Source organism: Balearica regulorum, chromosome Z, assembly GCF_011004875.1.
Source record: "Balearica regulorum gibbericeps isolate bBalReg1 chromosome Z, bBalReg1.pri, whole genome shotgun sequence".
NCBI classification, from domain to species: domain Eukaryota; kingdom Metazoa; phylum Chordata; class Aves; order Gruiformes; family Gruidae; genus Balearica; species Balearica regulorum.
The window spans coordinates 47,725,202-48,013,559 of NC_046220.1; the positions used below are offsets into that span (position 1 = coordinate 47,725,202).

At 39.0% G+C, this 288,358-nt stretch overlaps 2 protein-coding genes and 1 long non-coding RNA gene across 4 annotated transcripts; 1 reads left to right on the plus strand and 2 right to left on the minus strand.

Moving 5' to 3' along the window:
- Positions 1–13,465: 13,465 nt before the first annotated feature.
- On the minus strand, positions 13,466–25,757 carry LOC142599555 (uncharacterized). 2 transcript variants are annotated; one of them, XR_012833121.1, is made up of 3 exons: positions 25,566–25,757; positions 20,659–20,769; positions 13,466–15,775 (listed from the first exon to the last, which is right to left on the minus strand). It is a non-coding gene; the product is annotated as an uncharacterized LOC142599555 (long non-coding RNA). The 2 variants fall into 2 exon arrangements; XR_012833122.1 differs by lacking the exon at positions 13,466–15,775 and adding an exon at positions 16,726–18,355.
- Positions 25,758–26,007: 250 nt separating this feature from the next.
- On the plus strand, positions 26,008–163,086 carry RORB (RAR related orphan receptor B). Its single transcript, XM_075739700.1, has 10 exons — positions 26,008–26,396; positions 126,697–126,782; positions 131,135–131,276; positions 134,324–134,725; positions 151,285–151,406; positions 152,588–152,720; positions 154,682–154,789; positions 155,927–156,037; positions 162,050–162,162; positions 162,632–163,086. The coding sequence occupies exons 1-10, from the start codon at positions 26,390–26,392 to the stop codon at positions 162,785–162,787; spliced, it is 1,380 nt and encodes a 459-aa protein (XP_075595815.1). The 5' UTR covers positions 26,008–26,389; the 3' UTR covers positions 162,788–163,086.
- A 35,117-nt stretch (positions 163,087–198,203) lies between these two features.
- Positions 198,204–287,076, minus strand: TRPM6 (transient receptor potential cation channel subfamily M member 6). The gene is made up of 39 exons (XM_075739251.1): positions 286,894–287,076; positions 269,338–269,417; positions 268,461–268,499; positions 261,718–261,898; positions 261,144–261,357; positions 260,166–260,290; positions 259,237–259,408; positions 257,767–257,941; positions 256,304–256,427; positions 253,879–253,951; positions 253,658–253,758; positions 249,273–249,407; positions 248,674–248,727; positions 246,124–246,264; positions 244,253–244,387; positions 242,917–243,197; positions 241,673–241,901; positions 240,946–241,101; positions 238,013–238,147; positions 236,845–236,973; positions 234,516–234,767; positions 233,386–233,560; positions 231,683–231,797; positions 229,778–229,977; positions 227,259–227,391; positions 224,389–225,533; positions 223,555–223,667; positions 222,498–222,624; positions 221,502–221,599; positions 219,049–219,107; positions 217,559–217,584; positions 215,722–215,772; positions 213,426–213,491; positions 210,932–211,218; positions 210,594–210,676; positions 209,848–210,053; positions 207,868–207,919; positions 202,456–202,562; positions 198,204–201,523 (listed from the first exon to the last, which is right to left on the minus strand). Exons 1-39 carry the CDS (start codon positions 287,074–287,076, stop codon positions 201,402–201,404), a joined length of 6,279 nt encoding a protein of 2,092 aa, XP_075595366.1. The 3' UTR covers positions 198,204–201,401.
- Between the last annotated feature and the right edge of the window lie 1,282 nt (positions 287,077–288,358).

The window sequence follows — 288,358 nt, forward strand, 5'->3', positions numbered from 1 at the left end:
TAAATATTCCACTTTCCACAAAATTTTTATTCAGAAAAACAAAAAAAAGGAAAAGAAGGCCAAAATAAGAAAAAAAAATAATCTTTTTCATCTGCTCTATGATAAAATTTAAAGTGTGATTATCTGTCCATATGCTCCTGTGATGTGCATGCCAAAGAGCATATAGAGATTTTCTTTAAAAAGTGTCTTCTGTGCATAATCTATAAATCTCTACTTGTATATTTGGTGTATTTCAACAGAAGAAGCTTTGCAAAGAAGATCCCTTAAAAGGGACTGTGTAAAAGCAATGAAAAAAGTTTTTCAGAGATGAAGGAAAAATGAGAAAAACCATAGACCAGGGCACAAAAGATTAAATTTTGCCACTGCTGAAGTAACTGCCAATCTTGGAGCCCACCTCACAAGACATTCTTTAAAAAAAGTTGTCACTGGCTAGCAGGATAATCATCTTTTTAACCAGAAAATATTTACAAAATAAACTTCCTCAATTTTTTAGTTCATAGTAACTTATATAATGATAGTGATAAAATTAATAATAAGGTATTGTGAACAATAAAATGCAGAATACTTAGTACGAAGTATGTAACATCTCATTTGTGTACTACTCTTCCTGGATTGCTATATCTTAGCAATCCGGTAAGATAAGAAACATATTTATCTGCAGTTACCTTGACCAATACTAACTGCCATAAATGTTATATGAGTACTCATCAACGATTAAATGAACATTACAGTGTCTTGGCATCCATTTTTATTAAGGCTGGCGTTCTAGATGATATTTAAATGATTTGTCTGTTTCCTAATCCAAGTAGCAGAACTTGATCTGTGCTCATTAGTATTAGCTTTTGGGATGCTGAAAATTTAGCAGAATATAAAATTATCTTGTAGTTACATTTATTGAAGCTGTAGCATTTCAAGGGGAAAAAGAAAATGAGAAGTCTAGTTTGCACTGGAATGCCGACATGGGTTGCAAGGGAGAAATCACGAACCCTGCGTTGTGGTGACAGGGAGGAGAGACAAACCCAACTATCTCCTCAGCGGTGTGGACACCTGGAGTTCATGGGCCAAGCTCGTGCTGACCAGTTTTCTGTGAAACCCAGGAGGGAACAAACACACGACGGTGCAGTTGGGTGCGGAGGAAAGCTTGGTGCAGGGTTGCAGATCTTGGAGAGAGCGGTTGGAAAATTGCTGTAGCTGCATCAGAGAATGATGGTCTTGTCTGCAAAGGCTTGCAATGCCGGGAATGTTCTGGCAAGCCACGGGGCATTCAGTTGTACCCCATGCGGTGCTATTTTCTATAGTTAATCTTTGTGCATCCTTCTCTTTTCCAATGTAAAAGCACACAAAAAATTCAGATGCCATGCTGACTAACATCTTTTCAGTCTTTTGAGAAAAAGATGTGCTTTTAAAGCCTAATTTTTTTTTCTTTCCCTTCTTCTTTTAACTCTTAATCTTAACTGGGACCCTTGATATATGATCCAGTATGTTTACTACAGGCAGGGCTTAGCATGTCTTCTTGTATTTTGCACCAGGTTTTTCTTGGATTAAAATCGGGGGGGGGGGGGGGGGGGGGGGGGGGGAAGGAAAAAAATCCACCTAGATTTCTAGTATCCCAGTATTGAAACATGCTTATCCTATTTGGTTGGGTTTTGTTTCCTTTGTGGTGAAAGGCAAGAAAAAATGTATGTGTTGTTGCATGCAGCTACCTCTCACCATTATTATTATTATTGTTGTTGTTTTCTTAAAATCTCTCTTTTTTTATAGTCATCTACCATTACTTGCTATAAGCATTTTGCACAGCTATATTTTGCTTAGGGAATGGTGGCAGCATCATGTCAATTTGCTACAGTAATTGCTGAAAATAGCCCATCCGCCAATGTGCTCCAATAACCCCTGTTAAAGTATCTTTCCTGATCCTTTCCTGTGTTCATTCCCCTGGGAATTCCTATAGCTATGGCTATCCTGAAGGCAAGAATCTGCTGCCTGTAGCAAAGAAGTGGCTGTTATTTTCTGAGCTGCTGTTGTTCCCATAAGACACCAGCTCACCAACGCTATGGTTTGTTAGTCACTTATAACATCTAGCTCTCCCAAGCCAGGCTCAGACAAATACAAAACAGGCATTCCCTGCAAGCTGAGTTCAGCTTTTGAAGAGTAAACAAACATTTCATTAAAATGGTCTCACTAAAGACGGGCAGAGAGATCTGAACTGAGCTGTCACCTTCTATTAGTCACACCCATAAATTCTGCCATGTTACAGTGCTCACTTGCAGTATCCCAGAGAGCTTGGAAGAGGCAGTTCTTCAGGTTTCCCTCTCTTTGTTTTGGAGTTTTGTCTGGGGGGAGGTTTTCGTGTCCCTTGCAACGTCCAGTACGTGTTTGCATCAGTACTGCCACACTCACTTTGTGTACACTGACCCTGACAGCAATCATTTCTACTAGGCCAGTGCAAATAACTATTTTTGTTAGGAAGACCACTTTTTCCGGATCAGCTCTTCTCCTTTGAGGTCTGAGACACAGCATTTCTGATGCTGATGGTTTCCCAGCTTTTTGGATTCTTATTTCCCCCGCCCGTAGCAGTGACAGTGAGTTCGGTCCTCGCATTCACTCTGACAGCCTGACAACTGGTATCAGCAGGCCACAGCTAGGAGTGGTTTATTACTTTTAGTAGGATTTATTTAATTCAGCCTCACAGCCTAAGGGGGTGGGGGAAGAGATTTAACTCAAAATTAAATTCTTGTAGGAGTCCTTTTAATATAAGAAAAATGGACAGTAGGAATATGGAGAGAGGGCAGGAAAGCAATGGCTGGAAAAGCATGTAATGTGAACATGATTATTAAATGCAGTGAGTCATGGAAGTGGGATTGGTACAACATGTATGAAGCAAAAAAGTAGAGGAAGACGAACAGCAACAGACAACAGGCTTTGTAACAGCTATGATAAGGTATGAATAAAACCTCTGTGTCTGAGATTTTAATGGGGCACTGGTTGGATGTTTTCTTTCAAAGTCAAGTTTTCTTTCCTTGACAAAGGAAATTTAAATCAAAGTCTAGATGAGCAATTCTTAAAAGTTGTCTTTCCAACAAAAAATCCAATAGAAACAGCTTTTTATTAAATAAATATTACTTCGCTTTCCACAACTCAAATGCTGTATTATTTTCCAAATGAATAAGGGGAAAAAACTAGTGATGTTTTAAAAAACAGCCATAAAATAAGGAAGGATTAAATTGAGTTTTTCATGGCTTACTTCTATGAGCCCTTGTTAAAGAAGATTGTGTAAACGATGAAACTATGAGACCTGCCTACTGCACTCCAGTATTCCAAATTCAGATACAGTTCGCAGGCCAATCCTCTTGTCTGATCAGGAATTTTCCTCCGTAACCAGGGCCATCAGAAAGCAATCATTTCTTCCACACAAACCCTTGAGTCCCAAACAAGGAAGTTCTTTGAGACTGCTTTTCACTGCTCATGGTGAAATTAATTTATTCATGAAAACCAAACACGAAAAACAAATGGGATGGAAATAGGTGAACATAATTAGAAAATGTACTAATCTCTACCTTTTACATAATTAGCATTGGAGGACTTTTGTGCCTCTTCCCCCTCAAGAATTTTTTTTAATTGTTGGAGGTTTCATCTCACTACACCACGGACTACCAGCTCTTTCTCTGATACTTCGTGTTTCTCAGGCACATGGACCATCCAGTCTGCTGAGAAAGTAAACAGTGCTTAGTAAAAACCCAGAGCAGCTTCTTAGACCACAAGGAAGTAGAATGTACTTCCCCTGCATGGCTGGGGAATGCTTAAATCCACAGGGAAGCTTATTTTGTATTAATAAGCAACTTGCTGAACAAAACTTAAACAGTCACCTAAGTGGGATATGCAGCATCTCCTTGAAAGTTAACGTGATGGCAAGCAAAACCTGAAATAATAATGGCAGTAAGACAAAATTTCTCCAGTATCTGTCCTCCAAGTATGCTGCAAAAAGGAAAACAGGATTTCCAAAATAGACTCCTTTAGATATTCCACGATTTCCAGGTTAATATCTGCAGTGAACTTATCCTGAAATCAGAACCCAGTAAGTGGGTGCCATGTAATCACATATGAATGATGGCATTTTGTGACCCATGTAGTTCATTCAGCACTACTAGTCCTCCCTTTCCCACTCCTTTTCTCACTTTTGGCCTTTGGTAAAACTGTAATTGGCTACAAGGGAATCCTTTTGCCTCTCCCCTTAAAAATAAAATGGAGTGTTAATGATCAATAAATACTTAAACATTAGCATATTGCTCAGAAGAGAAAAGAGGGGTCACTTGGGAAATGAATGACTGGAGAAGTGGAAGCCAGTACACAGCAGCTCATCATCTGTGTATCATTGCACAGAGTGTATGTGCTTTAACAATGGTTAGATTTAGAGACTGCAAGAAATCTGAATATATCAGGATTCTGTCAAAATTGCACTTGGTCTTCACAGAAGCATCGTCAAGAAATCCAGAGGTACAACCTAAAAAACATCCTGAAGCAAGTAGTCTGCATAAAAAAGAGACATCACTGCCCCTAATCTGGTAGTCTGCTGTTGAGATCTTGCAAACTGTACTTTATGCCACATCTGAGCAGCTCCCTTTAAAGCTATTGCCCCCACATACAAAGCCAAAACAAGCTATCTTTGAGCTTTCTATGTTATATATTCACGGACAATTTAAAGACCTCAGGTAATCCTTCTAAATGAAAAGATAAAGTCGAGGGGACATATTCTTCCTCATAATTGAAACAGGTGCTTGTAGAGGGTAAAATTCAGGCTTGAAAGTATAAGTTCTACCCTGTTTGCCTCTCTGGCTTTACAAAAAGCATAGCGTGTGCCTTACGTAATTTTAATGTAACTGTGGTAGAGCTTAGAAAGTTAATTATTGGACAGTGTAAATCATTTCAGCTCAAATTACTTCATCTGCTAGAGTAACAAAATCAGATACTTTCAAAAACATCTTTTGCCACTGCACATGCATTTAATTTAACTGCAAACATTTTAGAATAAAAGGCCTTCTCTGACCTTAGCTGGACTTGGAACAGTGTGTCTTCCCAACCACAATAATTTTTAAATCCACTGCCAGTATCAATCTAGCTTGACAGATAGTACTCTGCAGTGATGATGAATAAAGTTGATAGATGAATGGGCAAAGGAGAGTATGTGGCCTAACTGAGAAAAAGGTCTACAGGGCAAATTTGCACCTTTTTTGTATAAAAGGAAAAAAAAAAAAAAAAGACTTTTTGAAACCTCAAATCAGTTAAATTTTAGTTGGAACTCATACCTTCTTGCAAGCCAAATCAACTCACCACAGGAAACAAGTCTGTAAGATACAGCTCTTAGCTCCAGGTCTCAAAGAAATGCTTGCAACTTTTCATATGTTATGCAAAATTAATGGGAGACAGGGACATGCTCCACAAAAAGAAAAGAACCTTCAGGCTTACTAAAATTGTGCACTCTGTTTTGCAACAGGTGTGTTTGGAGGGGAGGAGAAAAAGCAAAGCACTACTTGAAAAAAATTTCTACTTTAATTTCACAAAAGATTGACAGCTTTTTACCAAATTTTGCAAAATAATTTCTGAAAGTATATGCTTATATTGGATTCCTTAATTGAGGCATTATGAATACAACTCCCTAATGCCATATGTACACAATGTAATTACTGGAGCATTAACTTAGATGTTCTATTCAAGGCTGTAGAACAGTTTCAATGGACTCATGTTTCATAAACTGGACTAACAACTCTGAAAAATCCACCATTTGGGCAAAAATGTTTTGTGCTGAGTCATGGGTAAAGACCATAATTGTTACTTTTTAAGTTGGAGCAAAGTCCCATTAGTTGCACTTGGATACTCTGAGGTTGAAAATGGTCCAAGGTACAAGAAATATAAAAAAAAAAAAAAAGGATTTCTGAAATCCACAATAATGGGAGTATTAGATGACCTAATTCCATCAGCTTTTCATCATTTAAGGAGACTAAAGACACTAAATGGTATCACCTAAAACCATAGCTAGTACTCTTTCTCAGCCCCAGTGTGGTCTGCTCTTTACAGCTGAGGTACATACGTTCACATGACTGACACACAAGTGCTTTTCTACTCCAGCTGTGTCTTATGTAACACCAATAAAAAATAAAAGTTGACACAGAAATAGGAAAACTGAGTTGTTTTTAAATAATTATGAATCTTCCCTGAATAGATTTTCAATGTAATCCAGAAATTAAATTACTGCATAGGAATTCAAGAAAGCTGAGATAAAGTTTGTCTCTGGCTCACAGGCCTCCTTGGGTGATCCTGGATGCATCACTTGGATCAGCATTCAGAAGCACATAAACGCTCCTGCATTGGCTATGAGGAAGTAAGGTGCCTAATTCAAGCTTCGGGTTTTCATTCTTGGAATACAGGTCTTATTTTTTGCTTATCATCCCTCAGCTAGTTTTTGGAGGTTTCTAAGACGTTTAAGGACATCATCCATACTATTCCATTCTCTTTTGTTCTATTTTCTTAAATGCTTCTTTTACATTTAGCTCTCAAAACTGAAGTCAAAGGCTATTTTGATTAGTGGAAATACTGAGCCTAGTGGTTTTCATTAATTTCTCAGTGTTAGCTGATATAAACCTAATTCTTACTCTCAGCTGTTTCCTGTCCTTCTTCGCAGCGGTGCTCTCTGGAGAGGTATGCCGACGATCACATAGTGCCACGGAGCTGCAGTGGGAGCACGGCGTGCCCATGCTTACGGGAACCCAGAGTCTCTCAGGGCTGTGCACCGCATCTGTTGTAAAAGGTGAAAAGGTGATTATTGTATTGATTTTCAGAGCTTGAAATGCATGAATCAGGGTTCCCAGAATTATTTATATGTGCAAGTAACAGTTATAATTTTAAAATTAATTTCATTTAAAGATTTGTACCTCAATCAGGGATTAAACATTTAAATAAGAAAGTCTGCAGGCTGCTCCATGACAAAGAAGACCTCCACGCAGTTTGTAATATGATGACTCTGTGCTCCTAATATGAGTATGGATTAGCATAAGTCTTGTAAATTAGAAAAGGAAGGTAATGGAATACCTTCTCTGGAGGTAGCAGATGCAAACTGCAGCAAACAGTGATAGAGGCTCAAGCCACATCACAAGAGGGGCAGGTTTGGGAGATTTTAGTTACTAAACTCCACCAAATATTTACTTAGCCAGGTACCAGCTTTGATTTCTGAAAGGTTCATAACTTCACCAACTAAAATGAATTTGCATGACAATGACAGAAGTTAACCCTTGCCAATTCCAAATACTTGTTCTGTAGTGCAGAGGCAGTAAAGTTACCAAAGATATGATCTGTACAATTTTACACTGAAAAACAAGTATTTTGCCCCCGGTAGTATGTGAGCTAATTTAGGTGAGTATATAGGGGAATATAAAGTAATGCTTACATAAAAAGCTTCATGGCTTTAGCAACATGCTTTAACAAACCTTTATGGTGCTGGCTACAACTTGCACTGTAATCTTCCCATTTATGTGAAAAACAAATGCTCTTATTTGGTTACAGCTGTAATTTCTCTTTAACATGACTCCTGAAGGATTACAGGAATTTGTTTATTTACAGTGGTTTTGAAACAAGGGGTGGAATTAAAAAAAAAAAAAAAACCCCAGGTTGAAAACTCCATAGAATTCTGACTTTTCCTAACTGAGGTTCCTTTCTACCTGAAAGAAGGAAAAGGTTGCCCTCTTTATTAAATTTATTCTAGGACAAATGAAGAATACAAGTAACAAACAAAATACAATTAATCATTTGGCTAATGAGAGACAAGATAATAAATTTGGGACCCTATTCACTCTTTTTGTCAGAAATATGTTTGTGTAAAATTATGAATAAATGAGGAAGGAACTCATTACTTAGAAGTGAACTCTGCAAATAGAGACAATTAAGTAATTAATAGCACTGCCTGGTTTAACCAGCTGTAGTTTTATTGGTCTTGGGTGACATACATTTCTACACCACACTCATGGGCAAATTATACAGGGAAAACATATGTGTACATATTTGGAATAAGTATTTTTAAAAGAAAGAGAAAGCGAGAGAGAGAGGAAGACAATTCCTTAAGAAAAAATGTCAGTATGTGGTATCACAAATAGCCAAAAATGTCACTTCTTCACTAAACTGTTTAACCTTATTTTTGTTTTTTCTCCTTCAGCTGATTATTCTCCTTCCTAGATCTTCCTGTTTTCCCCTGTTTAAAAGAATAAACTTAAGAAAGGACAAGGGAAAAGGAGGAGGAAGAAAGCAAAGACAAAAATGTGCAATGTTTGAAATGCTGGTTTCATTTGTCTCTGTGCCTGGTGTCATTCCAGGAAACACCGGCCATGTAAATGACTGAGAAGGAGGAGGAAAGGTAAGAGGACATCTCACCATTCTCCCCAGGGTGGCATTCCCCCAGCCTTCTCCCACAGAGAGGTGGTCCACCTCAAGCAACGTCCCCGGCCGTACTCAGGCCATGGTTCCACAGCCAGCTCTCCCCAGCATCAGCTCTGTTCCCGAGAAGGGCTGCCCCTTTTGCCCCTGCCATTTTTCCAACGCCATCGTTTGTCTGCAAGGCTGGCGGCTGGCCAGGGAGGTTATCTGACCCATCTCACTGTGCAGCTGCAGCAACGCATCACACAAGGGAGGGAAAGGGGCAGAATCGACCTTTTTTACCATCAACCCAGATTTTTCTCTGGATTAAAGTGTCTCTTTGCCCACAGTCTCAGTGCAAGCCAAGACTGCAGAATCAGTCCTTTGATGTTTTACAACTAGAAATTTATTTCCCAACAGAAAGTTATCTTTTCTTCTAACGAACTGGTGAATTACTTAAATATTGTCATGTCTTTTCTACAGCTGTGAATACTGAAGCAGTTTAGGAGAAATGCCTCAAGATAACCTGAAAGGCAGTGGCAAAGAAAAAGTAATAATTCAAAGGTTCCTAATTTACTAGATGACGTCACTTCCAAGCATTCTTTGGTCTGTCTCAGCTTTAGGAATGATACTGTAGATTTTTTAAAATATGATCTAAATAAAACCGATATGCTACCATACAGCTTTAAAGATGCACTTTTAAGACTATTTAAGATTATACTTTTCTCATTAAAAATCATAGAGAATTCTGTTCAAGCAAATTTCTGTCAAACAAAAGTATAAATGTGAAATTTTTATCATTGCAGCTTTCATTTTTGTGTGGGTGTATACAATAAGAAGCACTCTTTTTTTCCATTTAAAATAGATTGCTATACAAAACACATGATAATAACACTAATTAAGACGAAGCTTAATTATGTCAGTGCTTACCCGCTTTTGGTCATTTTTTCACATCATTTTTTCTCCTCCTCATTGACATTGCAAACTAAAGCAAACATTATTTACCTAAATCTGCGACCAAGTGTAGGCAATAATCTAACCATTTTGAGAGATAATGATAGTCTTATTCACCAAACAAATTCTCCCTAAAGATTGCAAAGACAAACACCAAGGCTGAAATCAATTCTCATAACCTATGCCATCAAAGGCACCTTATTTTTTCAGAAAACAAAGGATTGTATTTGGTTATTGACATCTATAACTTTATTAACAAGACTGAAATTTTAAAGTTCTCTTTCATGTAGCATTTCAAGACATTTTTCCAATCTTTTTATATACAGATTAGCATATGGGGAGCTATAAGGAGCTTTCTGTGCTAATTTATTACTCTTCTGAAGTCACATAGAAATAATCTGAATCATCTCTAATGTGTAATTGGCAACATCACTCTGCATAACCTCATCTCTCTGTCTTTTTCCATAATGCCAGTGTCATAGGCACTATCTGCAAAAAATATGAAGTAAGATTTGTGTATATTCTCATAGAGTAGACCTTATTTTCTGCTGCTTCTTTGCTTTAACAGGTAAAATTTGTGGAAGAAATCCGTTTGGAGTCATTGTTTCCCAACAATTCTCACCCCTCCCCCCAGAAAAAAAATTGAAAAATCATTAAAACAAAATTTAAAAATCTAGTTAATTTTGAAATAAAGTATTTAATTTCTAGTTGGGGTGGGTGGGTGGTGGAAATCAAGCTGATATAAAGGAATTAACTTGGAGCGTACCCTTCGGTAGTTATGCCAACCTAAGCAAGAACCTTCAGTTGCTGTTCCATAGCCTTGCTTGTGTGCCCGCACAGTGAACTAGATCAGGCAACCAATCTGGCTGGAAAATAAACATTTAAGTCAGTACTGCACATCATGCTGTCTGCCTGAGAACAGAGGTGATTCAGAGCTTTCCAACTTTCAGAAGGGTGTCCTAGCCTACAAGGTTATACAGTCATGTTCATTTCCTCTGGTAGAAAATGACTGTGATTGCACAGCGTAAAATGGAACCAGAACAACTAAGAGAGTCCCAAAATATCTGTGTGTACCCGTTAGACGTTAAACCTGCATGGGCCAAGTTATCTGAGCTATCCAGAGAAGCAAGAGAGGGAGCAACTATAGATGTGAAAATATTTTATTAGAAAATAATACAAAATTTCATATTATTCATTCCCCTTGTTTGGGCTAACAGCAGTATATGCCTTTATACATACCTGACATAGAACCGTGGTTACAGTGGATTAAGGCTCTATGAATATTACAGTGGTCTGTGAATAACCATGTAGGCTTTTACAACCTCCCTCTAAAAATGAGAGAAATCTGTTTCTGCAACCTCGTGATGTAGGTGTGATAAAGCTTTTGACCTTTTGTGCTATTTAGTATAAGGATTCCTACCTCTTCCTTTGCATTTTCCAGCATAATGAAGACATTTTTTTCAGAAAATCACATAAATATATGTTAAATGCTAATAGTCTGTACGACGTCTTTCATAAGCAACCTACCCCAAAACAATTTTTCCCAGATCTTTTAATTCACACATTTCAGATGTTAAAAATATCCTGTCAACCTTCAATGCAAAGCTGTCAAGCCAGATATAGAAGAACCACCGATTAAAAAAATGTTCTGAGTTTGTTTCAAAAGCGACATTGAGGTCCATTGTGAGTAAATTTTGGCTTTTTTTTTTTTTTTTAAGAATGATGAGACAGGTGATAAAAAAAGAACAAGATTTTATTTCAAATAAAAATGAATGAATGAATGAATGAATGAATGTTACATATACTATAAGTCACAAAAACTGTTGTATTACACTCACAGTCTCATTTCACTGACACGTCCACATGAATCTCAGGCCACTGGAGTCACTTTGACTTTTAGTGGTCTAATAGCAATTTTTTTGTTCCATAATGAGACTCATTTCTCATTTCCTTTTTGAGGGGTTAACTCCTGTACTGTGGGAGAAGCATTTATTTGGCAAGTACGAACAACACAATGGAGTTGGGTCCACAGCTTGCAGCTTCTGGCTCTAAGTCCCACTGCAGTCTGAATAACGTGCAAAGAACATGGCTACCTCTCCTTGCATCACAAGTTCAGAAGGAACATGGTGCTGTGACAGGAGGGAGGTTAGTAGAGAAACTTATTGTATAAAAAGCTTAGAGCTCTCTTCCTTGAGACTGGTGGCTGAAAAGTAGATGCTCCAGCTAACCATGTTTGCTCCAAGGCCACAAAGTAGGTGGAATCGGAGGCTGGAATGAAAATAACTATACCTCCTATACAAGGAGAAACATGAAGCAAACTTCTAAGCCAGGATGCTTGCAATTTATCCATCAGTGGTTGTTGCATTTTTTAATATAAATTTTATGGTGTCAACTAGTTCTGTAAAACAGCAAAATATTTTATCTCACTGAGGCAACAATGAAAGTTTTTTTTTTCTTTCTTTTTTTTTCTTTGAAGCACAATACCTTACATTTTAAAATAGAGGTTACATATGAAAATACCACACGTGGTGTGGACCTTTAATATTTTCATTAAAATGTTGGTTTGAAAAATATCTTTAGCAATGTACTGCTAAAACCAGGGAAATGAAAGCTGGAGATGATCTTCACTGAAGAGTATTTTCCACTGGGGACTCCACCGGCATTCAGTTGTCTCATTTAATTATCACTTTCCTGATTCAACCATTATTCATGAGCTTCCTTGTGTTCTTAAAAAGCTCTGAGCTGTGCTTGCCAATGTTATGGCATATTATGAAGCACAGTTATGCAGCAAGAGGGAGGGGGTGATAATGCATTGGTCTATACTACTGGCATGTTTTCTGTTTGAACTCCTCGGCTGCCAGCAGAATGCAGAGCTCTTTATTCAAAATCTACTGCTGTTTTTCAAGCATTGTGCTAGTATTATGATCCTTTGCATTGCTTCAGTAAAATACAGCAATATAGAAACAGTATGAATCATCTGCATGAAGTTTACACTAGTTTCCATTTGACTGCATTTCTCTTTTGTAACAGTGGTGAAAGAAATGCATGGAGAGAAAAGTTCCTAACACATGCAGGCAGAATACACCCGGGTAGGTTTGAGATGAATTTTAATTGGCGTCAGTTTTATCCATATGTGAAGCTGGAGTATACTCATTTCCTTTCTTCGTGTCCTCTCTGCCTAATTTAATGTTTAGATTTTTAGCTGAATTATACACTGCTAATTTACTGGGTTTGGATCTTTACTAAAATTACATATGTCCAAGGTAGTCAGGATAAAGATAAGGATAGAAAGGCCAAGTTAAAAATAGCTGTTCTCCTAAATATGCCTCAAATCAAGTCATAGCTAATTGGGGGGGGTGGGGGTGGGGGGTGTAGAGCAACCGAAATGGTATAATTTTTGTTCTAAACCACTGAATTTAGTTTATAATAGCAATAATCCTGAGGAAATCAGTCATTAATGAAGTTAACAGCCAGTTTGCTAGAGTGTTATCTGCCCTTGGCTTCACCCTAGGCCATTAAGTCAAAAACCATAACTTTTTGATAAAGATGATTTTTTTTATTATTATTACTTAAATACTGAATTGGCACTTTATAAACACATACATAAGCTTCAGAATACAGTTAAGGTGGAATATTTATTTACTGGGAGTACAAAAGCACTGCCAACACGTTTTACTTTCAGATGTGGAAAGCAAAAACAGGAAAAAAGCTCAGCATGCTTCTTAGCCGTCTTGCATCAAATATATATGAGAGTAAAAGCTGATTCTCCCAAATTTATGCTAGGGTGAAAGGAAATACGGACCAACAGTTTCTACACAGGCTGGCTGAAACACTTATTATTCCAAATTCCTTTCTGAGGCATGAAGATTCTTTTGGTTTAAATGAAACTATGAGGCAGTTTGAAATGAGATGCAGTTACAATAAATTCAGCAGACTTGCCTTTACCTCAGTGGCAAACAAGTTTGAATTTGGCAGCGAATTACACACTAACTGAGTATTTACAAAATTCTGAAGTCTTCACTTAGTCAAACCTTTCATTAATTTCAGTAGGAACAGTAATATTACATGAGTGGGAGGATAAGCATTATTTTCATATCCAAATACATTAACACTAGTATGAGCTATGAATGAATAAAACAGGCCAGCCTCTATTCAGAATTACATCAGTGTAACTAAGAACAGAACTTGGCTCCGTGTGCTTGGCTGGGGCTGTAGTTGCTAAGACTAGACTAGTCTATGAATTGAAAAAACTGCTGCAACCGGCATGTGCCAACCGAGCAAGTGCTGGAGCTCTTGGACCTCCTTTGCTCCACAGACTCATGGGCAAAACTACTCGCACAGAACCTATATCCCTCCACGTGAGGACCATCAGGACTGTTTTCCGTGCTGTGCGGTCTATATCCTGTGCTGTAGAGCAGGATATTCGGCAAGTCACACTAAGTAAGCAAGACACCACTGAAAGGGGTAAGTTTTAAAGACAAAGCCCCGATAAGTTGACACAGTGTGGGTTTAGTTTGGAGACAGTAGCTTAGATTTTTTTAATGTGATGAGTAAAAGCTGTTAGGACAGCTTTACAAAAGGACACAGTAAATTATTCGCCGATGGCAAATTTCAAACTAATGTTTTGCCTAAAAATTATGCCTTAACCCAAACAATTCCCTGTGGAAACCCTATGGATTTCACTATAAGTAAGTGTAATAATCCTTTCTTGCTTTATATTTCATAAATATGTTTTTCTGCAGATTTTTTCATCACATCTACCAAATGGTGCTTCTATTCTTTTGTTCCTTATTTTTGAAATGAAAAATTTTGATCTCTTGCACTTTATTTTTGCTGTCAACTAGTCAAATGAGGATAATCCAATAAAATATTTTTCATTAGTGTTGTCATTTTGATTAATAGCTTTTGTTAATGTTTAAGGCACTATCATGTGGCTTTAGGATCTATTTTATATTTGAAAGTTGATCTTTAGGATCAGCTATTCTATTTCTTTATTATTTATTTTAAAACTAAAAATAGCAAATCCAAAATTACTCAGTATGATAAAAGTTTTTATTTTCAGTACTCATTCTCTTTTTTTTTTTTTAAGGTAGGATATGCAGTTCAAAATAACCAGTATGTGGCATTGTTTAAATTCAGATTTGACATGTAAAAGAAGCCTTATTAAGTACACCAACCCCTCACTTTTTCTGTTTGCTATATTTTCTTTGATCACACTTACAAGGTAATATAATATATGGGTGGTGCAGAAGAATTATTAGAAGAATTACCTGAGCAACAATTTCACAAGCTGCAAGTGCAAAGGTAAATACAGGTCTTATTTCTAGTTTTTACACAACAATCTTTCTGCTAGGCATTGCATTTTCTTTCGCTTATCAGCTTAGGTCTTGTACACCTTTTCTTCCTAAGCCACTACATTTTAATAATTATTTCTCACTTTCACTAACAAATGTTTATTTGCCTGGGATGTTAATTTAAGGTGTGATCAGAAGAAAATCTGGGATGACAATTGCATAAACCCTCAGACCTAACAAAGGTAACAAAAATGATACTTTTCTCTCATATTGATAATTCATGGTTTTTCTCTGCCAAGTACCAGTACAGGTTTACTACACGCTTCACTTAACTGACTGTTTTGCTAGTGCCTATATAGCTTGACCATATCACACTGAAAGTTTTCCTTTCATTCCATCTTATCAAATAACCACTGCATTTTGCAGATTTCTCAGTGGCATCACAATCTGGCTCTGCAAACACTGCACACTAACTAAAAATATTTCTACAGCATGCATACAGAAAACCACACCTCCTTAAATAAACAGTATCACATTATGTGAGGTATTCTATGTATTTAGAAAACCATATTTTTCAGCTGATATAGAATGAAGTATTTGGTGGAAATATGCAACCAAAACAATATATTTTGACTATACAGAATTGAGGGAGTTGTGGTGGGGGAGAAGTGGTGTTGATATAGCTATAGACACAGAAAAATTGAAAATTCAGAATTAAGAAAATGCAGTTTTCACTGGAAACAAAAGATTTTTATGGTCTTCATTGCTATAGAAATGAATTTCAAGTACCAGACCAGTCCCTAAGAAGTCTTCATCTCCTACATGTATACCCTTATCATAGTAGGAACTCCTGTTGTGCCAGAAGAACACACATGTTGTTCCAGAGCTTTAGGCAGTCTCCTAGGTATCTGGGACCCAACTATAAAGGTAAGCAGAGTCTCTGAACCAGATTAAAAATTCTATAGGAAACCAGCGGAAGGTCTCCTATGTTGGTGGTGGCCATGCAGCTAAGAAAATGTCACAGCTTTCTGAGCTAGCTGGAGTTCCCTAATCATCAGCAGCTTCACATCCAGCTCTGTTTCAGGGCCGTAGTCACAGGAAGTCATTCTTCTGGCAAAATTGGATGGAGTTTCCTAGACAAAAGGACATGATTGAAAGCTTTTTAAACTGATACTTCTTGGTCCGAATTTAGTATAAGCAAGAACCCAGGAGTGCCCATATGCTGCACACAAACCTACGTTCACTTGAAGAACGCTGTGGCAGGACTGCCCGTAAGGAATCATGTTCTTCTGCTATCTCCAGTTAGGACACAGCTTTGGCTAGTTTTGACCGGCTAATTCCTTCCTAGCCAGGCTGGCAACCGTAATTGTGGTGTAGGACAGGTAGAGCTGAGCATTGTGTACCTGCTGCCAGCACTTACATCCTCTGCTGGTTTAGAGAAATTCTGTATAGAGCTGGAGAAAAACAAAATTGATCCTTGTGCAGTGTAAATTTGTAAGCTAGGCATCAACTGACAGAAGCGCAGTTTTGCAGGCAAGACAAAGGTATGATCAATAGTTGTAAAATGCTGCAGAAAGACCTAGCAGAATGAGAAGAGATTTAGTGGAGCAAGAGTGCAATGTCCATGGACAAAATATTTATCAATGTTGACTTCTGATTTTGCTCTGAAACCAAGTAGTTTAAGATTGAAACTGAAATCTGGCCTTTGGCTTCCTCCTGCACAAGTATATTTGGGAATTAAATGTTTGATTCAGCACAGAAGCTGTTCCAAATGTGTCACATGCAATGTGACTGGCCAGGGGGATGTGCACAAAGGAGTGGTTGGTTTGTTTGTTTGTTTGGTGTTGGTTCAATTACAGCATATTTGACAAAGGAAAACATGGTGGCTTCTTTAAATGACATGTCTGTTTCGATGGCATAGTTCATAAGACAAAGGAAGCAGGGAAAAATCTTTTTAATTTTGGTCTTTTTATTTTTGGAATTAAAAGAAAAAAGGAAAGGAAACATATTATGGCTTCTACAGCTTGCAAGGAGCAACGTGACACAATTATCATTTGAATAATGTTTTCATTATCCCCTTGACTCCTTAAAATGACTTAATTTTTTTCTGTAATTTTGAAGTGGTTTGGCAGTGCTTGACATTATTTTCTTTTATTTCTTGATAATTGACTCTTTTTTTATTATTATCTTCCCAATCAAAAAGAAACACTGAGTATGGCAGTCAAAAAAGGTCTACGATGTATAATAATTACCTAATCTATATTAACAATGTCCTACCAAAGTTTTCTAACATATTTTTTTTCTCTCCTAAAGACAAAGCTTTTAAAAATTATTTTGACATGTACAAAGTTATACAAGCATAGCCTTTGCACCTTCTAGCAAGCTTTTAGAAGTATGGAAATTATTGTACTGTATCGTATAATGGTCTAAGGCAATATTTATTCTCCAACAATGGCAAGCACTGTACTCTTTACACGAAAATAAATCAAAATCTCAACAGTTTATAGACTTCTTCAAGAGCTGAAAAACAAGTTTTAAGATCTTTTCCAAAACTTAACACTTATCAGCCTTTAAAAACATCACTCCTCCTATGGTTCCAAGCTCAGAGTAGTCTCACTGCTCAGGGTAGAAGGTACCTGTGTAACATTTGCAAGTTCTTCTAAATGCAAAAGCTTTACAAGAACCTGTAGCCTTCCACCCTCTAAGTACTCCCTTTCTCGGGTCTCATCACAGTAGTTGCAGTGTGCTGGGTAGAGTTATGAAAAAACATGTTACACAAAACGTGATGTAATACAGTATCAAGTAGGGCTTCAAGGGATTACATAGGGCTTGTAAAGTTCCTTCTTAATTTTATTTATTTATTCTTTTGTATGCCTGTGTCTATCAGTACTGATCTCCCTGCTTTCTCTCTACCCTGTTGTTCTTGTAAATAAGTAATTTTAATACAAAAGCTTAAGTATTATGCATAATACAGAGTAATATGATTCTCTGTCCCGCTTAAGGTAATTCTCTAATTTTGTGTGCCTAAAATGATAGTGTTTACAAATCAGCAAAGTTTTGGAAAGATAGCCGGAGTATGAAAATTACATTAATTCTATTTTGTTGTGGTAAGAAGACAGTTATCTTTGTACTTTTTTTCCACGTAGATCTCTAATCTTGGGTTATAATCATTAATATGTTAATACAGAGGGTTTAGCCTATCTTTTATTTCTTAGTTTTACTGTATTGAAAATTAAATCCTGTCTGTCCCCCTGCTGTTCCTTCATGAACATTTTCCAAACGTTTCTGTTTCTACATTTTGTCTGTCAATTGAAATTACTATTGTGTTTTCATACTCCTTAATCACTGGACTTAATACCTGTTTGGACAGTCGTCCCTTGCCCACCTGCCAAGAAAGTTAATGTGTTTTGACACATAAGCTATCTCCCTGCGATGCAGTGGCAACCCACCATGGGCCTGGGGACCGGGATCTTGTTCTTTGTGACTGGCATTAAAAGCACAGAGAGAGAGACAGACACTTGTGGGTTTTTGCCGTGTCCTTTTAGCAGCAGCAGCAGCAGTCTTGAAGTTGGTCGTTTCATCCGAGAATATTGCAATAATTGTAGGTGTCTGGAGACTTGCTTTTCATTTGCATATGTGTCCCATTATAAATAGCGAAGTAGCCTTCCTTTAGAAATTCGTCGTTTCTTCCCTGTTATGTGAATGTTTTCCCTCTGGAGAGAGAGAGGCTGTGTCTCAAGACCAGCTACATTTCACTCGGGAAAGTTCTGAGTAAGGTTGGAGTGGTATCATGAATAGGCAAAAATCGTTAGAATAATTTGCGCATATTATAGGGCAGTGTAGCTCTAGCCCAGCTAACTGCTTTTTGTCAGGTGCCTCCGCTCTGTTGGATACATTTTGCATGAGAGGTATTATGCAAAATACTGTGTTGCAGCCATCTCACAATAATAGCATGGAGTGCAGGACAGGCTGCTAAACTTGCCTATGCAGCAGAATAAACTTCTTACGCAGAGTTAGCTCCCTGCTATCACAGCTTGACTGTTGCCAGTACCCAAAATAATTCATTTAAAGCTAGCTCTGGCATCTTTATGCTACACTGTGTCCTAGTGGGCTTTTACATTTTCCTATTCTTAGGATTTAAGCCGAAGATACGAGCAGAGAACATTTGCAGTTTGTCAGGTGCAACTGGCCACCCTGGAAACCAGAGATTTAAAGGAATATTAGCTCCTTGGCCTTACTTCTTTGTGTTCAAGCTGCGCATTTATCCACCCATGCGCCAGCTGTGCTGGAGGTACTGACATATCTAATACTTGAAATATGTAAATATTGCCTGCTTTTGTGCTGGAGTGACACACAGCAACATTAGCATGGGGTGGCATATGTGCCCAGAACCCTATTTTACACCAGCATTTGTTAGTTTCAAATATACCTTATGAGAACTTTTCTTTGCCCACATATAAGTTGTTCTGCGGTTTTATATCACTGTATCTAGAAGGTGTCTCCTGGATTCAGTCATGGTCATGTCTTATCACAACGAGTGCAACAAAAATAATTTTGGAATTATAGCATGCAGTGTTTATTAGTTAGTTTATGTCTCTCATACAAATATTTATATATACTATGTAACTTACCCAAAATGTATAAAACAAAAAGAACATTCAAAACTATGCCACTTTCTGTATTAGGTCAGCCAACACGGGAAGATTTTCTTAAAATCAAAATTGTAGCTAAATAAGCATCCTGACACAGATTCTAATTCAGAAAAGCAGCACATAACCACATGTTTAATCTTAAGCATTTGCATTAGTACTTTCTCAGATCAAGACTTTCTAAATCTGCCTGCCTCATATAAGGGGTTGAGCTGAGGACATTTTTCCCCTCTTGGGATTGGCCTATGAACTGGAAAGAAAAATTAACTGCATGAATTAAAGTGGCGCTAATAGCTTTATATGAGAAAGGTTTTTTAATGAAAGGGGAACATGGATAGTCACTTCTACTTTTGGAGACTGTTTTTGTTATCTGACGTAACTATCTTGTTTGCTTTGCGTTGGCCTGTAAATGGATCATGCCAAAAATAGGTGTAAGCAATCTGTAGGCTTTTTTATTCCCTTTAAATATCTACTTTAACATTAAAAAAAAAATCTGCTCTTTAGTATGTGTATTTTCAAAAGCCTGATTCTGTTCTCATCCGCTTCAAAAATTAGGCCATCAATGGGCACTTTGAATATCCCTGGCCTTACTGTTTGGACAGTATTTAAGCATATTTTTTCCAACAACCTGAGAATAAGTGTATTTTGGGATATCAGTTTTAACAGTAACTATGCTGAAAGCAATATTAGTTTTCACCATAAAAATAGGACGATATACACTTCTCAAGTGTTTGCAGTATAAGCAGTGTGAATAGGTTGCACCTATTCACTAGGGCTTTTTAACTGATTTTTTTTAAATAATACTTTACACACATCATAGGAAAAAAAAAAACAAAACAACTTTTTATATAGCTCTGGAATATTGTCATGTAGTAGGTGCATATTCTGTGAAGGAAAAGACTCTTTCTGTATCAGGTCATTCTATAAATACCTTCAGTCCAGAAAGAAAAAAAGAAAGAAGGAAAGAACAAATGTAAAAACATTAGAAAAAACTAAAAAGCCACTTTAGAATAGAAGTCCTTAAGCATCCTTAACTCTAGCTGTTGCTATGAGCTACAGCTAAAGCTGCAGAGCGTAGAGGTAAACTCAAGGTGCACGGGAGATTAGTCTAAAACAGAACCCCAGAAATGAATACCTCAAAAGTCACAAGAAGGGCAAAATATTGAAACCTAAACATTTCTCAGTTCAGCAAAAATTTGAAAGAAATATGTCTTTTTTCAGTTCAAAACCACAGAATACAGCCATTTTAAAATGCTAAGCCCAAACTAACTTTTTATCTCAAGCCTGTTGTTGTTTTGCAGGTACTAATGTATTGTAACATAATAATAAATTACTGAATGCTCAAGAGAAGGTTATAGATAACTCACTGTCAGTGTGTTTCATCCTTCTTGTAAAGTCCGGGATGTTAGACCCACTAAATTTTTCTGTTTCATATTCTTGTCATTCTTTGTATCTGAGATTCCACTTTCAGTCATAACCTGTGTTGAAATTAATAGAAAATGTTAATGTTTCCCTTAATTGTATTTTTTTCAGAAGAGAATTACTAATAAGTATGTGCTTGTTGATTCTTCTCATAGTGAAGGATTGACTTTTAAAAAATATATAAATAGCTAGTTCATGAAAATGGACCGAAATAAAACCTATGATTTTCTAAACAGACATTAGCTCAGAAATAATAGTTATCCATTTTGCATACAAATAAAAAAGCAATTAATATTTTAAAATCAACTTTTGACCTTCTTTGATTTTAAAATGTAAAGCTGTAGTGCACAAATATGAATAAGAAAACTGGTATTCCACCAGAAAATTAATTCATTTGCTGATAAATAAAATATCTCTATTCTGAGTTTTGCTTTTTTCCAGTGAAGCAACATTAAAAATTTAAAAAATTAGACTGCTTCCATGAGGCAAAAAGAATGTTTAGCTGGAAGGTCAGCATCCATTTAAAGTGGAAAATCTTTGGTTGTAATAGATCCTCTCTTTTTAAACTACTGCATTAGAGCGATACACATTTGAAGAACCATCTTGCTCCCAACCTGTAGTGCCTGGTGCCTCAGAGGCTGCTAGTAGGAGGATTTGAAGCTCTGATCTGTAGGTAGGTCTTCTGCCTCCTGCTTCTTTCCTAGAGCATTTAATTTTGCCCGCTTATTCCTTTGAACTCTCATATTTCTGCCTCCTTTGCTGAAGCCCATTCTTGCTCTGGGGTTGCCTCGAAACAGCTTAGGAACGCCTGGCCCTGCCAAGGAAAGAGAATGAGGACGCAAATGTTGGAAGGTCATTGCCTCTCCACAGCTTTTTTTCTGCAGGAAGACAGTCTTTCGCTGCTGCCTCCCCACTTCATCAGCATTCAAATACGCTGCAGTTTTTCCAGAGCAAGCACCAGGTTGTGTGGACATCGGTACTACCATCCAACTTAGCTCTTTCCCTGAGTTTTATGACCCAAACTATCATTTTAAGGTTTGCGGCATTGTAGGGTTAATGCAGCTCCAACCAGCAATTATACCCTACAGCCAACCTTTTCAGTTGCTGACATTTTAGGTGAACATTGGAGGGTGGGATAGGAATTCTCACCTGCTATCCGTTCTTGTTCAAAGATACATTTAAGTGAGACATTTTATACAATGATCCAGTGACTGACACTGTACCTAAAGCAGGGCTGAGTCACTACGCAACTTCTGCCATCAGGGCAGGGAAGAAGATACGGAATGAAATCAGGCTTCAGTAACACTTAAAAACCCAATGCATTCGTAAGAAAAAACTTTTTAAATACATCAACTATGCAAATTTTATAATAAATTTGCAATATTATAGAAAACATCAGGTTTTAAATGTCATGAAGTATTTACAGGAGTTGAGATTCCTTCTTTGTGGCTAGGGATTGCTTTTCATCTCACAAGACAAAGGAAATAATCAAGTATGGTTTTTCATTTTGCTTTTTTCAAGTTTCTGGTTACCCTGTCATGCATAATGCATTACATTCTTAGCTTCTAAAACTAAATTGGCATAATTAAAGATTTTCAATTACAGAATATTGTTTCTGATTGTGTCAGGATTTTCTAGGGCTGCTTTTAAAACAATTTTACTAGTCCGGAAAAAAATACACAGTTCTTGAATTAAATACTATTCTGTGGAAACAGTTTGAAATTTCATGATGGTTACAAGGCTTTATAAGGAGATAAACACAGTATAGTGTACGTGTATGTTTTCAGATTGCAGGCATAAGAAATGCGAAAAAATGTAGAAAGAGAGTCTGACGTGAAGAATCTATGAAAGAAATTCAGATTCCTGAGTCTGTCAATAATTCCGTGCAGAAGTCATAAAATGAAAAATTAGAAAGTCTTTCTCATGACTTACATAAAGTTAGGGATGCTTGGCAATGAGACCATATCTGCTGGAGACAGATGAGACGAAGAAAACTGTGACCAATCTTGCTCCTATTGAATCTAAGAAATAAATTTTGGCTATGGGATGCATCTGGCTTCCTTTCATGCCAACAGAAATTAGCCATTGATATCCAGGGGAATGAAATGGGGCCTGTAGACAGAGTTTGTTTTGACTATTTTCTATTCAGTAATTTTTAATGAAGCAAATAAATTAGGCATAACTTGCTACAGTTCTAATGAATATATTGCAAATGATTAAAATGATAAAACTATGTGGCCTTAAATATTGACTTAGAAGATTTGTCACCCAAAGAGCCTTGGGAAAGGTGCTAATGCAAGTGAGTATTCTGAAAGGCAATTTATCATTGTTTAGTTTGCACTGAAAATATATTAGCAATGATTTTTTTTTCTAGAAAATATTTGTTTATATTTTGATGTAAAACAACTTATTTATTGTATTTTAACTCTTTTTGCCTGGCTTTTTCTAAACTTTTTCTGGAAGCACTCATCTGAAATGAGAAATCCAATTAAAGGCTCTTTGAAACCTAGGATAACTACCACCATCTTACAACAATGGTGGACTGAATTGTGCCACTCAGTTTTTTTAACTACTAAAGGCATGTGTTCAGTTTTTAAATATTCTATAAATTCCTGTATGACCTCAGATCATGTGGTTTGCCTTTGTGTTGTTTACCTGCTTCGATGTATAATAGTTTCAAGCAGCATTTTGGAATAAAGTATTTATAATTTGCCTGGGGCTGACTGAAGTCCACATGTTTATTATATGTATCATTTTACTGCCACCATTACTACTGCTTAGCAGACAATATCTCATCCTAAGTATTAGAATAAATTGCAAATTTAACAACTTGCTCCAGGTAGTGAAGTTAGCTCAGACATCATTATACATAGACTATAGTGGACCAAGACAGACGAATAAAGTAAAAGTCTACAAGGACTTCTGAAAATAGATAAATAAAAAATTCCACTCCATATGGTAGAGAGAAGAGTAAAGGGGGGGCCAAATAATGTGGGGTTTGTAGACTACCCAAAAAAAAAAAAAAAAGTTTGTAAACAAAATCTTCTCCATTCTTAAAAGCACCGTATAAAGTCCAAATAAAGGTGCACCAGTACTTAGTGCAATAGTGTAAGGTATTCTGAATGCACTGCTTAGCGAGTAGACAGCTTGTTATTTACCTGTCAAAGTTTTCACTGGTGTTAAGATGCAGCTTTACAACAATTAAAGCTAAAAATCATATTCGTATGGACAAGAACAGTAAGACTCAGAATATGAAAGAAGAGGCACTGCCTCCTCTGCAACTTCACCTAGGTTTTGTTTCTGCTGCTAGGTGGACATTGAGGACAAAAAGAAGTGTCTTTGTTGCAATACACCAAGTACAAACTAGATGGAATCTCTACCCTTCCTTCCAGTTGCTTTTCTAAAGCCACAGGCACTAGCCTGGAGCTAATTAATCCTTCACCCAAATGCCAAATTAGATATTAGGTAACTTATACCCATTAGAAAGATGAGATTAAATCCTCATGCTTTCTAACTTGCTTTGCTTGCAACGTGATGTGTGAGTTGGTTTATGGCAGAACCTTTTGAGCACGATGAACAGGTTGAGGACATCTGCAAAAGAGAGTCCTAGAGACAAACCTGCCTGCTGCCAACCACATTTGCTGAATTCTCAATTATAAAAAAAAAAAAAAATGCCACTGTAAATTCCTGGTCTTCTTAAGTGAAAAGATGGATAGCATGTAACTGATACTGGAAGATATGCTGATATACGTGGAGTAAAAAGTAAGCAATTGGTAAGAATTTCTGAATGGGACCCTAATCTGAAAATGCCCTAAATGACTAATAACAACTTTGCATGCAGTATATAAATTGCATAAATGCAATGGTCGAGAACATAAAAACCAACTAATATCTTAGGAATTCAGCATGATTTTTTTTATTTTTAACTGACTCTGTCTTCACCACAGTGAATGCAGTTAAAATTCGCTATGATTAGGTAAATCTAAATATTTTCAATATTGGCAGAGCTGATTCCTCATGTCTTTCTCAGTTTGAGTTCAAACAGGTGTTTTGAAAGAGACAACCACAAGAACTGCTTCTTGTAAGCCTGCTACCTTGTTCTACAGGAGTAAAGCTTTGACAGTGTGCACCAAGAGTGGAAACTTCACTTTGTCTCTTTCCTATATTAATTCTTAACTTTTTCAGAGCAGAAGAGATCATACCTGTGATCTCTTGCATAACAGACCTAACAGAACTTTATCTGATGCTCCATGTAGGAAAGAATAAATCTACTTTGTCGGGTCCATGTTTAACTTACAAGTATCTTGCTTTGAAATGTATCCCATTATGATTTATGAGATCGATATGAATAATTTTGTATGGATCAGGGTTTTCCTTTTTCGTTTTAGGCTTGGGGTTAGGAACTTGGTACCAGGGACTTGTTTCTAAGACGACCCACTGAGATGCCTTGTGGTTGTGTTCCACGATTTACCATACAGAAAAAAAAAAAAAAAAATCGAGAAGATGCTGAAGATTTTTTTTTTTTCCACGGGCAAAACATCAGTTAATTCAGAAGGGGAGTTACAAGTTAGGAAAAATTCTGTTGCCCGCGGTACAAGCCCTTTTCTGCAGAATCGTCTGCTAGTCTTATACAGGGAAAACAAACTGCTTTCGACGTCCAGATTCGCTCTTCAATCAGAAAATGACTCACCACCAAACTTTCCCATTCTTGTCGGAAAATGCAGTTCCCCTGTGACAATCACAGCGGGGTGAGCGCTTTAATCTTCCTCGCCAGACACCCGCCTTCCCCTCCCCCCCTCCAAAAAAAAAAAAAAAAATTAAGGCACACGAGGGGATTTTCTGCGCCCGTTACCTTTCTCCACAAGCTCCGGAGCTCCGCAGACGGGACTCATTTCTGTGTCACCACACCCAGCCGCGACCGCCGGGCAGGACCCGCCAGCAGCCGGCCGCTCCTCAGAAGAGCAAAAGTTGCCGGGAACAGCCGGCGCGGGGCGGCGCAGAGCCCCGCGCCCCCTGCGCGGCCGGGCCCGGGCCGCGGCCGGGCCCGGGGTCGGGGCCGGGCCCGGGGTGGCGGCGGCGGCTCGGTGCCGCCCGCGGCTGCGGCCGCGGTGCCGGGCGGGCGGGCGGTGATTGGCGGCGACGCTGACAGCGGGCGGGGCCGTGCCGGCGGCGCCGCCCGCCCCCCGCTATAAGCTTCTTTGCCGCTTTCTGCCTGGGTCTCACTCCCGTTTCGCGCGTCCCTGTGGCTGCGCAGTGGAAATCCGCACCGGGGAGCTGCTGAGGGGCGCCGGTGTCATGTGAAAGCGCATATGCTCTGCCATCCACGCAGTCCCCCCCTCTCTTCTTCCTCCGCGTGTTTTTCCTGCTTTTTCTAACGTAACTCCTTTCCTTCTCCTTCCCTTGCTTCGCCACTAGCCACTCGCCGCCGCTCCGCGGCCCAGGCGACCCCCGCAGGGGCTCCGCGGCGGGCGGGAGCGGGGCGGCCGCCAGGGAAGAGCGCGCCCGGCGGCGGGCAGCCCGCGGAGCCGCGCCCCGCGGAGCCGCCTCGGAGGTATGGTTTTCCCGGCGGAGCAGAACTGCGGCGGCTGCCGCCTCCGCGGGTGCTGAGACGGGATTTTTGTGGTGCGGTTCCCGGGCTCCCAGCTTCATGACTGCGCGGAGCGGGGAGCCAACACCATGCGAGGTAAGCGGGGCGGCTGTCTTCTGGGAAAATTGCTGGGGAAGGGGCCGGGGAGGAGGTTTCGTGCCGGGGGGGAGAGACGGTCCGGGGGACAAAGTTGATGGGTCGTGCCCGCCCGCTGGCGTGGCTGCTCGCGGCGTGTTCCCCGCACCCGCGGGGGCCCGGGGACCAGCCCGAAGTGCTCCCCGCGGCAGGAGGGTGAGGAGACACCCGCGACGTACCTGTGCGAGAAAGCCCGGCGGTCGCCCTGAGCCGCAGCGGGCAGGGTGGGAGGGAAGGGGCAAGTGTTTGGCGGCGTCTGTGTCGTGGAGTCCCCACCCGCAACTGTCCACGGGGCGCGCTCTCCTCGGCAGGTGGCCCGTACCGCAGGACCCGCTTGCCTCTTGGTCCCGGGTCGCTGACAGCACGGGGATGGACTCCCCCTTCCTTCCCCAAAAGTTGTTCTCAGGACTTTTTCGCTGGCTTCGCCCTGTTCCCCAGCCGGCATGTCGCCTGGAGGGACCCTTTCTCCGCATGTTGCTAATGGGGCGGCAAGGGTACCGCTGCCCGGGACCCCCATCCCCGTGTCCGCAGTTCTTCCGCTGCCCCCCCCCCCCCCCACCCGAGCCGGTGTCCCCTACGCAGCCCTATCTTGGAGGGCAGCCAGAGCCTCCCCCGGGGCTTGCAGCTCCACACAGTGAGGGCCCCGCAGGAGAGCACAGAGCATCCCCACCGACGGAACAGCCCCAGGCACGGAGAGCTGCCGGGGTGACTGTCCTGAGGGTGCCGCTGCGGGGGGAGAGGGGGGCTGCGTGCTGTGGCTGGCACGCCGGACACGTAAGTTGGTGCGGGAGACGTGAGAACGCGTTGTTTCCGCGTGTCCCGGGGCCATACTCCGCTGGGCTCCTTCCCCGGGCCAGGCGAGCACCGACGTCGGGACGAGAACAACCCCCGCCAGTCCCGGGGACACGCGGGAGTTGCGCACCTCCTCCGCCCCCCCCTCCCCCCATCTTCCACACTCCCCTTTATCGCCCCGCTCTTCAGCCCGGTGGCTTACCTCACCCCACGACGTGGTAAACGGGCAAAAAGTATTCTTTCCCGGGGTATGGGACGGAGGAGAAGGGCTTACGAGGAGCGGAGCACGCTCGGGGTTGACAGCGACATCGCGTGCGGATTTCTTGAGTCTCCGGTTTACATTAATGAATGGAGACGCACACACCAGAAACAACTTTTTAGCTAGGATTTCCTCTTACGGGATGTCAGCTGCTGTAGCTGCGTGCGTTAACAAATCACGCGTGTATGTAATTTTCTTTAAAGGAATTGTAACTTTGACATTTGCGCAGAGAAACGAAAAAACCCTCTTTCCCCTTGCTTTCTTAGAAGATAGTGTTCGCTTTGGGGCATCTGGCAATAACTTGCTAAACAGTATTTCTCTTTCATAAGAGCAACAGGAAACGGAGAGAAAACTCTGAGTCCTGTAAAGCTGCCCCCGTTGCAGCTTTGCTGGGGTTTCTTTTTTGCCTTTTTTTTTTCTTTTTTTCTATTCCTTCCCCCACTCCCCCCACAGAGCGCCTCCAGTGGGAGCAGAGCCTCTCAGTGGCTCGGGGGTTATTTTCGAAACATGCCCGTCAGTGCCCCCCCCCGGGCAGAAGCCCCGTCTCCCATTTGCTGGGCAGTTTGTCGACCCAAACCGCAGCCACCCACGGTTCTCCTGCCCTACCTCGGGGAGGCCCGTGAAGCCGCGGAGCGCAGGACCCCCCCCCCCCCGCCCGCCCTTGGCAAGCGCGAAGTGAAATGTCCCTCTCCTCTGACCCTCTCCTTTAAGCAAGGTCCGAGCGGCCCTGGGTAGGGAGAGAGAGGCGGATCTTTCCGCACACCTGGCGGCATCGCTGGCGGGGTGTACCCCTGCTCCGCAGCCACCTCTGCTGCCCCTTAAGCTCTGCTGTCAGCTACTGCTCATGAAGAGGTGCTGCTCTGTCCCTAGAATGCAAGTTAGATTTGCATTATATTTAGGCTCGCTCAATAAGGAATTTACGGGTGGGGGAAAGGGGCTGGGATGGAGAAAAAACAACAAGCAACTTTCATCCTTGTGCAAAACTCATGTGCAAGAGGTTACCGAACTGATGCTTTACATCAGGTGTACGTCAAGATGAGAGCAACACTTGACACCCCCTCAAATGATCAGGAACATTGTATGCTAATGGAACATCCATCCATTGCATGTGTGGCTTTCCTAATAAAGGATATGAATGTATATCACAATTAACGGATTGTGAGCTTCCATGAATTAATGTTTTTAGACAGCTGTAAGCCTTCTTGTGAAGGTATAGTTTTCAACTCTGTTACATTCACTGTTGGATTTGAAGGAAGAAGCTCTCTCTCTTGTACATGTGAGCTCTTCCCCCAGACTTTCCCAGCTGAGCTGTATCCTTCCAAGGTGCAGTTGATGCATTCAGCCCAACATGCCTGGAATGTGCAGGGGTTGCTGTTGTTCCTTACCTGCTCCACACTGGAGATGGAGGCCAAAGAGCTTCTGAAAATATCCAGCCTGTGTTACTACTGCGTGCTGCATCCCAAAGCACTGGGTGATCACAGGGACTGTTGTTGGTCATCCCATGGAAGCATAGCTAGCTTTGGGCACACCTCAGCTGTTGTGCCACTACATTATATTCATTGGTCATGTCCTATCCAAAATAATAATTCCCTGTACTTCAAATCTGGGCTTAAATCCCTTTGAGGATACATAGCCATTCTGACTTACAGTGGAACAATATTCTGGTACAGGAGGATGAGCACTTGTGCTTTTGGTGCTTGCGTTGTCGTGGTAGGTCCAAGTATTTCCCTCTGAACTGGGAGCGGAAGTTTTGGAAGTTGATGACTTTTATACCTATATTTTATAGGGGCAATAAAAAGATTGACACTTAGAATGACCTTTCATCAGAGTTTTCCTTCCTTCCTTCCACCTGCCCCACTCCTGCCAACATCCTGTGAGGGGGTTAAGAACGTAGAAGGTGTACTTCACCATCTTTTCTAGAAAAAGAAGACTGAAAATGCACTAAAATTATTGAGCTGCTTAACTAAAAAGAAAATAAACCAAGTTTTTTTATCTTGTAATTTAATTTTTGTTAATCTGATTGTAAAGTCTAAAGCTGTTACAAATTAGTGAATTCTGTGTATAATGCAGCGTATATACAAACATGAAAAAATTACTAAGTGCCAAAACCCTAATGTCCAATCACCAGATTTTACTCTGGGCATATGCTACCTGTACACATACGAAAAACAAGGTTGTCATCACAATTATTTGAGTTGTGAAAGGGATATTAAAGAAGTCATACAGTGTACCCCACTCATTGAAAAAGTAATATTTAAGTTTTCAGTTGAGAATCTTACTAAAAAGCTTTATCTTTTATGTTTTAAAGAAAAGGAACTCCACAAAACCCTGAAGCCAAGGTATTTGAGCAAGTTTTTCTGTGTAGTTTTCTCTTGTTGGTGTCAGAAGGGAGCAATGATACATATTACATAATGCTACATAGTTATTCTGTTTTCTTAGCATCCCTGAAATATTTGTAAGCAATTAGGGAAGTGTGAATCAAACAAATCCTATCTGCAGTGTTGCTGAGAGAGCTTATTAAGTAACATATACAAATAGTCTGGATAACTGAGAAAGTTCTCTTAATTTAAGAGATAAGTGCAGGGAATCATTGTATGCTCATTAAAGCAAAGGAAACTTATTTCACAAGTTATTCCAGGAAAAATAAATACGACTAAATTTGGAATACGTAACATCAATATCCTAAAATATGTCAATGAATATATCGAGTATTTAAAACAAAGGCGGTGAGAGAAGCAATACTGATTTTGACAGACTTAGGACCCAACCCCACCACAGCAAAACCTATTTGTCATCACAGTGTGGTGCAACCAACTACTACGTACCTGAATAATACTATTTGACTTCATTGACGCTCCTTAATATGTGACGGAACACAAGCTTCTGGTGTTAGGTCTGCAGATCAAATTTTAACAACTGTCAGTAAATGCTTAGAAAATCATGAGTCAGTAATAAACTATTACTGTGTTACATAATAAAAAATATGAATGTGTGTAGTTAATATAGAGTGACTCTAGAATGAGCAAAAATCAAACCTGAAGCATTCTTGTTTGTATGTCTGCAATACTTTTACTTTGAATTGCACCATATCTGCATTTCAAAGGGTATCTTGCATTTATCTTTAATTTTTCCATTATGCCACAGTGTTGGGGGCGGGAGGGGAGTACATAATGAAAGTTCATCAATAGAAAACTATCTGGTTTAATATCATTAGAACTTTTACAATAGAAAAGCGTTTTTTTCTGGTTTGTTTTTTTTTTTAATGAGAAAATTTTTTTTCATGGATTAAAGTCTGGTGACCTGTAATATGGCGGTTAATTTAAAAACTATGAAAATGATAATGTGCATTAGCTCTTTTGTGTTATAGAAAATGTCTGACATCCACTGTTGGCCTTTTACAAATACAATGACAAACAATAACTTGGTACGAGTTACCTATTTGACAGTACAATCATGATTGCAATTAGGGATCACTTAATTTGTGTTTTGTGATTAAAAACTGTATCACCATTTTTGAGGAGAATATACAAGCAGAAAAAAAATACATGTTTTGAGTAAACTGGAAGTCAGAATTCCTGTTTAAAATGTACTTGTGCTAACTAGTGGAAAGACTTTAGGATGCTATCATGGGTACTGCTATACATGATATTGACATGTGCGTATTAAGAAATACATGGATGACGGATACCTTCAACAGTACTGTGTGTTATTAAACAGTTCCAGGAACTAGGATCTGCCATAGTGTGGACACTGGTTACCTGATACAGGAAAACAAAATCAAAGGAGTGAAAGATTCCCAAGCTATCCAGGAAATAATTTTCCTTCCTCTCAAGCAATGCAACTAATTCACAGAAATCAAGCTCTGTGCTATGAAATTGAAGAATGTATGCTTTGTTGCTGAAGACAAAAGATGTGCACAGGAGTAAATATTGATTGAACTAATCATCAGATGAATAGAAATGAGCTTTACCAGTGCACCAGTATAATGGGTTATGTTAACTAGCCCTTTCGTAGCCCATATGCTGCCCTTTCAGCCCGCAACCCTATCTATTGAGCTCTTAATGAGGGAAACCACAGGTGTTATAACGGCATTTATGATAAATCAGGCTAAAAATAATAGTTGTATAAATAACCAGTTGTGGTTACATAGAACAAAAGGGAAATTATTAAAAAGGGGGGAAAAAAAGAGAAACTTTGAGCATTACTACACAATCATGAGGTAACAGTAGTGTGTTAGTGGTTACGCATTGTTTTACACTTCTAAGGCACTGTCCTAGATCACTTGCTGTTAAGCTTAGTAATAAACCTGTTAAATCAACTTCAACCAAAGCGTAAATTTTAAGAAACCTGATACATTTGAATTTAAAATCAGTTTCTTTAAAGAGCAATTTTAACAGCTTTGAGCATTTAGCACAGTTGGGGCTTTCCATAATGACTTTCATAGGCAAACTATAGATGTCAAAATGTTGTTCTTTGTGCTTCGTGTTTATAAAGTTCAATGTTGTTCCTTTCGATTCTGTATGCAGTCTGGGCAAAGTCTGCAGTGCAGCTTTGAGAATAAGACATCACACAGTGTCACTGGGGGTGGCAGACAGAAGGTGCCTTTTGGATTGTGCCATTTTCCTGTTTGTTTCTAATATTGCTTTCATGAGCATATTAAAAACTCTGATTTATGCACAAGATGATTGAGAATAGAATACAGTTATGATGGCATAGTCCTTGTTTGACTGAACAATGCTTACTCATTTTAGTGGTCCTATTGATGAGACATTTGGCCCTCTGTATTTTTGCTGTCTTGGAACTATTTTTTATAAAGCAGAAATGCTAACACTTAACTTTGCCAGAGACATTCTGCTGGAAATTTATGCAAACAGAATGACAGCTGTTTCTGCCTCTGCTACAAGTATATAGGCTAATTTAGTTTGACATAAATGTTGTTATTATGCTGTTAATGATGAATTATTTTGATGAATTGTCAATTACAATGCATCTACACAATTTTTAAGGAAGATCCACGGTTTTATCGCTGCACAAAAAGGCAATAAATTTAAAAAATCATATGTTTATCCAGATCTGGATCATGGACATTTAAAACCACATACTCATTAAAGAGTAAATGTCAAGTAATTATGCTTGCTTGCTTGACAGACAAACTCATTTTGAAAGAGTTTTCCTGTTATCATGGGCCTTGTTTATGCAAATAGTTCAGTTAGATTTGATGGGACTATTCACATAAATAAGGCAAACTGAATTTGAGGCTGTTTGTTCTGTGTCCCTTTGAAACCCAATGACTTGGGATTGTAAGAAACATGAATGATTATAAAGGCTTACAGGGAATCAACGTCGTAAGATGCATGCCATGTTAAAAAAATCTTCTTGCTCTGAAATTTCAATAAAATCACCTTCCACTCCTAACTGCCTGCTGCCCTTTGGTGCTCAAATATAGCTGTTGGCTTGGGTGGAAATTCATATTTGTTGGAAAGAGTTATTGGTAAATATGCTCCTTGTTTTCTCAGCTAATGCCGACCTGTAAAAAGTATTCAAAAAAAAATTCCACTTATCTATAAATTGCTTTGTTTAATTGTTAAGCTTACGGTAATTGCTGTGTTGCTGCTGGTAAATAGTGGCCAAATGAATCTTTAAGTGAAGATTAAGAAAATATATACATTTGTGATATCTTTAGGCAAGAATATGCTACACAGGGTAACAAACATTTCAGCATGGCTAAAATAGCAGTATAATTTTAAAAGTAATTTTGATGATTATTATAAAGTGTGCTTTATTATTATAAAGAATGCTTTAAAGCATTCTGTCTGCTTATAGATGTTCTTGAGGTGGTCTCACAGTTAACTGATCCTTTTAGTTACCCATGGTCACTTAGAAGGTTTCCTGAACACAACAAACACCTTTCACACCAAAATTACTCTTTTTTAAGATTCTTATTTCTACTTCATTAATCCACGGTAGCCACAAGTGACTTTATCCTTCAGAGTAACATTTCCGAACAAGACACGCATTCTCATTGCATTTAATTTCTTCACCCTCTGAAGCAATCCTTTAGACTAAAAATGTCTTTGCTCTTACAAGTAATATGTATTATGAGGTTTTTTTGACAGAAGGTGTTCATGGTGGGGGGAAAGCTAGATCAAAAGAAGACAAAGAAGAAGTTGTTAAATTGTGGTTCACTCTACTGTCAAAATAATGAGCTGTCAAGAGGGTAGCATATTATGCTTTGGAGCAGGTTGTTGTTGGTCTCAGATGAAATTATGGTTCTCCTGAAATAAACTTCAAGTGTAAAAAGTGAAGACAACGCTGTTTATAAATAAGCAACTCTCTTAAATTACCGTTCCCACTACAACATGAGGTAAAGTGCAATTTGATAATTTGGGGAGGTTAGATTATTCAGTGTGCATTACACATTGAATGTTTATACTTGTTTGAAAGATACTGGAAACTATAGACCCAATCCCGCAGTTGATAGTATGTTTCTGTTTGTTAGTTAGCAGAGTAAAAACTGTGGAACAAACCATTTTCCAGAAGTTTTATTGCAAGTAAGAATCTTTTTTGAGGAGGACGGCTTAGTGAATTTACACTATGTGAACTGTATAAAACTGAATTTAACAAAATTAAGGACAATAGTTTCATTAAAAATGTTGTTTAGAGACATTCATGTGTGTTGACTTCTCTTTCCATCTTGAAAAATGTGCCTGATTTTACTAGGTGATGATAAACTGCTGCCAATTAACTTTTTTATTTAAGAGCCTGCCACAGGAGTAGTTTTTGGAAAACCTAACACTACACTGCTAGCATATTTTCCCGTGATTGCTTGTACACTTCAACAGTGCAGCACCAATTTTGCCTCTCAAAGCAAGATGGGAAAATGAAAGTTAATGCTATATTTCAGGTCCTGACTAAGTAGTGAAACAGGTGCTCTATTGTTTCTTTTCATATTTGTCTGGAAGAAGAATGAAGCGGCAAACTGGCTATGAAAAGCATTGCTTACTTCAATGCACATTGTTTGGTGGATTTTGTACAATATTTGTACAATGAACGGTATTTAGTATTTAATTGGAATGAACTGAAAGAAAGGAGAGACCACGCACAGGAACTGAGGCCAGATATTCAATGCAGTGTGAGCACAAATGCGAACAAACAGAGCACAGTCTAGTGGCATAGAGAAGTAATGGCACTAGAGAAGAAATGTATTAATAAGGCACAATGCCATTCAGTGATTTCATCTTTGTGAAGAAAAGAAACTTTTCTTTTGGAGAAAGTTCCACTGATGACCAAGCAGAGATTAATTTAGTTTGTTTATGAATCTATATTAACATTGTCATTGTTTTCTTTCAGTGCATTTGTGAAAATTATACAAGTACTGATTACTAGTATCTGTCAGGAAGCCAGACTTCTTTTAATAACACAAGCCATTCTCTCTATACCAATACATATGGAAATGCGATACAAGAAATAGCAGCTTAACTGTTTTTTTAATGTATGGAAACCTATAACATATACTATAGATAGTATGTAAGCAGTACTGCACCAGTAATCTTCATTAAATGTGCCAACTAGAATAGTAGGAGATTTGCATTTAAAATTAATGTTGCTTTATATTAGAAAAAGTAAAAAATAACAACACTTTTACTAAATTTTCTCATTCAAAAATTTACATACTCTAAATAGTCTAAATTTGTATCTAAAATCATTAGTATGAAATAGTATGAACTACAGCCACGCATAGATAAACCAGTTTTCTTTTATTTGAATGGGCTGCACTTTACTGATGAATCACAATTGTTAATACATGTAAGTTTCCTCTTAGCCATAGCCAATTTTGGAAAATTCAGATTATATTAATCTCTCAAATGATTAAGTAAGAATAAGGAGGAAGATTAAAACAACGTCAATAGAGGCGAAGTATTGTTGATTAACACCCATTACTCAAACAAACACCCATATTGTTGATTAACACCCATAACGCAAACAAAATTGTTCTGTAGCTTAAAGAACGTCAACATCATGTTCCACTTCAATTTGCAAAGCACTTCTACATGCTTATGAAAATAAATTCCTTATTCTGAACTGGTCAAGAATAAAGGCATTACTAGTGTTGTGGCAGCTGTTGCAATATTAAGGATGAAACTTCAAAAGTATCTAGTAACTACCATAATGTAGCCATAATTTAATTGATAATTAACAAATGAGAGAGAGAGAGAGAGAAAGAGAGAGAAAGAAAAATAAAAAGAAAGAAGGAAAAGATTGCAGAAAACTTTGCACGCAATGTCTACTCTGACATTTTGAGAAGCAACAATTATCATGCAAAGATTCAAAGATTTCTGGAAAAACTGTTCCTATGTGTCAGTATTTCAAGCAAAGGTATGTTATGCTATATTATATCAACTGAGTGAAAGCTGTCCGCAGAGCTGTGTTTGACCGAAGCTGTATATTTAATTTTGAAACAGAATTCCCTATAGATTTCGCTGAAATGTTTTACTGTAAAACTAATGGTACAATATGGCTCATTGGTTGTTTACTATCTACTGATTTTCAGAAGATGGGAGAGCTAAATAATACAGTCACTTTGATTTCAGCAGAGGGGTAGGGAGACAACTTGCACTGTCTTAGTTCAAGTGCCTGGGCAGAAGTTGCTTTCTTCATTTATCATTGATTTGTTTTTGCCAAAATTCCAATATTTATTTTTGTAAAATACCATTTACCAAGATGTGTTCTAAATCAGCAATTGCTACAAACTCCAGTGGGAGCGCCATAAAGAATGGGATGCTAAATAAGACTTTTTGCAACAAACCATTTTCAGGCTTCAACAGAATGTAGGAGAAAAAGACTGTGACAGCTGCATCATAAAACTGAAGGAGACAAATATATGTTTTCAACAGGGAATTTAAGCAGGTGCAAGAGAAAACGGGGAGGGAAGAAGGATGGTGAATTTGGATAAACAACAAACGAAAAAAGGGTGCTGTTTTTAAAAAAGAAAGAATGATGTGAAAGAAGTGTGTGGAAATGTAAAGGAAAAGAACAGAATATAAAAAAGAAGAGTGAGGAGATGGGAGGGTTTTTTGACATGAACAGTCCTGTACTACAAAGTGCTGGACTTTTCAATTTCCACTTATTGCAGGCGAAGTTAACTACAGTGGGCATGCTGTTAGAAATGAGAAAGAAAGAGAGAAGTGGAAGTAATAGAAAGAAGGCATGAAATAAGGAAAAGAATGAATGTACAATATGAATGTGTTCATTCTGCTACTTTCTATTACTTGGTGTTGCGTGTAGATTTGTTGCAATGGGACTTCAAACTATTTGGTATGCAGCTAAACACTAACATTTGACATCCGCTCCCATTCATTTCGCTATGTATATTCAGAGCTGCGCTACTCAGGAGTTGGAATATCACATATACAGTTATGTAAGCGGTCGGTACAAGCCTGGCGTTCACTGCACTTCAGCAAAGTTAGTAATTTGCAAAATTAAAATGTCATTTGCAAAATACATCCAAACTTGATCTTTTTAAACTGGATTAAATCAAAACTTTCCCCCCCACACCTTTCTGTTATTTTTCTCTCTCATTCTTTCTCTATGGTTTTTTCAGTGACTTTTGTTAAAAAGCAGTGGGAACACTTGGAAACGTCCTTGACATTTAACTTCATTCACTTGTTAGAAAACATGTAATTGGTTCATTAGACCATGCATCATATATATGCCCGTGTATTACAGAAAGACATTTTGTTCTTTTCACCCTTTTGTTCCTTTTGCTTTATCTTTGTTTGGGATGTGCTGTAGGGAAGAAATAAAGAGTTTCTTACATCTTGGCCTGGCTAGATCTCCATCATGTACCTCTATCACTTTTGTATGCGTGGAGCCTTGGAGATAGAAGAGGTGCTTGAGTGAGAAATCTCTTGTTTCCTGTACTGCTTGGCTGCCAGCACCTGCTCTTTCTTTTGCCTGGCAAAAGAATTTGCCTATATCTTTGAAAGTTTGTTTGTTTTGTTTTGTTTTGAAAGTATCTATTATGTAGAGTTCACCTAATTCATATAATAGGTTTTTGGAGACAATAGAAATGTGTAGCAGTGAAGAGATAATGTTCTATATGATTGCAGCAAAGCATTTTTTGGTAAGACAGAAATGATGCCTTTAGATCTTTTCTCCATGCTCAGAAGATAAAGAGAAACAAAGAATGCTCTTATGATCTCCATTTCTCCAAGACTAGGGTGATTTTTAAGTATATACCCTTGACTAACTTTTCCTTCTGTAGCAATCCCACAGAGCCTATAAAAGAACCAAACAATCACAGAAGTCTCCATAATCAAAAAGAAAAAGGAAATCTGAATTTTCGGAAAACTACTCTGGTAGCGTAGGAGGTTCATTTACATGAATTCTTTGCTTTCCCACCTTCCCCCTGTAGTTTTCTGTAAGTCCTAAGCATAAAACAGGCAGAGTGCCAAGCTGTCATCCGTTAACATCTATTTCATCCTTTCTCAGGATCATTTGAGCTAGAGGAGGGTATATGTCTCAGAGGAAAGTCTTTATGCTATTACTGAAATGTTTAGGAATATATCAGTTTTTGACCCAGTGTTAACCTACATTATCTTTTGGGCAGAAGTGAGCAGCAGGATAAAATAATTTCAGGCAGACAAATGCTATTAAATACATATTGTGATTTTTCATAATCTCCAAAATAGCATTTTTGATATATGCTTCACTGTGAAACAAGTCAAAGGATGAACTTCAGTTTACTTTAATTATATTAAAGAATAATATAAATTGTTTAGGAATTATTTTTCATTTAAGGAATAAGGCTATTTCTGTGAAACTACTGATCACTGTCTAGAGGCTGACTATTATGGTATTTTAAGCAGTACTAAGCCATTAATATTTTGCTTACTGCTCAAGAAGGTAACTGAAAAGGTTTCATATTTTAGATGTATGTATAGATATGTTTCATATTTCATGAGAGAATAGGTGATATTTTGATACATTTATGCGTAGAGTGGTTGAACAATTCCTTAAAAATTAAATATTATTTTCCCACGATGTGAGTTAAAAAACCCCATCCATTTCCAATAGGAGATGTATTCACATCCACGCATACAAACTTACCTTATATATCTGTCTATTTTTGTAGTTTCTAATGAAGAGGGAAAAGAGAAAATAGTACATTATTTTCCAAACCTGTTTGGATATCAGATTTTGCTCTTAGAGCTAACCAGATATTCTGATATATGTTTATTGGGTTTGGGTTTTATTGCAGTTGCATATTACCTTTTAGATTTTCTTGTGCTGCATTAGTTTAAATCCCCACCTCCATTCATTGTCAGTTATGTGTTGCTTCTTGGTATGTTTCATATTCTTGTAGATTTTGTGGTTCTTCATTTTGTGAGCTGCTTATGTTGCACATATACTTCTATTGGTAGACTCAAAAGCAGAAGGCCATTGAATAGGTGTTAAAGATGAACCTGTAACACTGTTGATTAAATTCATTAGAAAGGCAGGATGAAGAAGAGTTTGTAACTGTCCGTACCAGACTAATCTGGTTCTGCACACTGATGAATGTTTTCTGTAGTGACGTTTATCAACCATTCATGTACAAGAAAGCCAAAAGTGTGTATTTAAGTTATGTCTTTTATTTACTTTCTCCTCCTGCATAGCTGTTTCTACCTACGTAAGAGATGATAGTTCCCCTTCTACTGCAGATACAGTCAGCGTCTTTATACAGTAAGGAAAAGAAGCAGAAAGCTTTTGTGCAATGGAATTTTGTCAAATCAGTTAAATTAGACCTTTCCTAGGGGTTTTGCCATCAAGTGCCTTCACATGTGATGTTTTCTTTACTTGAAAAAAGTGTCAGATGGATGGTTCCTCTGTACCCTGCAGAGATTTAGGACCAGTTCCTAAAGGTTTTTTTGGCATGTGAATAGTTGCATGGGTGAGGTGACTGATGCGCAAAAGTCCTTGTCAGGCTCATCTTGTTAGGTGCAGGCCTAAAGGAGGTCCTGGGAGCCGAGCTGCCCGCGGCGCTGGGCCTGCCTCTCTCCCATGCCATTTCCCTATTGTGCCTCAACACTGACCTTGAAAGACCCTTTTCCTGTGGCCGTTATAACCTTGGCCTTGTCGCTGTCAGTGCCAACAGGGGTGCCAATTAGTGCTATGTGGTGGGTTTTGTTTTTCTTTTTTCATGAACAAAGTCCATTGAGGCCTGGATTGAGACCACCAGCTTGCTTCACGCAAGCCACCAAGTACCACGGCATTTTTATTTTGCTCAGTCACTACCGGCCCGGTGTTGAACCTCTATTTGTAATATGTATACGGTCTCTGTGTCTATTAATTAGAAATCGTTTCACTTGGTAGGAGAAGGTGTTTGCTTCTGAAGTAAGATATGTTAGTAAAGCGTAGTATTACGTAACAAATATGTAAAATACCTCAAGTTGCTTCTTGTGGTTAGATGCTGAATTTGAGTCTGCTGTTACAAAGTTCACAGATTTTATCAAAATTCTGACGAATTGACCAGGCATACAAAAAATCAAAGAGAATCCTGTGTGTTACAATAAGCTTTGCAATCTAATATACAAACACGAGAGTCTCTATTCTGTTACAGGCTTCTCGTAAGTGATCTTAGGACATTTCTAGTTACTAGGGCCTTTCTGTCAAAAATATTTAAGCATATTCAGACATATTCCAGACTTCTAAGGTTTCAGAGATAGAAAATTGAGCTGAAAAACAGAGTTGTTCTTAAGCATTGCAGGGAGCCCAGGATTAAATCAGTTGTTCTGAAACATTATTCTGTATTTTTCTGTCTGTCAGCAGAAAAGTTATTTTACAGGAATCTTGATTTCTTTTTTTTAAATATATGTGAACAAGGTTTTCTCAATGTCTACTGGAAGTGGTAATCACCAGTCGCCATTTAAATCTATAATACCAAATTTAAAGTAACATACATACATATGTTGTGGGTGTATACTAGACTTGTCAGGGAAATACAACATTCTTGATTTTATGTTTTTGCAGTATCTTTAATATTTTAAACTTTTCATAACTGAGCAGGAAATATATTGTACAGTTCAGGTTTTGGTTGGGTTTTGTTTTTTGTTTTTTTTTATTTGCCCTCCCAGTGAAAGCTGCGATCCCTCATAATGAGGCATATTGTAAGCGTGTCTGCAACTTTAAATCCTGTGGTGATGAAACTAAAGTTGAGGAAATATTAAAACTTTGTTATTAGCAACAGTAGATGAGAAAGCACAGGGAGAGCAGAACTGTCTTGTTAATAAGTCATTACAAGGCTGCAGATTGGACTGTGGATATAATTTCTTACAATAGCTGTCCTGATGCTGAAAAGAGTAAGTATTCTTACTTGTTTTGAATGTATATTTCCATGAAGAGGCTGCAGAAGGAATCATGTAAATGTTGGAACAGCTTAGCAAGTTATGCCAAAAAAGGTTTTTATTCCAGTTCAGTAAATTTAGCTGGCTGCATTTCTGAGAAAGAGAGAAGGCTGTAAGTAGGAGGGGGAAATGTATGAGTGAGAGTGAATGATTTTGTGGAGCGGGTAAAGAAATCTGTGTTCAAGATGAGAGAATTGGGGGAGGGAGACACTTTAGCCTCTCCTTTAAGTACATCTCCCTCCTGAGTACATTTACTTCCATCACAATGGGCTAGAAGAGATCTTTGTTTAGTGGTGCAGTGCCCCTGAGACCTAATTTAGCTTTTATAGCAAATTCAAAAAGAGACAGAGTGAGCAAGAGAGACCAGAACAAAGATATGAGTTTGCACCGTGAATATAGATACTTGTGGGTTGCTTCTGTAAATCCTTTAAAAGAAATTCTCCTAGAAATGCTGACTTGGACTTTCTGCTACAGGAGGGCTGAACTTAAGAGATACACATTGTTTCATTATTCAGCTGTGATAATGAGGAGATTGTTGTTGGGCGGCAGTGGCTCTGCTACTTACAAGGAGAAAGCCATTAAAGTCAAGCAGAAATGCATCAAAAATTAATTTTGCTTTTTAAAATGCTTTTTTTTTTTTTTTTAATTTAATCATACTGTTAGAAGCATACATTGTATCTAGTTCTGTGAACATTAGAAATACCTTCTCAGGAGTCTCAGAACTTAATGCATGACATTTCTTATTCCTTTGTTTAACTTCTCTTTGAGAGTTTGGAATGGTTGCACTTTTCTTCTAGCACATTATTTTGCAAAGGTCATCTTTAGCCCCTCGGATGTAGGGCCACCATGATTTTCTTTGATATTTTTTTCCTGTATTTTACAAGTCTATATTTTCATCATGAATAGCATTATGTTGTGTGTTCATGTAACCCTGTGACTCTTACTCAGTAGGACCCATTTCCACAGAGTCTTGACATCAGAGCTCTGCTTTGCCACACTACAGATGTGCCTTGTGAGTATCACTGTTTTAAAAGTACTACATGAAGCAAATTCAGATGCGGGGGAAAATTCGCTTTGGAGTAATGTACTGTTCTGTTATCAACACACCGATGTTCCTTTGATGTCTAGAGTTATGGACAGCTGCAGAAATGTATTTTTGGTTAAAATGAGATGAGATTAAATTAATCACCCATTAGTTGATTTAACTTGAGGTTTTATTGGTACTTTTATGGCTGATCCAGTTGTCCTGCAGGTTCATATTTTACTTGAACATTCCCTTCAAAGAGTATTTCATAAATAAAACATAGGCGTGTCAACAACATACGGAAAGCTGATTTGAGTCTGCTCAAAAATATGCATTTTAAAGTGCATGCTTTTAAGAAAGTCATATTTATACTTTATTTATCTCTAATTTCTACTGCCTTCCCATTCCTTCTCTGAAGAGCAATTGCTAGTAAATATCCTACTTCCACAAACTTGTGCCCACAGAGGCAGTCGCTAGTTTATGTCACATCGCCTGGCTGAAACTTGTTGCTGCTGTTGCTAGGCAGGCAGCCCGATTTGCACCAGCCAATAGCACCGTATAATTCCCCTCAGCAGCAGATTTTAATTAAAGGTCTGGACATACAGCTGGTTTCTTCAGCTGGTCAGCTCCAGTAGTGCAAGGAAAGGCTTCCAGGGCTGTGCTGCACAACAGCTCAATTCCTTAAGGTTCCCTGCAATAAATTCAGACTGGGTGTCTTAGAAAAATACTTAAACAAATAATTGAGCTGTTTCTGTTTCCTCTTGTATAAATCAATTTGGACGGGAAGCTAGTGTTTGCAGTCATGTTTGTTTCCTTCATTTTCCAAATAGATTTTATCCCCTTTGTGGTGTGTTGAGGAGAAAAACAACTGAACGTGAACCAACAGAAAATCCCCTTTTAATCTACAAAGTGATTAAGAATCCCTCAAAAAGATCCTGTGCCAAAGTTCTCTTCTGCCAAAGAAGGAAGCATATGAGAAATTCTAAGAAATGTTTTGGGATCTGCATAGAAATAATACATCTTAAGCAAAAAAATCTGAGATTAAGCAACAAGATTTGGGACCAACACATTACCTCGTCATTTTTAAAGAGGCTACTTTGGTATGTTGAGGAGTTAGCTGGGAACTCAAAAAAATCTAGGAAAATGAAATATTTTGAAAGACTATGTCTTGGTGCTTTGAGTCATGGCTGGAAAAATGGAAGTGGCAAAAGCAAACTTTGGCGTGGTGTCATTTGTTAAAATTTAAGTTAATTCTGCTAACTTAGTTTAAGCAGATATTGAAGAAGCATTTTTGTAGACATGTGGCTATCTTGCCTCATCAAAATGTAAGTACTTCATTTTTGCCCATCTTGTTTGTGGGAAGGAAGAGTATAATTTAACCATTTAATTAATGTTTTATTTTTCTTGTTATATCCCTCAACACTTTCTTAACATACATCTTTCTACCAAAAATAATGCAGAACTTGCTTCTCAGAATTACACTGATCTCAGCTTTGCTGTTGCTGCACTAGTATTTTCATCCAAATTCTGATAAGAAATAGGACTAACCTATTATTTAGTCCTTCTGTGGGGAAACATTACCGAAGAAAGAAGTAGTAAGAGCATAGAGAGAACAGTACATTTTATAAGGTTTTCCACAGTGAAATTTATTATAATTTGTATTCTGATATCTGTTGCAGACGTGCAAATCTGTAGTTTCCTTTCATTTGCCAAACTGTTACTGTAGACATTTTTTTCAAAGTATTTTGTTTGATTTTAAAGGTGTCCAGGGGCTTTCTTTCTCACCAAGTTCTGTCCAAATGCAAAGCATGCTCCTGTGCTCTGGAAAGAAAGAGATGCCATGTTTCCATTTTTAGGTAATCATTTGATTCTTGGGCCGTGTCCAGGTTGTTCTCCTAAATAGTCCTGAGGTTTGTTCCACTCTTCCAGTGTTTCCAGTTGCTGGAGATGGTCTCTAGGGCACCATCAGGCTGGATACGTAATTCACAAGTTCTCACAGCATCTCTAGCAAGATCCTAGTAACTCTTCATACTCAAAACTGGTGCTCTGTACAAAAGCCCATGATCTTCATATTGTCTTCGCTGTCTCATCTAATGCCATTATCCATCCGCTAGGGGGTTCCTCCATCATCCCCTTGGCCACCTCGTGTGGACCTCAGGCATAGAGGGATGAGGGGAAGAACTCCAAATGTCTGTGAGTATATGCGTACAGGAGAGGATGAAAATTTGGAACAGAGGCTCTTCCACAGGACATTGAAGCAAGAGAGAGGAATTCCAGGATAATATATGCTGTTAACACTCAACAAGGGCCAACAAAGCTTATTATTGACAGGGACCAAGGACTTTGTCTTTCCTCATTCAGGCAGTAGATAAAGAGCAAGAACTCCTCTCCTCAAAAAAACCCAAAACAAAACGAAACAAAACAAGCTAAACAAAAACCTGCTTCTCCTTAAACATTTCTGTTTTGGTTTGGGTTTGGTTTGGTTTTTACCCAAAGCTACTCAAAGCATTGGATAAGGAGTCTTTTCTAGGCGCATCGTGTAATGCTGTGAAATTCAGCACTTGTTAAGAAATGAGGCTGAAGCCACCAAGACCATGAAGTGAAGTTTTCATGAAAAATGGACAGTAGCAAAATAAACATCTTCCACTGTGACCTTCTAAAAGGAGACTCTTAAATTAACTGTACCTCTGTGTCCACAGCAGTTGATCTTAAAAAAAATCTGTCTGTCATTGAAGACAGATACATCTCACTCCAGTTTAAAAATGAGTGTTTCCTTTCCAGACACTAAGCCTGCATGAAAAAAAAACCACAGGACAGCCCTTCCCAAAAGCATTACACACAAACTCCTTTTATAACTTAAGGGCTATTGCAGTGTTCCCAGCCTGCATGTTTAGTGTTTAGCTCATCTCCAGACTAGGTATGCTAGGGAAATGTTTTTGGTGGTTATGTTGGTGGGATCTGAGGAAGATCCTCGTCTGGAATAAAACCATGCCAAATACTGTAAAAAACATTTAAATCTTCTTTCCTCAATTTGGCAGAGAGAACATGAATCCTGGATTTTTCTAAGGCCCAAGATACAGGCAGGAGGGAAGAATGGGCACCTCTTTTCTTCTAGCATGGCAGCCCAAATGATGATGAGCTTAACATGTACTAGGATAGGACAGGCTGTGATTATCATCAATCACATCAAGTCTTGTAGACTGTCTGCTTGCTTATTCAGAAAAGATGGAGGGAAGGAAGAGAGAAAGTAGGGTGCAGAAGCAGGTCAAGAGTGTAGTTAGATTAGGTGCTGTAGTTACAAATCACTCATGGGATTTTTTTCTGTCATCTATTTAGCACGTTGTTTGAATTCCCTCATGTGCTACCTCTTAGAGTACCTGAGGAACAAGGTTTCAAAATGCCATGCAAAGTCACTGTCTTTTCTTATTTTCTGTGTGAAACATTTTCTGTATTATCTCTATCCCTAAACAGTCAAGAACATTTTTGAGGGTATTCAGCATTCTTCCATCTCACAAAACTTAAGAGAATGATACAATATCTGATGGGCATGTTTGGAGCAATTGTTCTTTGAAGGCCATCAGGTGGATACTGCTGGCTTGATTTTTGGCCTGCAATAATCATCTCAGAGGGAGGAAATCCTCGTGCAAAGTCAGTGTTATGCTTGACCTTGCCCAGATTTCAGCCATCTCCTGGGGAGACATTTTAGGCCATGGCTCAAGTCTACCTGAATGTTCGTCCTGGAAGTGGTGTTTAATTTTGCAAGGAGACAGATGAGACAGAGTCCAGGAAAGACTGTGGCAGAAACAGAGGTGTTTCTTGGGATCGCTCTGTGGATGTCACTAAGGAGTGCTATCATCTGTAGCAAGCAGTCCGAAGGCTGCTCCTTGTCAGGCTTAGGGAGGCTTTCAGGTATGGCCCAAGGCAAAGACAGTATGGACGATAAAGAGTTTTTGCCCAAAGAAAGCTTACCATCTGTGTAGTCATAGGACAGTGTAGATGCAGTTTCAAAAGATGATTTGTTACTTAGATTCTTTAAGTTTGCAAACTGAGAAGGGTAGTCGTGGGACACTTGTAGACTATACTATGGTTGACAGACGTGTTCTGACCCACTAAATCCGAGTAGAGAATGATGAAAGCACTGTATGTCAGAACCATACTAACAGATGGTAGGCATTAGTATAGTGCTGACCTTCACGTGACTGCACGGTACAGGTTCCACTCCTTTCCTTCCTGTGAGCAGAACATCAGTCAAGCGTTTCTCAAGTTAAAGTAGCAGAATTAGGGTTCATACAGAAGGGAACTGCACTGACAAACATTACATTCACCTGCTAAATAAAACATGAAGAGCAAACAAGGAGATAGGAAGGTAGTTCTGTAAGTCTGCTGTCTGTAAGAAGTATTCCCTGAATGTTTTTCATGATTTCAAATTCAAGACAGGGTCGCTCTGGTAACAGTGAGTATCATTAGTAGCCTTATCACTTACCATCAAATGATGATTTTGTGATATCTCCTCTAACCAGAAAAGGTCAAGAGGAACAGATGTGTTAAAAGTTTCTGAAGTGCACACTTGGAAGGCATGGCCTTCTGATAGGCAGGAGGTGCTGGTGCCCCATTTGCACTCTCTCTTGTGATTCTTCTGAAGGCAATGCTGTTTCTGCTGAAGTTAAAGAAGTCATTAACCTGAATGTCTGAGGGCTCCTTCCCAGCCCTAACTTTGTAGGAGAAAGCTGAAAAGGATAAATTAGGGCCAAAATGTTTTCTTACAGCAAAGCATTCCATACTGCAGCCAGCCCCAGTATGGACCACATCATTTTGATCTAACAGACAGCTTTGCCATGGTTGCTTCCAAACTCATATAGCCAATAAATAATAATAACTTTTTCTGGTGTTTTCAACCTCTTATGAGAAAAAATAGATTCTACATTGCAAAGGTTTTATTTTTCTTTATTAATATGTCGGTTATTTGTTTCATTGCGTGTTTAGCTTTTTTGTCATTTTGATTTTCTTAATTGTTACAATTGTTAGTATTTCATATATTTTTACATTTGTTCTGGTTTTCTTCTACTTTTAGGTGTATTTTTCTTCCACTAGTGTCTTCCTTTCATCTGACTTTTCCACATTCTTCTCTGTTTTCATTTATTTTTTGCGCTTGATTCTCCAAATGTCAGCTTTTCTCACTGAGCATGGATTTTTCCTCCTCTATAGTAGTAGCCCTTAAAAATCATAACTTTTCACTAGTCATAGCTTTTAATGGTCAAATTATGTTGTCTAAGCCTCTCAATCTCCAAAGTTCATGGATGCAATTCAGGCTTTTTAATAAGATTGTTAGTCTCTTCTTAATGTTTTTATCATTGAAGGTGTGCCTGCAAAATTATTCAGTACCTATCCTGGACAATGTTACATAGCTCTTTGGTGGGTTTACGTAGCTCATTTTGCATCCGTGAAGGTTAAACATATTATAGAAATTACTGAATTCACTGTAATGTCTTACTGATTTTGAAGATAAATTTGTACTGGGAAAAGTAAACTAGTGTTTTTCTGTTGCCACAAGAACTTAGATTATTATCCACCAAATCATTATAAATGCAATTTAGTTCCTGTGATAGGTGCTCAGCTACAAAACTGTGACTCTAAAAGCCGCCTCTTAGCTGCAGAATACTTAATCTCTATAAGATCATTTGCTTTTAACATTTAGGTTCTTCAGAAATTAGAAGTTCCTATTTTCTCCTGCCTTTGTTTGCATCTCTCACCTGTACTCTCTTACAGTGCAGAGAGCATTCCTCTGCCTATGCTCTTTTGAGGATCAAATCCATAAATATGCAAGGATATACCTGAGAGAGCAGGCTGTATACTGAACACAAGGGGAGCTGGAGATGATGGAGGCTCTTTATCCTTTAGGGCAGAGTTAGGTGTACTTCCACAAGACTTTAGTAACTGTGAGCATGTCCCAGCTCAGAAGAGTACTGTAATGACGTTGCTGTTGGCAATTTGTAGCAAGAAAGGAGTGGAAATGTTGGTTTTCCATCTTGCTTGTTGATGCTTCTCTTAATACTTTTAAAGATTCATTGGGTTTGAAACAGGGCAAGCAATGATGATTAGCGCCATAGAGCAAGACTGAACATCCAAATTTTATACTCTGACCCCAGATCTATTTTCCAGATTTCAAACTGGATAAAAAAAGCTATTGAATCAGGAACTGGAGGAAGAGATTCCTCCGCAAGTGACTTGGTGACAGTGCTAACCATGTTCATTCTTATTCTCTCTTGATCTTCTCCTTACTTCCTCCTTTTTCTGAAGAACAGATAGTCCAAGATTGAACAGTGTCATGAGGAGAAACTAAGAACTCCTCATAAAGTCTCTGAAACCTGTGTAAATTCCTAAAGGTGAGTATTATGGTGTCTTCATGCCTCTACATATATAGCCCTTAGTTGCCGTACTATGCATCAGTAAAAGAAACTGGGTTTTCAACTTGTATTAGTCATCACTATTCTGCTGAAAATGCTGAAGTTGTGATAATTTTCTCCAGCTGATAATTTGCATGAATTGGTGAGTTGTATCAATGTCTTTAAAGATTATAATTAGAAGTGCATTAGGAGATCACTGTCAGAGTGAGAAGTCATCTTTCACTTTTAATGGAACGATGATAGTGTCTTCTAAATTAACGACTTCAAATGCCAAACAGTAAACAAGGATGTTGAAGGATTATTGAAGTCCTAAAGAATGTAGCTGTATAAGGATGGTTTCATTTGGAATGTTTTGTTGCTGTTATTGTTTTCTAACATGCTCCATAACAAGGTAAAATATCTTAGTTCCCAGTTATGTACTGAGTATGTGTCCACATTGATCACAAGTTCACAAAGTCAGGCTTAGTACAGATGTGATGATAAGTGGCATGGATCAGCAATGGACTTTGTGGTGTTGGACGGTGCTGTCCTCAGAGGGTCATTCTGCCACCAGCAGCAGGCCTGGCTGTGGGCAGCAGTTCAGCAGAAAAGCAGCAGGGCCAGGATCTCAGTCACTTGTTGTCCTACCACAGCATCAGGGTACTGTTGAACATAATTGCCCAATCAAGTTAATGCACGTGAATTTATGGACCACCCTCCATAGCACATTGTTCTTCAAATGATCCCCTTGATTTCTTTGGGGATAGAGTAGAGTAAGAATTACTGAATGTAAGGATGATTTTCATCTCTGTTATATCTGTCCCTCAGCTCCATCCCATGTGCACAATAAAGATATTTTTCAGAAATTCAAGGGGTTTTGTTTTGACTTCTCGTAAGCTATTAGATAGCAAATTGAATAATTTATTCTTTTATACAAGATAAACTTGATCCTCCTGGCTGACAGAGTAAAATCACTCAATCTTTTTCCACTGCTATTTGTAAGACAAAGACAGAGGGTCTCCAAAGATACACTGATCATTTGAGCTGTGTGTAGCTGACTTCAGCACAGATAACCAAAGGTGGGTTGTTGGGTTTTTTTGTTTTGTTCAAAACAAAACAAAACCAAACCCCAAACCCACCAACCTATTTCTGTAAGAAATAAGGCCTGGCTCCTGGCAATTAACTTATTTTCTTATTTTCCTTATATTTTTTTCTTTTAATACTCAGAAGAATGTCTGCATGCGGGAGAGAAATATGCAGTACAGAATTGATACTTGCATATTGCTTACATTTTCTCTTACTTAGCTCTGAATATGTCTCTAAAGACTTTTGCTTGTGCCACATTGCCATGTTGTCTCTGTGAGCATCACTATTTCAGGTCCTTTCCCTTCAGCATTCTTCTTGTCTTTTCTGCTGTTACCTGGGTGTTTCCAGTTTCCAGCTGTTTCTGATGCTGTAGTTCCTTGAGGTTTAAACTTGAGCTGAAGCATTTTTCCTCTGCCAGTGAAACCTCTTCCTTATTAAGCATTTGCAGCATGCACAGCGCGGCCTGTGTTTAGACATCACTTCTCTACTATTAGTTAGGTGCTGGTTGAGGAAGGGGCCGTGTTTCATTGCTTAAAGATTGTTTCTCAGATTGTGTGTAGCTATCATAACATTGAGATCATATATGCAGACCTGGCCCTGTACTTTGTGTTGCCCCCACCCTTTCACTACGGCATCCTTCCTCTGGTGCCAGGCTTCCCTTGGCAGTGCGCCCAAAGCCGATAACTCTATCCTCTAATGTCTCTTTCCTCAACACACTTCACTTCTCATTTCAGAGAATAAGTCTGTTCTCAACCCCATACTAAGAGTAACCCTTTAACAGCACGTGTCCTGCTAGGCGTCTACTCTATTTCCTTTGATCTTTTCTCTAGGTTAGCAGCCCTTAACTCTGTTTCTTCTTCTCTTATCCCAAAGGTACTTTTGTCATAGATCTGTTGGAAACTGTATCCTAATTGTCTCTCTCCAGCCATGATGATATAACATCTAACAGACTAACATCTCTTTCTGTATGTGAGCAACACTTACTAATTGAATCACAAGAAATTTCATAAACTGCATGCCTAGATAGCTATGCTCTCTGTTACTTTTCAGCAGATATTCTGTAATGTTGATTTCCTCTTGGGGAAATCTAGCTAAATGATCAAAACACAGTCAAACAAAAAAAGTCAAAACACAGACTTTCTGGCTGAATCACAGATGTATGAAATGCCCCAAATTCTGGTGTCATTACATGAAATAATGACGTCATGATGTCTCTAGTAATGTGACATATTTGGATAATGATAGGTTTCTGCTCAGTTGCCTTTGTAATAACTTCAGATATGGAAAACATACATTTTCTATAGGGTGTTGATAGTTTATTCATTCTTCTACTGCCTCTTCACCCTTCCTTGAATTTCTGAACTTTTCTGTTGCTATTTTGTTTCAGTTAATACTTTGCCACTAATTTAATTTCCTTTATTCACTTATATGCCTAAACTGCACTAGGTAAGTTGTCACAAAGCTATCTTTTTTGCTAGTTTTCCACAAAAGTCAATTTCCCAATATCTTTCAATGTACATGAGCTCTGTGATATTTTTTATAATGTGTTATTTAAAATTGCTGGATCATATCATAGTTACTTTGCCAATAAATTCCTGTCACATGTCATCGAGTGACTAGTAACTCTGAACTAGTCAGGTAACTGGGATCAAGCGATAAAATGTGAGTATTTTCCTGCATTTTGGCTCACACATTTATTTGAATGTACCACCTCTTTTCCAAAATTTTCTTACAAAATTGGAGGTGATGGGCAGTATGTTCAGAAGAGGCACTGGAGTCAGTTTTCTAATGCTCTTTTCCCTGCTACGTTTCAGCTTTATTCTTTTGTAAAGCAGGGGTAACAATTGCTACACTCCTGGGACATTTGGATGTTAACTTAATACTTGCTAAGATCTGCATGTTGTTATATCAATGGCAGCGTATTTTTTTAAGTTTCTTTTACCAGATAGCAGATTTTCCCTTGGGGCATTCAGACATCAATGGCTGAAATTGGATGCAGCCAACACTTTTTCCCCACTCCGTATTAGACACTGATACAAACTAAGAATAATTGCAAATAGAAGAGGAAAAGTTGTGGGAAAGCGAGGAAGGATAAAAAGCTCCTAATGAAATAAGCAGGGTGGCAATGAGTATTTGCCAAATTAGAAAGCTGTTGTAATATTTCTGAAACAAATAAAACCACACTCATCTGATATCTGATTGCCTTTACTTGCTGTTAGTGTGTTGCCCTAAATAAACTGTCTGGACTTTTCCCAGAACCATGTCTAAAACATTTGGCTCATAAGACATAAATAGGCTACGTGTTGGAATCTTTCCCTGCATTTTTGGCACATTCGTTCTTTTTTGCCTTTCATACAGTACTAAGACCTTTTTTGCAGGCCATTAGTATTTTAAAAGAGAAATATGTAGGAAAGGTATCAAAATGTTTGCATTTTCACCACAGTATTTTTTAAAAATTTATTACTATTATTTTTATTTTAACCAAAATGTGTATAAATGTAATTATTAGAGTTTTAATACAAAAAATTTTGAGTTTAATTGCATAGACATTCAGTCTCTCATACCTTTCCTTACGTATTCTTAGTGTCTTTGGCACATTCTCAAAATTTCATCAAAATCTGCATTGTGATGAGTGTTAACATCGTCAAGTGAGTTATGCAGGTACCTTTTGTGTTTCTTACTATACCTCTTAGTATTTGACATAAATATATTTTATGGAGGAATAACTTCAGGCTGCAAATTTTTTTATATATATATATATATATATATATATATATAATTTCCCCCCCCTATATTCTCTGCCTGTATATAAGGGGTCCTATTGCAGTGATTTGGTTCTGCCAAAATAAAGCTTTAGACTTACACAATAGTGTAAATGAGGTCATGTTTGTTGTTTGCTCTGTCCAGGATGTAGAAATACAGGAAGATTATGCTGTTGTCTCTCTATCTTACCTAAAATTGTTTTTCTGTATCTAAAATCATTTGAGTTAATTTTTCAGCTGAGACAGTGTTCTTCATAGCACGAGGAAGCTGGAGTTTTCCCTTTTCTATTGCAGCTGCAATACCAGAGATAACTCATAAATCTACTTGTCTCAAGTTAGAAGGTTGAAACCATAAGTTTCAAATATTCATGAATGCATTTAGTATCTAGACTATATAATATAGTTAAGGTAGGAGTTTAGGTTCTGTCAAGGTTCACTTGTGTTGTCTTTAAATAGTTAAGACTGATAATGCAATTTTAAATACACAATAATTATGAATGGTAAAAAAACAATGGATTTCTTTGTTGTAAGTTAAGGGACAACCTAAGAGTATACTTTAAATTAAAGAAAATAATCTAGGAAAAAATGTTGTAATTTTTGTCATGGGATTTTTTTTTTTTTAATTTTGTGTATAACCTTTAAATGAGGAGAATGATCAGCTCAGCATGTCATAATTACAGAAACATCATCACATAGTTTGCATAGTTGGAAAAAAACCTGAAGAAAATAAGCAAGCAAAGTAAATTTCTGCATTACTGTGTATTGTTCAAGACTCAGTGAAATAAAAGGCAGACATTATAAAAACTGGATGACATATTGATTTTTTTCATTATAGGATAAAGGTTTGCTTACAATTGAAAAACTGGCAGAAAGTAGTAAGGGCTCTGAAATCCTTTTGTGGAGAGCAACAGAAGAGGTAACAGCTGTCTGCCTTAGTTCTCTGGTTTGTGTGGTGTGTACAGTTAGTAATGCAAGACTTTTTGATTTCTGATGTTAAGAACGTGGGGGAAATGTTTGGTTATTTTGGTTTGTTTGGTATATGTGTGTAATTAAATCTACAGAACACAAACAAAATAACCTTTTTAAAGCAATTTCTTCTCCTGTATTCTCAAGTATGCAAAATGAGACTGCAGTTTCCTTCAATTATTCATATTTAGTTCTTGAATTTCCTCCATAAATGATCTTAAGTGTCCATACTTGTTTTCCGTAAGCAATTTGTTGGAAATATTTGATATTTAAAATTCCAGGTGTGATCATTCTCTTTGAAAAATATAACATATGGTACAGTTTCTGTTTCTTAACCAATTAAGGGTATTCTAACAAGTGGCTTTCTAGTGTAAGTACTCATAAATTTTAAATTCATTAACATTCTTTCATATTTATTTAAAACCAGTTGTTTATGGAAGTTAGTAAACTTTTTTTGCTGAAATATTTGTGCAAGGTGAGTGTGAAAGGTGCACAAATAATCTGAAATTAACTACATCTTTTTTTCTTGGAAATATTTTCTGAAAATATTTTTAGATGTTTGTCCACATCACATCTATATAAAACTCTCTCACAGAGCTGCACACAGATAAACAATACAGAAAAAAAAAAAAAAAAAAAGGAATTGCAAGTAATAGCCACAATGAATGTCCCAGTCTTGCCACAGTTGCAAACATAGGTTGCCCCTCTGTGGAGCTCGCTGATGAAGATTGATGTCCTCGCAGTGCAGTCGAAGGATATGTGAGTTGTTTCTATAACCTGCCACTGTGGTACATGAGGTTGCTCAGTGCCTCTGAGAGGGTCAGTCAGCACCTTTTAGTGTTAGACCCTATAATTTAATTTTGGACTAATAATCTTCTGTTTAATTGAACAGTTGTTTGCTTGATTTTTTAATTATTATTGAAGGGACAGTATCAGACTATTTCTAGCACCAACAGTGATTGCTGAGTTGCTGGTTTTATAGCAGAACACAATAAATTATTTAAAACTGTTCTTTTCTGATCTTGCTGCACAGACTCCATGCCATGCTCATTGTAAGCACGGTCAAAATAGCTTTTCTGGTAAACTTGGAGGAAATTGTAGGAAAGGAAGCTGGTCATGGTTCAAATCTTGTTTGTTTCCCTGATAGAGATTCCTTAGTGCTTAAAAATACATATTTCAATCATTTACAATTTAGGGTGAATTTTGCAGGAGCATCTATGTTGCTATATAGTCTCATTCTAAGTGATTGGGAGACTGGGCTCCTAATTTCCAGAGAGGCATAGCCACACAGTTCTCAAAGGACTTAAGCACCCACTGTGCACATTTATGCATACTTGTATTTAGAAAGCTTTCCGGTCCATACAGATGCCTGATTTGTCGGAGAAAATTGACAGTTGCCAAGATTCCACATGAATTTTGTGAATTTGACTATGCAGCTTTCAGCTTCTCAGGTTACAAAGCCACTGCTGAGGACAGTAGTCAAGCTCACAAGCTTCGTAAAACATCATATGAAAATACATCGTGAACTTCTCGGGTTTATGATTGCCAACATTCTGTTTTCATTACCAGTATTAATTTTAAACTGGGACATCTCCATGCAGAGATATATTCTCAGACATAAATTGCTTTGGTAGTGCTAGAAATTGAAGTTTGCATTTATTGGCACTGAAAAGATATTTTGAACTAAATTGAATATATGGATTTGAAGTAGACATACATTCCCATTACAGTAAGGCCTTCATTTCAGATTAAAAAAGCAAGTACTGCTGCAGTGTTAGCCCCAGAAACACTAAAAGCCTCCTTTGAAAAATGTGGCTCTGTGTTGTTATTGCCAGTTTGTAACTCATTTCTGACACTTGCGTATTCCCCAGAGCATTTTTCTGTAACTTTATTATCTGAATGAGATTATCATTAAAAATTGAACAAATATTGTTTGACTTGCCTTTGAATAAAAGAACAGCTCTTCTGAGGCACTTATTAAACTTTACTCCAGGCATTATAATTCATATAACAGGAAATCTGGCAGTTATGGGGAAGAAACAAAACAAAACAAAACAAAACAAAAAAACCCACCACAAATACTTTTGATTGATTTATAGGGTGCAGGGGCAAATGAAGAAGCAAGAGGGCCTGCTGCCAGTAGGTTTGACCCAGACTGTAAAACCTGGAGTTTAGACCTCCCACCTAAAACAAGGGTGGACACATCCATTTCTGGCCTTATTGCACAAGATCCCCAACTTCTTTATCATGAATAAGATGCTGGCATTAAATTTTGTACCCTCCTTTCAGGGTCCAAGCCCATGGCATGAGAGTCTTGTGGGTCTCCAAAGACATGGTGGAAAGGGAACGAGAGCACAATAAGCGATGAAAGCCACATTGTGCAAGACTGGACTATTGGAGGCCATAGGGGAAGCTTACTGGCCATGTGCAGCAGCTGGAATAAATCCATGAATAAGCAAAATGTCTTTTCTACATGGAGCGTTTATCCCATCTTCTGAGCATGGGGGAAAGATTAGGTGTGTATCATCTAGCCGTGTTGAATTTTTTTCTCCTCCAACTGAAAACTCTTTTTGAGTTTTGTTGAGCCACTGAGGCAGTGGATGTTAGATGAATTTTAATAAGAAGCTAAAGGGGAAAAGAAAACCCCAACAGCAAAACCCTAAACCCCTCCAGAGAACTTGCTGACAGCTCTACATGTGTTTAGATATTGCTTCCTATTTAGATGCTCCCCACTGAAGATGACCTTGAATCTTGACCTTTCATTAAGGAGACGGGATGTAAGCTGATACATTCGGTGTATGCCTATCATTTCTCAACCATTCCTATTTTCAGAAAAGTACTGTTCTTCAGGTTACTGAGGTTAGTCTTATCCTACAGAATCCAATTCTGTAATTCTGTAGCTGAACTTGTCTTGGTGAATAGAGAAGGACAGTTTGGTTTTCTCTGGCCCTGGTTGAGCATTGTATTTTATCCTTCCAAAGTATTGTCAATGACTTCAGAAATGTAGTATAGAATACAAACTCTACTGTATGCACAGACCATGTGCAATGCATATTAAAAATTCACAATAAAGATTATATTCTGCCCCTAATGTGCAGGGATTTACATATGTAACGCTAGGATGAAAAGTTATTATACCCACATTAAAAAGCTACTTTAAAATGCAGAACATAGCCATTTTCCAAAGTGAATATTACAATATTAAATATTTGTAATACTGAATATATTATTGTAATACTGTATGTGTGCTAATATTTTAACAGTGGCCATGCTCAAAGACTTTCCAATTTGTAGCTAGATAAATTAACTGAGTTATTTCAATATTATTTGGCATAACCATAGCTTTCCTATTCTTACTACAGGGAAAATACGGAAAAATTAAAATGGTGCTGTATAATTACCTCTGACATTATTAATCAGTGAGACTATACTGATTTTGTCATTCTAATGCATGTTTCATGACTGAAATTGCACTAAAAATGTAGCTCTTGATGCTTAATTCTACTGTCCAAATTCTCATAATTTGTTGTTCCCATACAAGTAGATCTTGAGTGTAAAGGGTCCAGGGTGATACTGCAGTAAGGAGAGGAGAAGTCTAAAAGAAGTATTTTGACAGCTTGACAGTATTTTGACAGCAAGACCTCCAGAAAGAGTAAAACTCAAAATAGCAAGTGAAGAATTAATGGAAAATTGTATGATAAGAATAGTTGGAAAGATGGAAGTTGCTGAAAGAAGGAGCAAAGAAAACAGATCAACAACAAAATAAGTGCTAGAGGGGGAGGAGAAAGAAGATTAAGAAATCCTTCCGAAAACATGCTGCTCAAAATTATTCATTACAGTGAGGCTATATGAGACATTTAAATGGCTCTGTAGCCTTCTCTTGAATACAGACTAAATTCTTGCCTTTGCTAGACTGATAGTATTTCATGGACATAAGAAAATGGTTTTGTGAGAAATTAGTATTTATTAATTTCATGCTAATTCATGGAACTAAGGAAGACTTTGGACATCCAGCAAAAGTCTGGTTTGCTGTGGTAACTCAGGAGTTTTCTGTGAGGTCTGTGCTTGCATTTACAGACCTGTACCCGAAGTTCACGTAGCTTTTCAGGCTGCATTTAAAGTGGATTCCTTGTGACAATGTCAATAAAGTGCTTTTGTATCAGGATACTGCTTCCGGCACTAACAAAAGAGCCTGGCTACAGAGGAGCCGTGAATGACTTGGTAAAAAGGCAAGATGGCTGATTCACACCAATGATCATCAATAGCACCTAGATTAACTGGCACTGAGAAGCAAGAAAGGGAGGGAATTAGATTTGCCTAATATTCGAAGATGGAAAAAGTTTTTCTGATATCAAAAGGAAAATAATAAACCTCCCTATTGATTGTGTTGAAGGTAAACCAAATAAAGGCAGTTTCTTGATTAATAGATTGTGTGCACACTCTTATTCCTAAATAAGAGTATCTTATTTCTTTCTAGACTGCTGATACTGAGATATTTCTAAGCTGTTGGATGGACTCTAAGTTTCAAATGCACAGCTAACAGAATAAGGCATGTGTAGTTACTTAGATCTGTCACTTATACATAGAAGAGGATGAGCCATCAAACTTTGGTGTCTGAGTGTATAAATCCATATCCTAGCCCTTTCCTCCGTCTTGCTCACGCACAAACGCAGATGCACGTATGTAACACACAGCCTGCAGTACAGAAACCAACATTTGCTTCTAAATCAGACTTCCACATGGCAGAGCAATAAAATGCATTGCAGGAGGTTATAGTAGTAATTATTCTCAACCCTGTTTTAAAACAAGTATTTGTGCTGTCTCATTCTTTTTCTTCTGCTGGGATCGAGGCAGTGCATTAGCCAGAGACTCAGACACTCCTTGTGAAAAATCTATGGGAAGGGGCTTTGACATCTCTTGCAACCTCATATAAACTAACGGAACTTTCCAGTTCTTAATTGGTAGAGCAATGTATGAGAAAAAAGTTTTAGCTGAGATGCTACTTACATTATTGTTGTAAATAATTGGATTGTTCAGCTAGCACATCAGCTATTATGAATGCGCTATGGTTATTACTAGCTATCACTGAAATATGATTTATAAGATGTCAGGCGGGTAGTAGATCACAGGCCAGAAAACACTGATGAAAATATTTAATTTTTTTATAATGGCCAGTGGGGTTGGCATGGCATTAGTAAGAAGAGCAAATTTTTCCAAATGGGTCCTTTTGTTCAATGGCATCATTATTTCCTTTTTCCCTCATTGTCCTTCTTCAGAGAGTTTTTAACCTTTCTGTTTCAGAAAATAAGGTAGGAGGGACCGCAGGAATACAACGTGACTCTTGTTTTATAGGAAGCTTGGTAGTAAACAAGACTCTTAAATATAAAGTAATATACTTTTTTTTTTTAAAAAAAAAAGAATGCAAAAATATGTTGAATAAGTTTTTCATGAATAAATAAATCCAAATTAAAAGGATATTACAGTGTTGCAGCAAAGTGCTTATTTTGTATGGCATTAGGAACTTTGTAGTGGTGAAGTCAGTGGAACTAAAGCCTTCTCATAATAGTCCATGAAGGCTTTAAGATTCAACCATTTAAAGAGCAAAACCTTAACATGAATTAGATCAGACATGATGCTGAACCCTCTGCAGGGTGCTGGTACACACAATGGCTATATTGTGAGAAGTCTGACTCATAAAGAGTGTCTTACATAAAGCATATTATATAAAGTAGCTCTTCACCCGCTGGCATACATTCAGGACTCCAGAAAGTTCTGCAAATCTCCCAAAGTTTGGATGTGTCACCATGTTCGAGTCTGCCTGTGCATGTAAGGAGCCACTACTGTTTGATTTTATAAATACATACCTACCGATCAAACATCCAAGTGCGGTTATAGAGGCAATCAGTGAGGAAAGGGGAGCATGCCTCTTGGAAAACTTGGCAAATACCGCCTTTTGACAAAAATGGCACTGCAGTTTTACTATCTGCACAGCCCAAGTAAGAATTTAGCCTGTGCTTGAAAGATTTTGTGTAGTGAACTGCCTGAAACAGAACAGGCATCTTCATATACTAGTATGAAACAGTTCATCATTCTGTATATTATGATTAATAGTTATTATGATATTATTTTATTTTTTAAATTTCCAATATGCTGAAATGTACAGTAGGAATTATATTTTAGCCTACAAGCACGTCTCATTCAGCTCAGCTTTGCTTTACAGCTCACAGCCCATTAATCACAAGGTGACACTCCTAAGTGGTAAACCTGATGATACATATTAATATTTATGGTTTTGCTATACTGTATTCTTGCTTTTGCTATACTGGGAAAGAGCAGTGCTGTCTATCAGTATGAGCTAACACCTCTTTAAAGCTGTGAACTGACAAGCAGCACAGTGGCATTTTTACTAATTATTTTACCAAGCCGATGACAACTAATCAAACTGAACTGCCAGGCAGCATGCCTATACAGTGGCTGGCACTATTGGCTTTCGGTACCTGCTCTGTGGTTTTAGGAATTTTCTTTCTCACCAACGTCTGCTGAATATAACATAATTCCTGAGTGTAGATTGGGTTACTAATCTTAAAGGAAAAACAAATTAAGTGTAAGGACAGCCCAAAATCTTCCAGCCTCTGGATATACTTTTATTTAATGGAAACAAACATATTCAGTGGCAGATACTGGGTCATTTGGAAATCAGGCAAAGCATCCATATCTATTTATATATACTTTTATATATTTATATATTTTTTTATATATATATATATATTCCTTTCAATATTATAGTACTTTTCAATATAATATTTTATTATAGTAGTACTTTGCTTACAGTTGGGTGCCAGTCCTGCCAGCATTTTAAAGATAAATCTTTTCAAATGTGTATGAAGTTATGACTTATTCTGAAATATGGGGGATTTCTGTTTGGGGTTTTTTTGTTTGTTGGGGTTTTTTTAACAGATTTTACACTTCAGGGAATGGTCTGATTATCTGTGGCTACTGTAAAAATGAACTGTTAAAAACAGGCTTTTCACATTAAAAGCTATGACACCATTTGACCTTTAAAAGCAACAATTTTTTTCAACATTCTTAGGCTCTCCCACTGCCCTTACATACACAGTCCTTGAGGCTCAATCTGGAGCCATAAATACGGATAGAGCCACTTGCATGGCATATTTCTATTGAAAATATTCTACCTTGAGAATATTGGCTCAGCTAATGTTTGGGTTCATGAGTTCAGAGATTTCTGGCAACTCAAACTTCTGTTTAAGTGCATGAAGAAATGCTGTGATCTTTTTTAGCTGAGCTGACATGTTGTCTCTCTAGCTGAAAATAAACTGATGTAGTGTGCTGAAGCCAGATTCCAAGCTGCGCGTTCTGTCAGGGCTACTTTTCCTTAAGCAGCTCTCCCAATCCTTTGTCAAGTCTTTAAAAAATATACTTACTACAGTAGATAATAATGCATTTACTGGTGTTATTTTGTGCAAATATTAAATAATGAATTGTGAATATTCTCTATTACCAACATCTAATCACTGATAAATGATAGGTTCAGAGAAAATCTGCCATCAGATACTATAAAAGCATACTTGAGTGCATTTACAGCTTGTGTGTGTATGTATTATGTATATATATACACACATATATGTATATTATACTACATATAATATACATTCATGTATGTATGTATACACTCACAGAGAGGCACACATGTATTTATATAGCCACATCTTCTCTGGTCATGTTTTGGCCATGTTCCACTACCTTTTTACTCTCTGTTTGAACCATTCTTTATTGATTCATTCTAGAATACTAAAACCAAAATAGTCAAAGTTTTTGATTAATCAAAAATACTAAAATTTGATCATGGTGTTCTTTCCTAAGTTATATGATCATACATGTACAATGTTTGTGGAAATCTCCATCATGTTGCCTTAGGGTGCATGTATGTATTTATACATGCCAAACCTATCATTCCATGTTGACCCAATAGGCTCTGGTTAACTGTGACACTGCATGTCAGTTGTAAAATGCAGGAAAAATAAGTTTCTGTGACAGCTGTTTTAACATGTCAAGTACACTGTTTAGTTCTGTATGAAAGAAAAGTAACAAAAATACTGCAACAGCACCAACAGGGTAGCTCTGTCTTCCTTGATGCAGTCATTTCCTGCCACCTTGATTCCTCATCATACTGCAGTACACAGAAAGATTATGCCTGCACTGTGTACGGGGTTTGCCCTTGATGAATCCAGTCATTTCAGCTTTCACAAAGAACAAGCCTGTCTAAAACCAGAGTGGATTTGTAAAGTGTTTACTAAGCTTTAAAATCCGGCATAACAGGCATGATTAAATAGACACCAATGACAATCAGTTCTGTAAGAAACAGCACAGCACGTAACAATAACTGGTCCACAAGTTTACTGTTTGTTGCTGCTGCTTTCAGGGAAATTGAAAATGTGCAATATTTTTTCTTTCAGAATTTGTTGGAGTATTTGAAGAGCTCTATTTAATGACGGGATTGTGTGCCAATTTATTGTAAAACAATGCTCTTTTTACTTCCAGTGGAACCCAAAATAAAATGGCTCTTGTGAACAATACAATGTTCATAACGCTGTTGTGCTTCAGATGTGAAGGCACTGCTGAACAAGCAGGTGGTTATTTCACTCTGTGGCAGCAGATAGTTGCATTGCTTTTCAGCTGCACCATAATGATGACCAGTCTGTTTCGTGGTCTCCCATTTAAGGGCCAAACCACCTAGCAAACTAATGGCCAACTTTGTATACAGTGATTGCAGCAAGGTCTCTCTTCGGAAGATGAGCAGGGATGTTTGAGCAAGGGAAAGCATCCTGGCTGTGCTGAATGAGCTCCTGCAGCCCTAACGTAGTTCTCCGTGTGGATGATGTGTTAAGTGCCTTGCCCAAGGTCATGCTGCAAGTCTGGAAGTATCACTGATGAACACTGGTTCTTTTTTCCATCATTGCAAACTGCTGCATACCAACAGTTACCTTAATCTATACAAATGAAAACTAATACAGCTACTATTACATTACGTCAGTGGGAAAAAAACTACTGCTATTCCTTTGACAAGTGGTAAAGAACGCAAAATTCTGAGTGGAGTCTTCTCTCCGTCAGCAGTAAAGCAGCTCTAAGCAGTATAATTAAATACACTTGATACAGTTGATATTATCTCCCTAATGACCCCTTTAGTTTAAAAAAATAACTAAGAATATAAATCACCACTGCAAATAGGAGACCACATTGCACAAAAAGGCATAGACAGAATTGTCTAAAGCCCTTGAAGAGGGGCAGGCAGTGACCTACATTTAGGGCAGCATTCTCAGGTGTGTCTGTAGTTTCTAGGGAAAGCATAGAGATGGGCTGGAAAAGGCTTCTGTAAATCCTGTGTGCCTGACACTTCACTTTGTCGATTTTTCAATTTTATGCCACTGCAACTCTATGGAAATCTCTCTAGCTGTTATATAATCGTAATTTTGATGTGCTTTTTTGTTAAAGTAGTTAAGTTTACTTCTCAACTTTTAAGTCTAATCTGCCTGTGGTCAAGACTTCTGACAAAGCACAGCACGTTGGGGAGATTGCAATACAGGGAGAGTCCAAGGGCGAAGAGGGAGGAGACAGAGGCAGAAACAGAGCATTAACTATGCAGGTACCCAGCATGTTCCTGTTCATACTCTTCCCTTGTTCTGCTCCTGTGTATTTTCATTTTTGACTTCAAGTGGATGCTACATGTGGCGTTCTGTAAGCTGTCACCTGTGTCTCCAGTGGAGATGTGACAGTGTCTCAGATGAGGCGAGTAGGTTTGCAGAGACAAGAAGGGCTCTTCGCCTTGCAGATCTTATAAGTGCCAGATATTTGAGCAGAGACTGTGATTTGCTTGCATCCTACCTCTACCTGAGCTCCAAAATGGGATAAACATAAACCATCTCAGTCCACTGAGTAATGTTGGTACATGGCAATGCTGGCACTACAAAAGTCAGCGTGTCATTCAAAAATGTTATTGCTAGTAGAACTCCACACTGACATGGCTTCTAGACAGGGGCATTTTTGCCTGAGAATTAGCCCATGCAGGGCCTGCCTGTTTGTGGCAAGTGCTCCGCAGTTTTAAAGCAAACCTAAAAAAAAAAACCCACCATTTTTTTGTACTCTACTTGAAACACTGAATGAGGGCTCTCTTTCTCCCTGCAAGCAGAGGTTCTCCTTTATAGTGCTGTGCTACTATTTTAAGTTTTTTAGTAGTGACACATTTAGCTATACAAAATATCTTCATTACTGACATCCCCAGGAGAGGTAGGTACCTGTTATCGCATTGTGCTGTGCTGTACTGTGTTGTGAGTGCACTGCAGTGACTGGGGAAAGATTATGAAGTAACTCCAGGACCACTGTGGCTGCCCTGGAATACGGAGCACAGCACCACAGAGGTTATAAGAGTGTTTTTTTTCTCCATGGTTATTGCATCCCAAAGTGGTTGTGTCAGGACATCACTACTTCTTTTTCCTGTTTTTTCAACCACAAAGCTAGGCTCAGAATTTTATTTGGCAGCTGCTGAGCCACCCTGATATAGCAGCAGACGAATCCAGGCAAAGAACAGATCTATCACTATATCTGACTGATCTCTCTGCTTATGCACAGTGACAAATTCTCACCTCTCCATATAGATCAGCAGGCTCTGTAACCAGTCAGTCACGCATAAGTTGTGACAGCGCATCACAAGATTGGCAATTTGGAACCCTAGAGTACAAGGTAAAACATGCCGGTTTTTTACATGAAAACAGCAGCCCTTTCCATTCCAATACTTTTTACCACCCTCACTCCCCATCATCCTTTCACAAGAAAACATAATGTTCTTCTCTGTATCTTCCAATACACAGAAAAGCATACAAAGCAAGGAAGTAATGAAAACAAATCTTTCAAGATGAATTTTCTGTAACATTTGTTTCTTTTTCTTTAACATATATTTTTTCTCTCAGCTCAGGACTGGGTAAGAAAGAAATTCCCATTTGCTATGTTACTTTTAAAATGTAAAGTTGAAAACCTCAGTCTTGAGATAAAAATTTAGGCATGCCAATTGATAGAGAAAGGTCGTGAGAAAAACACTATAGATATGATAAATATCATCAGCTGTCTTTGACTTCAGTGAAAAATGGAAATACGTGGCTTGGTTGTAGAAGCTAGTGATAGGGATAAACAATATTTTAAAAGTAGCTTTATATGTTGCATTGCTTTTCTATAGAATTTGAATTACTAAAATACTTGGGCATGTCAGAAAACCCATCCCAGTTAAAAACACTGGTTCTCAGTTAAAGACACTTAGCCAAACATCTTAGGAAACAGGATATTTCAAGGAGCTGCTGAAGAATATGTGCATTTTTTATGTTTGCATGTCAAGTGAAGCCGTTAGTAATCACGGAAATAGGGAAATGGAGTTGAAATCTATAAAACTTCTGTTACACAAGTAAAATAATTAAGTGGCTTTTCAAGCATTTTTATTAAGAAAAGCTATGGGGCACAAATGAAATGTGCTTGTTCTCCCTAACTTAGGAATATTGATAACACTGAAAAATAGTGTCAGTTTTATGCTTTCCTCTGAAAATGTTAATTAAAACAAATTTAGTTTCCAGGTTAGAAAGCTGAGAGGCGATTTATAGAAAGACAAAATAATAAATAGGGTTATAAAACTTAAAAGTCTAACTTTCATGTTAGACTTGATGTTCTGTGTTCTGTTGCATGATGCGAGTCTAATGGAGATCTGCCCATTGCATTGCAGCATGGGACTATCTATCAAATAGATGCTATTAATCACATTACATTTAATATGATGGTTCTCAGACTTTTTTTGATCACTGTACCTAATATGTATTCAAATTTTTTATGGATCACTCTTCAGCCCTAGCATTAAACTTTTAATTTAAAACTCTCTTCAAGATTATATAAATGAAAATAAAATAATAGCTTTTCTGGAGCAGCTGCGGGCTGCCGAGCATGGACTCACAGACCACCCACTAATCTATAGACCACAGTCTGGTAACTGCTGTTTGATGGGCTTATCTGATGATACTTTTTTTACAGTTTGCATATAATTAGCTGGGCTCAGCTTGTTTCCTAGAGTTTTATCCACTTTCTGAAAACCACAGTTTCATTGTTGGTAGAGATCACAAACTCTGAGTTGGACATAAAACAGACCTATATTCTCAAGAGATAGTCACTGCTTTCCGAAGTGCCAGCATGCAAGATTTTAGAAAATACCAGTTCTACTGCAGCAGTCTATGCAGTGAGAATGACTAATAAAAGAACATGTCCCAAAGTATGGCCTTGGTCACTGAGACTGGCACGAAAGCCTGGCAGTCCTTTGGTATTAGAAAATTCAGGTGTTGGAATGATAGAAGCTTTGAAACCATCCAGTATATTAATTATGCAGGGTGTATTGTTCTGTATCCCTGGTTTCCTAGGCCTTAAGTGTTGTTGGTTATAATGATGCTATGGACTACCAGTGTAGCAAGGAGAACATATACTTACAATGGCTTATTTCCTTTCATGAGAAGTAAAGCCTCAAAGCCTTCATTTTTTAATGAACATAAAAGACAGAAATACCCAGTTCATCAATGTACTTTGGTATACATATAACTTTGGAGTCTCAGTAGAAGTTAAATAATATTTTTAATTGATATAAGAATAGGAAATCAGTTCTGAAATAATTATTACTGATTTTTCTATTGTGAGAAATAATGTGCTTTTGCAATACTGTAAATTCTGGAGTGAAATGGCCATGTTCAAATGTTCCACATGCCAGTAGTTCTAAAAGGGTATTTGCCAAACAAGGCAGCTCATAACAGATAATTCTGAAGGCAGTCAAGTTTAGATAGTAGTTTCCAGAACACAAGCCCTTTGGGATTTGTCTTCCCTTCATAACACTTTTAAGGCATCACTGTCAAAATCTTGTTTTTACTTTAGCTGGCAAGATGTTTGTCAATTATTTTAGGACCTAGAGAACCTCAGGGACATCCAGTTCAGTCAATGGTGAGAGTAGTAGCTAACAGTAAATAAACAAATTCCAACCTCCAAGGCTGTTATAGGATATGTGAATATTTACAGAATGGTCCAACCTGTTCTCCCCAGATCATGAGGATGACTTGCTTTGATCAGGTGAAGGAAAAAATTAGTCCAAGTTGAAGAGAAAAGTATAAGACTCTAAATGCTTCTACGTAAGGCAGAGGTGAGACCTAGGGATGTTCATTGCATGCCAGTGCTTACAGAAAAGGTATGGGGCAGCACATGGGAGAATGGAAGGACTATAACAACCACATAGCTCCTTCCATTTAAAGGTACCATGATATCTCTGATGTAATTCGCAGTGAAGCCATGTTCCAGAAACACTAATTAAATAAGCATCATTTCTTGAGAATCCACTGGGGGGGGGGGGGGCGGATCACATTTTATTTCCAGCACCACAATGCTAATGATATTTACTATGGAATATTGAAATATCAACCTGACTTCAGTTCTCAGTGTGATTTCAGTTCTGCAGAGATATACTGAGGAGGGAGTGACCTAGTGCTTCTGATGCTCTGTATCTCAGCAGTAGGACAAGTCCCTTTCCCAGACACTTCTTACTCTTCTTGACCAGATATATATGAACTGTCTTTGGGTGTTCCATAAAATTACTAGTATCTAAAAAAAGAAAATAAACTATCTATTAAAATATAGCCTGTTACAAGCCAACAAAATACTCTCCGCATCATCTGTAAAAGTAGATGGATTTCTCTTTTTGTTTTGTTAAAGTGGAAGGAATCATCATCTGCCCAACAGAACAAAGTACTAAATTTTCAAGAAAACCAGAAAAGTAACATGTTAAGTTCTACATTTGGTGCCAAATCATGGTGTAAACTGAAAAAGTCTAGAGCAGTTACTTTCAAGGCATGGTAGCATCACATAACCCTTAAATTACAGAAGAAAGAACGACTTTCATTTTAATCTTAACTACCTGTTACTCAGTAAGCATCCCTGTCCAAGATCAGCTGTACTTTCCCTTCCTAGAAGCATGCTACAATGCAAGACTTGGAAAAACAGTTGTGAATTGACATTGTGTAGCTTAGTAAGGAAAATACCCACATGCCTTACTCTTTTCACATTTTGTAGGGCAAAATAAACACAATGCAACAAAAGCAACATTAAAAATTGCAAAGCTGAGTCAAAAGTACAACCTGTTCTATCATATCACAACACTAAGGAAAACACATTATACTTTCTCAGTCCCCAAACCTTTCCTTCCAAAAGATGGAGGTAATCTGTGAGATAATTTTTCCTCAAATTAAATTCCACTTTCAAAAAGCAAACAAGTATTCAAAGTATTCTTATCTTCAGATGTTCAGGTGGCTGAAACTTCTTTCTAACCAGTGGGAGGGGAAAATTTAGCTGCTTTAACCTTAATTGCTGATGGATGTTCTAAGTTATTTTAGGTTTGTACATTTCACGCTATGTGGGTTTTGATTCACTGGGATTTTTGCTTCTTCTTTTGACTACATTTGCAACTTCTGCATGTATTCTTTACTTTAGGAAAGGGGAAAATACTATCCCAGTGCTCTCAGTTGCACTGAAGGCAGCACAAAGAGTGAGAAACACAGAATTGCTCCATCCTTTTGTATATCTCCAGGGCAGATGGATAATTTAGCATGTGCTGTGCTTGTGACTCATGGCCACCCAGCCGGTGTACAGGGAAGAGCACCAGTTCTGCCTGGCATCCCTGGGCAGCTGTGCCAAAGGAAGTAAGATAGGATAGCAAATGCTAGAGTCCGCAATAGAGTTCTGGTCAGTGTCTAATGGCCTAAAACATGAACAAGTGCTTTGCAAATATCCAAAAAACCTGTTTCCCAGGGAGATGCCTGTGCAAGATCTGTCTTGAACAGTGTGAAATTTTGGGGAAAGAGACAGTTTTGCTGTTACCCATGATCTTTAAGTCATTGTGCAAATCTGTGAGAACATTCTACGAAGAAGATAGTCACTACCCTTTATCATCACAGATACACAATCAAACAGTCATTGGATATGTGCTGGGGAGAAAGTAAATTGATTGGTTTATAAAAGACTTCTTTCTCCATGCAGCGTGCAACTATTGTCCTTGCTCCCTTGCTAAAGTATCCATTTCTTTGTAAGCTTTTTCAGAGAACAGAAAACTTCACTTAGGAGAATAGCTTCAGTTCCCTTTCATTTGGCTAAGTCAATGAATAATTGGTAATATAAATCCCTAAGTAAAAAAATCAAGTCACTAGTGTGCTTAGAAGTGTCATATGGTTTGTATTTTCTCAAAAAAATGATTACTTTTTTAAATAAATCACACTCACACAAAAGAAAAAAAATAAAAATTAAAAAAAAAAAAAAGAGAGGCCAAGAGGCTACACTCTGCTCTTAATTTCTTAGTAATTCCACCGAAATGGATTTGGAAAGGGCAAGTAAAAGTCTGATTAATGTATGTGCTCCTAAAAACATAAAATAGGAAATTGAGCACATATCCCAAATATCTTTTCCTACATTAAGGAAATTAATTTATACTAGCATAAGGTAAGAGGGAATAAGGTCTTCTGTCTTTATTCTCCTGCAATCATACAGTTGCTAAATTAAGTTTTGATAGCCTTTAATGAGAGAGGATGTCTCTTTAGCTCCTTTCTGTCTTGCAGATAAATAACAATAATTTTGGGAAAAAGTAGGGGGACTGAGACCTTTGGGAATCATATAGAGCTGAAATGCTTCCCAAGATTAAATAATAAAATTCAGATAGTCATGCCCAACCAATGAACTGATCTGCAGATACCTTTAAGTACATTATATAATGCCAGGAGCTAGGGTATGCTGATGGAGACAAACTGCCTGGCATTAATAGATAAAATGAGAGGTCTGCTTAAATCTGTATTGAGATAGTAATGCCTGATAGAGGACAATTTTGTGTCCACAAATATCATCTATAGCTTGTATATGTGCATTACAAAAGGTAGTTTCATGTTCCAATATAAACTAGTTGATGCTGGAGTCAGGAAGGCATTGTTCACTTTGCTGTTCAAGTAGGAAGTTGGACTAGATGATTCCCAAGCTCCCTTCCAACCTGAATTGTTCTGTGATTCAGTGATTATCTAGCTCTGTAGCTAAGCATGGGCAGAGATGTGTGAAATTCTGGAGCCTGTCGCATTTCTCTAAAGAATGAGGACTATCCTATAGGGAAGGAGGATATCAAGCTTGTTGGACTCTTTTCTCTGATCCTATATGACATATCCTGCTTTCCTAAGTGTAATGCAGCTTAATTGGTGCCTGCATAGCTTCTTTTTTTTTTTTTTTTTTTTTTTTTTTTTGACAATTCCATGTACTTCAACCAATGAAATATGGCTTCAAAAGATGAAGCCCTTTGTTGTCATCAACTATAATGCAGTCTTAGGGAAGGAGGCTTGGATGTGATCAGAGAAAATGCTGTACTATAAAAAGATGTAGGTACTTTGTCATTTGCAGGTGAATGGCTATCTCTTTAAAGATTTTTCCCTCTACACCAATCAATATGCCTGTGATGAGGAGAGTCTATGCCATAGCATTCAGATGTGCATCAGGAGGTCACATGTTGTAGCAGCCAAACTAGGGAGAGAATAGGGGTCTTGCATAATATTCTAGTCAAAATCTGTGTTTAGGTTGTGAACCAAAGCTTAGGTCTTTTTGAAACTGGGATTTAGAGTGTAGTTCATCTTCAATATAAATATTTTTAAACAAAAATTAACGTTTTATTTGGTGGCTGGAATCAACTACTATCCTAAACAGTCTAAGCTAAATTTTATGTTAGTTTATGCAAAGTGTGATTATGCATGGATTAAGCATGGATTAAGCCCACACTACTCAAAAGTTGCCATTAACTTTTCAAATGTCTCCATTTTAGAAAGTAAATTGAGATCTCCAAGTGCCATTTTTACCATATGGTACTTTGACAGTACAGTAATATATCATTTTCACTCTAGAAGTCATTAATATGAGCTAGATTCATGCAAAACCTGTACAAATCTGCAACATTTCATTTGAAAATTACGTATTTTCTTAAGAATAATCGATATATTCTCTCCATGGTCATCACAGTTTATACCTGTACCATGAGACAGACTATATGGGTCAAACTATATGCTGGACTTTTTTGTTGATTTTCTCTTGTCCTATATGCATACAAACACCCTATTTTTTTTTTCTTTTGTTGTTGGTCTTCTTTCTCTTAAACATTCAGGATTGTAGTCACAGCTTCACCTAGGTGGCATAATTTTGAATCCTCCCTCCCCAGCACTCCATAGTAAATGTGAGGACACATCATGCTGCTACCTGAGATTTAATTTCTTTGAAAATCGTGTTTGAATATCTTTAAGAAATAAATGGAGGGCCATTATTCCTTTCACAGAATCCTTATCTGATTGAAACTTGAAGATAAATTCCCTTTTTGTCAAAGAATGAATTAACACAGATAGTTCCAGAAGAAATAGACAGTGTTTGAAATACTAACCTGGCTGCTCTGATGATCCAAAAGTACTTAGGACACACGGATTGAGTGGCATTTTCTTCCTTCTTCCCCAGACAGTTTGGGTTAAATGGTGTTACACAAAATCTTGTTTGTAGCCTCTCATTGCTACTAATGTTAAAGTGAGTAAGTGCCATATAATTGCCCTGGGGAGCACATAAATGGGAAAAAGCTGAAGCTGGGAATATTATGTATTATGTAGGACAACAACAAAACCAGGTTGAACCTTACTTTCTTTTCCAGTTCCTCTTTTCCCTATCCCTTTGACTGCTTGATTTCCTGATGTGCTGAAGGTATAACATGGTCTGCCTCTTATGCAAGTCTGAAATCAGAGCTGGCATGTGGTTTCTTTCAGCCTGTCAAAGATGCAGTATGCTATATTCTATTCAACAATGCTGCTCAATACAGCATATGACTGTAAATCTTCTTTTTACGTACACTGCAGTAGAGACCTTTGTCCCTTGTGATTTACCAGGTTTTATTTAGCTGTAAAAAGACTGGTGTTCAAGAGCTGCTTCAGGAGGGACTTAACTAGTCCTGAGAAAGTGCAAAAAGAAGGTAAATTCCATTATTTAAAAAAAAACAAAAAAACCCCAAAAAAACCAAAAACACAAAAAACCCCACAAAGAAATAGAAATAGATCAAAATTTTTATTTACTTCATGATTGCTGCAAAAATTCTGAACACATAATGCTTACAAAATTATAGATCAAGAGCTAATAACCTGAACCATAACTCTGTAATCCTCTGTGGTCAGGCAGGCAGTATTTTGTTTAGTAAGTATTCTTTTTAACTCCTGAAAATTTTTACTGTTTAACTTTATACTACCAAATAACCAAGCTAGGGCTTGGACTCATTTTTTTAAAATAACTGCAAACAAGAGCTAATAATGCTGTGTTTAGCTGCTTTTGAATGTAGATTTGACATGGCAGCTTGTGTATGTCAGAAAGAAAGAAGGAATTAGTATCTGTAAGCCTACCAGAAGTTTCCACAGAAGACATACATCAAGCCAACACTGCTGAACACACAATTTAGACACTTCTTAAAAATATATATTTAAGCCTTAAAGTCCTGTCAGTTATTGTATTTGTATTGCCAAGATTTAACTAGACTCCACTAAAATCATGTATTGTATTGCTACTAAGTGTCAGCTATCTTCTGCTTATATGTCACTTCAACCTAGATTTCTGAATAAAACATTCTTGAAGATTTAAACCATGGCATTAACCCATTCTACACTGAATTTCTGAGCCATTAAGAAGCTTCATATAGATTAGTTTGAAAACATTGCATCAAGGTTTTTATCATTCTTAATACCAACATTTCCCTGGAAGCACAGGGTAGGTTCCCAGATCTTTGCAGAGTTGTAGGGCTTAACTGGCCAACGAAACTTTTGTCCCTCCTTACAGCAGGTACCACAGCAAATTGTTAATACACACAGTTAAGAAACTGCTGATGTTGCTATTGATCCATAACATCCAACATGCACAGGCCAATCTATTGTTCTGCAGACAGCTAGGATAAACAGGCAGCCCAGAAAATGCTCACATTTTAACTCAGATATTCTGAATATGGATGTAAAAAAGAATATGCATGGGGGGAGGGGCAGGGGGAAAGGGTTTTTTTTCTTTTGCACAGTTTTTAAAAAAAAAAAAAATTTAGGGTGGTTCAAAAGCATACAGTATCCAAGGAGCCATAGGGTCTAAGACAAATCCATTAGTACCCTAAACTAAAAGATGCTCCAATAAGCAGAAAATGCAAATGGATGTGATGAAATAACAATGAATGAAGAAGAAACTAAAAAGGTTTCTCTTGATTGTTTATTAATTATTCTACAAAGATGTGAAAATGCAAAGGGGTGTATTCTGGGTATACTTATATATTTATATATGAGGCAAAGGTTTGGGTTATTTTTGTATTACAAATGAATATAAAGGAAAAAATGGTGGGAAAATGTTAGCGGGTGAGGGGTTGTGAAAATAGAAAAACAAATTGTGAGATGGTTGAAATCAATGTTGTTTGGTCAATGACTAAGATAAAATATGAACTATTTTATAAATAGTTGAGAAGAGTTTGCACAGGCTTAGAAGAAATTATACACTATAATGCAGCATTTGGGAGATGTTCAAATGCTTACCACATTTTAGGGTTCATTTCCTGGTATAATCATCAAAAGTGAAATTTCAGGTACTCTACAGCACTTGAAGTTGTAAAAACATTCAGCTCTCCTCTGCCTACTCATCTTGTTATTTACGTGGGCCTCATACAAAAGATAGGAATTACACTCATTCTGGGATGATTGTAGTAAATTTTGCACAGAAAAATTACAAAAATGTGGTCTATGTTGTGTGCTAGATATTCATGTTACTAATGTTGACTCATGTTTTTTAACTTTAGACTTAAAAATGCATCTCCAAATAAGAGTTTAAGTGGCATGGAAATTATAATTTACAAGCTTGATGGTGAGTTGTCTTCATTTAGTGAACTTAATGTTCCTCTGTTCCTGGCCAGACAATGTCTCCATAAAGCAGTAGGAATGATGCAACTCTGACAGAAAACGCCACAAACTAGCCAGATCTTTGCATCACAATATTGAATACAATGTTGCCCAAGAAGCCCAGAACAGAAAAAGAAAAGGAAAAAAAAAAAAAAAAAAAAAAAAAAGTAGCATTATTTTAATAGGTATGTCATTTTAAATAAAACCTTCTAGACAATGTCACCATAATGAATATCTTGACCTAAACTTGCATGTTCAGTTTCAGTTTTTCCTACTGAAATTGAAATTCCTTGCCAGTTTATACTTTGCAGAATATACCACTGGATCAAGACTGGAAACAGAACCACGTATATACGTATGTGCCTGTGTGTCCACATACATTGATGTAGAGTAATCCAAGGTATTTGTTTTATTGAACTATTTTCCTGGTGGTACAGTGATCATGACACAGCTGAGTTGTACATAGGATTAGCATCTTTGCAAAATTACCTTCTGTGTAAAATATGCAGGAAAATATAAATTGCTTTGGAAATGAGAACAAACAGTAAAAAAATGCAAAAAGCTAGTAGTAATAAAAAACCTAGGAAAACTGCTAAATATTTGATCTTCTTTCCCCCTTTTTTTTTTCTTTAAAGTGGGTACTTGATGTCCTTGAATTTACCTTCTGCCACCACCTTGTTTCCAGTCCTCTAAAATCTTTAATGGAATCCTTGATAATTTTAAGTTATTAAACATTTCTGTAGGTTTATAATTTCTACTACTTTTGTGGTGATTGTGTAATCAAATAGTTGTCGTATAATTGGGATCAAAATATATAATCCCAGAAATGTTTAAAGCCATGTAAAATTCACTGAATTTAATTGAAGTTTTCAGAAGGTTAGGAATGTGCTGTGATAGCAAGGATTTGAGCTACACATATATTTTTATACTTAGATGAACTGTCTTTCAGATTTTTTGATCAAGGATAAAAAGAAATTTATGGCAACACCAAAAAAAGGCAGGAAAAATGCAATGTAATTTCAGAGCTACATCTGCAGATCAGTGAAAGGCTTCAATTCTTCTGCGGATTTCCTAGGAATACAGAGGGTAAAAACATTATATTTTTTCCAAATTGGGTCTGAAACCAACCCTTAGCTGACATTTAGAGTCACTAGTTTTAACTAAATCAAGACATTTGAAAACCTTAAACTTGAAAGTTGTTGTTAAAATCATGCCAGGTGGAGCATGTGCGTGATTTTGTATAATGCTCAAATGACTTTTTCTTACAGGACTGCAGAAATTTGTATTACTTCCTGGTGTGTGAATAAAAGATGTTCAGAGGAAATGTTTATTTCAGTAACAGGCTCTGAACTCTTAGCAGATCCATCCACAGATTGGTTTTTTTTATAGTTCAGGAACAATTTTTATAATTTATAGAATGTGCAAATGAAAAAGGTATCATGTACAACATCCCTTCAGACTGTAGTGGGATGCTTGTTGCTTTTATAAATGTGTTTTATCGTGGTTAAGGTTGCCAGATTAGTATCAGCCACAGTTCTCCCTCCTACTTAAATCTGATGTGTTCAATTAGCTGGTTTGTTGGTTTGGGTTTTTTTACTTTCCTCCACTTGGATCAGGTCATCTGACATTCTGACTACCTCTTAAAATATCCTGAAAGCTGGGGAACTGCAGGTCAATGACATTTCTTGCAGAATAGGACCGTATTTTGTATCTGAAAAGTGAGGATTGAAAGTGCCAGAAAGCAAAACTTTTTGGCTGATCTGTTATAGAGGATACCTGATCAGGTGTCTGCTAATAAAAGGCTTTTAGAAGTTTTTGAACAAGTGATGTTTATTTTGACTAATCTAGGTTTCTGTAGCTACACTGTACGTGGTAAATTGGAAAATAACATAATGTTTCAGTAGCAAAACATGCTAACCCTTTTTCATATATGTCAATAGCCTCCTTTGTCCTCCCATCTCTACATCCAGAAACACGTATCAAAATTCAGCCTGCAGTTATGATATTGAATATGTATGACATGGTAGAATACAAAATTAAATGTAGTTCAGCACTGGACAGCACTTTTGGAAAGATGAGTGAATCAGGTTAAAACCGCTTCATTTTTGTTTGGCTGCAGCATTTATTTACATTAATTTTCTAGAAATGAAAGTCAATGTGGTGATGATGATGATAATATTTCCTATTTTACCTAGTGATACAGGAAAGTGACAGCATGAATGTGGCTATAAACAGAACTATCACTTCTCCCCAGAAGAACCAATTAGAACATAACAGATTTCTTTCATAATAAGTAACGTGTAGCTTTCAATCTTCTGTTCATGATAAAAAAAAAAAATCAAGTAAATTAGAAGTGTTCTGCCATTTAAAATACTGAGACTTTTAAAATACAAAATAGAAATAACTCTGACTCTCATCAAGAAAAATAAATATATTGCAACCATTTCTAAGCATCTGATGTTCTAGAACTCATGCTGTGAATCTAAACAATGAAATTCATTAGTCTCAACATTATATATTCATAACTGAAAATTTCAGAAAAAAAACAAATGCTACATGATTATGTCCTGTTTATACTTGCAAGCTGTCACCATCATATACTGAACCCTGCAAAGATGCTTTACAGTGAATGTTTGAAGGATGGGGTTAGACGGTCGTCAGAGCCATTTAGAAAAATTGTCCTTGTATAGCTGATATGCTGTGCAAGTGGTACTGTATTAATAAATAATCTAGCATATGAATATCAAGCTAGTAAATGTTTGTACAGGATGTATATATATGCGGATACGTGTGTTGGTTGAATGGCATAACTATGCAGTTATAAACTTGCTGCTCATGTCTTGGACATACAAAGGGTTGTTTGTGTGTTTTTTGACCTGAATATAAAGTGGAGTTCACAAGTAACTAGTTTAACAACTTACACAACATTTTGGTAATACCTTCCATACAGTTAAAAAAGCATGTTGAGAAATTACGTTTTTAATCTTGTCATTCTCAACCGTGAAATCATAAAAGTAAACTTGGTCAGGCTCTCAAGTGCAGTAAGTTAGTAGCTCCACTAAAGTCAGTGTAATATTAATTACAACAGCTATAAATCTGTGGTCTGGAGTTTTATTTGGCATGGATTTCATAGGTCAGGTACACACAGTTGGATGGTGATGCGCCTCACTGTCACAGGCAAGTATTGAAAGGTACTATGGGTGTAGGGAATGTTTACAGCAGGTACAGTGTATACTTGAGAAGGAAAGACCACCACCTTACTCCTCTCACCCTTTGGTGATTCACATCTCTTGCAATTGGAGCAAAGAATGCACATGTATAACAGTATACGTACAAACACACATATGTATGTTACCTAAATGTAATCACATAGATTTGCATTATCTTACATATAAAAAGTCTTTGCTTCTTAAATTGCCATAATCTTTTAATATTACAATGCAAGCACAAGTATTAAACAAAGGACCTTTAGGAAAATTGTTCCTGTTGTTTCCTGCCAATAATGTGCTTGTCACTTGAAAAGTATTAATTAGTCTCAAAAAATTGTCACTGGGGTAGGGAGCCTGATTCTGCAAAAACTGATCTTTGTGGAACTAAGCTTGATTTACAGAGACCCTGGGAAATTTTCTGCCCTCTCATGTGCTGTCAAGGGTTTGGCCAATATTCAGATAAGTTTAGCCTGTTGTCAATGATTTATTCTGTTATGGTCAGATATACAAATTACTGTAAGGGTTGGTAATGTTTTATAAGCATTTACATTACAAGCAAGTCAAGTGACTTCCACTAGATGGAACCTCTAGATGGAACTAGATTGGTTCCTCCATGCTTCTGTATCAATATAACGTATTTATGCTACTGTAGGAAACCATGTAATGTGAACCTCATTGGACATTTATCAAGCTGCTCATTAATAATAGATAGTCTTTCCTTCTATGGCTTTAGCCTCCCACAAGAGTAACTGGGGAAAATAACTTGTCTAGTTTTAACTTGGAACCAGACAGATTCATAAACGGAATATAAAATGTGGTAGAAGCAGCACAGCAATAATCACATTAAACTGTAGTCCTACAGCAGCCAAAGTTTTGTCTTGCCACGGTTAGTAATGTCAGTGCTGTGATGGAGACATATCTGAGTTCCCTTTACATTGCGTAGATTAAATGGCTAGTACATGTTTCCTGTGACAATAGCTTCTTGGTGATCTCTGGGTGCTACAGTCTAAAGAAAAAGTGTCCCACAACTTCAGATCAGAAAGGCTCCAAAACCAACCAACCAACCAAACAAAAAATTATTTTCCACCATGAAAAGTCAATGAGAATCAACAAATACAATGCATTTATATATGGAAAGACAACTTTAGATCAAGCTCAGCCTCGTTGTAACTCAGTAACGAGCTGGTCCACTGAATTAGCCTGCAAATAAATAAATTATTTCCAACTTAGTTTCTTACACATTATTTTATAAGCTTCATCTTTAGGATTGTGTAAATACCTGTCACATCATATGGCTGATAGCAATAGCTACAGCTTCATCTAGCTGGTGTAATAAGTCAATCAGTACCTTTAAATGAGTGCATTCTATTCTATTTGATATGACAATATAATTGTTCCCAATCTGTGAAAAATAATTCTGACTGAGCATTACTATTGTAAATTCATAATCAGAGCCTGATTTTTCTCTGTCTTAAATTGAAAAATAAGAGTGTTAGCCACATAGTTTTGCCTGCTTGGAACGTCAGCAGAGAGATATGGAGTGAATTGTTGTTGTATTGTCATATTACAATAAAAGAGGTTTTCCAGAACATGTGAATGACCCATCCTTTTCTTAAGGACTGTACTGCATATTAGTTTATTACAGAAGTAACAGAAATGCTATCGCCTGAAGAAATCAGAGACATTTTCTGAAATAACTGTGATGTATTATTAATTAAGTAGCTGGATATGCCTGGGCTTGTCTCCAAACTCTGAGAGTGCCCAAGGAAAGAAGGCTAGTATCACTGCTGGAATTAAGCTGGGACCCACCACAACTGATTTCTGGTCACCAAAAGAACTCCTTAGTATTTATAGCAGGAAGTTAGAGCAAGTGGAAAACTGAAAACTGTGTTCTCAATAGTATAAGCATCTAGTAACTTGTGGGGCTCAGGCAGAACCCCCAGACAGTGATCAGAAACTGTGCTAACAACACTGAATTGGGAGCCAAAGCTTGTTTGTCTCAGTGGGTAAATTTAGTTGTAGCACTATTAAGTGTTGTTATTATTAAATGCTATTAAACCCAAGTAAAAAAGATAACTTTAAAGTCTGAGAGGAAAAAAGATCCTTTGCCTTAGGTTCGTCTAAATTAATTTACTACAGCTGTAGGTCCTCAATTTTGTCATAGTGTAAAATCACAACTGAGACATGACACTGTGAAATAAGGTAGTATTTCAATGAGACAGAATGTACCAAAATGGCTTTTCCTGCACCAGTGCTGATAGTGGTGAAATAACTTTGAGAACTCTATCATTTTGAAAAGTAATTGATTTCAGTTTGACTGAAATTGCTAAATTTTTGAGTCGATAAAAAATGTCCTGTGATTTTTTTTTTTTTTTTTTTTTTTAAATCTGAAAATGTTCTGTATTCAAAATCAAAACTGTCTGTGGGAACAGGTATGCCACATTTACCAGGATAGAGTATTATTTGGATCAAAACCAAAAGTACTGAAGAGAGAAAGAACGAACTAGCAAAACCTTCTCCTGCTGCAAACACAGTATTTGCTAGAGGCTAAACCAGCCAGATGGACTGTGGTACAATGTAGTTCAAATCTCTACTGCAAAAAGTATTTCAGTATTTGTTCAAGGTAGGATAACCCTAAGTGGCACAGAATAGCCAGTGGATGGGTAACGAGGAGATCATCTTCATTATGAGAGGGCACAGATTGTATCTGTAATTGGAAGAAACAGGACAGGGAATTAAATTTCAGTCCATTCATACAAATTATTTCCCTAAGTCCTGAGCTATGCTAAGGCTTATATACCTCTCTGACATATTTTTCATAGAATATTTCTAAAATGTCCTTGCATTTCCCCTTACAGAATGAGAAAACCTGTGAAATACCCAAAATTTTCACAGGATAGCAAAATACCCAAAACAACTTCAGCAATCCTTTGCAATCAGTGGACTGGAGTAGGTAAAGCCAGGTAGGTGGCCAGGCATAGTTCAGATCAGTCTCTTCTGTGACTTAAGTTGTCAGTTCAATTGACAGTTTCAAGATTTTGTACATGTTTTTGCTTTTCTGTTCCTCTCTTTAGAACAGATACATTTATAGGATGCTTTGCCAAATCTAGAGAGATGAAGCCATATGTTTTTATTTACGTTTTTGGGAATTTTTCAATCTGAGCAGGCATTCCTCTAATTCAATCTGTCATTCCAGGCTCTTCTCACTGTATCCTTCCTTCAAACCTCACAAGCTATATACCAAAGCTTTCAGCTGTGTGAAGGGTTTGTCGTACAGGACCAAAATGGTAGCTACTTGTGAACTATGTTGTGAAAAGTTCACAGTATAAACAGTTTCAGGAACATTTTTAATAAAGTTTCCTATGACTATGCCAAATTTGTTGATGTGCAAAATTTGAAGAATTACTACAACAATTAAAAATATGCAGCCATGTAAAACTTCATGTTGCAGTTCTCTTGATATTACTGCAGTATTACGTAAGTAATTCTAGGCCTAAGTGTTTTCCATGGTGCTGTCTGATCCTTGGCTTTGGATACAAAAATACATCTTGAATTACTTGTATGATATATTGACTATACAGTACAGTTCATTAACACTTCCTTGAATCTTAATACCATTACCAATATATCACAGGCCTGAAACTACTTACTTTTTGTTAAGAACTGTTGTTTCATTTATTGAAATTGCATATGGCTTTATAGTAAATATCTTAGAAATATCCCTTGCAGTTTTAAGGGGCATGATATCATTGTGAGTAATTGTGGTTCTGACTTTGTCTTGAGTTTTTGTCAGACATCTTGAAACTCTGGAGTCTTAGAGAGACTATAACCAAAATGGCAGTGTAAATGCCTTATCTTCTTTACTTATAAGTTTTCTGCTGTTCTGGTGCAGTGACCATGTAATGCAAAATCTTTTCGGACGAGGAGAGTTATATTAAATAGTTCCATTACAGTCTTTTCATCATTTTCATTCTTCTGAAAGTAGTGAAAACTTAGCTTCCTATCTGTTTCATTTCTGGCCTTTTAGAGAATATCAGTGTATATGTGGTTAGAAGAAAAGGAAGTTTATTTTTCCTCACATATTTTTGGAAGCCTTTTCTAATGGAAAAATCCAGGCTGTGTACGATTTTCATCTGTAAATGTAATACAAAGTACTTTCTACTTAAAAAATATAGTCCCATACAAACAGCTGTAGTCCTCTAATGTAAAGATAATCCTATCATTAGGTTTAAATATCTTAGAAACATTAGAAATCATCAGACCAAAATAAGGACAAACAGCAGCCTTGTTTCCAAAAGTTACTTTATCAGTTTCAACCTCTTTTGCCAACAGAATCAGGCAGTTGGCAATTAGGTCCTCTGGCCAGATGATGGTGAGAGTGGTGCAGAACTTCAACCAGAAAAACTATATTGTGGAGGTTTGGTTTCTTCTTTGTAATTAGTCATATCTTATGTAAGCAGTTGGATTTCAGCAGCTTAAAAATGGACATCTTTTTATACTTCATTTAGTTGTTGCTAACTGGAATGACACAAAGTTGCAGAGTTTAAAAATACATACTAGACAACTGAGACGTCGTCTGGTCTGTTTCTTTTACATAAGGACTGGATTTTTTCACAGAATAGTCTAGACGGTGGCAGAATGAAGTGAGGCAACAGCCCACACACAATTTGGGGAGCAAATGCTTAAACAGGTTTCTGAGTTCTTCTCCCACCCAGAGATTTTGCTAAGGAAAAGACTAAAAATTTCAGAAGCATCTTGAGTTCCTCTGAGCACAGGGTGGGATAGAAACAAAAATCAGCAAGTGATCAGTCCCATTATTCTGACCTTTGATAGTAAGGGCACACTTTGATGGACTCATGGTGGATCATAGGTAAAAGAGAACAAGGAGACGGCCGGTTGTCAGTCTCTGCAGGTCAGTCCTGGAGAAGGGGCAGCAATTTGTCATGAAAAACCCAATAGGGAAGGATGTAGCCACATAGCCACAGCGTAAGGATCAGTAGCCTTCATGAAAGGAGCACGGAAATGGCTGGCCTGGGTGAAAAGAGGCTGTACACAGCACAGTATTGCTGCTTATCAAAAGTGAATCATTTCCAGCCTGGCAGAGAAGAAAGAAATTCAGAATCTGCTGGACCAGACAGCGAACTGTCCAATGGACAAGTCATTGTTCAGCCCATCTGAAAGGGACGGACTTCAAGATCATCAGAGCACGTGTCTTAGGCTGAAAAAGAAGTGAGTTCCTAGGATGTTGGTTTTTTCTGGAGTAAATAGGATACACAATGGTATTTTAGCATCAATAAATGGGAAAAAAAAAAGTGGGCTAACCCCATTGATTTGATTTGCTAGACAGAAAATCACACAGATCTCTGGTGTGTTTTGCATTATTTTTCTGCAAGGTGGGGTATGTATATATGCTATGTTGGGCCAGCAGTAAGTATTTTTAGACATGCCTATGCAGTGCAGGTTTTAAATGGACTGCCCTCTAACTATCAAAATGTTCCTCAAGAGTTTACAGTACTGTTCTTATGACCAATGCTTTTGAAAATGTGAGGGTGTAATTTACCAGAGGAAATTATATATAATTCAAAATTGTATAGCGTGTGACACAAATGAACAGTATGATTTTAGAAAGGAAATTTGCAAAAAAATTTGTGCCTGCAGTGTATATGATCAGCCAGTTGCCCCTTCATAGCTCACTTAGGGTATGTCTACACTGCATAGGACAGTGCAGGGTTAGAGCTCGCCGAAAGCTCAGCCTAAGGCCAGGTACACACGCGCACGTCGCAGAGAGCGGCTGTGGGGAACCATCTCACGCCCAGTCTGTCTCCACATCTTCACGGAAAGCTCTCTATAACCCCTGAAAATGTATCCTTGTGGTCCAAACCTTTCCCTGAGATCATTCAGGATGTATTAAATTAATTTTAAGTGTTTGATAAGTATCATTCCAAACACAAGAAGATAATAAACAGGCAGTTGTGAGTGAAAAAGCTGGGTTAATCTAGAATATGAAGTTTTCTTTATTTCATCTCAAGCTTTTAGGATTCAACATTAGAGAAAGTAAATCATATATTGCTGATAGGGATATACAGTAATGGACTGAACAGAATAATTTTTCTAGTGGAGCTCCTCAGGCATCAATTTTTATGCTGATCTTATTTAATATTTCCATTAATGACCATGGCATGATTATTAGGGATGTACTGCTATCACAAAATTGGGAGACTTTATTAATCTGGAGAAGGTTTTGGATTTAGTATAGGGAAAACTGTACAGATGGCCATAAGGACAGGAATAGAAATGGGGTGAAATTCTGTAATACAAATTTCACAGTGTATACTTGTGGATTAATGACTGAAATCCTGTAATGTGGGAGCTTAGCTGTGGAAAATGGTAAGAAGAAGGATCAATAGAAAGTGGTCACTGGATAGCTATTGATCATCAGATCTCAGTATTTCCATTGTTTGGTTTGGTTGGGTTTTTTAGTTTAGTATGTTTGGGGTTTTTTTAGTTTTCAGGTGAGATTCCGGAGGACATTTAAAATACATTCTCTGTGTTGACTGGTGTCAATAAGGACCCCACTGCAGGGCTACAGCTCCCCAGTTATCCCAGTTATATATTTCAGTATTTATGGCAGTTTGCTGTGATCTGTGAGACAGAGATTCAAGCATACCACTGCTGAGGTACAGAAAAAAAAAAAACCAAACCAACACTTTAGTTAGGGGTATGTTCGTGCCTGTGTGTAAAATACTAAAATAAAAAGATATGATGGAGTATCATGAACCCCAGAGCTTCAAGAACTTCTCCCTCAGGAGAGAGAAGCTGCTTTATTTTGTGTAAGTAATTAAATACTCGCTGGTCTTAAAAAGGAAGAGTGTGTCTCCTTAGCCTGGTAATGTGCCAAAGAGGAAAATCAGCTTGGACAGTCAATCCAGTGAATGACTCTTTACAATTGTGAATAGCACTTTCAGCCTTTGAATATTTTCCTTCTGGTGTCATTAGTGCTCAAAATCTAACCAATAGTTGTTCTTAGGGGGTTTGTTTTCTTTTGTTGTGTTTTATTACTAGTAGTAGCATTATTGTTTACCAAAAGCCCCCAGGTCAGAGTATTTGAAACAATTTCTTGCTGTTTTGATTTGGTCAAAGAGCCAAAAAAAGAAATAAATCTAGCCTTATTCCACCAACAAGCTCAATACATAAAAATCCATAATTATCAGTGACATACTTTGAATCCACCTTTTCCTTCCATATTTTTATTCTGTTTATTTGAAAGGAGATTTATATTGAAAAAACCCAGTAATTTTCGTAGCAGACTCATTCTTTCAAATCTCTATTGGTCTATGGGGTTTTCTGTTTTGAAGAGGATAACTGAGATCAGAAACCCAAAAAACAGCCAACAGCAGCATTTATGCATGTCGTTTGAACTAATGAATTTCTCCATTAATCTTATATTTTAGATGGCAGCTTTGGCACTTTTCTTTATTTCATGTAGGAACTGAAATGCAGAGCCCCTCTGAGTCTGATCTGACAACCTTCACCACAAAGGCAGAGCTCCTGTTGTTAGACAACTGGACTTAATGATCACAGCAAGCAGGATTGAAATTTTATTGGTGTGCTTCTGTGTGACTGTGACAGTGTTGACACTAAATCAAATTCAATTAGCGAGGGCTTGCTAATGAGTTATAGTGCTTTGCAAAGTAGAAAGGACAAAGCATTTTGCAATCTCCAGCCTGCAGACTGGTTACTCTCAGTGTTAACGAAGCAATAGCTTAAGGAACCACTGCAGGATTTTCTCCCTAGATTAATGTTAAAGAATGCTTTGCTAATGAATCCCTGAACAAATGTGTTGTGTGTTACTGGAGAGGGGGGTGGCAGGAGAGAAAATACAAGCAGCTTTTTTGTCCTCAAGTGCTCTTGAAGTGATTTATAAAACCACTGTGGAGCATAGAGAGCAGTGGAAACTGCATCAGCAGGTGACAACATGTGAACAGAGTATCGCATCGGGAAACGTGCCCTGTAAGCTACCAGACCTAGCACCGCTGCCCCTCGTGCAGTGCCGGTGGGTATTGCACACCTCAGGAGCGTGCAGCAGGCAGCTGCCTGTGTGCTCAGTCCTGCGGCAGGCTGCCTTGCTGGCCGCACCCAGCAGAGCATTTCGGCAACCCCGAAGGCTGAGAGCATGTGCCTTTAGGTGAAAAAGCACGCGCAGGTGCTTGGCCAAGGCTGCAGCAGCACTCAGCATCTGCTAGGGCTGGGCTCTGTCAAGTGAGCAGTTCAGTAAACACAGCAGCTTTCCTTACACAGCCCCACCAGGGCGAGGTGGAAGTCGTACGCTGTGTGCCACCGGGGCTGCTGGACCCCTGGGTGCCTTCATCGCTGTGCCACTTACTGTTCACCTCGTCAACCAGTCTGTGCAAGGGAAGTATCTTTTGAGTAAAAAGCATGTACAAATTTTTTCATAATGGATGAATGCGGTGGTCCTCATTTAAATTATGGAATAAAAATAACAATAATAATTTCCCCCTTAAGGTCTGCTGACAAGCCCAATGCTGAATTCTTGAGCAAGTTATATATGTGTCATTCAAACTGAATTGTCTTATTTGTAGTCCTCTATATCAACATTAACTTACGGTGATATTTTAATTTAATGTTTTCCTAGTGGATGTGACATCTCTGTTTGGTTTGCACACACACACTTTACATCAATGCATATGTGTAAACTCAGTGTTACGTACTGATATCATATGACTCCAATTTCACCTGATGATAGCTTTGTGAAATTTAAATAATTTTGACTGATGATTTTTCACCAAAACTGATGGTCTCCCTCTCAAAAAATGTTTCTGGAAAATTTTAACTGAAATGCTGTCCAACCTGAAGCCATGATCAATATGCTAAACTGTGTCTTACTGTATAACCAAGCTCTTCTAATTTGCTCTGGTTTGTCTCTGAGCATACATTCATATTCCTGTCATGTTAGCAAGTGTACTTAAGATATTGTTAATGGCAGCTTATAGGGGATTCCAAAGTAAATCTGCAACCAAATCTGGTAATTTGTTGTTTCAGTCTTCTCCACATATTGTTTCATTACCATGGAGATTCACCTCAGGGGAAATAAGTTTTGCACATGCTTTGCAGACACACTCCAGCACTTCTGAGCTACATTCCTGGTAACTTTTGTGTACACTGGACCTGTAGCAGGCTTGGAGTAAGCAGGATTTTCCCCTGGAATTGGCTGGGGCTGGACCTGGAGCTGAGATCTAGAAGTCATGATCCCATGGCCCTTCCTGAAAAGATTCACTTCAAATTGTGGCCCTCAAAGGTGGGATCATCTCAAAGATGATGCTGTCAGAATCAAAGCAAGACAGGGGAACCTTTTTCTTCTGACCTTTCAAGGTTTGGGGCGCGCTTTAAGTCTGGGGATTTCAGAAACTCCCTTTTTCTGCATCAGAATGAATCGTTTGAGGTCTCTCACATTTGTACAGTTGTGTGCAGATATTCATCTGTACGTGTACAGATGAGGGGTGAAGGCTGAGCTGCGTGGTAGCTGGTTGCCTGGGATTTTTGGTCACCAGTGTTGCTGTTCTGCCATCCTGAGGCCCATGAGAGACCTGAAACAGCCACCTCTTTCGTTGCAGCTGAATGTCTGTCTTATCTGACAACTAGCTTTTCTATAGCTTCTGGCAGTCAGGAAACAGCAAATATCTTACAATAAGGAAACCTTTCCTGGGAAATATTTCACCAAAACTGTTCATAAACAGCTGACAAATCAACATCTCAGAAGATAAGCCATCTAATTAAGAAAGCTTCTGAACAAGTTTATTTCTTTTATTTTAGTCTCCCTGTTCCTCAGCTGGTGCTTTTTAAAGTTGGTGCATGCATATCTGGTTAAGATGTTATAAAAATAAATATATTAATATTTTTAAAGCATTTGGATACCAAAGAACATTAAAAAAAGGCCTATGAGAAACTAAGAATTCTGGTTTTAGACAAGTGTTGTGTAGTGTGTACAGCAAATAAGACCCCAGGCCAAACATTGAACAACTAGCAGAAAACAGGCTATTGACTGGTTATTTTTTCAATGAACACTATCCATCCTATGTATTAAGTGAGGCAGAGTTCTATGGAGAACACGTTATTGAATCTTGTAATTAACAGCTGTATCATAATGCATACACACCAGAGGGAAAAAATTATTTCTGGTATTTCCTAACTTTAGAGAGCTCGAACTCACTGCTTTAACAAGGTTCTTTTAACTTAGATTGTGTGTGTGCTATATACTTTGGGTAGCATCAATGACAATGCTGTCAGACCATGAGGTGGTTCGATATGGTCCAAATATTCAATCAGAAACACTTGGAAAATACAGTATTTTTCTTCGTCAGTGAGTCAGATTATATTCTGTATTTTCCATTGCTGAAAACCAATGTAAGAGGAGACTGGATCTCCAAAGCTTTAATTTCTACTCTGCAGTTTTAAATTGGTGATTGCCTTTGGGCAAATCACTTAATCAGCCTCTGATCTTGGTTATGCTGGTGAGCCTGAAGTAATTCAATCAAAACCAAAAGAGTTGAACTGAATTTATATGACCACAACAGATCAAAATCTGTTTCTAAAAGTGCAATGTAAGAGCTAGAGGGTGTATAATTATTATTTATTGCTTTATTTCAAACATCTAATTTTTACTGTCCTCACACAGAGTTTGTGTAATTCTTTTTAAGTTTTAACCTTTATTTATTCAGTATGTTTCCTATTCCTTCTACACGATGGCAAAACAAATAGTTTTGGCGGAGAAGGGGGTATTTTTTTCCTGTTGCAACAATATTTCAAAGATATGATGCTATTTTAAATATCTTCTGCTGAGAGAATCGTTCGGGGTAAATATGTGGAAATGATGTACTGAAAACAATTAAGTCATAACATTCTACCATCCTTGAGCGTGTTGCATTGGAACCTAAGTGCTACATTTTGTTTTCATATAGTGATTACTTTGCGGTTCCCTTTTAGACTTTGTGAAAAGTTGTGCGTGGCCTGGGAGTTATGCTTTGCACAAGGGTCACAATACAAGTAAAGGGTTACAGTTGTCCTGAAGGAAGAAAGCACATCTGGTCGATAATTAACATTTACAATGACATAGTGATGTGACAGAGCCAGGAACTGAATGAACCCCTGTTTTGGCTCTCACTTTCCAGATCTAGACACATCACTGCCTCATGAAATAAAAAGTCCAGAGAATAGTTTCAATTAAATCATGAATTATGAACCTGTTTTAGACCTCTGCTTACAACAATGCGAGGTAAATACAAAGTGAATGATCCTGCAGAACGTTTTAATTGCAGTAAAAAGACTTTGGGTGAGTCTAAAGCTGTAACGATGAGAGAGCAGGCAAAAAAAGGTGGAGCCACTGATGTTATGGCAAGCAGACCCATGGTTAGGAGATGGAAGCTCCTTGTTGGGTAAGCATATTGGAGCCATTTATAGAGGTAAGAGAATTACAGGGGATTTTTCTCAGGGTAAAATCCTCTTGCATTGAAGGATTAAGTTGCTGTAGTTAACCTGATCTTAGGTAGGCAGCAGTGTGAGTACCGTTAATAAAGGAATTTTTCTTTCCTTATCCAAAACTAAAATGGAACTGTGCTATAGATAGATGACTAGATACAAGCCAAGTAATCCTTCTTCCTTCTCTGCTTTGCTTCTGTCTAGCTAAAATTTTGGTAATAAGCTACTTTGAAACAAATTCAAGGTAATAGGTTTGTTCATAATGAGGTAAAAGTAAAAAACTACATGAGAAAGCATAATTTCTTGTTTAACTGAAAATGCTTTTGAAATGTTTCTTTATTGTGACCAGTCTCTGAAGAAGATCACTGATTCAGACTTGGTCCATATTCCAAAACAGAATTTTAAATTGCTGACTTCACTGTTAAATATTTTAGGATCTTAATCTGTTCCTGTTAGCTATGTGACTTACTCTTCCGTGGAAGAAAGGCTGTGTTTCTACATAAAGCCTTTGGTATGAGAACGCTGTGAATGGGGGAGCTGTGGTGGCATTTTAAATTTATTGGTCAATAGATTTATTAGTACTGCTGATGACAGCTACTCAAGTTTTGCTTTTCATGGTTGCATCCATGCAAGACTGCAGCAAAGCAAAGAAATGCTTCCCACTCCCTACTGAGACTGCAAGCCTCAAGGCCAGGAGAGCATGGGGTCTGGAAGGAAGCTAGGGCAGGAGACCCTCTCCAGAAAGCCGAAGCTGAAGAAATGACTTGTAGAAAAAAATAGGTACACAAAGTAGGATTTGACCACAGTTGTTAGAGGACAGGTGCAACAGCAAATCTGGTCTCCTTAATGCATGATGATTGTGCTAGGCCTGTGGAGTGGGCCAAATTAGATCTTGACTCTCACTTACCAAGCTCTGCCATGTGCTTTAGAGCCTGTAAGTATTATTTTGTATTCAAAATCAATGTTGGAATAACAGAGAGATTTTATGTGCTGCCTATTCTACAGTTTTGTATATCCACTTCTTTAGTTGACATTGGGAGGAACACAACGGCTTCAGTGTCTCCTCTGGATCTTGAAAGTGTGATACAGCAGGTTCCTGAAAAATTTGCAAAAAAATTGCCAAAAGAGTTTACAAATCTTGCTAGAGCTAAGGGTGAAACCAGAGAGTCTTCTTCTCCGTGTACATTGCCCTGTTAGGAAAGAGATGTTTAGGCAAAAATGCCTTTCTAATTCAAATTTATTAGCCTTTTCAAATTCAGACTGTTCTTCCTTGGCTAGAAAAATAACAAGTTAAACAGCATCTTGAGGTACATGAAAACTGCGTGTAAGAGTTGAGGAAGCCGAATGTGATTAAATCTGGAATGGCAGCTTGACCCCGTTTGTCTACTAGTGTAGGCATGACTGAGCCCACCCTCTGGTAAGCAAATGTTCAGTGACATTGTTTCTCTGGGAGTTATTAAAATTTATCACCAATAAAATATTAATTGTACAAATACTATGAACCCTCAATGTTCACTCTATCTTAAACAGTAGGTCTCTGTATATTTATTCTCCAGAATGGCAGGAAGCCCTGGATGTTTTGAACAGTTCTTATTTACCTGTGTTGGTCAATGAGTTGTTTTTAACAGTTTTGTATTCGGTTTTTTATTCAGTTCAGAATAAAGTAGGTTCATTATTTGAGGACTTTATTTTGTTTGTATTACCTGATAGCAACTTATAGAATTTCTGCAACAAATAAGTGATGCTCTGTTTTGTATGCAAAACTGTCCTTCAGAAACTGAAATAGGTACCTGAGGGGCCAAAGGTCAGGATGGTGACAGGCAGATGAACATCTGTTTGCATCCCACTACCCTTTTATTTGATCTAATAGAAATAAGCTTCCTTTTCATGACATTTCAATGAAAACTTCTCAGAACTTGGCCAATATACATCTAATGAATCTACAGGAGTCTACCTAATATGTAAGCAAGAATCAGGCCTGATGCCTAATTTCATTGTACATATTCATTCTACATGCATGGTGGCATAAATAAAAATTATACTATGAAATAACCACTGGATTGTCACCAGATTTGAATATGTGGTCACAATGATTTACAGATAAATTGGTGTGTATTTACACTTTCATGTGCACAAACACACTTTGTAAGGGAGGGCACATGAATACAAATGGAAATCAAACACACTGGGTTTGACACACTGATATGTGTATGAGTAGTTGTCATGGCTTGTACCTTGCTATATATGTCAATTTTTACAATTTTAAAGTACATCTTACCAGTTACAAGAAATAAAAATGCATATGTGTGGTTGTACAGCTGGTACTCCACTATTTAGTTGCATGACTTCTGCTTTTAACATTTAATTAGCTGTTTTTCTGTAATAGGTATAAGATAACAGTTTTTTCTCAGATATGTGATTTGTCCTCATTTGAGAAGCAAGCACAAAAAATGGGCTATATTTGAAATGTAGAGTCCATGAACTTCTTGTGTTTTTAAATATTCAATAGAATATAACAGTGGAGGGGGAAAAAAAGTCTTTTTTTATCTTTTTGTTCAGTGCACTTGGTTCAGTGCTCATTGTGATACATTTCTGACAATTAAAACAAAATCATGCCCATCACGCTGGAGTCTTCTACTATGCACTGTAATGAGATCTCTACTTATTGTAGGCCCAGGGACAAAATGGAAAAAAGCGATCATCTAGCGAGGGCTGCGGACATGTAGAAGAGACTATTCTGGTTGCCACTGCGGTTGGTGAATTTCAAAACTCCACAGCTTATTTTTGTCACTGTTCAAATGCAAAGCATTTTGTTAACATCCAGTGATGTAATGGCTATGGATTTTAACTAAAAAAAAAAAAAAAAATTCTTAATTGGTTTCATTTGGTTGCTTACCTACTTCTAGCCAAATTTCACCCACCTGAGTAAAAAGTGTGTCATGTTATGCAAGTGATGCTTATATTTTTGATATCAAAAACTTCATTGCAGGTCAAGACTGCAATTGCTATCAGGAAAAATGAGAACTAGATATTGTATGGCTGATTCTGGGAACCGAAGGACAGATACTTGATCTCTTTATGTCATCTACATAAGTATTGAGAATTTCATGCCAGGGACAGGACGGGGACACATGACATGACTGTAACAGAGGATGTCACCACGGCTTTAACAACTCTGTTTTAAAGGCACTACTCCAGGTGATAATATATGATACAAAAAGGACCCAATGGGACCCCATGAGCATTTGAGTTTACAAAGCTATCAGCAACAAATGAACACTCTCCTTTTACTTTTAAACCAAGTGCATTTAGAATGGTAATTATTGAGAGAAAAAGTGCATGTGGAGCTTCACAATGCTATTTTTAGGAAGCTTTTGCAGAGAAAAACTGAACTTCAGCAAAGTTTTGTATATTAACACTGGCAAGTGTGGCCAATGCTACTAAGATTTGTTGTGTACAGAATATTAAGGATGGCAGGAGCTACCCAGTAACAAAGGAAAGCATGCTAAATAGTAGAGTATCTGTAGATTACTTCTTATTACAGTACTTGGCACACATTTATGGGTGGAGGGGAGACTAAGGCAGCTCACCATTAATGTTGCACAGAACAACATATTCTCCACCTTCCATGCATCTTCCTTGAAATAGTAGGACCATAAGCAATAAATATGGCCGTATTTTTCTCTCCAAGTGATTCATGTATTCGCTGTTGTGCAGTCTAAGCCACGCAGTTTAAATTTTTTAAGGAGGTATTTTAATTATTCCACCAAACTTCAGATCTCTTATGTGGGCCCTGCTTAAAACAATAACCTAAGATATGGGCGACTTGTAGAAATTTATATTTACCAATCAGAACTGGTGCTCCCTTGCTATCCACCCTGAAGACAGTAATCATTTACTGCATTGGGGAAACAAAATCTTTGTAGCTGCTAAGTAGAATTTCACTGACACAGAGATTAAAAACAGCTTCAGATTCACACTGTAGTTATAAAGAAAATATTTACATCCTGTGAAGAAGCAGTGATTATTTTCACTGGAAGAAAATATAAAGGAGAAAATGTTACTTAAAATATATGGGAATGACATTTATCCATGAATGAATAACATAGCTGAGAGACGAGTTCATAACAGAAAAACACTGTAGGCAGATCTGCCATGCAGAGCAGAGAAAAAAAATTACTTGTAAGTCAGGAGAAAAATTAAAAAAAAAAATCATACTGAAAAATGTAGGAAAGGAAAGCACAATTTTTACATGAAGAAATGACAGTACCTTGTCAAGCAAAGGAAGCATTTCAATCTACATCTGGAAAAAATATTTCTGCTTTGGAGATTCCTCAGTATCTCCAAAAGTAAGTAAGATGAAAGTATGCATTTTGGCACTTAAAAATAATTTTTTACTTTTTGCAGAGGAAAAAAAAAAAAGAAAAAGATATCTTATGTTGAAACTGGTTTTGGTGATATTCTGGTTCAGCCAGCAAGCTAAAAAATCAGTTATTTATCCTTTTCTGCAAAAGGAGAGGCTGGAGAAGTATTTTGCTCCCCACCCCCAGGAACATGTGCAGGAGACAATTTGGTTATTTTTAACCTCAGGAATCTGTCTTGGTATTATTAAGTCAAAAGACTGAGGACGTTTTGTAAAGTATATATTTTTTTTATATATGCTATGTGGCCATTTGTATGATTAGATGTTTAGACACACCTTTTTTGTCTTTTTTTTTTCATATACCCTGTTTGAAATTAATTGTTTGTAAATTGCTACTCTTCCTTTTGCAGCATGTTAATACTGGCTGTCAGACAAAGAACAGAATGTGTTAAATAAATTTCATTTGACCCTGTGGGTATTTCATTGTCTAACAGTGAGGTGTGAAATGTTTCTTAGAGCTCTGCTTCTCTGCCCATTGCTTGTATATTTGGGGTTTGGGAATGCTGGGGATAGCCTTGAGAAAATTCAGATAAGTGCTCAGGGCAGGCGTTGTAGGAGGCATCACCCTGCTCTCAGGCCCTACTTTTCTGTGCCTTCTCTCAGCTTGAAATTCAGAAAGTGAAAACAAAGCACCAAAAATTATTCAGATCAGTCCTCTAAAATTCCTAGATTACCAGAGTTACTTATACAAAGTGTATGCCTCTGAGGGTGGACTTGAAGGTACTCTTTTAAAAAGTCCTTGATGGGACTAGACTTAGTGTTTATTCTTGTGTAGTGCTTATAGTTGCTAAAACATTGTGGGAAATGGCATCTACCTGCTGTCTGAATGGACCTCGTAAAGATCACCTTGAATAGGACTACAGTGACTGGACAGTGTACACATTATCAAAGTCTGAACATTAATGAACACGGTACTTTGTACTTTAACAGAGACCATTTGATCAACACAATCTTGTAAGGTTATCTAAATTTGTCCAAGTACTAGGCTAGTCAAAATGTATTTCACTGTCATTATGATTTCATTCACATTTGCTGTATTTCTCTCCTTGGAGTTACAGCAACTCAAAGAATATTTTAAAGTGCGTAAGGCTGTTCAGCCAAGCTCACCTGTGACCTGTGTTTGACTTCCATCACCACTTTGGTTTTGCACTGGGGTAAATAAATAACACGGGAAATGAACATGCTCCCAAGCCATGCTGTTGTCAGTGGACAAGATTTTTCTGTGCTTTATACTTTTAAAGATATCTATGCTCTTATATAAGATATCTATGCATTTTTAACATTATTAAACAATAAAATAAACTAAAAGCACAGATTTGACTCTGAAGTTTAAATCTAAGCTTTGCTTGTAAGCTGAAATCTCCGGGAAAGATTGTATGTACCTGTAATTTTGACTACTTTTCTCATTTATAAATCTATACTGAACTCAACACTAAACCTTGTCTTAGCTATGTTTTTAGGCCATCACAGCTAACTGTTGCCATTATATTGAAATGGAGTCATAGAATCATAGAATATCTCAAGTTGGAAGGGACCCATAAGGATCCTTGCAGGACTATCTAAAACTAAACCATATGACTAAAAGCGTCATCCAGATGCTCCTTGAACTCTGACAGGCTTGGTGCCATGACCACTTCCTGGAGAGCCTGTTCCAGTGCCCGACCACCCTCTCACTGAGGAACCTTTTCCTAATGTTCAATCTGAACTTCCTTTGATGCAGCTTCATTCCATTTCCTCATGTCCTATCACTGGTCACCAGAGAGATCAGCAACTCCCCCTCTGCTGCCCCTCTTGAAGAAGTTGTAGATGGTGATGAGGTCACCCCTCAGCCTTCTCTTCTCCAAGCTGAACAAGCCAAGTCACCTCAGCTGCTCCTTGTAAGTCTTGCCCTTGAAGCCTATCACCATCTTGGTCGCTCCACTTTGGACACACTCTAACAGTTTGATGTCCTTCTTATACTGAGGCGCCCAGAACTGTGCACAGTATTCAAGGTGAGGCCACACCAGCGCAGTGTAGAGTGGGTCAGTCACCTCCCTCGAATGGCTGGCGATGCTGGGCTTGATGCACCCCAGGACACAGTTGGCCCTTTTGGCTGCCAGGGCGCACTGTTGACTCATATTCAACTTGCCACCAACCCAAACCCCCAGATCTCTTTCTGTGGGGCTGCTCTCCAGCCTCTCATGCCCCGGTTTGTATGTGTAACCAGGATTATCCCATCCAAGGTGCAGAGTCTAGCACTTAGTCTTGTGAGATTTGATATGGTTGGTGGTTGCCCAGCTCACTAGTCTGGCCCAAATCTGTCTGTAAGGACTCTCTACCCTTGAGGAAGTCCACAGCTCCTCCTAGTTCAGGATCGTCAGCAAACTTACTTAATGTACATTTGATTCCTGTATCCAGATCATTTATAAAACCATTATGCAGCACTGGTCCTAAACTCGAGCCCTGGGGAACCCTACTGCTGACTGGCCACCAGCCTGATGTCACCCCACTTACTATAACTCCGTGAGCCTGACCCATCACCCAACGTATTATGGACTTGTCTGGCTGTGTGCTGGACATTTTGTCCAGAAGAATACCGTGAGAGATGGTATCAAAAGCTTTTCTAAAACTAAAAAACAAAATAAAACAAAAACCACCACATCTTCTGGCTTCCCTTGGTCAACTAGATGTGTGACCATGTCGTAAGAGGAAAGTTAGTTAAGGAGGACTTTCCCCTCATGAACCCATGCTGGCTATGACCAATGACTGTTGTCTCTCAGGTGTTTATCAACAACTCCCAGAATGACCTTCTCCATAATTTTACCAGGCACTGATAATACATATTCTAATATAATACATATAATCAATACATATTCTAATATAATGTTTCAATATCTATATTGAAATACATATTTTTGTCTGCTTAGTACTGAAATATGTCTGCTCTAGCTCTTTGAGAAAGTGGTTGTGACACACTTTTATTGTTAAGATAAGATTTAATGTAAATAGGTGCATTTGTTCCTACATAGCATTTTAATAGCAACTTGCAATTTCTGTAAAGGTCTCATTTTTCACAGAAGTCATTGGGACTAAACAGTATAAATATATTTGTAGATTATATCCAACTAGAATAAATTATTTGAGCCTTTTCTCAAATCTTTTCTTGAGCCTTTCTGTTTCACTGAAAGAAAGCCTCTGGTAGTTATAGCTCATTTCCTTAGGACTGAAGTCTCACAGACCACAGATACTGTCTTTTAAAAATGATAAGGTATTTTTAATTCATTTTTGTGCAAATTGCAGGTCATAATTTTTTTTTAAGATTGTTCTGTATCATATTTATCCCCCACTGTGGATTTTGTAGCATTTCTTCCTTCCTCATCTACTGGATTATTCTTCAAAACCTGCATAACTCTTCAGCTCCTTTTCACAAGGGTATTTCTGCATGGAACACATTTTATTCAAAATAAGATGTGATACAAAAATAACACAAAACTAAATGATGATTTGAAAATTTAGATACCATTTCAAAGCAATTTACAATAGATTGCTTATGCTGGAGAAGTATCCACTTCCAATGAACTATTTAAGAAGTTATTTGAAAAAGACTGTACAAAATCTTTGTATAGAAAAACATTTCATATATTTCCTCTGCTGTTCAGCTGGTATGCACTTTCTGGTTCATTCGAAGTTTCTAAATAGAGTGCCTAAATACCACCAGGAAGTCTTTTCTTGCCATTCTTCTAGCTATAGGGAAAATGAAAAATTAATACATCTTACTTGAGCCTTTTCCTAACACCATATCAACGAACTATGCCCATGTTTGGGTCATCATTAACACAAACCTGTCAATCCATCTCTGACCTGTAAGCTGATTTTGTGCAGTGATAATTACCATTTTTCCCCTATTCGCTCTTTCAGATCAATCTCTCTACTTCGCTTTGGGCCAGATTTTGCTAATGAATATTTTGGAACCAGTGCAGTTACTGTTACTACTTTGTATAAATATACTGTGGGATTTTTGGTTTTGGTTTGGTTTTGGTTTGGTTTTATCATGAAAAATACCATTGTTGCTTCTGCTATTTTTGGAACAAAAAGCAAAGCTAAGTAAAGAAGACTACTTTTTAATACAGGAGGGGGAAAGACAAAATGGCTGTACCCACTCACTAATGGTCAAGTTCTGTTGTGGTATCTTACTCAAGTTGAATGACCTGTTACTTCATACGTATTCCCTTCAAATCAAATTTGGGCCTTAGTCACTAGTTCTTTGGGAAAAGAATTTATTTTAAACTCTATCTTTAAAGGTGGAGATGGTAATAAGCCACGCAGTGCCAAATAAGCAGCTGACATTGCAGAAAGCATTGGTGTTTTATGAACTGCAAACAAACTGATTTTATGCCAGCTTTTTATTGGTAGCAATATATACATAATTCTAAAACTTTCTCTTGCCAGCTTAGTGTAACATCAACCCCAGTTACACAATCCTGTCTCAGATAAATGAAGAGTATCTCTGTGGATTTGTTCCTCAGGGTCAATTTTCCATATTGGTCCAATTGCAGATAATTCCTTGTAAACATTGGGCACACATTCCTCGTAACAAAGCTGTTCATTTACACTTCATCTAAGTGTCCTGGTGTTGAGCACACCACTCCAGCTCAATTCAATTTCTGTTTGCAATTACCATTACTATTTCCCTTTGCTCTGTTGTTCTGGCTAAGAAAAACTCAAATGGCTGAAACACAGTGCTCTTCCTTCTACATTTTTCTTGGTCACTGCTCACCACCAAGCTTATGTCAGAATCTGTGCTTTAAAAAAAAAAAAAAAAAGTGAATTAGCTGAGACATAGTTATTTCTTGCATGAGATGCTTATGTTTATCATCCAGCACCATGCTGGGTGATAAATTTGCCTCATCCCATAACAGTATGGATGGCAAGTGATTGTCCAAATGCACTAAATGTCTATTTCAAAAGGTTCGAAAAAACACATACTTACTACTTTTCTCTGGTACATACGGATGTCAGATTATGGGTATGAACATAGTTGTCCTTTGTCTGTTCTCAGCTCATGTGAACAGTTCTTAAGCTGTCAACATGTGTCATTGCAGTTTGCCCTATCATACCAGGCTGATAAATCTTAAATCAGCGAAGAGAATAGATAACTTTAAGTAGAAATAAATTATGTTAGTATGATATCACAAGCTTCAAACAACGCGACCGATAGGTGTTCCCAGGTCATACACAATATATGCTTTATCTCCATCACTTGCATTCTTTTCATGAGTTCTGTACTCCCAAATTACTGTATGTTAAGCTTGATGTTTATCTAATTGTGAATTTACATACAGACACATGAAGTGTACCCCTTGATGCAGTGTTAACGTACATCAAAAGCTGAAATTTCTTGAGTGCCAAGCTAGCAAGGCATAATGTGTCTAATTTATGTTACCTGCATTGCATGTTAGTTGAATTACCTCTTTAGAGTTGCCCATACTATATCTGTCAGGGATGATAAACTGCATATAGATGTGAATGTATGGCATTCATTCATTTATGGGTCCAAAGTACTTTGGACACTCACAAACTAGCATTATGTCGGGGAGCAGAGTTTTATATTTGGATCTCCACAGTGGATGAAAAATGTATGCAATCACATGTGTGCTGACAGCTTCTCATTAGCAATTCATTTGAAGAAATAGCCACTTTGGATATGTAATATTTGAAGCACACAAGCACAGGAATGCGTTTTTTGAGAAATTATTAGGCAAACAGAAGAGGTGTTGTTAACGATTTGAATTTATATACACATTAGTTGTGTATATACATTAGTTGTGTGCTAATGTTGTCATAAGCTTAAAATAGACCCGCTGTTATGTCCCCATATGTAATAGCACTCTAAAATAGCTTTTGGATCTGAAACTCTAGAAACAGGAGAAGAGAAAATAGTAGTGGAAAACTAACCTGTCACGAGGACTGTCTGGCTTGGCTTTGCCAATCATTTATATCTGATCAGCTAATATCTGCTTTCACTTGTATTGCCCAGTGATACTGTGCAAACACTTAACAGGGTTGTATTGCTTAAATGAAGCTTGGGCCTGTTACCTAATGTGTGATTCAGGAACTTAAACAGATCTTGAATCATCTTCAAGGGAAAGGGACAACACAATAAAAACGCAAAAAAAGCCACCGGCTGACTGGCATCAGCCACTGGTGGTCAAACTAACCATCAATACTTTTCAGCACTGTTAATCATAGGATTAAGGGAGGCATATAATTTAAGAAAACAAAGACATTAACCCAGGTTTTTCTACTTCAGAACAGTGCATTTTAAAAAGATCAACTTGCTCCTGAAACAGAAAATAAACTTTTAAAATTGTGGTTAAATAAATTATTTCCTGGCTGTATTGAGACTAACATAGAAGGTAGATTTACTCAGCAGGCTAATTCTGGAGAAAACTTTCCTTAGGTTCATTGTAGATAAAAAGACAAACACAGGTTCAAGAAAGTTTATCTAGATATGTATGTAGCTAGGTGAATTTTTAAAGTCTTGAGAGATGCTTGGTTTTGTTCTGAGTTTTCATTTCTCATTCTTCAAATAAATTCTTCACTCTTAGGTTTTTTGTTTATTTAAAATATCAGTATATTGGAACCTCTTTAATGGAACTTTCTCACTGAAATTTGTGCATTCAAATTTTATAGTAACTTTAATAAAAAAGGAAAAGTTATTTGGATTTATTTTAATCCTTTATACTGTTGCTGCACTTGTAAGATCAAGACCATCAGAGAGAGGAACTGTGTTCTGCTTTTTTTTTTGTGTGTGTGTGTGTGTGCATCAGGAGATTGATTGGTAAATTTTAGATAGTTTTAGCCACACAGGTAAGGAATTTGCACTTTGTATGTCACTGAAATCTAACCATGAGACAGTGGAGTCAGAAATAAAGGTTATTTTTCTAGATAACACTTAATGCCTTATTTATAGAATAAGAAAGAATCAGCTTGATTCTCAGGCCCCACGCTGAGCTTTCAGGGCCTGCAATTAAAAGAAATGGAAATAAAATCTTCTGTAAAAAAATGCATTGAAAAAGCAAAGATTTTAATGCAGGTTTTTTCTGCAGTTTTTCAGAGCCTTTTCAATGGACATCTAAAGTACCAAGTTTAAATATTCCCAGCATACCAGGGCAACCCCCTCTCCTACATTCAACTGGGTGGGACGTGGCTTAGAACATTACACTGTTTCTGATGTTTTGCCTGTCACTTTATATTTCACAAATCTCCCGTCTTTCTGAAATCATCCTCTGTGGAAAAATAAACAGAAATAGCCACAAAAGACTTAGGCAGCTAGCTTTCTGGGCAGGACCCATACACCTAAGTTGCCATAGATTTGCAGCCACAAATAAGATTCCATCTCATCTCACAGAAGGATTTCTCAGGGTTGTTGCTACTAGCTGTGATAAACTTCCCAATTTAGCCATGGACGCCTGGCTGGCAAGAGAGGGATACAGCTCACATAGACCTATAGCAGCTGATAAGCTTAACTGTAAATCAGGAAGCTGAAAGACGCCTCAGTTAATGGAGTGTACACCTCAGTTAATGGAGTGTGTGTTAAAAAAGCCAACTGAACCCAGGGCTTCATCTGGAGATTAATGAAAATGTAATCCAGAGGGATTAAATGGAAAAATATGCTTAAATAAGATATTTTCTTAGGAGCAATCTGGGGTGTGATCTTTATTCTTGTGCACCAATATCATCCCTCAAATAAAAATTAGTCCTCCCTCTACCAAATACAATCTTTCTACTCTGCAGGTACCTTATACCTCTTACCTGTTTTCTGAATACTCATGTCAAAAAGAGCTCAAAGCCTCCTCAGCTTTCTCTAAGTCCCTGCCTAATGACAACAGGGACAACTTGGATCCTTAGTTATTTATTTGCTTAAATCTCTGAACGAGCTGGTTCTTTGTTAACCTCAAAGTGGCTAAACTTAACAATGTCCTTTTCAAGAAAAAAAAAAAAAGTTCTTTTGCTAAACATTGAAAACTAAGAAGAAGCACTAGCTGAATTCAAGTTGCAATTTTCTCTCTTCTAAGCTAGGGAGTGGAGATAGGAGTGGCTTAGGCACATGATTCCTCTTCTGTCCACACTGAATGGCTTATAAAGGCATTCTGCATAAAAGGTCAGTAAGATCCATAATACTATAGTCTTTACTTGTGCCTTCTGAAGTGAATTCTCCTTATAAAATGCACATTGCTCAAATTAAATTATTGTGCTCCTGCACCCAGTGTTTTTGGGAAACATCTGCTACACAGTAAAATGTGGACGCTGTCCCTGCCCATGGCAGGGCGGTTGGAAGTAGATGATCTTTGAGGTCCCTTCCAATCCAAACCATTCTATGACTTTGTGATTCTAAAATTCCCATGTCCTGGAACAGAAGAAAGTTTTTCCAACTCCAGAAATTAGACAGTTTCGCTCTAAGTGAGATGGAAATCCCATTTTAGTCTTTGCTGGAGCATGTTAAGTAACTAACAGAAGAGATGTGCCTTCAAATCCCTTAGGCTACAAGAAATATTTATCCTGCAAGTGTGCCACAATCATTAACCAATCTATTGAGTAAAAGGGTGTGTCAGCATTTCCATTTCCTTGCTGATTATGCATGCAGATCCATAAACATTTGATCTTTTTAAGATCATTTGATCTTAAGAAATTAAGGAGAAATAATTGTTTCTGGCTCCAGAACAGGTTCCTTACAGTCAACAAACAACTAGTAAACAAAAACCCTGGAGCAGGGGAGATCATCACATTTTGTTCATTTCTCTAAAAGACTAATACTAATACTACTAATATAGTTTTGATTATAGAATCATAGAATCACAGACCTGTTTAGGTTGGAAAAGACCTTTAAGATCATCGAGCCCAACCGTTAACCTAGCACTGCCAAGTCCACCACTAAACCATGTCCCTAAGCACCACATCTACACGTCTTTTACATACCCCCAGGGATGGTGACTCAACCACTTGCCTGGGCAGCCTGTTCCAATGATTGACAACCCTTTCGGTGAAGAAATTTGTCCTAATATCCAATCTAAACCTCCTCTGGCACAACTTGAGGCCATTTCTTCTTGTTCTATCACTTGTACTTGGGAGAAGATACGAACACCCACCTGGCTACAACCTTCTTTTGAGTAGTTGTAAAGGACGAGAAGGTCTCCCCTCAGCCTCCTTTTCTCCAGGCTAAACAACCCCAGTTCCCTCAGTTGCTCCTCATAAGACTTCCTCTCTAGACCCTTCACCAACCCTTAGTTGCTCTTCTTTGGACACGCTCCAGCACCTCAATGTCTTACTGTTTGTTTAGACCTCAATTCTCTTGCATATATAATAAAGAGAGATATAGTAGCAGAAAGCATTTTACAGGTTTCTTTACAGTCATGGTTTTCAAACAGGTAGGTGATAAAGGTCTCAAGCTCTAGGTGCCATTTTCAAAAGTAATTCAGGAAATTGAAGCTTTAAATGTCATCAACTTCCAAAAAGTTAAGCTTATCTACTCAAATTCTTAAAAATAATTTTTAAAGTATTTTTTGGTACTAGAAACCAAAACTAGTTTTTACCACCAAACCCAAACCTACTTGGTACTACCAAGACTTCATTAACTGGTGCCCACTGAAATGATAGTTAGATCTCCTGCAGGCTTTCAAAAGTTCTATGTCACTTTTGAAAGTGAAGCTCCTAAAATTACTAAAAGGTTTTTAAACACTTTATCATGCACTGCAAATTTGTTGTTTCATCTGCACACTTAAGCAATGAAAAATTAAGCAGCCTCAGGAATAAGAGTTAATAAAATAAACAGTAACAATTTAGTGTATTTTATATTGGTTAGTTTCTAAGGCAAATGTCAAGGCGTCAAGAATACAGAGTCTTTGTTTGCCTACAGTCCAAATGTCTTTATCAGAATAAACATATGCATGTCTTATATTACATCAACACACGCCAAATTCTCTGGAGACCTATGGAGTTGAAATACCTTGAGTCATTACATAGCAGTTTCAGCTACTGATCAGTCAGGATATTTTTCTTCAATATGTCACTAAACACTACCTCAATATCATGTAAATGTAGTTCTGTTCTAGAAAAAGTCATTCAGTTGATTGATTCACATTGTTTTGAAGTTTCTATAAAGAAAAGGTTTAACTAATGTATTAGCTTTAAAAAAAGAAACCCTTTTAGGTACTTAAAGTCAACCAAAGCATAATTAGCAAATGTAGCATGATTGTTACTTCAAAATCTGTACTTAACTCTTCATTTAAGTCTGTGTAACAGAAACTCCCTTCCAGGTGATTGGTGAAAATTGTCTTTCACAGCTTTTGACATTTGTGTCTTTATTGCTCACTTTAAACATATTATATCTGGAGTCCAAAGGAATTCTGTTACAGAGGGTTGTAGCATGAACCTCTCTAGTACATTTTGACTACTAAAGCACAGCAGATGGATGCTAATGGCCTTGCAGTTCTGTCCTCTACCAATAGCCTGTTGTTACATTTCTCCTGACTGGTCCTGGCCTGTATGTCATAAAATTTGATTTGAAAATGTTTACCCAGGACTGTTTCTGTAACCATTCCACATGGCAAGAGCTGAATTGTGACACTGCAGTTACTTGCTGTGAACAACAAAAGAATTGAAACTTTTTAAAAGTTTGAAAAAAATTGCACGAAAAATCCCAGAGTGCAATGTAGCATGCTTGTAATGAGTGACCAGTGTATAGGGCAGGTGAGCAAGTATGAGTCATTGGCACAGTGGTGAACAGGCAATCAGTTGATCCCTGCAGTAAAAACCTACAATCCACTTTCAAAATTGCAAATGATGTATTGAGTCAGAGGTGGCAGTAACAAAGCAAACTGAGAGAGTCTCCCAATTTTTTTGTGCTGACTGAAGGGAAGAGAAATTTGAAAGAAAGAATTCATGCAATCAACTTCTACAGGAGAGGAATCAGGGGAAAAATATTTTTATATATGTCTATATAAAATCCATGAGAACTTTCAGGAAAGGAGGTGGCAAGTAGGATTTGAGCATAAGATAAGTAGTTGAAGTGTTGGGAGGCTAGCAGAAAGGCATCTTAAGATGGCTTTTGGAAAAGGAGATGGAGCAGCAAGCAACAGTGCTGAATTTATTTGTTCTGAATTCAGTAAGAAAGAGGAGAAAGAAAAGGCAAAAGAAAACACAAACATTGTCCTCTAGCTGCCCGTAGGCACCCTGAGAGAATAAAAGATTCAAATTCACCATGGACATAAACTGGAGAAACATACAATCCATCCCTTTTTGGAGGAAGCCAAGTGGTCAAAGGTTATCATTTTTTGAGGCACCCAGTACCATACCATAACTTAATTGCATGCACCCTGCTAGGAGTAACAGTGGAGGCCTATAATATAAGAAAATCATGATCATAATAGCTGTTCTCAATTTCTTCTTCATCAGCTCAGTATCTGTGATCCTATTGAGAATACATTTAGGTGTATTACTTAGGCAAAGAATTCTGAGATCATGTCTTCACACATAATCAAAATGTGGTCAAGTAAATATACCACCATGGACTAGGATCATCTTCTCTTCCCTATATTGAATGGAGATAAGTGATTGCTGTTGAGTAGTCCTTGCACCTGCGACAAACTAAGGTAAAAGTTTGCAAATGCAAAATACTCAAGGTTAAGTTAACAGGTAATATTTCCTGGAAATCTTACAGTGCCACATGACTATCTTGCTTAGAAAAATTAGCTGACATCTAGTATTAAGTTCTGGCTTCCTGTCAGTTCTTGCTTTTTTAGATGCCTTCTCTGATGTTGAGCCTGTTAGATGAAAACCTGTTGAAGCAACGTACGTTTCATAAGGATAAGTGATGGTACTGTACTCCACTCTCGTGAGACCCTATCTGGAGCATCCAGCTCTGAGGCCTCCAGTACAAGAAAGACATGGAACTATTGGAGCGAGTCCAGAGGAGGGCCATGAAGGTGGTCAGAGGGCTGGGACACCTCTTCTATGAAGACAGACTGAGAGAGTTGGGGTTGTTCAGCCTGGAGAAGAGAAGGCTCCAGGCAGACTTCTTAGCAGTCTTCCAGTACCTAAAGGGGCCTACAGGAAAGCTGGAGAGGGACTGTTTACAAGGGCATGTAGTGACAGGACAAAGGGTAATGAGTTTAAACTAAAAGAGAGCAGGTTTAGATTAGGTATTAGAAATTAATTCTTCCCTGTGAGAATGGTGAGGCACTGGAACAGGTTGCCCAGAGAAGCTGTGGATGCCCCCTCCTTGGAAGTGTTCAAGGCCAGGCTGGATGGGGCTTTGGGCAACATGGTCTAGTGGAGGGTGTCCCTGCCCATGGCAGGGGGGTTGGAACTAGATGGTCTTTAGGGTCCCTTCTAACCCAAACCATCCTATGATTCTAGGGTACAAAGACAGCAGATATAGGAAACTGAGAAGTGGAGAATCAGTGAAGAACTGAGCCATGAGCCATCTAAAACTCCCCTTTCCTGTTTGCTTTCAGTGATTTACTTACATTTCATCAAATTATTAAATATTACGTCAGTGAAGATATGCAGTTGCATAGTATATATTCTTGAGATGTCAATCAGTCTTTTAACTCTATGTCTACTTTTTGTGGAGGGGTTTCTCTGAGATAATAGAAACTCCTTCTGCAGAGCACGTCATTTTGGAAGTTGCCCAATGAAGATTTGTACTCTCATAGCTAGTGACTGACATTTGGATTTGACAAGGGAGAGAAAATTTTAAATAGTCACAAACTAACAGTGTTAGCAGCAGCCGCGTTTGAGAAACCCTTGAGCAAAGAGCCTGCTGTTACACGTAATAGTCCTAACTTCTTATTGGGAAAAGAGCACATGAGTCACTTGAAATAAGGAGATTCATATTTTCTCCCAGACATGTCTTTTCTTTGCATGCTGTTTAAAGACTGAACTGTATAAAACAGGATTGACATTATGTAATTACTTGCCTCTTACACTGTGCTAACTCAATTTGCTTTTCATTCCCAGGTATTTAAAAGACCATTATTTTCCCATCAGACTTTACTGTCTGCCAATTAAAGCTTTAGATCAATGATGTGGAGAGAGAACTTTGTTATAAAAGGTTTCAGGTAGACATATTGAAAACATCTGCTTTGAATTGCTTTTCTTTCCCTTTTTTAATATCTATGATTTGCTACCAGATATAACAATTTTCCTGACATTTTTAATAATGTTTTTCCAGCATTTTTCTACAGAGCAAAACATTTTTGTCTGAATGCCAGATTTGCTTAGCAATAATTGTTAAAAAAGAGGAAAAGCTCCAAATACGGCAAGATTTTATGTTTCTTTTGCCTTCTTGGCTCTAACAGCTAAAGCTGCACTGAATAAGAGGTTAACATGGGCTGCAGTTATGGCATGTATCCCTGGCATATTGTTTTCCCCTTACCTATGTAGGTAATTCTCGGTGGGACCAATATTACAGTTTTGCTGAGATGTCCTGAGTCACATGATCAGAAGTCATTAGTGCCCAAGGGAACATGAGGTAGGGCTGGTTAATAATCAAACACAGAACCACCTGAATTGAAAATACTAATGCTATCTGTAGTTATTCATCTTAAGTCATCTTAAGTAATATGAGATATGTTAGTAAGATTTGTCTCTTGTACCACAATTTGAATTTGGGTCATTTTCTTTCTGTCTGTGTAGTTATGGAAATGGCTGCACTTTTGAGGTGCAGAAAATCATAGTAATCGCATTATACATGAGAACTGTGCAAAGGGGCAGATGATACACACTTTTACCCCTCAGAAAGAGCATTTGTAGAGAGAAGAAAAATGGATGAAAACGTCATTATAAGCAGACCTGAGTATACTGTACCATTAAAACATTTTTTATAACAATGCCATTTCTGACAGCTGTAATATGACTGTAGTTCCGTGTTTAAGAATACAACAGGCAGTATCTTAGTACTTAACCTTGATAAATATGGTTGTTCTGCTGTGCCCTTCATTTAACTTTTTAAAGCAAATTAAGTTTTCAGTCTCAGCACCTAGAGTGGGAAATCTTTTACTTTCAGTTAGACAAGTAGATATGTCTTGTCTAGATAAGTATCAGAATTAAAAATTCCAAGAACATATTTCTGATTGTACTTTTCTTACTGGATTCTTAGATTTCATCACCTACCCTATCTCATTAGGAGATATCAAATTTGCATCTAATCATTTCAATGTCTTCATCAAAGATTATATCTTTTATTGTTTTCAAGAACAACCAAAATATACCAGCAAAGAAGCCATTTCTATTTCACAGCCTAGAAAAAGAGAATCCCCTTTTATGCTTTTATGTTTTATGAAGCTGAGTAACAATGGATCAGTATTTTGTGCCTGGTTTACTTTATTTTTAGGGTGGGTTTTTTTTTTTTTTAATCTAAGAGATAGATGGTAAAGGTTTGTGTTTCATTTCTCTAAATTCATTGGCAGGTCCTGGAAGGGGAAGCCAGAAAAGCACACCCAACCTAATGACAGAGCTGTGCAAGAGTGATAAAAAAATTTACAGTAACACCACTGTTCTACTGGTGGTCTCTTCTCTCCTTACAGTTTGTTCTCATTTCTTTTAAAATAGCCATATGAAAGGCTTCTGACAAGGATATATTCTTTCAGTAGCATGGCAGGAAGCTGTACTTGTGATTCATTTGATATTGTTCTTTCCTTTTATCCCGTAGATGGTGATAGGCTTTATCAGTTGCTGAAAGGGGTGAGGGGGTCTTACTGAGGGCTCTCACCACGTCTTGTGAAAGTGTTCTGTCACATTGTTCCTAGGACACCAAGCACATTTGCCTAATTAACTAAATGCCCCAAAGTTCTGTGTGGCTAGAACATTTTACATTTCTTGGTCTGTACTGCTATTTGAGGCTTACAAGCTATTTTACTTTGCCTCAGATGTGACTGCAGCCCAGATACTGTTAGGCATTCTCCTTTACTCTATAGCTTTAACAAAACAAAACAAAACAAAAAACTATCATCTGTACAGCTAGGATGACAAAGCTGTATTCTGTTAGCCTTAATGAAGTTACAGCTATGTTCATTAAAGCTGTGTCAGAAAAAAAGTTGGGTACTTTGGCAAAAACATCACTGTAAGCGGATCTTACATTTGGTGTATCTAAGGAACAGATAAGAATAGCTCATTCACTACTTCCCCTATATTCTGATGCCACTAATACAATTTTATTGATTAGTTTCTGTTGAGAAGGAAATTAGATAAATTTTCAAAATTAAAACTTCCCTTAATAGGTTACTCAAGACACCTAAGATGATACTTTCTTTTTCTTTCCAACTTTTGTGTGTGACCAGTCCATAAATGGCCAGATGCAATAGCAAATCACTGGACTGCCTATACCCTGTAGAAGCATTTAGGCACTTCATACAGGTTTACTAATCCCACTTTGAATAAAACTGCTCTCAAAAGACAGTGTCTGAACACCAAAGTCTTAGGAGTCTCTGTTCTTTAGGGTTTTTTAATTGGAACTAGCCCTAACATACCCCAGTGTGGATGAATATCTTTTTCATGTCACCAGTCAGAATGAAGCTGTCACAGTGATTGCAGTTTCTCTCCACTCCATTTCATGCCTTCCTGGAGGACTTTCAAGGACAATGCTGCAAGCTTTGTTGTATGCTTGGAGACCTTATTGAATGCAATAGCTAAAATAGCAGAACGGTAGGTTGGTGGTTCACGCTCACCCTCAGTTACACATCTTCTGCCTGTAACAGACATTATCTTTAGTTAGTAATTAATTTTTCTTATTACTTTTAAATTTGTTGGCCTCTGCATCTATTGTTCAGATGTTGCACTTGGAAATAGAAGCCTGTGGTAGTGTTAAGATGAGTGACTTAAAAGTACTCATTCTTTCTGTCAAAAGCACAATCTGTGTCTTCAGGAGTGCAAAGGAGAAGTGCTGACAGAGGTATTAAAGGAAAGTTCTGAGCTTGTTGTTTTAGAAAGGTTTGATGTTCTGTTGTGTATTATTAATGAGCATGAGATTCAAGATTAGAAATCCAGCAGTGATGCTTTCTTTGTGGCTGACCTTATAACGTGGCAGGCAGTGTTCTCATTTGTGAAAGCTTATTTGAGTTTAATGTAAGACACAAAATCCCTACTATCCCCCCAACTGGATGAAGCACAAATTCACGAGAGGTTCAAGATCCTCACTGAAACAGTTCTGCTATGTTTGTCATTTCACCCCACTGTCTCAAATATTTGAGCTTGGCACACTGAAGGACATGACACAAGCACAGTTTGGAAGCAGCATTACTGCCAGACAAATAGTATTTTCTGATACATATAATGCAGAGGTTCCAGAGGTATTTTATTGTTTCCTTACATTAAAATGGAAATGCAGAGGTGTCCAGACTGTAACTATGTAGAGTTACACTGGCCTCACTAACTTACTGAGGGTCATTGTGGTCATCGGTGGGTAAATTGTCCCATCTTATTAGATTTCCACCTAGGCATTATAGTTATAGAGTGTAATCCAGAGTGTTTAAAGTGGGCTACGTTACAGGAAGCAGAGTGCAGGCACAGTAGTTTATGGGAGTAAAACCAAGAGGTTTCAGTTCATGCTTTGCTTAAAGTATTGAAGACTAAGGCTTGCATTAGATACTAGAAAACTCTTGAAAATGTTTCCTTTTATTATGATTTATTTCATTACCAAACTTACCTAAGTCCTTCTGCTTTGGTTTTTATTTACAAGATGTAGGGGCTACTCTTCTTAACAGATCAGTAACTACAGAAAAAATACTTGGTTTGCTGGTTCTTCTGGTTTATAAAGAACAATAGAAAATAATTTACTCATTCTTAAAGAAAAAAAAAAAAAATACCACCTCTGCTTTTCTTGTGATACACAAGCCTGTGTAAACCACAGCTTCCTTTAACAGGCCAGTCCAAGTTCTCAAGACACAATGGTTCTGTTGCTCCAGAAGTCTGAAATTCATTGTGGAGGCACAAAGACTGCCTCCACAATGAGAATGAGACTGAATAAGCTTAGGAGACCCACAAAGAGACAATCTTTGATTCTTGTCAGGTCTGTTGAACCTCAATAGCAAAGCCACAAAATAAAGTAAAATCCTATTTTCCCCCTCCCCATCTGTTGTACAACAGTTCAGCTGATAACTTCCTTGTGAAGCTTTCGTGCATGTATGGTCAGTGAGACTCCACCAGAGTAAGTTTTTTTCTTACTCTGAGAAGAGTCCAGAAGAGCCTGGACTCTTCGTCTATGATACCCATCAGCCCCCAGGATCCTGAGGAAGGTTGAGATCTGTTTGATATGTCAGTCTAGGGGAAGAAGAGATATGGGCAAGCAGCTGACAGGCTTATTAGAGTCACAGTACATGGCAAAGGAGGGGCAATAACATATACACTTAAATAAGGAATTATGCTTTGGTTCATGGGAGGAAACACTGTGAGGCTTTTTATGCAACCATCATAATAAAATAATTTCTGTAAATGGCCAAAATTTGGGGCATGTAACTATTTATCCTATGCAGACAATTAAAACTACTTTTAAATAGCCAAACTATGTAATTCATATTCAGACTATCAAGCAAAAAGTGAGTCATATAGATCAATGGGTTCAACCTGAAAGCAGCCATCAAAGTATTCCTACTTCTCAGAAGGTGGCTCCAACTAAGAGCACATTTGCTGGCTATTTTAATCGTAGTAAAAATATAAATAAATTGAGTAATCAAAGAAGATTGGAGCACAGTGTGTTGGATGAGACTGTCCAGTGCTTCAAATCTTTGGAAATGTATCTGAAATGCAGAGTGAGTCGGTTTCTTGTACCGAAGTGCTGCAATTTATTATATATTGGGTGTAGGGTGGAAAAAAGTGCTCTGTTTATGTCCAACCCAATACAAATTTTGGTGGTGGTTCTGATGATCTCCAAGCACAACAAAAGTATGCTTAATTGCTCTACCGTTACAGGTGACTGTGCTTCCAAAAGACATCTGTTATGTACATCTTCATAGTAGTGATAGTTACAGTCACACTAGAAAAAGTATGTGGTGCTACAGAAATAATCAGTAGTTCCACAGGCAGTTTCTCTTTAAGTGTGCCAAGGAGATGCAGCAGCCATTTTAGGGAAGAGATTTTTTTTTATTGAGAGGGGTCTGTCACTCATTAGAAGGTGAAACAAGAAGTGGTGGGATGAAAAAGTCACTCAGAACAAGTCACCCGGATGCTGCAAGTTTCCACAGGGAAGTATAATAATAGACCAGCTAAAAATCTGAGGTCAGCACTTTCGGTTTGGTTCAAAGATACTATTTCCTACATGTCCATGATTTTCTTCAAATTTTCTATGGATAACCATCTAGTCCTTAGTTCTTAAAACTCATTCAGTGTTTTTCAAAGCTGTTAGAGGTCATACCAACAGAGGAAGTTTGTCACCTTGATGTTAGAAGGTTCTCCAAAGATCCTTCTCTTCTGCACATAAAGTTATAGCCTCTCTTATCATTTCTGAAGTCTTTGAACTGAAAATGCACTGCACAGTGGACTAATAGACCTTTAGAGCATGCCCTCTCTCATTCATGGCTCCCCTTCTGGTGGGGTTACTTTTCACCAAAAAAAAAAAAAAAAAGAAAAAAGAAAAAAAGAACTGACAGAAAGCCCTGCTACCAATTTCTTGTGCTGATCCTTTTACTGTGATTCCTCCATATATAGCAGCCCTGATTAAAGCACCTGGATTCTCGATACATTTGTATTGATTTTTTTTAAACCAGGAGGTAGTATCACCATTTTTGTATCTTTAGCCTGTAAGTGGAATAGAACCTGATTCACATTGTTGAAATGTCCCCAGGGCTGCAGAGACTTAGATTTACAGATCACAAGATTTCAGGATGCAGCAAGACTTCTTTCTGTTCTGTATCCACAAGGGAGGAAGGCCGACATCCAAAAGGACATTTGCAAGGTGGATCAGAGCTTGTGTGGCTGAAGAATATACAAAGCAAAAAAGAGCAAGGTTCATCTCGTCAAATTCCCCAAGAACAATACCTACTTCCTAAAATGAAAGAACAGAAGCACCTTCTTAGAAATTGTGCAGGGCCACAACCTAGAAGCTGCTGCTCAATTTCCTGTAGTTCTGGCAGTTACGACCAGGGGGGATGTATCATATGCAGCCTTCAGGAACAGAGTGATACACTTACCTGTAGTCTCTTTAATAACACTCTTTTCCTTTATTTTTTAACTGTCGTGTAATGTAGGAATAAATGAGAAGAGGGCCTGACCCACAGTTAATATAATTTGGCACAGCTTCACTGACTTCAGCAGCCCTGCACTAGTTCACACCAAATGAGGTTCTGAACCAGTGCAGTCTTGCGCACGTGTGCACACGCATACACACATTTTATATTTTTTTCATTCCTCTAACTCCCAAGACAGCTGGATACTTTTTGATAAAAACAGCAAGAACAGCAAAAGAAAAAAGTTCCTCTCTGTGGATGCATCTGGTGCCTGCTCTTAACAAGAGCAAGATGGTTGGATGGAAGTGAATCCCACTGTGCCTCCCTCTTAATCTGCACAATTTGTTGGTCTCTAAAGCAATGGCCAGATTGCCCTTGGTTTAGCCAAATCATTTTTACCAGAGCTATCACCTAGAAGAGATTTTACCTACAACAGCTGAAGGACTTCCGGAGCTATCAAAGTGCATGGGGTGGTTCCAACAGACCATGCCCTCGAGTATTTGTAGTTTCTACAAAAAAATGTAATATCCAATTGATTACCTTTTTGAATTTGAATACCTTTGTCTTCCAGGAGGGTGGTTCCATTTTTTTATTTTATTTTATTTTATTTTATTTTATTTTTATTGTAGTGCAATAGTAAGTTTTTGTGCAACATGTTTTATAATTTATTTTCCTTCTAAATTACTGGGATAAATTGTTTACATTCCTCATTTCCATAGTTAATCCTGTGACTGTATGTGTTATGCTATAAACTGCTGAGCAAATTAAACTAATGAGACAATTAACTGTCACAACATTAAGGAATAAAGCTACATTCCATAACATTCATTGGTGTCAAATTCCTCCCTTTCTTGATCTTAAAAATATTTATCATATTAAAAAAATCTCTTTCCTGATCAACAGGCAGAAACAAACGCAGGCAACATTTTTTCATTAATGTGCAAATACGACCTTTTCATGCTCATTGTAAGGGGGTTGGACTAGATGATCTTTAAAAGTTCCTTCCAACCCAAACTATTCTATGATCCCTTTGTGTTGAAACAGTTAAAAAGAAAGCTAAGTGCATGATGGCCCCTTTTATTCATATTGTCCGTTGGTTCAGGCTATTCAGCTAGCTCGTAAGACAGCTCCCTGGTCAAAAGGCAGCTAGCAATGCATGGATGTCAGAGCTTGCTTTACTCTATGCTATAGATGAGTGAAGTTTTCATTTTGTATTTGTTCAGCTCTTGTAATTGTTCCTCTATCATTTTTTTTCAGCTGAGAGTCAGTGGGGTACATTTCTAGAAATACAAACCTAGAATTGAAAACTATGTCATATCATTGCCTTCTTGTAAGAGTTTAAATATCGCCATTTTCTTCTGGAACTGAGTTCTCATTACAAAACGCAAACATTGCCTGAGACTTCTGCATCCGTATTCTGCTTTCCCTGATGCCTGTAGAGGCAGAACATGCCCAACAGGACGTACAGGGTGATTTATTAGGCTACTAGTCCAGTGACAATTCTCAGTTTGAAAGCCAGTGCATCTGGAATCATTGCTCAGTACCAGTTTGATACTAATTCCTGCATCAGAAGGGTCTGTAATATTTGGCAACAATCTATTGATTTCTTTCTGACTCATGCAGAACTAATTTTCAGTTACACAAATTAGAGAGGGAGAAAAGGGAAATAGAACCCTTAAATGTTGTTCATTTCTTTTGGCCATTTCTTTGATCCATGTTTTTTATCTGAGAGGGAAGTGGTATGTCTAATAGGAAACTGTAATATATTATGAAACAGTGAGACTTAAAAATCTTGTTAGGCAATCACTACTTCAGCAGAATGAAATGCTGTTGCAACAGGAGGAAAATTATACACCAATTATTTATCCAGTCAAGAAAAATTATTCCCCATAACATCAAAGGCTTCCATTTATGAAATAATAGAGAGACGAGAATTCCTATTCTTTTAGCAAGCCAGGGAATTTTTATTCATCTGAAATACAGCAGGCCAAGAGCTTGGGACCTTATTTAAAATTATAATCCCACAGCATCATATGTAGCCTACGTGACCGTTTCTAGGAACAGTCATGAAAAAAATAGCTGTGTAATGTTTAGGCAGATTTAAATGAGTTGTTATAAGTAATTAACTCATCCTGTTTCTTATTATCCTTCAAATATTTTTTTTCCTCATTATTGGAAAAATATTTTTTCAGGCTGCCTGTTCCCAGCTGATGTATTTGTTTGTTTTCTGTACTTTTCCTAATCTTCAATAATTGTCCTTATTTTCATAAACTTTGGAACTCTCCCTTAATATTTACCCTTGCATTAGTTTCTTCTTTTGAAAATTCCACTACTTTTTTTTGAAAATTCCACTACTTTATCTAACCAGAAGGAGCATTCAAAGCAAAGTGGCTGAGATGGTGACACTTTTGTACATTTTTTTTTTTTTTAACAGCATGTAGGATTAACAGTCTTATGTATGTATCAGGCTTATTGAATCTTGAAAATGAAGCCCTCTCTGTTTTATCTTTGGCACAAATTCCAAGGGAATGAATATGCAGAGTTAGCAGGACAGAACTGTTAAAATCTGAATCATATCTTTTTCCAACAAGTACTCTTTGCAAAAGGTTAGGACATGGGAAAATGGTTTAACAAGGAAAGGTTACCTGGAAATGAAGTAACCTTGCAGAGCTCTTCCAGCAAAAAAAGCCTGGGAATGTGTAACAAGGAGGTGAGGGGAATTCTTTCAAAGCACTGAAAACCCATAAAGATTCCCAAGGGAAAAGCAAGTTAGTGGGAGGCACTATATTTAATGCATTAGCGGTCTTGTAGAAGTGCTCTCTTATGCTTTGTTTTGCTTTGTTTTGGCTGTTTGGTTGTTGGTTGGTTGGTGGTTTTCTGAGAGAAAGCCTGTGTAAAGCTTGCAATGCTTTGGGCTTCTCTGTACCCTGTTTGGTGCATGACAGCCACTGCACACCCTTGCAAGTGTAACCTGTGAACCAGGATGCAATTCTAGCAAATGTGGAAGCCTAAAAAAAACCCCCTAATAGTTCCAGGCTCAGAGCAACTCAGAGATTCATACTGAGAGCTTACCCCTAAATTCCCTAATTCCCCCGGCCATACAAACTAAGGGCAACTGGGATTTAGTTGATATTCCTTCAATGTAATGGGTGCCCAACAGGGACACTTCAGTCAGGTCAGCCACATGGAGTCTAAAACCACTGTAAGCAGGTTAACTTTAGAGATCTGGATGCAGGTAAGTAGAATATAGGTGTTATTTCATGAGATGGGGGTTTTCTCTGTAATAATTGGGCATCTTATATCTGCCATTCTAATCCTCCATTTCTTATATATATCTGAAACAAAAACATCTGATAGTAAGGGAAAGCTGAGATTTATTTTCAGAACTTCCAGAAAAGAAGTATTATTTTGAAATGATTGGGATGGAATAAGAAATGCATTCTATATGAAAATAGTATAAAAAGAAAATGTTTCATTACTTAGTACCTCCAGCAGTCTTCCTCCCTTTCTTAATGAAATGGAACAGTCTATGCCTTTATCACTTCTTCCATTTAATCTTGTTAATGCAGTCTGTTAAGACTCCACTTTTGCAACAGCACAGTTGTAACTGTGAGTAAGTAGGGTAGTAGGAAGAATACCGTTCTGCTCCTAGGAGTCATTTATTTACGACAAAATGTGTGATATTCAACCCAGAATAAAAACTGATGCAACTGGTGAGTTGGAACATTTTTCTTCTTCACTTCCTTAACAATATGAGTTATTCCAATGAAGAATAAATAGGGAAATATTAACCATGCTGTACCAAATCTATTCTTGAGACAACTGCACTTAGAGTTTTACTAAAGATTAATTCTTCTCACTGTGTTAAAAGATGGTAGATTGAATTGGTAAGTAGACAGTTGGGAAGTATAACATTTTTCAGACAGCAACAGATGCAAATCCAAGAATATCTCCAGCTGATTTGATTGCTTTTCAAAAGATGGGGCAAAAGATTTTAAATAAAAAATGTGCAAAAGTGAAAATCCATAGTTATGATCAAAAACATAAAGAAATTCAAAAAGTTCTAAGACGGGAACATAAGAAGTATTTCAGAGTCTTTTCAGACTGAAATCACTTTTATTATTTGTTTGTTGCTGCCTGTGTCTCATCATTTTGTATTGTAGGAGTTATATTGTGCCTAATGTACTGGGGAAGGTATTGTAAGGAAAGTGATCCAGGAAAGTGGATAGGAAATTGTTCCATTGACTGTGATGGCAGTTACGTAAAGTCCCAGATAATGCAAGTTAGATCCTCTTTTTTTGCTGCACTGCTATAATTCTACTTGAGTGTTTTGAATTACCCCAAATTTACTTAGTGCAACTCAGAAACAAAATCTGTACCAGCAGAAACGTATTTCCCCATCCCTTCTTTCCCTTGGGCAGCAGCTTGATGATTTTCTGTCTTAAAAGAAAAAAAAAAAAAAAAAAAAAGAGGCAAAACCAAAGGAAAGCAACTCCCATTTTTAAGAAGGCTTTTGCTACTGAATCGTGCTTATTAATAAAAATAAAGACATACACTATGCTTATGTATTCTTCCCTCTCAACTTTTCCTTGAGCATTACAGTTAGCTATTTTGGAAAGAAGCTTTAAGCTGTAAAACATTTAACATTAAAAGTTGCATTAATTAGTGATTTATCAGAACTGCCAATAGACAGTATATTTAGTTTACTAAAATCCTTTAGGTTTTTAAGTTGCATCATATGGTTCACCAAAGTATTGTTCATCAATGTATATGATTGTAATAGTCAAATCAGCTAAAATTTTCCTGAAGATATCTTGCATAAGGCAGTCAGAAAACAGTATCATTAAGCATTTTTAATTGTAATAGACAAATAGATTTACAGGCATTACATTCCACAAAATAGGAGTGTTGAGGATCAGGAGGAAAAAAAGCAGGGATGTTGACAAGAATTTTACTTATCAATGTGCAAAATAACCATTTGTACTCCTGTGTTATGCCATTCCCACACTTTTGTTCATGGTCCTCACTCTGTAGTGCTTGATATTCTGTGTGCAGGACTTCAGGAAAGTCCTTTGGCTTTTATGTAATTAAATGTACATGTTCAGATGACTCAGTGTATATACTTCTTCACTGGTTAGTGCTGGGCTACCTTCTGTGCTTAATTTTCAGTATTAGATAAAAGAAATGTAGTTCCTAGACTAAATTTCCTGAAATGTAACTATTGTGACGTTTGCTTGCTATAGTAAATGATACAACTATAAAAATTCTTACTGTGGATGTAATATTTGGGGGAAATTGAAGATATGATCAATTGATGTAATTAAATGTTTAAACTATCTTGCAGGCATGCATATTCAAATAAATATCAGTTTATGTTAGTCAGGGGCAATCAGTTATGTTAGTCTAACAAATAAGGTGTTGGGCTAAGTGATAAAGCAAAAGGAACATTAACTTTATATGTGATTTCTGCAGTAGAATACTTACCATATGAAACATATCCTTGTTACACACCATTGTTAGATATGAAAGGGTTTTTTCTGTATCTTCTCTATAACATAAAATTTGTAGGAGAGAGAGAAAAGTTGGAAAATAATGTTTTTCAAAGTTTGCAAAAGCCGTTAGTAACCACTGAATACGCTTAAACATTGTCTTTAAGTTGTTTTAAGTCACATTTTCGTAACTTGTAAAGTAAAATGCCATCTTTGGATACAGTGTCCTGAGAGGTAATGTTTAAGGTAGCTATAACAATGGCTACAAAAGAATATCAAATTTGTTTTTTAAAGGTGCACACAGGATAAAAATTATTAGACTTTTTATGTATGCTACCATATGTAGTGATTTCTGGACTTTGAAGTGCTTTTTTGTTCCTACTAAGGCTGACATTTTAAACATGGCTTTTTCCTATTAAATCTTAAAAATGGCACTGGTTATTGCTGTTGTGTGTATATTAGGTTTGGACTTTTTAAAATCTCAATCTACCTTCTTTCCTTTTCCAATATTTTGTTTATAAAAAGTAGAACATACTGAGACCTCAATAAAAATCAGTATGGATTTCCACAGAAATGGAAGAATACAAAACATAAATATCCAGTTATTTGAATGGTTAGCTCACTTACTTATATGAAGGTAAAGTACTTTTCCATTCTAAATATAATTTAGTGATTTTTCTATCATATCTTTAATTGTATTTATTTCTATCAATGTATAACTTACTAATTTTCAGAAGTAAACATTTAGATGGTTTGATTCTTCTGTTATTGCATATATTTCCAAAAGAAGAAAGCATTTTAAACTCTGAGTATTTCATAATTTCCAGACAACTTTTGCATGAACTATAAACACTGAGGAAAAAAATATTAAAGTGGGACAATAGAAGAAGGTTCCGAGCCAGTTGTTACTTTCTACAGCTGTAAAGCTGCATTCTTTCTAGCTTCAGCAACACTATTTTGCGTGTATCCACAGATTGAACAAACCCCCTAAATCCTTAATCATTAACAGTGCACTGTAATATTGCACTACTAACACCCATCCCACATGATGTTGCTCTTTCTTATAGCTATCCGTCCCAGGTGTTGGTGCAGCCTTTCTTCCTTTTATCAGAGCAAGTGCTTGAGAAGCAGTTTGGAAAATAAACAGTTATAGAAGAGGAGTTAAATAGGATTATACTTGAAGCCTCTGGTTATATAGAGGCTGTTTTCAGGCTCTGTTTGGTGGGAACTGAGTCATGAATACTCAAATTGCTGGGTGTCAGCTGGTTCTGTGTGGAGACCTGAACTGTGCAACGGTCCTCATTTCCCTTGATGATTTTGCATGGCATCAAATTTTGTGGTTGAGTCTTACTGGAAGTATAGGAAACTGGGAATATTCAAACAAAACAACATAAGTGGAGGGAAGGAAGGTGGGGAGGCAAAGATTGTGAATGTGCTGCAGCTGCAATCCAGTAGCAAAGAGCTGGAGAAGAGGGTGCTGCCACAGGCAGAGCTAAGAATAAGCACTCCACTTTCCTTCCCCGGCAAGCTGAAGTTTTAAGTTCATTTCCACCCCACCCCAGCAAGCAGTAACATTGGCCGGGTGTGAGGAAAGATAAGGTCACATATGATCCCACAGCCTTGAAAACAGAAGGTCTTCAGAGCCTGTTCCTGCAACTTCTCTCTTTGTACTACCAGGCTTTGTAACTGCACAGCAGTTGTCTGGGCATATCTAACATAAAGAACCCTCACTAATGTGCTGAATACTATATGACAATTTCAGCCAGCTCTCAACAGGCAATATGGACTATAAATATTTATTGTGCTATCATCTGGACTGTTCATTCAGAAAGTTCATTAGTTCATTTATCCAGAAGAGGGAAAAAAAAAAAAAAAAAGAGTAGCCATGATTGTTATTAGGAAAAAGTAATTCAGAAACACTGGACACGCTCTGAGTAGCTTTCCGAGTAAAGACAAGTAAGGAGAGAAAATAATTTGTCCTGCTAAATGCCTGCTATATTGTAAACCATTTAAGTGAAACATCCACAAATTATGACAAATAGTTTGGCAGAGTAAGTACTAAGTGTACTTCTCATAAGAACGAACTTTGTGTGTGCAACACATTTTCTGTATAAATTGCCGGTTTTTGAACAAGTGCACATTTACCGTGTAGAAAATTACATAGGAAACATGGTCATCACTGCTCAAATAGCCATCCTGACCAGCTTATATAAACGCTAGCTAAAGCTGCTAGAGATTATTTGCAGAACATTGGATCTGATGAGCTCAAATATAAGATAGCTTGGGTAGTATAATATTTGGGATTACCATAATAATCTCTTTAGGGAAAGTGTGCAGTATCAGCAGAACCATTGCTTGAGTCTTTCAGGGAAGTAGAAACTGTACAGTAATAATTCTGCATTTATTATACACTTAAATCTTTCCTTGTGAATAAGGCAAGTTTCTGAGCTTTTTACGGGGCCTGGGATAAGGCTTTGAGAATTTAATTAAATATCTGTGATTTGAACTCACCTATGGAGCCCAAATCATCATTTTGGCAACCTGTTTTAGTTGTGTGGTAACTTGTTTTACTATGGCACCATCCTTTGAAGTCGCACACATAATTTCCATCCGTATGAGTTACTAGGGGAAAGAGTGCATAGATTAATACAGAGAAGTCTGTGTTAAGAAGCAATGAAAATGCTTCTGTAAAGATTTACAGAGTGCTAGGTGCGCTGTCAAAGTTTACTGATCCTTTGAACCTTCTATGACATCTTTGCACACAGTCTTTCAGGGGTCAAGCTTTGAGCCATAGCTTCTGGCAAGGGATTTGATTTTCATCTTTTTGGATCTGGACACCAGGCTGTACTTGTCTGTGTTAGCCATCACCGCCCTGCAGAGGATACCGGCAGTTCTGCTTCTCTTCTGCTGCCTTCCCTGCCTGTGAACCATCCCAAAAGTCCAGGGCAGCCTTCAACACTAGTACTTTTTATGCACTTCAACCACTCTATCTTGTACAAAATAAAGAAAGAAACAAGCTGCTAGGTAGCAATTTCTGTGTCTTTGGCATCTTCCTAACCTTTTGGTTTGAGTGTTGGGCTGCCTTTCTTGGCTAAAAAGCTGCACAGCTTTTATTTGGAGTCCAGGAAATAACATCACCACCACTGTCTTGTTATAACCCCATGGAAATACAGATTTTTCTGTTAATATATATATTTTTTTTAACTCATTAACATCATCACTTCTTCTGCAGAGAAAAAAAAAATACTGATAATCCAAAATAAGTATATATCCATTATCTCACGACATCATGTCACTTCTTTTAAGACTCCTATGGCCCTCTTGCTCACAACTACCTTTGCTCCACAGAAAATCATCCAACCTCGCAAATCTTGCAGGTTTTCTAATTGATTAGCATAATGAAATTCATGTCTGAGCCATTATCCTTAACCTGTTTTAAGCTTGAAGTCCTTTGCTCCTATCTAAAGTGTGATAAAAAGCTAGGGGTCCAAAAATCATTTCTTTGTAAAAGAATGTATCCTTTGGTCTAATAAAAGATATTACATTATCTGAAAATCTCATCTTGTCTATATACTTGGAACATCACAAGAATAGCAACTTTTTAGTATTCATAAATTGTTAAATAACACTGCTAGATCCACTGCTAGATGCTAGTTACACTCAGGAAAGGAAAGAAAGGTCATTTGAACAAAAATATTTTTTCTTATTTCTGTTCTTAATGTGATAGGAAAAGGTTGCTCTACTGCGCTTATTTTTTTTCCTATAGTTTCACCGTCTCTGCTGAATGTAAAGGCAAGTAATCTGTGCAGATCATTCTTTCCAGACTTGTACTAAAATTAGTATGTAACAATAAGATACAAAAAGACCAGATAATATAAGCAGTTTGGAGATTACCTTTAGCTCTGGAGGAGCCATAATAATTTGAACTCATATTATTTAATCTATTTCAAAGCATTTGACAATGGTCTGTAAACATTATTATGGCAATGAAACAGACACTAAAAGTCTTCCAAAGTATATATCTACAGTGCGGATACAAACCTATTTCCTTCATATGCAAAACCTGCAAAAAGGCTAATATGGCATGTTATTTTGAAACTTCATCAGTCTGCAGACATTGCCATGCATACTTCTATTGTTTGATTTTACCTTTTCTTTTAAAAAATAAATTTTAAGTGCACACAATAAGGATGTACAGGGTAACCACATAAAGGCTTTTTTTTTTTCACTGAAAAAACTTGAGGTTTTAAAAGGTTCTTTTCCAGTAGTCTTTAGAATAGCCAGCAATGAAGGGCAGCGTTGTCTGTAAGAAGAGTTCATATATAATTGAGTGCTTTTTCTTTTTTCTTTCCCCCCCCACTGGAAAATCATAAATGAGGAAGGGGAAAAAGAAAATATGTACCAAAAAACCTTCAAGTGACATTGTTTATAAGCTAAAAAAACTTTATCTAAGAGTGTGAGACCATGAAAGAAATCAGACCTGACAATTGCATGGATCTCTGGAAAAACAATCTTTTTAGCTGTAATCTATCACTCTTCTATTTTGAGCAATGGTCTATCAGATTTCTCAATATCCAGCTTCCACTGGATATTGAGATACCACTTACCTTGAAATTCATGACATGTTTTTACAGATCGTGTACAGATCAAATCTACTGTGTGTGCCCAGTGAGACATACAGATATTCAAGAACTTCTGCTTCTGGGGAATTGCTGTGTCTCTGCACATGAGCTGTAGGACTGGCACATTTGGGAACCATCAGCCTTGCTGCACATGCAGAAAGGGCCCTGGGCAGAGTGGACCTGACAGTCTTTGTAGCTCTAACAAAGTCCAGGGTCTAGACTCATAGTCAGAGTTCTATCACCGTGTGAAAATGATAAGATTTTATGAAAATGTTATTTTCCTAGGCTAATTTCATCATATCTGCTTACTCTAATGGCTCATTCGGGGCATGGCTGACAGCAAATGCATCTACAGACACATTAATTAACATTAGCTGGCATTAATTAGCTTGCTGGGATATTGCTAACTATGTAGCTCTCACTGCATGAGGTATGATAGAGGTTGAAAACATACCTAGTTTCCTCAGCTGCATATTTTCAGATTATTAAATACAAATGCAAAACACCTGAAGTCTTGCTGTGAAACCAGAGAATATCTGATCCAGTGGCAAAGAGGATACCAAAATCTATCTGGCAGCTTAACTTATAGTGGAAATTTCTGTTGATGGTAACGTGCAAGGAAGAAAGCCTGTCTTACTCACAGAGGTCAGGATAAAAAAAGCAGAATTGGCAACTAGATAAAAATGCTGAATATACTTAATTTGAAATCACTTAGGGATACAAACATGAAAGTGAACTGGGCCAATCTACTAGCATTTTTCAAAGAACTCCAGTTTAAGGATGATGGGAATTCTTGGAAGGTAAAGGAGCTGCTTTTTTTGCTTCGGTTCTCTGATTAGCCTTGATGTTTCCAAGTGCAATCCCTCCTGGATCAAGAAATTAGAGAGACGACTTCCTCTTCAAAGTTCATGCCCAGCATGCTTTACTATCCTCTTTTGATCAAGATCTAAATATTGAAAGCTCGAGTCTTTTTTCCCCTTGGAACCAAAGCTACAGGTCTGGGAGATTATAGTCCTGTCTCTCCCGAATGAAGTTCCTCAGATATTAAACTGAGATTATATAAAATGGGAGCTTTGCTTTTTTCTTGTTAGACAGCATATGCATGTGAGTGGCAGTCCTCACAAATACACAATGGACACATTAGCTGCCTTCTTGACTCTTATCTTTGTTTCAAGAGGAATTCAGCAAATTAACTGTGTATCTCCTTCCAGATTTTTTCCTAATTTCACCAGTATAACAATTTTTGAAACCTGATTATTGCCCTACTTTTGGGATAATGAATTTTGTGCCTGTGAGTAAATTTTTTGCTGGTAAAAAAAAAAAAAAAAGCAGCTCAGTGTACTTTTTTATTTCTCTTGGGGCAGCATTTGAGAAAATAGCTAATGCTTGGTTTGAAGATGGTTTTAAGTACATATTTGTTTTTATCCAAGTGATCATTTCAAATATGTGAGATGGTTTTGTAGTTACTTCCTTAATAGAATTCCACCCTTCTTCCTTTTGTCCTGAGAGAAGGAATTAGGTTCCAGGTGGTAAATGCAGTATCTGTAGACTATTATTATTACTAGTCATGTAGAATTAATTAATTTCCATTGCGGCATTCTAATATGTAGGGTGCCATATAAAAATAGAGGCAGTTCCCAGCCCCAAAGTACTTTAAACTTAAGTAAAACAAAAGAGATGAATACCTCAGAGAGATGGGATCACCCTGTGGTACTGTTGAGAGAAGCTATAGTTGATGATAAGGAGCAGTCACAATGCAGCGTGTATCCAAACATTGTGAATGTTTTGTTAGACATCAGGGTGATGGTGGTTTTGCAGGCTTTTATCAAGTGATACATCTCAAGAGAGGATGAAAACTGCATGTGCTTGTTGAAAAATTGGACAAATGGACAGTTGAGACCTGTGTTATCGCTGGAAAAGAGGCAGGAGCCATTACTCTTATTTGCATTATTAAAGTTGGTGGGTAAGAAGGCAAGTGGAAGGACTTTATAAGTGGAGATAAATAGTTTTGCTCTTATTCCTTCCTCCTGTTACTACATTGGTAGAAAATAAGTAATAAGTTCTATGCCTGTGCTGCTGAAAGTTATCATTGTGTCAACTCCATTATTATTAGTTCATCCAATTTTTGCCTCAATATTCAGGAAGCGGTACTGAATCAATGCATTTTACACTTGTAAGGAATTCAGAAGTGAGCTGCTTATTTTATAATAGCTGTAAAGAAAGGTCGGATATACAGGTCCCTAAACTGTTTGCTGGCCTAAGAGGAGAAAGGAAGAAGAAAAGCGACATAAAATTACAGGCGGCTGAACAAAGATACAATGTGAAAAAGGTGTAGTAGCCTCTGACAATCATTAAATCTGCAAAAGAAACCTGGTACACTGGGTGTTAATTACAGTAATTCAAGAGGTTTCTGGGAATACAGTGGCTTCTTTTTCATCTGGCCTGTACAATTAATGACTCAAGTTTTCTGTTACGAATCCTTAAATTGTTCTGCTGTCTTATGAACAAAAAGAAATGCCTAGGAGACAGTAGCAGAGTCTACTTTTCCAAACTTCTTCAAATGCCTTCTGTGTCCTAAAGACGCTGCCTTTTCTGTGAGCTCTCTAAGGAGCCATGATAGCAATTTCCTAGACATCCTGTATTTACTAATTTATAGAATGGTTAGTTTTGAATAAGGGTTTGAATTAACTCATGAGTTGCAAGTCTAAAGTATATATTTCATATTAATTGAAACCTAGAGCCTTAGCATTTAGTGACCTGGCCCACAAATATTTACCATGAACGTAGTGCTTATAATTGCAAGTCATGCATGGAATTATTGATTGCTCACAGTAAAGAGTAGTGTGCTGAATGCAGTGAGTGTCACGGGATCAACCCTCCTGTCTCTGTTCCTATCACAGTTAGAAACTGTATGTGCAAGCCACATTAAAAGCACCTTCATATTGTTCTGAGGTTTTTTTTTTCTTCCTTTGTCTTGCCTTTTCCTGAAGATCTCCTCGCATTCCCACTGTAGTTCCTGCCTCTGACATTGACATATGTCTTTGAGGCTTGTCAACATAAAGCAGTGTGTGGTCCCAGAGCTGAGCCTTGCTCCCTCCACATGACTCTCAAGCAGAGACCTGTGAGCAATTACTCAAAGTAGCCTCTCAAACAGCAGTACCTGGAGGTGCATATTTAAATGTTTTAATTATCTCAGTGGGGATAAAGCATAGGAATTTTTGAGCAGGATCAATTTGGCAAAATTGCCAAGGAACTGCTGACACTTTTCTGTAAGGAATTGCCTTCTTTTTTATGTGTCTATCGTGCCAGGATGGCTAATGTGTATTAGTTTCTTAAGAAGGGAAAGAAACTACCACCACTTAGTTCATGAAAATGAGATGCTGAAGCTAAGCCTAAAATTTTGGATGACATAGGAAATTTTATTTCTAGATATGAACTTTCTTAAGTACAAACACAGGCAAAATTTGGTTCTGGGTTGTCTCTGTCCAGAACCTATTAACAGCAAATTGTTATTTCCTGCAATAAAATTAATTTTATCCATCCTGGATTAGGAGCAGTTTAAAACCTGGTCTGCTTGCCTAAGTCTTGCCTAAAAATGTGCTTGATCAGACACAGCATCTCAGGAAACTGATCTCCACTGGGGAACTAAAGTCTATAGCCATTCATGAACACCCCTCTTCCCTGGTCCCTTTGAGATAAAGTGTCCAAAGGAATAGTTACTTGACTTTCCAGAGAAGAGGGCCTGCTATCATTCACCTTGTGGAGTTTATCATCTTGGTAAGCCTCTACCCTAAGTAGGGGGCTAGGGAAGTAGAGGCTGCAATGTGCCTTTTGGTGGGAAGTGTGGTGGCTGTGCAGTCATTTTTAAGTACATTTTTTTTTCCATCATTTAGAATCTTTTCAATTGACCACAGGTTTGAAATGGGATGCTCTTCTTAGGATGAGGATCTGGACAATAATCTTGCTTCCCTGTCTCCCAGTCCATTTTGGAGTTGAATGTTGAAAGTTACCAATCCTCGTGCTCAGGGTGGCCATGCTACGCAAGCTCTCAGCTTTGCTACCCAAGCATTTGACTTGTGTTGCAGAGAACTGCTGCTATTGTTGCCCTGGGCATGGAGAAAAGACATCTACCAGAAGTACTGATCCTTTACCAAGTATGATGCTACTTCCAAGTGGCAGGAGAATTGCAGGGAGGCATGCATCCCACATAGGAAAGCAAATGAAAGGGAAAGAAAATGGGTTTTCCATTTCTTCTCAACACGTCTGACTAGAATAAAGGCACAATCCTTCCCTGCATTTCAGTGTATGCGCTCTTACAGTATCATCAAAGGAAACACACACATGGAATTCAAAGTAGTTGAGGGAAGGAAACAGTTATTTTAGCAAAAAAAAAAAAAAAAAAGTTAGTGAAATAGGTTTTCCTTCTCTGAATTAAATGATCATTATGTTTATAAAAGGATCTGAAGCATATCCATATTTGAACATTTTCAGAGAGTACCTGCCTCTCCCAGCACACAGCCACTGCCTGCTTAAAATCAGTCTGTGGGCCCTGCCTGCCTGTGCCCTGGTGCTGAAACAAAGAGCTTGTAGAGAAGGAGAGGTTAAGCAATCATTTACAAGCCCATCTCTGTCAGTGGGATCGGTATCTTTGTGTGTCTTGAAGCCATAATCTGAAGGATGTGAAAACTTCATCACCTCTACTTCTTTGAAAAATGCATCAAAATATACCATGTAATTCTACTTCAGCAAAATGAAAAGTTGTGAACATTTGAAACATATAAGCAAGAAGAATCTAGATAATTATTTAGGACCCCTAATTATATTAGCAATAATGATGATGAAATTAGCAAGTAAAAACAAAAAAGGAGAGTATGAGGAAAAACTTGCTGATTGTGAGATATCTTAAATTGTTGAAGAGTTTTGTGGGGTATGGTAGAAAATACATAATGTGAAGCGATTAAGATTTGCCAAATCAAGCATTCAGAAACACACAGTGCAATACAAAGCAATGTATGTCAGGGGGGTGAACAGGTTATCTACTGTCTAGCTCTAGTTTTTAAGATTTTCATTTGAGAAAGAAAGAAATTAAATAGAATTATGTACTAAAAATATTTGTCTTGTTTTCTTTTTCAGCGCAAATTGAAGTGATACCATGCAAAATTTGTGGTGATAAGTCCTCTGGAATACACTATGGAGTCATCACATGTGAAGGCTGCAAGGTATGAGATTTTAATACAGCATAGTCATCAGCTTCTGCATTAGCCTCAGGCATGTGTGTACAATAATACACTCTTACATGCTTTCAAGCAAGTGGTGCCAAAGGCTGTAAAGCCTGCTGCTGATATAGATGCGTTTCATGCCTAATTTTACTAGTTGCTTTCCTTTTCATCAAATAGTCTTTAGAGTTACCTCCTTGTTTGAAACGTGAATTAATCGCATCTGATGCAGTATAAGTGCTGATACAGAGGCTGGCAACTGTAAGTCACACCTGCTCCACCTCAGATCAGCTTGAGTGATGGATTTCTTACCTTGTTTCCTATACAATGCATGTAGCATTAAAAGTTGACGAGATATCTCAGTTCAACATCTTAAAAGCTTACAGGTGTCAGTTTGGCCCTATTTTATCTCCTTTGCATTCTCTGCAGGCCAAACTCTAATCTCCAAAAGAAAAAATGCCTTACATTATGAGTAGTGTAAAAGGATCCTTTGTCTTCTTCCTTATAGGCTCCAGCACAGAGCAATTGCTGGGAATTGGAGGTAAAAAAAAGGGAAAAGAACTCTTCCTTGCTGCTTAGTTGTATTAACATATTATCCCAGGCACTAGTTCAAATAACACAAATCAGACTCCAAGCCAAGAGTTTTCAATTTTAAAAGTACTCTGTGATTTTGTTATCTAAGGAATTATATAAATACTGATGGAAAACCAGATTTTCATACTACCATGTTAGTATTTCAGATTTGACTGTAAATGTGAAATTGCAAAGATGGAAAGGCAGCATTTCTGATTTCTTCTATGTGGAAACACACAAACTGGTACATTTGAAAGTGGATGCATATTTGTAGAGTGCAATGGCAAGCCTGTATTTATTTAATGCTTTACAAAATTTCAGAACATCTGAGAAATCTGAAAATTTGCATGCACTCATTCCCAAAAGAAGGCTTTTAATGCCAACACTTTGGAAGCAATATATTGTCAAAGATCAGATTTCTTTCAGAGACATTAACAATTGCAAATGGAACAACCCGCAGTGTATCACTGTCTTATTGTGACACTGGACTAGAAATAAGCGTCTTCTTATGATGATCACATGAAACAGGATTAGACTAATTGATCTGATACTTCAAAATTGCCACAAAAGCTACAGGAGAAAAATGCTTTAAGCAGAAAAACAGTGTCTTGTCTCAGTACCCAGCATCCACAGAGCAGTTGCAGTTAGAGTCTCCTGTAGATGTGATTAGGGTTAATGCTGGCCCTTGTATGTACCTCAAGAGGAGATGATACCCCTCAGCTCTGTGTGTAGACTGCTTATTGAGATAAAGAGCTTCTCTTCCACTTATGACAGTTTTAACCCTATTGTTTTTGTGCCAGTTTTGCGGTATGAAATCAATTAGTCTAATCTTGTTTTGTGAGCCTGTTGTGAAAAAGGCACAACAGAGTCCAATGGGAGGCATCTCAGTCTGTCAGAGCTCTCTTTTAAGGTAAGTGCTGTCTCGGGTAGCGCAACTCTGCTCTTCATTGCCCAGCAATTAAATAACTATTTGCTCAGCCCGCATACTAATGACTGGTCATTTCTGGCTTCTTTTGCCTGAATGCATTAGAAATCTGAATTAATTAAGAGGAAGACCACGTGTGGAAGAAAGAGCTGCGAAGCACTCCACAAGCATGCACACATGTTGAGCCAGGCACCAGAGAGCCACAGCGGTTCAGGACACAGCATCCGTGGATTGTACTGCCAGTGGCAGTGCTACAAACTTCAGCGGACAGGAAATCCTTTAACTCTGTGTCTCTACATTAGCTATGCCACTGCAAATGCATATTATAACTGCTTAAGGGGCATTATAAATATTCCTGTTGTTTTCTGTGCATGCCTGCATACACTGAATAACCTGCTGGAGCCATTAAAGAAAGTGGTGGCTCTGCCACTGTCATCACTGAAAGGGTGAAACCTGAAGACGGGTTTCAATCCCATCTGTGTATGTGGATCCTTCTTTTGCTGGGAAGCCTTTTATTGTCCCTCCTGCCTACCTCCAGAGCAAAGTTTTTGGCTATCCTTCTTTTGTCATGATTTAGACAGTAGTTCATGTGACCATTTCCCTTCTCAGACTGACTGTCAGTGACAGATAAAGTGACTTGTTCAAGATGCAGAAAGACTTGTTGTCAGTGTTGGGAAACCTGTTTTTAAGTCCGTAGCTTCTCAGTAATGAACTGAATCCTCCTTCCACCAATGGAATTATTCTCAGTAAATACAGCCAATATTATATACAGGTATCCTAAAAATGAAATGACAATATTGTCTGTATTTTATAAGACAACATTTAGATCTTAGCAGGAGAAAGGAAGTACAAAAGTCTCCTTGGAAAAATAAATTACCTGTTGTAGATAAATTTTATCATATAACCCTTGACTTTTTCTTAAGAGGGGCAAAGAAGGAACAAACAAATTCTTCTGAGATGAGATCAACCCTAATGGGAAAGACAGCACTACAGGATAAGGCACAGTCAATGCTAGATGGCTGCATGAGGGTTTTTAACATTATTTAATTAATTTGTTCTCTCAAATCCGTATTCACATAGGAATTGCTAAAATCTAAACCTTTAAACCAGAAAATCCTTTGTATGGCAAAACCAAAATTGGCTGTTCAGCAAATACAGTAGAAATATCTGCAATTAGTGTCCATTTAGCCTCAAATTAAACTTATGTCCCCAGTTTCAGGGAAATTTTGGTCAGTCAGGATCAGACAAGTTTTCACCAGACTTTTTCTGGTGAGAACATCCATGTTCTCGAAAATGCAAGTCATAAAACTTAATTTATTTTTTATATATACTAAAATTACTGATAAAACCAGCACAGGCCAGATGAAGTGAGTGTCCTTATGCTCAGCCTCCAGAACTAGTGCTGCCGGTGTCCTTGGTGGGATACCATTCCTGTCACACGTTGTTACTGACACTCCACACCATCCTCACTGGGTTCACCAGGACTTGAGTGAGAATTCAGGCATCACCTGTGGCAAGTGACTTGAGCCCTGTGACACTGCCACCTTGTTGCTTCCCCACTCTTGTTCCCCCAAAACACATGGCTGCCGCGACTTCCATTGCTCGGCATCACCGCACGTCAGCCTGTGCAGAGATAAGACTGGTTTGCCTGGTAAATGAAATCAGCTCTTGCTCTCTGGCTCCATTCAGAGCTGTTTGCAAAGCAGCCCAGAAAGGCACAATGACTTTGTCATCACTTCTGGTGACTAGGGTAACTGCAGTAATGATGCTTTCTGCCCTTTTTTCTCCTCATGTCTTCTTGTGGTGGCTAAGCTATCCTTCAGCTCTCCCACCACACAACCCTGCAGCTGCCTACATCTAAAGATGCTGAAGTGGCCATGGAACCTCTCTTCTTTGTTTCTGTCTCTCTGGACTTGCTGTTCCTCCTGTTCTTTATTTTACAGGAAAGAAAAGAATATCATTAAGTGCCTTCTCCCTCTCTCTTTCTCTCGCTAATCCTCACCCCCTGGTTTCATTCCTCTTATCACATCTGCCATTTCATGTCACTTCTGCCGTAACGGTACCTCTTGGTGTCATTTGTAGCAGCTGAGAGCTTGTAAGGCCTTAGGTATGGGTTAATACTCTCCTTCTAGCCCTCTGATCTTTAGACAAATAGCCCACAACTGGCCAGAAAAATGCTCCAGGAGACAGAATAACTACAAAATTTTACATAGATAAAATGGATAATGTTATATTCCATTGAAATGGAAAATGTCATTACTTTCTCATGGTAGTGTCTAAAGGTGTTGCTTTCTTCTTTGTGTGTTGGCTTTACTTGATACAGTCATTAAATCCTAGTGCTTTTGTGATGCTTGAATTTGAATACTTTTCACTCCTGAAGTGTGTGGTCCCTCCAGATCAGATCAACATTTCCCAGGTTAAATTGAACAGCAGACTTCAGCTTCTAGTGCTATGCTTAGCCAATGCCGGTTACTACCAGTGTCATTAAAGGAAGAAAATAGTCAGAACAAATCATCTGTTTACAAATGCTGACAAGCTTTTCCTCTACTATGAGCAAACATTAGATGATACATGGTCATTATTGCACAATAAGAATGCATTCTGTAACATTATTGTTTGCGTTTTAACAAAGTAGAATTACATTCTTTACAGAATAAAGCACAACTCTCTTTATTATAAGTAAATGTTCTTTAATTTCACTATACAAGGCCAACACATCTGCAAAGCCATAGCATAAATAGCATTGCACTAAGAGTTTATTGTAGTCGTTTACATGGTTTTGTGTGTGTGTGTGTGTGCCCGCGTGTGTACATATATGCACATGGTAATATTCTGTCTCTTTCTCTCTTGCCCCTAGGGATTCTTTCGGAGGAGTCAGCAGAACAATGCCTCCTACTCCTGCCCAAGGCAGAGAAACTGTTTAATTGACAGAACCAACAGAAATCGTTGCCAACACTGCCGACTGCAGAAATGTCTTGCCCTGGGAATGTCTCGAGATGGTAAGGAGTCAGATTCCTGCTTCACGCCTATACCTTTTGAAGCTCTTCATAAAATCCCTGTAGATTTCTGGAAAAGAGAGAAGAGAAGCTTCTTGCTTTGTAATGCACGCACTGTGAGACACAGATCTTTGCCATTCAGTTAACAAAGGAGGCTATTTTCATGGGGAGGGTGGGGAAATCACAAAATGGAGAGCAGTGTTAGTTTGGAACAGAAAGAGTCAGAAGTGAAATGCATTGTTCTGATCAAAAGCACAAAAAGATCACCTCTGGAAAGGTGGATTTATATTCCAGTTTAGATAACCTCTTATATTAAACATTAACATTTATCTTAACATTAAATAGTGATGTGTGAAAGCATCCCTTTTCTTGAGATCTCTAAAGGTCTGTGACAGTAAATAGGCAGTTAAGAAGAAATTTACACCTTGATAGCATCAGGGGTTCTGTTTGTTTTATTCAGAGCACTTGACCAAATATTTTGCATTGCTAAAACCCCATTTCTTTTACCTGTACATTTCCCCCTGTCCCTACTTGGATCTATAGAGGAAACTGTAGTTGAGCACTGAAAATGGACACTAAGCCAGAGGAAAGCTCAAAAGTGCATCCGATCGCAGGATCCATTGGTCCTTGCAGAGCTCTGGTCCATCTTCCAAGCTGTGGTGTGATGAGCTGCGATCGGCAGGCTGGGAACATGCACCACACCAGAGCTACGGGCAGTGGGAGGCTCGGGCAAGGCTGCCCACAGCCGACCTGCCCCAGCCACCGCTGCTTGTGCAGGGGGTTTCCAGCTCACAGACACATTTTAAATGGTCAGGAAGTATGAGTGCTATTTTTGAAGGCAGATTATATTAATTTTGATTGTCTGGCAGCAGTTTTCTGTCTTAGAAAGTTTACACAAAATGTGTCATTTGAAATTAGTAGTCATTGATGGGTAAGTTACTTAAAGAGCTATTTCTTTAGATGGTCCACAGATTATAAACCTGTTTAGAATTTGGACTGTAATAGATCTTTTCCTATCTCAGTATGTCTCATGTCTCACTGATACAACTTGCTCACCAGTCTCACCAGTCTGGGAGGGGCTTTGCAGTCTAGCCTTTAATCCGTGAACTCTTTTTGGTCCTAGCATGCAGCTTACTTGATGCCTTAGCTCCCGATTCTTCCCAGAGGAGATTAAAGTAGTAACATTTCAGTAATTTAACAGCACGCGCTTTCCTCCTAAAAGTAATATCTTCCAATGATTTGAGGTATCACAGGGGCATTTTAATGTGACTGACAGCACTGTCTTCCCAACCTATAATTCAGGGACCACTGCGTACAGACAAAAGGAGTGATTCTTCTGACAACATTGCTTTCTTCTCTCTTTGTTTATATAAGTGTGTTTATACTTAACAATATTAAGAGCTCTTGCAAGTTTAAAATAGGCTGTATGGATTTTTTTAACAGAGAAATTGAATGTGATTTTTACCTCTCAGCCATGTAACAGATTCATTTTTATCATGCAGAGGCAGGATGCTAATTGACAGCAGCTGGAGAATCCAATTAATGAATATATAATGAGAATAAACAGTGGGTGTTTGTTTTTATTACTGAGGCCCTAAATTTGAAGAAAATACACAGTTGCATTTTTCAAAATATAGTCATAGTGTATTGTTCATAAGAGTGTGCAGTGCACCGTGGACTGATTCCAGGGGCAGGCTGTGTTCATGTGAGGTAGCTTGCAGCCTGTGTGAAGAGCTGCAAATAAGCTGAGGTTGGCAACAAGGCAAAAAAGAACTCTTAGTGTAAAAAAGGTGTAAATAAATTGAAGAAGCTGCCATCTCCTTGGTATTCTGATATTGCGTTTTCCTATTACGCTCTTCCTTTTCTGTTCTTTTTCCTGAATGAAGATTTTGACATTCATCCGCATGTGTAAGCTCAGACTCTTCTCAAGGGCTATAGCTGAACTATGGGGTAGCAAAAATGAGAGCCAAGCCCATCCTGTGCGAATAAATGTGATAATTCTGAACTGATCCCAATTACAGATGGATTGGAAATTCTCAGAGTTGGAAAATACACTTTGTAATACGTAGAAATCAGTATTTCCAGAGCAATGTCCTCTTATCTGTGCTCTGATAAATTCTGCTGAATGTATCTTGCATTTGTTTTAGAGCACAATTAACAACTCCCTCTGCTCTGAGATCCCAAGATCTAACCCAGTAGAAAGCCAGAATTTATAGAGAGATGGGGTGGGGTGGGTAGGGGAAGATAATCACCTATGACCCACTGTATATGCAGGCTGTGGATTTATTCCTCCTAGTTCCACAGCAATCAGCATGTCATTTTTGAAAATTTCAATCTCAGTGTAATGAACCCTGTTCTTGGGGAGAGTGGTTTGCACTCTGGTGTTTTCCTCCCTTTCTCATCAGAAGGAATGCATGGATTTGTGCATGGAGATTATGTAAATTGATTGTGTAAATCCCTGAGACTTTACTCAGTGGAAAAGATGACATTCATTTGTGCTGTTTACCTTCAAATCTGTTATTTTCCTCTAGGTTCTAACTCTAACCTGTAAGATTTATTTTTTTTTAAGTGTGAAGATAACACCCCATTGAAGGGATGTGATAATAAGGCTTTAGGGCTTGTTTTCATCCAGAGTACTAATCCTGTTAGTGCACTGTTTAAAGGTTTGTGGAAAGTTGGTAAATCACATGGGATATGAATCTACAGACTGTGCATTTCATACAGCTCTGGGATGTTGTTCAGTGAACACAGAGATATAAAAGGATGCATGGTCTTTTTAACATTCACGGTGGGAAGTGAGTTGCTTGACTGAGGCCCTCCTGTCAAATAGGAGTCATTGTCGTCACCTTGTAAATCCAAGCGCACAATACTTTTTCTTTTGTGAGACACATATGGTATAAAGCTTTGCATCCTCTCTCGTTTCCACAGAAAAAGACAAGTTTTCACAGCAAAAGTAAGGCTGAAAGTAAATATCAAAAGAGTGGTGGGGTTGAGGGAAATCAAGAAAAAATGAAAGATGATAATGGCTCTCATTGTGCTTTGCTTTTCAGCTGTGAAGTTTGGAAGAATGTCCAAAAAGCAGAGGGATAGCTTGTACGCTGAAGTGCAGAAGCACCAGCAACGACTGCAGGAGCAACGGCAGCAGCAGAGTGGTGAGGCAGAAGCCCTCGCCAGGGTTTACAACAACAGCATCAGCAACGGCTTGAGCAACCTGAGTAACGAAACTGGCAGCACCTACTCAAACGGGCACGTCATTGACCTGCCGAAGTCTGAGGGTTATTATAACGTGGATTCTGCCCAGCCTTCCCCAGACCAGTCTGGGTTAGACATGACTGGAATCAAACAGATAAAGCAGGAACCTATCTATGACCTCACCTCTGTACCAAACTTGTTTACCTATAACTCTTTCAACAATGGGCAATTAGCTTCGGGGATATCCATGACTGAAATAGGTAAGGAAAATTCTTATTCCTCTAGTGTAATGTGTATATAGGTAAGCGCCAGATTACAATACTGCCTTTATTAAAATATTATATAGGCATTCCATACACAGGTACACTATAATTACATGTTCACACATATGCATATGCACACACATGTACAGCAGGTAAAGGAGAGAAAATCAGTCTGGCAGTAATGGGTACAATATTGAGGGAGTTCTGGTTTTACCAAAATCTGCAAATTATGCAGTTTCTTAAACTCAGCAGTTCATGTTCTGTTTATGAAATAGGAGAACCAAAGGAGGTGATGCATCGATCAGAAGCAAGTGATAATTAGTAGCGGGGAGCTTTTTTCAAATGAGCTCATTACTAGCAGGTTTAAATGATCTCTTCAGCCAGCCATCCATATTCTTGTCAACACCCAGAATCCCCATGGCAGCTAATTCTAGGCTATTTATTGTCAAAAAGCACCAGCTCACTACTTCTCATGCGTGGATGTACATGCAGAGCAAATTCACTGAATTCGTGAGGTGCACAAACTCTGAAGGTAGTTGTGTGGATACCCCTGCTCCTCCACTTGAATGCCTAGTAGAACCTGTCCCTTGATATCTTCTTTGAAAAGCAGCAAAGAGACCTCTCTGTGAGATGAGACGTTTTGAAAGGCAACGGCTAACAGTGATTCTTCTCTAAGGAGGATTTCTGTTCATCTAATGCCTCTAGTCGTACCTCTCCAACACAACTGGAAGTACTACTTCTATTATAAAGAAATAACATGAAAGAAGATTGGCTTCCTAATTAGGTACTTCCCACCTCAACAAGTGAAGTATGCTGAGTCAGTTGTGGTTGAGAATATAATCAAAGGGTAACACTTCATTGATGGAATTTAATTAAAAAGAAAGAAGAAGAAGAAAAAAAAAGATATTCAAGAGCACCTGTAACAAATTAATTAATGACACATCACAAAAACCCTCTTTAGTTCTGGTCTGGCCTTGCTGCCTCATGGATGTACACTGAGCTGTGTAAATTTAGGAGTGTACTCAGACCGCCTGAAGGCCCTGGAGATGTGGCATGCACTCAATATATATTGCAGAAAGGGGTGTGTGTAGTAGTTACTATCTGATAAAAAAATGAAAGTGCAGCTAGAATCTGTAGCATATTTTCTACCCATGCATGCTCAGTGCAGGAAGCTGTAGACCAAATTGTGTGCTTTAGTTGTGAATTGCACAGGACAAAGTTATGCTTTTATGCCGCTCTGTTTAGGGGGATGTGTTTTGTTATAACGTTTGGCCACGCTGCTGTCCAAAGAAGTCCTACACCCACAGCATAGCAGTACAGAGGATTAGTGAGGAACATCTGCTCCAACTTCCCTCTTGGCTCTTGTGGCCTTATGATTACTCACATGTGGTTTGTGTAAACCTCAATCCTGTAACAGTAGTTCACAGTACTCCAAACCGGCTGAGAGACAATTTAACAGTCATAAGAGCTATTTCCCTGCAGCACCCTATACCAAAGGGAAATGTTCCCAGGGAGACTCAGAGGAGGTACCAGAAATATGACAAGTCCATGAATTGGGGCTTGTGCTCAGTTACTGAAGTGAGCCCAAAGAGAATACAGCCACAAGACTATATCCTTAGTGGCTAAAGGATCCCACTTAAGTCAAGGGGATCTTTTGACTCATGGAGATTTAGAGAATCGTTTAACTTTCATCTCTTGCTGGATCGCACAGAAATAATGCATCATTCTTAAATTTTCACCTTTTTTTTTTTCTCTTCAAGCCCTAAAGCAGCCAGCCCTAAACCCACCCCACATTTCCCAGTCTTTCATCCTCTGTGTTATTTGCCAGTGTTCCCCTTCTGGAGCACACAAAGCAGGGAAAACCCCAGCACAGGGAGCAGGACACACCAAATGACCTCTCTTTGATCTGATAGCAAAGTTCAGGTGCTGGGATTTACCTCTCTTCCTTTTGAAATTGGAAAGAGGGCTCCTAAATTGCTAGGATTTTACCCGTGTACTGCTGTATGTCTTTTGTGGCCCCTAGAGCAGAGAGGTAAGGGTGTTAGTGAGAGATAATGTAATATAACGGATCAGCTGACACAACTGAAAAAAAATGGAAGAGATACACCATAAAATATTGAGATTAGTGCACAGGTGAATGATATTTTCAGTGTTTAAAAACAAACAGAAAATGCTTTTTAATGCTGCAGTGGATTGTTGGACCATCCGTAAAGCTGCTGTCTTGCAGTCAAAGCAGGAAAACTCTAAGCACTGGGATGCATTAATTTCATATTACAGTGTGCTTAAATTTCACCGCAGCACTGTATCTTGCTCACTCCAATGAGATTTAGGACTAAGCTCAACTCACGTTAAATCAAAGTTACTGTCTTAACTGTTAGATGAAATCATAGAGAGTATACAGGAGATGGAAAAGCTATACTGCATTGATCCTTGTGCCTGATAGAAATTGCCATTGCTTTAAGTATTCCAGGTCATGTTAGTTCTTTTCCTCAATGAAGACTTTCTACCAGATTCAAATTTCCAATCTTAGTCTTCTTCTGGTCTTTATATACTTCAAATACATGTACTTTTTTAAGCACAACCTCACATGCCACTTGCCTGATCTTGAGTGCAATCCTTTTAATTTTTTCCTCATAAATGAATGTGTGAGACTCCTTCCATTCTTGAGCTGTAAGCTATCCAAGGGACAGACTTCTTCACAGGCAGCACAGAATCAAAGTAGTCTTTGCAGCTTCTGCATCACATATGCCAACCAATATCCAGTTCATTTATTCCTTCAGTGTTATTGCTTTGCTTGTTTCTCACTCACTTCTCTCCTGAATAGGGCATTTTTTATTAAGATACCCCTGACATTTCTAAGTTTGAATCTCATTTTCTTTTTCTTATTTGTCTAACCTTTTCAATCTGTTATGCTATGTCTCAGTCTTCATTGATGCTTTGTGACTTCTTTCAATTTAGAACTATCTCTTCATTTAATTAGCATGCTGTGAACCCTCTCAGATTATTAATGAAAATGTTAAATGCTTGTAAAACAAGTTCTAACAATGGTCCCTGCTGCACCTGACTAAACAACTTGCTGCAATTGCATAAATTACTTTAGTATTTACTTTTTGCTTGCTATTCCACAGTAAGGTTCTCTGACAAATCTGAATAACAAGTCTTCATTTCCCTGTCAGTTTGATTCAGTTATAAAAATAATATTTTCTAAAATACTCTGTGACATAATTTATACATCAGTTGCATTCTTTTCTTCACATATTAATTTTCTAATTCCTCCAATAAGGAATCAAAATGGTCAGCCTTACTTTGATCTTTAACAGTCACATGCTTTAATTTGAATGTGAAAGTGCTCTTTTTCCTGAACATACCTTCACCTACAGTAGACTTTGTAGTAGAAATGGAAATTTTTCAACTTAGCAGTTTTGAAATTAAAAATTTTTACACAGCAAATGTTTCAACACATAGTATTAGAATTGCACAGAAAGCAAAATATAGCTTATCCTACATTGCATGCTTACTGGTATCTCTAAATACCTTACCAGGAAACAGGTGCAGGAGAAAGAGGTGCTGATAAATCAAGTTATATAGGGCTTCTTCACACGTATTTAGTACTAGCATATTCCTCCAAATGAGTTGAATAGTCCAGGGTGTAACTGCACATTATCTGATCACTATGAGAAGCAGGATAGGTAATTTCTCCTACGGAAGAGAGGGCTAAGTGTAAGAAAGATACAGGCACAAATTTCTCATGTAACTGCCAGAGCTTTGCTGGAGAAAAGTTGGATAAAATCAGGTATTTCCCCATTAGGCAGAACTGTGCCTTAGGCTCAGCCCTGGTCAGTATTCCAGTTCCCGTTACAAGAAAAACCTCAAAACATAAAGTAATCAGTTCAAAGCTCATAAATAAGCATATAGCAGCAGAGTCTCAGCATGGCATCAGCTGCATTTCCAGACCAGCTCCTTTTTCTTTTAAGGCAGGTATTTTTGTCCTTAACTCAAGGCAGCTTATTGGAGACTTGATCTGGATTTCTAGCCAGGTGGGCAGAGCACAAAGTAGGTGAGATACAGCAACCAGATGCACTGGGCAGGCTCTTTCTCTACCTGTCCTGCTGTCCACGGGTGGCATGACCCAGGAGTGTCCCGCCAGCCAGCGATGCTGTCAGCACAGGAGACACCCATGGCCTGAGGGTGCATGCTGCCAGGGACCCCATGGCATGGTCCTGTTTCTCCCTCACCACCATGCTAATCTGCACATGTGGGAAGGCAGAAATTCCTCATGCTGTGGTGGCAGATCAAACTGTGGGGTGAAATCTGCTCGTCGTGTCAAACATGAGAATTTTGTCATTTGCAGAACAGCTTTCTCCTCGCAGAGGTCAGTTGGTGCATGGGAAATCCTACAGGGTAAAGGGAGCTCCATTTCCTGACCCTGGTAGCTCCATAGACAGCAATGCCTGCTCCCAAGAGTGATTTTAAATTAGCAGGTATTAAAGGCTTATTTTTAGACTTGGTCAAATTAAAGACCATCTTGTTTAAATATATGTGCATAATATTATCTGTCACTGAGCTGAGCACTGCATTTTCCTCACAAAATATGTGGCTTGGATCTTGGTCTGTAAAAGTTAATGGAAAGGTTTCCCTGCCTTGACTGCAATTGATATTACCAGCCTATGATTTCTTAAAGATGAGAAAAAATTATTAGTGAACATTGTTGTGGAGAAAACAGATTGGTTAACTGTTCGCTCCACGTCAAAATGAAGAGTGCCCCATAGCTGTGTGTATTTAGGTAGTGAGGCACCACTACAGCGTACAGGAGATCACATAGCTCAGCCCCTATAATTACAGAAAAAAGTGTTGTTTATGTATATTTGCATGGCATTTCTTCAATATCAGCACTATTTGAAGGCACCCAATGGCTTGGAGAGCTTACATTTCTGCCAAAATTGAAGTCAAATAGTAAGTAAGGTTGGCAGGCTCAGACTTGATCTTCCCTTTCCGCAGCCCCTGTGAGCCTGCTCTCCTGTGTGTATCTTAAGGTGGGCAATAGCTCACAAGGGCAGCTCATTGTAGGCATGCCTATGCTGTTCATGGATGTCCACAGCACTGTCTGTTGCATATGCAGTACATATACCAGCATCACGCTGAGGTAGTATGTTGTGCCTTGCTGTTTAAGGTTGCAGAAGCACTTCTCCAATGTGATAAGCATTTTTTATTATTATTCTTTAACTCCTTTCTCTATATCTCCAGGATTTGTTCCCTGTGCCAAATCAAGTTTTAATGGATGGCTTACTGACCATGTATTGGTCAGTTAGATGTTATTTGAAGGGATACTGTAGAGACCATCACACTCGCAATGAACTCTCTAACTAAAACCCGTATCTAAGGTGACATTAACATCTACGTTGATGTTCCCTTCACAAGGCTACCACCTGCCACACAGTGAAGCAGAAATGATGGTTTTGTGACTGTAGTCCTGTGTACTGTTTATTTAACGCTTTTTCTAAGCGGCGTTTTAATATCGCTCCTACCAAGGTGAGAGTCAAATTTTGCAGACCAGGTGCCTACAGCCTCGCAGAGCAATGTTGCCATCTAGTGAGCAATTAAAAATGTGCAACGTGCATTTCTCCGTAGATACCCTTAGGGCACTATATCTTACCGTCATTACCTATTTAAAGGTGACAATCAGAATAAATTAATATTTCAGTTCTGTACTCATTTCAGTTCGTGTGACAAAACTTAGAACTTCTTCTGCTATTTTTTTAACTAATTATTTTTTTTCCCCTTTTCATGCACTCAAGAAGAGAACAGAGAATGGCAAGATTTAAAACTAATTTCACAGCATTGCTCAGTTAGGAAACACTTCAACTTCATAAAAAATGGACAGAAAAGTGGTGCAATAAATTAGAACATTATGATGCTGAAGCATTCTAGCTCAATTGATGCTGGAGTGAAGGGTGGTTTTTTATAATTGTAGATTCTGATTTTTAAAGCATATATTTAGCAATAAATTTAACCAATAAAATCAACAAATAATTTGGCAGAAACATTGGGCAAAATATAATATTTTTGAAAATATTATAGTTTTAGTTTTATCTTTTCCCACCTCCAAATTAGTAATCTCTTTATTTGTAAATTTAGAACAAAACCAGCCTAATTACAGATTTACATAAAGGCTTTAATGAGTTTATGTTGCCCAGCCTAGTAGTTTAAATGATCCAAATGTTCATAAATAACTGATTATGTTGTGGTCTTTTACTAAGTGCATATTTTAGCACTTACTGATTTAAGAAGACTTAGGGAAGGCAGAGTTTGTTTTATAAATCTTCATATAGATTTAAAAAATAAAGACTTTTCTAGAAGGTACTACATTTAAGCACCAGGTTTTTTACCTTGTGCTTTTCAAACCACTGAGCATCCACTGCCTCACAGTAACTGCAGTGGATGTTGGATCAGTGGCATGTTGGCTCTGGCAGTCCTATTTGACTACACTTAACACAAATTACAGCAGCTCAATAAGCACAATGCAATGTGCTTTTTTACTAACTCTAGTTCCAATTTATACAGTAAAGTAATTAATCTAAAACTATTTGAAAATGCAGTAGCCAGCCTGAAGTATACCAAAGACTGGGGTTTTCTTCAAATTATAAAGCTCTTTGGCTAATTCTGAAAGCAATTTGACTTGTCTTTCACTTAAGTCAATTCGTATCTGAAATGCAGGCCAACTAGTAACATCACAATAATTTTACCAGTAATGGCCATTGGCAGCATTCCTAGCTGAGGTTCAGTCATGCTACAGACCATGCACTATAGTGCTGCAGAAAATGCCATTTTATATATTGCCCTTTGTGTTTATTGTGAGGATAAGTGTTGCTTGCAAGTGGGAATACAGTCAGAAGTTATGTTCCTAGAGAGGTAAAGTTTAACTACTTCTGGTATATAATGCATGTTTTCAAGAAATAAAAATTTTCTACTGACTGTTTTTCTGCAGCACCCAAGAAAATTAGGTCTCATCTTAATTGTGGTTATGACTATTTGAACAATATAAGCAGCTGAATTAGGCAAATGAAATTAATAAAGTCAGTGTCATCTTATAACTGAGATTGAGGATGTTGAACATTTTGTGATCTTTTGTTCTGTTTTACTTACTTTTCAGAGTGTTTTACAAATGAATTAAAAAGATGCATTACATGGTATTAAAAACAAGCTTACATTTCTAAAGCATGATAATATAGTTCTTTAATGTGGGTACATTTCTAATCCATTAAAGCAAGTATATAAAATTCCTCCTTTTCTCAAAAGATATGAATATTTTCTTGCATAACCAAACTTGACAAAATATGTTCATTCTATTGAGAATCCAAAAAGCAGTTAGAAAGCAACCATTTGTAGCAGTCAAAATATGTAAAATACTATATCATACATCCCATATATTACCATATATCATAACAATCTTATCAAGAATAGCACTGTGCTGCGAATATTGTCAGTTTCGAAATCACACAAAAAGATCAATGTAAAGCTAATGGTATGACTGAGGCATGCTGTTGCTGCTGGTCCTAGGAATAACCATTCGGCTGATTCCCTGTTGTATGCTTCAGAGGAGCAATGTCAATAACAGAAGAAATGGTATCTGACTTTCTGAAAGAAACCCTCAGAAAGAGAAGGCCAGAGCTGGAGGGCTGGGACAGCTGGAGGGCTGGGACATGTGACGGGTGTTGTCTTGCAGGGTTGTGTCTCAGGCAAAACACACAAGGAGGCAAACATAGCACTGCGGATGAGAATCAAGAGGTCAAGGCAGTGATGATTTAGGAATCACTGTAGTACATGGAAGTGACATACTATCTGCAAAAATTCGTGTGGTTTGAATTAGTAGTGATATGTTGCTTACGTCCTCATATGAGCAACTCCTTTATCTCAGTGTCAATGCTTCCAGTTCTTAATGTTTGTATATGTTGTTTCTGGGCAGTCAGCACCAACAATATGCGTACTTATCTTGTGCTTTCTGAGCGCTTAATCTGGGGTCCATACTGTGTTTCTTTGTCATCCTGGACAACATTGTTTGACCCTTCTTTAATCCTCAAGCAGAAGGTAGCCAAGAGAAGCTTGGTTTTACAAATTGTTTTTCTTCCCAGTACACATGCAACATCCTAAGTTCGACTTCCCAAGGCCATAGCTCACTTAGTCACACTACGTGTCTCCTGTCTGGCAGATTTCATCACTCACTTCATGCTTTTCACTACTTTCCACCTTATTCTTGAGAACAATATAATTGTGCTTGTTATACAGTTTGTGATGTTGTTCGTGGCTCTATAGGTAATGGTGTCTTTCTTCAGTCCATTTAATTGTGGTACTTTATTTCACAGAACAATGACAATTATTTTATATAAGAGGGAAAAGATATGAAAAAAAGGTGGAGCAAAACACACAGGAGAGGAACATGGATGTGTTTAGTGGAAAAATGCAATGCAACAAGATGTAGGGCTCAGACAAGTGCTGAAACTGATTTATTAGAGCACAGTTTTTATAGTGCAGTAGTCTTGGGGGAATGAAAGTCACATGTAAATTGGAATAGTTAAAGCAAGATATTAAGGCATGGAGCACTGTCTTGTGTTCCTTTATGACTGCATGGACATTTTTTGTCTTGATCAGTGAAATCTCTGTCATTGCTTATGATAATCAAATTGTTTCACTGTCTGACACTATACACTGACACCACTTTGATCCAATTCAGTTGCCACACTACAGGAAAATAGAACCATCGTAGAATGTTTTATCAGTACTTTTTAAAGCATTTCTATACCTAGATTTCTTAAAATCTTTATAAAAAGCTAAATGTAAGGCTGTGACAGTGAAAGAAGTGCTAAAATGTATGTCTGATCTCTCCTAGCCTTTTGCAGACTATGGCAGGGCAAACCCTTCCAACCCTAGTTTAAAACCCTTGATATTCCAGTTGTTCCATGCATATTTCTAGGTTTCATAGTGAACAACGTCCACACCAAGCAATATTTGGTTAATTGTAATAAATGAAAACACATTCTTTTTTTCAGAACAGTCTCAATTTTAACATAAAGATCACTTTATGTAAGCTATGCTGGAAAAAGTTAGGAAACAGCTAATCTCAATGAATTTGTGATAATTATATGGTGCCTGTAGAGTCCATGTCCCGTAAGCTCTAGCTAATGCCTTGGTTAGTGCTTTTGCTGCTAGCTAAATGATTTCTAATTAGTACAAAATATACGTTTTTACTAAATTGGCTGAGACCCAGGAAAAGTATTATTAAGTGGAGACCTTTAAGCATTTACAAAGATCCTCCAGGATTTAAAAGAATTCTGGGTCCATCTTCTATGTTCCTCCAGATTAGGACTTCATTGAATTTTATCGTGAATTCTTGTAATTTATTAGCATTTTTTTGAAAGGCAAATGAAACACTGATTTATTTTGAAGAGAGAGAGAGCAAATACAGAATTCACACATATAACATTGCCTCAATGTGCAATCTGTTCCTGACAGTAAGCATTCAATAACTTGAACACAAGGGAGGGTTATTCCTGAACTAGATTCAAGCACTTCTAGTCTCATATGAGTGTTTAATGTTTCGTATCATCTTCCTAGGCTGCATATTGTGTAGTGTTACAAATTTATTAAACAAATGGAGCTTATGAAATTTGCTAATCTATAACAGGTTTTGAAAGGCAAATCTTTTGTACATTATGACACTGAGAATGCCAGGGACAGATGAAAAATGGGATGAGCTTTTTTGCAAACACTTTTTCCTAAAAGTGTTCCTGCTTTCTGCAAAAAAAAAGTTCAGACTTTTCAGCCAGTTCATTTTAAAAAATTGGAACCAATTATTCATGTTTCACAGCAACCACAAGACATACTTTCACTTTATTCTCTGTGTCACTGCCTTTACTACTGTCTAAGAATTTCTTGAGGTAATCTGTGTAATGAAACCAGTTTGCAAAACTTTTCATTTTGCAGTCATAATACCCCAGAAGAGTGGTGATCTGATACCCGGTTGGCATTATTCTGGGTCCTAGAATGGAGATTTTTATTTAGAATGTCTAGCTGGAGTTTTCATAGTTGTACAAACTACAGCCAAAGCAGTGGTGTTATTGCAGCTTTAATTCAAAGTGGATCCCTGCGAGAGCTCAAGTTAGGATATAAGCTGAGATGAGCTCTTAGCTACTCAACTGGATCCTAAGGGTAAGTGGCAAATTAAAAATTCATTATTCATTTTAATTGAGGATGATTATCAGTGTTTTAGGAGGCACACTTCAAAGTTCTTCAGTTCCCAGTGCAAAAGAAGGGAATGCTGAGAAAAACTAGAGTCTCTCCAGAGAAAAGAGAGACAAATGAAAGAACTAAAGAGCCTGTAGGAAACAGACACTGCCGAGTACTGTGGATAATTTCCACTTAACAGGCCAAATTCACAGCTGGTGAATGCTGGATGCAGTCCATGGAGTTATTGCACCCATCCCCACCAGCATTGTACGTGACCCCAAGTTGGAGTTTTTCCTCAGTATTGTAGTTTGAGATCTCTGAATATTACAAGGAAATGTTGGAAAAAGACAGGACTGATTCATCAGCTGATGATAGACCCCTGATCTGGGGTTATGCTGATTTATATTATCTAGGTTGCAATGTTCATTTTTTTGTATGTACTTAGGATTTAAGTAGCTCCTAACTCACTGGTGCAATACATGTTTGACCTATCATAACCTTTGGACAGTGCCTTTTGTGAGGTATCTACTGAAATCTAAAATAAGACATTACTGGGCGGGGCGGGGGGGGGAGAGAAGAAAGAGGGGGGGAGGAAAAAAAAACCCACACTCAAAAAAAAAGAAGAGCCCAGCAGAGTAGCCAAAATTGGAAACAGAAAAGGTCATTTGCTCTTCTGGAAGTTGTGAGCTGTAGTCCCAAGTTTGTGTGAGAGGTGTATAGCTCGTGCACTGTTGCCTTTCCCTTGCAGCATATGCTTTTGGCCTGTTCTGCTGATGGAACAGGGATTTTGCAGTTTTGCTGTCTGCCCAGTCCTCCTGTCAAGACCATCCAATACTTCTTTGCTAGCTACTGTCCAGCTTCAGTGAAGACAAGCAGCAGTCTGAGACACTTGGGTTCCCACAAGCTTTGGAAAAGAGGCTCCTCAGCAGATGAAGGAGACAGACAACCTTAGGGAAAGGCAGAAGCCATAACCCAAGCCCATGTTCACCCCAAAAGATGGTGGCTGTTGGCCAATGGGCCTGAGCAGACCGACCCCTCGTACACATTCATGGGGCCTCTTACTCAGCCAAACACGGGTTACGGGAGGTCAGAGAAGGAATGGCAAGCAATATTTGACGCGTCTGTAGGAAACCAGGAGGGGGTTGTTGCACTAATTGTGGTACAGCTTATGTCACTGTTTGCTGGGCCATCCTCACAGAATCAACTCTTTTTGTTCCCTCTGTAGTTTTAGGTAGGCCAGGCCAAATTTAAAAGCCATTTCTTTTGCTAAAACAGCATTGATCTCTCGTGGTTCTCCTCATCCGCTATCTTGTCTATGCCTTATGTTCCACATCTCATCCATTAGATGCTGCTTTTCCCTGATAGCTTCATTTAATTCTGTTAGCACCAGTGAGATCCCTCGTTACGCTTCAGGACAGTTCCCATCAATATTTGCACGTGGCCTCTTTTGGATATTGGCCTCAATAGTCTAATTTGTAACCGCCAAGCCACAAGCCCAGGAGCATATTCCGTAGATGTTTATTTATTTTGTTATCGTGTTCCCTTGCACGCTGTATAGCCTTTGGTTCACCCACCGTACGTGTACGTCTTTCTGTTACATTTTTGTTGCTCCCTCTAGCCATAGGCAGTGAGGCCATCTTGTCTGACAAGTTGTATGTCACAAACCATAAAATTACATACACGCACACAGCATTTTTTTCCAGAAACCCACAATTTTTTCTCTGAATGAGAACAAATCTTTTTGACAAATAATCCTTCAGCTTCCTGATGTACAATTTTCAGCTTCTTCTGGACATCTACTATTTGACTTTTTTTTTTTACACTGCTGCATTGTAAAATGCCAATTAATTTCTCTGCCCATCCAACTGGCACGTTTCAGGGCCCCACCAGCAGTACTGGAGCTGCTGTGGCAGGAAGGGCAGCGTTCCCACCCACTGCAGGGTGTGGAGGCCAGCCCAACCTCTCGGGTTTCTGCTCTCTGGACACAACAACCAACAATATCTAGGTTTACTTCTCACCCCTAAGAGTGGACAAGACTTTACAGCTACAATAGTGGGCTATTATAGAAAAATACTCAGATATATGCAGGCCAGAAATGAAATACAAGTGATCATTTCAGGATATATCTTGTTTGAGTATTTCTGATTTTTCAAGACCTCATACTGGTTACAACTATTGACTGTTTTCTTGCTTATGTTGTTTCTGGCTTATCTCTCTAGAAGCAAATATGTTTTTCTAGACTATTTTTCTTTTCTTCTCTTTTTAATGAAACAGCATTTGTACAAAAAGTGTCTGCTTTACATGAAAAATTTCAAGGTACTAATACTAAGAAATCTTCAAATTTAGAACCAAGATATCTAATGTAAATGCTTCCATATCACTGTGCATGCTGGAGTTCCGACACTGGGAACATGTTATTTTCTGTGAGCCATGTTTCCCAGGCAGAGTCAATCATCTGCCAGGGTATGCTATAGCTTTCACATTCCTTGTGGTATCATGTAGTAACAAGTGATCATGATGTGTGGTATGAGATATAGCCCTAATATAATAAAGCTAGTATATAGACAAAAGGGGAGGAGTGAAGCACCTAGTCTACATTTGTGTTTATATAATATGGCAGATAAGCTTTACAAACCCTGTGGTTTACAGCTGTACTTAATATAACAATGATGGTGTACAATCATGCAGGTTCAGTAATTCTTTCAGTTGGAATTATTCATTTTCACTCAACAGTTGCAGCATTTGGTCCTTATAAAATAAAATGTTGCAGACTTTGATTCTCATACCTGAGTGTCCAGCACCATGTCTTTTGTTTTTGTTTTCGTAAAGCAAACCTTGCAAACCTGCCGTAGCTTATTTAAAATGGAGGCTGACAACATTTCAAGCAGAAATGCAGTTCACATTGAGGTGACAAAAAATAGAGTTGTCTTTCATAGTCCTTGCAGCCCATCCAAACAGGATTCCCAGTTGTGTTCATGCAGCTTCCCAGTGTAAGGGGAGCCTTGAAATCTCCAGCTTAAGTTTTAAAATAAAAATAATAATAAAATAACGAAAGTCAAGTCTTGGTGGAGTAACCGTAGTGGACTCTTCCAGCCTGGAGAACAGGAGGGACATAGTGGTTGAGCATCACCCCAGCAGGGAGGGTACCTCCATAGGATTGAGGCCACAGCCTCTACATCAAGACAATAGCTCTCCTCTCGCTGTATGAAGGTGTTTGCTTTCTTTCTTCATTGTCCCTTTATTTTCAGTTCTGCTAAAAGAATTAATATCTGTTGAACTCAGGTGCCAGCAGTGCTTCAGAGCTGCCAGGTCTCACAGAAATGTATCATATTTTGGGTACAGCATAGTACCTGTGCCATGTGACAGGACAGGTTTACATTAGATGTCAGTACATTGTTCCCAGCGGGTTAGGAATTTCTTTCTGCATGGGATTTGCTGAGATGTGTACTGATTCCAACTTCATTAGTAAAAAGATGCTAAAATCTGAAAATGTCAGGAGAAAAGGCTATGATGTTTGAAACCCTTTAAGAGTGATGTTCTTTGCTCTACCTGCATTGGATCGTCTGTTGCTGGACCATCTTAGAAGCCAAGACAAGCTTATACTTTTACTTTTGCATCATGTCAGCTCTGCACACCCAGTGTATGCTGTATTTGTATGAAGACCCTTCCAGGGACCCCAGCATTGAGTGCAAGCAAGCAGCCTCTTCTGCTGCTTATGCTGAATGAGCAATCCCCTCTTCCCCTGAGACTCAGTGTACCCTTTCCTTCATACACTCAGACTTGCCTAGCCTGCAGTGCAAGAGTTTCAAGTCTGTCTTCCACCTGATTCCTCTTTGGATGTTTGCATTCGGAGCTGCTGCTTGCTGTGATTGCCCTAGGCCTTCACACATCTAAATGGGATTTAATGTCAGCTCAACATAAGCACAAGTACATAAGGAAAAGATGTATGGGGGTAAAACACAGGAAGCTACCCCTACAAAACCCTGAAGGTTTTTGTTAGCTCTTCAGTCCTAAGGTAAATGCATAAACGGTAGGAAAAGGAGTGGTGCTGAAGATCTTTGCAATAATGTAGAACTGTTAATCAAGTATGTTTTGAGGTCAGTGAAATGAAAAGATCTTATTTTCAGATTATTGGCATCAGGTCACCTTATCTGATTTGAAATCTGTCTGTGCAGTACTATTGCAGTGTTTGAGGTACGTATTGGTAGCACTTTCTTTATGTCAAAAGTGTGAAGAGTTCCATTTTGTAACAAATGGTGAGGCTAGAAGAGCTGGACTAGGAAGCACAAGAGAGCAAAAGACCATCCAGTGGGTTCAGAGAGCAAAATCCTTCACCTTTCAGGCTACAGAATTGTAATACAAGTTGAAAACATAGCTTCTTTCACTGGTGTTTTAGATACAAGACCTAAATGTTCCTCTGACCACACCTCAGTTTTGTCTGGTTAAATCCTTCCAGGAATATAAGTGACAAAACCTATTGCTTGAGCTTAACCTCTGCAATCTGGTTTACCATGGCTAAGGATGTTTCCAGAAAGATGATGTTGTTAAAACTGTACTTTAATTAGAAGAATATGGGGGTAAACATCTGAAATTTCTAGAAAAGGTGGGGTTTACTTGCTTTTCTTGGTTAAAGAAATGCAAATAAAACTTTATTGATCCTTTAAAAATAATCTGTTTAAATTCATTATCCCTTTATTCCAACATGCTCATTTATATGTAAGTTTTTTACTATAAAATGCAACAGCTTACCATCATGGGTTAAGACTTGCATCCAACCTTCCATTAAAGAACAATGGATAGATCCCTGTACTCACTAATAAGCACTTTCAGTTATCTTTATGCCTGAGTCAATTCTTCCACGAGGAAGCCTAAAGATAGTGTTGACCTTTAAAGGGATACCTGTAAAAATTGAATTGAGCAGGTTTTATTGTTCCTACAAAAACCTGGAACTCTTTTGTGTTTTCTTCAGCACCTTTCCACTGAGTCTCAGCTTATTAACTGTGACAGTAGCGCAGGCATCTCACCTTTAAATGACACTCCTACAGCAATGATTGCAGGGAGCATACACATGTTTACATTAATTCTTCAGCTTTCCTTCTTGCTGGTGTCTTTAAATTCAGTCAATATTTGGCCAAAGAAATAGTCTTATTTTGGGGCTCCAAGCACCAGATCCACCCACTGTACACAAACTGTTGAGGATGTGAACAAGTAAATAATGACATTCCTAGTTCTTTCTAGTCCCTGTGATCAGCTTTGGCTAATGCATTGTCAATGTCCTTTCCTTTTTTGACAAACATGTTTTCTGCGAAATGCTAGTTCTGCCACAAGGCATCAGTTCAGTTCTGTGACTTTGACTTTGTTCCATTGTTAAAAAGGTATTCAGCCTAAGCAATGTCTTCAGGCTGAAGCACTGAGCTTCATTAGACGTATAGGTCTCCAAGCTGCAAAATAAGAAATCATCACATTTCTACAGAGTGCTTTATTAAGACATTTGAACTTCCAGTGCTAATGAATTCATGTTGGAAGTTTTTGTGAAAATCTTTGTAATAGGCTCAAGTGGCTTAAAGGGCAAAGATCTACTTTAAAATACTTCCCTGAGAAGTTTATTCTTGGTTTCAGTGGGATCTCAGGCCAGCACTGAATGCTTCCCTTCCCCTTTGCATCCTGCATTCCATGTTATGCAGTATTTTCTAAGGCTGCAATTTCAGAATAACTTTAAGGTAACTTAATACTGTATGAGACCTATTCCCCCATCTCTCCTTCTAAAACCCAGGATACTAGTTCTAGCTTTCACCTCTTGCTAGCACCAGTCTTTATGCTCATGTTCATTGAGCTAAATCAGAAATTGATCCAACTGAAAATTAACCTTAGAAGAAAAGAGATCTGTGTCCTGTTTTTCAGATATGAGCCACCCCAAGGTAATGCAAATGCCTATGTCAGGACTGAGCAGGCAGAGCTGGGCAGCTGCACAGGCTTGGGGCAGGCAGAAGTGATCAAGTAACCAGGATCTCCAAACAACATTTATTTAAACATGGCGGGGGGGAGGGGGGGTGGAATACAGAAGGAAAGACTCTGAATAGCTTCACAAGTTTCATTGTTATTTTAATGTACAGATTCACTATTTATCAAGCACCATTTGGCTTTGGGTTGAATACTGAAACATTTTGCTACTGTCATCTTCAGAAATAAAAAAAAAAAATAGAAAGGTAGCATTGGAAAGAAACATTTTTAAAAAAATCTGCATTTTCCAACACCTTCAATGTTTTCAACATTTTACTATTGCAAATCACTGTTCACTGTTTCATGCAAGCTGTTTTTTATTCTCCTCTTCACAGATCGAATTGCACAGAATATCATTAAATCTCATTTGGAGACATGTCAATATACATTGGAGGAACTACACCAGCTAGCGTGGCAGACCCACACATACGAAGAAATTAAGGTTTACCAGAGCAAGGTACAATCCTGTAATATGCTGCTTCTGTTCCTTATGGTTTGAAATTGTTAACACTGTAATGTATTTGGCCAGGTTATGCTGATGAGTTTCATGCAGGTGAAAATAAGCTTTTAAATATCTTTGAGGAGCTGGTTACTGGAAGCAAAGGAGTGGCGCTTCATAAAAAGAAGCAGCAGGTTTTTTTCCAGCATGTTGGGATGTTTGCTAATATTGAAGCTTAGGGATGGTTATGGAATCCAGCTTTCCATGTTTTGCTTGTTATCACAGGACTTTTTTTTCCTTATAATTTGGAAAGCACATCACCTTTTTATGTGAATAACAAATATCTGTCACTTATATACAATAGATAACAAACTGAAAGTACTCCTTAAATTGAAGTTGTTCAAAACTGGGTAGAGAAATGATCTCATTACACTATATTTTTGTTCTACCTCTGTGATTCTCAGGTCAAGTTCACACTATGGCACCTCTTCAGATGTAGTCCAGTCAATAGAAATCTTTGTGCCTCTTGCACTGGCATCACTAGCAGTGATTCTTCAGTCAGATTTCATTTGGCACATTAGCTGATCATGTAAGAGACAGAAGAGACTCCAGTTTGTTCTTTGAAAGTTGAGGGGCTATGCAGTACTAGCAAGAATAAAAACACACTACAGCTTGTAGAGCTGTGCCATGCAAACCAAGAGCATCCATTTCCTTGTGTGTGCAAGGAAAATAATTATCAAGGAGATGAAATTTTGATGCAATCGGTGTTCAGATTGCAATGATACTTCAATTATATATTATTTTAAGTTTCAAACTAGCAAAAATATCCTGTTGGATAACTTAATAGCACTGTGCCACTTCTTCCCTAAGAGTACTCTGGGACGTTTGCATTGTTTGTGCCACTGTTTGTCCGTCTTGCACAAAAGCTGACATTAGAATCACATTTTAACACTGACCAATGTATTCTCCCCCTTTGAAGAGGCAATGCCAGAGTTCAGATCACTGGGGCAATCAGCTTGTGAAAACAGCCTTCTAATGAAGTGTCAGGTACCTTGAGAAGCAGAGATGCTGCTAGCTCTCCTGGGGATGGGGGCAGAATCTGAGAAGTGCGCCTTTCTGCAAGGCCACCTGAAACGCTTAATGCACTGATGAACCCACTTGCTCACTGCTTTGCTTTTCCATCTGTGTTTTCCCGGAAGACCAGAGAAGCTCTGTGGCAGCAGTGTGCCATTCAGATCACCCACGCTATCCAGTACGTGGTGGAGTTCGCGAAACGCATAACAGGCTTCATGGAGCTCTGCCAGAATGACCAAATTCTCCTCCTTAAGTCAGGTGGGTAAACGCCAGAGGCTTGAGACTGGTTTAGCACCGTGCATTTGAAATGTGCTCTGCTGTTTTGTTCTGCAAATCATTTTAATTTTGAAAGAGCCTTTATTTCAGTCTGTTTCATTAACTACATTAACCCTTCCGTATTTTTCCACATTAATCATGTTACTGCCTTCTGATCCCCTTCCCTCTACAGTCAATTGTGGTTATTAAGTACCTTTACGCACACAATTGTTGCAGAAACTGCAGTCTCCAACCTGACATGTGGTGGAAGGACCCTGCGATTTGAGCTGGTCGAATCAGTCATCTGCCACCCTGTAAAATCCCCACTTGTCATTAGTCAAATGAACGCAGGCTCACCGGGGCCTGCCTCTGTGGTCATCTCTAATCTTTTTAATGAGACTACAGAAATACCCTCCAGCCAGTGCACAGGAGGGAAAATCCCTGCTGGCGCCAGTTGGTTTCAGAATAAATGAGAGCAGATTACGGTGGTATGCTCCGGCCGCGCTCTCTGTGTGTGCCTGGGTGTGCACGTGTGTGCATAAGGGCAAGGGGGAAAAGGGTTTCCTTCCCTGTCACGGGACTCGGTAATTTCTGTCCTCCGGAAGAATCATGACAAGATTTATCGTGACTATGTAGTAACACTGCCAAACCAGGAGGACAAAATGGTATAACCAAGTGAATCACAACAGGTAATTAACTGCATTTACCCTGTCATATCAGTTTCTTGCTTCCTCCATGTGTAAAGGGCAGGATGCTGTGTGAAGCGGCTTGTTAAAGCACAAGAAGTGCTTCATATTTCCAGGGAGAGCTCTTCATTAAGGCTGAAAGCTGGTGTGATCCAGCACTGTACATAGAGGGCTGTGGCTCACTGTGGGGCTGCACTGAGACTGTGGGCACAGGTGCAAAGGGAAGCGGTACAGAGACCCTGGGAACACACAGGCAATGCCCTGGAAAAACAGAGTCATAGCATGAGAACTGATGTTTTAAAGCTCATACTAATTCCAAAAATTCTGCAGAGGTAGATGTAGATGCTGAAGTAAATTTCTTCATTTGGCTGGCAAAACTAACAACACAACTGCACCTCCAGCAAAAGATACAGTTATATTTGACTGTACTGTTGGAGAACTCTGTTCAGGTTCAGCATGTATAAATATGTCTGGTTTTATTTTCTGTTTTTCTGTTAATGCTGAGCAGGAGTTAGTAAATCAGGACTTTTCACTCAAAAGCATGACTGCAAAAGAATCCTCAGATGCAGAGTTCCTCTTACAGGGGATTTGGATTTAGTTAAGGGATGCTTAAAATTTTTCCCTTCATTTTCCCAAACTGTATATCTTTACAGTTAAGAAATAATAGGGAAAGATAAGTAAAAAAAAAAAAAAAAAAAAAAAAAAAAGGGTTCTTTGGCTATTCCCCAACCTCAAAGGAAAAACAAGGGAAACAAAGTAAAACCCAATTTAGGGGTGTTCTTGACAGTACTTTAAGTTTTATGTTCTCTCTAAAAACACTTTGTGGTATTCTCCCCCTCCAGGCAAATGAAGCTGGGATTTATATAGGTATTGAATTAAGCTGCTTTTTAATAAAAGATGGTTAGTTATTAAAAAGGAGTTTCAATAAATGCCTAATTTAGAGAAAAAAAAAAAAAACCAAACATTTTAAATGAAAAATATTTGCCCAGGTGTAAATTCAGGTTACGTCCAGACTTCCAATTTGCTGCAATGGGGGGAAAACCAATCTAAAGAAAAGGTGGTTAAACTGGATGAGAAATTACCTCTTTCTATAGTCAAAGCAGACAGAAATATTTTTTCTCTCATTCAGAGATATATCATCTAGATACCTTCAAAGAGTGTCTGTCCCTGCCAGTGTTTCTAATGACTGATGTCTTCCTAAATATTTTTTTTTAATTTCCTATATTCTGATGTTTTGCAGTAATGTGTGGCACTTTTGCTCTTTTTTGTGTCTGTCAGGCTGCTTGGAAGTGGTTTTGGTGAGAATGTGCCGTGCCTTCAACCCACTCAACAATACTGTTCTGTTTGAAGGAAAGTATGGAGGGATGCAAATGTTTAAAGCCTTGGGTATGTTGGTCTTCTTCTTTTCAACCAATTACATTAAGCCACATAGTGACAGATTTGTCTTTCTGAAAATAGTGACCTACAATGAAAATCTCCAGTAAATGTTGAATCCCCAAACCTCCAAATCTCTAGGCTGGAATTAAAAAATAAAAAAGGTAACTCCACTAGCTGCTAGCAATGATAGGTGTTTTTCTCTAATAAAAAAGATCAACATAAGGGTTTTTCAGATAGACTTCTTACTCTGCCATCTGAAGTTTTGATAAAACGTGAGTGTATGGCAGGAGCCAAGTAGTTTATCTTCATAGATAGTTACGCTTGATATAGCAAATCAGTCCCATTAATTGTATCCTGCAGAAGGCAGTTTTAGCCCCAGCAACAAATGGACTAAAACAATGAACTACTACAAAATACAGATGACAATTTATCTAAAATACTGTTTTGCGTAAAACTTTTAAGCTTATTTAGATTCATGTATTGAAACAATTTCTGCATTTCTCAACATGATATTGAATGCTACCTGAAATGTTAATAGCTAAATGGATGTCTTTTGCCCATCCATGAGACTGATAAATTATCAGAAATTTATTCAAGACCAAACTCAGAGAGACATATTTGCTTCAAATGTATATATTTATCACATCAGTATATATTTTTCTTATTTGCATATAGATAAATGTAACACTACTTTACAAGTTTCAAGCATTTATGAATGTTCATTAGTTGATTTATTTTGGTGTTTATGATGTTTTCACAGGTTTTTATAAATATTTGTAGTGTTAATTAATAAAATTATATGTGTGAAAGTTATTTAGGACTGGTCATTCATAACTCTTAGATTTAATATCTGTTTAGAAATAGCATTTCTTTCCATATTGGGAAAAGAAAACCCTCTTCTAAGATGTCTGTGCAATTTTTGTACAGGTCATGCCCCCAATTCTTGATAATTTTTGTGCTTCAATGGATGTTTTAGTGATACATATTCGGGCTAGGTGGAATTTTAATAGTTGATGAAAGGCACTTGTTTTGGCAGTACAGACATTGACTCACAACTTTTTTTTGACACCAAAACAATCCACTTTTCATGGCAGGTTAAAGAACTGATAAATTTCTAGCATTGATTTTGTCCTCTGTGGTCTGCAGGTTCTGATGATCTGGTGAATGAAGCATTTGACTTTGCAAAGAATTTATGTTCCTTACAGCTGACTGAGGAGGAGATTGCCTTGTTTTCATCTGCTGTTCTGATATCACCAGGTAATTTTTCATTCTGAACACCACAATGATTTTTTTTTTCTTCCCTGTCCACCAGCTGTTTAAAATGCATTAAGCAACATTAAGCAATGTATGAATTACCCAAATATACCTCACTCTCTTTTTGGTAGATTGTCAGCAGTTACACATACTGGAAAGAGATCTAAAGTGTGGGGGTAATGGACAAGCATTGCAAGCTTGTCCAGACCATGTACATTGTCCATTGCAAGCGTTCCTCCAGACCATGTACAGAGAAGCCTGGTGCTCAAGGAGGTGCATATTCCTCCTCGCATTTTCAGGGAGCTCAAACCTCACAGCCTTGAGCAGATTATATAGTCCCTAACTATGATGGGCTTTTTTCTGTGGGTATAAGAACATGAGCAGTAAAAATCTGTATGAGGTTCTGTCTGAATTTAGCTGCAGGTGAGAGGTGGTGATTCCAGGGGCAACATGCTCTTTTTCATGTATTCATATATCATAGCTCTGCACAGGCAAGCGTGCATTCAGTGAGTCCTGGCTGTCTGACTGCAGAAAAGAGCTTTTTGTGATTGAGTTGACTCAAAAGGTGGATCTGCTAGATAAGCTCACAGTTTACTGTGGGATTTTTAAACATGCCTCATGGGAGGTGGAATCCCAGTTCCCACTAAGAGTAACCTCTTGAAAGGCCTTTACAAAAAAAATCCCACCATTAATTATTTTTCCAGCCTGTTCTGCTAAAGACTTCCTCTAGGTCGCTTTGCCCTTTTGCACATCTGTGGTGGAGATTATGTTAGGCAGAATTAGACTAGCACAGATGGTGTCAACATGTTTATTCTCATCATTAATGACACCTACTGAAAGGACTCTGCTCCTTTTATTTTCCCTTTGAGCAGTTCTTGCGATCATCTGCTTAGAAGTGAAATGGTTGAGCTGGTGGTTCTTCATGGTGTTAGGCCAGGATCTTCCAGAGACGACCCTCTAAGCAGCCACCTTTTCCATCTCAGAGATGCCCCAGCTGCGCGCAGGGGCAAGAGTTGCCTAGGCACTGTCTCCCAGATGCCCTGACTTCTTCTGGGACAGGGTATCTGCAGTGTCCCAATGGGTCCCTGTCCATCAGCCTTCCCTCAGTCTGAAAAGACTAAAGTTGTGAGCATGACAGAGATGTGCAACCAGTGCTCACTCCTGGACAGCATTAGTGGCCTGTTCAGCAGACTGACTCAGTGCAAAGCTGAAGACAACTTGGAAATTTGTTTGGGATCTGGGCTGTGAAGTTCTTCAGTAAGATGTTAACAGAAACTGCAGAAGATTGTTTCACTGTTTCCAGCGGACTTCACATTATGAAGCCAAGGTGAGCAGGAAGAAGGTGGTAGGAACCTTGTAAGTAGGATCTGTATTTCTGTTTTTTAACAACTTCAGGGTTTTTTTACTCTTCAGGTTTTTTTCTTACAGTTAGGAACAGGAAAAGTAGGAGTTAGCTGAACTGACAGAAACAATTAGAGCATTTCAAAGCTGACTTCAAAGCACTTTAGATCAGATAGAGGCATCTCATCTGTAGGGAGAAAGAAAATTCAGTTATGTAATTTCTAGCCAAATTGAAAGGAAGTCATATTTCTGTTTCCCAGGTAGTCTTGGAAAGAAGAACTAGTTATAGCTCTATTCAACAACAACTGATCACTGAAAGCTTCTAGCATCTCAGACTGTCCTGTGCTTTAGATCTGGTCAAAACCTATTTAAGTAATGGGAATTTTCCCACTGATTTAATGGATTTTGGATCAAGCAATTTATGAAATGTGCTTAGATGCAGGTAGGCATTAAATGGACATCAAAATTTCGATTCAGCTCTGCAGTTCTATATATGTTCCTTTAGTTTACAAAGCACCAAAATCTCTTGTATTCTGCCACCACTTCATGTTGCCTGAGTATCCACACTCATTTCTACTTCTTGCAGCTGTACGAAGCACTTGAAAAGCTAGCTACTCAGCACTGGCTTTGAGCCAGCTATATTGCAGGCGTGTGTTGTAAAAGCTTTTCCATTAACTGTAGTAATGCATTTCAGTCCTGATATACACCAGTCCTGATACAGCCTTGCAGAGCTGGGTGTCTCTTGAATAGCAGCTTCTGTTTCTCCTAGGTATTGCAGATAAGTAGAGGCAATTCCAAGGTGTTCTTCACTATAATCAAGCTTTGGGGTTGAAGGTAGTGCTATGAGATGAAATATTTCAATAAACCACAGTTCCTGAGTTCACGTCCAAGTTGGATTTTTCCTACTGGCAAGCAAGAGGGCACAAAAAATGTCTCCTATTCCTTTAAGCAAAACAAACAAACAAAAAAGTAATGTCAAAGTGCTTGATGCATGCTGACTTGTCTGTATGCATGTGTATTTTTAGTCATAGAAGATGCAATGAGAAAGAAATGATGGGCTGAGCAGCATGTACATGAGTGAAAATAAAAGATCTGTAAATTTGGATTGTGCAAATAATTCCCATTTCAGCTGGGCTGCTATGTTTGGGAGTGAGAAGGCAGGGAAAATCAGTACAGATTGAACTGACATTGAAATTTGCCATTTTCTTACAAAAATGATAACGGTAAACAATGAAGAAAGAAATCATTTACTTCCATACTAGATGTTCCAGTTTCTTCACAATAAAGTGTTTCATCTTGGGAATATACATAAAAATTAAAAAATGAAGCACTGCTTCTCAGAAGTACCTGCACCAGTCCTTCCATCCACTAATATAGATACAGAGAGATTCCCTATGGGAAGTACTTATATTGAAGTTTCTTTTCTACAGGAACCACCAACCTGACAGGTGATTCTTGTGCTCACAGTGTTCAGGTAGTTTACAGGAAAAAGAGCTAAGGGAATAAGTGGAGCTAAGAAGATCCATTAATACAATTGCTAAGTTTGCAAAATGCAGACCCGTTCTCCATATGATTCAAAGCACAAATCCAGACTTTCCAGTTTAGGGTAGACCTAACCATTCTTCTTGGAGGTGATTCTTTAACTTGATTTCTGATTATTGGCTGGACAGTTGCACTCAAAGAGTTGCGATCAACAGCTCAATGTCCAAGTGGAGACCAGTAACAAGTAGTGTTTCTTATGGGTCAGTATGGGGACCAGCACTGTTTAACATCTTTGTTAGTGACATGGACAGTGGGATCGAGTTCACCCTCAGCAAGTTTGCTGACAACAACAAGGTGTGTGGTGTGGTCGACACGCTGGAGGGAAGGGATGCCATCCAGAGGGACCTTCACACGCTTGAGAGGTGGGTCCATCCAAACCGCATGAAGTTCAACAAGGCCAAATGCAAGGTCCTGCACATGGGTCAAGGCAATCCCAAGTACAAATACAGGCTGGGCTGGAAATGGATTGAGAGCAAACCTAAGAAGAAGGACTTGGGGTGTTGGTTGATGAGAAGCTCAACATGACCTGGCAATGCACACCTGCAGCCCAGAAAGCCAAATGTATGCTGGGCTGCAGCAAAAGAAGCATGGCCTGCAGGTCGAGAGAGGTGATTCTCCCCCTCTACTTCACTCTCATGAGACTCCACCTGGAGTACTGCATCCAGCTCTGGGGTCCCCAGTATGAGAAAGACATGGAGCTGTTGGAGCGAGTCCGGAGGAGGGCCACGAAGATGATGAGAGGGCTGGAGCACCCCTCCTATGAAACCAGGCTGAGAGAGTTGGGGTTGTTCAGCCTGGAGAAGGCTCCAGGGAGACCTAATTGCAGCCTTCCAGTACCTAAAAGGGGCCTACAAGAAAGCTGGAGAGGGACTTTTTTGTCAAGGAGTGTAGTGATAGGACAAGGGGTAATGGGTTTAAACTAAAAGAGGGTAGATTTAGATTAGATACAAGGAAAAAATTCTTCTCTGTGAGGATGGTGAGACACTGGAATAGGCTGCCCAGAGAAGTTGTGGAACACTTTCCCCTCCCTGGAAGTGTTCAAGGCCAGGTTGGATGGGGCTTTGGGCAACCTGGTCTAGTGGAGGGTGTCCCTGTCCATGGCAGGGGCGTTGGAACTAGGTGGTCTTTGACATCCCTTCCAACCCAAAACATTCTATGATTCTATGATTTCCAAGGTTAAAACATTGTAGAAGGAGACCAGTACATGCCAGAGCCCAGTGGTAAGACACTAGCCTGGCTATACCCTGTGTACCAGTTCCTCTTCTGAAATTCTGACTGGCCATGTTCTTTTCTTCCATCTTCCTTTTGCAAAAGCAGATCTTATAAGTTGTCCCTCATTTTCTTTCCTACTCTGTTCTCAATCCTAGTGGCCTGTGCATTCTTTAAAGATACAAAACTTCAAAACGCAAAAGGAAAAGTATAGAATTGAACCACTACTTCTTGTATCCTGTATGGGTAGCCACTGATCTACTGACTTTTTACTGCACTTTTGTGAATATAACTAAAGATACATCGAGAATTCCAGCCAAATTTGCAGATGGTTGTCAGGTGGTAGAAACCACATTTGGGGAGATGAACTTAATATCCATTGTAAAAGTTTCACCCAGCTCTTGTCATGAATGTAGGAACTCTTGTGTTATATACAGCATGCTCCATGACAGATAAGTGATTAAACCTGCCCTCCAACAGCCTCAGTCTATTTTTAAGCTTATTCTTGTGACAGAAAGATATATCTTTAAGGATTGCTCTCTATGATAAATCTTTTTTAACTCCAGTCTCCAGAACAGACCTTGATTTAACACTACTGAAAGGCATATGGCCACTGGTGGCACAGGACCCATTGGCTTACCTTCTGGCAGCATGATTCTCTAAGCCTTGCAAAAACATTATTTTCTTTTCCTGATCATCTGTTAAGTAGCTAGAGGTTTGGTTTTGTCTCTTTTCACAGTACTTGGTGATGAACACTTCTCAAACACCTGTCTCCACAGACAGTCAGACAAATGATAGAATACCCCTCTTCCTGAGATTAAATACTGTTCAGCTCCAGTCTCGGTAGCACGTGTGCTCATTGCAATATATTATTTATGTGGATTATTTTAGTGACTGGGAGTGAGTGAAAGAGGTCTGAAAGTGAAAGGGATTTTCCTGCACTTTTCAATTTGTACATGAAGATTCATGCTCCGTAATAAAATAGATTTTCTCATTTCCTGTTTGAAAGCTAAAATCTATACCCAAGAATTGGTCTGGCCTGAGGGAGAGAGGGAGGAAAAACCAAGTTTCCAGCATGGGAAAACAGCAGGTTTAATAGTGCTGTAAACACACTGTATTAATGATTTTGGGATTGTCTTGGGGTCTGCTACTTCTGTCTGTTTGTCTCCAGAAGCTATGACTTGTGAGAATATAGATCTTAAGGAAGACCTCCTACACTTGGGGTTTGAGTTCAGTAGAAGCCATATAGGTTTCCAAACGACTGTGTTTGTAACAGTTATTCTCCCAGATAATATTTTATTTTGTGTTGTTTAAAAAGAGAACATTTTTAAATAATGAGAAATTTGCACTTCAAGACATTGCAACAACTCATAATTCTTTTGAATTATTAAAGGAATTCTTTTGAAGGAAGCCATTTCTTTTTATTCAGAATATAATATTTGGTCTCAAAATGTTAGCCTAGTAAATAATGAGATATATTTTATTTTAATTTTTAAATAATTATATTCTATGATTTTCAAAGAACTGTTTTGATCAATATGTTTATTATTTATGTATTAAGACACTGAAATAACATGACATGTTTTTCACCTAGCCAGTATGAAGTTAGAAGAACCAACAGAGAATAATAAAATGGTTGGGCCTTGTTTCATTTCTACTCCTATCTTTATCTCTAACATCCTATTTTAAACAGAGAGATGCAGAGACAACATTGTGTTCCTGTAGACTTTGTATCTGTTAATTAAACTCTTAGGTGATCCTTTTATGGATTAAGATACTTTACCTCTGAAACCATGTCTTAATTATCATGCAGTCCTTCCCCTCATGGGAATTATGATTGCTGTGAATGCTTGCCAACATGGGACACTGTGTTCCTCACATCTGTGTATTACTGACTTTACTTCTTGCTTTCCTTTTTCTCAGATAGAGCCTGGTTAATAGAGCCGAGGAAGGTCCAGAAGCTTCAGGAAAAGATTTACTTTGCACTTCAACATGTGATCCAGAAGAACCACCTCGACGATGAGATTTTGACAAAGGTAAATTGTTTAAACAAAGACCCGAGTACTGATTGATCATGACATACTTTTGCAGCCATTTCTCCATGTATTGCCACATTAATGTAAGTTAAAAGCAGCGCATTATGTGCTTGCAATGTATAGGCTTGATTTACTCTTGTCCCTGGTTCCTCTTACTCCATTTTATGTTCAATCCACTAACCATTTTAATTGGTACCCTAGCAAGAATGAGACTGCCTTAAAAAAATACCCCTGGAGGCAGTTCCTTGTTAAATGTATTTTTGGCACTTGGCTAAAATTTCCAGGACAATTGTTTTTAGTTTCTTACAGTAAGAACAACGTCTGGTTCTTTGGATGGGTAGTTTTGATGGAGTTCTGAGTATTGCATTGTTACCCAACAAGATGTTAATGTAGTTCATTTTGGAAACTGTAATTTATAGTAAATTTGCCTTGTCCCTCTTCTTTTTCTTTTTATTTTAATGTTTTGCAGTTAATAGCCAAGATACCAACCATTACTGCACTTTGCAACTTGCATGGAGAGAAACTACAGGTATTTAAGCAATCTCATCCAGATATAGTGAACACACTGTTTCCTCCATTATACAAGGAGCTTTTCAATCCAGACTCAACCACTGGCTGCAAGTGAAGGGGATAATAGAATTTTCACGTAGTCATGGAATGCGTCACTATTATGACAAAAAGAAATGTTTTCATGAAGAACTTATTAAAAATGTCACTACTGCAACACTAGGAATGTCCTGCACTTAATAGAATTATTTTTCACCGCTACAGTTTGAAGAATGTAAATATGCAACTCTGAGTGGGGATGTCTTTTTTCTCTTTTCTTTGTTTACCTTTTTTTTTTTTTTTTTTTTTTTTTGAACTGACAATGAATATACAAATATAGGACACTTGGTGTTATGGTTTTTTTATTTTATTTGGGGATGTTTTGGGAGACAACTGTTCCTAGAATTTTATTGTAGATATACATGAGAATAGAGCAGTACTTTGCAGTATTACTCTTGCTGTTTATTGTTCAAATATAATTTAAGAAAATTCCACTTATTAGACTTACCTATTTCTATGTTTTTAGATAGTTTAATGCATGTGGAAATTTGTAGCTGTCTTGAAAATTATGGTGCATGTATGGAATACACATATATATATATATGTGCTATATACTTTTATATATATATATATGTAGGTATTATATGCATACATGCTGTAGCTTAAAAATCCCATGCCTACTTTTAAAGGATGCTCAGCCCGGCAGTCATGCATTTCTTACTCTCCAAGTAATGTATTAGATTTACTTTGGGCAATCAAGATTTGCTTTGCCAGTCAGAGTTAAACTATCAGCTGCCGATGTGTAATGACAGGATCACTTCTGAGATATGTGTAATGTAGTGCATGTGTGCAGTCTGTAAATGAAACATCAGGAATGTATCAATGGTGCAAAAGCCTTGTCTGGATGATTTTAGTGGAGAAAGAAAAAGGTTGGTTTTTTTTTATTTTCTCCCTGTTACAGGGGTAGAGCATATATAAAAGTGAACGTTGCAGGACCTGATGTCAGTAAAGTATCAGTAACATGGACTAAAAATGTAGACTATCCCACATATACATTTTTCTGATTCCACACATGATTTTATTTTTTATATATTGCTTTGAAAAGTAGTTGCAAGGCTTGGTTTGTTTTTTACAGAACTCAGTGGAAAGACATGTAGTGAACTCAGTGAAAACCATAGGAAGACTAAAATGCAGCTCGGAATAGTAGCAGCAGAGGGACTAAGGGAGGGAAGGACGAGGGAAGTCGAAGTGAGCAATGTCCATAGTTATGAAGGCGAACGTAACTGTCACTGTTTCTGACACAGCCATTACCTAGATGGGACCGAGGTTTCCATTACACACGTACATATATGTATGTTACATACACATGCATATATGTATGTATATATCTGTACGTATATAACTGTATATGTATACATATATATAGGGTTGTTTTTAGATGAATTTCAGAAAGGGAGCAAAAGATTGGGGCTTTCTTTTTGTCTCTGAATTGATTTTATGTGCATTTGCTTGCAAAACCAAAGGCAAACACAGAGGGGAATGGAAGACTGCCGTGGACTTAATCTTGTGGATTAATTAAGTTTAATTAGCAGTCATGATTAAGGTATTTGGATTCTATCAGAGATACAAAACATAGACTTTTTAGCTATGGAAGAGGGATTCGGCTTCTGCTATGGCTCTGTCCTTACCATCACTGTTACCTGTTGTGAGCTTTTTCAGAGAAGTCTCCTCCAGGGGTGGCAGTGGAGGGACTAGAGCAGAAATAAGAGGAAGCAGGCAGTAGAGAAGACACAAAGTGAAGGCAGGATCACAAGCAGATATATTTCTTTATTTCGAATTGCATAGAAGCCAGTGCAATCTGAGGCAAGGCAAGGAGGAGCACGCTACCAGGGAGGCCAAAGGACCTGCCGCCTGCCAGACTGCACAGCAGCACGGTGTCACCGGGAGCCCACGGGGACACAGCTGGGCCCTAGGGTGGGTGCAGAAACTTGTTTGTTGCGGTCATAACTTAATGCCTCCAGCTTTTGCAGCGCCCTAGTACAGCTCTGGTCTCAATCTTCTGTTCCTTTTTATGCGTGATCAAATAATTCACAGGCTATTCCAACTACTTTGTGGAGTTTTCCCTTGCCCTCTGTCAGCTGGTTTGCAGGTTTACATGCATGTTTCATAACAGAATCCAGTCTAGACAACATCATCATTTGTCTTCTCTATTTTAGCAAAACCAGACCAGATACAAGAGCAGTTACAAACTCTCAGCAAAAAATGTTTCTCTGTAGGACTATTATAACTTCAAAAAGAAAAAAGAAATAAACCTGCAAAGCAAAGTTAGTTGTGCTGAGAACTTTGTTGCAAACATGACATACTGTTCAAAATTACTTAGTCCTATAGAATAGCAATCTCTAAAATACCTTTTTTGCTACAAATTCAGAGCACATTTTCTGATCTCTACTGATTACATTAAAATGTCTTCAATTAAAATAATAAAGCATTGCTCTTGGTGCTTCTTGATATCACTTAAAACCTAAGATTGGCATTCCCTTATAAGGTGATTTATCTGTTTGCAGCCCCTTTTACATGGCAAATCCATTAAAAGGACCCCAAACTCCAATTCTTTCTAATATTAAAAAACTTAATTAACTATATTTATGTACTGCTTGTGTGAATTTATTTCGGAAAAAACTAAAGTCAAACTGAACCCTAGAAGTGCTCAGTTTTAATTGCGGGGGATTCACGTTTTCCTTGTCATTTCCAACACAAGAACACACACATACATATTTGTTTGAAATCCTTTATAAACTTGTTTTCAGTATTTCAAAAGTAACATATTTAGCCAAACCACAGATACATAGAATATGTGATAAATACTACTGTTCTTAGTGCTGATAAATACAGAGGTTTGTCATGTTTATAAACAGTCCGTCACAATTACATGTTACATCTTGAAAATGTTTCATTCTTTTCAAATGAGGTAATTAGTTCTTGGAATTTTTGATGTGTCTTAGGCAAGATAACAAAATGGAGATCACCAGTGAAAAATACATTATTTAATAATTATCCACACAGCTTTTAATCTTTAAAGCATTGTTCTTAAATCACTGCAACCTCGTGACCTTTTCAATCAGTAAGGATTACTGCCACTTTTTAAACATGTGGAAATGAAGGAAGAGAAGTTAAATGACTTTCCAGAGACCACAGAGGTAGCAGTATCCCGACCTGGAATAAAATGGATTCTTGCCTTTTGTCCTTTAAAAGCATTATGATGCTGGTATACAAAATCTTCATTGCCATTGACAGGCAATAGCCTGAACAATGAATTACAAATATTGCCAAACAAAATTTTACTTTCAAATAAGGTTATTTACCAACAGTTTGCTTTATTTTTGTTACTACTTTTACAGAATTTGAGGAAATAACCTTGTTCATTTGGAAAATAAAAATTCATTCTCATATATTATTTATTTGTGGTAACTAAGGCTGATAAATTTCACTGAATTTTCTGTAATTTGGGATTGGCCACGTAGGTAAACTCACTCATTGACTGAGTTTAGAACAATAAATAATGATCACATGCTACTGGATGGATTTTTGTTGGTGGTTTTGATACATAGTCATTTAAACTCAAAATTTCATATTCTTGATACTGGATTTCATGTTCAAGTTATCTATAGACTTTAAATAATGAAATAGCAGTAATTCAAGTAAATAACTTCATAATCCAGTCACAAAATGCATTTCAGAAAATATTAGTGCTGCACTTTATTTCTTCTTGGCTTTCATTAGTCCATATTAGTATCTGAAGCCCTTCAATTCAATCTCTAAGTCTAGGATTTGTCACATCTGCTCTCTGTAATAATTGGTTATGTTTGTTGATTTTTTTTAGTGACAAGCTTTTCAAATGGAACATATTTTTTAATGATTGATTAACCCGGAATCTTTAACAAAAGGATATTTAAAGCATGTATTGAATCTTCTAATTCTAGCATTGCTCTCAGATAATTCAACCACATTGATCTAAATTATCCTTGGCATCAAGGAAGCAGATGTAGGCTGTTCGTTACGCTACCACAGAGACTTAATTTTGGTGTAAATGTCACTCTTGCCAGCTCTTTGTATAAAGAATTAATTCCAAGAGTCATATTTCCTTCTAATGGAAAGATTGCTTTAGCGACTGCTAGAAAAAAAACCCAGGGTAATAGAAGGCACTCAGTCGAGCCTGCTTGTTTCCAAAAGCAATGTATATTTTTTTGATTGGTCTGTGATAGGCAGCATTTAGGAATTGATTCTGCAAGTTGTCAGGCTCCCTTAGCTCTAACTAGAGCCACTAAAAATGGAGGCATCTCAGCATCACGCAGAAGATGCTCAGCTCCTCATAAAGTCACAGGCCCTTGGTGTTAAGAGGTCCCCTTTGAGCTTTGCAGAGCACAAGTCAGATGTTATTCTCATACTTTCATTTTAATGCTTTTACTTCATGCTTCTCATTGTTCATTTCAGCTCCACTTCACAGGGATCAGTTTATTCCTCCTGTTGCGCCTTGAGCACCAATGCTGTCTCGATACCTGTGCCATGTTATGGTGCTCCAGGTGGAGCAGTTATCAGACTTGTCCAGGAAGATGAGCCTTATTAGGTGATTTTCTTTGTTTGTTTTCATGGTGGCAGCTTGCACAGGTGTACGTTTCCCTTTGGGATAGTTTACAGGGATTTCTGACATAACAACTTCTACACAAAGAGGGTGCAAAGCTGCTCTTGCACACTGACCTCTCAGCCTCCCACCAGCGGGCTGTGGGAGCTGTTCCAAGGCTGCAGCAGTCTCACAAATTGGTCAGGCAGCACAGTTAGAGACATGCAGCTGATGGCTTCTTTCCCTGTTGTCTTTTTCACCCCCTCTAAAGCTGTGCTGCAAAGCACATTTGAAAGATGTTCAAGATCCCTCCATTGTCCTTCCTCCTGTCTCCACACTGATTGTGCTGTTTCCAGAAGAGCCAAGGTCCAGCCTGGAAGCTGGTTTCTATTCTCAGAGTCATTGTCTGTTGGACATCCCAGGAATATAGCACTGGGCAATAAGATCAAACTGAAACATTAAAAAGTTTTTTGTCCAAATACATTATGTCTAAGCGCATATGAAATGGAAACCTGTGACAGAACAGCTTGCTTTTCCCTGACAATAGCAAAATAGTGCATTTACACCTACCAAGCTGTCCCAGCACTTTCTGGCTCCACTCCACAAACTAACTCCCATCTCTGGCATCCATTAGCAACAGTGTGTTGGAGACCCAGTCCTCTTCTTTCCTTTTTAATTTTCACGCTTTGTAAATGACAATCACTGCTTGATGCAGATGTTGCACTGTATGCCACTCAGGGATGTTTCATTACTAAAAATAGCTATATAACAGTGATAATAAGGAAGAGAATGTTAGAGGCTTTGAAGGGCACAGGTTGAGCTGCCCAAATGAATGCGACCCAGACAAGGCTTTCAAGCCAGCGATTAGAAATAACATTGATATAAACTGAATTCACTGTCAGCATTTCCTCAGCTTGATGCAGAACTCACTGCACCCGTTGTTTCACAGTCGGTGGAGCCCTACTGACCGATCAGTTTGTGATGTTAAAGTCCTTTTGGAAACAAAATGCAAGTGAGCTTTGTACGAGTTACTGAATTTAGACAACTGACAAAAGAAAGTGCAGTTTAAAGGTAGTGAGTTTAGGTACCATTAATGTAAGCTCATATTCAGAATTACTGCAGGCATGTAAGAAGAAAGGCTAAGATGTGGAATAAATGATAGTATGTCAGCAATGACAGCAACAGTTATGCCGAGCTACCACATGGAGAAATTACTCTAAAGAGTAAGTAGTATAAAGTGGCTAACAGCTACCCATTCCTCTCAGGGATGCACGAAACCATAGCTACCCTCAGGCCTCTGTAGCAATGCCTCTCCATGGTATGACCAGTCCTTTTCTCACTGCAGCAAACCTGACTGTTTTATACTGCGCTAGTGAAAAATACTCCCATTTCCTAGAATTTTGAAATGTGCTTCTGCTTATCCCTAGCTTACACCATATGTTTTCTATAGACCTATCATTACAAGAACACATACAGAAAGACAAATTGCAGTGGATTATTTTGCCAGTCATTGAGCTAATTCCAGGTCTCTAACCAAAACACTTTCTTCAGCTCTGAGTATGATCATTGCTTATATTCTCACAGTGAGTATGTATAGGTTTTGACTCCCTCCATCTTCTGAATTTCTTATACCTGGAAGATAGGTGGACAACTTCAAGAGGTAGAAAGGAAAGGCCAACATCCCTATGTATCAAGGTTTAAATAATCATATTCTTCACCAACTGTCCCATTGCAATTTGAATTTTAATCTTTCGGGTTTCTGGGAGACATGTCCAAGTGACTGAAATTCTTGTTAGCATAATACCTGCCAATTATAAAGAACAGTCTTCTGCCAAGAGGACCTTGCCTCTCTTGGCTTTTCCTTTTGCTCCTAGCTCCTAATGAATGAGGCCTAGAGTGGTAAATGATTCATCTTTGCTCTTTCTCAAAGCTGATCCTTACCTGCAGCCTGCAAAGGAGGCTCCACTCCAGAGGTAGAAAGCAGATTCCTTCCTCCTCTTCCTCCCAGCCTTCATGTCCTCACTTAGCTGTATTGTCCCTACATGTGTTGTCCCTGCAAGTAAGGCTGTATGACAATGAGCCCAAGACCACAGTAATTTACCATCCCAGAAGTGGTTTGCAGCAGATGACAGCTATAAAAGCCACTTGTGAATGCAGTCTGCAGACAAAAGCCATTGTGAAAACACGAGATCTAGAATTTCTACAGTGGTAGCTCACAGATCAGTAACTCTCCTAAAAAGGCAGCCTGAATGTCCAGTGACATGATGGATGTGTCAGTGTCCTCCAAACGATCCTTGCTTTTAATTTGTGCTAAGAGAGTAAGGCAATGCACAAAATGCCCTGGGAAAGGAGAGATATTTCCTGGGTGTTACTGCAGGCAGCGAGGATAATACTGCTTACAGTGAGTTCAGTAGCATGATGTACTACATTTACATAATTTCATCATCCTCACAATTCAAGCACAGCATGTAGGGAGAGTGAAAGAAAACATCATTGGATATAGCAGCAATAAATAACTTATAAGTGTTTCTTTGTAACTGTACTTGCAGAAATTGTTTGCTTTGCACGTGGTCTTCTGTACAATAACATAAAGAAAAAACTTCATCTAATGTAGATATCACTGTTTTTTGCATATTTGTTGGATTCGTTGGCTGGAGCTGCTAATTTGTGATCAAAGATACTGCTGTTGAGAAAAAAATGTATGTGCTTCAAGAAAAGGCTGAGGCCCTTGTTTATGGCTATACATTGGCAGCAGTAAAGTATGTTCAATATAAAACTCTGTCTGGACAGAATTTAAAACATGTCTCCTAGTTTTCAATATTATGATCACGTTGGTCCCTTATTTGGGCAACAAGAACACAACTGCATTGAAAAACAAGCAGGACCGGATGGTCAACCACAAAGAACAGGAAAGAACAGGCTTTACCTTTAAGACTGTTCCAGAGAAAACCAGCTTATTTAAAAAAAAAAAAAAAGAAAAAAAAAAGAAAAAAAAAAAAGCACTTATACTTGTCTTGATTAGACACACAGCTTAATAAGTCCAAGTAACTACATTAGGCTGTTGACTTTGGGGATTCAGATTCAGATGCACTACATTTGTGTTTTTTTAATGTGTCACTTCAATGTCAGAATCAGGCAAAAAAAAGGTGTTTTGTTGTTAGTAGGAAATGCTAATAATCATTTAACCCTACAGAGTGTGGACCCCACATTCTCGTGCAGTAGATGGGGATTTATTCGTGCACTTATTCTTAAAAAGCCACTGAGTAGCATAGCAAGTGAACTAGCCGTGATAGTCTTTGCCTCTTGCATGACTGCAATGTGACCTCTGGCAGGCGACAGGGAGCGGCTCTGTGATTGTACTTGTGGCCACAAATAAAGCACAACCGAACTCTAAGCTGTTATCAACACCCAGCTAAATCAAATGCATGGGGTATTTTGAGATTCATGCTAATTGCTATGAGATAATTCCCATGTTAAACTAATTACTCTGGTTGTAATGAATGGACGGTATAAATAAAATAGGAATCAGAATAGCAACAAAATCCCTTATTTTACAGCTGCACTCTCTGCCTCATCTGATTAACACTAAAGAAAGTTACTTAAAAACTAAACAAACAAAACAAGAAGAAAGAAACCTGAGTATGTATTGTAGAAATGTAGAAGACAAATAAAATATTTTTTCAAATGTAATTACTTTTAATATATGCTTGTGGAAGGTCTGATACTATGTATGCTGTCTCTGTAATTTTTGCTGTAAATAACTTGGGACAGTGAATACACTGATTTTTTCTATGTCTCTGTTTAAGCATAAGACTTTGTAATGATTTTTTTTAAAGAGGAAAAACATCAAAGAGCAAATTATGTACTTGCTTCCTGTAAGTGTAATGTACTCTTCAGTTTTTATGGAAACTGATTGTAATAGATAAAGCCTTTTGACCAGCCGTTGATGTTTAGTGTATACTTCTGTTTGTAATGGGGAAAAAAAAAAAAAGATGGGACTGTCAATGAAACATGATCCCAGTGAGTCTGTACGGTAAGTATTGTATTAATACCTGCAGACTTCATTTGACTAATATAATTTGAAGAAAGATTGCTCAAGCAAATAATGTTTCCTTGCAGCATATGGCTTTTATGAATCCTTCTGGCATGAATTATATTAATAGAAACATTTCTTTCTTTCCAATGAGCAAAATATTTTTGTATGCCTTTAATTTCTTATTCAAATTTGAGGTCAGGTCGCTCATTAGCTGTAATCTGAAGCCATAACTGACCTTCACCAAATACATGTTTTAAAGATCATAATAGAAAAAGAAATTCTGTCCAGTTTATCAACAGCTATAATAACACAGGCAGGAGCATAAATAACACACAAAGTATTTGGATGCTTTTCCAGCATCCCAATATGAGTTTAATGGCTAGTATTTTATGATTACCAATTTATAAAAAAGAAAAAAACATAACTAAAATAGATATTTAGATTTAAATGAAACTTTCTAATATTTTTGAAATATCCCTGAAAATGCATCCTTGCTTTTAGGATTATGAGAGAAACTGATTTTTCATATACTTCCCACTTTCAAATATCTAATGTTTTTATCCTATTTCCAGTTCATTTTGTTAGAGTGAAATGAGATGTTAAGTCCCAGATCTCCAAGCTCTTAGCTATTTGGTGCTTGGCTGTAGCTATATTGTTGTAAATCAATTTGATTTGAATTTTGGGGGTGTGTTGTTTGCTACTTGATAAGCATGCTTACCGCTGTTGGTAATACATAAGAGTTGCATTGCCTGTCAAGAAGTGTGATAAAAAACAATCAAATAAAATACAATAACATGCAAAATGAATCACTCTCAAAAAAAGCTGAATAAAAATTCCTTTCTAAAATCAAATGCCTCATAGAGTCATTAGTGATTTTTTTTTTTTTTAAGCTTAATTGTATAATAATTATGATGTATCTTAACTGGCTTGTAGATGCAAAAAGCAAAACTGCAAATGAACCACGATATACTGGATAAAAATCTGGCTCCATTGAAACCAGTGGCAAAATCCCTTACTGATTTCCATGGAGCCAGGAGTTCATCCAGCATTTTTACATCTGCAATCTTCTTCTGATCTTTCTCCCTTGTTTAATATAACTGACCTAATTTATGTGTATGTGAGTAAAAATACAGCCTGATTCATTTAGAAAGTGACTGTTGAGGGGGTTTTTTATCATGAATTTCGTAGGACCAGCATCCCTGTCAAATGAAAAGGTTCTATATTACTTTAGAATGTAATAGATTTTTGTCTTATTTTATGTCCTGTAAATTATTAGTTCAATACTGTTAGCTTTCCATAATAATGCACACATGATTTTTGAATGTTTTCTGTAAATGACAATCAATGTTGATGAAGTTCCTTTCTTTAATGCAAAATTAAAAAAAAAAAACCTGTATAAGAAAATAAACTCTGTTGTGTGACTTTTTTCCCCCATCCCTTTAAATTAGCTGGATCTATCAGGAAAAGGTACAGTGTGTGCATTTCCAAAAAAGAAGAATAAAAGCAAAAACCTAAACATCAAGAGTATCTAATTATTTTCAGGTTTCTCTTAACTTATTGAATTAAGTATGGCATCTTGCTCCATCAATGCACCAAAAGTGTCTCTGTTTTGCAATTAAAATTAGCGCTGCAACTTTTGAATATGCAAATTGTTGAATTTGTTCATTTATTTCTCTATTTATTTTGGGGAAAGCCTCAGCTAGTAGAAAAGTAAAACAAGACAAGAGACGCTTACATGAACACAAACTGCACAGTAATGTTATAGAAGGTAATCTCATTTAAAAGAAGATACTGTATTTGAAATAAATTATAAATATATCAAATATTTTTTAAGTCTGTGTATGTCCAGTAATAATTAATACTGAAGGATGGAACAGAAAATGCTAGCTGTCCAAGCTGAAGATAGTACCTTTCAAAGATACTATCTTTTCATTTTTAGGACCCTAAATTTAAAGCTGGAGTAAATTTAAAAATACAATATCCAGAGGCCTCATCTTGCAAACTTTTAAGCACATGTTTATAGTGTTGCTGACATCAGCAGGATCAATGCATACACTTAAAGCCAGCTGTATATTTAAATGTTTCTTGCATCACAATGTAAGCAAGCAGGTTTGGGTTCTGAGATGCAGTAGGAGCAGCTTGACGTGATAAGATTTTCAAGTCCTAGATATTTAAGAGTCATTTGGAGATTTCACATTCATCTGAAATAATTTCAGATAAATGTACTATGGAGTTCATATATAAACATTTATTTTTCAGTTATCATGAAGCTGAACACTTCACTAGCCATGTGAAATAAATGAACTGTTGTATTTACATGTTGTAAACCAGGAAACCCTGCAAAGATACTGTTGGCATTTAAACATGTATTGTCACAGTGTCAGAGGTACTCATTCTATACTAACCTGTGGTTTTTTTTCAGTTAGAAAATCAGAAGCAGTGATTTTTAAAATAGTATCAACAGATTTTGTGTAGTTCATGTTTCCTTACTGTTTTTCTGTCTTTGATATTTGAAGACTACCTTATCTTTCTAGTTTGTCTAGAAAAAAAAAATAGTAAAATACTCACTTTTCCTGAAAGACAGAAACAAATTTTCATAGGTTCTGACTGGCAAATAGCACAGTGATCAACACTTTGTGAGAAGACAAGTAGAACATTATTTTGAAACATAGTTATATGAAAGTCTTACAGGGCATCGCTTACTACTCTGTTGTGCCAGTTAAATGTCAGTGTAAATGTCAGCATGCCCAGGACCACAATAGATTTACTCCTCTGTGTATGAACTATTGTATACATTTTGCACATTACAGTTTCTTAAAGATAGATGGATTAATATAAGCCTTCAAGAAAGACAGTGGTGAAATGTGTTAGACAAAACAACATGAAATAACAATAGCTGTCAGTCCCTGAAGGATTATATATTTACAGGTGTTCACTTAATTACAAACCCATCCAAATGCAGCCTTCTGGGTGATAATGTATCGTGGATGTATTTGACCATAACTTACTGTGCACTTTGAGCAACATCTTCATAACAGGAACTGCCTCAAGAAATGTGATCAACATCCTAAAAATAGTCCAGCATTTGTACTGGATAAATCAAAATCTGGCTAACCAATTTTTCTGCCTCTCTCCTTTCTTACTCCTCTACTGTACTTCCCACCCCCATCCCCAAGAGAAATCTTTAAAAAAAATTCTTTGAAAACTGGATTTCAGGTTGCTTGGGGAGGACAAAGACTGATGTGTTCTACTGCAGGTGTGGAATGCCTCTTCATTATGGAAGGCAGCTGTAATTTTGATGTTACAGGCCATGCTTCTGTTCTGGAAAATGTTTGCTTACCTTCCTGTTTATGCAGGAGTTTTGTTGTAGCTTTAATGATCTGTGTATATGAGAGAAGTGAGATATACAGAAGACTTAAGAGTTTCAATTAGTCCTGATGAAAGGACTCTGATCTCAGAAGGGTTTTATTCCAATTATATTGAATAGGCTAATAAAAATATTATCTCCCCCTACAAAGACATGCATTAAAACTGTGTGTGCAGCTATGTTTCTTAAAAAATCTAAGCAAATCTTTCATCCAGGTGTTCCACTTGTAAGGGCTCAATTCAGTTGGTCCTGTTTGCATTGCTCTTGGGTACCTTGCTTGACCTCCACCTGCTGCTGCTCAGGGTATCAGGTCTCTCATAGGCCTCCCCAGTATATGGACATTTTGGATAACCTAGGGCAACTCCAATATAATTGTGCTGGTATTCAGGTGTCCATAGAGAGTTTAAGTGTGTAACATACGTACTTCATATGAAAGCCTGGAATTTTGCACGTATGAAAGCAGATTAGGCACCATCAGTGATTTAGAAACAGTTGTTCCGATTTCCCTTCAAAATCCCCACAACAGTAATTGCAGTGCAGAGCTTAAGAGACTACTTCCATGATCAGCAGATTCAGCCCAGTCCTAACAAAGCTGGTGTGTAAGATGCTTCCATTTCAACTAATTAATAGCAATTTTGAGCAAATGTTGAGCTTGCCTGGAATTTCTTCAGATTAATAAAAGCCTTTATCAGAGGGCTTTAAAATTGCATCCTCTATCCCCCTGTTTTTGTTGCATTTAACATTCAAAAATGCATTCAGTTACAAAGACAGCATCACTAAAATTGCAGTAGTCGTTAAGCTTTGCAATACTCCTCTAAAAGACTCAGTGACTGACACAGGCAAGATTTAGCATATCCTTTGCTTCAGATGATGACCAAACACTGTGAAGTTTTAGCAAGTATATGTTGGTATTACTCTCTTACCAATAAAAATTTCCTGTTGGTTTAGAAGTTAGATTTCTCATTTAGTAGGCTTGTAATTGGCACCCCAGTTTTTTTCTTGAAGCAGTACACTCAGGAGCACTGTGATATCAAATGGGAGATAAGAGGGCTGACTGGGAGGGGATGATGTTAGGATACATCTTCTTTAAAAGGCCACACTACCCCAATCAACATACCCATCTTCTCACTACAAAAGGAAAAGGAAATTTAATTTTATTTTTCCAGGTTACAAAATTGGTTTTTGCACAATGCTTTGTACTGGCTGTTTCTGGAGACACTCCCAGCAGATGTGTAGGGGAATAGAAGATTTCTCCCTTTTGTTCCTCAGCTCGTGTATTTGCCTGCTATGAATGCTGAACTGCCATGGGTTGCACTTCAGAGTAATTTTAAAAGGCAAGTACATTTCAGGGGCATTCCTCTATTTCTCCCTCTTCTAAAGGTTCTTTACAATCATATTATTCATTTTCTTCTCTACTCTCCCTGCCTTATAAGAGAGCGGAGGTTGAAGGCCATGCTTTTGAGGAGTCCGTGGAGAATCAATGGCATTAACTTGTGTGTGCTTTTTAAGCTCATACCCTATCCAGAGAAATCAATACCTCCTCCATGAGCTTAAAGCTAGACCTGTGCTTAAATAACTGTCTGAATGTAGCTATCCATGCAGCTTCAGGAAGTGCAGAACATTTTACCAGCCAAAAGATTTGCAGAAAAATGCTGCTTTAAGAAATTAATATTTTCTGTCCACAAACTAAATTGTGATACTGTTATACAGCTAATTAAGAGTTCTACTGGAAAATGGAACACAGCGCCAAGTTTAAACACTATGTTTCGGGAATGCTGCCTCTGGTCATTGACGACTCCTGTCATTTTAGGCAGGCAGATTATTTGGCATCTGTATATCTATTTATCTGTTTCTTGGCACTTTTAAGGTATAAGCACTGTCTTCATCTATCCTGTAAGGTTTCCAGATGTTATCAAATAAACCCATACTGTCTTGGCAATGACTACCTCGTTCTCTTGCTGCCATCTGGGTTACTAATGAAACCCAGTCTGCCTCTCTCCAAGGTGAGTTATCGTTCCAGTGTCTCAAAGTGACTTGTTCTGGGCAAGTTAGTCTGAACTGTAACAGCATTTTCATCCTTAAGGGAAAATCCTGCAATCCTGTCATATCACTGAAACAGCATGCTGAGAAGCTGCGGCTGTTTGCGAATCGGGTTTAAAGTTATCGCTCCTAACCTTCAATGCTGCATACTAAAGGATATCCAGCTCTACTAAAACGTGCATTGTTTACGCATTCTCCAAACACTAGCAAAAAATAGATACCATGCTTTTTCACATCACTGAATAGACTTCAAAATCGTTGTATGAAATAAGAAATCCAAATTTCTTATTTTTCTTTTAGTTTGAAAATGTTCAGCGACTACAATCAGACTATGCTTTGCACTTTCAATAGTGTTGAACCTTTAGCCCCCCAGGCAGAGATGTTTTCCACCAAAAACTGTTTGAGGGTATTTGTGACTGATGCTAATAAAGGCATATGCAGTCAAAAGAGAAGGGGAAAAGAAAAAAAAAAAAAAATGCAATTAGTGTTAGATCTTGTGTTCTTTAAGTGAAAAACAAAATTCTCCTGTGGGCATAGTTTTCCTGTGAGGAATATTGCATTGAAAGGTAATAGAAAATTCTATGAACCTGATGCATTTTTTTCATTAAATTTAAAAGAAAATAGTATGTCTTTTTATGGTATTCCATAGAAAGAGTGGGAATCAGAACACATAGAAGTCTGACAATGAAAGTTCCATTTAAACTTACTCAGTCATTTAATGGCTGTATACAAATCATTATTTATTGTTGTGTGACCAAAAATTTTTCCATCATGTGCCTGCATCAAAAGCATAGAAAATCTGATTCTTACATTTTAAATTTGCAGACTTGATCCACTTGAACTAATGGCTGGTCTCTGTTGGCTGAGTTTGGGGCATTAACAGCTTTTACCAGTATCTTTTTAGGCAGTTTCCCAAGAGCTTCTCTTTCCAATATTGTGTTGAACTTAGACTTCTATAAGAGCTGCTGTAATATTCTTTCCAATATGGAGCAGTGTTGCAATACAGAGTCACTGACACATTACCCTCTGTTGGAAAGATCAACTTATAGTAAAATTATTAATTTCATCCTTTCTCCAGCAAAGAGGTGGAGGGAGGAGTGCCTCACGTTGGAGTGATCTGTATTGTTCCATTAGAAATTGAAATTCTAATTAGAAATTATAAATTCTTAAATACGTTATCACAGAGGTGCTGATTGGCTTGGCCTTGGCCAGCGGCGGGTCTGTCTTGGAGCCGGCTGGCGTTGGCTCTGTCAGACATGGGGGAAGCTTCTGGCAGCTTCTCACAGAAGCCACCCCTGTAGACCCTCCCCACTACCAAAACCTTGCCACACAAACCCAACACAACTGGTCAGTAAACTGCAGAAAAATAAGAGTGCATGAAACAAGGAAGGGTTGACGTATTTGACAGTCAAGATCACTCATTTCATAGGAATATTAACCCATAGTTACTCTGAAATCAGCAGCATTATTTGGCAGTGATGGAACTGAGGGCAGAAAATCATCATATGTGTATAAAATTTACATGAATAAATGCATACAGAAACTAGATATTTTAAAATATAAAATAAAATAATGTCAGGTTAGAAATTTTTATAGCCACTACCAAACACTCTAGGTTTTCTACATAAATTCAGTCTGCTTAAACTAAAAATATTCTTACTGAAGTCCAGTCTGCGGACATTGGCTGCACAAACCCACAGAGTGAATAAAAGAACACCTCTGTCATAGGAAGGTTGTTTGCTGAATTTTGTTTCTCATCTGCCTTTGGCCAAACAGCTTGCAGATTGGTATGATGCCAAGGAAACATTCAGAGCAGGTGGGAAACTTTTTATCTCATTATCTTTCATCATCACGTATGCCGGTCCTTTGTCACTGATCTTAGTTATCAAGAACTCTAGCCTATGCAGGAATTTCCAGCCCATAGGTCAAATGCAAGCTGTTCAGTGTGTTGGTCTGTGTTGTTGCCCCTGTGGCAGTGCTTTTTGAGCCTTGGAAGGGAGCTGTAAACACGCAGCTTTGAAATAACATTCAGTGAAGCTGGGTTAAATTCCACTCCTTATGAAATTTAGATTACATTCTTAAGACATTTTCATAGTAATCTACTTCTAACTGCAGCCCTGCAAGCCCACAAAGATACGGTTGTATAGCACCACTCACATGAAATTTAAAAAAAAAAAAGAAAAGAAAAAGAAAAAAAAAAGAAACATTCTTTTCATCACATCTGGCTGAATACCTCCATGGACATGCTGCAGACCCAGCAGCTAGGTAGCATGGGTGGATCCCCACAGAAACATCTGCGTAAGTTCCAAAATTAACACTTTGCTCTCAGAATACAACAATTTGAGTGTGCCATTTAACTCCATCAGCTCCAAGGTCAGTTCATCAATGCCACTGGGAGACCGTGCAACATTCCTGAATAAGTCACAGCATTGTTCTTCCTTGCCTGTGTTTCTCATGTCCTTTTTTGGGTAATCACAATGCTAACCAGCTGAATATGGGTGAAATGAATCGGAACGTGTGCTCCTGCAAAATCTTGTGCGTGACTGAGCTCATTTCTAGATGCAGAGTTGTCCTTTGGAGAGTTGCTCCGCTGAAGTATGTTGATGAGAAATAGAGGCTGCAGTGAAAGTACCAACAGAGGATGCAGTGAAAGTACCAAGTTTCTGTAACAAATGCTTGACATAGGGAGACAGTAAAGTTCAGTGAGACATGAAAGAGGTGAAGCAGTGTGAAGATGTCAATGGCAAAGAGGAGATTATGAAGTTCAATAAGAAAATGGAACCTTCACTCTAGTTCAGGTGCTACAGCAGTCCAAATACTCCAGAAGTGTCCCCCAGTTTCCCCTCTCAGTGAAATCTGGTTTTAACTCTCTGTGGTTCTTCTTCAGGTTGAATTTGAACCTCCCTGAAACAATGAGCTCCTCTCATTTAACTCCAACAGGAGCAGATAACTAAGTCCACTATAGTGTACCTCATCGTATACCCATCCCATCTCCAACTGCCCTGAGACTCCTTCTGTGAGTAAGTGGGACCGATCTGAGTAGCTGCCAAGTGCGAATAGGTACAGATGAGTATTTGCAGAGATGAGGTGCCACTTATATGATAAAATGGTCTGAAACAAGCCTTGCTGTTTGATAAGAGATGACAGGCTTTTGAGAGGCGTTATTGTGTATTCCTGCAACAGAGAGATGCCTGAAAGGTGCAAATTTTCTGTGGAAGTTCCTCCCTCCTTCTCAACAAAAGCGACCTGCTGCCCATTGACACGCTACAGCCCTGTGCCACAGTGTAGCCTACTGTCAGGCAGGACTCCTGCTCATAACTGCTAGCAGAACTACTCAGCTTCTGGACTTGCATCCAGCTCACAGAGGGAGTAGCATCTCTCTCCCTCCCCCTGGTAAGACTCAGCCCTCAGAGATGTTCCCGGCTCTCTCAGTGGGCAAAGGTGGACCGTGCTTTGTCCGAAAGGGTCTTTCATTCTTCTCTCTAATGGTAATGTAAGAATTACATCTCTGGTCGTCACCTTCTGGTGAAGACAGATGCAGACATTTAAGGTCTCACAGGTCACCAGCATCCACTCTGCTGCTTTGCTGGGTGTTATTGATTGTAGTAATGGCAGCAGTGAATATGTGCTGTTCCCTGCACCACATGGTTCACAGGCTGACACGTTAACCAAAGCCCCCATCATCTCTCACACTGAGATTTGCTAGGAAATATCAGTCAGAGTTTTGAGGTTGCAATGTGACAAGAAAGGCTCCTCCTAGGGCATGTGGGGTCCCTGTAGAGGCCCCAGCGAGCACAATAGTTCCTGCTCAATAACCTGGGCAATGTTGGACATTCTGGTTCCTGATGGTCAGAACAGAAGAGTGCAACAGCCTCTTCTGACCACAATATCTATGGAGGAAGTTGATACCTCTGTCAAAAGCCTTCAGTCTGAGAAGGGCCAAGTTATCGTGAACTGCTGTTCAGTTTTGTCTTCACCCCATCTCCCAGCTTCTTTCCAAGTCAGAGAGTCAAAAGCAGATAACAACATGAGAGGGCACTGGAAAATAACTAGGAAAGAAAATAGGCAATGTAACATCTGGAAAGCTGAGGACTCTGTAGTGTGTCCTCCCTGATGTGGAATGGAAAGTTTTACTGACCAGCTCTTACTACCTTCCACTGCTAGGAAAAGAAAACTCTCCTCTCACAGCACCTTCATCAGAGAGGAACAATTGCCTCCATATTTAATGCAGCCCATAATCAAACCAAGTCATCATTGTTCTGCTTGGAGACAGGAGGGTACAAGGTTTTTAGGCTGATGCTATTGAGCCTTTAGTAGACATCAAAGATTTTCTCAGGAGAAGGGGAAAAAAAAAACCAAACAAGCCCAGCCCTCTTTAGTAATGACCTTACAATTAAAAAAGAAATAAATACATCTGGGCGCTTCCCACCTTCAAAAGCCTTGAAAGAAAATAAGCTGCATAGCTGCATTCAAAGTGGTATTAATCATGCCCAATCTATTTCCCCTCTCACTGCAAATCAGTGCAGTTTTCAGCTAACAAGAATGGGTGCCCTACTTGAGCCGACAAACCCTATTCCCCCTGGTAGGAGAGACACTTAGCATGGCATTACCATCATTACATCCCAAGGTTAAAGGCAATGAAACTCCAGGAGTGGCAAAGTCAAATCAGTTCAATTGTCTGATTGTTCATACTCATGAAGTAGTGAGGCTGGCAGGGGTCCAGAATAAAACTTAGGGCTTTCCAGAGGAGCTCCTTTAAGGTAATTCATTGCCCTCTGCAGTAGCTTAAATCAGAAGGGCTAGAATGGTCACAGTAAATGTGGCTCCTGACATTTCTTAAGAGCAATATTAGCAGATAGCCAGCTGCTAGGCCAGATGTCAAAGGTGCATTAAGAGCACTTGGTTTTGATCTAACCCATTCCCGACTAGTAGAATGGATTTGGCTTTGAGCAATGCAATAAAAAAAGATTGTGATTAATGAAGCAGTACAACTTAATAACATAAGTTGACTCCCGCTTCCTTCTCTCCGGCATTTTCACTGTCCACAAAGCAGTTCTTTTACTTACCAGCAGGGACATGTAAAATGTTAATCATCAATCTGTGGGCCATTAAAGAAGTTGCTTTTCCTTTCTCAACTTGAAAACTAAGGGGGAAGGATAATAGGTTTGGTTAACAGAGCTGTTCAGATAATGGAGAAGTTCAAAGAAAAGCTTTCATGGAGTCAGCATGGGAGCTCGGTGCTTTAATCCATCCTTCTTACTAACTTGAATTCAACATCTAGGTGTGGACTGGAATTCAGGATTGAGATGGAGGAGAAGGAGTCTTTCTCTTTATTGGATGTTCCAATTCAGCATGGCCTAGAACAGCAAAAGACGAAAGGATATTATTCCTTGTGCCTTATCGTTTGAGCAGAGGGCACATTGCCAGAAATCACCAATTGATGTCTGCATTTTTGGACTTTCCACTAGGTAATGAAGTAAAATGCATGCAATTGCAAATTCAAGAGAGAAAACTAAATAGAACACAGTATTTAATAAATATGAGATATTTATAGCAAGAAGTGAGGATATAGAGCTCTCTCTGTGCTCATTAGAGTGGTACAGAGAGCATCATGCACAGAAAACACTTCTGCATAAGCTTGAGCTTGGAAAATTGGAGTGACTGACAATATTTAGAACAGGCTTCCTGCAGCTCTGTAAGCCATTTTGCAATCTGTGGGTGAAGGGAACACCAGTTCTGCTGTTCCAAGGAGAGGAATGGGATGTAATTATTCCAAATATCAAGAATTACTGGGAGGCAGCTGCTAAGCTATGACAGTCAGAGGGCCCTGGAGATGCTACCAAAATCAAGAAGCCTGTCAAAAGCTCAGCTCACCTGGGACCTCAGGCTGGATTCATGCTACAGGTCTGCCCTCCCAGGGCATCTAAACTTGCCTTAACTGCTGTGTCTGAATCCTCAACTTCAGGTGTGCTCTAGTATGAGATGTAGGTCCAAATAAAAGAAAAACGGCTTTTCACACTACCAGCTGCTCTTTACAAGTAATTTATTTAATTTGTGTATTAAGCATCACATTTCAGAGCTTATTAGCCAAGCAATAACCTTCAACTGCTCAGAAAAGCCTGTAGCCTCACGTTGAAAGTTGCTGCAGTGAATTTATCTGAAAATACAAGTACCTGATTCCCTACACCATTACAGTAATTATATTACAACTTCCAAAGACTTACTTTAGCATGCCCCTGAATGAAAAAGCAAGCTTACCGAACAAGAAGGGTTTGGATTCAGGTGGAGGTAGCTAACTGCAAGGCTGCACTTCTTAACACTGTAAGGCTGGAAATAAAAGATCTTTTCCTTTCTCTTTCCCACTCACTTTGTTTTCTTATTGTTTATTATTTTATTTCCATATATTTTTATCTTTTCCTGAAATGGATACTAAACATCCATAAGGACTTTTATAGTGGTTTTGAGGCTTGGGGAGGAGTGGTGTTGTTGGGCTTTTTGTTTGGGTTTTTCTTTTTAGTAACACAGATGCTTGCTAAGGGGAATGGTAATTTTACAAGAGCTGTCAAATTTTAATTGGAAAGCTGGCACTAGCACTGTCTGTAATTTCTTCCATGTTGTGGACCTTGCATACTGCAATTAAATGTCATTGCTGCACCCTTGATTTCAGTTTTCTGAGAGAGGGATCTCTTTGTAAGCCCATATTTCCCTTTCCACAGTTGTGCTACAAGTCCTTGGGCCACAGACTCCCTTGCTGTGCTCAGGCAGGTAGGTGGACTGATCTGTGAGGAAGGGATTTATACCCAAAAGCGCAGATTTTACAGTTTATAATTTAATTTTCTAACAACAGGCATGACAATCTCAAAAAAACCTCGTAACAGGATTTTTTGGATGTTGGGGTTTTTTTCTTTTTTTTTTTTTAATTTGGTGTCTGTGTGTGCGCCACGAGTCTGCTTATTTATAAGAAAAGAAGAATAACAAAAATCCAAACTTACACTATTGGAGTAATCAGTTATGTAAACAGTGATGGGTAGATGTACTGCCAAGAAGCTACTGGATATGAGCTTTGCAAAAAAGTAGTGCAGGTTTCTCACAGTTCAAGCCTAACCTCACTTAAGCAGCGGTATTGGGAAGCCAAGTGCAACTGCTGTGCAAATTACGTGCCTGACCCTAGAAAACAGAACGAAAGGTTTTAGCACCCAGGTAACCACAGAGCAAACCAAAAGGTTAATCATTGCCAGATAATAGTATGTGTTTCTGTTTGAAAACATGCTCTTTTTGTCCTCTATTATTTCAACAAAGAGGTGGCTGTTTAGTTTGCCTGCCCTTAGAGAACAGAGATACCAATGGAAGACAATTTACTCACTTTATACTATTATAAAAATCTGAGTGTAGGAATTGTCTCCCCCAGCATCAAAATGCAATCTGTGGTCACGAGCACATCAGATTTTTGGTAATTTTCAGCAGGAAAAAAGAACACTATGTATTACTCCTCCTTTACATGGATGAATAGCCCAGCTTGGTTCTTAAGTCTTATTTACAATAATTTTAAAGTAAGAAAGATGTCAAAGAAAGAAAGAAGCAGTGAGATGTGGCAAACAAGCATGTGGGAGGTTCATGAAAAGATTGATATACGGGTGTTCCGATGTGTATTACTACTAGGGTGTTGGTTTCCTGGGGAGTGAATGTTACCATCATGCCCTGGAAGGAACTGTGTGTGCTATCCCTTCCAGGTTCAAGGTGTTTGACAAAGAGAAGGTCATGTAGGCAGACCTATCTATGGTCAGGTCTCTGAGATACACCATTCTATGAAGGACACAGAGAGGACACTTGATGTCTGCCAAACTAACGCATACATTTGTGTTTAACATTTTGGTCACACGTGGAAAATTAATAGGAGGAGTGGTTTTCCTATATTAAATGATTCTCTGTTTCACCAGAGCAAGAGGATCATTCTGCCACTGCCCCTGAGAGAGAGTTAAGGTTCAGTTTGCTCAAGAAAATAGTAATGATCTTGTTGTAATGAGAGTTATAGCACTTACAGCAGGTATTGACTGGAAGATAGCAATCCCAGTGAAACAGCTGAGAAAAGAAATCTCAAAGGAGGTTCCAGAAGAGACAAAGGAAATCACACTTTTTTTTTAAGATTTCCATTCCTTTTTTGCAGTCCCGTATAACATGGGGGCCCATTTCTGGCTACAAAACTTTTCGTCTGGCTTTCAAAAAACCCAAGCTGTTGAGAAAAGAGCTAAAATTTTATTATAGCAGTAAAAAGTTTCAGGTTGCTTCCCAAAACCACCAAAGAGGTTTCAGCCCATGGATAAAAGTGCAGTAGTCTAGACCTCTAAGAAGGAAGAACAAAAAACTTTATGTTTGCATTCAAATTCCACAAAGGAATACAGTAGCAGCTTGCTCACCTGTTTGTTGTTTTGATTACATGTTCCCAAGGTGAGTCAGAAATTCCCCGCTGTCTCTTCTCTTTGTGGGCAGCCCATAGCATCATGATTGAGGCCAAGACTCAAACGTTCAGATAGGATCCAGGGCTGGATCCCATGGGAGGGAGGTAGTGAGGTAGATAAGGGGATGAAAGCTTACAGGCAGAGTGAGGCCATGGTTGCTGAAGTATGTAAAGTGAGAGTGAGGTATGGGAAAGATTGCCAAAGTGATACCTTCAGTTAGATCATGCTCCAGAAGACCAAGAGTGCATGATAGAGAGCAGAAGGTGAGGAATGGTATTATGAACCATGTAACATGAATTTCATGGGTAAGAGTAATAGCCTGAGACTGAAGTGAAGGAAAGTGGAGTTGGATTTCTATGACTGGTAAGGGACATTATAGGATTAGACACTAGAAGAGACTTGAAAAATATATCCTATTAACTAAAAAGTAATGCAAAAGTAAGCCTTTTATTGTGAAGGTGCTATGTCCTAAGAAAAAAAGTCCTGATGCCTACCTAACAGCAGACAATGGCGGTAAATCAAAATCTTTAGTGGCTGTCCAGTAATTAAAATTGTACATCCCTGACATGCTGGTTTCCAGTCTTCCTCCTAGCAATCAAACACAGTTGATGGAGAAAGGTATAAAACTTAAAACTATTCTTGCGTTCATGTCTACTCTGCTTCCACAGATCTGGACAAACACTGTTACATTTAAAAGCCAAAAAACCCCACAATTTCATCTTTATTCACATAAATAATTGTGTTATATTAATTAAATGGAAGCAAGAATGTAGGTAGGTGAAAGTAATTATCTGAAATTTGCTGGCGCACAGAGAGTAAACAGCCAGCTGTCTGACTTCTCTCTTGGGATCCGTAAGGTTTCCAATTAGTGTACACATTCATGCAAAGGAAAAAGACAGCAAATCCATTCTGTGCTGATTCTTAGCCTATCCAATTTGTTTCATAATGATCTATTATGTACTTAAAGGATAGTAATATAGATGTGTCTACAGAAATTTAATTTGAACATCATATCTCTATGCACATCTCCAGAAAGTCTATTAATTTTAGATCAGTATCGGAAACATAGAATCATAGAATGGTTTGAGTTGGAAGGGACCTCAGAGATTTAGTTCCAACCCCCCTGCCATGGCCACAGACACCCTCCACTAGACCAGGTTGTTCAAAGCCCCATGCAACCTGGCCTTGAAGACTTTCAGGGATGGACCATCCACAACTTCTCTCAGCCAACTGGCCCAGTGCCTCACAACCCTCATAGAGAAGAATTTGTTCTTGATATCTAACCTAACTCTACCCTCCTTCAGCTTAAAGCCTTTACCCCTTGTCCTGTCACTACACTCCCTGATAAACAGTCCCTCTCCAGCTTTCCAGTAGGCCCCTTTATGTACTGGAATTAGGTCTCCCTGGAGTCTTCTCTTCTCCACCCTGATCAACCCCAACTCTCTCAGCCTGTCTTCATAGGAGAGGTGTTCCAGCCCTCTGATCAGCTTTGTGGCCCCCCTCTGGTCTTGCTCCAACAAGTGCATGCCTTTCTTATGCTGGGGACCTCGAGCTGGACGCAGTACTCCAGGTGGGGTCTCACGAGGTCAGAGCAGAGGGGCAGAATCATCTCCCTCAACCTGCTGGTCACACTTCTTTTGATGCAGCCCAGGACACAGTTGGCTTTCTGGGCTGCAAATGCACATTGCTTGCTGGCTCATGTTGAGCTTCTCATCAACAAACACCCCCAAGTCCTTCTCTGCAGAGCTGCTTTCAATCCATTTCCCATCCAGCCTGTAGCTGTGTTTGGGATTGTCATGACTCATGTGCAGGACCTTGCATTTGGCCTTGTTGAACATGTGGTTCACAAAGGCCTACCTCTCAAGCGTGTTAAGGTCCCTCTGGATGACATCCCTTCCCTCCAGCATATCAACCGCACCACACAGCTTGATGTAGTTGGCACACTTGCTGAGGGTGCACTCGATCCCACTGTCCATGTCACTAACAAAGATATTAAACAGTGCTGATCCCAATACTGACCCATGAGGAACGCCACTTGTTACTGGTCTCCACTTGGACACTGAGCTGTTGACTGCAACTCTTTGAGTGCAACCATCTTGCCAACTCCTTATTCACCAAGTGCTCCATCCTTTGAATCCATGCCTCTCCAGTTTAGAGACAGGGATGTCGTGCAAGACAGTGTCAAATGCTTTGCACAGGTCCAGGTAGATGACACCAGTTGCCCTTCCCTTCTTCCACCCATCGTAGAAGGCCACCAAATTTGTCAGGCATGATTTGTGAAGCCATATTGTCTGTCACTAGTCATCTCCATATTTTCTATGTGCCATGTCTATTCCATGCTAAAATTTCACTAAATGAAGAAAGCAAGTCTGGTGTACTTCCAATCAAACTCCATTACCTTAGCTCTGCCCACCAAGGGAACAGCAGTCTTCTATCCCAACCCTTACCAAACTTTCCTCTTCACACACTAGTGCACAGTAGTAGTAGTATATTTGAATCACCTAGGAAACATGGATGGTGTTCCGTAAGTTCAAAGTTTGTTAAAGAAAAGGAAACATTAAACATTCACAGAGGCATTAGTCAAGTACATAATACATATGAGAGTTTGAGTTTCTAATGGACTTCAGGTAGAAACTTTTCTTTCTGTCTGGGTGAAAGCATATCACACAATGGAAGACATCTGGCAAAGTATTTGGCATATTGTGGAATGCAGGAGAGAAAAGCATTTCCATTTCTGATACAAAGCAAGGTAACAAATATAAGTTAGCATGAGGCTGAGGCTGGTGTACTTTGAAAAAAGGAATACTTTCTCATTCTGTATATTGTGATTGTACCGTTAATGTCTTTTCTGGCTGGTATCTCCTGTCACGCTTGTAGCTGGAATGTGTAAAAGTTCCTTAGACTAATGATGAAGGAGCAGCAAAGGACAGTATCTTTGCTTGATGCTGTCTGAGATTTTCTGTGGCTCAACTCTATTACTGTAAGGACATTTTTGCTCACACAGAATATGCAGTGGTCAGAAAAGTTTTGTTAGGTTGATTGATCTTGAAATCAAAACAATCCAGAGAATCATGTAGATCCACACAAGCCAAGAGGGTTAGTTTGACCTGACAAAAGATGACCATTGGCACCCATGCAGGCTGGATCACAGAGAATAGATCTACTGTGTAATTAAGGAACCAAGAGGTAGCCAGCCATAGAGATCCTACCAGAAATACTCAAAGCGTATTTACCACTGAGGAATCTACCTGATGGAAAGTAATTCAGTGCTCTGAGCAGAAGGCACAGAACTTCACAGCAAATGCTTCCATCATTCAGATGTTAATTCCATGTCTGGCTTGGTAGGAAATCTAATATGTTATTAATACATTAAGATTTAGTCTGGATTTTGAAGGGTGTGTTAGACACAAAATATAAGAGGGATTTTGAACACCTAGATAATTCTGATACTCTTACATTGTAGGATGGACAGAATAAGATATGCTGGTTTAGTTAATATTGCATCTTCACTGGGAATTCTTTCTTCAGAATGAAAGGCATTTTGAGTTTCAGAGATTCTGTAGTACTCAAAAGCTATGGATCCAAGTGGGGCTTAGGGGAGAGGAAAACAGCAGGAGGGGTTTAGAGAGGGGGTTGGATGGCTACTTAAAGAGACATTTTACTTGGACTCTGAAGTCTAGGTTTAAATCCTGGCTCCACTGAAGTCAATGGCAAAGTTGTGGGCTTCCTTTAGGCCTGATTTTTACTGAGCATTGTGTAATGTTGTTCGTGGGAAATGTAGAACTATAAATGGCATTTTGAGAGAAGACTGAAATGTCGAGTTTGCAGCTGCAGTGAGACAGTAGAATAAGACAGAGACTCCACATGCCAAACATCAGACAGCCCACCGCAGAGCTGGCAGCAGGTGATGTCAGGAATTGCAACAGCCTAGTCCAGCTTCGTATTCATGTTCATAAGAAGTCACTTGCAGACCATATATCCTAGTCAATAGAAATCTGAGGTTATGCTCCAGCATGCTTCAGTGCTCAAACTCTCCTGAGGTAGCTACCAGCCTCTGTTTGCTGTTCAGATGTCATTAATTTCAATATGTTGGCCTAATTTAAATCTCAATATTCAGAGTTAGAGAGGGAGCATTAACTGCCACCACCTCTTGTAAGGGAATCAAGTGAGGTTAACTATGGATGTAGACTACAGCTGGGTCACTGTACTGTTTTGCTGCTTAGGATGCAACAGGGTCATTTACTTCTCAATTCAAAGGACTCATATAAGGTCAATTACTCCCTCAGTTAATTATTCAGGGACAATGTGAAATTAAATACTATTCTATGTCCCACATTTGGGCTCAGGGGTCATGAGTCCAAAGCTCAATTACTGTCCCAGTTTGTTACTCAGGAAACACTGGTAAAAATTAATAGTTACATTCAGTTTAGCTGAAATGAACTATCACTAACCACATTTACAGTGATCACAAAGTCTCACAGACTTTTCTCACTGGACCTTCTGAGGTCATCTGTGGCCAGCACTGAGTAGCTGGAGGTCAATGCCTGCCCTAGTTTACGGCTCAAAGGTCAAAGAATATAATTTGCTGACACAATTCACTTAACCAGGACATCTAAATGTTAATGGTACCCAAGAAATACATGTAGGGCCCAAACAGGGACAATTGTTGCCCTGTTTTCATATGTACATATACTGTTAAAACCACCTGCCCAAAACTTTATAATTAGGTCATCATAATTTAACTATTGTTCCAGACTGCTGGTCAGACACAACAAATATCAATCTATCTACTACATATGCTGCTCAGGGATTATCTGAGGTCAGCAACTGAGCCACAGTTTGGTAGTGGAGGTAAATGAAGTTAAGTAAATGAAAATTTTCATGCTTAAATATACATTCAGGTCAAATACTACCTCAGTCTTCTGCTGAGGTGATTGGGAGAGATCAAAACACTGATGAATTCTGTGATCTGAGGCTCTCATACTGATACAGTTCTCCACACAGCTACTAGTAAAGGGCAGCTACTGTGAGATATCATTTGCTATTTTGAGTTAACAAAGATCAGTTCCTGCTACATCTGCGTACAGAGCATTAGCTGTACTCAAGCACAAGCACACTGTCTTGAACAAGAACCAAGGAAATGGAAAAACTTTTTTGTATGAAGAAGTTACCTGAGATTGATTCAGCCTGGGATTCATGTCCAGCATGAGCTCTCTCCTTCTGTTCTCCTCTTAAATGCAATACACCAATTTATCAGTCAGAGGTTCTCTCCATTTAAGTGCTGCCCATGTTTTGTTGCTCAAACGTTACCTGAAGTAAACTCCTGTCCTCAGTTTACTGCACTGTGGTCCTCTGCAGAAAACAACTCTCCTTTTCTGCCACTGAGAGATGGTTTGAAGTCAGCCGTAGCTCCAATTTGCCTCATGACCACAGGTCGCAGGCCCAGCCACATGACCTCAGCTCACATCACTGAGGAAACAAGTTGGGATCAAGAGCTGTTAGGAAGTCTGTCAAAAATTAAATAAACTTACAGATAGACAACCAGCATGATTGGACAGTGCATGCTCTTAGCAAGTTAATGTGGGATAACAAATTGAGATAAGTAGTTGATGCATCAGCTATTTGACAGACACAGACAGGTTGGAAAACAAGCAGGCCAGCAGGAACACTGGAAGTGTGACAAAAGCAAATGCCAAGGACTGTTGGGTTTAACCCAGCAGGCAGCTGAAACAACCACACAACCATCACTCACTCCCTTTCTGCAGTTGGGTGGGGGAGAGAATTGCAGAAAAGTAAAACTTGTGGGTTGAGATAAAAACAGTTTAATAGGACAGAAAAGGAAGATGATGATGATGATGATGATGATGATGATGATAATAATAATAATATCCTGGTTTCCACAGGGATAGAATTAATTTTCTTTCTAGCAGCTGGTGTAGTGCTGTGTTTTGGATTTAGGCTGAGAGCAATGTTGATAACACACTGATGTTTTAGTTGTTGCCCAGCAGTCAAGGACTTTTCAGCTTCTCATACTGCCCTGCCAACAAAAAGGCCAGGGCTGCCCAAGAAGCTGGGAGGGGACACAGCCACGGCAGCTGACCCCAATTGGCCAAAGGGATATTCCATACCGTATGATGTCATGCTGTGTATATAGCTGGGGGTGGGCTGAGAGGCAGGGCAGCTCAGTCTTGCAGAGCATCGACTTCAGGTGGTGAGAAATTGTGCTGTTCATCACTTGTTTTATATATTTATTATTATTATTATTGTTTTCCTTTTCTGTCCTATTAAATTGTCTTTATCCCAACCCACGAGGTTTTTTTTTTTTCCTTTTCCATTTTCAATTCTCTCATCCATCCCACTGGGAGGGGGGGAGTGAGTGAATGGCTGTGTGGTTGTTTTAGCTGCCTGCCGGGTTAAACCATTGATAATAATAATAACAACAATAATAAAAAGAATATACAAAACAAGTGATGCACAGTGCAATTGCTTACCATTCACTGGCCAATGCCTAGCTAGCTCCCAAGCTGAGGCACTCCCTACCCAACTCCCCCCCGGCTTACATACTGAGCATGATGTCATATGGTATGAAATAACCCTTTGGCCAGCTTGGTTCATCTGTCCTGGCAGTGCCCCCTCCCAGCTTCTTGTGCACCTCCTGTGGAAGGCTTATGCCTCCTCAGTGGTAGGGCCTGGGAACCTGAAAAGGCCTTAAATTAATTGTAAACACTACTTAGCAACAGCTAAAACATTAGTGTATTATCAACATTATTTTCATACTAAATCCAAAACACAACACTATAGCAGCTACTAGGAAGAAAATTAACTCCATCCCAGCCAAAACCAGGACAATAACCACCCCTTATTCTATACCATTTACGTCATGCCTAGGTCCCACACTTCCCAATACATTCCAATTAATCACCACCATTTTTCCTGTCTTTTGATATATACACACAGATATCATTCCCTTAGACTATGGGCCATCTGTCTGAAATGTCCATTGAGTTCTTTTAGTCCATGACTTTGGGATCCATCTGTCATAATTATCCTTCAGGGCAAGAGAGATGGTGTGTGGTGTTGGGTTGTCACATGCTGAAGCCAGTTCTGGTTCCGTCACAGCTGCACCTTGCTTGGTTTCATCAGAGTTCATTCTTCATTAGTCTGGGTGGTTCTTACTGTAATACCATTGATATGGCATATAGCAACCATAGTAATGATGACATACAGTATTATATAAGAATTAACATCATACAATTTAAATCATTGGCTATTCTCACCCAAGATCAAATCCCCCTGAGATATACATCAGACTTGCCCATCCTCCTGCATCATCCACCAAATGCACCCAGGTCCTTGAGCAAAAGCAATCCCGTGGATGGGTTTGCATTTGCCCAAGGCAGGAATACCCCACACTGTCTTCCCTAAACATATTCTTTATGTGCACTACAGGGACTTTATCTCCTTCTACAGGAAATAAAAGTTTTCATTGGGCCAGCTCAATTGACAGATTCCCTAGTGTTGACTAACCAGGTGGCCTTTGCTAAATGTGTATCCCAATGTTTGAAGGTTCCACCACCCACTGCTCTCAGTGTAGTCTTTAACAGTCTGTTGTATCATTTGGTTTTCCCAGAGCATGGTGCATGACAGGGGATGTGAGACACCCACTCCAACTCTTTGGCCCAGCTGTCTATGAGGATTTTTTGGAAATAATCCCATTGTCTGACTTACTTAGTTCTTTCTGGGGTGCCATGTCACCACAAGACTTGCTTTTCAAGGCCCAGGATGGTGTTCCAGGTAATGGCATGGGGCATGGGATATGTTTCCAGCCGTCTGGTGGTTGCATACACCATTGTAAGCACATGTTGCTTGCCTTAGCAGGTTTGTGGGAGCATGACATAATCAATCTGCCAGGCTTCCCCATATTTATATTTCAGCCATAATCCTCCATACCAGAGAGGCTTTAATCACTTTGCTTGATTGATTGTAGTTGATTTTCATATTCATGGATAACGTGTGAGATAACGTCCATGCTCAAGTCCACCCCTTGATCATGAGCCCATCTGTATGTTGTATCCCTTCCTTGATGGCCTGAGGTGTCATGGACCCAACACAGTACAACAAAACACTAGCCTTGATCCATCTTGCAGAGATTATAAACAGCACCACAGGGAATACATACAGCAAGCTAGGCACTATGTAACACAGCCCTGAGAATAAATAATACAACATGGGGTGGACTAACTCCATGAAACTGTACAACCTGGATGAGAAGCAGCTTTACAGAAAAGAACTTGATGTTTTTAGTGAAAAAAACCCCACCAAAACCAACTATGATTCTACATTTTTAAAGAACAAAAAAGCTAACAGGAGTTAACAGAGTACCTTTGTGGTAAAAAGGGTGTCAGGCCCCTCAGTGCACCAGCAGGCTCTGTGCTCTCTTCCCCTCGCTTGTAGTAGTTAAGCTGCATCTACTCTCATACAGTACAGCAGTAACCTGGGATCAGATTGCTATGAAAAGACCTATGTGACAAAGGGCCTTTTGGGCGACCCTGTATCTTCCCTTGGGAGCTGCGGCCCTCAAGCTTGCTTTTTGCCTGCACCTGCTCCATGGTTGGTTAGACCAAGACCTGCAGCCTCTACTTCATGGCTTGATGTCAGACCTGCCTCATCACTGCAGCATTACCTGGCAATCAGAGCTATTGTCAGCAAGAAACATTAACAGACAGGAGTGAAGCCAGCAGAAAATGTAGCAGAGGTCTTCTAGGAGCCCCACAGCAAGAGGTGCAGTGGACACAGGTTGAAACAAAGGAAATTACTGTTAGATACATGGAAACCTTTTTAAATGAAATAGCGAGAGTGATCAAATATCAGAACAAGTAGCCAAGAAAAGTAGTGGAATCTCCTTTATTAGAAAAAAAAGCAAAATTTACCTAGGAAAGAGCATGAGCAACATGATCTAATTGTAACTGCTGTGCAGAGAGTTGGACTCAAACTTCGGAGGACACTTACAAACTGAGCAAATCTATGTTTGTATGAGTTGAGGACAGTCCTGGTTGTCATTTGCTCTACAGACATTATCTGAAGTCAAATGCTTCACAGAGGTCATTCAAGGTCAGCCAGCTCTCATAGCCTGACCAGGGATCATCTCAAGTCAATCTCAGAGCCAATTATCTGTGCAAGGAGTCAGGTAAGGTCAATCACAGCTCTTATTTCCTGCCTAGCAGGTCATTTAAAGTCTAATTTAAATCCAGTGGATTTCACAGGGCTAATCTGAGGTCTACCTTAGTATCAATTCAAGGTGAAAACAGCCCTCATATTTTGCCCAGGGGTCATTTGAGGTTAACTTGAGATGAAACCAGTTGACAAGGGGATCATCCAAGATCAGCAAAGTCCTTGTGTGCTGTGTAGGAGTCATTTGAAGTAACCCTGAGATCCATTTAGCTGCTTAGAAGTCATTTCAGGCCAAATGGGTCTGCTTTTGCAACCTGGGGTCATTTGACATCAACGTGTGAGCCACTTACCTATTTGGGGATCACTTAAGGCCAGTCATCAGCCCCCATTTCCTTCTTAGGGGTAGTTTGAAATCAACTTGAGATACAGTTAGAGGCTGTAAGTGTCATCTGAGGTGAACATGAGGTCCAAGTACTTGTATGGGGTCATTTGAGGTTAACATGAGAGTCAATTAACCTGCTTGTGATCACTGGAGGTCACCACAGCTACTCAGGAAGGTGATCTGAGGTCAACTTGAGGTCTAAATAACTGCTATAAGTCGTCTGAGGTCAACCTCAGGGTCAATTAACCTGTCTAAAGTGGGGGTCATATGACACCATCATGAGGCCCAGGTATACACAAGGTGTTTGAAGTCAGCTAGGCTTTTGTTTGGAGCCCAGGATCATCTGAGGTCAACTTGACATTCAACTACCTCCACAGAGGTCCTTTAAGGTCAACACTGTTCTTATTTTGAGGAAGGGCAATCATTTAAGGTCAGCCTGAGAGCCAGTTAAGCTGCCAGGGTTCATCTGAGGTCAACCAGAGAGCCTGTTAGGGTTCATGTGACGTCAGTGCAGCCTTTGTTCAGTGCCTAGAGGTCTTTAAGGTAAACCTGAGATTCAATTAATGCTTGGTTTGTCATTTGAGGTCAGCTTGGTTCGCCATTTGGTACTACAGGGTCATTAGAGGTCAATCACAGTCCTTGTTTCCTGTCTGAGGTCACCTGAGTTCAATCTGAGATGCAACTCTCAGTGCAGGGTCATCTGAGGTCAATCCTCATGGTTGTGGCACAGATCAGTTCAGGTAAACATGAATTCTAATTACTTATGGGGGTCACTTGAGGTCAAATTGGCCTTATTCAAGCCCCAACGCTCATCTGAGGGCAACGTGCTAGCAAATTAGTTAAAAGGGGTCACCTAAGGACAACATGATATCCAATGATCTGCGTGGGGGTCATCTGAGGTCAATGCTGCTCTCATTTGATGCCTGGGGTCATTGAAGATCATCTTAAAACCCAATAAATTGCTCAGGGTTACCCTGGCCACTGTTTTTGTTCCACAAGTTATTTGAAGTCAAATTCAGAATCAATTAACCTGCACAGGAGTCATCTGAGCTCAACCTCAATTAGTCACACCAAATGATCATTTGAGGTCAGTCTGGCCTCCTTTGGTGTCCAGAGGTCACCTGAAGACCACATTTCCTTAGGGTCACTTAAGGCCAACCTTAAATCCAGTTAGTAGCACAGGGGTAATTTGTGGCCATCTCTAGCTTTCGTTTGCTATTGTGGTGTCTTTGCAGAGCTCCCTGGACCTCCCTTGCTCTCCTTGGTCAGTTGTTATGCAATGGGGACTTCTAAATTTATGTTCCCTCTCCCCAATCCCTTAATCTGATGCATAGAAGATATCTGAGATCCATTTTAGGCCTCTTCTCTCTTCACTGTTTTGTGGCCATATTCTGCCTCTATACTCTGCTAAGGTTCCTCACAGGTCAATCCCAGCCCTTTCGTGTCTCTCAAAGACTGAGAGTGGTTAGAGTCAGCTCTTTGGTACATTTTGGCTATTTAATCTCAGCTGCAGGCCTAATCTGAGGGGGTTGCCACAAGAGTTCAAATCTTACTCCCTAGGTGGGTACAGACTGGGATAATCTGTGGTCATCTTCTGCTTTTATTTTGACCAATAGTCAGTTGGGCTCAGTTGGATCCAACACTTTCACTTTGCTGCAGATTCAGGTGAGGTCAGGTCCTGGTTTGATTTGGGGCAACCTCTATAGTTTGAGTTTAATCTCAGCATTTATACTTTGCTTACTAGTCATCTCAGCTGACATCCATTTATGTATCTTGGAAGATGTTATACACAGCTAGCTACTAATCCAAGGTGCTCCACAGAGGTTATCTGAAACTGAATATTCTTCTAATTTCCTGGGTAGGATCTCACAGTCTTACCAAATTTTACTCTCCAGTGTATCATGAGGTTAAAGGTCAGAGTTGATTTAATGGGGTAGTTTCACCTAATTCATGTGACACAACAGTTTGCTGCTCAGATATTTTCAGAGGTCAGGTAATACTTCAGATCTCATAGCAGGGGTCAACTGAGGAGAAGCATCTCTTTTTTTTGTCAACAGGTGAGACAGTTTCCTGTTGAAATCAGGCCACCTGGTATGCATTGTACACGCAAATGGTCTATGTTTTAGTAGAGCCTGCCTCACACTGCAGACCACAGAAACAAGGTGATGTTGGCAGTACCTCTGCAGGATGAGAGTTCAGTCAAGAAAAACAGCAGGAGAAAGGCTCAGAAGTCAGAGACCGCTCTTTGCACCTCAACCTCCCCTCCTCTTCTATCTCCTCTTTCATCTCCTCCTCCATTCTGCCAGACCATGGGTATGTTGGACTGCCTGCACAGTGGCAAAACCCAAATTATGTTTGTTCAATGATATCCTGAGAAATGGAAGGCTTTAGCCATCTACCTAAATCCCTGACACGAAGAGCACAGCCAGGCTTCCTTTAGGCCCCAAAGTCACTACTTTTCTGCAGGGCTTTTCTCTGATTTTTCTTCTTTAATATCTTCAGCACTTTATCATAACCAAACACCAACATCTAAATAGACTCAGGTTATTTTAAAACACTAGTTTATTTGCCCTGTCCCTGCAAACAGAACTAATGCCAGGTAGGCAAATGAACAGAGCATTGCAGCTGCTTACACACTCTTCAATACCAAAGAGGAAAATAGCTTTTGTTTGATTTTAGACTGAAATTTTTCTTCCTTAGCAATAGTCACCATAAAATAGGGCATCAAACTGTCTTCCAGAATAATTCAAGATATAGCAAATACAGTAAAGAAAAGCTGAAAAGTGGTAACAGATCTTGCAAAAGGTCTAGCAACAACAGAAAGAGCTGACAACTCTGGTGTGATCAGAGTTGATGTGAAGGCCTAGGTCACTCCAGACAGGCTTTTCTTTACTTCCAGCAAAAAGTGACTGGCATCAGCATCCTAAGAATGGAGAACAGATATAAAAGGTAGCTGATATAAAATAACGCATTTTATAATGAAGTCAATGGAACTTTGTTCATTTATATCAGCTCCTTGTTTACACTAGTGGCTGTACAGGCTTCACAGACCTAGAATTAGAGTTAAAAATAAGACTGTCATATTAAAGTGATGATATTTATATTTCTTAAATCCACAACAGTGATTTGGTTTACTAACTACCAAGTTTTCTAAGATTCAAGCATTTATCTCAACTAAAAAAAAAATCCAAAGTTCATTGAGCATCTAATAAATTATTATCTAATAAATAAATAAACCATCTCATATAATATCTACTTTCTGCTTCTCTAAAAATAAATCTTTACATATGGGACAGGTGTAGAAATATCCTTGCTGAAAGCATATTGACTACAAGAACAGAAACTAATGATACTACACCATTAAAACAAAAGAGCTGGAAACTATATGGTAAATACAGAATTAATACCTGTTTATTACCTTGCGATTAAAAATAAAAATTTCTGCATTATTTTCTGTATGTTACTTTCACCTTTTTACCTTATTGCTTGAAAACATATTATTTATTTCATTCTACAACCATCAAGAACAGAAACATTTTGAAAATGTGTTTTTATTCTTTTGAAACAGTATGAAATCAATTGACAAAACCACAACAAATACAAGTCAATTTCCAGAAAATATAGATGTAATATCCCTTCTTTCTTTATTGCACTAACAATAAATTAATAACCCCAAATACACCACAATTATGAATAAAAGAAATGAAAAAAGCCTTCCCAAGAATGAGGTTTGTAATTTATGAGTATCTTTCATGTTTAAGCTACATCTCCAATGCAGTAGCTGCCAGAAACACATTTTGCTTTGAGTAATCTCAACTGAATTCCTAAGTAAGCTTCTTTTAAGCTCATATTAAAATGTGAGTTTATAAATCCTTTGGTTTTTTGTTGTTTTTTTCCTCAGAACTTTATTGCCTGACTTATTTGACCAAAGTAAGCAGGACTTTTCCTGAACCCACCAGAAGTATAAAATAAATTCCTGAATGTGCTTTTAAGAAAAAAAAAAAAAAAAAAAAAAAAAAAAAAAAAAAAAAAAAAAATTGAAACTATCAAACTACAGTTTGACATGCAAGATTTCCTCTTCCACACTCGTCATCAAGCAGCTAGAGAAAGAACCCTGTCCTCCATATCTTTCATTCCACATGCACCATAGTTTCAGTATGGGGCTTATTGCTGTTCCCGTTAAAGGCTGCTGGGTTTTTTTCATGTTTTCAGTGGGCATGGACTTCAATCTCAGGTCAGTATTTAGATATCAAAAGACAATTTAAAGAATGTACAGAATAACTTTTTCAAATTATTTTCATTCTAATTTATTACTGAACTATGACAAAGTTGGGGAGGGAAGTTTACCCTAAACTTTACAGTTTAGGGAAATGTGAATCAACCCTTCCAAAAAAGTGCAAAAAGAAAGATGAGGCAAACCAGCAGAATAACTGGAATTTTTCAACTTAGTGTCTCCATGCATGGAAAATTAGTATCTTGCAAGGTCCCCAATTTGAGGGAAAGGTAGTATGTACCTTGATGGGTACAAAACGAGTAAGATGAATCCATGCTTAGCTATATACTGTAAGAATTCTCCCATGTATTGCCATGAATGCAGAAGCCACTCTTGAAGGGAACAGGAGGGTTGTTAAGAAAAGACCATCTGAAGTATCACTTGTGCCTATCTTCAAAACTTAAAAAGAAACAAAAGGTACTCAGGCCCAGCCTGGCGTGGAGTTTATTTTTTTGTGTCTAATACATACGTGTTCAGAATTTATGGCAATGATGGAAGAAAACACTATCAGGGCAGGACTTAAATTGTCCTTGGCTTTATTTATGTGTCATTTAACTTAACTGAATTTAAAAGCATATTAACAGTTAGAGAACATTTAGAGAAAGTCCTGTCTTTAAAGTAGATGTGTATGCATGTAAGTACATATCTCCCTAAAGCCAGATTTTAAGATAGTAATCACTAGAAGCAGAACTACTACTTTACCAGCAAAGGGATCAAAATGCACCATCATTCTGTACAGATGCAATTAGACAATCTTTTTCACAGACAAGTTAAGCCTTCTGATACATTGAATTGCTTCCAAAAAAGCCAGAAGGAATTATATTTTTTTGCAAAATGAATAGTATAATCTAATAGGGAGAAAGGAGGGGGTTTTCCACAAAAATAACCTTATAAAACTATTTTTAAAAAAGATAAAAAGCAAGAAGAATCTGTTCAAGACGCTCTCAGGTACTGAAGGCATCTGAGCTGAACATGGTGCAGGTGATTATTTCAATACCATCATCAATATCATAAACACTACAAAAACTGGGAACATATAACTTCTAATTCATATTTGTACACAGACATTTTCTAAATATACCAAATAGTCCCCTTACACATTAAAATTTACTATCAGCTGTGGTGGAAATATGATTTTGTTTCTTATTCAAGCATAAAGTTTTCTGTTGACTTACATTTCAAGATTAGGTATTTCTACTCAATTCGAAAGTACAAAGTTGCTTTAATGATAGATGTAATCTGTAATACAACATTAGTTGTATCAGAAATATTTCTGCTGAGCACTTCATTTCAATCTTTATTCTAGAAAAATAATATTGCACATAATTGATTTTTGTGTTTTGTGAACTTCTACTGAGATCGGACTACATCAATAGAAACAGATGCAGATGCTGCAAAAGCATACATATAATTGCACCGCTGTTACACAAAAATTCTACACACAGCCTGAAATAGACAGTAAGAAATTGCATACCAAATGAAATGTATTATTCTTTGTGACTTCTAAAATCTTTGTTGCCAATTACAACTCTAAAACATTCTGAAGCTAAAATATTATAAAGGTAGGCAGGTCCTGGTTAAAAGTTGAATCACATTGAAGGTTATTCTTTATGTTTGTGTTAAAGATCATAGATTTATCAATTTCATCAACTCAAAATGTAGGTCAAATAATCTAAACGTTCATTGTTCACCATTCTCTTGATATGTGAAAAGAATTTAAGGTAAAGCTCCCACAAAATTTTTCAGTCTACCTGCTATATCATTGACTGTTGTTTAAACCACTAATTCATTACTCACATTCTTGGATTGTCTCTGTATCAAAATCAACAATAAAGAGAAAGAAATATTTCTGCAATTTCCTGGAGAGCCTCCTATGCCCAAAGAAAAGTGAGCAAGGGGCTGAATGGACTCAGCCTCTGAAAATGAATGATTTGCATGTGTGTATGCATTCAGTTTACTGAATACATTTACTAAAGAGCAGAGACAGAAACATCAAATCACTCCCCCTTGGAAATATACTTGTCACAGTTATTTTCCTGAGAAAACACAATTTGGAACCATAATCCCCATTTGAAAAAAAAAAAAAAAAAAAAGAGCCACTGATGAGACAGTTCATCCAGCTAAGGGATGACCTGCTCCTGGCTATTCATTGAACTGTATGAGAAAGATCAGCATAAAAGCACAGAAGTGGAGTAAATAATTTTTTTTTATTCCTTGCCTATAGGGTCTCTCGAGGGCAGACAGATGCTGCACTGAGACACTGCATTTTGTTCTTTTGGACTGACCCATGGCAGCGATAAGGGGAAGGGTTTTGAGCACAAACACATAGGCTCTGCTCACAGCCACCGCTTCACAGCCGCGTGTCATACTCCAAAGGCTCGTCTGCATCATCAGCTTCTCTGGTGCTTGTCTCCATTTCTGTTTCGAAGGCTGGACTGAACCTTTCCAGTGTGTAGTCATTTCTTCTCAAATCTATGGCAAAAAAATAAATTCAATGATGCAGCCAAATAAATGTTTGAAAAGCGCGCACACCCCAGGCAGTGTCCAACCCAGTGACTGGTGGCAGCCTGTTAGCTCTTTCCAGGAGGAAAAAAATCAGCAGCACAGCACATCAGGGCCAGGGGGATGAGAGCCCTGGGGGGACCCAAAATGGTGTGAGCTGATATGAATGAACCTTCCCTGACTGTATTCATTCAGCTGATTTTCCCCTCTATTATCTCTAGCTGCCACAGACACAAATAATAAAACACAATAACACTGCGGTTTCTGTTTCAGAATCAAACAGCAATTATTACTCCATGTAGGCACTGAAAGGAAGGAGCTTTCCCCTAGAAAAAAATAAGTGGGTGGAAATTCATCCAGAATAGCAATCTATTTTGGCTTTGAATCTTTTAACTCTGCTCCACATCAAACAGAGGCACATTCTATCAAATCTAACATGAAAAACAGGCAATCCAGCTAAGCAGAAGTAAGGGCTGCAGTGTATAGAACCCTATCCCAGGGCCAGGAAACCTCCAGTGACTTTTTCCCTGGCCAATGCATTGCCAATTTTTAGATTGTTACTCTTTGTCATTCTAAAAATTATTGCTTATGTTATCTGTAGCTGTAGTGATGACCCTGGAAAATGAGCTGCCATTTTGCAAAGCAAAGGAAACAATTCAATGGGTAGTTTTCATGCTGAATGCTAACATCAGGTTGATAGGCTCCAACCCTTACACAGTTGCTGGGCAAAAGAGCAAGGTAAAAGAGCAATATGCTAACATCCGGCTTTGCACAGAGAGAGTGTCTGCTATGCTCTCGGCTCAAGAGAATTTTGGTGTTTGAGTTACAGCACGTCTAGGCCTTTACTTCCTTGCACTTAAAAAGTTATACATAGATTAAAAATTAATCTTTACTTTGCATACCAGGAAGTTTCAGCCTCCTGCAGCAAGAGTTACAACGATGCTTTGTGATGAAGTTTCTTATTGCACCTTCTCCTAGGTTTGCTGGTCCAAATACCATCTTTCCAGATCTAAAAGAAATATTATTGAATAATGAATGAACTCTAAATAAAGCCATTGTAGGGGTCAGAGATAATGATGTTTTGCATTTTTTAAATCAGAGATGTTAGCCCTTCGTATAAAGATAATCAAAGCTCAGCATACATCACAAATTTCTTAGCTCTGGGACACAAAACCTGTCAATTCTGGTAAAGTATTAGCCTACATATACCCCACCCTACTTTTTCTTCCTGCTGCATATCAGAGATGCTCTAAAGGGAGACAGGGTAGACCCAGAAGTTCCTACTGAAAAGCTCAAAGAAAATTGGGCCACAGTGACATTTAGACAACATACACCAGAATATGAGTGATGCAGCCACCGTTCATTCTCATCAAGCAAATAGTTTGGTTGAGGGTTTTGATGGTAGGCACCTGGGAACAAACCAGCACTAGCAAGGACTTACTTTTACCTTATTTAAGAACAGAAAGCCAAAAGCAAGCAGTGCCCTAGTCACATCAATATGCAGCATAGAAAAAACCCACAGCACACTGCTGACAAGCAAGGCTTTAAAATGTATTGGCTTCTTCCTATGCTCATTTCCATGCGTCTGCACTCAGGCCAATTCAGCAATGTTACTAGGGGATCCATTTGTGGAAGTGTATTGCATATTCTGAATGAAGCTGACACAATTACAAACAGAAGCAAGCTATACCCACACATTTATTAGAAGTACTACATAATTATGACAAATTCTTAATGTTGTCTGAAACATCAGTGTTCGTTAATTTTAATATTGCTCCACCATTATGCTTAAGAATTTAACTGACATTCTAGACATCACGGAACACAGCACACAAGAAACACTTCCAAAGAAACTTTATGAATGCTAGTATTTTATTTTAATGATATGCAGAGTGGAAACAACATGTTTTAAAATCTGAAATCAAATACAGCTCTGAGAAGCCATAGAAAAAGATTTTAACTCTCTCAAATCTATCTATAATCCACACTAACAAAATATATTCTCTCTGAAGAGAGCAGTTTTCAAATATGACACTCTGCCCTTTCATGCAGGAGAAAAGCAATGATTAGCCAAAGCTACTATAGAAAGCTTAGTGTCTCTCTAATTTCTGGCAGACACTAAAGACTATCTGTCTCCTGGATCATCTGAAGGACTCATCTAATCAGCCCTTTTCTGCAAATTAGTACATCAAAGGCGGCAAGAAGTGAAATATTTTTTAAGTGCCATATATACACTTTAAATCACATGATACTATATAGTTACTTCTATCCCTTATTATAATCTGGTAAAATGCCAGCAAGAATAGAACATGCTTAAGTATTTGCTTGGGCAGGCATAGGAAATGGAAGAGACTTCAGTAACTCTAAGGCTACAGAACCACTCTGATGCTTCCTCTGATCTAACTGTTATTCCATGAAAAGTGTAGCAAATAGCAGAAGTCAGACTGACAATTTTCTCACTCTGTTGTGAGATAAACAGGGATACTGACTGCAACATATGTGAAGTGATCTCTCCTCTTTATCCAGCACTGACGGTCGTTCAAGAGGAATACTGCATTTAAATTTGGAAAACTGTTTCAAGAAATATAAATTGGGGAAATAACAAGAATGACCAGCAGTGTAGAAATCATGACATACATGAAAAGATTAGGGGATAGCCTAAAAATAATTAATAAATAAATAAATAAATAAGCTGAAGATAATGATAACTATCTTTGAGCTTATAGAAATTTTTTTCTCTATGTCAACAGCACACAGGACCAGAAAGAAATGTTTCAAGGAAATCAGGAAAGAACTTTCAGACAGTAATGATAGCAAAGTTTTTAAGGGGAAGTTTTTAAGGTCATCCTTGGAATACCTTAAGACTTGCCTGTACAAGACCTGGAGCAGAAGAAAAACCAGCTGAACACTTTGAGTCCCTTCTAACTCTACAAATGTTTTCTAAACAAGGTCACTCTCCTGGTTATTCAAGGTATGATTTTGTCTCCAAGGAGAGAAAAATACCGAGCCCAGCTTTCCTATTTCACAAGCACGTGCATTAAGTTGAGCTAATGGGCTTAAAAAACCATGTTCCTCCCTTTGTGCAGGATCTTATCTAATAGTTATGCTCCATAAATGCCTACCAGATTGTACCAGAGTGGTCCTGGCTGGCAGGCAGGTAGCACAGACTGTGCTGATGCAAAGAGTGCTCCTTAAAGCACAGAGCTACAAATGCTCAAAGCAGACAATAAGACATTTACAGGGCTTTACTGATGGAAGGTAAAGGACTGGAAGGGTGTGTGGGGGCTTCATGGCAAGTAGCACCTTTCCAGGGAGGTGTTCAATTCATTTCTTCAGTATGTTTTTGTAGATTTAGCCTCCAGTGCACCTGTTTCATTTGTGCAAGTTTCTACAGCAGAAGTTCAGTTCATGCAGATGTTTTGTCTACCGCCAGCAATTCAGCTGTAAATTGTTTGGCTGAAAGTGCACAGCTTGGTCAATATTCAATAGATTTGTTCCTCAAAACACATGCTAATGTGTAGCTTCAGAGAACATGGTCTCCCCTTGTTAACAAACCCTTCAGCCTATCACTATCTGCTTGAGAGCTTTCAAAACGGAGATTAAGAGACCTAGCACCTCTGACTCCTCCTTTTCGCATGTTTGTAATAAGATTTTTGACTGCCGGCACCCTTTTTCTCACCTCTCTCAGCAGGCCTAATGCATTAGTTCTTTCCAATTTGAAACTCAGCCCACTATTTTCTTCATCTCTGAATCTGCTTTACAGACACTCCGCACCTAGTGCTTGTGAAAGCTTTACCCGTGTGGGCTTTGTTGTGGATCTGGCAAGTAGTACGTGCTAAAAAGAGCATCCAGAGTACTGCTTATGAGGCAATTCTTCCCACCTTGGGTGGTACAGGAGTCTGCAGGGACTACACTGTGTCATGACCTTGTTGCTGTACCTCAATTACTTCTGCTTTTAAAGGAAATCTTTTATGAACATTATACCCACATCATTTTATCACTTCGTACATCCTATGCAGTGCACGTGGCCAGATCTTCAATTATGTTAAATATCCATGAACTTACACAGATTTACATCAGCTCAGGATCTGTCTGAGATGTCACAGTATCAGGCATACTTTCCAAACAGAGCTGTTATTTTTGTCTCGGTACTCTATATAAAACCAAGACACAATACACTATCACAGAGCTAGAGGTCACATTTTGCCATTACAAAGTTCATTTCAAAACAGTATGCAGGATGCATGAAAGAAAAGACTCATTACAAGATAATGACATGAGCCACTAAATCAGTGGAATTAAAGAAGCAAAACATAAATAATTTAACCATAAGTTGTGCTAAAATTTGAATCAGCCCCGTCAGTCAGATGCCATTTTCTCCCGGGCTTCTAAGAGAAAGTGAGCTCAAAGCAACTTTTGAGGCAGTGCACAGGTTTTGATTAAGAATCTTAGCTACAAATGAAAAGTTAAAACAGATCTTGCTACTGCCAGAAATGTTTCTTGTGTAAGCAAATGAAGGTTAGAGCAAAGACAGTGATTTTACATTGTTATTGTTATTACTATTTTAGAAAGTGTTTCTTAGAATTGGGTATCTGCTAGCTGTTTACAGAATTTATCCACCATTTCACTGCCTTATTCCTTCAGATCTCCAAATCAAAACAATATAGTTTCACAACTTGCTGTTCTGAAGATTTCCCTGAACATAAGAAAATCAAGCTGGTTTTGATTAATTAATCAACACTTGCTCTTTAACTAGGACTTGACTGTTTTGCAGATGATAAAAAACAAAGTAACAAAAAGTTCTGAAAATAAGATCTGTGTGATCAAATTTTAGTAAGCATGACAAAATCATTTAATGACAAGAATAATCCAGAAGGATGCTAATAAACATAAGCTTCAAGATAATGTAGATAAATATTTTTACTTTAAAAAGGATAGGATGAGTTGCCATGTGAAGTACTGTGGTCAATGACTGGCCACAGTCTTCAGTAGTAACGATTACAGTTAATGCTACCACTGATATAAATAATCCACTTGAACAGTAGCAAACCAGACTTTTATACATCTTTAGCAATACCTTAAAATGTTTGCCAACATCTGTGAACAACTACTTGATTGACCTCTCTGCCTCTCTATCAAGGCTATCCTTGTGCTTTTGTCACAGCCCTATGACCTACTTAGGGCAAAGACTTTGTGAGGTGCTCAGCATATTTTTGATGTCGCTTCCAAAATAAATATTACATGGCCAGTACACCTACATTCATAATTAAACATTCATACAACATTAATACAGTCATTTATTACTAATCTTATTAATGAAATATTAATAATAGTCCCAGAACTATGAACTTGCTTTTAAATTAACTTGTTTTGAGTTCTAGGCGAGTCATCTGATTTTTCTATAGTCAATTGCCTTTCGTATTAAACCAGACTATTCATATTTATATCTTCCTTCCTTCCAAACATGAGACACCCCTTCAAACAGGCGACATGAGCTGAGCAAGAGGGATCCAAGCTGAGCACAAGACAGTGTAAAGGCAGGGATGCCACTGCACAGCTGGACTGATGTGTGGGTTTAGGAAGACTCCTTGGAGAATAGGACTCTGCAGGACAGCAACCATCAACACCAAATGCAGGACAGCAAATACAAGCGAGGAGCAAGGTCGCAGGATGGGAGAATGGCCATGGTTCTGATTCTGAGATCTGATGCAGGAAGGCAGACTGCTACTTCTGTCTAGCGTCTCTAGTTTTTGTAACTTTCCACACATGATTTACCATGTCCATATCACAGCTCTGAAATTGTAACGTGCAGTATGCTTAAATGCACCACTAGGAGTTATTGGAAACGTCAGAGATCCAGTGGCCCTCTCCTCATCCTCTTAAGCCATTGTGGCCCCATATACTCCATGAAACAGTGCCCCACCAGGTAGGGGAAACCAGACTGCCACAGTTAAGCTACTGATGACATCCTTCAGTGCAAATTTGTGAAGACACTTACAGGGTCTTCCATCTCCAATTCCTGCTCTCCCTGCATAGCCCTGGAAAACTCCTGTGCTCCCAGCACAGCAACACAGATGGTCCCCACCACCTTTCATACACTGCTCACCACGTACTGGGAGCTGGGACACTTACAGCCCCCCCAAGTCCACAGCGGAGGACATAGTCTCTCAATTGCCATCATAGCTTCATTTAATCCAAACACCATGCGAAAAATAATTAAATCTCTCACACAACTCATAAAAAAACACCCTAAGTATACAGACTGTTGGCAAAACATCTGAAGTGAATGATAATTTTATCAGAAAGAAACCTACTTTTTGTCTTCAGGTTTAATCACAGATGGATCGGTAAGGTTTTCCCCGACACCTACAGCAAAATCAACAGTGTGTGTTACAAAGGAAGGTAGTCACAATTTCATATCTGGCACTTAAAAGTGTAATTATCCATTTTATTTGTAGATCATAAAGTGTTATAAAGTGGTCATGAGTTAAAAAGAAAATGCTATGCGTATAAAAATCTGTTAAGTACTGGCAGACATATAGAATTCTTATTACAGTCTTGAGTTCAACTGTTTTGAGTTTTATTTATATATAGATGGAAGGCTTATGCAAATGCACTAAATACTATGCTGAAACTCAATTAAGCAAAATGTGACCAACCATAAGACTGCTATTTAATTTGGAGAAAAGGTATTAATCAGATGTGGATCTTACTGATACCAATAGACCTACTCTCAGATACATGTTCTCTTCCAGGTAACAAACACAGTAAGTCACAACTTCATGATTTGCAAATGCTTGGGTCTGTTATCCCTTTTTTCTTCTGGATGGCCATGAAAGCATGTTAAATAAATAATTTTATTATGATACCTGAACGCCAATACCTACATTGCATTTTTCCCCAAACTAATGACATACTACCATTTTACCAAAAAGCTCTCTTTTTATATCTGAGGAAATCGTTGTGCTTTTGCACTAACGAAAAAGTCCATGATCATATGATATGCAATTATTTCTATTTCAATAGGCCACCGGTGGTAAATTTATATTCTGCAACAGACACCAGTAAAAATTATGGAAATAGCATATTGTGATTGAAATACCCCCAAATTGCAATACTCTTCAATGAAGGTCATTTTTCTTGATGTAAATTAGACAAAATATGGTGCATATGTATGCAGAGGTGGCCCTGGTATTATGCAGTAAATGATAATAGACATTAAACCTATTAGAACTCCAAGGGGAGCAGCCCCTGAACTTTTCCTAAACTCCAGATTAGAGAACTACAAGATAAATACAAGGCCAAAACTAGAGCAAATTTCAGTTTGTTTGAGATGGAAACTGAAGCTCCAGTCTTGATGAGATTTACATAGATGTTTAAATTCTCCACGTTTGAGCCAACACAGTTGGTCTGGAACTGTCGAAAATTGTATAATAAACTCCAGCAAACTTCAGACAAATTCTAGTAAGTTATGGTGAAGACACACTTACTCTTTCTGTATTTTTTTTCATGTGCATCTAAAATCAAATGAAGGCAAGGATGGAATTATAGGTTTATTTTGCATAATAAGCATGTCTTTTTGTAATTCGCAGCTTCTGGATGCTGTAAAATGTAAATATGTTAAGTCTCTGTCTACCCATACACATTTCCCTTGACAGAAATGACAAACAATAGTGTTTATACTGTTTGATGAGTGCTGTTCATCTTCTGAACATTGTCAACTGTTTTATCTCTTTAAAATATGCCATGTTCCCACTTACACATGTACGGTAAAGTGATCACATGCTCTTTGAAGGAGTCACCAGACTTTGTGAACAGCATTCAGGCTTGCAGCTTATGTAAACTGCTTACAGATTTATTAATATGAAAAATGAAAAAATACAGATAGCAGTTCGCACTCTTCTGACAGATGTACACTTACATTAAATGTGCATATATACACAGGTATGCTTGAATCTCTGTATTATTTCTATATCTTAATAAAAGTAACCTAACTGTGGAGCATTTTTTTGGAGCTGGATGAAATGTTCTTGCACACTTTATCTACCTGCTCTTTTGCCCATTCAGCCCAGACGTATCTGAAGCCAAATTGTTTTCCCATTACACCTACATTAATCTAGAGTGTTTCCGTGGATACTCATCTATCAGTGCTGCACAACAGATATCCAGGGTTTTCTCGAGCTGCACCAGTATGTAAATGAGAACAGAATTTAGCCTATTCCTCAGATTAAATTCTCTTTTGAGAGAATTGCTTTTCATTGGGTTTCAAATAGTGATCCTGTGCTAGCAGTCACCTTGCAAATCCAGGACAAGGAGCTCCCCACGGGTGTAGACGTAGGTCCAGTGAGAGAAGGCCAGCATCAGCTCTTCCAGCAAGCTGCTGGGAGTAATCTCGTCTCCATTGTTGTTGTTGTATTTCCGAAACTCACCAGTCATGTACTTCTCAATGGTCAGCCACTGGTTCGCTGAATGGCAGTAGATGAGGAAAACTTCCAGGAACCTGTAGATATAAATGCTGCCTATCAGGAGCTGGCAGGGTAATGAACCTCCTCACAGTCAGCACACGGCATGATGCAAAGTAAACATACCAAAAGGAGGACACAGCTTCCCCTAGCTGGAGTGTTTTGAACAGCAGGAGGTACCAAATGGTGGGCAGCACAAAGGCTTTCTCGGTTGGGTAACTCTCAAAACAAAGCACTTGATCAGAAAGTATGGTTTATGGACAAACAACACAATCTGTTACTCCAGCCCCCTGTAAATGAGCTCTATCAAATTTCCTTATGTTCATTGTATAAAAGGCAATTCTTGCTTAAGTCTAAGGAACAGTGTTATAAAGAAGCTTATTTTGGCATGACATGTAGCTATAAAGACAAAATTCAAAGCTGCCTATGTTTCCTCTTAAAAGGTTGATTAACTGTCATTAGACTGTCTAAGTAGCAGGTATTTCAACCCAGTATACAAAAGAAAGCTGCACTAGACCTGGGACACAGCTGAGAAGAGAAACCGTTGGCACCTAATACTTAAAGACACTGATTTTTACCTTGGCGTATAGGGAATAGTATGAGGCTTCACTTGATTGAAGGTATAGATTAATTTCTGGGCAGCCCTTTGCTGTTGGATCTCCTAAAGAAAATAACGCAATAAACATTACTTCCATTTGCATGAAGAGTGGTGCCATGACTTTGTCAAAACAAACAAACAAACACTTGATTGTATACTGTTTATAAATGGGAGACATATCTTCCTCAAAACCTTTTTTCTTTCCAAAAGATAACATCACATCACATCAACCATGCTGAAGACATTCACATGTAAGCAACATAACATTTAAGGCACATCAGGCTAGAGCAGTCAGGGTGCCTTCAAGTCTGAACTCACCCTCAGGCAGAGATGTAACACTGTGCCATCATGAAAGATCTTTTGCCAAGTCTGAACCACCTCTGGCAGAAAAGACTTCACAATAAATACTTGTCCCAACTTTAATATATCATTCTCAGACCAAGTACAAATGACCTTCATGGCCCTCCGCAGACCCCCATCCATCTCCTCCTGAGACAAGACTTGGATCATCGCTGCCATACCACGCTGGGACCAGGAAGACATGCTTTTATCAAGGTTCATAGGTGAACTTTCTTCTAGCCGATAGACCGTCACTTCCTCTCCAGCTTAAATAAAAGGAAATTTTGTTAGCAGAAGTCACACATTGCAGGAACAGAAGAGAACTGCATTTTGATTTGGTATCTTAAAATAACATACCACTTTACATACCTTTGTAAGCTACACTTTAAAAGAGCTTTTTTTATCATTACTGTTCATCTGTGTGAAAACTCCCCCAGCCTAAATATACACTACTTACTACATACATTCCACTTAAGATCTACTGTGATAACAAAAGTGGTCCAAAGACCTTGTATTAAGCCTCTAAACAGAGATGAATTTAAGACCTCCTGCACACTTCCACGCAAAGCTTATTGATTTATATAGACCAGAATATCAATCAATCACATTTGCCACAGCTTTTTAAGTACTTAAAGATGGTTGAGCTTTAAAAGTAGATATTTTTAAAGGGTTACCATTTTATCTCCAGTGTGTGAACTTTATATATCCTGAGTCTGGCTCCCCCTGTTCATGTACTTATGTGTACAAACATACACAGCTCATAATAGTTATCAGCTACCAAATTAAAGAGCTGGAGAGTGCCACCTTTTGACACAAACAGAGAGCTGAGTTGTTTCAAAAGTGGTGACTTGGCCACAATGAGCCAAGGAAATTAGATTGAAAAGGACATGACTTTCTATGGAGAAAGGAATCCTAGGGGAACAAGCTAAAGCAAATTAACCGGAAGTTTACATGTTTGGTGTTTTAAACTAAGATTTGTCTTTTTCCTAGAAATTCCAATGTTATTTGTACTGCTCAAAATTTCAGATGTTATGTTCCTGCTAATAACATTTTTCTGAAAGCTGAACAAACCTGGTGAGCTTTAACTCAGTCACACTCCGTCTCCCTATATAGTTGTAAAAGCATTCCTCTTGCAGCATAAGTGAGACACCTTTCTGTTGCCATTATTTGTAACTAGCAAAGTGGACCAATTTTTTAAACCTTGCTTTCCTTCTTGCAACTCATACTATTTGCAATGTTAATTCGTAAGAAACAGGTTTTCACTGGCAAGTGTGATGAGGTAACTACATCTGCAAAATAGCAAAGAATGGTATAAGGAAGGACAAACTGGATTGAGATTAGTAGATTTCCTCCCTGCTCCCGAGCCTACCTTCACCAGTTAGCACAAATGTAGATGCTGTTGAATGCCATAATTTGCATACATTTTAATTTAAAATAAAGCAATGGAAAAGCCAGTGTCTTACAGAAAAGACAGACACTTGAATAAAGATACTATAACTAGACACACTTTTTAATCTTACATTAATTCTTCATTTTATTATCTTTTAACAATTTAATACCTAGAAAGGTGTCTCCTGGGAGCTTCAGGATTAGAATGTTCAATATGCTCACAGCTATATTAATTATCTGCAGCAATCTGGTCCCAAGAAATCCTATGATGCTGCAAGTATCAGCAATTAGTTGCTGTGAGACAAAATATTCTACCCGTTGAAAAGAAGGCACCTAGATCTCAAGTGTCTAGAGGCAGAGCTTCTGCTGCTGTAAGACCATACTGCACGCTAATTTCAGAAGTCTTCCAAACTATTTATGTATTATTCTCTACCACTCTTCAGTTACAACACCGCTCTTTGTTCTTTGTACACTACAAGTTTTCTGTACCAGGTACACAAGCAGTGCCCTTTCCACCAATACTTGGTTTTCTTCTTTATAGGATATCCTATACATATATCTACATGTGTGTGTGAGGGAGAGAGAACAGAGAGAAAATGCAGATATTAAGGTTAAGGGCAATCTTTTTGCTGTCTTCAGCTATCTTAATGATGGGTATAGAGACAATGGAGTTAGAATCATCTCTGAGCTTGACAGTAATCACATGAATGCCAACAGCTACAAGTTACAGCACGGGAAACCTCAACAAATACTGGGAAAAATACTAGGTTCACAATGAAGTCAGTCAAACACCGGAAGAGGTTGTCCAGTGACGCTGAGGGATCTCCATTTATAGACATATTCAAAATGCAGTTGGACAGGCCCTCAGCAACCTGATCTGAATTGGTCACAGATGGAGTTGGACTAGATGACTTCCAAAAGTTCCTAAATTACTGCATGACTACAGTTCTATCCCAGTTCATCTCTTTTAGAAAAGAAGAATTACTGAAAGTGATCTAAGGAAATTTCTCAAAGGCAGTATTTAAAAAGATAAGGCAACGACTATTTATAAAGCAATAAACATAACCAGGAAGTTGGTACTCACCAAAGAGCTGGACTGGTGTAAATGGTATGGTCTGAGCAAGTCTCATTAAGTTGTTTCTTTCAACAGCTGCAAACAACACAGATATCACTACTATACTGAACAAACAACAAGCTGGCCGAGTTTCAAAAACATCTGGTGGCACTTTACTGTAGTGTACAAAGCCAAGGAGGCTGCAGTGTGATCCCTTGTCGGATCTGATCACCATTCTACCCAGCCAGCAACTTCCCTTTGCACACCCCATAGCATCTCACAAGCATCAGCTGCCACTCTTTCCCCCATTCATTGATTCCCTTCTTCCAAAGAATCAGGCTCTCTGGGATAACCCCCTTGCACCCTGGATAGAAGGACTGCTAACTCTTTGTCCTTCTCCTTCCACCAAGGGCTGCCGCTACTTTCTTCTCCTGCCGGCTCCAGAGCAGCAACACTGTCAGGCTCAGAAGCACCTGAGGATTTAGCAAGGCATCACAGGAAAATCCAAGCTTGCCCTGCACAGAGGACTGTTCCTTCATCTGGGCTCCTTGCCAAACAACATCAGTAACATTATTATATCTCCCTAATTAGGCAGCTTATTTCTCAGGCAAACACCTTCAAAACTTCAGAGTGCCAACTAAATATTTTTGGATTTGTTCCTGCAATGACTCAGTTATCTGGAAGTGGGAGAGAGGTGTCAAGTAAGCTGCAAAAAGTAAGACTAGAACAAGGAGGCAACTCTGATGCTACACTGCTGACTGCCTGATTTCCCTATACAATGGCTGAAGACAAAACTAGCGTCCAAAGTGGAGAGTGAACCACAGCAGAGTTGTGTTTCTCTGCACAGTAACCAAAAAGCTTTGATGACAGACTCTTCCAGAGATTGGTCACCATCTGTCCTTCTTTTTAAGATTGCTTCTCTGACCAGAAATTAATTAGAGATTATTTCACTCAGAAGGAAAGAGCAAAGGGGACCCATGACATGCCAACCCATGAATTAGGGTCCTCATTTGAAAAGATCTGCATTTCAGACTCCACTTCAAGACTTGTTTATATATTCTGAATTCAACAGCCATTGGTTAACATGCCTGAATAGTTTTGGAGCATGGATTGAAAATCAAGGTCCTCCCTTGATGCCTCACTAGGAACATGCTCTAGTCACAAAATTAGTGCATAGCAGGGACAAGCATGTGAACAGAGGAGCTGCCAGACCTCTGCCATCTGTCAGACCCTGACATCACCCAGCACACACTCTAGATCCTCCAGAAGCAAAAGTGAAGTGCACTTGCACCACGTGCTGAACTTGGGTCAAAAAAGTTCTTTGTGCAGAGAGACAGAACTGTATTTGCCTACACAACATGATAGCAAAAATAATGCATAAGCAGTGTATGGTGCAGGATTTCAGTATCAAACTTTTGGGCTTAGTTGGCTAAATTCTATCCTGATCTTCCTGAGGAAAGATAAGCCTACACTGGAAACCTCTTGAGACATTTGTCAACTCATAATGGGAACCACTCTCAGCTGTGCTAAAAAGTCCTACCTAATCTCAAATAGCATGCGTGATGAGAGCCAAATTAATCACTGCAACAATGCCATGATGTTAGAGAAATTACTCCTGTACCCTGTTTACAAACCAAGAGGAGTTATTCCTGGTGAAAAATGTATGGTTTTTTGAACTTCAGGAGGCTGCTAATGCTTCTGGTTTACCCTAGGCTTCCCTTTAAAGGAGGCCAAGTCCTGTAGGCAACAGAGACATCTACTGGCAAGCTCTCCACTGTTCTCCTCCGGGAAAAACTGAAATCCCAGCCTTGTGGGAAAATCTCTGCATACTCAGTTCAGGAAAAGACAGGACTGCAGGCAATTAGCATCCAAATGATTTATTCCCTGCCAGATTTCCAGGAGTTCATAGGTATATAAACACAGATTAAGTAGTACAGGACCAATTAACTGAAGAAAACAATTCCAGAAACTATAAAGGAGGATGTGGGAGGTGTGAGGGGAAGTGACAGCTATAAATAAATGAGTGCCTCTTCTGCTCCCCCAGGAATCGGAGCTCTATTCATTGTTTCCACTGATATTTTGAAAGCGATTACCTACATTCTGCTCTGGATTTGGCAGAAATACCCGGAATGGAGCAATTAGCAGCAAGAAAGTAATTCACAATTTCCTACAGGAGCGTTAGGCATGAATTAATCCAGAACCTTCTTAGCAGTGAGCAGTTGTGCAACTCTTCAAAGTGAAAATCACAGAGCATGACAAGGGAAGAACTAATGTTCTTTTTAATTTGTTAAATTACTCAGCTATCATTCTGGTGCCTCCTGCTTACCTGAGTAGTGATGATGCAGATCTTGAGATGTTTTTAAGCAGGTGAAGATATCTGAAATGAAGTTTAAAGGATCATTATATTAATTATTATAACAGAGATAAATGCATGATTTTTTAAATCCTTCCATCTCAGAGTTTGTCATGAAACAGATTAATCAGAATTAGGGTATCAGCATTCTAAAGAAGATAATCACTAATAGGCTTTAACTATGTTATAATGTACAGTATATTGGCAGATTTCAGTCATCAATATAATATAGCCAGATGACTTATTTATTCAGGGAAATGGTGGGAAACTTGTGATATTAACCTCAAGGACATGTAGCTTCTCTAAGCCAATTACACCTCTGGGACATTAAAAGCACTTTGCTGTCCATCATGCTTCACAGCCTCCCAAAGGCATGATTTTTCAAACTCCATCCTCAGTCATTAAGCATTCCATTAACTATACTATTACACCAAAGTTATAATAATAATGCCCCATTAACCCACAACATCTCAAATGCTGTTAAAATATAGAGAGACAAACAGTTTCTGTGGTTACATATTTAACAGGCACAGACAGATCAAATTTGGTCCAAAAATCTTTGGTTTACAAAAAGTCTTTTTAATAAAACCAAGATTAATGAGCATATTTTCATTAATTAGATGAAATCACTTTGTTATATTGGAAAACAATCCTTCAGAAAATAAGTATACTGCACGACTTTTAATTCTGAAAAATGAGATAATAAAAACTGAATCTTCATCAAAATATCTGAACATTACACTTTTCTTCTTGGTGTATTTTATTTGGTTATAGTCCCTTTTCCAGTGAAAGAGATCTTAAATAAAAACCATAAATATATGTTGGGGGAAAGGCCAGCATTTCCACTGAGTGCCCTTGGTGATTCAAGGTCCCTTTTACTCTCTTTCCTGCTGGACTCAACTAGTTTTGTTGCATTTCATATGTTGTAAAACAACAAACATGAAAAGAGGTCTGGGGGCTAAGTCATTCCTTTTGAGGATGGAGAAAAGTGGATTTTAATCAAAGCAATGGTGTGCTCTAGAGAGTAGCTCCACAACCCTCTATGCTTACAGCAGCGTGCTTCAGCACCACAGCATTTTGTGCACAGCCAGACCCAGAAAGAGCAGCGCTTGAAGGGGAGATAAGTCTAAGAACAACTCATTTCTGCATCACAGCTAGCCTCAAAAAGAGATAGGTGCCCAGCTGCTCAGCTTCTTACAGCTAAGTAGTATGTCAGGAAAATTGGAAGATAGACTAAAAGGCAACAAATACAATGAAGTTGTACTAGCGCTCCAGTGCAAAAAAGTCATTCCTTGCTACAACCTCGAGTTTCTTCATTGGCCATTTCATAATAAATTCAGTCCTTCACTGATTTCACAATTTCAGGAAAACCATACAAACAGAAGAATTACACCAAACTGCAACTTGAAAAATCAAGCATATATCAAAAATTTTATATCACAATCCATCCTCAGGAATACACCCTGCTTTAACTCAGGAAGTCTCTTAGACTGCCAAGGATGAAATCACCACCATCACCTTAAAGAGCTTCTTCCTGCTGAAAAGGACAACATTATTGGGCAGACTAGAGTAAAAATAGATTTTTCTTTTAAGATTCTGTAGTTTTCATGAGAAAAACATGTTCTCATAAAAATAATCTTTCAATTTAAAGTACGAATTAGTAACTAACATATGAAACAATAGCTGAACATCTTCCTATAACCCCTCAACTATAGTAAATTAACTTCCCTTTGGGTTTTGTACTTCAGAATTGTCATAGTGAGATTTGCAGCGAGGAATGAAAATGATTGACAAGCAACCAAAAACTTACTGTCAGTTTCCTCTGAAGTTCTTAACCTGTTTAAAAGCAAACATTTGATATTTTACTCCAAAATTTCTGTCATTAAGCTAACACTGATACATATAAAGAGGTGTCATCTATGTGAAGGCAAAATAATAAAAATTTGATCGGCAACCATAAAACAAAATAACGCTCAGTGCAACTTTGTTCATTGCAATGATCAGAAAATAATCTTCAGTTACTGAAGACCAGCCAGATTTTTCTGTAAGTTTCTTTCTCTGCTTTATGTTGAGCTACTTTTATGATTCTGCACCATTGTTCACACCATTTACACTGCAATAACAATACTGGTTAAAGACCACTTGAATCATATAGACAATTGTTCATTTTTCAGTCAATGCTGAGATGTATTCAGAGCCACATACACCATTACCGTTGCTTGCACAAACCCAGACTTTTTAAACTGATGGTCCTTTGGATTAGCAAGGCTGCAGAGAGACTACAGCAAGAGCATTAACGTTAAAGCAGTCTTTGTGACAAAAGACAGTGGATATGATTCACCTCACAGACCAGAGAGATCCAACTGAAAACAACAGACTAAGTGACAGAATCAGGCCACTCAATGGCCTGTAAATCCTGCTGGTAAGTATGTGGTTTGCCTACTGCCTCTAAATGACTGGGTTAAAAAAAAAAATAACCAACAAAAAACAACAAACTACCACACCACAGGATGGGTAAAAAACAAGGTATCTTTTTTCCTCTTCCCACTGTGAAAGCACATGGGATGTGACAGTTTTCTAATGTCTTTTATTTATTACATCCACAGCAACTAAGTAAGAGAGATATAAAAGAAATTGATGAAAATAAGAAAGAAAAGGAAAAGGACACAGCACTGCATGTGGAAAAAATACCCCTAATATTAAGATAATGATCAACCAAGCTGGGAAAAAAAATAATCAAAAAGCCCACAATAAAATTGAAAACACTTTTGAAATCAGTGCACTTTCACTAAATAGATTCAAAGTTTAATAACTATTGAAAACTCATTAAGAAAACCAAGCTAAATCTAACTATTTTGTAAGTTTGCAGACTCAGTATGAAAGAGATTAATCAGAAAATGAAAGAAGCTTTCAGGAGCTGCTAGCATTTTAATTATTAAAAAAGGAAACATGCGATTTGCACAGCAAAGGTACATGCAACTTTTCATGCTCACTAGATTGGAATAATGGCTAGTTAAAGATGCTATGGTGATCTTAGTGATTGAATTAGAAAATTGGATTATTGTTAGAATAAAAAGGGTTAGAATAAAATTATACACTTTTTTAAATGGGTCTCCTTTATCTCCATTAATAAGGCTTCTTTTTAAAAAACTTAAACAGAATGAATTGCCTTAACTCTTCATTTCACATAAATTTCTCATCCCAAGTGTATTGCAGAACTGAAGTGGAAACCTACAGAAAGTATAGAAGTCTCTTTCTAAAAGCATGTGATGAATATCTTAATACACTAATAATACATACGAGGAGTTCCTGTTCAGATTACTTTTCTTGGTGGTTCCCAATACGCTATTATTCAAAGTCTGTAAAGGAGAGAGATACTTTTACTGGTAAAATCTGCACATCATCGTCATATACACACTGTGCAACTCGACAAACTTGAAAACGCTTATTGTTATCCTTATCGTTAGCATGAATAATGACACCGACAGGCAGGTGAATCACAGCATTGCCATATCTACACTAAAATGGAACTAATTTGCTTACATTATAGTTTTCCATGCTGTCTCCATACATTTGAATAAAACACTCAGGTACCCACCTATATCTCAACACACTCACAAAAGCATGTTGAAGGTCTTCTAATATGGACAGTATTAGAGAACTCTCTTTATATTGGAAAATTCCAATTTAAGGATAAGCTTTACAGTTGTTGAAAATAAAATGCACCCTAAAACTCTATAACAGAAGAAGGTAACAGCCTGAGCAGCTTTCCAGTGATATTTAGATGACATATTTTCCAGGTCTAAGAGGTAAAGTACTCAAATACTCTTTTAAACTTCCAGCCATATTAGGGAAAATTGGGCCAGCCAGATCTTCCTAATATGCTAGTCAGAAATGGGATTATTCTTCTGATTAATAGTGAGGAAGATTTCAATCCTCAGAAGAAACAGAGCCCCCCATAAAAGTCTGAAGAGAACAAAGTTTAAACATAAATTAACTAAAATTCAGCTTTGAGTATTATCTGAAACTTAACTCATAATTTTTTTATTTCACTCATGTTTTCACATTGCAGCTTGCTTTGTGAAAAAATCTTTAACAAAACTAAAACTTTCCTACAGGCACCCTTGCTATTTCCCTGCTACCCATCAGGAGGGATTTCTGAACCACTAGTGGTCAATGGGTAAATCTGAGTAGCACCACTTCAGGAAAAATACATTTCTTTAAAATATATAATACTCCAAGTGGAACAGTTGGATGCAGCAACATTCTTGCATCTCAGTGATATATATAAACTCTCATAACACAGACAGGACTTAAAGAGAGGCATGGTGATTCAGGGGGTATTAGAGGCTGTATCTTGAAAGAATAAATAATTTGTTGGCATTCAAAAAAAAAAAAAAAGTTGGCATTCCAGAAGTGACTAGTTTCAGCCCAACTCAAATCCTCCTGTAATCAATGGAATTTTTCTGAGAACTTTAAAAATCCCACCCTTGAGTTTTACCCAAGACATCTTAATGTGGGTTTTAAATTACTTGGTTCCTTCACAGCTTCCCTGACTGTACCTTTATTTTGCTTGTCTGACCCTGTGTTTCACTTTTCAAATATTTATTGATTTATACTCCAAGATCAGGTTTTACAGAACACAAAACCAGTAAATTTATTTCTATTTCTCTCTCTCACTCTAGTCTTTCATACAAAAACCTGCCATTTTTGAAATTTGGATTCCAGCTCTCTTCCCTGGTATTTGGGATTCAAATTCTACAGCACTCAGAACAACAGATCTAAAACTATCTAGTATCTAGTTTATTTTTGTTCCTTACAGAAAAAAAAAAAAAAAAAAAGACAAAAAAGAAAGAAAAAAGAAAAAGTTAGTAATAGCATTTAGAGTGAAAAAGCAACTAGGCTTTTTACGATCACCATTTTAATAATCAAGAGTGCTAGAAGTAAACAGGCAAGGAAGGATGCTGTTGAAAAAGGAAGAGGAAAGGATTATTTCACAGTTCGTTTCCTTAATTTATTCTTTGTTAATTTCTTTCATACGTCTGAGATACCGCTACACAATGTAGTGAAAGATAAATTTTCTGCCATTATCTACATCACTTTAAAACAGATAGAAGTTTCTATAATCCAGATTCCTGCCCCCAGTCTTCAGGAAATACAAATTGGTCTAGCACCACCAAAGTCAATGAGACTATGTCGATTTAGATAGGCAGAGGGACCTTTCCCTTACAGAGCTGCAAATTAATTCTGATAAATAATAAGATATGGTGTTTATAAGCCAGTGGTTAAGAAATTTAAACTTTGCAACTATTATTTTCAATATTTAAGTCCCATTTTGCAAGAAATAACTATCTCTGTGTGATAGACTGAGAGCTAGCTAACTTTCCAAGCTGTACTTCACTCTGCTAACCAATTCTGCCCACAGGTTGAAGACCAAGCTGTGTGCTCACTCATTGCCTAATGAAACATCAACACACACATTATTTCTGACCAACTTCTTCATACTCAGAACCGCTCTGTGACTCAATAATTTAATATCCTACTTCAATAATCTCCATAGACTGTTAACAGCTGTTGCATTATTCATTTACTCGCACACATGTGCTGTGCCAGCAGACAACAAAGTTCTTCATCTCTCAAGAGGTATTTCATGATGAAGAACCTAGAGTGGCAAGTCCAGGGACATCAGTAGAGCTACCCTGGGCTCATCCCAGCCAAAACTATATGCTAGAATGTGTAATCTTAGGTCTTACCTCTCGAGAATGCCTCAGGTAATCACAGAATGGTACAGTATGCCTACCAATGTCTTGATTTTTCATTTTCTGGTGCATGTAACTGAGACGTTCCAAACCTAGCCAAAAGAGCAGGTATCAGCTATTTCCAGAGTGTAAATGAACAGCTCTACTGCTACCAACCAAACTATGCAGTGCTATAAAACAAATATCTGTATACCATGTTGCCCCAGCAAACACGTAATGGGCTATAAAAGCAATAACAGAATTTCATAAAGTTAAAACAGACTGTTTCCATTCTCTGTCAGCAGATTTCAGAGGAGCGCAGCCCTTCTCAGGCCTTGCTGTGCTGAGTCACAGCATTCCCTGGTGCTTCTCCCAGCAGCTCACAGGATGAAGCCAGTGAGCCACATCACAGCAAAGCTGAAAGATAAGATGAACTATGCAAAAGATTTCTGAGAACGAAAGAGCTGGAGAATTACTAAAAGAATGCTATTGCCTTTTCTTTCCAACAGAGATGATACAGAATTCATTTCTTCCCTTTGGAGGATGTGTTTCTGAGCAATGACTAATGAATAATGCATGCAGAGGATCTGTCAGCAGGTACAGTATCACAGCACTGCCTGTGAGCGTAAATGTCCTGAGAAATTCATGAGAGAGTTTATTTTTGCAATTAGCCAAGATGCCACTTTAGAAGACACCTCAGGAGAGGAGACAAGGATATCATCCTCCTTGCTCTCACTTATTCCTGAGGATTAGTACTCTACTATCTTCCATGTGAGACAGGCAGCACTCCCAGAAAGATTTAACTGACCTTCCATCCAACCTATGGCCCTTCTGTCTTTGCAATGACATAGCAAATAACCAAGTCTTGTGTTCTTGCAACCTAATGCTAATTCTGTAAAAATTATACCATTAGGTGAAAGTGATGGATGACACTTTCAATTTGTGAATTTTTTTTTACTGCTTCTTTTTAAAATCTATTCCGAATTTCACCCTCTGCAAAATACCACATACTTAACTGACTGAAATTAGACACAGTGAGCCAGTTCTTGCTGTGTTTCTCTTGCTCATCCCAGACATTGATCTCCGCTGGCTCTGAGCTCACTTGGGTGTTCTGAGGACAATCATCCACTCTAATCACCTGGCAAGACACAGACAAAATGACACTCAATTTATAGGATGACTAGCACCTCTGCAGTTCCTCTGACAGTCTATGACGTGGCCTTTCAGAGCATCATTGAAATGCCAATGACTGAACTTGCTCCCAACTGAGATACAAATTTCCCCATTTTTGTTACAAGTTGCAGAAGACAGATTGTTTTTGTCTAGTAAATGCTACTAATGAAAGATCTTTACAGCTTTTTAAAACGAAGTTTGAAGTCCCTCAAAATACCTTCAGAGATATTAGGTCTCAAAGTTCAAGTCTAAGATCTGTTGCTGACCTGAGCATCTTATGTAAACAAATCAGTCTTCAGTTTTCATCTCATTAAACAGAGATAAATCTTTCCAGCTGACAAAGATCCTGGGAATCCCTTTATAACTTTATAAATAGATTTTTATATATGTACACATACAGACATTTATGAAACTTGCCCCATACATATGACACAATCAATATGCTGTCTGCAATGTGCTAAATGTTTGACGGTTTCAGAGAAAACACTGAGGGACCCTTGTAGGCAGGAGACAACATTAGGAGGCCTGGCTTGCTTGTTTTACACTGCCTGAATGTGGCTTACCACTCCTTCAGTCTATCCTAGATCATATGAAGCCTCCCCCAAGTCTTCCTGCCAGCTAAAGTGCAAGGACTGATAGCTTCCTGTGTAAAATCAGTAACACCCTTGGTATAGTATCTAGCAAAGTCCATAGATTTCAACACATTCAAAACTGAAATCTCACATATTCAAACAAAAGGGAAATTGAACCAAAGCCAGACACACAACTAAGATGCCCCCGTTTATGTGCAGAATTTTAAATGTATACATCTTTGACTAAGCCATACTGCAGAACTGCTCTTAATGAATGAAAAAGACAGCTATGGGGTGTGTGATTCTCTTGCATTTGCACATACCGGCACCTGAAGGTGTTTTTGATTCTTCTTTCCTCTCCCAGACTTTCTGTCTCTGTTTTGTTGTTTTGCTTTTGTTGCCTCACTGTGGTGCAGCTCACTGGAATGTAAAGACTCTGTGAAAAAAAGAGTCAAAAACCACCATTAAGCCACAGAGCTTTTATTTACTAAGAGGAGATCTGATAAGACAGAGTTGGCAGATCTCCAGAGCAAGCTGAGAAAGACTTGTGACACACAAAGCTAATACTCATGCAGTTCAGTGCAAAGATGTGCACCAACACAAGATATAAAACAACAAATGTTACCCAGCATGTCATACTATTCATACTTAGAACTGGAATCTGCTATATTTTCGCTGTTGGCAAGCAAATCTTGTGGTGAACAGGAAGGGTTTTAAACTGGCTAGAAAAATGTACACCTCTTCATTCTCCATGCATCCATCTGACCTATGATACTGCTAATGTATCTCTTAGGGATTGTGTAATTTATTTTGTCTCCTGTAACTCTTGCATTGCATCCCCAGGGCAGGAGACTTCCTCAGAGCAACCACTGTCCCTCCGTCACCCCAGCAGTGTACCCACAGCCATAAGGATCTGGTGAGATGAGGAGAATCAGGGTGGCTGACACACAGGTGTGGTGCAGCTTGGATACCAGGCACACTTCAGAAATTCCCTACAGCAGTCTGACCCAGCACAAAGAAAGTGAAGAAGTATCTCTGGACTCTCAGCTACTACCCTCAACTGCAGCTAACACCTCCTGGGTGTAAAGGAAATATTTTTATAATGTCTTGGGCTCCCCAGTAAAAGACACTGTACAAGTGTGGTGTTTTATAATTACCTCCTGTGGCCTTAAAGGTTTTCCGTCTTTTCTCTTTCTTTGGTGACTGTAAGCTGTTGCTCCTGCAGAAACTCCAGTCTCTCCAGAGTGGGCTGATCCAGAAGGAGGTGCTGCGTTTTAGCTTGTTGTGAGAGATGCTGCTGCTGTGATGTGACCTGTCGGAGTTGTAGGAGAAGGACTTTGATTCTCTTATCTGGACATGCCTGGGAGGACTACCTGTGCAATTGCATTCATTGTTATAGGTGGAATGTATGCACAAGTTCTTCTTTTCTTTCTTCCCTGAGCTGAAAACCCCTTTTTCATCACCTTCAGAGAATCCCCAGTTCACATAACCACCTTCAGTTTCTTCCCTGTCATTGCAGGAGAGTGCTGCACTCTCTTCAATATCCAGCGATGGCTGGAGACCAAGAGGATGATCAGCCTCTACGGCATTAGTCTTTTCTGATGGCAAGTGAATAGCAAAGTCTCTCTGGCTCCATTGATAATCTTGTGGCTCTTTTCCAATGAGACCCACACTCCGCAAGTTTTGCTGCACCACAATGTTACTCGGCAGTTCATCTCTGAATGCATCGTCCCTGTACTTGGCAGGAGTGCTCAGAAAGGACAAATTTAAGGTAACATCCTCAGATAAAGACCCTCCCTGATGGTCAGGGGGCACCAGCAAAAATTGTCCATATCTAGGCGTTGACTTAGTCTCAGAGGATACTCCCGAAGTGAGTGTGTCACTTTCTATTTCTACCTTTCGAGAGCTGTCTTCTACCACCTTGTTACTCTCAGTCCTCAATACATGGTCTTTGCACTCTGATGGCCATTGACTCCTTACCAAGCTCCGTAAGAGGGAGGGTGGCATGCTGTAGTAGTGGTACTTTTTGTCATACAAACACTCGAGGCTGCTCAAGGTTTTGGAATAGAGCGCATTGCTCCAGCTGTGGGGCAGCTTCCTACAGGTTCGATGTTTTGTGTCAGCCAGTAAGGCTTCTTCCACCTGCAAGGTGTCTACAGCTGAAAGCACTTTCAGGATGTCCACTGTCAAGGCAGACAGGTCTTGCAAATGTCCTAGCTGGCTGTCCAGGGAGAGTAAAGACTCCTTGATGTAAAATACCTTCTCATGCACTTCTTTAAGCTGCAGAAACATCTCCTCCACTCTGGGTAGAAAAAGAAAAATACCAAAACATGGATCTTTACTTCTGTTTGCCAGATGATGAAGGAAGCCATTAACACATTTCAAAAAGTCAGTGTTTCAAACAGCCCTTTTTTTTTTTTTTTTTTTTTTTTTGTGGTGACTTCCATTCCTATGAATGGACAAAACCCATCCAGACTTACAACATGTCATTCAGATTACTGGGCCAGTGACTTTTAAGGAAAGAGGCTTTTTGCTCAAGGATTATCTATTTTAAAAACTGCTTTTTTCCTATTAATGTCGATTCCTTGCCATAGAACTACTAAACCATGGACAGCAGGACACAGCTTGGGAAATGCTGCATTGGCTATTACTGTAAATGTAAAATGCTGTAAAGTATACTTCTTGTCAGCCAGTCAAGCTGTGTTTCTACATTTCCTGTGAATCTCACACAAACCTACAGATTCCCTTGCATTTCTCCAGTACTGGAGACTGCTGGGAAAAGGGTCTTCCCAACACCCTTTTTGGCCTCTGGGAACAGACTTTGTATGTCTGATGCCATCAGTTATCTTCAGGTAAAATCCAACTGCCCAAAAAGCAAAGCCTTTTTTTATGGTCTTCAAATCCCCAGTGAACAGTGCAAGAACTTCTTGGCCTGGAATGATATAATTTTAACCAAATCATTATCTTCACGTTTCCTGAAGATACTCTCTCTGGTGCTCTATCACTATGACAATGATAAACTAGCTGCAAGCAATATGCAAAAGTTGCTCCTTTCCTTTGTCACTGAGCAACTAAAAGATACAGTATTAAACCAATAGCTGAATAAAATCAAAGACCAGTGCCCCAAAATATTTTATTCACCTAACTTAATTTCTGTATTAATGTTATACAATGCTGCGAAGTGTGTTTCACCTTTGCACTCAGAAAAAAATTCCTTTCCATATCTATATTTATCCACTAAATGAAATCTTCTTGCTGTAATCGATTCCGCAGCTTTTGAACACAGCTATTTATTTTATTTCTTTTACAGGGGACATTCATTTTGCTTGTGTGTTTTGTTTTAGTATGCAGAAAATAAGATTATGAACAGGCAAAGATTAAGAGGCTACCTTTCTCTAGGCAAAACAAATTTATTAGATGAGATCAGTATTGGCATTCAGTAAGACTTTTTATAGCACTCGCTTTCTTTAACTCTTCCCATTACACTTAACGGCAGCTTTGCCATTGATTTCAAAAGAAAGCTAAATTAGGCCAATATTAAGGGTTTTGAAACCCCGTTGACAGTTCTCTATTGACATTTTGCAAACGGAGACACTACATTGTAGATAATGCTCCAATGGTTATACGGTTATTTCTGTAAACAGTAGTCATACTCAATCACAAGCAATACTCTCACAGTGTTCCTACCCTGCTAAGCCTGTAAATAAAAATATGTATAGCATGCTGTACTCTGGCATGTTTTCGTGGTGCTACCTGGTCTGCAAAAGTGAAACTGAGCAATACCTTACTGTACCCCTGTACTGCACACTGCACACATTTGGCGATGCAATTCTGCCAGCAAGGCTTCCCAGCCAGGTCTGCCATGTAGTTCAGGTACATTACACTTCCATCAAATTATCAAGGCCTATTGCATGCTATTGCTCCTCATGTTTGCAATGGGCATAAACCGTGCCAAAAGCAGTAGCCTATTGAAGTCTTTTTGTATGACAAATGTATACGAAGAGCACAAATCTGCAACAAAACACACCTTTCTGTTGTCAGACGAATCCTTTCACTGTCACTGGAACTCAAGCTCTCATTCTTCTCATGAAAATATTTTTCCACACACTGTTCCTCAAAGTCATGGAGTTTCTTCAACTCCTCATCGCTGAGGTACAGCTCTGAAAAAAGGAAGTAGGAATTGCTGTGAAGCATACTTACAAATACAATTGTTTATAAGCATCCATGAGAAAAAAAGAAAACTCTCAGAATAGGTTTCCTCGCCCCCACCCTTGACAAGAACAAATTTGACCTAACTCCCTGAATTTGTGCTTATGTACAAAGACTCAATATACCAAATACATGTAAATGGGCTTTTTATGTTTCCTTAGACAGAAGCAAAAACACACTGACAAAAATTCCAGTGCACTCCATTTTAAAGCCTCAAAAGTATATACCAAATGGCTGCTCACAAAGATGTATTTTCTCCCAAACTTCTCCCTGTATTGTGTAGTACATGTGTGATTCACAAGACTTAGCTATAAATATGTAAGACTTACAAAGATTTCACTATCATTTGGTCCAGGCATTCATGTAGGACAAGTCACCTATAAATTACAGTCACCTCAGGTACTCAAAGCTACAAAGCTTTTTTTCACTTAATTGCTGCACATGTTCATATGTATAAAACATTAAGCAAGATTACTGGGTGAAAAAGAACACAATCAAAAGTTTAAAACTCCACAGCTTGGGCTGCTCATGATGCTATTCTGCTAGCACACCAAGACTTCTGACAGAACAGATCAATTATAAGTCAGTATGAAGAAATACATACGGTGGAAAGCTGCTTCTCTGATCCAAACTCCACATCTTCCAAGCTTCTTTTTTATTTCCTTTTTTACATACCAGAGTCCTCACTGTACTTGCTAGAGGGGTATCTGTGCCAAGTGACATGGCAGTGTTTGCTACAAGCATGTAGTACTTGGCTGCAGCACACAGCCCAGCTGGGACCCCCAACCCCCACCCCCACCCCCAGTTTTTTGGGGTCCCCCTCTCACTCCGAATGAGACTTAATCATCTCCTAGGCTCTTTTCACCCCTAATCCTTCTGTGTTCTTGCCTCCAAGATTTTACTCTCTGTATATTGGTATTTTCCTTTCATTGTTTTTCCACAGGGTGGCACTGGATCCTCATTGCTAAAACCAGTTAATTACAACCACAACACAATTTAAGCGGAAGAAACTTATCAAGCAATGCACAGGCATATAGAAAAGGGACACAAAAGTACATAAACAGGAAAAAGTCTCTTTCTGAGAGAAGTGTAGGCAAGGCATGAGCCCTCTTCTACCCAAGGACTTTTAGATGTGCTAAGCAGTGCTTCAGTTTTTCTTGGGCCTAATGCACTTTACAAGTAAGACATCCTCTATGCTACACCAGTGACTTACACTATGCATGCATATAAAATAAATAGTGGTACTTCAAAGGCAGGCTGATGTATCCAGTCATGATGGAGGAGCTGAGCCTGGGAGCAGCAGTAAAGCAGCTCAGCATTGATTAGTTAAGCCCAGTTCTTAACTCTGTAACCACCTGTGAGCATGCCGGATATCTTCAGGGATTCATGTTCAGCAGAGAAAATCCTAAGTAAATCATAATTCAGACAGGGTCTGCTCACCTCTGTTATTAGGCATCAAGGATGTACGTTGCATCAAAAAGGATGAGGCTGTAGAATACTATGCACTAATGTACACCCAATGTTTTTTCAGATAAGGGTACAGCCACCAGCTGCTCCTCCTCCTCATTCCCCTGCCTCACTCCACCAAGAACCAAGCCCCACTATTGAGTATTCATTCCAATCCCAACATCTTGTGGTCCCCTCCCCGCAATGGCTAGGGCTGCTCCTGGCAAAGTTGCAGGAGTTGGTGACAGTGGGTCAGGGAACTGGTATGGCATTAAAGAGGCACTAAGAAGGACCCTGTGAGTCAGAAGTCCAGGTTGGGAAGGGTGAAGGAGGTGGGGTTAAGGTGCAGCGATGAGCCAATGCACAAAGGGAAGGATGCAGTGAGGAGGTCGGAGGCCCCCATGCTCTCTCTCTGCATCTGCCATCACTGGATGCCCTCTATCCTCAGGCTCTGCAGCTACTTTCTCTGCGCAATTAAAAAGGACTTGTTGGTCTTTTCAGGACAAATGTACAGAAATGTATACTTCCAGTATTGTTTACTTTCTTTCAAAATAAGGCCATTCTATCCTACAGAAACAGCTTTTGCCACTTTATTTCAGCTCAGAGTTGTGATGTATCTCGACTGATGCACAGTATGTAACAAAGCAAAAGCCAAATACAAAGCAAAGCATCTCCATAGTTACTTTTTCCTACAAGAGTTCTCAGACAAGCAGGTTAAATTCAGTTTTGCAAATAAAAACAGCCTCCAACCCAGACAATATCTTTTTTTTTTTGGGGGGGGGGGGGGGGGAGGAGGAAGAGGAGGAGGGCAGTGAGCTACAAAGTGATGGGACTCTAGCAAAACATTCCTCATCAGCTATTTCTTTTGGTCCCTAGCTTAGGTCTGCTTACTTAGTCCAACATCGCCTTCCTCTTGATCCATCTCATTTGGGGGCCGATGGTGGAAGATGCGGTTTATCAGAAGTCCAACGTGGCTCAAGAGGATGAAAGGTGGAGGCAGCCATGGCTTTTCATGGTAGGTCATAATGTAGCGGTACCGGTTGTACTTCCAGAGCTTGTTCGATATGGCTTTCAAATCATAATAAACATTACTGAGAAGAGAGATAAAGGGGGAAGGAAGGTGAAACACCCCTATGAGGAATACTTGCTATACAGCACAAGATGCTTGTCTGCAGATCTAATTTGACACTGGAGAAAAGTCCCATCCCTCCAGTGAGGTAAATCAGCTTAGCAACTTCCATTTAACAAAGCAGCAGCATGTGCCTGCAGCTAGTGCACTGAGAATGAGATCTTCAAAGCTGCCTAAAGGATTTGGAGATCCAATTCCCATTCACATTAATGGGAACTGGGCAAAGAATATCCCTGAAGTGGCTTTGAAATCTCAGCCAGATTATTTAAACTTTAATACATAGCCTAACTAAGAATTCAACATTGTCTGCCTCTTTGGGCTGGATTAAATGTAGGAGTCAGGCTAAGGGAAGACTGTTAACAAAACGGTTCTGCTGTTCTTCAGTACACTACCACTAAACAAAATACTTGCTGCAAGAGGCAGCTACATGACAGATTCTTCTGCAGGGTACTCTTTGGAGCCGTGATGCTACTAAACATGGCTGTTGTTGCACTGAATAATTTCCCATACCTACTATCACAGACGCAAGTACAGGAAAGCAACTTTGTGGGTTTGGCACTGTTAATTTCAGTTGCACCATCATACTGCACACACAGCATATTATCACAAAAACATCAGCTTTGCTTCTGGGAGCACAATTAAATATGTTGCTCATACCCATTTTTCGTCCCACTTCTAGAACAATCAAATCACTAGGTAGAAGATTTAACATATCATCATTGCTGAAGGTTTAAATCTAGAAATAATTCAAATTATAATTTCACAGCTGTGTATTAAAAAAAAAAATTAAAAAATTGATGCCTTGCCACAATTTCAGGAAAGGGATTTCTAATTGGAAGTGGGAATAGAATGAGTTTTGATCATTCAGTTGTCTTGAATATTAATCACTACATTTCTTCATTTGGTATTTTTTTAACCTACAGCTGACTTTTTCTTCTGCTACAATGCTAGAACTCTAGGAAAAAATAATTAACTACTTTGGTTAGACTGCTCTTTACTAGTATTTTGCAGAACTTGATTCACTACAAGAGTTTTCCTGTTAAAACTTGAAAGGTTAGAATTACTATAAAGACACTCATTAATTACTATAGAATTACTATAAAGACCCTTCCTACTCTGGCAGCAGACATTAAAAAACAGATAGTTAAAAACATCACAATTAGATTTCAGCCTAGAATATATCAAATTGCACCAAACAACAGGAATTTTCAAGTTATTTCCTAAAGGAAGAGCATGATCCTACAAAGCCATTATCCTCTTCTCTTGAATACCTTCTCCACTTAGCTGCCAATTTAAATCTTGGGCTACCCTATGATGAACATTATATAGGCTCTCAGCACGACAAACACAGCTTTTACTAACAAAGGATAAATTACTTCAGAGCTGAATTAATGTCACTTGTTTGCCAGCTGAAGTTGTCCACCTTCACAGAGGCAGATTCTGTTTAAATGGCAAAACAGTTTAGGTGTGTGCTCACCATCACCTTCTTCTCACCCTCTTCCTTCCACCATTTTTTTTTTATTCGCCGGACCCCCATGGAAGATGAGGTAACAACCACCATCAACATGACCCTGACGGGGCATTTTTGGTGAAAGGTTTTTGTGGAAGTGTTGGCATAATGTCTATTAGTTGCTTTTGCTTTTGCAGCAATATACCATGGTACCTACTTAAAAAAAGCTATAAGCAAGTTGACCATGATGATGTACTGCACAAAGAGATAGACAGCTTGGAGGAATGGTGTGAGGAAGGAGCCAGGAGGACAGTCTTCATTGGTTTCGCAGACTGAAAGTGAAGGAGATACAGAGCATGGTTAGCATGGAAATCAGAGCAGAGCACAGCAATGGCACGTGCTCCTCATTTGCCCCAACAAGAAACAGAAGAGTCTTTGTCACTTTCCCGGAGATACACTACTAAATTTCCAACTAAAATCTACCTCCACATAAAGGAGATCCGAGACCTCTTCATGATACTACTGCCCCATAGTTTCCATTGCAATATGATTTCATACATATCAGTTCTTATGCCAGTCACCCCAACTTTTTGTTAAGGGGAAAAATGAGGCAGCTGAAACATATCTGGAAGATGTCACACACTCAAGTAAACTGAAATCCAAATCTTTGATCCTTAAAGCAAGGCTTTCACTGACTCCACTGCGGAAAGGATACAGCACAAAGGCTGCTTTATCAGTACTGGAGTGTTACTCCTTTAGAGCTTCAGTAAGACCATTTTAACTCGTGTGCAGAAGATATATGGCTACGAATATTTGCAAGACGAAGCAACAAATCATAGAAACTAAGTGAAACCGCTTAATGATTTTAAATTGTCAGAATAAATACTTCTCAGTCTTTATAATTTTTAACCAAATTTTACACCTTTGAGGACATTTTAAAACATATTTATAAGGCAGCAGCCCTAAATTCCGGACATATTCCACAGCATAAAGAGTTATTAGAGAAATCATAGTTTTATTTGGGAAATGTCAAATTTCTAAAGGTTTAGCATTAATAAGTGATTAAATGGACTAAACTGTGAAACTTAACAGTGTGCTTTCATTAAAAGAATTTTGACTTATATAACCAAAATACATAGCCATCATGTGACTGTTTCAGCAATAATAATGGATGCAACATCTTATATTATTTTAATGAATCAGGACTATGCTGAACTATACCTTTATCGATTTGCATACCTACTGTTCTATTTTAGGGACTGTTTTACTTGTACTCATCACTTGGCAGCATGAGAGTGCCTTCCATCTGTAATGCTGAAATACCTCCTGGAGCATCTGGTTCTTCTCTCGTACTGAGACAAGGTCAAAGCCATAATCAAAATGCAACATTTTTCCTATTTACATTGATTGGTTCTATTTTTCCTATGTTCAACTGGTTTATCTGTTTAAGAATGATGCCAAGTTCTTCTTACATGGTGAAAAATAATTTTTCTTTCTTATTTTTCCTTTTTTTGTTTTCCCTTTATTCTTTCTTCCTTTAAGGCAACTTTGTAGTCTTTTATCCAAGAGATCAGCAGCTTTGGATTCACCTAACTGGAAATTCATTTCACTGCCAGATCCCCTGACCATGAGCTAGCTCAGTATTAGTTCCTATGTGCTTTGCTCTGAGCTTTGCAATATACTTCATCTGAAAAGCTAACTTTGAAGGTTTTTAGTCTTAATCTTTATCTTTAACAAAGAAACGAATATTCTCACCTTTATTCATGCAGTACTACTCTTTAAGGACATATATATACAGGAATCAACACTGTTTGAGAAAGAATAGACTCAACATGTGGTCAGACTCTAGTAGCCCAAAGTGGACATGTTTCTGCACATATTAAACTTAAGCTGTTGAGCCGTACTGTGAAAACTACCTACCATCTATTTCTCCAGCATAGACCTCACCAAACATCATCCAGTAGGGCTGAAATACAATATCTCGTGCCAGAGTCCAAGAAGGAGGCTCCTCTGGTGAAAGGATTGCCTTTCGTGACACTCCAAAACTCAGCAGGACTATGGCCATCATGACCACGATATAGAACATGTTTGCTGTCTGGAAGACATGTTTGAATGAAAGAATTAGATGTGTTAATTACATGGAAAGGAGACATACATTTTAGGGAAGAGTATCAATCACTGTTTTTACAAATCAGAATATAAAAACAGGGCTAATAATCTAATATCCTGAAGGAAATAAAAATATTTTATTTCTATGACCTGGACTACCCAAGTATTTCATAGAGGTTAAAATCATCCTGGACCAAAAAAGCCACAAGTCCTACTGGCTTCTCAAGTCCCTCTTAAGATCTTAAGCAAGATTTGAAAAACACAGAGAGCTTATGATGGTCTTTTTCCTCAGTGGTATTTCTTCCAAACTGAGAGCAAGGAATAGCAGTGAATGATTTTGCCTTCTAACACTGAATTGGAATTACTATGCAAGACAGAATATCACAGTATTAATAAGATAGTTCCCAATAACCGAGGGAAATTACAGTGGGAATGTGCAGATGTCCCTCAAGACTAGGCAGCAGTTCAGCAGCAGTTCTTATACCAAAAGAGCAAAAAAATTAACTTTGATCTCAGAGAAATTTTGCCTGCTAAAATGGGATACAATTATTTGAATCAAAATGTGAAATAATAATGAGACAGTTTCCAAGAGCTAGGGGAATTATCTATAGTAGTGAGCCTGTCTGCAAGAGACAGTGATTTTTCATTCTCCTATTATCAAGATGGATCAGAAACTCAACTCAAATGCAACCCTTCTCTAAGGAATGAAGCAAAAATGGCTTTTGTGAATAAATTCAAATAATGAATAAATTAGAACTGAAATCTGATTATGGTGAACTCACAAACAGAAAAATATATGGTATTTTCACATGATACATTAATTATGAATTATTAGGTAACCTCTCCTTTAACCATCACTCTTTTCTGTCACTTCTGATGTTTACAAATTCCTCAATAGATGCCTTAACTACAAAAATATTGCTCCAAAGCATAATACTTACCATTTTTCCAATCATTGTCAGGTATGGGCCAGCATGCTGATTCACAGCAAAAAGATCAAGGAGCCGAGCATACCAAAATATTATATCCAAGCAGTAAAGTAGCCTCCCTGCAGTTTGAACAGGGGGGTCCGACCACCGCAAGCTAAAACCAATCATAAACAGGACGATAGCTATAGAATCAGTAAAATTCCAGTATTCATAAATCCACACCTTCACTTTTTGGTGGAATTTTCCAGGTTCTGAGATAAATACCTGAGTAGAATGTGGGGAAAAAAACCCAATGAAACTCCATTAAAATCAGAGATACATTCTTTAACCTTTTCTGTCTGAACTGTTTCATGATTTAGGAATGTATCATTTCCCCCCCACCTCTCCTTTTTTTTTTTTTTTGGAGGCCCACATACCACATATTGCCATTCACTGTGAACTGAAGTTTGTACTTAATCTATAGTGACGTATTGCTCAAGTGTGCCACACCAAACAGGATAGCTCTTCCTAAGGAAAAATGAGTTCTGAGCCTGAACCCATTCACCAAAGAGCACATTCCTCAGCAGAAAAAAGCAGCCAGCATAGAACTGTTATGCATATGTATCATTATAAATTAGCGAACATTTTCTAGAGGAATAGTCACGACCTGCAACAGCCCTTTCAAAAGCCCCTAAGTCATGGAAAGTACCAACCTAACCTTGCTGATGGGAAAACAACTAATGCCTTTTATTTCAGACTGAAAATATAAAGAAAGATCCTTGTGTTCCATCAAGGACATGCTAAAAAAAGGAGCGGTGGCAACTAGCAAGGTAAAGAATGAAATGTTCACTCCTTGAACTGTGAGGTGCCCCAAAGGGATTTTAAGCTTCACCGAGCAAATGTGTTAAGTGGAATCTTTGGGAGGCCATAAACAAAACCTTTGCACATTGCACAAGTGAGGCCAATTATGCAGTGCTATGTAAGATCACACTGATAAGCACCAAGCAAAGGAGAGATTTCGAAATGTTTCACTCTGATCCTGCAAGAATTTACGCATATAAACACATTAAAGTAAACAAGTGATCCTACTCAATTTAGCGGGACTAACTCACATGGGGAACTAGCTGCAGGATCAGGGCCTTAGACTTCAACAATTAGTTGATACAATCTAGAGAAATAGAGGTGTGTAGTCATATATAACAAGACCCTCAGCGGTTAATCAGCTGCACGTGTAAGACACTGTGTCCTACAAAGCCTTTGGCAGCAGACCAGAACTAGTACATGGACAAAGAAAGTCAAATAGAAGACATGGATTTCAAGGTCTCTAATAAATGTTACTTCTAGAAATAAGAGCTGATGTTTCCACCGTCCCACCATCAACACAATGAAACAGCACAACAGAGATTTCCAAAGTGCTTGCTATTTCACGTTCATTTTTTTTTCTCAATTAGACAATCCTGGTGTAGATTTTTTCAGTTTTATCTCATGCAGCCACAGAACTTGTATGTTTATCCAAGCTTCAATATATTCCCAGCATTTCTGCTGCTCCTTGAAATCCTTCACCTCTCTTGTATTGATGTCACAGTCTACTGAGTGATCTGTTGTAACAGCATCCTTCACTCAGAACTGTGACTGCTTTTTTTGCAGTTTTATTTCTTTCAAAAAGTACAGCATTTCAAATGTCATATAAAAAACAATTCACAGTACTATTGTTTACTATGTGCCAATTCTACAGTGAAGATATGTCCACTCAGATACAATAATTTGGGAAATACATAGCTGCATTTGTCCCCAACCTCAAGTAGGTCTGGAATGCAAGTTGTGTTCAGAAGCTCAGATCTAATCAACTGCAAATAATTGTGATTAATTTTGATTGGAATATCATTTTTCCATGCTTAAGGAATCCAGCATTAAAAGTTGATGGTGTTTTTTTCTAATTTCGTTTATAGAGGCTCCTTGATGGAGAGCCATAGATTATTCTATGCATAACAGCTACTAATTGATAACAATGTCCACACTCAAATTAAATATTTAAAGACAAATTCCATATTCATTATAAGAAATCTAATGGTCCACTCAAAAAAATTTAAGAAACAGGTGCCTACATCTGGCCTTCAAATCTCAATTCAGCACAATCACCCTCAAGTGATCTGCACATTACCACTGGATTTACACAGAACAAACTTTAAGATGCGTTTTCAAAGCCCAAGTACTGGACTTCAAATAAAAGACTTCTCAGAAATAAATGTCCTCTATAATTCTTTCCTCTACTAAATTCTCTACAAAAAGAATGCAGAATTTGGCATTCTTCAGTTTATGGTATTCTCTGGTTTAGATGACAAGTGTGTGTGTAAAAGCTTACCTCCCTGACTTTTTCAATAGCAGTGCTGAAAATATAAATGATAACAAGCCACTCTTGCACACTCGGTCTTGGTTCCATCTTCACCAACACAGTGTAAGTGAAAAGCATGAGAAATGCCATGTACGCCATCTACAAAACACACAGTATATAATCCATATGCACAAAAATTTCCAACAAATTTCTGCAAACATATTAACAGGTGATTAGCCTGGCTATGTGTATTCAAACTACCGGGGCACTCTCAGATTTTTGAGCCCAACACCTTTCCTTCAGTTCTCCAAAGTATTTTTGAATGGGAATATCCTTAAACATCATTTGGAAATTGGTGCTTTAGTGTTGCAAAAACGGGAGCAGAAGACGAACTATTGCAGCGCATGTTCACCTAGTCCCCAAACCCATATATGAGACAGACTGTTTTATCTGCACGCCGTTATTTGAATGTAAAGGCAGTGCTATGCTTTTATCCCAACCTTCTGTAGGAGAAAGTAACCATTCTTAAAGCTATGTGAATCACTGCTGGTTAATCAGTGCCTTCCAAAACACAAGAAGAACAATATCAGGTGGAAGGCACATATGTGTACTAGAACACACTGTAAATGTACCTCAGATAATAGGTTAACAACCTATAAAGCAGTTAACCTATTAAAGGAGTAAGAGTTTATGTACATGGTGGTCTTACCCAACAGGCAGCCTGATCTTAAACATCCTAAGCTTTACTCACACAGGGTTAGTTACTAAAATGGATTTAATAAATACATATTTCTTTATAGCAAATTATCTCCTACAGATTAATATTCACTCCTTTAGAAACCATTCCTAAAGAAAGGGACATGAATATCTGTGAGGTATCTAAGGTATTTACAGTCAGCTTCAAATCTATCTTTACATGTGCAATTAACCACTGTAAAAAGCTGTGCTCAAGTTTTTCTTTAGTTCCTTATAATTGGGGTTCTTTTGTTCTTGTTTCTTTGTTTGTTTTAATGCAGCTGCATGGTTTTAGCAGAAAACTTTTCACTTAACTGTGAGAGAAATATTCAAATGTCTTCCCATCCACCCCCACCACTAAGTGGCTGCAAATCCATACTAGGTAAAATAGAAGCAGCATCAAGTGGTATTTGAAGGATCAAAGGAGAGTTTTGGCAATCCAGGTTCTAGTGTGATGACCAACCGTGTGAAACCAGAACTTGACAATTGGTGCATTGTAGAACTCATAGATTTTTCTAGTGCCAGGCAGGTTTCCTTGTCCACCATCTACTTGGCTTTCATCAGACTTCTGAGTAACCTTCTCCACATCATAATCCTTCTTTAAAAGGAAACAACATTTTAAAAGTAAGAAACTGTGGTCTATGATTGCAAAAGTTGTGTCATTTTAGAAGGAAGACAGGCACAGATGTTTAAGCTTTGTTCTGAATATAAAAACCATTACTGTAGCTTGATTTTGCCTGGTTACAACCATCTCATTTGCAGTAATGAACATGCACACTTTTTCACTGTAAAATCTAAAGCTTGCTCTTATGACTAGAAGCGGTCTTATGACTGGGCGTCAGCAGACCTGAATCCACTCCTGTTTCTTCCACATGTTTCTCTAAGTCTTTAAGCAAAGTCACTTAATCACTCTGTGTCTCACTTTCCCCATCTGTGGAATACAGATAAGTAACGACTCCCAGTACGACATAACTGTGTGATAGAACTCCACTGACAACTGTGGCACATTCTGAAATAAGCAAATGAGCATCACATTTCCCACTGATGTATACAGTTGCACAGAAAATGTTAAGACAGTGAAATTCTAAATACAGAATCTAATAGCTATTTTTGATGTATTGTACTCCTGATCAGAACATGAGGATGAGATAAGTACTCTCTTACAAAGATCTGCCTACAAAAAATACAGGTAACTTCTTTATCATCTTCAGCAAACAAAACAAAACAAAAACTGAACAAAAACCCAAAACAAAATAACCCCACCACACACACACTCACACACAAAAAATCAAACACACTTGATTCTGTATCCAGAGTTTGACACTTGTCTGAGTACCACTCTGAAAAAACAAACCTCTGATTACCACTGAAGCCTAAGAAGAGCTTCACACACAGAGCAGTGGGCAACTGACAAAACCAGAAGGTGCTGAAAGGAGTTTTCAGAGATGAAGGAGAGAGGCCTGGGGAACTACAAATAGATAATAGCTGGGCAAGGTTGAGGGAACCAAACCACCTTGTTCAGTTTTGTTTTAATGCTGGCCAATTGCCTTGGCCAGTATCAATGCTAAAACTTACTGCGACTAGACGTGTGCAGTATAGCACTTTTTATGTGACATTTATCCCTACTATACAACATTTCCTTGGGTTATCAGGGGAAAACTTTTTTTTTTTTTTCATCACATTAGACTCAGAAAAGTGCTAAACCAGAGAATTTGATACACAGAATTATCCCAATGTGTTAACATCAGATCCTCCAAGGTGGAGAGAATTTGTCCTATAAAAGAGTGCAATTTCCAGCTGCAGCAGGTCACTGGAATTTATGACAGTGTGTGAAAGATGCTCTACATGGCACATGTACACTGTTGAAATTTCCTGTACATTTTTCTATAATATTTCATATTCAGAGTATTTAAGAAAAAGCAGTAGCTCTGCCTTTTGTTTTAAACAATACTCTATATTAGATAAAATCAGAAGTTAAGCTTATTGCTAGCACAGGAAGGAAGCAGCCCTGTTTGAGGCAGGTCAGAAAAGTGCTTACGCACATTGCAATGTTGCCTTCTACCAGACTACAGGGGTGATCTTGCTGCAAATAATTACACTTGCCCTGTCCTCTGTATCATAGCTATTACCTAACCCCATAAAAAGCATTTTTGAACTGACTATATTAGACAAGCACTGCAGGAGATAATGGCTTCAAGCATTTTTTTTTCATCAGGGAGAGAAAACACAAATGTGGCATTGACAGCCTACCATGCTGCTGTGAAAGCCCTCAACAACAATCTGCTTTTTTTATTATTTTACACAAATTGAAAGTTAACTGAGAAGCTCCCAAGCAATCTACAATGCTTCTCTGCTGCAAGATAAGCAGAGCAGAGCAAAAATGATTGCCTGACAGCTCTCATTTGACCATCCTGTTGTCATTGGTTAGAACCTCACCAACATCTGCCTTTTTGGATGGAATTCTCTGTGCCTGCTGTCTACCTCAGAGTGAAAACTTCTGGAAATTTCCAGTCGAAGGAATGCTTTGTCGAGAATGAGAAAAAGAAAGAACATGCAATTCTGCTTAGCAGAAGTCTGGGGGAATTCAGATCTTAAAAGGCAAAGACTTCACATATGCTGGAGACTCTCCACAGACAGGCCTAAGAAGGACTTCTGTGCCACCACAGGTCCCTGCAGAGTGTTTCTGGACTCAGTTCAGGTGACTAAACCAAAAGCACAGTGCTTCTCTTGTGCTTTAAATGGCATATCTGCTACACTCAAAGGATGCAGAAATAGAGACAACCTGTTTTTCAACAAGGAGGGCAGAAGCTAGACCTCTGGAAAGGCTCTGATGTAGTTCAGGAAATGAAATCTCAAGGAGAGTGAAGGGTGGCCATGGAGAGGGGGACAGGCTGTGGCTGAGATGCGGTGCAGAGGCTGCTGGCCAGGCAGAGCAGGAGCAAGTTGGAGAGGATGCGATCTGGACTGCCTCAGTTCTGTTGTTTCCCTGCTTTGGACAGCTTGACTGGGCAACCTGAATTAAGTTTTATGGATGTGGGTTTGTGTGTGATAGGAAACCAGTCTTGGTATACAAGATTACATAGGTATTTATCTGCAGCTTGAAAAGACCTTGTGTTCTAAAATACCTGCGTAACTGTCAGATAATTATAACCTCATTATATTTCTGTGAGGTTGGGAAGGATTTTCTCATGACCAGTACAGAAGTGACACCCAGGACAGATGAAGTGACTTGTCCAAGGTCACTTCAGTCTGTATCCAAACCTGGGATCAAACCCCTATTTCTGGAGAACTGGGCTCCAACACTTCCAGCTGATCAGTGTCTTCTCACTCCTCAGGCTTATACTGTGGTAAACAGACAGATCCGGATACACAAATAACTGATTATCACAGACTAACCAGAGACAAGGCATCTTTAGAGCTGGTTGGGCTCTGATCCCCATGATACCATGTGAACTGGTGGAAGTCTTGAGACTGAGGCACATGAGACATTTCTGCCTTGCTTTTAAACTCCAGCATCAGGATGGTGGGAGGCAGGAGAATACTTATAATGACCTAAAAAAGAGACACAAGATTCATGAAATTAATTCAGCAGTGATAGCATAGACCTGAGGCCATAGTCAGCCATGCATGCCCAGTGCAATTCCACTGGCCTGGGAGGGAGCCACTGCTGCAGAAAATCTCTGTATCACACTCCTACAGCCTCCGGAGAAGTGTGTTGCTCTTGACTGTTTTGTGGCTTTGAAGAGTGTCAGTATCTGGGGATACTGCTCCCTATGTCCGGAGGGCATTCCTCCCATCAGCAGCTCTGCCAGAAAACCAGCAATGAGGGGCAGCAAGAGCAGGTAGGAAAGGACCGAAGGGTGCTGAGAGAATGGGAACAGCAAAAAAAACTTCACAAAATGCATTCTTCCAATGTTATCCCACAGCTGCTTTTGCAAAGAAGTAAATCAGAAGCAAGTACTGTCTTCCCCACACACCTCTCTTTTCTCTCCCAGATGTGCACATACCAATCCATGCTTGAGCACATCTGCCTGAAGCTGCATTAGACATGTTCATAACTACAAAGACAGGTATAAAGCACCTAAATAGCATCTAAATGCTCAGAAAAAGTTAATGTTGTTACCTTAAACCAGGAGTTCTTCCGCATTTTCAGGCGTCCCATCCACATATCGGTCAGCAGCATCTGTGTGCAAGTGTGGGATACGAAAGGCCGCAGCCCCACTGACACTGCTAGTTTTAAGCAAGTTGAGTTGCTCCAGTTTTTCAGTTCATAGGTCAGCAACTTCATGGCCATCTGCTCATTTTGTTTGAATGCTTTCTCCAGCACATCTAAGGCAAGCTGCCCAAATTCCCTAGAGCAGAAAGGAATTGACAGTTAATCTAACAGGAATCAGTCAAAACTCAGAATCACTGCTGCAAAGAGGTTGGTTTGTAAACTCCATTAATTAAAGTTCAGCTAACAATCTCAGTAAGTATGCCTTCTCCCATTTTTCCCATTGCTTTATCAATATATCTAGTGACAAATAATTTGGGGAGTAAATCTAACTATTTAACCCTAACGACAAGGTTTAGGTTCACGCTGTTTCCTATTTTTTTATTTGTTTTGTTCTTAATGTCACTCATCGATCAAAATGGACCCTACAAAGTTCTGTGGTTTTCCTTCAACAACAGACTCATCACTGCTATGGGCAAGCACCGTGAGCAGTTGAAAAACGTCTTCTTTTACACTGGCTCCTAAACATCTCTGTAGGGAAGACTCCTCAAGGAAGATACACCTTCCTTTACATTAATCTTTGGAGCTGCATGCAAAACAAGACAGCACATCTTCTTGTACTTTGAATAAGAGGTATGATGTCAGCAAAGCATACAATATGTCATTAACAAGAAAAATTACCAGAAAACACTAACATGAAACTACAAACTTACTTAAAGAAAATTCTTGGCCTACTTCATTTTTTATTCACTTAGTTACTTCAGCATACATCTTTTTTTAGGTCTTACACAGAGCAGGATTTAAGCACTGGTTTTAGTTTGCTCAATACCACGTTACAGATTTGAAAAGTCCGACACTTATGTGCTATATGGCTTTTTAATGAAGGAAAGCTGTAAGGGAAATTACCTATATTTTAATTTTCAAATACGCAACTAGGTAACATGCTAATAGCTTTCCTTTACCTTTTGACCAGACTGCACACCAATACATAGTTCCATTATACAATGTGAATAGTGGGCAGCTGAAAGTATTTCTTCTATACTCCATAGTCCATGGCACCACTAACCCTACAAACTCTTAGTGGATTAGAAAAATATCTAACCATTCTAAGCACTGCTGAACTTTAACAACTGAAGTGAAAGGAGAACTCATACTTTGAGTACTTCTTGAGTTCTTCTGAAGTGTCATCCACCATGTTGCTCTGCTTAGCTTCATGTGCCATCGCCCTGTAGAGTTTACAAGCCACAACAGCTTTGACCATGGCTTCCTCTCCGTGCTGCCAGAAGAACATTGCCATCTTCTGCCTTTTCATTAATACTGCCCAAACCAGGAGGTCGTTATAGGGGTAGATAAAGCCAGATGACTCATAGTTCTCTGTAAAGTTTATATCCTCTTTTGATTTCTTCTTGCACTTATGGAAAGCAGTGGATCTTTCCTATAAATTTGTTTTTCAGAAAAAAAGAAAATCTCAATGAACAGTTGAGGTTCAGATTCATGTAAACAAAACTGCAAACAAATCTGAATTGCAAGTAGAAAACTATTTGATCGTTATATACATTTAAGTCATAAACCACAGCTAGGATCACATTCAGATTAACAATACGAAGAAGCTGGTAATATCAGTGGAGGAGAAACACTCCTTGCTCTGTACCTGTGCCATTTATAGCTTCCCCTTCCATAATGTTGGGCAGTCTCCAAACCCCATGATAACAAGATCCTACTTTCATTCTTTTCCTGTACTTGTGCCATGACAGGAGAAAAAGCAATCAGTAGACTGAAACATACACCATGGCCTTGTGATACTTAAAAATTATTTTTACTGTCTGCCACATTTGTAATGTAAACTTGCTATACATTCATGTCTGGATATTTCTCCATTAAAGGCAAAGAAAAAGTCTTACTTGTATAAGTGAGGTTGTCTCAGTGCTATAATGATTCATTTCAGCTCAGACTAATTCCAGTAATGCCCCTTAAATTAATTGTACTATATGTTTTGTCTGTCAGATATACATATGTGGTGATCTTTGTTCTTTTATCATTCTGTCTTTGAAAGAAAATACTGTGTCATCATTTCATTTTCCAGATATCAGAACTGTATCTCTTCTTAGTAGGCTTACTGAAGCGACTTTAATCAGCATTCATGAGAAAAACATTGGGAAAGCCAGACAATTCCTACTGTTGCTTCCCAATAAGAAAAGTTTTCACCCATGCTTGATGTTCAGAAATTTCACATTTCAGTGAATGAAAGCCCTTAGCAACAAATGGATGGAAGTTAAAAAGTATCAGAGGAGAAGTCTGAGCTTGATTTCAACATTAAAATTACAAGACTTGTACTTCATGAACAGTGAGCAGCAAAATATTGCTTCCACTGGATTTTAAGCAGAATTATGATAAATAACAGCCTGACCAACATGTGTCTAAAATCTCTCAATAAAATTATTAGCAACCTAATATGTCGTAAGCAAAGTCCAGAATAAGCAATTATATTACCTTGCATTTGTAAGGCTGTGCTGTTCTGAAGAACTGAGAATGCAAAGTACTTTCAGCAGATCCCATTCTGCTATCTGTTTGATTACTCTGATGAAAGGAATGAGACAGGCTCTGAGAAAAGCTGGATAGCACTCTCTAGATCCAAAGGCATACCATAAAACACAAGGAGAGAAATGCAAATTAGAGATTAAGTTTGCCTGTACTTATCTATGATTGCAATGGTGCCTGTAGAAAATGATGTTATTCAATGACTAGTGAGTCAGCAATCACTGTAACTACCACTGGAGCTTATACCATCAAGGAAAAAATAGCCTGTTTCACATCTAATTTAAAAAATATATATTTTACTGAATCTCTAAATTCAAAATACTGATTTCCCCAATAGCATCCACCAATTACAACAACAGGGCTTGCACCAGATTGGAATCACTCAACCTGGAAGCTCTTATAAGCCTACCCTTATAAAAAATGCCATAAGCCCTTTAAAAGACAGAAGTTCTCTGAACTTTTTGCTGGCTATTCCCTCCAATGGATGGCATGTCTAGCATCCCTGGGCATTTTGCTCAGTGTTGACTGAGAGGGAAGAGTGCTACCAGCTCAATCACTAATGCTCTTCCCTGCAGTTCCTAGTTATAAAATCATGTGGTTTCATCCATCCCCGTTAAGGTCATATTTCATGAGGATACAGTGAAGAGTATTACAACTGCTCAAATATCTCTTTTCAAGCATTGTATTAAGCCAATGACACAGAGGTAGCTGTGTCTCTATGTCTCTATTCACTCCAAGTAACAGTTTTCATTATTTTTTCTCATTTCCCCTGATCACTCTGAGGTTCTTCTATTAGTCATTAAGGCAGTACATGGGGATGGGAGAGTTTTGTTGTTTGTTTTATAACATATGGAAGTATTTTAATCAAAGTCCAGTTCTACTCCAAAAACCAGGGAGAATTCTTATGCAGTAAATCTGCTCCTTCTGTGATGTTGGGAATCACATTTGGCTGATTTATTGAGAAGTTTAGCCTGTTTTCAAGTTACTGGGTTTGGAAAGTCAATGGCGAAAATGAAAGCACTAGTATGTTTGCACGACGTTGTTGTGAGGCAGTTTGTTTGTAGAGGTGATGACACTAACACACAGACCTGGCACAATGCTATGCCGTACAGTGAAACATCTTAAGGGTCTAGGAGGTGTAAAATGGCACGCGTGTCCAAGCACAGCCCTCTGCCTGCAGAAAGCCACTGCACTATGGGTGCAGCCTGGCACAGCCAGCATGAAACTCCCTGTGATGACCCGTGTGTCACCGAAAAAACTCTGCCAGGCAAACACAGCTCATTGGCCTGGGCGGGAAGATGCACCACTAGCACTGAGCTGCTTCTAAAATGTAAGACATTTGCTCAAAACTTAGGTCAGAGATCTCCATGTTGCTCTTCACTATGCCATGATGACATGCTCTAAGTCTAGTTCAATACCTGTGGAATTCATTATTTCTGTGATGTGGTTCAAGTTGCAAGAGCAGAAACATGCAACTGCTTCACAAAAGGGAAAATGCTGGTTGGTACAGCCTTGGCAATATTTATTGATGGATGACAGACAAAGAACACAGCCTGGCTGCTGCACACAAAGGTAAATTTACTGAACTAATAGTTAATTTAGCAATCATCACGGGTGGTCTTGGGGGGCAGGAAGTAGTTTGGGGAGGGATTTGTCTGTTTTATTTGCAACCTCTCCACAGCTGGCAAAGAGATTTACAAAATGGACAAGCATTGCATACATTTAACTGATGCTCTTCAGACAAACCACAACCAGAGCTATTTTCAGCTGTCACATTTTGGCTTTTCTTGATGACCATTGGATGACCATTTCACAGAAGTTACCTTGTGTTTTCTGTAGAGATCATTGTAGAGAATCCGGAAATGCTTCCTTGTGTAGCTGCTCCGATAAGCTCCACCAAGGAGGTACTCTATCACCAGCCCAATATCAATCAGTGATATCTTGTAATCCAGGGAAAGGGTATTCTGAAACACCAAATGTCACAAGCATTTTATGATGCTATTATATGCAACATTCAACCATGTCAGAGTCCAACTACTATGAGGGGAGTCCGAGACAAGGCGCAACTGAGAGCTCCTGCATCTGTCAGGAAAGTGTACACCTTCAGTAGGCATATGAAACTTGCCTAGGAAGAAGAACAGGCATATCTACACATTCGGCCTGAAAAGTGTGATGTCCACAGTCCACTGCACCCACACCATGTAGGGACCTATACTGCTACACAAGACCAGCTGCATTGAACAGTGGGGGTAATGGTTCTTCAGGTTAATCACCAACAGACAGACAGACTGACAAAACTCTCATGACAAGAGAAAACTAGCATTGTATGTCATTAAACTAGTTAAAATGAAGAGATGGATGAAGCATGTATTTAATGCCGTAGAGTAATTCCTGAAGAATGATAATCTCTTGCAGAGGCTCAAGCCTGTCATGACAACTAGATGGCAGCTGCATGCGCATTAGCTGTACCTTCTGAGGCTCTCACCACTTCTGTTTAAAGCACCACTGCTTCCCAGTTTACCTTCACTGTCCTCCCAAGACACAGGTTCGTCACAAATTCTCTGAAGAACAGATTATCTTCCATGCAGATTTTAAAGACTATTGGTAAAACCTTAAACCACAGCTCTTGGAAGTGAAAAATGGGCATGTACATAGATGGGATCAGAGGCATTATGTTTACTTCATGGTGTATGCCTTTCAAACTGTGAAAAGTCATTTTCTTCATCAGAATGATTTTTTTTTTTTTTTTTAATAGACTTTAGTGGCAAGCCTCAGTACAGCTAGCTAGGACCACCCAGGCCTGGGGAACAGAAGGCACCAACATGCTGAGGACTCTGGGGCAAAAGCACATCTCACAGGAAAGAACTTGCCAGCTCTGTCATTGAGAATTAGGCAAATATTTCTGACTACCTATACTTACAGATACTTCTCTGCACTGTAAAGCATATTTTATGCTACCAGGGCAGATGGCAATGTATCTCCATTCAAATGTAGCAGCAGCAAAGCTGGTCACACTACTGAAGAAAATATTCTGAAATCCATGGTTGCATCACTCTGGTAACTGTTTCATCTACTGTGTTGCCATATTTCATAACACTGCAACTGCATGACCTATTCACAGAACACTTACGCATACTTACAGAAGCTCTGGTGAAAAAGGCGTTTAGACTTATTTGCAGGTTCCAAGTGAGTTTAGCTTACCCAACAGCGTAGAAAGTTCTGAAATTGTGCACCTACTTTTTACCTAAATTCCACTATTCCATTTCAAGTGTCAAAAGCTTCCCTTTAGATCATACCCTGAGTTTTCCCAGAGTGTCCTGAGATGTAACCAAGCCATGGCTTTTAGGAGAGGGTCATATCAAGGACCAAATCACTTCAGTATCAGTGAGAAATAGAGATTTCTCAGCCTGGAAAAGTTCAATACCTTTTCAACACTGAGATCTTCAGATCTATGACATAAATTAAACCTCCCACATGTCCATCAGTATGGGAAAACATAGCAAATAGCTTGCTATGGAGACCAGAATACTCTACACCTATCTACAGAATCATCAATGGGATTGACATGGAAGTCACCTACAATAAGAAAATCATACCAAAAATTCCACTCGAGACCACAGAACTCTGCAAACAGTCAGACTTACCATTTTATCTTAGCATTCCTAGCCTGGAAAGAATTAGCCAATTAATCTAGTTTTGGATCTAGGCATCTCCTGCAGTGGAGACTAGATGCAGAAAGAACAGCTCATCCCTCCCTGGCTAAGCAGTGCTGTGAGGTACAATAGATAACAGAAACATGAAATAAATTAACTGTGTAGCTAAAGAAGGCTGCCACTAGACTACTAACAGACCCAGTGCTCCATGCAGTAGTCATCCACTGCCACCTTCTGTTCTCCTAAGCAATGCAGCACATTGAAATAATGTATCTTGCCACAGTATCTTTTTGCTACTGCTCAACAAGGAAAGACTGTTTAGCTTTGGGGGAAAAAAAAAAAAAAAAAAAAAGAAAAAAAGAAAAAAGAAAACCTTAATGCAATGAGCATAATTACTGTACTAATTCACAAAGTCTTTTGTACAATCATTTCATAATGTCACTGTAGTAACTTGAGAAAGAAAGTCTGATCTACATGAACTGCTTGGCTTTGAAATTAAGGTACAGGACCCTTGGGAGCATTCAATGATAGTATGCTAGTTAATTGCTTAGGGGGATCGGTGGGATGAAGATAAAACCACTTAGTAGATACAGGAGCGTACTAATGAACCCACCACTTCTGTTCCTGAAATTCCCCTTTATTACCTAATAGCAGTGTGCCAGTGGACACTGAAGTTCTAAGCTACCATTTTTGCTCCCCCACCTTTCCTATGTCTATTACCTGTTTCACATCTCGAACTAGGTGATGCAAAAGTAGATTTGATGGTCCTTGTTTCTGTGGTGTGAAAAGAAAAGTCAGTAAACAAGTGTCTAATGTCACTCTACATCAGAAAATCAATACAGTAAAAGGAAGCAGCTAAAAGATCTTCAGAATAAGATGCTGTGATTCAAACTCTCCCCACTCAAACTCTCCCCACAAACCTCTTCAAAAACATGTCAATACCAATCTGCAGCACCTCTCTTTACTATCTGAAATCTTGACATATTCTGGAAAGAAGTTGGTATCACTTTGATTAAACAACATATCATTTTCAGCAAGATAAGCATGTATCACATACCAGATTAAAATCAGAACATATTTCTCATGAGCTTCAGGTGCGTAGTCAGTCTGGTTCTTATCAATGAATTAAAAATAAAAAGCTGGAACACCAATCCAAAAATCCAACATTACAATGAAAAATGATCAAAGCCTGTTAGTTTTCAATTTTTTTCAAAAATCCTTCATAAAAATGTGGCCTAATTATCAAATCTTTTAAATAAAACAGTATTCTTTCTAGGCGTTCTTATCTGAAGTTATACACCATGATTTCAAATACTCACTGTATTGTAGAGTTCTTCCAAATGAGATATGGTAAGAAAACGGTGCATGTTCACTCCATGCTCTATTAACAGCTTCACAAAATCCACACGGTCCATCACTAAAGCATCCATCATTGCCTGTTCCAAGGCACCAACCTCCAGAAGGACAGAGATGAAGGAAAAGCTTAGAAAATTATTATCTTCTTTTGGAAATAAATAAAACATTCCTGAACAGCTAGGGATCTCTTTATCACAGTGACTTGTCTTAACCTATATTTAAAGTGCATAATACAAAAGAAAAACATGCTAGAGGAAGCATCTGCATAAAAAATCCAACAGAGAGTGGGAGTAAAACTGAGTGTGCATAAACCCAACGTCTGTAGAGACTTCTACAAATCTAACTTTACAACCAGACTATGATAATACATTCCCTACTCTTTAATTCACTTCAGAAGCTAATGTATGATAATGCAGGGAGCAGAGGAAAGCCTTTCTTTTTTGACATATGACAAAAGCCATTTCAAGGTACTGTATTTCAAGATCTCTCTATAGAACTTGAAGTTCTTTAAAGCAGACTTCTTTTCAAATATGAGAGAGAACCTGCGTTAGAATAAACTCTCTCAAAGAAAGACACCACAAAGCTGAGCTCTACCTACAACAGTGTCCAAATGGTGAAAACACTCTACTCATGGCACTTGCATAGAGCTCAGCAGGATTTCTACATGCAAAATAGCAAAGGAGTTCACAGGAGGTTCATATAAATCCATATAAAGAATTTCTACAGAACACGTATGCACAGAAAACGCAGTGCGGTGAACAGAATGAGGACACTGGCACACAACTGGGTCAGGTGCTAGTGCTAATTTGGCATGTGAAGTTAATCCTTTCCATGTACGCATTTACGTCTGGTGGAAATTATATTAAAAGATGACCAATAAAATTTCCAGAATTGTCACACGTGAAAAGAAAACTTGTGCGCTGTTCCTGAGATACTGGTGTTTCCTCCAGAAATATCTCAAAGTGACCATTCTTGTATTAAATTTCCCTGAGCAGTCATTCCTTGCACTGGCAGTGTCTCTAAACAGGTTGAGACATCTCCCTGGTAACTACTATAATGACATTCTTTGTTGTAAAGTCCATTTGAGACTGAGCTGACATTTAAGAAGAAACATAGTTACAGCAGTTACAACCTTTACCTTCTGAACTTTTAGGACCAGAGTTGTAAAAAGAAATGGCCACAATCTGTGCATAATTGTGCATGTTTCCTTAAAACACTTAAAAAGACAGAAAAATACTAAGACTACATGGACATTCACCTAAAAATTGCTGCTTAAATATCTAATTCAAAATATGAATGCACAACCACAATAATCAGGCACAAATTGTAGACCCTGGCAGACCCTGACAGTCAGAGGGGTAGTCCTCTTCAATTAAGAAGGCAACTAAGTCAAAAGCAAACTTTAAAAGTCTTTGTGCATTTTCTTTTTTTTTTCTTTTCTTCTTTTTTTTCTTCTTTACAATGCACGAAGAAAATATTGTTATTTAAGATTTTTTTTCCTGCTTGTCACAAAAAATCTTTCAGGAACATATGTCATTCTAATTTTTGCTTGGAGAAGCAGCAAGAGATGTAAGGTTTGTTTATTATGAGCTCTTTACATCTTACTTGAAGGGGAGAACATACTCATTATTCCACAATGACTTTTCATTCAAAATGGTGCTGAACAATTGCACTGGAATAGTACGAACAGGTACATAGATCTTTTTCAAACATATCAGAAGCAGAAGTAGGAGGACTGCCAGTGAATCTGTAAGGCCACAGAATGATCAAGGTATAAAAGAAACACACAAGGAGATAAGGCTATTGCAGAAATGGTAAATTAATTCATTGCCTTACTGCTCACTACAGAACATGTTAGGAAAGGTCCCACATCAAAGCTCTTCTTTACAGCAGACAAATCTGAGGAACTCTGTCAAATTGAAGACTCAGCAGAGAAGATTACAGAAGTCATCCATAAAGTGGTAGCAAATTGTCAGGACCAGGTGGTATTCACCTAAGAGTTCCCAGGGAACTGAAGTACAGCTGAAATCAGCCCCTCTAACAGCAGAATGGAAGACAGTACAAAATATGTCAATTTTCAATTTTGTACCTTGTTGAAAAGGAGGCCGATGGGGGACCTTATTGTTCTGTACAACTCTCTGAAAGGAGGTTGTAGTGAGGTGGGTGTTGGTCTCTTCTCCCAAGTGACAAGTGATGGGACAAGAGGAAATGGCACCAGGGGAGGTTTAGATTGGATATTAGGGAAAAATTCTTCACCAAAAGGGTTGTCAATCACTGAAACAGGCTGCCCAGGCAAGTGGTTGAGTCACCATCCCTGGGAGTATTTAAAGTACATGTAGATGTGGTGCTTAGGGACATGGTTTAGTGGTGGACTTGGCAGTGCTAGGTTAATGGTTGAACCTGACAATATTAAAGGTCTTTTCCAACCTAAATCATTCTAAGATTCTATTGTTATATCATTTATACTAATTCACGAATCAAAGCAAGTTTCACCTGCCACACTTCTCATGTAAATGCAAAGGAATGATGCAGACTCACAGGCCTTGCCAACATGTATCTTCAATGATAAAAATGGCAAAAGCGTAATGTTTCCTTCTTACTCCAATAGTATAGAATTTGAAGCCGCAATATAGATGGTGTCGCTCTTTCTCTAGTATCTTACACAGATGTGCTTCAATAAAGCTTATCTACAGTTTACAGAAGAGTTGTTGAAGGCAAAAAACTAAATAAGCACAAATTAAAAAAATGTACATGCTACAAAACATTGAATGAAGACATTGGGAAAAATACATTTTCTTCTTAGAGTCAAAATATAAGGGTATAAAAAAAAATCATAGAGGCAAAAATACACACAGGACATTGTGTATACAAAAATTTTTTCCATATTCCATAAAAACCACTCTGTTGGACAGAAATACTGTTAAGGTTATGCAAACACTCAAAAGTTATGAGATAATTCATCATCATGAATAATGGTACAATTATTCATTGCTCCATCATACACTGTGTTTCCCCAGGGGGCTTAGTCTTATTCAGAGTGAGTGATGCCCTCTTAGAAGGGAGCTATTCAACATTTTCTTCTAAATTTATTGTTCCAGGCTTGGCACATCCCTTATTATTCACACACCATTCAAATCCTGAAAATGAAACCAGAAATTTCTTTTTTTGCCTTTCAGTGGGCACACAACACCATTTATTTCTACCAGATTTTGTGCAAGAACATGGTATGATCATCTCCACTTCACACATAGTGAACTGAGCCCAAAGAAGTAACAAAAATAAACAAACAAAAAAATCCTTTAATTCATGGATGCCCAACTTTAGACATCTCAGGCATAGTCCTCCATCTATTCAGCCTTATACACCACAGGAAAACAGGGACTGCTGATCAATAAATTCAGCTACGGTCACTAAAAAAAATACACTCACTGTCCATTTTCCAAAATTTACGTTGTAAAGAAGAAAAAGCACCCAGGACTGGAAAAATCAACCTTGTAATTCTTGGAAGAAAAAACTTACTAAGTATTTCTGGGAGCATCAGGTATAATTTCTTGAAGAAAGTATTTACTTTTATAACAAATGGGAATAGCATGCGTTGAGGAACACACAGTTTTATATTTATCATCTATAAAAATCATATTATGTACATAGAAACTCACTTAGGGAGGGTTATACTTAAATACTGGATTACATCTGAAAACTTGAAAAACACAATTTATAGGAATGATTCAATTGCTACTATATGTTCATTCACATGCTTATAGTTAATGTAGGTCTAAATCATGTCTTGCCTTGATTGCAGCTATTCCTAAGAAATAATCTCTGAAATAATGACATGATACCATGTTACCACAGTTAATTCTACTTTTTTTTTTTTTTTTTACGTGGTAACATCATAAAGGAGTATGATTTCTGTATTTCTGTCTAGAGCTAGGAAAATAGAGGCAACACTCCTCTGGAGCTACTCTTTCTGGAGAAAAGAGTACTCTAGGCTACAATGAAATATCCTTGACCACCAATAGTTGTCAACAGAGGCTTGAGGAATACATATCCAGAAGGGCAACTGAAACTATTTGGAAAAGCTAATAGCAAAAACTACAGGAATTCTACATAGCACCTCTCCTCTGGGGAAATAAAGGTATTTGATTTTTTCATCTGATGTATTCTGCAGTTGAATACTTTACAATTTTAAGAATAATGCCTCTCCAAAATCAAAGATGATTACTCCAGAAGACTGACTCCAAGCATCAAACTATTCCTTAATTAAAGCTTTACAAATGCAAATAATGGAAAATTAGTCATCATAATAAAGTGTAAAGGCACTGTGAAAAATAAAAGGTAATAGTACCTTCCAGTGTTGTCCATAAACGAGTATGTGTTTCTTGGCAATATCTAGCCGGTTCCAGGCCAACGCCAAATCTAGCTGATCTGAAGCAGACATATTTGTACCTAGGAAACAAGTAAAGGACCTAGCAGTTTTTGCACATCAATGTTACTCCTTTCCTTTGAAAAGGTAAGACAATGGGACTGTAAGTCAGATGAAAACAGGTCATATTTTTACACAGGTACCTTTCAAGAGTGCAGTCAGAATTGCCAAATCAATGTCCTGCTGATCTTCTGACTCCGCATCAAATATGGTGATCTGTTAGGATTGCAGAAGTATACTATTTGAGGTGAGGCAGAGAAGTCTGTAGTTATTTCTTCTTGGTAAGGGCTGTGGTAGATTAAATCATACACATTTCAACACAAATGATGGCAAAGGCCCAGACATGATTTTCCTTTGTTTCAGACAGAAAATGTACCATTTTGCTTTTTAATGCAATGTCATCCAGGCAAAATGTAATCAACCTACTGCATAATAACATGAGTCTATTTCCTTTTTATTAGCCTTTAAAGCTGACAAATGTAAAAATGCAGCATGGTTGATATCTACTCAATTTTCAACTAGAAAACAGACACTCAAATAAAGTAAAACAAAAAATAATAAAAACATATTGGGTAGTTACCACTCTAGTGATCAGTGCTACAATTGTCATTACTCCTGTAACAAATACTTGGTAGTCCATGAAATTTGAAAAGTTGTGACAGACTAGTGAAGTTCCCACTGACTGAAAAAGGGGAAGCATAAGCCCCATTTTTAAAAAGGCTAAAAAGGAAGACCTGAGGCCAGTCAGCTCTCAACTCTGTGCCGCGCAAGATCATGAAACAGATCCTCCTGGAAACTATGCTAAGGCAAATAGAAAACAGATGATCGATGACAGCCAACTTGACTTCACTAAGGGCAAATCATGCCTGACAAATTTGGTAGCCTTCTACGATGGGGGGATAAGGGAAGAGTGACTGACGTCATCTACCTGACTTATGCAAAGCATTTGATACTGTCCTGCACAACATACTTGTATCTAAAATGGAGAGGTAAGCATTTGATGGACGGACCACTTGGTGGATAAGGAATTGGCTGGATGGTCACACTCAAAGAGTTGCAGTCAATGGCTCTATGTCCAAGTGGAGACCAGTGATGAGGGGTGTTTCTCAGGGGTCCATAGTGGGACCAGGATTATTTAACATCTTTATTGGCAACATGGATGCTGAGATTAAGTGCACCCTCAGCAAGTTTGTGGATGACACCAAGGTGAGAGGTGTGGTTGATACTCTAGAGGGAAGGGATGCCATTCGGAGGGACCTTGACAGGCTTGAGAGGTGGGCCCATGCAAACCGCATGAAGTTCAACAAGGCCAAGTGTAAGATCTTGCACATGGATCGGGGCAATCTCAAACAGGGATAAATGCTGGACATTGAGTAGATTGAGAGCAGCCCAGCAGAGGACTTGGGGGTACTGGTAGACAAAAAAATGGGCATGACACAGCAATGTGCACTCGCAGTCCAGAAAGCCAATCGCATCCTGTGCTGCATCAAAAGAAGTGTGGCTAGCAGGTCGAGGGAGGTGATTCTCCCCCTGTACCCCACTCTTGTGAGGCTCCACCTGGAGTACTGTGTTCAGTTCTGGTGCCCCCCGCATAAGACATGGACCTGCTCGAGTGTATCCAGAGGAGGGCCACAAAGATGATCAGAGGGCTGGAGCACCCCTCCTATGAGGACAGGCTGAGAGAGTTGGGGTTGTTCAGCCTAGAGAAGAGAAGGCTCTGGGGAGACCTTAGGGCAGTCTTCCAGTACCTGAAGGGGCCTACAGGAAAGATGGAGAGGGACTGTTTATCAGGGAGTGTAGTGATAGGATGAGGGGTAACAGTTTTAAGCTAAAAGAGAGCAGATTTAGATTAGATGTGAGAGAGAAATTCTTTACTGTGAGAGTGGTGAGGCACTGGAACAGGTTGCCCAGAGAAGCTGTGGATGCCCCATCCCTGGAAGTGTTCAAGGCCAGGCTGGATGGGGCTTTGGGCAACCTGGTCGAGTGGAGGGTGTCCCTGCCTGTAGCAGGGGGGTTGGAACTAGATGGTCTTTAAGGTCCCTTCAGACCCAAACCATTCTATGATTCTATGATTCCATGATCTTTAAGGTCCCTTCCAACCCAAACTATGATTCTATGATTCTGTGAGTCTACTCACAAATGAGCACCTGAGCCACTAAACAAGTCAGCACATTTTGAAAGTACATTTCAATACTCAGAGACAAGTTCTAGCACAATTCTGTTATGACTAGAAGAATGGATGGAAACATTTCTAAATTATAAATATGACACTACTAGAGAAGAAAAAAAGTAGGAATTGATCTTTCCTGCAAAAACAAAGATGTCTGGCCTTTTACTAACATGAGAGAGGCTGTCATTTCATAAGCAACCACTGAGACTTGAGAAGTTAACAGGCGCTGTGGAGCTATTAAATATATGAATTAGCACAGACACTTTTGTGTATCTTTCTATTACAGACAACACCATCACTTCTACAGCTGTTTTGCCCACGCCAACACACCACAGAAAGAGCAAAAAGGGTTATAGCACATGAAGACATCCTAAACTCAGAGCGTGAACCCCACTCACGGACTCTCTGTGCTCCATGCATTCCATCAAAATGTGAAATAGATGACTGGACTGTTTCTGTCCCAAACTAAATGTGTTATGAATCATCACCAAGACCTCCTCCTTCACTTGAGGCCGCAGCTCCCTGAAAAACAGATATACAAGCAAGAATAAGTACATTTTTATCTACTTTTTACCAGCCCAAATGACACCTCAGCAAAAGATGAAATTTGTGCTAAGTAGAGACATATGAGAAACCTTCTACTTCTCTGCTGACTTATTCCTGCTTTCTTTCAACAAAACAAAGCAAAGGCATTCCATAACATAAATTATTATTCACACAGGCATTAGTTCTGACCATACATATATCCTATTGGAAATAGAAAAAATGAAAAAGTTAACAGTTTCTAAAGAATCGTATATCCATATGGAGCTAAAAATCATCAAAAGTGTAGCAAACTTTTTCTTTCTTTCAATAATCATATAGGGATAAAATTAAATTCCTCATTATTTGTTTATTAGCTTTCATACCTCTCCCATCCTTTTCCTCTCATTTATCTTTCTGTTAACCTTTCCATCCACATTTTCATTTATTTTGAAATGGTAGGAATTTTTAATTTTTTTAAGATGAAAAATATGGAAGAAAAAGCAAGCGAAGAAAAAAGTTCTCAATACAAAACACTAGGGAAAAGGGAAAAATACTACACCCACCCAACCCCCCCAAAAGGATATTTAGAAAAGATAATAAATTAATAATTAGGATATAAAGTTTATTAAATTGTTCAGAGTTTTTAATTAGAACAAACCCAGGCCACCTTTTTAAAATTTGCTTTTTTATTTAAAAAGCCCTTTTGACTTTGAAAAACTTTCTACAAAAATATTAATTCGCTATACAAATATATATATATATTTATTTCCAGTTTGGGCATAAAATTTTCATCAAGGTAGGTTTAACAGAGTCTGCACCGGAGGTGACGAAAAGAGTTACAGCTAGACAAGGATGACAAATCTGTGTTACTGCTGGGAAAGCCAAAGCCAGAGAACCTTAGCCCTCCCTCCTACCCCAGCAACTAACCCCAGCCCTAGTTTCAAAAGCTTTGTGCAACCCAAATCTGAGCCCCCTAACAGAATACTGATGGCAGGAGAAGGAATCGAGTCAAAATCCAAGCAGGCACGCTGGGGTCACCCAGCAGTGCCACTCACCAAAGGTGAGAAACTTTATAATAACTCAAAATAGCCCGATACAGTTTATTTTTCCTCTTCTAAAAAGCCATAGTAAATTTGGCAGAATTCTTTCAGCACTAGCTTGAGGCAGGGAAGGAAGAAACTCTGCTCTCGCTTCACAGATGTAAAAGCCAGCAAAAGACCATGGCGGGGTCACCACTAGAAGCATTACATATTATCTCAGAGGTTCTGAGACAGGCATTTTCAGGTCCCTCCCAAAACAACAGACCAAGGAGAAGGAGCATTATGCCACTACTCACCCCGTATCACCCGTGTGTTTGTGGGTAAAAGCCAGGATATCTGCAGCTCTGCCAGTGCCCTCGTAGACCACCACAGGGACAGCTGGGCTGGCCCTCACATACTCCCACACCATTAGGATGACATTAGGGCCTCCTTCCACCACCAACCCAACTATGGGTACACCTTGGCCCATTCCTGTTTCAAAACACACCTAACCAGTTACAAACAGGTTGCAGTCACACAAAAAAATCAGAACATCTGGTAAACCAACACTCATGAAGTAGTCTCATACATGGTTCAATGGAGAGGAAATCATGCCTTCACCATCTCTAATTTGACTTACACTTTTTAAGACTTTCACAGAACTTCTGCAACCAGATCAAAAAGACCATGAAAACCTCCTGATAAAATTGAAAGCAGCCCTAGCATTGGAAAGAAGAAACATCCTTCAGCATATCCCTCTGCCTTTATACCATAGCTCCTACACTCAAGGACATTGATGGCATTTGAAATGTAGTCAATAGCCATTTGCTTCCCCACACACATAGAAAAGTTATCAGGTACTTCTTTACAGCCTTTTTCAAGTTTTACAGCAGGGTGGGTTTTTTTAATAATCAGAAATAAATTTCAAGTGAGATGCAACAGAAATGGAAAAACAACAGAAAGTCTGACTTGCAAAAACTCATAATAAAAGATATAAGAGGCTGAGTAAGAAGCTCTAAATATGAACACAAAAATCGGGTAAGTTTCTAAGTTTGTAAATACTATAATGTGAATAGATAAAGGGAACAAGGATTCATAATAACATCATAACTCTGCTGATGTCTTTTTAATATACCTCAAGATTTAAATCATTAGATAAGAGTGAACTTCCACAAATAATTCACACAATCTAGTGCATAAATAGAAATAATTGTCTGTGTAATAAATATTTCATTCATGAGTTCTATACCATAACTCAGTTACTGTATAGGCAAACAATGGAAGTTACGTAACCTGACCTAAAAAAAAAAAAATGGCTGAAGGTATTCCTTTTGCAACCAGTCTTTGTTTCTGTACCTGAGGAGGTCACAGGCTTGCACTATAGAAGAGTGACGAGGATAAAAATAATCAACAGAGGAAGAAGGATGTGAATTCCGCTGACGTGACAATTTTTCCACCTAGTAAAATGCTGGGAAACTATCTAGTGCTGATACTGAGACCACAGAAAACTGCAGAGAGCAAATCCTCAATACTTATTAAATAATCTGAGTCATTTAGATGTCTCTACAACTGAGAAACCAAAACGTGAGTTAGCCCAAATGCATAATGATTTATAAAAATGCTGTCCTTTTTACTTTCCTATTTTCAGAGTTCGAGACACATGCAATTAATAACTTTCAAGCTCAGAGAAATCTATGGCAAATGAAGATGTGCAAGGAAACATCAAGTACCTCCACACCTTTAAGGATAGGTTTCTCTGTCATAAAGGTGACCACAACAGTACTCACTTGTGTGTATTTTTTGAAGTGATATGTACTTCTCCAAATTCCTCCTCAGCATCATTTCATTCCCATACTTGCCTACTGTCCCATCATCTGCCATTAGAAAATGAGAATGCATGCTGTTGAGGGTACTTAGCTTGCTGAGTGGATTACCAAGAGTCTGGTACAGGCAAACTACCTAAGAAAACCAAAACAAAAAGATTTTCAAAGAAACCAACAAAATATCACCATTTATGTTGCCTTGCTTGTATGTATTTCTTCATCATATTGTGGTCTTCTGAAAGTCTCCATCATGTTTTTTGCTGCTCTACTCAAATATGGGTTTTCATTTGATTCTTAACAGCAACAAAACCACAACTAATACCACAGAAAGCATGTCTGATTAGGCTTGCAGTCCTTAGTCAGAGCCACTGCCTGCCTTTCTTTGCAATAGCTGGAACATAGTGGCATTTTTTTCCTGAGTGTATTCCCATTAAAAACACGTGACCTACCATTTATCAGGAATCATTTCACCTTACTTGTCAAGTGGTTTTAGACAGTTATGTTGATTGTGCACTCACATAAAGTTCTGGTTTATGAATAAAAATCACACATATTAACAGCCTATTTGTGTATACAATTAACCTGATTGCTGATCCTGAATCACATGAATATAGAAATACATCATTTACAACCACAAGAGAATTGTCTAATTAATTGAATTTTCAAAACGGAATACAATTTTCTATAAGAAAATAAATATTTTAAAACTATTTATTTACACACAAAAAGCAAAATACAGTGCCTCAACATGCTGCAGAATTCTACTGCTGAGCAAAATCTAAGCTTCTATTACTAAGAAAAAATATCAAACCAGTGAAATGAAGCAAACAGAAAATAAAGTATAATATCTCCTGAACATGAAGGCTTCCATTATTAAAATGTGTCCAACTCACATCTTTTCCAATGAGATCCCTCTGGTTTTCAATGATACCCCATGGAGGAATCCCAACAGCACAGATCTTTCTCAGGTGTGGTGAGGCACGGCCTTTCAGCGCATCCCCTACATGCCTGGACACTCCTAAACAGACAGTTAATCATCATTTTTCTTCTACATGCAGAGACCTGCTACAGGACACCAATGAAAGGGTTTCCCATCATTTAATTTTTTCTACGGTTATGCTTTAACCAGACACAAACCATCCCACCCAACTTGTATATTTGATGTGCACTGCAGAAATTGTAAGGCTCAGACTTAATGCACTAATGCTTCAAACTCAACACCTATTTCTAATTAATCATACTCATGTATGTTGCTAATGGTGCTTTCTACCTCCATGAACCCTTATTATTTACACAAATGTGCAGGAGAGTTCTCCTATAAGGTCATCGGATTGAATAAAAGCTAAGGAAGTAGAGCCATTTCAGTTCCATGGTTTACTGACTCCCTCAGTTTTTGAGAGTAGTCTACAGGGAGTTGCAGATATTAATAGGCTAATTCATGGATTATCCTCATTCAAAACTTTATTAATTATAAAACACAATTTAAAGTTAGATTTGAAAATTGTTTCAAAATCACTAATCACAGACTTCAGAATCTAAATATTTTAATGAAGTAGCTAAAATAAGTTCTGGTTATCTACTACCGGTGTTCCTTATTACAGGCAGAATACTCTGCTCTTCAATAAAAAACCAACCAAACAAACAAAAAAACCCAAACAACTATTAAAAACATTCAGAATTCCTGTCAACAGCAGAAGAACATGATGTCACTCTTTGAATTATGCATTGTTCCTTTAAGAAAAAGCTTCCTTTTGTGCTAAAATATCACAAATTATCAAACAATTTTGTTATATTTGCCCTAAATGTATATGCTCATAAGCAGAGAAAGAACACCAGAGGAAGACTGAAACAAAGAAAAATAATTACACTACCGCTGTTGATGCCTTCTGTAATTATCCATGCTCCTGTAGTCTCAGCAGCCTTCACCAATCCTTTGCTGAACACCTGCTTGACCTTTGAGGGAAGCTTGAAATTTTGAATGCCTCCATGAACAGAGATCACTAGCTTTGGCAACTCCATCTGCCACTCTTTAATCATCAGGTGCAACAGCTGATCCAAACTGCTATCATAAGAGAGCCTAATATACTGGAAGAAATAACAATTGGTAAAATAAACATCCTTTAAATACTCCAAGAGAAGAAACTGCAACATCTTACAAAGTTGTCAGCATTAATGTCTTAAAGATTTTGTGCAGGATTAGAACTTTCACAATACTGCTAACATGATAGCACAAAAATACATCACTGAGCAATACAGACAGCAAGACAGACTACGCTTAATCGTGGTGAAGTTCAACATAAAAATATCATACACACACTCTAACCTGTCTTGGATTCCTCTGCCCTCTTAGGACAAACAATTTGATATTCACCCAAAACCACTTTTTGCCTTTCTTATGCTGAAATTATAAAAAGGAATCGGACATATAAACACAGCATGTATTACCTTGGCATGGTAAGTGTGATCTCCATCTTGAAAATTGATCGTACCAAATGCATCCGTTGGGCTCGTCTTTGTGTGTTTTTGCACAGACCATTCTTCACCATCTCTCTGTGGGGCAGCCTGATAAACAGGCCAGCTACAGTCTACTCGTGGGTGATCTCCCATCAGTCGCCCACAGCAACATCTCACATTAAAAATAAAGAAATTATTTTATATCAAACACACCTGCATGCAACTCTAGGATCTTCATCAGAATAACCCAAATAGTTTTTCTACAAAGAAGGATGATGTTGCTTTCTGACATGGAATATAATAAAAATTAACTCGGATGAAAAAATTTCAACAATGGCAAAATTACATTGAATTAAATCATAAATGTGTTTTGTTGGATACAGAATTTGTTCTCTACCTGCGGAACACTGAAAACAGTTGTGAGATTGGACTAGATAATCTTAAAAAGTCCTTTCCAGCCCAAACCATGCTGTGATTCTGTGTGATTCTGTAACAGTTTGAGAGTCCTGTATAGCAACTCTGACCTGAGCAATGCAGCTCATGTTTACTGGTCTTATATGCGACATTTCAGAGGAATATCTTAGGACACCAAGGTTTGCTATGGTTATTACCACAGGTTATTCTAGGTACTGAAGAAAGATCTAGGAGTTGCCATCATTAATCAGGAGGAGAGAGGCAACCTTCAGTCTAGAGAGAACTTCAGGGTGACCTTTATAGTAACCCTTGGATGCCAGCAAAGTCAATATACAAAATAAATGGATTGGAGTGGAATGTTAAGGAAAATTTAGCAGAAGCTCAGTTAGCATTAAAGGTTTGCAACTGGATGAATAACCCAGATTCCAAATTCAATCAGTATTACTGTCATACAGGCTTCAACAGGCTCCAGTCTTTTCTACAGGATTAACTCCAATGTAATTTATAGTGACATCTGACAATCCAGTTTTCCTTTAGACATTTCAGAAGTTAATATACCCTGGGAAATGGAGATAAATTTTTCCCTTTTACTCTTTTAAGATACCAAACAACCTCCAACAGCCCAAACTCAATGACTGCCTTGGGACTCAGATGTATTAGTTGTGGATCTAGGGGCAGGCTAGATGTAAACATGTGCAAAACCCTGAAGAGGTACATTCAGAAAGAGAGAGAGTTTTCTGTGGAAATGAGTGAGAACTAACCAGAGAAATACATTAAAATATCAAACAAACAAACAACCAAACTGCAAAACAACCCTAAACTAATTAAGTGAACCGCTTTAGAAAGGCAATTTTGATAACCAGAAACCATGCAATTATGTTTGCACTCCAGTTTTTCAACACAGGTAAATTACATTTGATTGATTCAATGCTCTGCAAAAGCAGGCTGGAGAAGGAAGCCTCCCACACTCTTGGGAAATTAATAACTCAAACAACCTTATTCAGTGGAGAATTAGAGAGTTGTAGAAGCCTAGCACTGCAGAAAAGACTTGAGATCTATTATCACATGTATATCACAGAAGTCCAGGGACTTGCTAGAAAGAAGTCAGGCATGTGCTAACAACTGAATCCTGGAAAAACGAAGAGGAAATTATGTAGATGGGGGCGGGGGGGGGGGGGGGTGGTGTGTGTGGAAGCATCACAGTGAGGGGTTTATTGCCAGAATTACTGCCCAGTCTGGCTCACTGCATGACTCCACAACCACTTGCACTGTGGTAGTGGCAGAAAAGAACCCAGGGATTAGCAGAGGGGGCACAGGATTTGCTGAAATAAATTATTGATCTAGGGACCTCATTTTGATGACCCCAAAAACAAAATTCATTGTAATTTTGCCTCCTCACAGGCAAGCCAAGACACGTAGGTCAAAGCTCATGAACTAAACAAAAAGCGTCCAAGCTGGTACTTGGAGAATAAGCCAGTAACACTAAGTCCCTTACAGATATACAATCAAATTACTATTTCAGAAGACTGTGAGGGATCAACACATATGGAAGGTCATTGCTGACATTACATTGTCAAATCACATGTAGAATTGGAATCCACATTCAGAATTGCTATAGAGACATATCTAAACTAAAAGTGTTTCAGAGCAATATAGCTGCAAAGCAGACAGCACAAGGGACACAGATTTGGATAAAACCTGCCCACAAAGAGCACAAGGTCAATGACTGTCCTTCTTTATGAGTCCTCCTGCATACTTCAAAGGAAGGACCAGAAGACAGAGACAATTTTTATTTTATTATTGGTCTTCAGAGGACAAATTTCTCTACAGCTGAGCTATTAAGCCTCCTTACTCCTTTTTTTTCTGTTTGCCTTTTGGGGCACTCCAGGGTAAGAGACAGCAAATGTGAGGAAAAAATTGATCTTTAGATGAAAGATGAGAAGAAAATAGATAAGTTATTGTCCTTCGCTCCTGAAAATACCTTGTGGTCACTGTACTGCTCCTAGAGTGGTCTCACAATAAGAAGACCTTTCATGCAGGAGTCATTCCGAAAGACAGAGAACCAACAGCAGTGGTTACATCACCTTACATTACTCACTTAGATACTACATTACACAGAATCACAGAACGGTAGGAGTTGCAAGGGACCTCTGGAGATCATCTACTCCAACCCCCGCTCCTAAAGCAGGATATCCTGAAGCAGGTTACACAAGATTGCATCCAGGCAGGTTTTGAATATCTCAGAGAAAGAGACTCCACAACTTCTCTGTTCCAGTGCTCGGTCACCCTCACAGTGAAAACATTTTTCCTCATATTCAGTCAGAACTTTCTGTGTTTCAGTTTGTAGCCATTGCCCCTTGTCCTGTCACTGGGCACCACTGAGAAGAGTCTGGTCCCTTCCTCTTGACATCCAGCCTTTAGATATTTATAAGCATTGATAATATCTCCCCTCAGTCTTCTCTTCTCCAGGCTAAACAGACCCAGCTCTCTCAGCCTTTCCTCATGAGAGTGATGCTCCAGTCCCCTAATCATCCTTGTAGCCCTTCGCTGGACTCTGTCCAGTAGTTTCCTGTCTTTCTGAACTGGGGAGCCCAGAACTGGACACAGAACTCCAGATGTGGCCTCACCAGGGCAGAGCAGATAACCTCCCTCGGCCTGCTGGCCACACGCAATACACCCCAGGATCCCATTGGCCTTCTTGGCCACAAGGGCACACTGCTGGCTCATGGAGAGCTTGTCCACCAGGACCCCCAGGTCCTCCTCCACAGTGCTGCTTCCCAGCAGGTCAGCCCCTAACCTGTGCTGGTGCTTGGGGTTATTGCTGCCTAGGTGCAGGACCCTACACTTGCCCTTGTTGAATTTCATATGGTTCCTCTCTGCCCAACACAGTCTGAGTCTGACTCAGAAAATATGAGTGCTTGGAAGAGGACAGCACTGAAAAACAATCAGGTGCATCATCGATGGATTACATTTTCTAAAATTTGAATTAATTTCAGTCCATCATCAACATATGAGCACAGAATGACTACATGTCTTATACGTTACTGTTCCATAGGGTCACATCAGCAGCCCCTCCCAGAGCAGCAAGAGCCAGAGCAATCTGCCTTTTCAAAGCAGAGATCCTGTGGAAAGGAACTAACTATGTGACAAGACAAATCAGTGCAGTAACCTTGAAACTGAGAGGCTCAATGAACACTGAACTGTTTTAGTAATTAACATAATTTGCACTACATACTTAACGTTTACATGTCAATGCACCCAGAGGTGAGCCGCACTCTGAACAGCTCAGTTATGCTGAGCCAGCAGTGGAGGAGCTGCACATAGACCTAACACACAGGTGGGCAGGATACATGCAGCTGCTTTTACCCCAGAGATTACCACAGCAAGAGGTATGAACTCAAAAGGACTGATCTTTCCCAAATAGCTCATGCTCTGCTCCAAGCTGGCACGCTCACTCTCTCTATCCATCTAGCAGGAAGGGACAAGGTACTAAGGAGCCCTGAGCTACCTGGGAGGTTAAAAGCCAAGACTAAGAGGCTCTCAAGAAGGTTGAGGAAGCTAAGGCAGAACATTACATACAGCTGTTCGGGGATTTTTTTTTTTTTAAAGTTTTGTGCTGTGTGCATAGTGACCAGGCTCAAGGAGGAGAGGACCTACCAGCCAGGGATGATGGTTGAGTCAGGATCGGTTGGGAGCACTTGACCCACACGCATCCCTGGGACTCATTGGGCTGCACCCCAGGGTGCTGAGGGAGGTGGCTGACACCCTTGTGCAGCTGCTCTCCATCAGCTCTCAAAGGTCACAGAGATCAGGGAGGTCCCCAAAAACTGGAGAAAGGCCAATCTCACACCTGCCTTCAAAAATGGGCAGAAGCCAACCTGAGGAACCACAGGCCGCCCAGTCTCCCATTAGTCCCAGGTAAAATCAAGGAGTGAGACCTCCTGGAGCCCACATCTGGGCACAGCAGGGAGAAGACAGTAATGGGGAGCAATCAGTGGGGATTTAGCAAGGGTCAGTCATGCCTGACCCACCTAACTACCTTCTGCAACATGATCGTGGGGATGAGAGGAGAGCAACGGATGCCACCTACCTCTGCTCTAGCCAGGCTTTTGGCACTGTGTCCCCCAATATTCTTGTACCTGTGCTGTGACATTACATTCTGGGAGGGAGGACACAAAGTGAAGTGAAGGACAGTCATGGAGTGAGATTGGTCTAGGTGCTGCCTGGGATGTGTTAGTGAGCACCGCACTGAAGAGCAGACAGAGGCCATTTCAACGCACAAGGGCAGCATGGGCAAAGGCGCCAGTAAGTTACTCAAATTTGATTAGCACCTACTAAATAGAGTTATTCTACTTAGTATTAGCAAATAGTTGCATAACCCACTCATAAACTGTTTGCAAACCTTGGAAGTTCTCTGCAAGTAAGAAATCATTAACAGATTTCATTTGCCTACAATATTAGGTCAAATTATAGTAGGCATCAAGTACATTCACATGACTTTCAGACTGTTGTGGAAAATTATGCACAGGCCTCAGGAGGCCCAAAACCTGTTTCATTACTAATCTAATAAATACAATATAACCAGTTATAACACTCATGTGAAAATTATTTCCCCTTGTTAGGAACAGAAAAATTTTCCCAGAACAAAGCTCTGTGTACACTTTAAGATATATGAGAACACAGGAACAGATAATATTTGGGAAAATGTACTTGCAAGATAATGGCTGACAGAAGTGACCATCAGACACCCACACACATTCTGCATATATAGACAGACGGACAAATAGGATTCACATGGATTGAAACAGCATGAAAATGCTCAATGAAAAGTGAAAGAAAGAACTACAAGATAAAAAAACCCACAAAGGTACTGGATGCCTTTACAGAGAAAGGTGAAAGAAAAAACCAAACCCACCCTGTGGGGTGCACATTTCCAGTTTCTCCTCCTCCCTCTTCCACTGTAGTATTTACATTCATGCAGCTACACTGTGTTTGATTAGGAGGCTGATTTGGTGGAAAGCTAATCTTGGTTTGGTTTTCCACCCCCCAGGTTAATTTTCATACCAATGAGCTTCCCAGACCAAACAACAACATGGTCACTCTGCAGGGGGAAGGGAAAGGGAGACTGCTGTAGTCTCTATTTAGATGGGATTAAATCACTATATTTTGAAGCTCAAGTTAGCTTCAGCTTAGATACCCTCTTGGGTATCTGAAGGTTAGCAGGAAGCATTAAAATGATCCCTGCATTTCCACTTCTGAAACACCTGCAAAAATCTTTGAATCTCTGTTCTTCTGCTCTAAAGCAAAACATACACGTGACCATTCCCTCAAGAGGGAGTTGACCCTTTCTGAACAGATGCCGCACAGATCATTTGCCTTCTTTACAAGGGCAACATCATTCTGTATATCGGCCCTTGGCAGTGATCTGATTTCAAGGAGTAATTTATTTCCTTTTTGGAAAATGTGACTTTTGTTTCACGTAAATCTTAGAAGTAAAATAAAATGTGAAACATAATGAAAAAGCAAATAATCATGCTCATGCAGGTAACAGGACTAGTTAGCACCAGCTTGCTAGTCAATAGCTATCAGAAACTCATTGTTTTCTGTTGCTTCAGTCTTCAGAGGCTTTTAACACAAAATAAATGCCAAGGAAAGTTAAAACTTGTGTTCCAAAACCTGGTAATTTATTATCCTAAACATACAGTATCGAAACCTGTTTTGCTGAACAACAAATGTTGGATTGAAAACAACTAATTCATACAAGCCACAAAATACTAGCTCTCTAGAAAATCCACACACAAGTTAAAAGCACCAAAGTGATGTAATTTTTGTGGCTTGCCTTCCCAAAAGCAGGGACTTAGAATGCCCACTGCAGAGAAGATGAAACAAATCTTCAGAAAACCTATAATCAGAGATGTTTCTATTACGCTCTTTCTTCTCCCTTTATTTTGTTCTTCCTCTTTTTGTAATTCTTACTGTTCTCTCTTGCTTTCATCTCACTGTCCTTCATATCACCCAGGATATAGCTGGAATTGTCTCCCATTGAAAGGCACATTTCTGCCTTTCATTCCTCAGACATTAAGATTAAGACAAATTCATCCACACAATGTATTTGGATAAAATTTTCCATTGCAAATAAATTGAAGGTTATCACACAATTTATTTTACCCAGATTCATGCTAAACATTCTCCTAAACATGCTGCTCTGACAATGTGAGAGGAAGGATATTTTTGTCATCATTACTGCCTTGACTAGGAATGACTATCACTAACTTTAGGTCATTGTAAAAATCACAAATATATGTTTATGCATTTCTTACCTGATTAAATTCTGGCACACCTGGCATCCTGCAGGACACCTGTTATAAAAGATGGATAATTAATACATGCTTGCATAAAAGAAAACATCTGTAATGGTATTCATAAAGTATCGATTCACCTGTGAAAAAATTCGCATCAATAGCATTAAAGGCTGTGTTCTTCTGCACCCACCCCTGGAAGATGTACTGAGTAACTTCACTGATTTGTTCGGTGTTTTACATCTCAGGCCGTATGTCAAATCTGCATTTCAGAGATGAGTTACCTATCTCGTCTACTCTACGCTATCCATGTGTTCAAAAAAATATGATCAAAATTACAAGTTTCCATCCTCAGAATGTGATCTCACCGAGTTTATTTAGGCAACACCATCCACTAGATACAGTCTGGAATGCCAAATTATGTTTGTTTTCTCAGGTCCTAAAACACAGGTTGGGGATTTGCTCTTTTCCTCACTCTTTCCACACTCTACGCCAGCCTGAGCAGAAACCTCTGTCTCAGAAGACTGTGATCAGCAGCAGGCATTATTTGAGGAAGGGAGAAAATGGTGGTAGAGGATTAAGAATTCCTGTGCAGCCGTAACTCCATGTAACTCAATCTCTCAACTGGATGCCATACCACAGTTTTGGTTATTGGACTGAGAGCAACACGTCTAAGAGGCCTAGGAAGGTCAATTGTTGCCAATTTCTAATTCCAACGAACAGCCTCATTTAAAACATACTGGTGACCATATCTGTGAAAACCCATAAACACCAGCAGTCACCAACTGGGGCATTGCAAAACTGCAAAGAACTTCATCCAAGCTACACACAACACCCATAAAAATTATTGTGATTCTTTCTAAATGTAACACAAAGAAAGTGAAATTAATTGTTTTACCTGTGAGGATCTTTTGAACTGGGAATGATGTGCATACATTCTCTTTTACTGAAGACCTCTTCAATCCAAGATTTGGGAGACTGGAAAGACATTTCAAACGTAATTGTATTTATTTCTGAACTCCAGAACTTAAGGCCAAAAATTGCACTATAATGTCTACATAGCTGTATGCGCATAACACATAACTCAGAATGATTCCCACCACAGTGTTAGATGAAACCAAACACTGTAAACTGAAGGTACAGCTCTGAACAGTCCTAGCCCTTCACCCCCAAGCTTTACACAGCTCCACAGAAAGATCAATATTAAAATTTATTTCCACACCTCATTAATAAACACAAAAGTTATTTAGAGGATCTGTCAAACACATGTACAATAGAGGAAGTGGTAAGGATGAATTACAGCTCCTTAAAGGACTGCACTTTCCTTCAGCCAGAAGACTAGCAAATGCTACTGTTACTAAAGCTATAGGTGTCAAAAAAGGCAAGATTTTCTTTTTACCTGAAAGAGCTGGTTGATTCCTTCTTTTATTATTCTTATCAGAGTTAAGAATAGATGCAACCTGGTTATATGTTTGCTGAACTAGGACTACAGTGAAATGCAAAAGCAGGGACCAAAGACTAGACCTAGCACTTAGAGTGTATGGCAGGTGGGTTTCTTCCACTGGCCTCGTGGCACACTGTCTCAGTGAAGCTTGTTGCAGCTGAACAGTCACTGCGGTACACAGATTTATTTCAAAGACTCTCACTGGGACTCTTTGAACCTCTTTCTCTTCAGGTCTATCAGGATCAAATTCCCTGCAAGGAATAATCAGGTTTGGATGCTGAACTTTGCAATCTCTGGGACTAAATTTAGGAGCAAAGGATTTTTTTGTCATCAAAGGGAAATACCCCCACAGTCAAATGTGCAATGGACAAGATATTTTGTCATAAAGAGTAAATACAATTATACCAATGATTATTGTCTCATTGCTTCTCACATTCATCTCACTGTCCATCTGTCATCTACCTTATACATAGCAAGCTCTCCGGGACAGTAGGGGCTTGGTTTATGATTAGGTATACAAGGCAAACACTAATCAAATAATTAACACCGACTCCTTATTCACTCATCACGTTTAAAAATGATTGTTCCTCTGCAAAATGTCTACCCTGTAAAATACTTATGATAAGTACTTGTCTCCATACTTGCTTGTAAAATGTGTGTTTCGTACAATGGCTTAGAAAATAATTCAATTCATAAGAATGCCGGTAATTCAACTTATTAAGAGTACTGCTGGGAGCATTTTATGGATGCAGTTCAGCAATAATTCTTATAAAAGAGAATACCTCTCTTTTATCTCCTGAATGGAATTATGATCCTTAATAATGCAGGCACATTTGAGGTTTTTTTACTTCAGCCTCAGATCCTTAAATACCCCTGTATAATCTGCCAGCTAGTCACGCACTTATGCAGGGCCACGAGCTACCCGAGTGAACTACCAGCTTGTCTGCAGGTGGGGACCCCGCTTCTGCCAAGACTAATGGGAGTCCTACCTTTGGTTTTAATGTAGTCTGAAACAGGCCCCCACTGACAAAGATGAAAGAGATGACTAAAAAGCAGTGTGGTGGTATTGGTGTGCATGTGTATTCTTCTGGGAGCAACTAATTGAATTGTGTCTGGTTGAGCTTCGAATGAAGGAGTAACAGCGTGGAAGATCCTCAAGGCTGGACAGAGCACAGGCAAGCAAGAAAATTAATTATCTTAGAAAGAGACATACTGAAGACAAAGTGCAAACATTAAATCCAGAGAAAAACATCAGAAACAGTGAAGCAAATTTCACTACCTGAGGGCAGGCACACACTACTCTCAAAAACCTTTCGGTAGTGTTCTTGTTACTAATCAGTAGTATTTCACCCTTCCTAAACCACTTTATTCGAGTTGTCTGAGCTACCAAGCAAAACAGTGAAATGTTTCCAATATTACAATACCCTGGGACTCTGGTTTTTCTGAAACTCATTACTATTTCTCATAATTGGTTTTCACGAGGAAACAAAAAATCTTTTTATTTTATGGGATGCCTTGGATAAGAATGAACTTTACTAAACTTTTCATTAACAGGAAAGGGTGTGACAGAATTGCCAAGAGGTTGACAAGCCTTACAGCATTTGCTGAGGCAACATGCTCAGGCTTGTGAAAGAACAACATCCAACTGCTGTCACTTTCATTTAGTAAGAGCACTAGTATTTCAAAGTAATTTTGAGCAAGCTGTTGGCAGTGCACAGTCTCAGGTAGCTTCCCTTGAGCTACTTTACCTCCAGCATGACATATTGGGGAAATCAAGCGTTATCTGTGTATAACCTTTCTAGGTGTGAAGGCCAGCATTGGAGATATATGACCTTATTGGCATTACAGAGACATGGTGGGATAGCTCCTATGACTGGAGTGTTGGGATGGAAGGGTACAGGCTCTTTAGCAAGGACAGGCAGGGCAGACGAGGAGGGGGCATCACCCTCTATGTCAACGACCAGCTGGAGTGCATGGAGCTCCATCTGGGGACAGAGGAGGAGCCCACTGAGAGCATATGGGTCAGGATTAAAGGGAGGGCTGGGGCAGGGGACATCACAGTGGGGGTCTGCTACAGGCCACCTGACCAGTGAGACTGAGCGGATGAGGCCCTCTATAGACAGATAGGAGCAGCCTCACATTCTCAAGCCCTGGTAGTTATGGGGGACTTCAACCACCCAGACATCTGCTGGAGGGACAACGCAGCAGAGCACAAGCAATCCAGGAAGTTCCTGGAATGTGTCAATGACAACTTTCTCCTCCAAGTGACAGAGGAGCCCACGAGGAGAGGTGCCATGCTGGACCTTATTCTCACCAATAAGGAGGGCCTGGTAGGGGACATCAAGCTCAAGGGCAGCCTTGGCTGCAGTGACCACTGCAGTGGTGGAGTTCAAGATCCTCAGGGCAGCAAGGAGGGCACACAGCAAGCTCACTACCCTGGACTTCAGGAGAGCAGACCTTGGCCTCTTCAGGGATCTGCTTGGTAGAATACCATGGGACAAAGCCCTGGAAGGAAGAGGTGCCCAAGACAGCTGGCTAATATTCAAGGGTCACCTCCTCCAAGCTCAGGAGCGATGCATCCCAACAAAGAGGAAGTCAAGCAAAAACACCAAGCGGCCCCCGTGGATGAACAAGGAGCTCCTGGGCAAAGTCAAACAAAAAAAGGAAGCCTACAGAGGGTGGAAGCAAGGGCAGGTAGCCTGGGAAGAATACAGAGAAACTGTCCGAGCAGCCAGGGATCAGGTTAGGAAAGCCAAAGCCCTGATAGAAATTAAACCTGGCCAGGGATGTCAAGGACAACAAGAAAAGCTTCTACAGGTATGTTAGTGAGAAAAGGAGGACAAGGGAAAATGTGGGTCCCCTCTGGAATTAAACGGGCGATTTAGTTAGCTGGGATATGGAGAAGGCTGAGGTACCCAATGACTTCTTTGCCTCAGTCTTCACTGGCAAGTGCTTGAGCCACGCTGCCCAGGTCACAGAAGGCAGGGACTGGGACAATGAAGAACCGCCCACTGTAGGAGAAGATCAGGTTCGAGAATATCTACACAAGTCCATGGGACCTGATGAGTTGCATCCATGGGTCTGGAGGGAACTGGCGGATGAAGTGGCCAGTTCACTCTCCATCTTATTTGAGAAATCCTGGCAGTCCGGTGAAGTTCCCACCAACTGGAAGAGGGGGAATAGAACCCCCATTTTTAAGAATGGAAAAAAGGAAGAGCCAGGGAACTACAGGCCGATCAGTCTCACCTCTGTGCCTGGCAAGATTATGGAGCAGACCCTTGTGGAGACTATGCTCAGGCACATGGAAAATAAGGAGGTGATCGATGACAGCCAACATGGCTTCACTAGGGGCAAATCATGCCTGAAAAATCTGGTGGCCTTCTATGATGGGGGGATAAGGGAAGAGTGACTGACGTCATCTGCCTGACTTACGCAAACATCTGCCTGACTTACTAATGCAGAACAGCATTTGACGCTGTCCCGCATGACATCCTTGTCTCTAAATTGGAGAGACATGGATTCGATGGATGGACCACTCGGTGGATAAGGAATTGGCTGGATGGTCACACTCAAAGAGTTGTGGTCAATGGCTCAATGTCCAAGTGGAGAACAGTGATGAGTGGCGTTCCTACAGGGGTCGGTACTGGGACCAGCACTGTTTAACATCTTTGTCGGCAACATGGACAGTGGGATCGAGTGCACCCTCAGCAATTTTGCTGACGACACCAAGCTGTGTGGTGCGGTCAATATGCTGGAGGGAAGGGATGCCATCCAGAGGGATCTTGACAGGCTTGAGAGGTGGGCCTCTGCAAACCGCATGAAGTTCAACAAGGCCAAGTGCAAGGTCCTGCACGTGGGTTGGCGCAATCCTAAGCACATCTATAGGCTGGGAGAGGAATGGATTGAAAGCAGCCCTGAGGACTTGGGGGTATTGATTGATGAGAAGCACAACATGAGCTAGCAGTGTGTGCTTGAGGCCCAGAAAGCCAACCGTGTCCTGGGCTGCATCAAAAGAAGCGTCAAGTGAGGTGATCCTGCCCCTCTACTCTGCTCTTGTGAGACCCCACCTGGAGTATTGCCTCCAGCTCTGGGGACCCCAGTACAAGAAAGACATGGAGCTGTTAGAGAGAGTCCAGAGGAGGGCCACAGATATGATCAGAGGGCTGGAGCACCTCTCCTGTGAGGACAGGCTGAGAGAGTTGGGATTGTTCAGCCTGCAGAAGAGAAGGCTCCGCGGAGATCTAATTGTGGCTTACCAGCACCTGAAGGGACCTACAGGAAAGATGGCGAGGGACTGTTTAGAAGGGCATGGAGTGATAGGAGAAGGGGTAGTGGGTCTAAGCTAAAAGAGGGTCAATTTAGATTGGATGTTAGAAAGAAATTCTTTACTGTGAGGGTGGTGAGACACTGGAACAGGTTGCCCAGAGAAGCTGTGGATGTCCCCTCCCTGGAAGTGTTCAAGGCCAGGCTGGATGGGGCTTTGGGCAACCTGGTCTAGTGGAGGGTGTCCTTGCCCATGGCAGAGGGGGTTGGAACCAGATGATCTTTGAGGTCCCTTCCAACCCAAACCATTCTGTGATTCTATGACTCTGATATACAGCCCAGTGCAACAGGGAAGCATTGCATCAGCCTGGGCACCAACAGCAAAACATGCTGCCAGCTGAGCGAGGCACCGGCACTCAGCCGATCCCTATGTCAATACACTTGAAAAAAGGTGTCAAAGAAGGTTTTACCTCCAAAGCCCAGTGTTCCTCATGATAAAGTTACACGATACAGGATAAAACACAAATCAATAATTTTAAAGGGGGGAGAGGTCATCTGGTACACAACAGCTGTTTTGTGGGGTTATTTCAAACCAAAATATAACTTACAGTCCTCAGTGATAGCAATGCACTGTGTAAATTGAAGTTACAACATCTAATATGGGAGATGAAAAGGCTTCTTCTCTACTAGCAGCTTTTTGAACATCTAAGCTGTCTCCTAAAAAACATACCTTGTTTTAAAAAATTCTCTTTTTTTCGATTTTGGAAAGCAGTTGGAGGTTAAGACAAAAATATCAGTGCTTAAAATTCTGGATGTTTTGTGCATCCTTTTTTCAGTTTGGTCCAAAAGCACCTGTGTTTTTCTGCAACTGAGGCAGCAAGGGCAGCAATCAGCACATGCCACAGCTGATCAGACCACTCTACTCACAATGGGTTGGGCTCAAGGTCCAATAAAGCCAATGGAAAAAAAAAAAAAAGTATAGCTTCAGATCAGATGTCATGAATCTAATCTTGCGACTGTAGAGGCCCTTGACAAAATTCCCATTTATTTCAGATGAACAAAACCACTCTGAAATGTATTTGACCTTTGAATCTCAGAGCACCAAGGATGCACCTTACCCAGTGGCAGAGACTCCCCTAGCACAACACTCATCTCAGTTAACTCCACCTCAGGATTCTCAGTAAAAAGGACTGAAAACAACATTTCAAAGTACAATTGATACAATACCGGGAGTTTTCACCCTGACCTGCAAAGAAACATACTATCTTCGTATATGGATATTTCAACAATAATCTTTGCTTATTTACATAAAGAGTTTGCCAGAGTGTTGCCTGTTCTGCACTCTTTCACCTCCTTGCTTCCTGTAATTTTTACATTTAAAAAAGCAGTACTTAGCTAGCATATCATCTGTATATGATCCTGATGAAGCCTATAACTTCAACATTTATTTTTATCTCAAATGGTAAACGTGAATATAGCAAAAAAAAACCCGTTTGCAAAGTCCACCTTTTTTCTTTAATGAAGCTCCTTAACAGGTGGTACTACTTAAAAAATATATATTGAAATTCCAGTCAACCATAGGAAAAATAAAATACAAGGCTGTATCACTGTATTTCATCTTGTGAAGCAAAAATTTCAAAACTGAAACACTGTGAGATGCAACACATTTACCATTATTCTTAGTTTTATGTAAGGTAAAATCCTCACCTAGTGTGTAAAATTTACACTATAACAATAACATTCATTTCTTAATCTAAAGCTTTACTTAGATGTCTAAGCTAATTATATAATCAGGAAAAGGGTTTTAAACCTTCATACTTTTTACAGTCATGACTTCAGGGCTGGGCAAGTAAAAATGAAGAGGGGAGACTGCTGAACTGCTGTTTGTCTGCTCTTGGTTCTTTATTTTGTAAATGACCTCTGTAACATACATAAAACTCTGGCTAACATTTCAAAACTGTCGTCATTTAATTAAAACTTCAATAACAACTTGAAATTTCTCCTGTCACTACAGTGAGGTACATATACCTCAGCCAGTATCAACCTGTATTCTTTCTACCACCAAACCCTAAAGGAGACAAAAATACACCTACACGTTCCTTCTGACAGGCAAATTTCTCTTCCAACCTGAAGCCAAGTTTATATTGCAATTTTCCTTCCAATTTTCCTTCCAGAAAGTCCTGAGACCTTTGGGAGTTTCGCCTTTTCTTTTCTCGCCAGTCTGAGGATTAGGATTGCTGCTTATACTTCCCTGCCACAGAAGAGGCTTTGGAGATTTCTAGACTGATTTAGTCAATAGAGTGGCAAGAGTTTGGCTCTGAAATTTAAGGCACATGAGTAGTTTTTAGAAAATTGCTTTTAATCACTTTTCCAATATCTTTAATGTCTGAGTTCCTTGCATAATGTGGTATTAAAGGGACACTGTCAGGTCAAATTTGGTTAAACGTAAGTAATGTTCAAAAATGAAGGCTTCCAGAAATAAAGAAAGAGATCAGAGCATAACATTTAAAGAAGCACTTGCACCACTCATTTCTTTCAAATCCTTGCTGATGGGGAGCGAGAGCAGACAAAACCTGAAAAACCCAACCTAGCACAGAGGTAATCTGTCCTCCAAAATCCAGGGGTGCCATCAGCGAGGCGAGTAACCATGGCACCATCCTGCCGGGGTCACCGAGCAGGGGAGCAGCGCTTTGGCTCAGCGGTCCAGGACACGGGGCGAGGTAGCCCAGTGATCACCCGATGAGCTGGTGCCCAAGCCGACTCCACCACCCACCCACGGCTTGATTGCTTCAACTTCTGCTGCTCTGCTTCCTTCTGCCCCAGCCCACCCCACCTCCCGGTAAAGGACTTGCCAGAGTCAAAGCCTTTAGATGCACTGCACCAATTAAACACTGGTAAGTAGGGGCTAATGTGCATTTGTCCTGCTCCAGAATTAGCTTTACTAAACCAAGATCTGCAAGGAACATTCAGCCCCTTCAAGGTCAGACAATAAGCACTGTTCATTGGTTGAGTACCAAAGTCAAGAAAACTAGGTTACACTGCCAGTACTAAACAACAAATTTTCAGTACCATTAGCTCTACTTCTGTCCCCTTTGGGGTGAAAGGCACAGACACACACATTTTCTAATGAAACGGCATGCTGCTCTGGACACTTCAATTCCCTGCAAATGGAAATTAAAAGGCACACATCTCTGTGTCAGAATAATTTCACCCATTATTGAAATAAAACCATTTATTGGACAAAACAGCAGCAACTGCCTTTAATGACACATTGTAGATCCAGCCAGGGCTGATAATGAGAAATCATATAATGACTAGCCAGTTTAAGTAACCGGTTAGCTCATTTAGGCAAAGTACAGCTGTGCTGGAGACTAGCCAGAACAATCAAGTTATAAATAGCTTACTGAAACTGCAACAAATTTGTACTGATAGCAGACAGCAGTAATTTCTATCTTGTGTCTTAGCCAAAACACTACTTCACGAGCTGAAAAGTACTGCCAATCACCATACCTCAGCTCTGCACACACTGTGTGTGCACCGAATCAACGACACACAACCACTTTTTTATGTCACTTCTCAAAAATTGGGGTTCTCCTAAAGATCTTTAACTATTAGTGTCAATATTTTTGCATTGCCAAGGAGGTTTGGCAGAATCTTATTTAAAAAAAAGAAAAAAAAAGAAAAAAGAAAAAAAGAAAAAAGGAAAAAAGGGAAAAAAAAAGAAAAAAAAAAGAAGTATAGTTATGCATCAGGTAACTCTCTTTCCAGTTAAAAAATTATTTGCAACTTTTACTGCTGAGGGCAAGAATTACAAATACCCAAAGGATCCAAAACTGATTTTTAGTGCCTTGGAAGGAGGAAGACGCCATTTTCAGGTGAAAGCATACCTGTGAGAAGTCAATGTAGTACAGCGTGTGACCAACCCTTATTCAAATAAATAACAAGGGGAAAGAAAGAACTTCCCCATACTACAGCCTCTGCAAGAATCCAGCCTCTGTGTTCAGCACAGTGTCTTAAAATATCTTAAATCCTTTTAAAAATTAACTACGCATAGAGAGAGTCACTTGCATGAACATTAGATACCTGAAATGCAGCCAGAGTTCTTGTAAGCTAGCACTCAAGACTGTTTCACAAGAGGTCAGCCTATAAAAGCACACTGGTATCTCTTGAACCCTTACCCCTGGAAACTCTTCCTGAGCTATAAAAGCTAAGGTGGACTTGCAGGTATCCTCATTTTATGCATAATAATTCTTAAGTGAAAAACAGGACTTCAGCAGTATTTTTGCGTCCCATGGCAACTGGTAAATTACTGCCAGCATTAAAGAGATTTCCAACTTAACAGGCTGTCTTGCATAAGCTTTTCAGGGCAGGAACTTTCTGGTTCAGCATCCATTACATGCGTGCTTGTGGTATGAAGTAATATAACAACTGTAACAAAGAACACTGCTTTGGATCCATGTAGGGCAGAAGTGCATTGTAAAACTCCGAGGTCATGTGCAATAAAACATGAACCCAATATGAAGTTTTCAACAAACTCTCAAGTCTTCTAGAATTTTCTTGTGTTCAGGCTACCTTGTTAAGAGGACAACAGCCTGGGTTTGTAACACAGACATGCTGCGGTTCCCCTCACCTCCATCGCTACAGTACCTCTGTTACTAACTAGCATCTTTTGCTTTACCAATCTTTCTTACCTACTCATTTACCCAAGTGTTCAGGACTCAGCACATCTGTGGAAATACTGCAGTATAAGTAATTGAATTTGCAAGAAAATTTTCATCACTGCATTTCAAAAAGACAAAAATATTGTGCAAATAATTTCATTTGAATGCTTCCACTGTTGTTCAGCAGTTCATCGTGCCCACTTATAAGACAACTATCAGTTAATCCCAAACTGCCATTGCAGGCAGACTGCAGATTCAATAGCACTGGCAAGTTTCTCTATTTTTCCCTTTTAAAGGTAACATGTAATTTCAGGTCACAGCAGAATTTATGTGGTTATTTCCTAGTACTTAACTCAAACACTGTAAACATATTCTCAGATCTTCACAGATACACTGCCTACACTAACAGAAGTCACCTGTGCTAGTAGGGTAAATGCAGATCCAAGTCAGAGAGGGATAATATAACTTGTTAAAAATCTTCCATCATAACTTGTTAAAAATCTTCCATCATACTGAAGAGAGGTTTTAGGTTAGCACAAATGGAGTGTGTCAGCTTCTCAGAAATATATAAATTCAGTCTTCAACCAACAGCGTGCTGTGGCATTTTCTTTCACATTTAATCAACTGCACTTAAAAGCTAAGTATGTATGCCTAAGTGCTTCTCTGGACTGGGGCCTTACATCAAAGGCTCATTAAAATGTTTCCAGTATTTTGACCCCAAACTTAAAAGCCCTCTGACTTTAATAGGCTCTCCAACATGTCGCTTCTGATCTCAGAGTAGACCATGCAACACAATTAGAAGAATATATCTAAACACAAATAGCAGTGGTGTCAGGACAACAAAACTCAGGAAATACTAAATACAAAATGCTCACCTTGACAAAGAAGCTCTGGCTGAACCCCTGGAACACCAAAGTAGCCAACTGATGGAAAGCTTAGCCCAGTCTGAAAGACTAGACCTTTAATTATTTTTTAACTTTTTACCTTTCAAATTTATTAACTAATCAGTTAAGCCCTTCTGGTATCCCTGAACATGTAATGTTTTAGAAAAACACATCAAACAGCACTGCCCCAAGAGCACACCCAGCTCAGGGTGCAGGTGCTCATGGAGGGACCCCTGGTTTGCAGCTGGGGGTTTCGAGCAGAATCTCCTGCCACCCTGCACAGCCCATGGCACTGGGCTAGAGAGGGAAGGCCACAGAGATCCTCACCTTAACATTTCTGCCCACAGCTTTTGCAAATGAGCTAGACACAAGAAATCTCAAATCACAATTTATTTTCCTCAGCCTTATCCTTGAAACAGGGTCCCAAAAAAATTGCTAAAAATCCTATATTGGCATTAGACATCTGCAAATTACTTAACAACAGGTTTCCAGATCCATTCCCCAACTGGAAATGACAAAATGTCTCTGTGACATGAAACATAATATGGCCTTCTACCTAAAATAGACCCACTCCAAAACTGCTCTAGAAGCACAGTGATTGTTGAGAAAGTTTGGATCTGGCTGTTTCATAACTGTGGCACATACAGGCAATTTAAAAATCTGGGCTTAAAGCTCATGGCAGCTAGCTTGCTAAAAACTGACGTTTGTCTTACATTGCCAACATTAAAATACAATATAATACTGTATATCATCTCCTCTTATAAAGCCAATTGAATGATCATCATAAAATGTGGATTATTGAACAAGCTAGTCATACATAAAGATACAGAAAGACATCTTCTAAAGATTTTTATTGATGGAAAACAGTCCAAATTGTAGAATAAATTACAAAAGACACACAAAACTTGTGGCAAATGAGCAGGCACCAGCAACAGAGCCAGAAATGACAAATTAATCCAAACTACATTTGAAAATTGTTATAAATCCTTAAATATAAGAACGGTCTTATTTTACTGTGTCTCAGAGACAAAAGTTACATGGTTTCCTTGATGAACACTCCTGCCGTTCTCACCGACAATAATAGAATCACAGCATCATAGAATGGTTTGGGTTGGAAGGGACCTCAAAGATCATCTAGTTCCAACCCCCCCTGCCATGGGCAAGGACACCCTCCACTAAACCACGTTGCCCAAAGCCCCATCCAACCTGGCCTTGAACACTTCCAGGGATGGGGCATCCACAGCTTCTCTGGGCAACCTGTTCCAGTGTCTCACCACCCTCACAGTGAAGAATTTCTTCCTTATATCTAATCTATCTTCTTTTAGCTTAGACCCACTACCCCTTCTCCTATCACTCCATGCCCTTCTAAACAGTCCCTCGCCATCTTTCCTGTAGGTCCCTTCAGGTGCTGGTAAGCCACAATTAGATCTCCGCGGAGCCTTCTCTTCTGCAGGCTGAACAATCCCAACTCTCTCAGCCTGTCCTCATAGGAGAGGTGCTCCAGCCCTCTGATCAGCTTCGTGGCCCTCCTCTGGACTCGCTCCAACAGCTGCATCTCCTTCTTATGTTGGGGGGCCCAGAGCTGGATGAACACAGTACCCCAGATGGGGTCTCACACGAGCAAAGGGGCAGAATCACCTCCCTTGACCTGCTGGCCACACTTCTTTTGATGCAGCTCAGGATACGGTTCAGTATTTTGGAAGTCAGTAGTAGCATTCATATCCCAAAGAAAATCAAGCATTTGGTCTTCTTTTGTTAACTAATGCAATATAATGAGAAAATCTTACAAATTTAAGGCAACTTACATGTCCCCTTTGAAATGATCTTGTTGCAAGTCATTTTAAAGAAGTGAAAATCCAGTCAGCCATAACAAAATAATGCTTCAGGTGTACTATTCAAAGGGTCAATACAATGATGTCAATACAAAGTCTTGCTCACATTTCCACTTGGGGATCAGTAGAAGCCAGCACTGCTTCTTTGTTCAGCACTTGATGTTAGCAAAGAGCTAATCAACTTGCTATTTTTGAAACTGGGTCTCACCTACCTGGCACTGAGCGATCACAGAGGTCAACCACCCACTGCTGTTAAAAACGCATTCCTCCATCAAAGTATTCAAAATTACACAGCACAAAGCTCTTCCTGGTTTAAACCAGGAGGAGGAAGAGAAGAAAATTACCTGCTGGTAAATTTCAGAGCTTTCTTTTGTTTGTTTTATATTTTCACAACACAGGGATTAATACAGACTAGAGAGGTGACCCTCTGAAGACAGGGTATATCTGAAGTATCTGAAGTGGAAAACAAATGCAGTTTGCAAAATTCAGCTGGAGGAAACATGAAGGGCCCTAGTAAGTCACAGCTTGAAAGCAATGTGTATTAAACTGTCATACTATGAAGTTTAAAGGATGTGAGCAACCACACAGCTCACCTCTGGAGCCACATGACCATTCGCTGTCACTCCTGTCAGCATTGCTCTTTTTGCTCCATTGCTTGTCTCACACAGTAATAAAGTCTTTGTGGGCTTCACAGCTGCGTACAGCAGCTCTCACACACACTGCAAGACAGGCAGACTCATAGGACGGAAATTCCATTTTCCAAAGAGAGAGGGAGCACAGCTTGGGTGATTTCTGAGGAAGCTGAAGGTATGGTCCCACATCTGCATTTCCCACCCAGCCATGGCTCATCTCTCTCCTCGGCTCTGCCCACCCCAACACCTTGCAAAAAAAAAAAACCTTTCCTTTGTGGTCCTGTCTTGCTTTTAAATTTAAGTCACACCATTAACGCACTGAACACCACAGATCCACAGTCACCTCAACCCAGCTGGAGGAAGATCCAGATGGGGCCTGGGAGCAGCCACTGGGGACTGCGGGGATGGAAACATCCTGCTGCCCCTTTGCCACAGAGGCCATCTGAACGCACCCTCAGGCTCTCCACCAGGTCTTTCTGCGCCTTCAGCCTCAAGTGCCAAGCCACATTCCAGGACACCAGCCTTATCACCTGGTTTGTTGCACTGGGAGTTGCAACAGCAGCCAAAAGGACCCCCAAAAGGCTTGTGTTTCCCCGGGGCCAGACAGCGAGGAGCCGCTGTGGTTGCTGTGTGTGCCAGCCTGCACAGGACACCCTGGCAGCCATCGCCATTGCCGTCCCAGCACCGAGCCAGGCTGCGCTCCCAGGCACATTCCCCTGCAACCTAAAAAGTCTCTGCTCCATCCTGCTGACAAGTCCTCTCCCGCGGCTGGCAGCCCCAAAGCCCACCCGTCCTCCCAGGCGCACTCCCTGCTCACCGAGCGGCCTGGCTGCATCTGCGTTCGGACGGTCCCGTGAGCTGCGCTGACGCAAGGGGTGAGGGAAGGGCCGGAGCAGGGGCAAGGAGGGCGCGGCAAGGAGCAGGGACAGGGCGACCTCGCCAAGACAGCTGAGGTTGCACGGCACCGCACCCAGCCTTTCCAAAATGCTGGTGAGCTGGTGGGCGGAGGGACGGATGAATTTCATAAGCACTTGGGAGGTACTGGTAGAAGCTCCTCTACCCCTCTTTGGGGGTTAAATTGTGCCAGTATAATGTAAACAAATGCAATAGTTTATAGCAGTAGGACTGTGATCAAACCTGGGATGGTCCCACCCCACCAGGCTGGTAAAAAATTTATATCCGCACTCTGACCTCAGCAATGCAGCCTAACCCGACTGATGATGCAGTCACAACGGGCTACCAGCCCTTTACAGATAGGTCCCAGTCCCTCACCACCTCTGTGTAATCCCTAGCACTACCTGGCAGCTAGGAAACCACTTTTATAATGAAAACATGTTATTTTTTGAAACCATGAGGCTGGCACCAAGGCACAGCCACAGCTGTTTACAAAGTTCCAGACCATTACCCCCGAAACTACCAAAGGCTGGGAGGTGAGCACCTGTCCCATCACAGTCCCTGTGCAGTTACATCATTGCTGACAACGCTGAAGAGGGCTGAACTCAATTCTCATCACTGAGACTTAATCATCAGGAAAAATCAGAAGCATCCATTTCATCAGCAACTCAAGAGCATTTGATTTGGAAACAGTAATGACCAGATGTCACAGCACCAATGCAGTTTAAAAACCCCTTTTTCTGACTTGCATTTATTAATGTGCAGAATGACAGCGCCCAACTTCTGTCCTGGTGAAAAGAACAGCAAGAAACCCCAGAAACTCGTTTTAGATGCCTCCTTCTGTTCCCGTATGATGGACTGGGGGAACTGGACAACTCAGAACAGTGCACACCAGCAACTGCACTACGGCCAAGACACAAAGCAGCACCAGCCCCAAGGAAAGGATGAAGACAAGTGCTTAATAAATCCTGCCTGGTGTGACATCTTGTCACTGTTTCCAAATCAAAGAGGCTTAAGCATTTTACTTAGAGCTATGGCCCCTCAAAGGGGCCTCTTTTCTTTCAGGACTGGCAGGAGAAGATGCAACCAGCTTTCAAAAACGGAGGTAAAATATTAAAGATTAGAATGTAAAGCCTAAGAACTGGTAAGTCAAAGCATATACAGTGTATCGCAAGGGTTCACCTACTATGCATGTTACACAGAAATAAGTTTATGTATTACAAGAATCAGGGAAGCTTTACACAAGAGTTGACAGAACCAGTCTGAAAACACCACCAAGGGATGATCAAAACTTGCTAAATCATGGTGACGTGAGCTTCCCGTTGTGCTGTGAACTGCCTGATGTGTCTCAAACTCATTAGTGCAATTCTCAAATAACTGGATTCCCTGGCTTGGACTTACCACCTCCCCAGATAGCACCCATAAGCCTATAGACTGGCTTGCTGGGGGACACATGTGGGGGGACCCACCTCTTCAGCTGACGTGGTACTGAGTGAAAAATAAATTTAAGATTAACTGAGCCATGAAAAGGCAGAATGAAGGACTGACTTATTTAGGAAAAAAAGTAGGAAGAGTATTGCACACAGTTCGCACAGATTTTCCTCCTAGGAAGGTTTTGTTTGGCTTCGGCCGATGTAACCTGAACAGATCCACACTGACAGACGCTGTAGATGGGATACAGCAGTCCAGCATGGTCTGGCCATCCTATCTGTAATACCAGTTGTGTTCAGAGTTGTGCTGTTAGCAACGTGAAGGGATTGACCTTGTCTTCTTACTGCTGCAGCCTTCCCCTGACATGCTATCCTGTACTGCAATCCCGCTTTAAAAACAATACTATAAATCGAGGACAATTCTGGACCCATGACCATTAAAATATGTTTTCTATTATTCTGGGCAGCTGCCACTGTGGTTATGCAGGGGCAAACAAGAACTCCTTGGGACGACAAGGACTGACGTGCTGCAACTGCCTGGCCCCTGAGGTTCTCCACAAAGTGGCCACAGTGTACACAAGGTTTCACTGGTCCCACAGGGACCTATGCTCTTACGTGCCAGCAACGTTTGTTGCTCATTTTCCTTTACAAGCTATAGAAATTTTAAACTCACGAACCTTCTGCTCTTTTAAAACTACCACATGACTTTTTGCCTTCCACATAGGTGGTCACAAATGGGGGGGGGGAGGAGGGGAGGGAGGAGGTAACAATTATCTTATCTGCTCTCTGTCCCTACAACATTTAAAAAAAATAAACTGCAGGTGGAGCTCAGAGAGAAATGTCTCTCTGGTATGGTTCTGTACAATTCTTGTGTTTTCTTCCTGATACTGGTTACTTCCAGGGACAACATATCTCAGCACGTTCAATATTGGGTAATTTCTGCGCCCCTGACCTTGTAACAGCCAAGAAAGGTTCATCATTTGTCCCTTATCAAACCACAAAACGATTAAGGAAACTTAGGTTCAAACATAACCTAACCTATTTGCTGCTTATCATGTTTTTTAATAATACTATATAAGCCTGTTACTACTTTTAATAAGGTTGTAATAGTACAATGCAAACTTATAAAAGAAAAGTCTGTAAACTTATTTCATGACTTCAGAGCATATTTTTTTCTTTAGAAAACCAATGATGATGCTTCCTTAAACTCATTTTAGCCTCATGCCAGGATGAGTTTATTCGTATACGTAACACTGCAATTCCCCCAGGAGGTCCAAAATACACTAAATCTCTAAAAACTGGCCACTCCGTTTAGGTATCAAGAAAAGGAGTTTGTGGTGAAACTTCAGGTGTTCACAACTTAAGACTCTAGCTTGTTTCTTCCTAGTGTACAAGCAGATACTGCATATTTTGAAATAAAATAAAATAAAATATTTAAAATAAAATAAAATATTCATAAACAGAAACACAAAGAGTATTCTACTGTAAACATATTTCTTATATCAGCAGGTCTATCAGAAATGGATGCATTATATATGTTGCTATAGCATGATCTGTGTGAAATATCACCCAGTCTCACAATTTTATATGTAAGTAGCAGAGCTCTGTTCTTAAAACCCCAGATGACACGTTTCATCTTTAAAGTAATAAAAAACCCACACCACACCCCCAAAAAAAAACCCAACCCAAACCCAAACTTCAGTCAGCATCATGGTAAAAATAAATGGAAATTTACTAGAGCCAGAGGCATTTTTCTTACATGTTACATCTAACCATTGCAAACCTCATGGCATTCAAACAGCACTACCACAAAATCACCATGCGATGCCTTGCTCATAGCGTGGGCAATCCTTTTTTGCTGGAAGTCTTTCGTGGCTACTAGAATACAAGCAGATGTGTGCGTATGAAATCACTCGAGTTCACACCTGCAGAAGCACAGGGGGGTGATCAGTACTGAAACCGGAACATTAAATCCTTGCCAAAACAGCACCCTGTAGCCTGAGGTTTTCTCTTTGCCATCAGTCCAACTGATCTGTTCTCTCCCCAAGTCGCCTGGGCTTTCAGATGAAGTCTGATGCCATTTACCGATGTGCTCAAGTGCCACTCATGACATGGCGAGTGCAAAGTACAGCACTGGAAAAAGAAGAGCGTTAGCTGGATGCCGTGCCCCGGTGAGCAGGCCGTGCCCCGGTGAGCAGGCCGCCCCGTCACCCGCTCCGTACGGAGATGCCCCTCCGTCTCAGGCCGAGGGGACTTTGGCCCCGATGAGGACGAGGAGGATCAGCCCTGACAAACTCTGCTCCTCCGGCAGCCGACCTCTGCGGGGCATCTCGCAGCCCGTCCCTGGCCGGAGAGCGGCGAGACCCCCGGCCACGCCACCGCCCGCGTCCCGTCCCCGCCTGCACCGCCCTCACCTGCGGGACGGCGGGTTCGCGGCCGCCCCGGCGGGGTCGGCGCGGGGGGGGCCGCGGTCCTCGGTCTTCCGCCGCCGCGCAGCGTTCGCGGGGCGGGCGCTGCCAGCCGCCCCCCATCCAGTCCCGGCCGCCGCGGCAGACGGAGCCCAGCTGCGAGAAGAGCAGGTCCCGCCACGCCGCCATGCCCGCCGGCGATCCTTGTCCCCCGGCGGCGGGGCGGGCGGGCGGCGCCTTCGCGGGGCGCGGCGGCTCTCGGGGCGCCGTCCTTTACCCCCGGCTTTTTATGTCTTTATTTGATTGGTTGTTTGGGGGGGGGGGGGGTCCCCCAATATTAGAAGGCGCACGCAGCCGTAAGGCAGCCGGCGAGGTTTTCCTACGCGGGACAGCCGAGTGCCGGCTCTGCCTTCGCTGGCGCTCTCCCGGGGAGCCCCGAAAGCCGGGCCGAGCGCCCGCTCCCCAGCCCCCCGTGGACAGGCTCCCCCCGGGCCCAGGGGCGCTTTGCTCCGAGCCTGCCAAGTTCTTCATCACGTCGAGAAAACAGATCACAAGTATCCCAAACTCAGCATACGGTTTTGGCTCGAGTTTATCTGCACCTCAGCTCTTCCTCTAAAGCCAAAGTTTTGGGTTTTTCCCCTGGTCATTTTTGAGGGTGTTGTGAAAATAAATGATGGTATAAGTTAAGGTTACAGCACTCATGATACATCTGATGGGAAGGTCCAAGAGGAAACCAACAATTGTCTCTTGAATTACGAGCACTTGAATGTTATGTAATCAACACGTTACTGAAAAGCAAAAGGTGAAAAAGAAACAGTAACCGTATTACAGCTCACGACAATCAGCAACTCAACCAGCGTACAAGAAAACCTGTATGTGTCCAGTGTATTAATTAAAATCTTCATAAAGTGATGAAATTTGGATGTAAAGACAAACTTTTTTATACTTTGGTTCTTGATCTTCCTACTCTTCTCCACTTACCTTTTGTACCACTTTTTCCACACTAACAAAGAAAACCCAAAGGAGGAACCTCAGCAGCAGTTACCACTGTCTCTTGCAGGGTTGGAGCCCTTGAGTGTGCTGAGGCCCGCAGCCATCAGACCAAAGAAAGCACCTGCGGCAATTACAGCCGGTTGTACCTAGCGTGAACTAACACAGCAGGTATACACCATTCTCCCTTTATTCTGAGTTTCATTTCGTTTCCAGTCTTCTGCGTTTCCTCCAACTTGTCTCTCAAACCTCACTTTTCTTTCAATCTCCATTTTTGTTTCGTCCCAAACTTACCCGCTTCCTATAATCAATCCCAGCCTCCAGTTCTTTGGTTTCTCTGCCCTAGCCTCTCATCTGTTTTTTGCCCACTGTTTCGTTTATTTTGTTGGTTTCCTTTGTGCCGCCGTATTGACTGTGAGCTCCAATGCCTGCTTGCCTCTGGATTTTATCTGTATTTCCCATCCACTTTCTCTCTCTAGAT

Excerpts from the sequence above, each read along its gene's own strand:
- RORB (XM_075739700.1), top strand. Across the intron at positions 151,407-152,587 it reads TTAAGGTTTACCAGAGCAAG|ACCAGAGAAGCTCTGTGGCA; the intron begins GTACAATCCTGT and ends TTTTCCCGGAAG. Across the intron at positions 162,163-162,631 it reads ACGATGAGATTTTGACAAAG|TTAATAGCCAAGATACCAAC; the intron begins GTAAATTGTTTA and ends AATGTTTTGCAG.
- TRPM6 (XM_075739251.1), bottom strand. The coding sequence starts at position 287,076 with ATGGCGGCGTGGCGGGACCTGCTCTTCTCGCAGCTGGGCTCCGTCTGC. Across the intron at positions 231,798-233,385 it reads CTATGCTGGAGAAATAGATG|TCTGCGAAACCAATGAAGAC; the intron begins GTAGGTAGTTTT and ends CTTCACTTTCAG. Across the intron at positions 202,563-207,867 it reads ATTAAACCTGAAGACAAAAA|ATCTGGAAAGATGGTATTTG; the intron begins GTAGGTTTCTTT and ends TATTTCTTTTAG.